Raw genomic sequence first — 284087 nt, 5'->3', positions numbered from 1 at the left:
TGCCTAACTACAAACGTTTGTCAGGGAACAAAGAGCCTGCGGGAGCGGCAGATCGTTTAACGGAGCCTGAGAACGTTTCAAAGCAGACCTCATCCTGTCGACCTTTCGCTCAGATCTTTGCATTTTGTGACAGCAAAACTCTACATCCCGTAATAATCGGCTTCCTCCGAGCTTCTAGCAAATGAGCCACCACGTCAATCTGTCCATACGCAGCAGCAAAACGTGCATCAAAGTAGTTATTACATACCAAAACATGCGCGCTCGTTCTCTCACACACAACCAGGCGTGCTAAAACCTTAATAGCCGTGCCCTAGAAAACACATTTCTTTGGCGTGCGATGCACAAATTGCATGAATTCACGAGACAAGCGCAAGATGCGCTGCATAATTCACCCTCACGTCATTTCACGCTACAGCAACCAGTCGCAGCCAATATCAGTGAACAGGAGAAGCATTTATTGGAATACAAGATACTTTCAAAATACCACCACACACAGAGGGGACAGTCCACGACCGCGACAGAGAACATCTGCTTCACCACACAGTAGCCGGGATCATTCTGAGTCTTGGAGGACATGTGCGGCCTTTGTGTGCCATGCTGAAGTTTCAGATGGAGACGAAGACTTACAGCAATGCACAACCGAAGGTCAAAACAGTGCGTGAAGGGAACAGGGAAGGGACAGCTAGCAGCATGCACACTGTTAGCATAGCACACTGACAGACATATGGAAAGGAGAAATTAAAAACATGCCCCTTTTGCATTCCAAAGCCATTCTCTGAAGCTTCAGTCACATGTGAGACTTTGCTGTTAATGTTAATGTCTATATATATATTCATCAATTTTATTAAAACCGTTATTTCACTTGGGGGGGAGTGCTGCGGAAAAATGCAGGTGTGTCCCATAATATCTCAGGTGAGGATCAACCGTCGTGTGATGTAACGCTCAGGGCATGACGGGAAGATGATATCATTGACCAGGAGGTTTTAGTTGTGTCCAATTTACAGCTTAGAAAATATAAATATGATAATTATATAGAGTGGATCTTACTTTTAAAGCCAAAGACAAAAAACAAAACTGTGAAAAATATTGTATAAAATATGCAAATGTTAGCAAAGTGCTAACGGGTTTATTTACAAGAGAAACGGGTGCAAAGGGTGGAGCTCGGCTTCTATTGAGAGTTTAGGCCAATGTCTGTTCTGCTCTTTATTTGATTAATTGTTTATGGGAAGTTTAAAAAGTCCACAAAAAGAAAAAAAAATGTCACTCAATTACAGCAACAACGCCATCTTTAAGAGAGCTGCTTTTGACAGCTGGCTGAAAACAGTCCAAAATGACCATGAATTCAGAGAGGAAGCCGTCGCTCTGAACGGTGCAGAGACAGAGAGTGTGATGACACCATATTAGAGCTTTTGATAGTTTGTATTTCACACTCGGTGGCTCGGGATGACAACGGCTCCATGCGAGTTGTGGTTTATGAGAGGGCTGGACCGGGCAGGAAGTGATGGCGATGTAAAACAGCAGTTATTGTCCCACTGAGGATTATTTTAAAGTCAAAAACAAGACTTTTGTTTTGGTGAGTTTGAGGCTTTTGTAAGAACAAACAGCCTAAAATAATTTCTGTATTGAAGGTTTAAGACCAGCTGGAGTTTTCAGGTAAACCGAAGCCCGTGATTGGATGATCAATGCGTGGATTTGACCAGCCGCTGCCCGCCGGGGGGGCTGAAAGGGTCTCACCTCATGAATTTCTTGGGTTCGGTGGGAGGGGTCGGCGGGGGAAGAGGTTTGTTGGAGTTGAGTTCAAGGTGATGGAGGGGGGAGTTGGGGATGGGCTCTAGGCGGCTGGGCTGGGCTGGGGGCGGGGCTGGTGGCTGTGGGGGCTGCCCACTTCCTGAGCCTGCCACGCCCACGCCCACACCTGCTGCCTCCATAGCCCTGACATTAGTAGAGCTGCTGAATCTGCTGGCTGCTGTTTTCTCATTCTTTCTCTTTTGCTACACAGAAAACAGAAAAGGAACGGGCACGGGGGTCAAAAAAAGGAGCAACGGGGAAGTTTAAAACAAAATGGAAATAAAAATAAAAGATAGGAAGAGATGGAGGAATAAATGGAGTGTAGAGTACAGGGCAAGCCCACGAGGTCGACCCAGTGGAGACAAGAGAAGAGCGGCGAGCTAACTAGGTCAGATTGAGCCGTTGGTTGGAGCATTGTGAATGGATCCGTCTGAAATCGTCAGGAGTCTGTCTTAAAGCACCGATCGCTTTAGAATGGAGGTTCAGGTGAAGAGAGATGCATCAAAAGGAGACATCTCACCAACAAATGGCTTGGAAAGCAAAGGAGAAGAAGTCATTGGGAAGAAGAATAGCTTTAAACGCACAAACATAAAGAACCAGCACACAGTGATCACACAACACATATACAAATATGTGTGCAAAAATACAAATAACAGAACAGAACTACAAACACTAGAAGTTAAATAACCCGGGTGACGACGCCAAGCGGCCACGGATCGATCGATCATGCACCGGGACCGTTCCACCAGACAAGCTGGGCGGCAGCAGACGGTAGATTAAAGAGAAAAGATATTTTCTCCAACATTAGTAGTAGTAATATAATTATTGACGATGGGATCTGACGTGACCGCACAATTTTCTGCTGAACTTAAAACACAAATGTGTTTACGTCAGGTCTTGTGCTTCTTTCACAAGTACGAAAATAAAGGCAGCCTTAGTTGGAAAGAATGAGTTAACTTGGATGACTTAAAAATTGTTGTTTTCTAGGAAAGTAATGTGTAATTTTAGAAAACGTTTTTGAACTATGACCTCTGTGAGATGTTGGGCGGCACAGCCTTTCATTGAGCAAATAATAAAAGCACAATCCTGTGGGACTCGGCATGAAAATAATATTCTTATTAAAATCAGTTTCTTTAGTTAGTTGTTGCTAAAAAAAAGAAATTAAGCGAAACCTGAAAATGAGTGCGTTATGATTGTTGCAATGGGACAGCAATCATTTATTTTCAGTAGCTTTCGGTTCCTTGTTAGTGACGATGAGATGAGATGGGGGGTAGGGGGGGGGGGCGTCTCAGCTGATCGGCGTGCTCCTCTGTGTGTGGTGCGTAAACAGGACATCGAGGTACCTTTATGAGGGGGTTGATGACGCCGACATTGGGACTGGCATTGAACACTTTGTTGAAGTTGGTCTCCCTGTTGACCAGCTCCAGTTGGTAGAACTTCTTATCGTCCTGAGGGAGAAAACCAGGTGAGCTTACAGACGGAGCGGCCGTGCAGGAACGGAGGGACCGTTTCACGAGGACATTAAAGCTCTTCTGCAGACGGTGGATCTTTGACACCTACATGTGATCGGGGGGGGGCAGCGGCGTTTGATGAACCAAGCGAAAATAGCAGCGTTAATGAAGTGGAGAACATCGGATCTGAAACTGAGGTCGGCCGCGGCAGACTTTAAGATGTGATTGAATTATGATGAATTATAATTTTAAATTTATATTTTCCTTCGGGTTTGCAAAAAGGCAAATAAAGAGAATCCGCTTGAGTTTATCCATCAGTCAGCAAACGAGCTGCTGTTGGAAATGACTGCACTGTAATGATGGCTGAGCTCTGTTTAATTAGCCGTTTTTAAAAACAATTATCCCTTAAATGTTTTTGATCTTCGCTGGATTCCAGCCAATTTTCCAGGCAGACTGATGGATTACGGAATATGGTATAAAGCTCAGGGATAAAGCTGGGAGGTAATTCTATTCGCTTAGCATAAAGACTGGAAGCAGAAACAACTAGCCTCGCTTGATATAGAACTTCCAATAGAACATCCAATCCATTCCCAGATTAAGGGCTAGAATATAATCTGCACTAAAATAAAATAATCCCCTCCAGGCTCTAGTCGTGTTCTAGATTTAAACAGATTATGAACGTATCTCCTGTCTTTTAAAGACAAGTCGGCTACTGCAGTTCCCTTTGTTCCAGGTGAAGCACTTAGCAGTTCATGGTGACCAAAGGGAAACGCTTGCTGCATTCCACATCTGGAAACTGCAAATAAACAAGCAAACAGAACGCGGCTTCCCCAGCGGTCACCTACCACCAGTTTCTTGACCAGCGTTTCTCTCTCAGTCACCATGTCCTTCAACTCAGCGATGATCTGCAGATCCTCAGGACGACTCTCCCGGTTCCTGAACTTGTCCTCCGTTCCTTCCAGGCTGCAGCATCAGAGAGAGAGAGAGAGAGAGAGAGAGACAAGAAGCCGTAAATCCTCGGCTTGAGCAGCTTCCAGTCATGAAGTCATGAAAATCTGAGACAACTTTCAAACCTTCATCCTGAGCAGAAAAAAAAAGTGTGTTGAGATGCTTCAGTGTCTGATGAGACCACGCCTGAGTTAAGAGAATTAAAATGAAGTATTAACAGGAAATGAAAAATTGAACGATGCACCAGCCGCTGCTTCCCCCCCCCCCCCCCCATTAGCTTTCAATCAATAAAACAGTAATTGTGCTTGATGCATCCTACCCCCCCCTCCCTCTCCTCAGACTGAAAACAGAAGCTTTGAGGTTTATTTATTTATTTTGCCCTGTGGGCTATGAGTACTTTCAAAGTAGCAAATTTTGTTTTTTTCCTTCTGGGCATCGCAGAACGCAACACTTTGGTTAAATGTCTGATTGCCTCATAGTTCTGTGACATTTTCTCTGATGCGACATGCTAAAGATTTCTCAGCAGAATGCATGTTTGCTGGTTGAAGTGAAGTAAAAAAAAAAAAACTCCCACGACACTTGGACGCAGAAATGTCATCATTTAGAAACATAATGAACCAATATTGGATTAAACGTGAAACAGTCGCCGAGTCGTGTCTGTTCTCGGCTTCAGAGGGACGGCTTTAAAGGAAATGTCAGATTATTTTTCATCAAGCCTCCTCTTCTTGTTTATCTGCAAAGCACATTTCTGTATTTTTTTCCAACACCTTATGTGACAGTGAGCTAAACAGCCTTTCACTTCCCACGTGCCGCAGTGTGAAATCACTTTGACCAAGAATCGCACACTGATTGAGGCCAAATCTCAAATCTAACTCTCTAAAGTTAACTCTCTAACGCTTTAAGTTTAGTTCTAAAGCTGAATCTCTAAGGCTAACTCCTCCAAAGAGATGAAAGGCCTTTATAACAGCTGCTTTTAACATAGGCAGAGTTTTGATTGGACAAATACTCCTGTAACTGACTTACGTTAATTTCATAGGCAAAATGAAACCCCCTTTGCCTGCAGGAGGGAGACGCACACGCCGACTCGATTCCTCCAGACTCCAGCTGTAGAGCTGCACCAAGGCGCTGGCGTGTTGCCTTTTTCTAATTAATGTTTGCTGCCTGTTTTTCAAGGTGCTGGAATTTATTACAAGCCAAACCTGTAACTAAGGCCAGGAGACTTTTCTCTTATCGCCACTACCTTCTGTTGTCTTTTGTCTTTACCCATTGCTGCTGAAAATCCATTGGACTACATGTTTTTTTTTCTACTCTTTTTCACAATACATCAGCCACTTTTAATTTAATACGAACCTTGTCTGTAAAGGTGCAGCTTTCTTTGGCTGGTGTAGTTTCGTAGGACAAATAAACAGCGGATGATGCTTTTAATAATCTGCTGATTTCCTTCTGATGGGTTAGGACGGCTCTTATTTAACATTCCAACTGTTATTGCTTGCTGTATAATCTCCTTTACAACCAGATTTGAGGGCTGTGACATCACTGACTGCTCAGGACTACAAACTTCTTGTCAGTAATGTCAGTAAAACACTGGGGAAACATTGTAATGTAATATAAGTTCAGAATTTAAGCAGATTCTATGCTATTTCAAATTATACTTGTTAGCATTTTAGGTACTTTTTTTGGTGAATATAATCAGAGGCTTGATCAGGAAAGTATTTCCAAACATCATTTTTGATGTACATCCAGCTTCCTCCAGCAGGTGGAGCATTTCTCAGCTGAGTCAGACTGAAAGAAGCTGAGCAGTGAGGAGGAGGAGGAGGAGGCCTTATCGCCGCATCTCTCCTGACGCTCTGCTGGACAGTTTTCCATATTGATTATCCTTCCTTTTCTCAGACTGTTTTTATCTGCCGCCTGTTTGTGTGGCTTCCTCTGGAAGGTTGCGGCTGCCTGATTTCCCTCATGTGTTGGCATCGTCCACTGCCTCAAGGCATAAAATGTACCTTCCAGCTCACGTCTTTCTTCTTCACCCATCCATCAATTCTCTCTGTCTGTAACTTCACCTGCAGCCATTCATTCCAAATCCAACGCACACAAACCCACACAGCGCCGCCAGCGCTTCACTCAACTCCATCTCTTTCTTAACGGTCCTCGCATGATAATAGAAATCACCTTCTTCATCTTCAGTAATGTAATAAAAGTGGTTTCACTAATTACATCCTGGAGTCCCTGTATCCTCATTAAATGATAAACGTCTCTGATCCTTAACTTTCATCGTTCTACCTTTGATTTCTGCAGCGACTCTTTGATATGCACACTCATGATATTTAACGCTGAACATGAGCAGTCTGATTTTACGTCACCTGATATGGATGTTTAATGGCTGCAGGAGTCTGACCATATGCGGGGATTGAAGTCTAGCAATTTACATATAGAGGTGAATTTAATATCTAATTAGATTACAATATTTTAAGATTTTTACTGCTTTAAATAATAATAATGGTAATTAATTGCTTGATGTTTACATCAATTGCTACATATTTGAGTAAAATGGTTTTTAATTCCCAGAAACGATGCTGATAATGATCTGGAATAACAATTCAATTCAATTTGATTCCTATAGTGCCAGATCACAACAGAAAGTCATCTCAAGGCACTTTACAGGATTAGCGGGAAAAGACCTGCAGGGAAAGACAGAACCCAACTTGACCCACAGGAGCAAGCCCTTTGGCAACGGAGGCAAGGAAAAACTTCCCTTTAACAGGCAGAACCCTTGGACAGAACCTAGGCTCACGGTGGACGGCCACCAAATGAACAAGGACCGAGTGCACGACGCAGGATTTGTGTTTACCGCTGTAGACGGACATGCAGAGCATGAAACCTGCAGTTTTATTATTATCTAAGAAGCAAAAGGTTTCGATATCAATCTTTCATTAAGTTGGGATGAGCTGAAAAACACGACATTAATCAAAGACGCCAGACGAGGCGGGCGTGCCGTGCGTGCCTCCTTCCTCTTGTAATTTTGTTTACCTTTTTGTTGTTTCTCTTTGTTTTGTAAATGGAAGAGAACAAAAAAGCGGAATGTGCCTCAGGTACAGATCGAAGGCGGTAAATCTCTTTGGCGCTGCCTTTCACAACGAGCCAGCTACTCAGCGCCGCTGTTTTTTTTTACCATCGACTATATGACGAGCTGAGCAGATCATCATTTGTCACAGCCTCCTGTTTTCACTTTGCTTTGCACGACGCAAATGAAACTAGGAATAGCGTGCATGGCTGCGCCTGCTCCTGTGTGACTGACAACTGTAATTGTGTTTAGATATGGCCTAATTGCTGATATGAAGCTGGAACCTTGTTTTTTGACAGCTGAACGGATAAAAAAAATAAAGGAAGAGAGGGAGCGTTTGGTTTGCTGCGTCCATCTGCTCGTCTGCAGGAGGAGATATGGGTCGGTGTGACAGAAGTAGATAAAAGAGTTCAGTCTGCAGAGAAGAAAAGACGACGTGCTCGGGAACGTGAGAATTCACTCTCCCCAGAGGAAACCTGCCTGCTGCTTTAAGCTTCCACTTTGCATCCCATGGAGAGCAATTAGATTATCCGAGGCAAAGAGGTTGACCCGCAAAGTTATTCCTCTGTGCCATTAACCTCCATTGTTGCGTCCACAGGATGTACATACAGTATCTGAAGGGCGGAGATCTTGTCCTTCAGGACTTCCTGGGCCTTGTTGAAGTCCGACAGCATGTTCTGCGTCTCTCTGCTGTGGACGACACTCAGTTCGCCGAGTTCCCTCTCGTGTCTCTTCGTCAGCTCTTGCTCATGAGCCCTGAGGAGCGAGCGGAAGGGACAAGACGAGCGTCAGATAGTTTTGTTATACTCGTATGGAGTCAGATGTTCAAGTGACATGGACTATAACAGAGCCAATGCCAGAGTGATGTCACTATTCAAGCTTTAGGACACGTCGGAGCGTGTTGGAAACATCCTTGGCGGAGAAGCATTGACTTTATAAAGACCTGCGAGACTCTCCTCTGTCTGGCTCCGCCAGGAGAAACCAACAAAATGGATCGTTCCACAGATGAAACAGAGGAGAGATTAGAAACTAAGAGACAGTCAGGAATTCCTGGAACAGAACAAGCAAGCGTTCTGAAAAAAAAAAAAGAAACATCGAGATATGCTTATTTCTACGGGCTAGGAACGATTGCGCTCGTAGGAGGCTGAAGACGAGCTGAAAGGATGAGGCAGACGATGTGAAAAGGGATGAAAGGAAGAAGGAAATTAAATGAGAAGGGGGAAAAAAAGTTGATGAAAGAGATGAGGATGGAGGAGAAACACGGCCGTCCGTCTCCGCCTCTCTCAGACCGGAGGGGAGCACGTCTTCTCTCTCTCTGCTCCCTCCTCATTTATTCATCAGCCTATTTTTATCCCTGTGACCAGGATTCAGACGGGGGGGGGGGGGGGGTTACGTAATAGAGTGAGAGATGGGTCCCACACACACACACACACGCACACACACACACACGGCTACAGATGGATGCTAATGAGTAGCTGGACCACATTAACCACGCAGCACTTTAAAAAATTCACAACACCCTGCAGGGAACAACATAATTATAGATTCCATTTGGCTTTACCCTAGATGGCCTTCACGTAACCTAATCAATGAGCTGCTGACACCGGTCAATGGGGAGAGAGAGAGAGAGAGAGAGAGAGTCTGATTTAGCTGGCTTCTCTCTATCATCTCGTTTCTTCAGGAACGGCGCAGCAGTATTTCAGAAACTATCATCATCCTCGCCGATTCGGCGATGTGCACTGATCCGGGTTAGACGGGATCTTGTGTGCATCTTTGTGGAAAAGCATCCGATGACGTCAGGACGACCCGGAAATGTCAATGAATACATCCTGCCCACGTGGTCTTGACAAGGAAAACATTTATGGGACACCGTCAGCAGCGTCTCGTTGCTTCCGCCCTGCCGACCTGATCTGCTGGTTGGCCTCGCTGCGGATCTTCAGCAGCTCCTTGCCCTTGAGCTCCAGCTCTTTGGTCAGCGTGCTGATGTTCTCGTTCAGGGTGTGGATCTGGTGGTCCAGCTGAGCGATGTGGTTCTTCCTCCTGGAGGCCTCCTCCTGAAGCTCGGTGATCCGGCCCAACAGCTCACGCTCCTGGGATTAAAGGAGGGGAAAAAAGGGGGCACCTGGGGGTTTTAACCCTTTACCTTTCTTCACTGCAGTACAGAAGCATGCTAAATTATGACAATAGATACTGGAAGCCAAGAGATGCTGATGATGTCATAATTGATCAAGCAGTCCCGTTGCATCAAATAAGCCTCTCTAAATAGCTCCATTGAGACGGATGAGTGCACGCACACACACACACACTCACACGCTGCACTTCGTCAGCCTCTTCCTCCTCATCTGTTAAGTAATTGGAGGTATAAAAACATTATTTAACACAGCGTGACAACCGTCTGCTGCTGAGATCTTCCGCTCTAATGACTCATCGCAGGAAGTTTGAGTTTATGTGTCATTTGGGCTTTGGCACAGTAATCAGGAATGAATGCAAACACAAACACAAACATGCTGTGCACGCATCAATCACGGAAGAGGGGCTTCTGGTTTCTTTAAATTTAGTAATTTTATTACCCCCAAATGGAATCTGCTTGCTGCGTTCCAGCTCTTAATACGGCTCGATTAGTCTCCAAGTGCAAAGCGAGATAAATGCAGACCATCAGGTCACAGATTCAGGTCCAGACGGCGCCCGAGCCGGATCAAAGAGGGAAAGCTTCCGATTCAGTTTGCATCAGCCTCTCATTGTTAGCTGATCTACTAGATGTAATTTAAACATGTGTTAAAAAAGAGGAATGATGATCTATAAAGGAATATGTAACCATATAAGCGGTAGGCAGAATATGAAGTTCTCTTGGTTGACCCAGTATACACTCTCCTGCAGTATTTGTACCTCGCTAGATGCAGACCAGCCAGTTCAGATGTTCAGTTTACACAGTAAAAAGACTCAGCTCTGTGTCTATGCAGTGATGCAACGCGCTATTGTGTGTTTGATATTCGCCCGGGCTGGGTTAGCTCCCCTACAGTGGTCCTCCTACCTGCGTCCGGTTGCTATCGAGCGTTTTGTCCAGCTCCGCTTTGGCAGCCGCCGACTCCTGTTGGTGCGTTTGTCTCAGGTGTTCGATGGCCGATGCGTGAATGTGGTTCAACTCTGACCGCAGAGAGGCTGGTGCAAGAAGACACGAGAATAAAGGTATTAACAAAGGCGTGATACTTCATCACGGGGGGGGGGGGGGGACCCATCCGAACTCAAACGAACGATCAACAGCAGGAGGTAGAACGACATCCAACTAATACAAATGATGCAAATGGAAAGTAAACAGCGCTTGTGACGAGATGCATTTGAGCCGTCACGAAGATGAAAGGAAGTAAATGACAGGAGAGGGAAGGGGGGGGGGGGGGGATAAAAGGATGTGGAGAGGGAGAAATCGATGGAGGCGGCCCCTCCGGTGTCAGGACCATGACATGAAGGCGAATGGGAGTCCATTATTCACACCTCAGCGCTGCTGTGGAAGCAATAACAACCGGCGAGACGGAGACTTAAAGACGTCACGGTCCATCGCTACGTTCTGCTGATGTTCTAACCGTTGGTATGTGATGTAGCCGGATGCTAACTGGTTGCTATTACATGACTTAAGTTACCTCTTTCATGCATCAGTCAAATCAGTCCTTAAATTCCACTTGCATTTGAGCATAAAACAGAACTTTTTTCTAATTTTCTAATCCGTCTTATATCACTATTTACTATCATTTCCGGATGAGCATTTCCTTCCAGCGGTGGATTTTCCCGACCAGCATGAACCCTCCTTACCCAGCATGGCTTTGCCCTCGTCCTCCAGCTCAAAGCGGAGCGTCTGCAGCTCCTGCTCCGACTGCTGCTTCAGCGTCTCGATGCTCTGGCGGTGAGCCTCTCGGAGCGACTGCAGCTCCGCGTGGTGGTGGCGGCGGAGGCGCTCCTCCAGCTCCTGGTGGAGCCGGGGGGGGGGCCATAGGGAGGACGAGGAGAACAGAGTGAGACGGCCAGAAGGGGAAAGCGAAAGGAGTGAAGAGAGGGGTTGTAGGAGGAGATAATGTCGTCGGAGAGAGATGAAAGAGGGAAGTGAGAGATGAAAGAGGGGGGCAGGGAGAGCTTAGGAAATATTACAGCTATAAATGCTTCAAAATGCAATTTAAGCCACAGAGAACTGTCCATTGTATAAAAAATTAGTTTTGCTGGGTTTTATTGTGTGAATACGCAATTGTGCATATTTGCATCAGAGACGGGGTGATTTGAAGAGGAGTGATGCCTCGGAGGGATGCGTTTCGTTCTTATTGGCAGGCTGGATTACAGGAAATATTATGAAGACTGTCGGTTTCTTAAATGCTGTGCCTCAAATGTGATATATTTCCCCCCCCCCCCACATTTACGCGCAAGGAAGCCGCTTCCCGGCCTCCATTCTGCCCACCCGAGCAGGAACACAATTAGAACGTCCGACTCGCAAAGGGGATTTGGAATTATGATGTACAGTCGATCCAAATCGACCTTGACGGTGAAATGGAAGGATTAGCACTTGAAGAACATTTCCTCGGCCAAATGAGCCGTGTGTATGTTAGTACATATATGCGTATTTTTGACATTATAAAGGGGCGTAAATGAGCTGTCAGTATCGCTGCTTGACTCCTTGATCAGTTCTTCTGATGGCCTGAACTTTTGGGTCACTTAGAAATGTCCTTATTTTGAAAGAAAAGCACTGTTTTTCCGATCGGAAATACAATCTATGCATAGCTCATGTGGCAAATGACTATTCTAACTGCAAACGTCTGGGTTTTGGTGCAATATCTACATCGGTGTGTGTAGAGGCCCATTTCCAGCAACTATCACTCCAGTGTTCTGATGGTACAATGTGTTTGCTCATTGCGTCAGAAGGCTAATGGATGATCAGAAACCCTGTGCAATCATGTTAGCACAGCTGAAAACACTTTTTTTTGTGTGCGCATGCACACGTTCGCCGCCGCCCACCTTCAGGTTCCTCTGCCTGGCGTGCTCCATGTCCTTCATGGAGCAGCAGTGGACCTCGTGCAGACGCTGCTGCCGCCTCTGGTGCTCCGTCTGCAGCTCGTCCAGTTGCATCCGCAGGTGCTCCCTCTCCTGGCTGAACTGGTGCTGCAGCTGCTGCAGGGACGACTGGGACTGGGACAGCTGCATTTCCAGGCTCTGCTTTAACAGGGAGATCTAAAGAGGAACAGACACCAGCATTAAATATAATCACATTAAATGTGCACACATGGCTTTGAGCCTAATTTGCCTTCATGGTTATATTTGGGAAAGAACGCACAATAGAGCGGTCCATCCGCGTACACACCAAGTAATCGCCTCTTTTGACCAGTTAGACCTCGTATTAAGGCCACGAGACACCCAAAATGCTCCATTATGATGTCATTCTATGCTATCTCATCTGCATATATATTACGAGCGGGAACACCTACGCCCGTACCGTTGTCCACATGCAATGCTGCTTTACCTGCTCCAACAGGTCCTCCACCTTCCTCTGCCAGGTCTCCCTCGCATTGCTCAGCTCCTGCTCCTTACTCTGCGCCAGCTGAGCCAGAGCAGAGGCCTTGTCCTCCTCGTGGTCCTCCTTCAGCTCCTCGCGGAGCTTCTTACACTCCTGCCTGCAGCACGAAAGAGACGGACAGCCTCCGTTTCAGACCGAGGAGGAAGAAGAACTGGCCGATGGATGCCCGAGCGATGCGGCCCAATTAATAGTGCAGAAATGAATCGACGGCAGAATTCATCGGATTTAACTGCAACTGTATTAAAACGTTATTTTTGTCCAGACCTTGCAAAATGACTTGTGATTTAAAACGTGGTAAAACCTGAAGAAGAATATTGCTTTGCCCTGAAGTCAACAAATCATTCTAAGTATTTATGACATTGGCTAAAGACGCGGATCTTCTACCCCCCCATCTGTATGTCTCTGAAGTGCAACAACACAATCTGGTGAAAGAGGAGGGTAAAACAAGCTTTATATTGTTGGCTGGGGAAAAGAAAATGTCCCTGAAACGCTGCCTCTCCTGAGAATTACTACTATTATTACAGCTCTTTGAAAGGCCTTGGTTTTGTGTGTGTGTGTGTGTGTGTGTGTGTGTGCGTGGGCGTGTGTTGCCAACGCAGTAGCCGTGTGGGAGTTGAAATGGCAGCTGTGAAATGAAGTATTGACACAAACACATTTTTTGTCACATTGAGTGTCAGATTGAAGGTGGTCACTCTGACACACACACAGACACACACCTACACCTACCCACACACACTCCTACACACACCTACACACACACACACGACCAGTATAGCAGTTAGACTGTCATGTTCATCACGCAGTATGCTTTACATCATTCAGTATAAAGCCATAGATGTTGATACACTCTCTCTCTCTCTCTCTCTCACACACACACACACACACACACACACACACCGCCTTGGGCTTCAAAGGGCTCTGGTCTTCCTAATAAGCAACGCTCTCCAACATCTGTCAGCGAGGACGAGAGAGGAGGGCAGACGGAGGGAGGTGAAGACGAGGATGAATGCAGATTAGACGGAACTGTCTCCTGATAAAATGCGGCCCAATTGGCTGAAATCGTCTCTCTGAGGTAAGTGAATTGAAAAGCAAACGATGCCATGTTGTCACAGAAACAACAGATATTAAAGCAGCCATTCAGCAGCAACAGAGCTTCGAAATCGACCACAAAGACGCAATTTAATGGCGAGACAAACTCTAATGGGATCGTTTTGATCAGTTCACGTCTAAAAACAGCCAATTTCAGTCGTTGGAGCGTCTGAATAATAAGACTTCGAAGGTCGGTGGATGTTAACGGAGACTAAAGCTGAGGGCTTTAACACCGGATTGAACACAGAAGTTGCAAAGCCCTCTGGGAATAATGCTCCGTCACAGTCAATGGAATTGCAGAAATAGTAAGACTTCCATACACTCGTAATTTCACGCCCTCTCTTTGTCAAAAGACGAGATAAGGAAGACAGGTGTTACACACACAGACGCATGCACACACACACCTGAGTGTTTCAGTCCATCTGAGCTCCAATTCGAGAGCCATCTTGTCCATCTTGTGTTTCTCTTCTTCTTTGGTGGTGATGAGTTTGGCATCATGGTAGCGCTTCTGTGTCTCCAGCTCTCCCTGTGAGGAGACAGACGGGTGGACGGGTTTAAATGGAAAGTGCTGCTGCTGCTTTCTGTGCCGAAGCCCCCCCGTGTTACATCACTGTTAATGGACCGCTACGACAACAGGTGCAGCATTGTGTTTCGCTGATGCGTTCTCCTGCGGCGAACCGTTCACCCGGGCACAAAGGGAAAGCCGGTCGGGAGGAATGGGCTGGAGACGGCGATAAGGCAAGAGTCCCGCAGCGCCAGGGAGAATGGGTCGGTACTGTTGGTGCGTTACAGCGTGGGCTGTGGAATCATTCCATGCCGCGTCTTAACTTCCGGCGTCTTCTTTAGTGCCTTGGCGGAGGACATTAGGTTTAAGGTTTGCAGTGCAGGGCGAACACAGACCTGAAGAGAAGTCAGCAGGTTGCTGGTCTCCCTCAGTCGGGCCCTGGTGGCATCCAGCTCCTCCAGGAGTTTGTCCTGCGCCTCCTTCAGCGTGGAAATCTGTCCCTCGGCTGTTCCAAAGTCCCGCTCCCCCTGCTGCACCTCCCGCTGCAGCCGGATCACCTGCAGGGAGGAGGGACGGAGGCTCAGAGAGTTGGACAAAGAGACGAAACCACGTTTGCCACCTCTGCGCCGTCACACTTCAGCACTCAGCTCAGCAAGAGGATTTATTTTATACGTCTTTTTAATCAAAAATTCTTCCAATAAAAATTTCTAATAATCAAAGCCTACAGAAGGAGAAATTATAAGAGTCGTGTTTCTGTAACATTTGGAGGTGACTTTCTGCGGATGAAGTAGTGAGGGAGAAATTAATCCCCAACACAAACTAAAATACTACATAATCTCAGTATTTAGCAGCCGTGCTGTAGCTTTCGGTGATTTAACGCGAGCTTCTTTATCTTAAGTGCAGAAAATCCAACATTTGTAGCTGAGTCTTCCGTTTTCATTCTAAATGACTAAAATGCCGATAACGCAGAGGAAAGCGGCTGAACCTATTTTCCAGTCATTTCAAAACTTTTACGCCTCTGGAATCGAAGCGCGTTAACGTCCAGGTACAAGTTGAAAGTGTGACGTCCTACTTCCTCGTGGGCTGCGGCCATTTTGGAGGTCAGCTCCTCCCTCAGCTCCTCCAGCTGCTGCTTGAGGAGCATCTTCTGCTCCTCCAGCGAGAGGCGCTCTCTCTCAAACTGCTGCTCCAGCTCCTGCAGAAAGCAGGAGGTTGAGTTGTTTTCAGTGTTGTTCCGTGTCTTTTTCATAAAAAAACAAAAAATATATATAATTTTTGAACAGAACAGCAAAGTGACGTATAAAAAAAGTGCTTTTTACTGAACAAACTTTTTTAGCTTCACCGAGATGTGATTCAGCGAAGCAGCACCTTTGAGCAAAATACTAACATCACCGTAGCAACAGCTACAACACAGATCCAGAATCCGACTTCCTCCCTCCTCTTTGTTTCAACAATACATCGACTAGATTCCCCTTTACACATTTCTAAAAATACTTCAAACGACTGCCTCGTCCTTCCGTGAGGCGAACGCTCCGGCATTGTTACCGTAACCTGATTATTCCTGCTGATGAATGGAAAAGAAACTTGTTTCTGTGTAACGATTCCCTGCATTCCAAGGACAATCTCGGCCGAGGGGAAATTGCAGCAACGCCAAATGACATTTGTCACCATTATTCATCACAAAGGAGGATCTAATTAGCAATGCTGTGAAACAAAAAGAAGAGGAACCCCCCCCAATCCGGTGCATTGATGACTGAGAGACAGATACCGATGATAGGAATTCATCTGAGCTTAATAAAGTGTGAAAAATGGCAATTATTCATGGCAGCTTGTATCTCACAAACCACTGATGACACTAATAACAAGGAGGAGAAAGTTTCGCCTCCCCGAGGATAAAACCTGGGAGAGCTGCGTGTTTAATATTTTAGAATGAAAACGTCTGAACGCTCTGATGGACAGATGACCATGCGGGCAGCTCTCTTTGTGTCTGGGGATACAGATTCACCGAGAACCTATAATTGGCCTTTCTTGCAGATAAGGCCGATCTGCCCCCCTCGAGGTCCGACGGAGTCAGAGTCAACCCGTTTCCCCTGAAACCTCCTTTCCTCCTCTGCTGTAGGCTTTTATCCCGAGGTGGCTTTTTCCCGTCTCGCTTCCAGATCAAATTGACAAGCTGTCTACTGTAGCCGCTAACTTTAGCTAACAGCACTAGCACTGCTGACATAACATGATTTTCTGTGACGCTTAAAGGCTACCAGTTGTCATGGAAGCAGCATCTGTATGCAGGGGTTCCATCTCTCTCCTGTCCTTTTCAGCGAAGTGCAGTTTAGTGCAATAAGTGAAGCTGGAGACGGCTGAAAGTATCAAAATACAATGATTAAACTATAACGCATGAATTCCCTACCATTAGTATGTACTTGGAGAAAGTCTGCTGCTAGGCAATCCTCCAAAAGCCAAAAATGAGCCACTACTAACCTTCCTTCAGGTTGTGGCCAAGCCCTACATCAAGGTGCGTGTGCTTTACGATTCACCTGAACGCACCACCCCCCATAGCTTCTCACAGAAGCTTCCAGGTTTTTAAAAGCTAATAACGACATCAGGATCAGGATTCAGAAAAACAATTTGTCTGGGGATAATTATTACTCTGTGATGTTTTAATTAATAATTTTGCTCCTTGGGGAAGCAAAAACCACCACAGACAAGTCAGTATAATTTAAAGTGATGAAAGTAGAGGAGATGAAAGAAAAGTTGAGCTAATGATGATTTTCCTGTCACAGAATGATCAAAAAAAAAAAAAAAAAAACCCACACAAATGGCATCTTGTATATGAATCTACGCCTCTGTGAAGAGTTGTACGCGTGCATTGTTGTGTACTCACTGCCAGCAGACGGCTCTTGTCTTTCTCGGCGCTGTTCAGAGCATTTTCCAGGGTCACCCTGTGTTTCTTGGCGAGTTCTTCCAGAGCTCGGGCCTGGCTGTCCTTCATCTGGCTGGCCTCCTCTTCGGATCGGGCTCGCATGTTGCTCACATGCTTCTCGTGGGATGCCTTGTCCTCACGCAGGGTCTAAACCCGCCCCCCCACACACAAAAACACGCCCGATGAATAAACACAGACGTGCAGAGTTTAATCCTCCTCAAAGATGAGTGCTGTAATAGCAAGCGAGAGCTCGGAGTGACATTCGCACCATATGTTCCATTTTTCAGACATACTGTCGCTGTTTACTAAGCGACGGCCAAGAAATCAATCCTGTATCACGTCCATCTGTGGCAGAAATCTTCTGTGTGTTTCACATTCATGCTTAATATAACTAAAACCCAAGAACCCGCCAAGTTTAAGAGGATTTATAGCCGATTCCATCGAGTAGTAGTTTCTATTACAACATAACGTTAACACCGTAAATGTGATCTTTACCTGAGATGAGCTGAGCTCTGAACAATCTGTCAAAAAATGACAGGAGCAGCAATATTTACTAATCTTCTAAACAGCAGGGTCTGATTTCACAATTTCATATATTAATATCAGCAAACAGCTCATCTGCACTTTATTTTTAATGAAAAGAAAAATGAGCTTTTCACGTAGACTAAAGTTAGTTAGCCTTGTTTTTATATACAGCATGTTACTTCGTGTTTGCTGCTACCAAATATCAATATAATATCATAAAAATATTGCTTGATCAGCTATTTTTGATTGGTCTGTAGATCAATGCGATGAGAGGCAGCTGAATCTGAAGGGAGCTGTCTCATCTAGTTCAAACTGCAGGGATAATAGAGACAGCAGTAATATAGAGGGATGGATACGAGCCAAAGGATGAGGCTTATAGAGGAATAAAGATGAAGTCCGATGATTAAAAGTTCTACTGCGCTCCAAACAGTATATTTTAGAAGCAACAGGCCGGCAGATGAAGAAATGTCCTCAATACAAAGCAGTGCAGTGGGATTGTCATTGAAACTATGATGACAAAACTAAAGTCACAGGAAAATGAAGTCAAATGAAATTAATTCACAATATAAAAAACAACAACAAATCAAACAAAAATCCATCGGCCATTTGGTTTGGGTTTAATCAGAGGAACAGCTGCGTCTTCATCGCAAGGATTTAACACAAGTTTAATTAGCAAAAAAAATAAATAAAAAAAGAAGCCCCAATGGGAACATGAGCAGCATATTCATTATTTAAATTGTCATCTGCCACAGAAAAAGTGTGAAAGTGTGAACTGAAATGATCTGACTGTAATGAGATGAGACGTAAAATCAGCTGTGGATGCGGCCGTTTCTTTATTATACAACGAACTTCAGAGACGCCATGAATAAAAAAATAAATATATATCTTCATGTGCATAAAGACACAACTCTTTGCTTTCAGGCAGTAACAGATAAATAAATGTACTAAATAAATACAACTGTTGGTTGTTGGGATGACATCTTGCAGGCTTGTAGCGAAGCGCTCTAACAGTCGTCCTATTCTGCTTACAACGTGTATAACCAGATTAGCTTTATAAACGCAAACATTTTTTGTTTACGGGGCCCAAGACTGTACATTCAACACCGCCAACAACAGCTTAACGCGATTAATCCGTTTACTGAGGGCTGGTGCCGCGGCTGTAACCGAAAGGTGCCGTAAAGTTTATGCGGTGCAGGATCCGCTATTATCCCGGGGACCACATTGAAATTCACAGCGGGAGAACGTTCCCTGTGCCCAGAGGATTACTCCGAACAAATGTCAGAGATAAAAGGATGGGAAAACACACATGAAGCAGCAACGCTTGGCATTTACCGTCGGCTACGGTCGGTCTGCTGACAACACTGTCCCTTAAATCTTTTGACCTTTACGCCTCTTGATTTTTAAAGACAGCCGCAGTCAAAGTTTGTAAATGGAGTTATTGACAGACGTGACCCCTTTGGCAGTTTTAGGGTTATAGATTCATTTTGCCCCCCCCCCCCCCATGAGGGATTTGTTGCATTCTCGTCCGGAGAGCCAATTCAGAATGACAATTACTCTGGAGGACAGATGTACGATTGACGGCCGTCCCGTATTCTGAGCAGCGACGTGAACGCGCCTGAAAAATATGCCGATGATTCCTGTCACATTCAGAAAAGCGAGGCAAAAATCAGCCAGACGACAGATCTATCACGGCCTCCGCAGAGTCACAGAGAACTCAGCGGCACAAAAAAAAAAAGCAATTCCACTCAGAATTTAAGAAGAACTTGTTTTCCTTTCATTTTGGTTGCTGCAGTAGTTTTAGAAGCGCTTCACAGCCGACACTAATTGCCTTTTACTTTTGGTCTCTCTTTGTGGATTACTGGGAGATCACAAAGAAGAAGAACTCAGTTAAAGACAGAATGCAAACTTCCAAGTAGAAACTACATGCGCACACACGCACACACACCTTCTCCAGGGATTGGAGCTGTTGCTTCTGCCTTTCGTCCAGGGCCTGGCACTGGTTCTGCAGAGACTCCCTCTCTTCTTCCATCCTCAGCACTTTGTCCTTCAGGCGACTTCTCTCGTTGTCCAGGTCCCTGATGGCCGCTTCCTGGGTCATCTGGGTGGCTTGCAGGCTGCTGATCTGACCTGTGACAGACGTGAGGGGAAAGACGTCAAATGAAGCGACATCATCGGCAGACAGTCACGCCGTTAAAGTGTTACAGGCGTCAGACGAAGATGTCACATGATTTGTTTGACGCACTTGCACGACAAGCAGAGAAATGATTGCGCGGTTGTAAAATTACAAACAGCGACGGAGGAAGAGGTGGCGAAGGTCTTACTGGCTTTGAGCAGGATTTCAGTGGCTTGCTGCTGAACGCGATCTCTGGCTGCCTCGAGTTCGCACTCAGCCTCCTTCTGACGGATCTCCACAATTTCTGAGTTCTGGGTCACCTCATCCAGCTGCTTGGTTAAGTCCTGGGGCGGAATCAAATCAAACACGGAAAACTCTGTTTAGCACACACAGCGGTAGCTACTCTTAGCATCTGTGAGCAATATCAGAAGAGAACGAGGTTGATTAAATCAGACCACTGAGGGTTACAGAGCTATTGATTTGTGAGTTTCAGCACATTGGGTTAGGGGCCTCCGACTTGGTTTATTTTCAGAAATGTTCTTTTAGGGTTTGCAGCAAAAATTGATGTTTTTCGTCAAAAGGCTAAATAGCTGAAATTGAAAAGAAAGGTGACAGTCCTGAATTAATATGATTAAGCCTTAATTTATATGATATAGACAGATACTGTCCAAGTTACAACCTGCGTTACTTACCGGTACGGAAATTACATGTGATGTGTGTGTGTGTACTTTTTTGTATGTCTATGTGAGGACCCGGTGAAGGTTTATGTCTTAAGAGGAAACATTTGTTATTCTATTCTATATTTTACACTATTTCATGATGACATCATCAGAAATAGCTTCCTCTTAAGCGAGTGAATTTTTAGTATGTTTCTTCAGCAGGAATAAAAGTAGCTGGAGGGGCAGGGGTCCTAATTATCTCTGTTTTCCATTTTTTCTGTGTTAAAAGAGTCTGAGATATTTTGTCACTAACTACAACTAAGGTCATATTTAAGCACTAAATCAAAAACACACATCCTCACAGAAACAAACCCTCGTTTCAGTCCTTGAACGGAGGTGATTTATTGTTTTATATCAAAGAATATCCCAACCTTTGCAGTGACAGCAACAATTTAATGTAGCTGGGAGGCAATTTGTAATTTTTTGGCATGCATGTTCCTCCAGAAGCTCGTGAACAGCCAGCCATTAATTACATCTGTCTCAGTTTCTCCAAGCGATCATCTGCTTGCATTTCTCTGGAGATTTGTATACTAAATCATGAACTAAAGGAGCATGACAGAGAGCAACGAAGCTAAAAAACAGAAGCATCTTAACTCCACCCAGAAGTGCTTCTGACTGTTGTTTAATCATTAATGCACAGATATTTTGTGCATCTTGTCTTTTGGATTGGACTTTCAAGGTTCCTCGTCTTTTCTTGGTTTTGCACCATCTCTCATTGGTTTGGTATGTTTAGGTGCCGTTCTTTATATATTTCAAGTTAAAACTTTATTGCATATTGACGTACTCGCAGAAGCATCTTGAAAACTTGGAAAGGAAGGTGTTATATAAAAAAAATAAATGTATTAGATTTTGGCTCACAGCAGGAGCAGATTAAAGGATATGTTCATTGACTGAGGCTGTTATTAGGAGAACGTTATTATATTACCTGAGCAACAATGCAATCTATCAGCTACGCACTGCAAAAAGACTTAAAAAAAAAAAAAAGAACAAGATCAGAATCAAGATGAAATCTAGAGGAGCTTTTAAGTCAAGCTGGTTTGGAGACGTCTAATCCGGGTCACAGTTAAATGCTCTGATAACAAATGATGACTGCTGGCCTTGCTCATGTTCTTAGCGAGTCTGAGAAGAAAAGAGTCGTCCTGTCTTCTGTACAATCAGTAAAAACTTCCACACAAACAGAGCATATCGGAACAACAACACAGACCTACTTAACCATTTCCCCTCAGCGGTGGAGGTAATCATGTGAGTATACGACAAACGACGCAAGACCTCAGGAACCAGAAATGCTGTGTTCTCTTCCCAAGTAGATCTTTTTTGAAATTCTACTTCTGCCCTACAAAATCATACAAACATCACTGAAATGGTAACACACTTAATCGGCTGTTGAATTAGTAAAACAAAAAATGTCTGGATCATGGAAAATGTGAGAAATAAAATGTATATCTGTTAATTACTTCATATGGAAATAAACCATTAAAACGCCATCAGAAAATGGTCATTGATAGAATTAATTCGTTCCGGTTTCAACATCAGCGACACAAACGCATGCCGCCTTTGGAGCATCCAAATCAGCTGTTTGGACTTACCCTGACGGCGCTCTCAGAGGCGTTGAGCGACGAGTGAAGCTTGTAGGACTTCTCCCGGTTCTCTCGAGCTTCATCCGACACCCTGGCCAACTCGGCCCTCAGTTTTCCGAGGGTTTTCTGGAGCGCGGCCTCCTGAGTCTGAAATTCCCGTCGCAGCTCGGCCTCGGTACGTTTCCAGGCCAGAAGGTTGTCGGCAGTGAGCTGCTGGGTTCTCTTCATGGCTTCCAGCTCGCGTTCATAAAAGGCCTGAGCCTGAAAACAGATTGATGCGTCTTTAACTTCAGCCAAACACATATATGGAAGCATAGAAGTTTAAGTGAGAAGACTGTAACATGGAAATAATGTTTTATCGTACTCCTTTACTGACGGAGAATTGGAAATGATTTTCGATGGCTTGAAAAGCTTTCTCATTAATATATAATCTCATGCTAAATTAATGAAAGTAAGCAAAAGCTGAAGCCAAAAGGACTTGGCTGTCAGCGCTCATGGATGCTTTCTTAAATTGAAATTAATTGCTTCTAGCTACAGCACGTCATTTCCCTTCAACTGTGGAGGAATGAAATAAATTCCTCCATCAATGCAGAAATGTTTTGAAATAAATCAACGGACATTTGCTGAAGTTAATCATCGGACGCTGAGTAACACAGATTCAGAGACACGACTGCACCTTGCTGAGTTTGGCCTCATACTCCTCCACCAGTCTCTTCTTGTCCTTTTTGAGCTCCTCCACCCGCTCCGTCAGAGATTCCACCTGCAATGGATGCACAGGATGAGGAGGAGGAGTTCGACATCCACACGAGGATGTCCCTGCGATACAGCGTTGGGCGACAGATTCGTTGGGTTCGTTGTTGGACACAAATGGTTAATAACAGAAAGTCGCTGTTGCCCCATTTTCTCCCTACTGTGATTGATGTTTTCCCGGGCTTCAGCGAGCTGCTCCACTTTCCCACTAGTTACCTCGGCTTTGTGGAGCTGTCCCAGTTTCTCCTGGTCTTTGCTGTAGTTTGCGTTCTGGCTCTGGTGGCTGCGGAGGAGCTCCTGGATCTCCTGTCTGTGCTGGGCCTTCAGCTCCTCCAGGGCGGCCCTCTTTTCCTGCTCAAACTGGTTCTGCGCCTGGCCGAACGTACGCAGCTTCTCCTCAAAGGACCGCCTCATCTCTTCCACCTCCCTCGACATGGACACAACGCGCTGCGTGTGCTGCCAAGGAATGCAGGAATGAGAAACCGAGCCGACGGGAGGATTGATAATCTGGGTTTGTGGGCTGCTCACACCAATGGGTAAATATTTTTAAAAAATCCAAAGAGGGTGATGCTTCAGCTTGGTCTAAATCGGATCTAAATTAACATTGAAAACAAGCAGAAGCCCAAATATTATTAAAAGAAAATACATAAAAATCAAATAGCATTAATTTAGCATTTTTATAGCATCAAGCAGCGACATATTGATCCGGGTATTCTCCACCAGCGACGTAAAGGTCTCGTGAAGGAGGTGAAGCTGGTGGCAAACACCTCTCCCAGATGACAAAATCCCATCTTCCATTTAAAGCAGCGCCACCGTCTGAAGCCGGCATTTCATTTCCCCCCAGCAGCAGATAATTACACAATCAGTGACTTGCACGAACGTCTAAATGCAATTTGTACCTGAACACAAGCTGTGCAGCGCGGCGTTCCCAACCGGCTCTGAAATAAAACGCTGTGGAAATGTTCCGATACAGGAATTAATCTATTAGTGAATGGGAATAATAAAGTCAAAGGCAGCGTCAGAGTGATTGATGGCTAAAGCTGTTCAGTGTTTTCTTTCTCACATCGAGGCCATCAGTCTTGCGACAGCACCGATACAAAGACGCCTTTTCATTACGCTCCATTTGTTCCTTCCTACAAAGTCCTTTCACCGCTGTCTGCAAATCTAGATAGTATAACGCCACCGATGCACAAAGCGGCCGTAACACACACACACACACACATACACCCTGCCTACCTGAGCCTCGGTGCAAAGCTGCATGTCCTCCACCCTCTGACGGTAGCTCTCGAACTCGGCCAGGGCCTGTCTCTTCATCCTCTCATGGAGCTCCATGGACTCCTCCAGAGACTGGATCCGCCTCTTCAGGTCCATCTCATCGCTGATCTTACTCTTGTACTGGTGCAAGCATCAAGTTCAAGTTAAACCTTTAAACCATAATATTCAACAAAATTCACAAGTGCAAAGATTTGCCTGAAAAGAGTAAACAAACAGCCGGGATTCTGTCTTTGATTAAAAGTTTTCATTCAGTGGTTTGGCTGATGCGCATCTGATTGCCATTTAGTTAATTATGAAATAAAAAAGATATAATTAAATGAGAATAAATGGGTCCATTCACTTCAGTTCATTTCATTATGTTTCAGTCAAGGCCCAACAGTAACCCCCCCCTGGCAGATTGTAAATGCTGCATGTTTTATTATGATTTCATTCAACGGGTTAACAAATCCCACCTTAACTTTATTTTCACTAGTTGCACAAAGTTTTTTTTTTATTCGACCTCCAGTTGCATTTTGCAAACTGTTCACTTTAGTCTTAAATAGTCTTAAAAGTAGGATGTCAGAATAAACCTGTAAAATCTTCTCTCGCGTCTCAGAAAGAATCTGCTGCACCTCCTCCTCGTGGGCCTCCTTCAGAGTGGCGATGGCTGCCTCGTGCTCGTCGTTTTTTGTGTTCAGTGCATAGATGACCTGTAGAAAGACAAAAAAACAAACAAAAAAAACACATCGGCTGGAAGACTTTAATAGTAATCCGGCAGACGGCCAACTTTCAACTTTGTTAAAGTGGATCCTAGAGGTGACAGGAAGATTAACAGTAAAGGAATGCAGGGTTAATAAAGAAGCTCTATATCTTCTCATATCGCATTAATAATTCATGTCTTCATTTAAAAGCAGGGCTACGATAAAAATAAAAAAAAAGGAATGCCAAAAACACTTCTAAAGCGATTTAATGAACAGATGCAAGTTACGATTCCAGTTTCATTTTTAAAAGCAAGCCAGTGCTTTCCCAATATTTAGGCAGGCCTGAAAAACATTTGTCACACTTACGATAAATCACTTATTGCAGCCTTTTTTTCTCATCTGCTTAGAGAGCAAATGAAACAAAGACATAATGCAGGCAGAAGATGTGCTGCCTGGCTCTACAGCATCACAAACGAGCACAGATGTGTAACGGTATAGGTGGTGTGCAGCCTCAAACAGCGTGGAGTGCATTGTGTTTGGGGCATTAGCCCACAAGCATCAGTGGGGCCCAAACTGGCAACCGCTGGAGCTAAAAATAAAGGCAGCAAACTGTTGTGCATGAGATTGACCTTTAAATCCATCCCAAAAATACATGCAGCCATCCAGAGAGCCGTTAATCTGACCGCGCCGCCATTCCCGCTCACAGCAAAGAGAGAGCGAGCGAGAAAACAGAGACGGCTTTATAGTTCAACACCAAAAAATAAACACGAGACCATCCCGAGCTTCCCGCTCTGCCGTGAGAAACAAAGCGCCGCGCCGCCTGTCTGAAAAACCAAGTCAATAATTCAGCGCGCCGAGCAGTGGGACGGTGCTGAACAGCCTTTGTTGACTTTGTTTACTGCAGACCAAAGTCCGTCAACAAATTAAAAAAAAGGGATAGTGGAGAAAAGATGAGGGAGGGGGAAAAAGTGAAGAGCAAAAGCTCCCTTTGAAACAAAGTCATGCACTTTTTATGACTTGATGAACGATAAAAGGATTTAGTTTGACACACACACACACACACACACACCACATTAAACACTCAAACGTCACCACTCTCACCTACCACCGTTCCAATGCCAATGCTAACTGATGTTTAGCTGGCGTGTTGTGCTGCATGCCAGCTTTCATGTGCACTAATTGAATTAACGTCTAACTAAACCAGACGGAGGCGGGATTTGAAAGGAGTTTGCTGATTGGACGATAGCGTTTTGGCAGAAGAAAGTTAACCTTCAGAAATACTTATGAATGAAACCATTACACTTTCTGAATATGACAACGCCTGGAATAAACCAAGTGGCAATCCATTCCAAGTCGTGTTACAGAAGAGGTCAGAGAACAGTCATTATTATTCAGAATATCGATACGTTTCACCCAGTGTGCCCCCCCCCCCCCCCCCAGTGTTGGACCGATGCACTCGTCCATCCCAAGCAATGCTAATCAAGTCGAGCACAATCCAGTTATTTATTAACTACAAGCTAAATGGATCTCTCAGGTCATCTCCCTTTCTAAAGACTTTCACGATCCTTAATACGCCATGACACGTGCAGGACTGGAGACATACCGCAGGGAGCCAATCAAGCTGAGAGGATTCCGCCTGTTCCAAAATAAAACATCTCATCTTCCTCCTCACCTCTAAATTATTGAGTCACTTCTTCTGTCTCACCAGCTCGGGGGGGGGGGGGGGGGGGGGATTTAGGCTTTAATGCTAAAAAAAACAAACAAAGCTCTACAGGAATGAATGTATTTTACAGTAGTGCGTATTGGGAATAAAGCATATACTGTATACTCATCCCTGGACTTTGGGGGTAATTCAATATTCACAACCCTCTCATTCATGCAAGGCTTCCTCCCAGGCTCAAGCAGGACGCATCCTTAAACAAGCCCTTCCTTGAGGCGGTTTGTCAGGGTGTTATTAGGTTACCTCACAAATATAGAGTTCAGCTGCCATCAACTCCAGCTCTATGGATCATCTAGTATTTATTACAAACCGCAAGTCGACGTGTCGATGTTTGTTTGTTCACTTTTTTTTTATGGCCTGATGTTTCACTGGAGATAACCGTATTCTTGTGTTACAGACCTTTTTCTTTGTTTTTCTCTTCAGGAAAGCAGGACAAGCTGTAAATGCATCATAATGTATCAACGTGGAGCTAATATTTCATCTCCTTTTATGTTTGGCGAATTCGATTGTTACCACCGCCAAGGAGGTTATGGTCTGTCTGTCCGTCTGGTAGCAAGATAACTCAAAATGTCGTTGTTGTTGATTTACACTGCCCGTGTGGGCGGTGTAAATCCAATTAGGAGGGGAATGAGCTGCTTGGTGGAGGTCTGCGCTCTCCGAGTGCTTTTCTATTTGCATCTGTTAGCGGCCCAACTCGATTGTCTGCTATAAATGTACCCGCAACCAAACGTTACCCTGCAGAAGAATAGGAGAACGGTGGGCTTTAAGTGTTTATTTAGCTGTGGATAGATTCCTGCAGCAATATCTGCTGCAAATTAAAGAGGCAAGAACCTTTACAAGTGGCTCCCGTTGACCTTCTTGAGCATCGATCTCACCCTATTTCTAAGGCCGAGCTCCCAACGCTGCACCGAGGAAACTCATTCTGACTGCTTTTATTTGGGGCGCTCATTATTTCAACCACTACCCAGAGGCCATCACGACAGGTGCGACAAAGACTTCAGCTCACGCTCCACCATAATGATCTGCATTGCTTCTGAAGTCGCACAAATCTGCATCTCACACTCTATTTCACCCCCCCTCGTGAACAAGAACCAAAAGGTGTTCTCAGCGCCGCCCCGCAGCAATCCATTTCTGTCGGAGGCGCCGACTCCCATCCTCCCAGTCGGGCCCGCTTGCTGAAGGTCACGAGCTAATGAAGCAAACAGAACACCATTTTCAAAAAGCAGAAATGCAATTTTGAAGCTCCCCATTGTGGACAATCTCGGCCTTGAGAGCCTGAGAAAACGCATGATTGTTACAGAACCGGAGAAAAAGGTGACCTTTAACAGCCCAACCGGAAAAATGTTTGACTTTGTACTGAAGCAAAAGATTATTTATACCGTCATGTCCCGATCCCAAGCAGCGATATATATATATATTTATCTATCATTCCATTCCATTCCATCTTCTAACTGCTTATTCCGCTATCGGGTCGCGGGCCAAGCTGGAGCCAATCCCAGCAGTCAATGGGCGAGAGGCGGGGGACACCCTGGACAAGCCGCCAGTTCATCGCAGGGCAACACAGAGACGGACAACCAGCCACACACACACTCACACCTACGGGCAATTTAGCGTCACCAATCAGCCTAGGCTGCGTGTCTTTGGTGGTGGGAGGAAGCCGGAGAACCCGGAGAGAACCCACGCAGACACGGGGAGAACATGCAAACTCCTCACAGAATGGCCACAAGCCGGAGACGAACCCGCGACCATCTCGCTGTGAGGCAACAGTGCTTACCACTGCGCCACCGAGCCGCCCTTTATCTATCATATTCCTTCCTATTACGACAGTGACAGTGGGGCAGTGGTTGAGAGGGTCGTCCTATGACCGGGAGGTTGGCGGTTCGATCCCCGGCTCAGGCGCATGTGTACACTGTCGTTGTGTCCTTAGGCAAGACACTTCACCCGCATTGCCCGGGCGCATGCGCACGCTGCGACCAGCAGCAGTTCAAACTGCTGTAAGCCAAATTGCCCTCCAAGGGACAGATTAATAAAGTATTGTATTGTATTAATGTTTGACACAGCAGCCGAGTCTCTTCGGAATCAGGCTCATCTCCAGTCGATCGGTTCGTGCCCTTCCAAGAGTTTGCATTAATGACAGCGATGCCAGCAGATCAATAAGGTGACGGCAGAGGAAAGCCAAAATCCCTGTCTGTCAGTCAGGATAAAGTCACAGCTGAGGAACGGAGACTTTCACCCGGCGCGTTGATCAAATACAACTCGAGACGTCAAGCACTGTAAAAGCTGAAATTCTGCTCACAATTTTCACTCTTTATTGTACTTAACAAGGTTTGTGTCGCTCTCGATATTCACTGTTGGGCTCGATAAGGAAGGTGTTTCTGCAGCGCTCAGAAACACTGGAAATCTTAAGAACCGATTCGTCTTACCTTCATATTGTCTAAACCGACGATAATCTGTGAACCCAGAAATCAACATCTGGATCCTTTCACCAATAGCGCCGCAAGGAAGGTAAGAAATTGGGTAAGAAACGGAGAAGGTTCTGTAATGATTCAAGCAGAGAGCAGATACGTGGCTCCGCTTCTTGCACATTGGAGGCTCACACATCTCCGAAGCCAGGGAAACTGGCTCCATATTCCTCCATGTCTCCCTGAGGGTAAATTGTTGCAGGCCCGTTTACTCAAACAATGGAATATTTGGTCCTTTAAATGAACACACACCTCAGGCCCGAGTCCCACGCTGCAGCCGTGGGTCTGCAGAGCAAAGTCAATACAAAGAACGTCAATAAACCGCTAAATTATTGCAATGAATTTCCGATAACCAGCAGTACCCTGTGCTTCCGGAAAATTCTAAACATCCATCATTTAAAATAAAAATAACAAACGGAATGAAATCTGGTGTTTCTGCATGATGCAGAAGCCTCCAAGCTGTCAGGATGAAAGTGACCAATCAGAAGTCCATTAACAAAGATTATCTTTGGCCTCTGCAGCACAGGAGGATGTGAACTAAACAGCCTAAATAAGATGACATTAGAATGGTTTTGCATACGAGGCTAAAGCAGGTGCCAAACTGTGTCCCTCTGGACTCTTCACAAAACTTCAAAGGGAGACATGAGAGATGAAAAGATGCTGCTTCATCCTCACAGGATCGGACGACTGTGAGCGAACCGAACAGACTCATCCCAATCTCACGCAGCAGCAGCCTCGTCTCTCGGCTCGGGCCTCTCGTCTGCTGATGAGACTTTGATGATAATGACTATGTCTAATGATTTCACCACCTTAACACTAACCACCACCCCCCCTGTGTGGAGAGAGCTTCGTCACGTGTTTGCACATCATCGGGGGGAGGGAAAGTGTAATGAAAACCGTAGTAAGATTGAAGATAACTCCCGTGTATTTCTCAGTATGACAGTGTGATTCCAGCAGCATCTAAACACCTTATTATAGGTTGCAGGACTGCAAACGCTGCAGCAGTGATGCTCAAAGATAAATAGCAGGAAGGTGTTTCCTCCTCTCTGGATAAAACAGATGAGACGGGCTTATATCGCCGCACCCTTTGTTCTCGTTCGTGTTGCTTATGCAGCCATATATTGTCCCGATGTCTTTATTTTGGGTACAATGTTTCCACGAGGTTAAGTAAAGTGTGCACAATAAGAACAGCTTATAACAACCGTGCTGGCCGCATAGCCAAAACGGCACAGTTAATATTAAGTACGGACGCCAAGATAAGGAGCAATGCAAATGTGAACAAAACCGAATAGTCTGTTATAAAAAATGGAGTTACAAAAAAAATATGGGCTTGAGTTTTACTGTTTGTGTTTGAAAGTACAGATTTGAAGCATAAACCCTGGCAGACATGAACGATTGTTTCCGAACCCGGGAATCAATTCTTTCACACTTGGGGATAACATTTTATCCATATGGAAGAAGGGAAATAGGGCGACCAATCATTTAATGGCCGTAACACCCGCTGATGTGTCGCGCTGCCAAAAGACGCCTACCCCCCCCCCCCCTCTAAGAGAAGAGGCCGTCACCAGGGTCGACCTGGTCAAGATCCGGCTCAGCTATTAATGCAATCAGAGCTGCTGCACACAGGAAGCCCGATTTTCCCCAACTGGAACTCGTTTTCTCACCGCTTTAATCCTTGATTCTGCCATTGGTGCTAAAGATACAAATGCAGAAGAGTGGGACTCCTTACCTCAGGATTAAGATCTCTTTTCTTTTATGTGATACTAATCCTGACAAGAAGGGAAAAGACTGGGAAATGATTCTGGACTGATTTGGTGGAATAACTCATAACCACGGTGCACAAATCTCCTACATCCATTTCCCCAATACAAAGGCACAGCATCACCATGGCGATTAGTGTCAGTGACCCAAAGGACAACGGTATCACTTACTGGACTAATTTGTTGTCCTACATACGTGGTTACCTCTAGAAGTGGCTGCTGTTACGAGACTAACGATGACATTAAATGACCTGTATGTTTGGTGCAGACTCACCAAACGCAGATTTACCAGAGCGTAACGGCAGTTTAATCGATTAACTGGCCAATCATGCGCCTCCTCGGGGACACAGGATGTCAGATATATGGAGGAGAGAGTGCAAACTGGTTTTCACGCGTGACTTAATGGTGCCGAGCGGACATTGAAGGCCATAGAAACACGGGCTGTCTGCGTGGAGCAGGTTACAGATTCTGTTCTTTTTTTATTGCATTTTAGTTCTGTCAGAATATGATAATTAGCGTAGCGTCTCCTGTGTCATACAAACCAAATATCATTTGTACGTAACATTCTTGCGTCATGCAGGTAATATTTATCAAGGGAATAAACGTTAAAACTATTCATATCCGTGCGCACACCTTTCCCTGCGACTATCTCAAACCGTCACAGTTCTAAATAAATTACATTTGCAAGCCGGGGCGCACCATCTCATTTCCACAGCCGCATATTATGCATTTATTGCGTGTGAATTTAGCGAGGCAAAGAGAGCGATAGGAGACTTAATTGCTTTAATTATAATGTGTGTGCCTGTGATCTGCTAAACTGTAAGGTGCACCTTAATCCTCCGGTTAATTACGGAACGCCATGCGGCGGCGGTGTAAGCGGTGCTGCAGCTGAGCTGATGAGTACAACACAAAGTTTATTACTAATTAAATGCAGGAGCTGTGATTTGTGGAAGCTTGTTGTTGTTGTTGTTGTTTTTTATTGCATCAACGGCATGTTTTAAATCAAGAATTGTGGGAAAACAAGGTCATGACTCGCTTGTTAGAAACTGTTCTGTCAGCTAGGAGGGGGGGTGCAGAAAGCCAAACGAAGCGAGGCTTGATGCCGACTGTACATGTTCGCTGGTCTGTTTTCAGGACAGCTTTTAATGCAAACGCCTCACAGAGCTCCCGAGCAACCGCTGAATAAATCAAGAGGTCAGATCCTGAACGCTTCCATTTAGATACGCAGGTCGGAGGACTCTAACAACAGAAGAGGAAAACAACTCATTAGTGAGTGAAAAGGAAAAATGACCGTCATAAAAATGTGTCACATTATTTCATTGTTCTTCGTTCCAATAAAGAATAAATAAATGCTTCATTATTGTTAAATTAAGTAATTTATATTACTTACAGAAATGCTTTTGTTTTGAAATGGAAATCCGCTGTTCCAGTAGTGATTTATTTTCCTTGAGCTCTACATACGTGAGAGAAAAGAGCAACACGACGAGGTCTGCATGCAAACGGTTAACGATGCATTCGGGAAATAATTCATGCAAATAGAAAAACATCCAAGAAATGAAACACAAATTACATTTTTTAATTCATGCATCATCCTTGCCTCTCTCTTTGCTTTGTGTTTTCTCTTTGTTCCCTGCCTCTCTCTGCTTGTGTGTCGGTGGGCGTGGCCTCTGCTTTCACACCTGCAGCCAATCACCAATCAAGCCAACCATTCAGTGCAGGTGTTTCAGGCAACCTTTAGCCTGCATCATAGATCACTATAATTAAATAAATGGCACAAAACAATGACAAATATTTATGATAAGATTCTAGATCCAACTCTAAAACGTATTTCTTTTAGCTCACAATCAGCCGACCAGGAAGCAATAATACTGGACTCTGATTGGATATTTAACTGGTTGCTCTGACCAATGTGGCCAATGACAGAAGAGATGTTTCTCGCTGATCAATAAGCATTATCGGGAGTCTTTAGCTCCCTGTAACATGAACTCAAAAAGAGACAGCAAAAAAAAAGATTATTTTATCATGCACAAATCAAACCATATATAAATGCAGCAATAACATGGACGCTAAAGAATTGAGACACACACGAGTGCCACTATTCTGGCTGTATTTGAGGGAGAATAATGATCTTTTTCCTCGACCTTGAGAAAAACGTCGCAAGCTCGATGTAAACAGCCAATAAAGCATGAATATAAATATTCACATAAATATTCATCGCTGGCTTTCAGACAGCGACTCTGAGAGGTTTCCAACTCCAAGCTGCAACAACTGAGCTGTTAAAAATAATAGAAATGCACAGAAATGCTTTGGCCTCTTCAGGTTTTCGACATTCATCACGCCGCCGCGTCTGCGCGTGTCCTTCCAGTAGATGCAGCTTAACGGCCTGCAGCCAGAAACAGTTTGCCAGGAGCGACTAGATGATTCCGACTTTCTCCCGTTGTCTATCTGTCGGATCTGCTCCCGACTCAGAGTTCATTTACAATTTGAGAAGCCAAGGCGGAAGGAAGTGCTCAGTTTTGACGAGTTGCAAAGGACTGTTGAGTAAAATGGATCCAAGGACACCCTCGATCAGGCCCGATCGGAAAGATGGATGAATACAGAGATGAGGAGGCTGCATCTCTCTGGTGTCATTTCTTATGAGATTTAATAACAGACGCTTTCTCTTCCCATCGCTCAGAGTAGGATACGAGGGAGGAGAAGATTAAAAAACCCGAGTCTATCATTTATCCTTCTGTCTGTCTGCTGCTCAGTCCCAACAGGCTCTGAGGAAACACGGTGATCCTATTTAGGTTTGGGAATGTGCATCAGTGAGTTTCATTCAGCGGGAGATATGTGTGAATTATAGACAACACAGCCCTGTGCCGGACAGACGGCGTAAATCCCTCGCTAAGGCGGCGTGACCGACGGCTAAATTGTGGATTGTTGGAACCGTGCTGAGGCTTTGATGGCCTGCACAGAACGGGCGTGGCACGTTGAAGAAACAGTTTTGATGTTTGTAAATCGGGTTTAATGGAAATTGTTTCACGTTCAGGCGACTGAAGGCGCTAACCACGACGCCGCGGGCGCCTTCGAAGAAGGAACGTACCTCGAACCGCCTGTGACATCCCAGCGGATGTAATTCAATTCTCTAAATGTTTATTTCCAGATCAATCAATCTTTCCTGAGACTTTAAATCTAAGGGACGTGTGTGTGTGTGTGTGTGTGTGTGATATATTTTCCATGTCATTTCATCTTAGGTGTTAAAGGATAAATTTAAAAAAGCCCTTCATCCTGTGCGGTTTAATCATTTAGGTGTAAAGAGGAGGAAGAAGCAGGATTAATCTGAGGCCGACGTGTGTGTGTGTGTGTGTGCGTGCGTGTGTGTGTGTGCTTCTATCACTAGCTTGATCTGATAAAATGCCGACACAGGAGTGGAAAGCCACTAGAACTCAGATGAATTCAGTGAATCCAGTGTTTCCTCCACGCCACACGCTAATTTTCCTTTTTTTTTTTAAAAAGCAGCAGCTTGGTGACCTCGCCGGCTCCTCCTCTTCCTCCTCTTCCTCCTCTCGGCTCGATACGGAACGAGTAACAGCCTCTGCTGCTCCATCGCTGCCGTAAAGGCGCTGAATGAGGCGTGATCTCTCGCATTTAATGCGTCCCGGCAGGAGGGGAAAAGCACTTTTAGCTGGAGCCCTCCTGTTTGTCGTGGGCAGCACCTCCTCAGCACCTCCTCAGAACCTCCTCAGCACCTCCTCAGCACCTCCTCAGCGCCTCTCTGAGAATGATCAGGTGGGAAATGGGGAAAACGCCAGGCTAAGAGGATACGGATGAGACAGCCCGGAATGCTTTTGACTGATTTATGATCTGGCCTCCCCTCATCAGGCTCAAACTGACGAAGCATTTCGACAGAAACCAAATTATTAAGGAGCAGGGGGGGGGGGGTCTAGCCTCTGTGCAATTATACATTCCTGCCAAGGTGCCGTGTACCGCTCCGTATTTGGCACAAAGATCAATCGCATGGATTAACCCTGGGATTTTGGGAGATTTCTCACAAAGATTACTTTCGTGTTTGGGAACAAAGACAATTAAATATCGCAAAACTGCATTATATCAGGAAATGCAAATGATAAATTCATGATGAGGTCGTTCTTTTTTGTTTTGTTGTTGTTGTTTACAAGGATAGGAAACATCCAGAACTAGGATCCAGCCCTGCAGGTTTGAAAACACACTGCCATGTTATTCCAGTTTTCCCGTAATCCTATACACGGAACGGTATTTCTTTCACTTTGTGGTTCCAATTTTAATTCATCAAGACATTTTCCTGCTCTTCTTCTGACAAGAAATTTAGCGACAGAGACAGCAACACGACAGCAGCCTTGTTGTTCTCCGAGGCGTAAGGCGTGTTTTCAAAATAAAACAACCTTTCGGGAATCGTTAACGATGCGCTGCGACAAGTTGACTACATAAGTGGTTAAATGACAACACGTGTTTTTTTTTTGCCACATATAATGAATATCCTGTCAGGGTTCTAAACGTTTCTGAAACAGCAGCATTCACACCAATTTCATTTTACACAATAAAGGCGCTTTGTTTGTCAACACTCTGTTTGTAGATTATTCTACAGTTTGAGCAATTGACGCAGACTAAATTATGTAAATAGGATAAAGGATGTATTATGTAAATGTGTTCGTGTTAACAGGCACACTTCAGCCTTTTTAGTTTCATGCGCTCCACAACAGAACGAAGGATCCTTCCAAACAAAAATGTCCTCCCTTATTTGAAATGTTAACTTTTGTTCAACTGAGGGAGGGAAAAAATAATTCTCCCTGTCAAACATCCCGGGCACCCAATTTCTCATCTTTCCAATTGGAGCTATTTCAATTCATTTTTATTTCTAGAGCGCCAGAGCACAACAAAAGGTTATCTCAGGTCAGGTGTAGCGGGGAAAGACAGAACCCAACACAAGAGCAGGCACTTTGGCGACGGAGGCAAAGAAAAATGTCCCGTTAACAGGCAGAAACCTTGGACAGAACCCAAGGCTCATAGTGGGCAGCCATCTGTCTGGATCGGTTGGGTTGAGAAAGATAGAGAGACAATGACAGAGAGACAGCGGCAGGTAGGAGAGTCAAAATTAAAGAGAGGGAGTGATAGAGAGAACAGGAGCGGAGATGAGAATTAGGAATAGCTCCAAACGGGTGCAAATTCTCATGTCGTACCCCATAAATGCGTCCAACCTGTCTTGTGTTCCAACAGGACGCCCCATCGGCGCAAAATAGTCGAGAAGAAGGTTTTAGATTTAGAAAGTCAGGCATCCTTGAAATCTGGAATGAGTCATCAGCAAACTGCTCCCACGGATGTGCTCAAAGGTAAGAGAGAATAAAAAGAAGAGCTGGAGGCTTTTATTTAAGATACTCTTTCATGCTTCGGTGTTAAAGTTTTGAACGACCGGGTCTCCTCTGCAGACGCAGAACACAAACCGGGCAAATGGTGGTCTCGTTAGTGAATATGTTACAGCACGCTCCTCGCTGTTGTGATAAAACGGAGAATGTTCATTAAGCAGCTTTAAGTGCACTGGATCCATACCATAAATAAATAAATAAAATCTCATTATGAGGCTGAATGAAAATGTGCAGCGCTGAGTCAGGCTTGTCTGTCCGTTGCACACAGCCTGCTGAAATATGGCTTTTATTTCACTGTGAATTGTTAAACTAACCTTCAGAGATTAGAGGATAAATGGGGGAATTACTTTAAGGCTGTATAAAGTAGAGATTTGCTCGTTGGTCTTACGGTCGAGCACCTTGTTTAACATGGAACCTTTTTTTTTTATTGCCACAAATGTGCTGACTAATGCAGCTTCTGAATGGAGTTAGTCCTCAAAATCGAAGCATCCGATTCACCGAGGAAACCACGGAGTACCGTATATGAATAGATGATGAGGATGCACATCCTCCATGTCAAAAAGCAGAGGGGGATGCGTTCCATTTTGTTTCATCAATTGTGTAATTGCACCCACAGGGCCCCTGCTGTGGTGGAACGGCCGTGATGACATCATTACTCTGAGTAAGTATACAACCTAGCCTCTTCCTAGCATTCGGATGTGTGCCGGAATTTCTAATCAGAACTTTGATTTATTACTGGAATATGATTTCATGATGGCCGATCCGCATCCATTTTTCATCTCGATGCCTTAAATCCATTTGAATGATTCTGCATCCACCTCAGCTACATGTTGGGCTGCTGATCCATATCTCTACTCCTCCCTGTTGCTGCATATCGAATGAGTCTCCAGAAAGTGGATCATAATCTGTATCCGTGGATTAAATTCTGCAGTAAAACCAGGCAGGCCAAAGCCGCTCCGGTTGAAAGCTTTATTATATATGCATGCATATCTGTCTAATGTATTTCAGTTAACCTTCCAACACAGGTCACAATCTGTCCAACGTGGATCTATGATTGGGCAACTGTGAACACGATGCAAAATTAATGTTAGAGAAAGTGGGCAGAAGCCCCGAATCTGTATAATTCCCCCCTCAACCCAAAGCCACAGTTCCGCAACATTTCATTAAGTTCCTGTTAAGCTTTGAGATATTCTGCTATTCAAACAAACCAACAGACGGCTGGGAAGATAAAACGGTGATGAAAACACAACCTCCTCTGCTGGAGTTATAATAAAGGCTGCAAAGGCAAGCTCAATTTATAATACTTAGCCGGAACATTTCCTCTTTGCGGCCACGGTCTGGTGCGTTTCTCTTTGTTCAGCCGGTTCATAACGGCAAATGAATTTAACATCCTGTCGGAGCCCTTCGCGCCGGGAGAAGCGCACGGCCGTGGTCCTCGTAGGTCACGGTGACATCGCATCACACGGATCAGGGCTTCGGTTTAACGGCTTCAGACTGAAGGGGGTTAAAGGTGAAACTGAGTGGGCCAACACCTAACAGCATGCATATGCATCGTTAAATGGAGGCTGTTTCAGCGTCCAGCTGGATTTAAAACCTTCTGCAGAGAAAGACGATGAAGATGAGAGTTGTTGACAGCCGGCGTGTAGCTTTAGCAGCAGAGCTAGCTTGTAAATGACACATTTTTACAGGTGATACATACTGATTCTAAAGTCTAAACAGACAGCAGATTCTTTATGGTCAGGACGTCCTGGTGGCTAAATTGGGAACTTCCTGGATTTCATTGAGACCTGCAAGGCCTTCACCTTGGTTTCCATGTTAACAAATTCCTGATCCATTTTTATACTGTTTTCAATATGAAAAATATGTTTTACTACATGATGATATTTATCATTAAAAAAAAAAGTAGATGCTATTCTCATTTAAACACAACATAACACACTGGTGGACGTCTCTGCTCCAAGCATCAATTTTTTTTTTTTTTTTAGCTATTAGCATGGCTGCAAATTTCAACTGCGTTTTGAACGATCATTTATTACTTACTGAAACTATCTCTCAGGACCCCCCCCCCCCCCGACACACACACACACACACACACTTTTCCCCCTGCCTCATTACCCTGAAGTTCTTCTGATAAAAACCAGCTGAGTATAATTCAAAAGTAATTTATTTCTCCTCCCCCCCGCTCTTCAAGAACGCTCCCATCCCTTCCCGGCTCTCCTCCTGTCTGAGCAGATAAAGGAACGAGAGCAGGAACGACAACTTTATTGCCTTTTGAATCGAAAATGTGAAGCTCTGGAGGCCCGCGTTGCAGCTGAAAGACTAGCAATGGAGAAGGATGGAGAAGGATGGAGAAGGATGGAGATTTGCGCAGCGGGAGAAACAGCATCCATTATAATCGCAGCAAGCGCGCTTGCATGCACACAACGCAGAAGACGCCTCGCAGCGCTGGGGGATAACAATTCACATGGCACCAAATCGTTCAGTTTGTCCTTCCTGCTAGACAGGCTGGAAGATAAAAAAAAAAAAAAGATAAGCAAAGGCTCCTGGGAGCAAAAGACAGCCTCGACGGCCAAATCCAGATAAAACTGATGAGATGGCATTATCTTTCCTGCACCGAGAGCGTGCCGTCTCTCCTCTGTCCTTGCGAGGCTGGAGGATGGCTGCACCCTTAAGTCAACAGTGTAACAAAGAGTAGGAAATAGAAGCATTTATTTGGGTTGGTGGCGATGTACTACCAGACATAGTACACGTGTGTGCATGGAAAAACATACCATACTCTATATTTGCTGCATGCAAGACAAACAGGCAGCGTTAAAGGGTGAATAAATAACGCTTATTAAAGAAAGTCTGTCATCTCTGGAGAGTAGCCAAAAACATCCTTAGTCCTAGTGTGTGTGTGTGTGTGTGTGTGTGTGTGGATACAGATCATCCACTTAATTTCACTTCATGAGGCTCTACAGCCAAAGCAGGAAAGGAGAATGTGTGTGTGTGTGTGTGTGGGCACATTTTATCCACCAGTTAAGACTTTTTTTATTGCATTTTCTAAAGTTTTATTGCGAGCAGCAGTGACAGAACCGTAAACACACACATCTGCTGGAGATAAGTGACATTAAAATACAGAAAGGCAGAGTTTACGATGCTGGAGCGTGAGCGAGTTCATCTGTGCGTTCCTTTATGTTGACGCCGATAGATCCGCCACAAGGTGGCAGTGAAGAGTCAAACGTTAAAATCTTATTGTTAAATGCAGACTTGTGCACAACTAAAGCGGCGATGCAGTAAGAATGATCAAAGGTGCGGTTGACCCCTGTATTCGCTACCAACGCTGCGGCTGAATCCGTATTTTTCCCCACCCGTCTGCATGACTTCCAACAACTTTGATTCTCGACCTCCAGTCAATCGATAAGAGACGCGACCCGGGACATACAGATGCAGGCAGCGGCGGCCATGACAGCTCTGTTTGAGTGCTGTGGCAGCTGGGTATGCGTTAAAGGTTAGGTCGTGTCTGTAGCCTCCAGCAAACAGTCACGAAGTGCGGAGAAAGTTTGAGCAGCCTCTGGAAGCGAGTGCAACGTTTCCCCTCCGTCCTTTGACGTCTGCAACTCCAGTTTTCACAGGTGCCTTTAGAGGGTTTGAATATATTCAGAAGCGAGTGGGTAGACTGTAATTACACACCGCATAGACAGGTGAGGACGGGGGGGGGGGGGGTTAACCAGCAAGGGGGGAAAAAACAAGCACACACACAAGCGTCTGATTGGCAAGGCTTATTGCAGTGGTTGCCATGGTAACTAGACACCGCAGTTTTTGTAAATAAAAGGCTGGAGGTTGGAAAAGGTGACGGTGAGAGTGTGTAAGGCGCAAATGCATGAACGATGGGGGGCGGGGGACAGATTGTCTAATTTAAACCCGGGTTCGCTGACAGCAGACGATGACGATGATGATGATGATGATTGAGCCAATCACAGTGATGATGACGCTGGTTTAAAATGATTCTGTTTGCGCTGGTTGGATCGGCGTCACGGAGGAATTATCGGAGGTCTGCGTCATATTCACGGTGCGTTCAGCTCAGTCGTGTCCCGAAGTGGGCTCGGGTCCGGCCCCTTTACCTCATCCTGCTTCTATTGCCATCTTGAAATAAAAATCCTTCATGTCATGTACATACAGGAATAAATGCTGTAAATCGGACGCAAGGCGAGCTTTAATTACAGCAATCAAAAGAAATGCACCAAACTTACATAATTTCCTTTCCTGCGTCATCAAACCTGAGAGACGAGGTTCCTTCACCAATCACAAACACGCTTTCATGGACTGCAATCGCACCGTGATAGACTGTGATACTGGGTGAGGTACTTGTGAGGTACTCGTGAGGTACTCGTGAGGTACTTGTGAGCAGGTCGGGCTGAACGTTGGACCCTCATTTAGACGAAATGACTCGCTCTCTGTCATCCGCAAGTAATTACAGCCCAGTTTGAGCGCACACACACCCCAAATAATTTAATGTTGGAGGCACGGAGGGAATGCCCCGGCCTCGTCTTCCTCTCGCGGAGGATGCGTCCATGATGCGGGTTAGATTATCTGCAACTTTCAGACGCCACGCTTCCATTGCTTTCACTCAAAAGAGATTCAGCAACAACGGGAGAGGACGGACGCGTCCTGAAGATGGCAGACTACTGTCAGAGACAAAAAAAATGATCAGAGCAGATCATAATAAAAGACAGGAAAAGCATAAAAGCATAAAGCACGAACATACAAAATAAAACCACAGCAACTCCCTTCCCGCACTGTCTGTAGACACAATCTTTATTTACCCAGCATCCATCCTGTGATGGAAACTGTTCAAACAATAGAAGCAGTGGCTCTGAATGCAAAGTGGATCGGTGTTAACCCGCCGGGGCATCGCGCATACGTCGACGGACGGAGGAAGACGACGTGGATCAGCGTCTCGCTCTTCCTCTGCTGCTGCTGCTGCTGCTCAGAATCAGGTCAGATGAGTCACCGGCAGCTCTGGCCCAGAGCTACAATCTCTGCCCTCTAATCCACTCTCAGCTCGATGTGATAATGCCATCTCATTCAGCTCGCTCCTGTGTGTGTCTGTCTGTCATTTTAAGGGAGTTTGGAGTTTGGCCGATCCCGGTTGCCCGAGGACGGATGCAGCGCGGGAGATCCTGATGCCGTTCTTGTTTGATTTTTTTTTTAGGAATTGAGTCACTGTCTGGTCAAATGAAGATAATCCGGCTTTGATGGGCTTCAGTTTGCTCTTTGTGTCTTTTGTCGCTTGTCCCTCTGCCAACAGGAGACGGAGGACACGCAGCCGAGACAGTGCAAAGTCATCCAGATGAACGCCATCAGTCTGGGAAGGACTCCATATTTTCTGTGATACTTTATCCCTCGTGATTCTTCTGCAGGTCTGCAAACACTGGAGCCGAGCTGCAATGATCGATCAACCAAAAGTGACTGACAGAAAATGAAAATGACGTTTTCCAGGAGGAAAATAGCAGCAAATGTGGATCCAGGCTCCCAATATGAACCGATTAGCTCTCTGATTAGCAATAGATCAGCTTTCCATGAACAATAGGCTCGTTTCCTGTTAGCAAAACGCCCAGTGATGCTCTCTGCTATTGACCGTGCGTGTGTGTGTGTGTGTGTGCGTGTGTATGGGTGGTGGCCAGCTTGTCCAGTCGACCATCTTTTTCCGGCTATAATCCTCCCAGCATGGACTAACCCCATCTGACACCGACCCAGCCCAGAGGCCAAACACAACATAACAGTTTCAAATATATTCAGCACCACACACACACACACACACACCTACACACACACACACACACACACAACTTACTCTTGATCATGTTTCCGTGTGATTTTGAACTCTGCGTTTTGATGTTTTTTCTAAAAATATCGTCACAAATCTCCACCAACACACACAACACAACATCCCCAGTATGTTTTATTTTGTGTGTGTGTGTGTGTGTGGGGGGGGGGGGGGGGGGGGGGGGGGAATCTGTTGTCCTTGCCCACGTCAATGTTAAACTTGACCAATCTTCATTATTTAATCTGCAAATGATAAAACGTTCCTACGTAGAGCTCAGAGTAAAGTGTAGATCACAGAGATGAGGATGAGGTCATTCCAAGCCTGATCCCGTTCCATTGAGCCATGATGTAGATCATGTAGATCCCAGCCACGGGTCAAAAGGTCGTTTTCTACAGCCATTCCGCCTTGTATGCCTTTAATTAAAACACAGCCGTGGATGCAGTCTCTCAGAGAGGCCGGCTTCAGCCGTCATCACAGAGCAGACGGTTACTCTCGCTCATTACGGAGAAAGTGTTAAGAATATCTCAGCATCGGCTCCCTCTGGGAAGAGCGCTCAGCGCAGCCCGTTCTCTCGTCCCCTCTCTGTTTTGCTCACACACAGTCACAGCGCGCTGAATCCCATTAGCGGCATCTATCAGCCTCCATATAGCACTTGTAGCCTGCAGCCGCGCCGCTTGCACGTGCACGTGCACGAGCACACATGCGTGATCTTTGTTGCATTTTAGCCGCAGTTGGATTAGAATTAGATGAAGAAACAGGGTGATTTTGCACACGTGTTTTCATCAAAGCAGGGAAATAACATGCAAAAACAGCTTCACCTGCAGGGATGTCACACAAAGTATGTGTTGAAAAACTAAAAGAAGAAGAAAGGTTATCAAAATGAATACACAAATACACAAATGCCCATTTCTGTTCTGGCGCTGAGATTCCGCTGTAAAGCAAACAGAGAGAAAAGATAATCCGGACTCAAAAGATGAAAATAAAGCTCATTGTCTTTGCCAACTTTCTGGCTGCTTATTGTCTTGATTCATTAATTGAGCGTGTCGTCAATACAATATGGGGAATTATCCCTAAATCCCACAGTGACGTCTTCCAACCAGCCGTTTCCATAAGATGTTTTTCATATTATTAGCTAAGACATAAAAAGAAAAATGCTAATCCTATACGCTTGAGAAGCCAGAAGGACGCGAGTCTGGGTACAAACTTTTCACATTCCACATTCAGCGATGGCCGTAATCAAATGTAATTGTCAGGTTGAAGCTGCTTGCTGTGTAATAACCGTGTAATAATGACTTTGGCTCGGGGAGGGACCTAAAAGCTACAGCCGCAGTCGTGTGGCGACGACAGTTTGCGTTTGGGTTTGCCATTATTGAACATTCATTATTGAGGATTTATAAGCGGTGCGTGAAGGAGCTAGTCTTTCATCTCCCCAGGATCAGTCTCAGAAAACGAGCCTCTGACCTTTCGTTTCTTACAGAACTCCGTATGGCAAACATACGGGAGTTGTGACAAATAAATAAAATCCAAATGATCAAGGATTTTATGAGTGGAGGGAAGAAGCTGAATGACGCTCATGTTTCAGCTGCACAGAGATGAGGATTCCTCTGACATCGGAGGACGCTGCGGCACAGGGAGCAGTGAAGCAGCGACATCCTTTGACCCCATGTGACCCCGGGTTTGGGTTTCTCCTCTGGGCAAACAAGATGATTTAAGGTGAATCTGTAACCTCCTGGTCGCTGGAGCCGGGAGGCTCCTCCTTCGATTTGATCGGGAAAACAAATAAGAAGATTATAAGAGGTTTTTTTTTTTTTTAGTTTTCATTTTGCAAGCCATAATCTTTGCTGCACACAATCTGAACCGAGGAATTAACAGACACGGAACAAAAATGAAAATGAAAGGAGGATTTAACCGACTGTGAGGGACAAAAGAGGAACAGAAAAGCTGGCGAAGCATTTGTGGCGAATGAGCCGTTATTGATTGGACGCCATCATTCAAGAGAAGTGACGGGTCTGAGAGGAGGAACGCTGAATCATGAGGACGGGTCAGAGGACCAGCTGATTGGGTTAACCTCCTGCTAACACAGCTGAGTTATGGCCACCCCCCTTTTAAAGCTTTCCTTCGGTGTATTTTCTCTTCTTTCAACCCCCCCCCCCCTCCTAATCCTTCTCGTCAGATTTCTCCTGGAGTATCCACCCCCCCCCAATCCGAATAGATTTCGCACAAACTGCTGATTTCCTCTGACGTACACCTTAAGTGATGAGATGCAAAACCTATTGTCTCCATGGCAACAGCAGATAAAGTGGAGAGGATGAGACTCTTCTGCGTCTGTTTTTTTTTTTTTAAATGCATCAGTTTCTTCCACTTTCCACCACGTAGAATATATTATTTCACCTTTAACGTCATGAACATACCAGAGTGTATTTTTTATTTTTTTTACTTTCCTCTGTCTGGTCACTGTTTGCTGTTATAACGGCCCATATTTCCTCCCCAGGCACCGCTTTCATCTTATATTAATGGAAAAAGAGATCGGAGTCTGTGTGAAGTCATGGGTAACCCTGCCGTTGTTTGGATGTCCTCTCGCCGGGGGGGGCTGACAGATAAACAGAGACGTGGACAGAGGTCGTGAAGGAGAGAGGGAGTAAACAGGCAGAAAAGACGAGCTTCAGGGAAAGAAATAAGAAAAGCAAGAGCTGCTTCAAAAAATCGGCATCAGACAAACCTTGTCTTGATCCGGCCAATCAGAAGCGAGTGTCACCTTGAGACCTGTTTAGATGCCGCTTCATTTACCCCTGTGTGGCCATTAGCATCTAATAGCATGCATCAGTGACATGCAGTAATGCGATTAGACTCCTGTCGACAGGCATGGAGCTCTCAAACGGCTCCACATTACATTCAGCTCGGCCGGTTAGGGGCCGGTTAGAGCTCTACCAGTCTCAAATACGTCCTCTGTTCCGGCGTCTCGTCGTGACTGCAGTCCCAGAATAAACACTCCGGTGTCTCCAGGGCGACCTGACAGACACACTGCGTGACGGTCGTGTTCTAAGACTGAGGTTTCGGTGCCTCAACGTAACTAAACTGTGACCACCCTGCCGCGCCAAGCACGACGCCGTGACGGCGGCCGGCACCCGGTGCTGTCATTTTAAATGTGTGGAAGTCACTGCCTGCAGTTAAGAATGTTCCTCTGTGTCCTCCTAAAACACGCCGGCGTGATTCTAAAAGCCGATGAACTGCCGTCTCTCCCATCGCGAAAGAGAAGCAGAACCCGGCGAGCGAAGACGGGGTCCCGAGTGGCCGAGCGAGCGCACACCGCTGCCAAGAAAAACGAAGGAAGTCGACGCAGACGGTAGCCTCGAACATCCTGATGCTAACTCGCTACCGACGACGTCTGCCAAAATAGCTCCCTTACCTTGCTAAAAGTGTGAGCTGGTGTCACCGTAGGATGAAGGCTAACTCGTATATTTATTCAGATTGGTACTGATAACCAATACCTGCAGTATTAAAGGAGTATTTCTGTCGGTATGGGGCCTTCAATACAAAGGAAATCACAAGGATTGATTGTATGGCAGTCCAGGCTTGGCTCACATGAACATAGCGAGGCAGGTGAAATGAAACGGGGTGCTTGGAGCAGGAAGCTAGCTGGCCCACAGATGCCATTAATGATGGATTGCAAACAGATATTTCAGCCGAGGAAGTTCATCCATGTGCAAATAAATGGGTGTTTTTCCCACGACGGGGCCGTTTGGTTCACTCAGAATGTGCGGGTCGGGCGTTCGAGCTAGAATACGTCGCGTTGTGTAACGGCGGCAGTGAGTCGATGGCACGTTTCAGCACTGTCGGGTCATATAAGATGCTTCTGTGTTTGAATCCCATATCATAGGAGGAACACCTCGCCCGTCGCTGCAATGCGATTGGCTCGTTTCAAGCGAGTGTAGTAGAAATGTGGCCTGGAAAGCTCAAGGTCAAACGATAAGAACGGCTCATCAGTACATCCTGTGCACGGACAACACACACATGCATGATGATTTGACTTGTGTGTGTGTGTGTGTGTGTGTGCGTGCGTGTGTGAGTGGGTGTGTGTGTGTGAATGAGAGAGAGAGGAGTGGAGTGTGGTCGTATCATAATCAAATCTGAGAGAGAATTGTGACAATCAGTGAGGAGCATCCTGCAGAGGTTAATAAACTGCAGTACACACACACACACACACACACACACACACACGCACACACACACACACACACCTCCTCTCTGTTTCCATTTTCCTGAAATTATATTTAGAGATGAAATTTGAGGCCTCTGAGATGAAATCCCTCCCGTGTGTCACCTCCAGAAAAGACTCTGGACCGTGGCATCACTCCTGCATATGCTTCCTGCGTTCTGCGATGACTCACAGCCTAACAGCCCGTAATGAGGCGACACTCTGATCACACACAACGAACACACTCACACACACACCCACCCACCCACACACACACACACACCAGATGCCTGGCTCCAAGGCACCAACCCAAAGTCTTGTCATTTTCTTTTTTCACGAGACGAAATGCGTTTGCACATTTGAAATATTAAAGGTCTCCGCACCTTCCTCTGAATTATTGAACTACAAATGCTGCGGCGTTTTGCTTTCCCCACTAAATGAGCCTTGATGCTCGTCGAAAGCTGCTAATGCTAACGGGTCATTTAATCCTCCACTCATGTAGCAGTGAAATGACAACCGGACGATGCCTTTAACGGCCGTCACGCATCGAAAGGTGGAAGCTGGGAGGGGATGTTAGCCAGGTTCATTAACTAGGTTGATTATCTCGACTTTAAAAGGGTTAGCTGTTCAAACATTTCATTCTTTTCTGCCCTTTTAGGGACGTATCGTTGAGCTGGACGATAGTTTCCAAACATAGAACTTTCTGCAGCTTTTTTAGAGGCGGCAGGAGGATATCTGTAGAAATGTTTATGTACCCGGCAATGCTGCGCCTTAAGGGACTACAAAATATGACTTGCAAAGACTACACACGCGCACACGCACACACACACACACAGTGCCGTATTTCACTATCCCTGTCTCTCAGTCTCCTCATCCAGAAATACATGGAGCTCTCAGAGGCCTATTTCTGATTCACTTCGACATTAAAGAAAATCAGGCATTGCATTCCCTCTCGCTCTCCCTCTCTCTCTCTCACGCACACACACACTCACGCACACCTACACACACTCACGCACACCCACACCCACACCCACACACACACAGGGCCAGGTAATACATTTGTTTTGAAGCCATCTCCTGATGATGCAAAACGACACGCATGCCACCGGAGCCCAGATGCGGGTGTCTTACATTCCTCCACTCTGATTTATATAGAAATTGTTGCCATAGCAGCAAAACCTTTACATTTTCTTCTTTTTTTCTCTTTTTTTTTTTGACACAGCTCAATAATAAAGGCAAAATCATCAGAGAGTATAAAATACAGATTTCTAGAAGAAATGATGACCTTGTAGAGGCCGAAATAGCAGCTTTGTGGGATTGAAAATGGCTGCAAGGGGTCTTAAATATCAGACAGGTGTCTCCCAAATCATGATATTTAATGACAGGAGAAGAGCAATCAGCGGCTGATTTGCTAGCTGCGCATGAAAGGCGTGCGGAGCCGCCGTTTGCGTCACGGCTCGTCCGTAATTGCACGGAAATTGCGCGTTCGGGGTCTTGTCTGGGCAAGTCTCCTTTAAGTGAAGCTAAAAAAAAAAACAAAAAAACACACACAAAAAAAAAAAGCAGCAGCGAGTGAGTCCTAATATGAAAACAGGCTAATTGAGGCAGATGCTTCAATTCGTCTCCAGCCAGCCTCAGACACGAACGAGCAGAAGGAAGCCTGGGATGAAAGAGCTCCGGGATTTCCTCCAGTTCCTGAACGCAGCTCGGACCCCACAGAGATCAAAGCCTGACCTCTTGCTCTGTCGCGGTGCTGAAACAACCGGGCGAGGGTCGGTCGGAAATCACGTGACTAGAATGTGAAAGTTGAATTACCCAAACATCCTACGGCCCCTGAACGCACCGTCAGCTGAGCTAAGGAATGACACGCGTGGGTGTTGGGGGAAAAAAAAAAAAGACAATATTAAAAGCTTTGAAGCTGCACACACACCGAACACACGCAAACATGTCATGACGTCACGCATGGAACGCCACAGAGTGACGCAAAGGGAAGGGACACCGTTTGACCTGCGGGGCGACGATCATCGTGACACACGCACACGCACGCACACACACACACACACACACAAAGTTGGCGCTCAGTTAGGTATAGGCTGGAGATGCACGCGCATCTCTTCGGGGTAACAAGCATTTCAGATGCCCTTGAAAGCCCACGTGCGGCCCTGAAGTGCCCCCCAATCAATCAGCTGTGGAGCGGCTCCTTTCATCTTATTGATGGCCTCCTAAATCTAATACATTCCTTATGAGCAGGCGGAGAGAAAAACAAATGCATATTCGGGTTGAGAAAATATTCTGTGTATAAAAACAACAACAAAGGAACTAATTCAACAAAGAGTCAGGGAAAATAATCTGGAGTTAATCTGAATGAAAGATCCTCAAACAGCCAATCAGAAGGGAGCGAGGCCCCTTTGATGACCCTCCTTACCTTCGTCAGCTGCGCTATTTTCTTGCTCATCTTCAGGTGCAGGTCTTGCGTGTATTCCATGGCGACGCCGGCCGCCGAGGATGGAGTGAATTTCCCCGGAGCCGTCGGGCAGTAATGCGGCTGCCAACCGGAGCCGGTCGCCATCTTCACCGCGCCGCCGCTTCAGATGTGATCTCTGATAGTAAACGCTGATAGACGCTGCTGCTCAGACCGGAGGAGAGAACCGGAGAGGACCGGGCGTAAAATAGATATTTAAAAAAAAAAAAATAAAAAAAAAACAAGAATGAAAAAATGGAAGTGCTAAAAAAAAGGTCTCATTTTTCTCGGTAACAAAACACCGAACGGCGTCAGTTCTCATCTCGAGCACCGGAATCTGCAGCCATCCTGCCCGTTCATTGACGCGGTCCGTCCGGGAGGGGGGGCGGGTTCTGTCTGCCGTCACCTGGCGCCGCTGCGGAGCCGCGTCCTGGTCACCTTGATTACCGGGAGCGTTTCACCGGGAGCCGTCGGGACGGATCCCTCCGTGCATTCCGGTGGTGTGAGCGGAGAGAGCACGGGAGGCGACGTGCGCGTGAGGGCGCAGGACGAGCCGCGGCTGCCGCTCCTCTGTTGCCATGGATCGCCTCAACACTTTCACATGCTGCGTTCACGTAACGGCGGTGCGTTCACGGGCCGTCGGAAAATACAGTTTACAGTGAGAAGAACGAAGGTGGACGACGGGTTGTGATGACGTACAGGGGCGGGGCTTATTGGTGATGAAGGTTACGCCAAACACCTGAGCTCGTTCCTTCAAAATAAAAGACCTTTGCAGGTTTTTACCCCAGAAGTACTTAGTTTGTTTCATGCCAGTGGATTTTAATACATCAACATTTATGTACTTTTGCTTTTTATTTATTTATTTATAAATGCAACTTCCGCAAAGCGGGGAGAAATGGAAGACGGATTCTGTAAAAACAATAACAGGGATTCAGATATTGAGCTTGTCACATATTAAGAATAAATGCAAGTGTCACAAAATAAAAAGAATGCATCGAGAACAGAATTTTGGTTTCACGACCGCTCTGGCTGGTTCACCAGCACCTCATGTGCTGAGTACACATGTCTGTACACATGTCTGTACACATGTCTGTACACATGTCTGTACCGCTGCTCGCCACAGCTCGCACGGCTTGACATGTTTCCACGCAGATTAAATCCCGGCTCACCACCCGGACTGGGAGCTGGGTGTTTAACGCCTCCCTGTTTGGTCCCACAGAACCCATGGAGTGTAACAAATAAATCAAATAGGTTTATTCTGGCTTGTCATTCAGATTTCTCTTTGTCTCTTCTTGCAGGATTGACCAGCATCTATAAACAGTAACAGTATTTTTGTTCAGTTATTCCAGAGATCCAAATGGAATATCAAGATGCATATTTAAAGGTTACTTGATATAATCTTGTTTATCGAGATATTTCATTCTAGATTTGTGAAATCCAAATTCTAAAATAGAAGAAAAAAAAAACCCTCACAAAAGCATAATGAATCAGTTATTCTTCTATTTGATGACCAGTTTTGAGTCTTGGAATGAATGAATGATGCATCCAGATACAGTGGTGGTCAGAGAGATCCAGCAGTTCCAGTACACAGACGCAGTACTCGAGATATCTGGTTGGTAGTATTAGTCGGCACAGACTGCAGTGATGAAGCAGGAATCCCGTTCTACACATTTTCCGGGACTAAATGAAAAGATACATCAGATTGAATCGCTGTTGACATAATCAGATTAAAAAATACAAATGCTAACTTGCATATATTTAAATTGACCACGGATCAATCGGTATTTACATTTTTGACAGCATTTCAAAAACTGCGGCGCTAACACAATTATTGGAGCGATGCTTTCGAGCTTTAAGAACTGGGGGGGGGACATATCGGTTTTACACCACCCTTCAGCCATGAGCACCATCAGACGGCGGGTTTCATAGATCCAGTAAAAGCAGAGCGTAAAGGTGGAGTGCATTTATTATCAGGATACAAAATAAGAGCCCGAGGGTCCGTCGTTAAACGGATTTAGCTCCCAGATGCTGGAATCACTCATGACAGAAAACAAGGTTATCAATGAGCCTCGGCTGATCGATCAGCTTTGGCAAAGTCTCCCTCGTCAAAGCCAAAGCCTCTAAAGTCTCAGGCTACAAACAGGAGAAAACCTTCAGGCACAAAGTCTGAGTTATTCTCGAGGGAGCTTCTAAAACAGGAATCAGGCAGGAATCAGGAATACGAAGCTTCCGGCTCTTCTTTAGGATTACTCTCCTGTAGGGATTGTGTAAGAAGAAGAAGAAGTAAGGAAGGCGTGCATTCCGGTCCGGCTTTAGGGAGATTCTTCCTGCAGGTTCTGGATCAGCTTTGGAACCATGTCAGGCTAATGAAGATGCATTGGATGCTCATGTGGTTTGGAACCAAATTGGAATGGGAAGCGCTGTGGGAATGTGGATTGCATCTGGAGCAAGGAGACGATGGGGAGCTCCTCGTTTTCTGTGGCTGGGATTGAGTCTGTAACTTCACACACACTTATAAGCACGGCTTTGTCATTCATCTGTGCTTCTATTTTTAGAGGATATGAAATTGAGCTTCCACACCGTCCTCAAGCCGGAATAATTGGAATAATTTATACGTTTTGCGCTTCCTCTCGCAGACGGAATAAGGACTCCTACAATCCAATTACGCCCCCCAAAAAAGCAATACAAGTCGACGGAATAATAACGACAAGAATCTAATCTCTGTTTGCTCACTGAAATGTACGGAACGCAGCGTGAACACTGGAGGGCAGATTGAAACATAGCGGCAGAACTCCAATCAATTCAGAACCGATCAGTCGGATCACAGCTGCACCGAGGAACCAGAACTCTGACGCGGAGAGAGAACTTTCTCGTCTAATTCATTGTAAATGAGATTTTAGGTCTGATCTCTCACCAAATAAGTATTATGATTTTTTGGTTTGATGTGATTCAATACCTCAAAACATACCTCTGTCAGGCCGGGGAGGAGTTTTAACACTAAACCGCGGGGGCAGGACGGTGGCGCAGTGGGTAGCGCTGCCTCACAGCAAGCAGGTCACAGGTTCCATTCGGAGAATCCGGAGAGAACCCACACAGACATACAAACTCCTCAAACTCCGGGTCCCTCCCACCACCGTGCGTGTGTGTGTGTGTCTGTGGCCCTGCCACGAACTGGCGGCTTGTCCAGGGTGTTCCCCGCCTCACGCCCCTATACTGCTGGGGTAGATTCGATCCAACCGGCATTCCGGATTAAGAAAATGAATGAATGAACACAAAACTGGAAGAAAAAGTTGCAGGAATCCACAGACAGCTCCATCGACAACCGAGCAAACAAGCATCCCTACGTACGCATCGATTGGGATCCAGTGTGTGTGTGTGTGTGTGTGATCCTTTATTCCTTTAGAGCCTGATGACTTCATCATCTTCATCTATCTGGATATACATCACATTATTATTCCTTTAAAGTTGACTAGTCGTATGTGTGTGTGTGTGTGTGACCTCCGCCATGCAGCTCATTCCCCGTCCACATGCTGATCTGGATTATCATCAGAAGGTTCTAGATTGTTCTTGGTGTCTTTATACAGCAACCATGAAAAGTCAAAGTGAGTCAGAGTTGATGTGTATTTGTATTTTTTTTTGTTGTATCCAGAAGGGTTTCCGGATCGCTATCAGAATTTAACGTGATCTAAGTTAGACTAAGATCCAGCTTCAGATTTTATTTTTTTTAAATATCAGGATTCATCCAGCAGTTTTTCTGTAATCCTCGTCGGAGGTAAATCAGTGAACATTTCCTCACCAGGAATCATCTGAAGCTGCTGCTGGGATTGTTCTGGTTCCGCTGGGCTCTAAAGTGCAATGAAATAAAACCTGCAATGAGCCGTGCAAATCGCTTCCAGGCCAGCATCTTCATTTCCTGACACGCTTTCCATGCATGTGTGCGAATTTTGTCTTAAAGCTCATAATCGTTTCATTTTGCTTTGAGCGCTCAGGTTTGAAAAAGGCGATCGTGAATGGACTCAAACGGATCATGATCTGGAGATCGAGTTAAAGGAACAATACACACTTTAAATCATGACCATGAAGAATGAGTTGATCCCCTTTAACTGTCAACATAAAAATGTAATAATAATAAAAAAAACATTTCCTACCAAAGATTTAGAGGAATGGCTGCAGTCAGGCTGTTTATTTAAATGAGGTTGAGGTGAAGCTAATCGTTGATACAGCACATATTCCATATGCCTATTCCTGATTTATGGCGTTCGCTGTTGTCGCTGAACGGTTTATTCCTTTTTCTAAAATTGACAATGCATGAGAAGAGAAAGCAGGAACGGCTGGTTATAAAGAATACCCCGGCGTGGGGTCGCCCCCAGGCTGCATGTGCTTCCCCTCATTTGGCCCATCTTGTGCCGGATCCCGATCCGAGCTGCTTTGTTCATGCACATATTAGCACCATTGTTCCACATGGTGGGCTCTAATGATGACATCATCATCATCATCGACAGACAGGGCAAAATGTTGAAACCACAATCCCGAGGATCCTCAGGTGACGTTCCACTAAGAGGAGGAGATTTCTACTGATGAATTAAAGTTTAATTTGTCAGCTAATGAATATATAAATATGGAGGATCCATAATGGCGAGCCGGTTAAAATCCCAGTCCAGATTGATTCTGCTGCTGGAGGCTGATCTTCTGACTGGGAAGAAGCCCTTTCTGTGTTCTCGGACTAAGTAGAGATGCTAAGCTAAGCTTCCAGAGGTTTATGACTTTAAATATAAAATGCAATAATACTAATAAATAATACATACATGATGAGCTTTGATGTTTGACGTGGTGGTCACCTGCTGACCTGCTTCCTGTTTTATGTTCTCCTGCTGCCCTCTGATGGTCGTGAGGAGAACTGCTGCACTCAAGCCAAACTCTTAGCTCCACATCCTGACAGTTCTGGCTCAGATCAAGTCACACCGAAGGAGGATCCAAATGATCCAGAACAAGTGCTGCAAATGAGCTTCTGCTATAAGCGGCACGATGCAAACATCAGGCTGTTGTTCTACAACCAAATAAACCAATAAACACTCGATGTGAAGAACCAAAAAGGTACAGACCTCCAATTCTGGATAACTCACATATAGGAAGAACAAGGATGACTATTATTCTGATCCGAGAAAGACATTGCAGACATTCTCATTAGTGCAGCCAGCGGATCTGTTTACTCACTGGGACCATCCGTATCTTAAATGAACGATACCGGACATGGAAAAAACCTCATAAAAACAAACCAACCGACCAGGAAAGGGTTTGGATTTGATTTGTTCCAGGCTGCCGAAGGCACTCAGGCAGCATTGTTATCTCAGCATTGTTATCTCAGCAGGGCAGAAGCAGAGAGGCGATTATAAAGAACAATTGCTCTGAATTATCTTTTCTTATTTCTGCTCCTCATGTTCCGCAGCGATGGTTCGAGCCAAATAAGAAAATTGTTCTCAGTCTAGCAGCGGGGCCGAGAAGAAGGCCTGGATTAGTCTGGAGAGAAAAAAGATGCCTCAGAATCAGAGGAGCCTCAAACAGAGTAGCCTCAAACACATCACCGCTCTCTTTGGGTTCTACATTACTTTTCGGCCAAGTAATAACTATTTCATTTTTACTTCATTTATTCTATTTTAGGACCTCATCTTTGAGGAAGCAGCTCCCTGGTGCTTTGCAGCATTGGCATCGTGTCGTATTCTGAAGATTAGAGAGAATGGATTTATTAAATTTAAAATTTATAGTTAAATTAATAGAGAAACAATTCTGCAGATAAAATTCAGAAGCATACAATTTGTATTTTTTTTAAATTATGCACCGGGCATACAAGTTGAAAGCATTTTCGCTCGAGATTTGTTAGTTCATAAATCTGCCACCAAGAATATTTGGCGCTAAAACACCTCTAATTATTCTTTCAATCGTGAAACAAGTCTCCAGTATCGGTTGTATTTTGGATGACATAAAAAGTCGAACTGTAGTTAAGGTGTTCTCTTTATAACCTTTTATTTCCTCATGTAGAAATGGATCCACCTGTGCATCGTTCACCAGAAAGTCAAAGAACATTGATTTAAATTAAAAAAGATGAGCTCATGCTAAATATCATTCTTCTTAAAGTCTCACACGACACCAACCCGAAACCAGCTTTTATTCTACAAATGTCAGAACACACTGAAACAAAGGGGACCCATATAAATACCCGAAGACATACAAATAAAACACAAACAAAACCACTGCTTAATAAAAGATCTTTTATTCACAATAGAAGTGTAACAAATATAGTTTATTAAAAAGTCTGCTGCTTATTAATATCATTAGAATCCATAAACTCAGATTTTTATATAAATGTAGAACAACTCATTTACCAGGATGGAATATTTACAGTATTTCCAATAATAATATTAACACAATGAGACATTTCCCCACAAAATTAAAATATTGCATATAAAACACAAATTGAACTATGTGCAATGGAATGATTATCAGCAATATTTATACAAAAAACATTTCTGAGGTTGGTTTGAAACATTTAAAAATGTTGAAGGGAATCGCAGATATTTGTACGAATTCAAACCATTTGAGTCCAAATTTGACAGATTGATTGATTAGTGATCGTAAGACAAGTTTTTACGACAATTGGTTTCATTTTGAATTCTAATAAAGACTGAACCCTTGATGACCCTTTAATGCTCACTGACACAAGGCGTCAGAACGCAACAGCTCATACACCCAAAAAATAAAACCGGCAAAATCAAATCAACTGTTTTAGAAAAAGAAATGAAAGTGGGAAAGAGCAGATCGATCTCTGATGAAAGGGATCCAGGAGAACCATGTCCCTTCAAATATGCATTAAGAATTTTATTTTGAAAAATAACTCCCAAAGTTATATATAAAAAAAAAAAAAAAAATGAAACCGCCACCATTAGAAAAATGATTCTAAGAACAAAAATGAAATGCTGTCTGACAGAATTTAAAGCTTTGAATGGATTTAAAGGTAATCCAGAACAGATCTCTTTCCAGATCATCATCAGCTTCTTCATTATTAACTCAGAGCTCTGGTCGATTAAATCAAACGATCTTACGACGCTTTACCAAAAGTTAAATCAATAAAACCAGCCTGGAAAGGCGCTTTAACAGGAAATGTCATTCTCAATGGTCACTTGTTTCATATTAATTCAAAACAAATGGTCACATTGCTATTTCTTTTTAATTTGCAGGATTAAATTGAATTATGTGGTAACATAAAAAATAAAGGGTCACACTGTAAACCGGTTTCCTACAGCCTGAACCGGATCTGGAACGTTCCCCAGACTCCACCTGGTCCCCCCCCTCCCCCCCCCAACACACACATGTCACTCGAGTGTTTGTGCTTTCCAAGACACAATCAAAACAAGCAACAGCGAGCAAAGGTGAACGCAAGACGACACAGACGCACATGAGATGTCATTCACATTAGATGGTACATTCATGGTCCGCCCATAACATTGATCCGAGCCCCACGCAGCTTTTAACGTACGTTAAACACCGCTAGCAGGTGGCATGATTAATAAAAAACACACACACACACAAGATTGGACCTGTGAATTCATGACATCCTGCTTCAAGATGTGGATTTTTGGTAAAATAAATATGCAAATATTCACAGGAGGAGTCAAAGAGCTACATAACTCAGGACCCGATCACGGATCTATGGATCTACACAGCGCCATCTGGGCGGGGTTAGCGCACACACCCCTCTCAAAACCTACGTTCACGTCTACAGAATAAATTAACACAATCAGCAAAATTAACACAACTTCACATGGATTGAAAAAAGAAAGCCTCCGAAATCAACTAACAACATGACACAGGTCGAACGCCGTCATCTGTACAGTGATGGAGGAGCGCGGAGGGCCCTGAAGCCTGGAACAAGGAGGCCATCCCACCGACTCTGGGCTCCTCGTTTCATTTTTCTCACCTTCTTTCACGAGCAAAGGAACTGAACTCTTAATGTCTTTCCCACTTTAAAATACGCCCTTTTTCTCGACTTGACTCAGACTCCAGGCCACACAAGTAGACTTGCACCTTGGAGATATCACCACTGGGTGTCAGTGTTGTTCAGGAAACAACCTCAGAGTCCTGGAAGCTGTTGACTAAACCAGCAGTCAGGCGAAAGGATAGCATCAGGACACAAAGATTAGCTTAAACCTCACTTTAGCTCCCAAGCCAGACTTACTCTACTGAGTTAATTATCCTTTAATCAACACCTAACTTTGGTCCAACACTCATGAGAAGTTCACCCAAAGCTCCCCGTCCATTTCTTTTTCTGCTTGTCCCTCCAACGCCCCCGTTTCAACCGTGAAGGCACTGGATTCATGACTAAACTGAATTTATCTGGCTACAGTCGGACATGAGGAGGAATCTTTCCCACCCAGGCGAGTTGAGCTCTCAATAAAAAGTACAACAACAACAACAGCGACAGCAACGCGGTTTTAGATACACGTCCCGCCCCCAGAGTGTGACGAGAACAAACATCTCAGACTCAGAATGGTAAAGCTGTACAATCAGTATGGCTTCTTCTGTGTGTGTGTGTGTGTGTGTGTGTGTTTGAGATGGAAGTTGAGCGTCTGCATCTCCTCATAGAGGAGATGAGATCCCGATGCTGGAACCGGAAACCCAAGACAGTTTGTGAAACACAATGCGGTCTGACTTTACGCCGACGCATGCCGCGGTTTGAGGATATAAACACTTGCAGAAGGTGGGAAGAAGGAAAACGGTTTGGATGTCTCCGCTTTGCAGAGGAATCCAACGGCATTCCCGAGAGGAGGCGGCGAATAATCCTCCCAGAGTAACTCGTCTCGTCTCCACGTGTCGCTGCAGCTGAGCAAACACCATCTGCTGCTTCAGCGCCCCGAGATGAGATCCCCCCCCCCCCCCGGCTCTGTCTTCGTCACACTATACTTCAATCAGTCGCAATGACTTCTTGTTGATGGCTGGCGACGATTAAAATCCTAAAACACTCTTTTGTTTGGATAAACCTCAGAAATACTGGTGAGAAAACGGCAAAGAAGAAATACGCAGATGAACCGATGGAGAGGAAGGCGTGGCGTTCAGGTGACAGAAAGGGGGGGTCACGTTTATAGACGCTTGGTCAGTGCAGGCAAACCGGGGCTTCCTTCAGACGGCGTCTCGGTCACAGCAGGAGGAGGAGACGGCGCCCGGGTTAAGCTAGCTCAGTTAGCTTTGTAATCCTCAGGAGCCCCCAAGCTCAAGGCCCAGAAGGTCCGGGCGAGGAGACGACGGCTCCTCCTTCACAAAGACAAACGAGGAGTTGAGAAAAAAAAACACGAATCATCAACCGGCTACCAACTCTGTTCGGATCCATTAGGAACAAAAAAGCGGCTCCGATTCAGAGGCGTCTGCAGCCATCAGGGACCAAACGGCGACGAGAGGGAGGCTCAGGTTTACAGGATCAGAGGGGAGGGGAGGCCGGGGGGGGGGGGGGTCCACTACTCCACTTCATTAGGCCCGTCGGTGTTATCCTTCCTGATGACCGGCAGCGGGTGGGCTTCCGTGTTGAAGACCCAGTGGTCGAAGGGGAGGTGGTCATCGTCAGAGAAGAGCAGGTAGAGGTACCTGAAGGCAACACGGACAGAAAACGCTTCAATCTCCAGTTAAATAAAGACCAAATTCAATGATTGTCATTATAGATAAGAAAACTTACAGGTAACAGATCTGAACGTTACTTCTAGTAAAACTGTCAACCTACATCTCCCACAAGAGATGTAGGTTGGGGGGGGGGGGGGGGGGGGGGCGCTCTTTCCCCCGCCTGCCAGAAAACCACGAGAAAGCGGCGAGTGATTGAAGGCGGCGGCGTGAAGTATGGCCGTGTCCTTGGCAGCGGAGGGAAGATGAATATTGGAAGAGGCTCAGCACGAAGCCAAGACTCCCCCCCCCCACCACGAGGAGGAGGAGACTTTATGGGCTCGCTGCTAAATGGGACTGATACTGATTTCACTGATGAGTGCAACCGAACTGAAGAACTCATCATTGAGTTGCTGTCTGGGCCGGGGGGCCGGAGGGGGGGGGGTAGTACTTTATCGCGCCTATGAAAACATTCCCATCTCGTTGTGACCCCTCATGTCGGATGGATTTCTTCTGTGTGTGATGATCTGGAAGAGGAGCAGGAAAAGCCACCCCTACTTCAAGTGTGTGTGTGTGTGAGCTGTGATCAGGAGCAGGGGGGGGGGTGCTTGTTAAAATTTACTACCCATAAAAAAAAAAATGTGGATTGGATGGAATCCACATTAGGTTAACCTTGACTTCCTGTCAACAGCTGGAGGAGAAATGATGAGAACAGATGAGGAGGAGGAGGAGAGGCCGTAAAGAGGAAGAGGAGGTTGAGGAAGAGGAAGGCTTGTGAGTATTACTTGAGCGTCTCGGCCAAGTAGAAGCTCTGCTGGACGTCGTCGTGGTTGGGGATCGAAGCGTAGACGTCCCTGACGCCGCTGTATCCTCCTTCTGTCCTACAATGCTGCTCCAAAGCCTGGGCGAAGAGCAACGACGAAGACGAGGCGGGACAGTCAGGCGAGACGCTTGAAATGTCACCAAAGAAAAACCAGCCGATGCAGTTCACGCGACGCCTCACCTGAACCGCCTCCCAGCCCCACTCCCTGTATTTGGGGTCGTGGGTGAACCTCCACAGGTACATGTACGTCTCGATGACCTCGGGCCGGAGGATGAAGTACTTCTCGTTCTGGCGGGTGGCGATGGCCTCGACGCCGCCGTCGAAACGAAACGCCTCGGGACCCAGGTTCAGCGCTGGAGAGGAGAGAAGGGACGCAGATCAGACGCAGATTAGACGCAGATTAGACGCAGATCAGATGCGATAAACACAACAACGATCCGTTTCTACTTCCTGCTCACCGGTCCTGGCGTACGACTCGTGGCAGGTCCGAGCGATCTCGGCGGCCTGCTCCATCTGGTGGCCGGTTTTGTCGCCGGGCGCCCCGTCGGCCCCGAGGGCGATCATGCCGCCGGCGAAACAAGTCAGGTGACCCATCTTGTGCTCCAGCAGCCCGCCCTTCCACTCGGCGATGTACGTGAGGCCGCTGCTCGACTTCCTCATCAGGTTGGTTTCTATCGCCTGGCGGAGGAAGACAACGGGGACGTCAGGGAGGAAGGAAACGCCGCTTTCCCACCCAGCCGTCGATCCGCGCCCGTCCCTCACCTGTAAGGCCTCGTAGTACATCTTCTTGCCTTCCTCGTCGGTCTTGTCAGACATCAGCCAGGCCTTCAGCAGGTACTCGTAGAAACTGTCGCCGAGGCCGCCCACAGACACGTGATCTGCGACACACACACACACACGTCGTACACAAATGGAGCTACACGCAAACACATGTACGCCGGTTTAGCTCATAACTGTTGGACGCGGGACTCGCGTGTGTGTCTGTGTGTGTCTGTGTGTGAGAGAGAGTGCGTTTGCCGGTTTCTAACAGAACAGTGGCTCGGACACGACTTCTACGGATGCGCGGCACATACAAAGACGGGTAAGCGTTTCCGTTAAGCTGCACCGCAGAGATATTCTTCAGGCAACATTAGACTGCAAACATCTCCAAGTCATCATTTATTCAACAAATCCCATCTCTGTTGCATAATTCCCTCCAAGATGAAAGATGCTCTCCGACTAAAACATAAAAGTTTTGGGTGAAGATGTTTTTTTCTCCTGAAATGTGCCGTCTCGATCAGCATTCCTAATTGAATATGTCAAAATTAGCATAGAACACTTTGAAAACACAGCTAGCCTCTCTGGATAGGAGTTTCAGCTAAATGACAAAGACTATACTTACGGCTGTGCTGTCAGTGGTTTTTATTCTTCAGATAATAAAAGATCGAGCGGCGGTGCAGGCTCAGATTGACGGCGTCCCCGATGAAGGCAGACAGCCGAGCGGACGGGACAATAATAAGTCTCAAACATTCCAGCAAATATGAAAATCTAGCCTAATTTGTTTGAATTCTAAAGGAATGTACGACTTCTGCTGCCGATCTTTTGTCTGATGAGAGCTAATTGTCTCCCAGCATTTTCTTTTACGGTCGGAGAAGTGATCTTCTACACAAATAAGAAAGTGAGTCAGCAGATTTTCCAAAAAGACGCGTTCCTGCTCTCCCGCTGGTTAAAAATGAATTTCAGCAGCACTTTAGAATCAGGTCTTTTTGAACGTATAGACAGTGTAAAAAAACAACTGAACTGTGAGGAGGACTTACGTTGACCCCACTGGCCGCTGTTGGGGTTCAGGTAGTTGGGGTACAGCCCCTGGGGTTTGTCCAGGCGATTGAGCACTTTCCGAATGTTCATGACCTTGTGGTGGAACAAATAGACAAAGACATGACGCAAAGTCATCGATAACAGCGCAACGATGCAAACCTTTCCAAAACGCAAGCTCCGCATCGTCGTGAGCGTCGCTTTACCTTTTGTGCGAACTCTGGATTCTCGGAGAGTTTGCTGAGATGCATGAACTCCAAATGGAGGGTGCCGTATTCCGCCAGGATGCTGCTGCCGCCCGACGCCCACGGCCAGTTCCTGCCGATGCCGCTGCACGGAGACACAAAGAGCCGGAATGAGTCATGACAGAAAAGCCAATCAGCAGCACAAAGAACAAAGAACCTGATCATCTTGATAATAAACGGCAGCAGGAAGGGCGTCGACTTAAAGCTCTCCATGACTCAGATTTCTGATTACAAAAGCAACTAGAATGTTCCTGCAACCTACATGTCGCCTTTGAGGTGAATTATCATCCGTCACCTCAGAGGCATCAAACTTCTTAAAGGGGCAGCGCTCCATTAAACCCCGACATAGCTTGACTTTTTAGTGACACACGCCGCCGACCTTGCCGACGTCCATCCGTCAATCGGAACTCTCTAAACTCCAGCCGACGCTGCCCGTGGTGACGCCGACGTCAACTCTTGGGTCTCGTTTGAGAGTTACCAACCCTGGCGTGCTTGACAAGGACAGAAGACCCAAGTAAAGCGTGTGTGTGTGTGTGTGTGTGTGTGTGTGTTGGATCATTACAGCCACTGACAAATAATTTCCCGGCTCCAGACTGATGACTCTGAGGATAATGATTCAAGCAACTACTCATGAATACATATGAAGACGTATTAACAATTCACACACAGGAAGTCTGCGCTGCAACTACTTGTGGAAACACGGACCTGAGCGGCGGCACATGGGAGACGTCCCACAAATGAGAAAAAGGAGGAGGAGGAGGTGTGAAGAGGGACGAGTGCCATAGACGCACATAGACTCCCGTTACACCATAGATTTAATCAACCGAGCCAAACGCGGAGGGGAAAGCAGAAAGGCGAAGATCGGCGGAGGAAGACGAGGAAATATCCCAGCTCCGATACCATCGTCCATCTGGATGCTTTAGAGGTTAAAAATACCACATCTAAACGCCGCGATAACCTGAACACCGGATTAAGGTATGATTGACGTGAGGAGCGAGTTAGCTAAAAAGAAAAAAGACAGAGTGAGCAGAACATCGTTCCTTAATCTCCACAAGCCTTTCCCTCCTTTATAGCCGAACCTACATCCCCTCAGTCGACTGTAGGCTTTATCAGTCGATCCCTTTCCATCCACAGGGTGACGACTGATAAATCCCTTCTTTTGGTGGGGGTCCGGGGTGGAAAGGTGGGTAGATGGGGAAGGCAAACACCCCCCCTGTCCACCCAGATCCCTCCCAAAGCTCTTTTTTTCCCCACCAACTGTCACAGGCTCTATTCTCTATTCCGCCAATAGTCAAGGGTTTGACGTTTATGTCAAAAGCTGTCTGGAGTTTGTAGAATCCAGGAGCAGCACGGACCCTCTTTTTAAATCGTCCATGTCCATGCAACAAAACCCAGGTCCAAAGATTCCACCTGATGCCACTGAATTATGAGGGTTTGCATCCCAGTCCTCTCTGGACTCTCGTCTATCTTGGTTTGCCTCTTTTTTTTTTTTTTTTTCGGGGGGAGTCCAATCTTCATATTTTTCTGCCTCTCGCCACCCGCAGCCATTTTCCCGGCCAGCTGTGAAATGAAGAATCTCGCCGGCTGGGTTTGATACCCTCCGGTCCATTCGGCAGTGCCAGCAACAGTGATTTTAATTCTGCGGCGCCAAGCGGTAACCTGGAAAAACAGAAAGCCTTTCTTATTTACATAAATTACGACGTGGCGCTGGGACACGGCTTCTCACGCTCCTCTCGTATTATGTTAGAACCAACAACAATTGGTTTGCCCTGCGTGGTTGGATGAACCCTATACTTTGGGCCCGCTTCTTTGTTCACGCCCCTCTTCGTCCAGGCCGTGAACCTCTGATTCCCTCCTGCTTTTCTTCCATCGATATATATCTCTCCCTCTCTCTACTCCTACTGCAGGCGCAGAGGAAATGCGAATAGAAATACGTTCACAGGCCCGGAACTTAATTAGAAACCTTAAATCACGCGGCCTGCCTCGGGTTACTGCCGGAGAGAGCCGCACTGAGAGCAGGAGCGAGAATTTGTGTTTAACTTATGACAAGTCTCTGGACACCGTGAACGGAAGACTTGTCTTTGTTGCTAGACGCAGCCGCGAGGCAGCGGGAGAGCGTTGCGTTCAATACAGCGAATGCGTTTGTCGGCTGTAAAGTGCAAATTCAAGATAACCTTTTCGGGGGAGTTCTGGAGCGCACCAGAAGATGTTTTTTTTTTTTTGCCCCTACATGCCGGAAAAAACTGATATCACTTGAACCGTAAAACGAGCAAATGATATAACGAGGACTTTCTCGTTGCCAGTGGGGCAGAGCACCCCGGGAGCAAAGGAAAACTGGCTGCCGAGCACACAATGCGTCATTTAAACTAGGAATATGAGGGTAAATAGCTATGTTCAGTCCGTCTCCTACAAAAAACAAACACACAATCCTCGATTCTCGTTATTTCTTATAAGGTCAAGCCGAGGCTAAAACATCTCTGCAGAATCTCTGAATCTAAAATTGTGATTAGTCTCACAACTAAAAGGAAGAGTTTTCCACACATCAAAAAAGAAAAGGCCCCATGACAGAGAAGCACTTTGCACTAATGGAGCCATTCTCAATCTCGGCCTATTAATCCGACTCCCAGACCCCAGAGCTCAGGGGTGATTGGCTCAGATACAGTAGCTGAAGAGCGCAAATTGGTCTTTTTTTTTTGTATTTTCTTCTATGAGATAAGAAAAAAGAGAGCAGGAGAAAAAGAAGTAGACTTTAAATTAGCAGCGCTATTAAGACGCTAACGCCGCGCTCAGCATCAGTTTGTGCGAAAAGCAGATTCTTTATTGGCGTTAGTACATTCTAAGACAGCTCATCTTCTCATGGAGACCCTGAGACTGAGTCTCAGGGTCTCCATGAACTCAATCAGCAGAGCGAAACCTCACTAATGCACAGCTGATTGAAATGGATTTTTTAATGTGTGTGTGTGTGTGTGTGTGTGTGTGTGTGTGTGTGTGGGACACAATCATCGTCATGATGCGTGTAGAAAGGAGAGGGTTCTCAACACAATGCAACCCGAATGCAAGCATGCCCACAACAATGCCTCGCCCCATTTAGGCCAGCCGGTGTGGAGCCGAGTGGGAGCGGTTCGCAGGAACTTTATCAGCGTGGACGTTAACAGAGCAGCTGTGGGTCATACTGGCCACAGCAGATAACGACTGGGTTATAACCAGCGCTGGTGTGAAACGGTGGGAGCAGGAAAAGTGGCTTCCATTGACTCATGAGCGGAAACATTCTGAACACAGACGGACACACGTGATAATTGTGTATGTCCCTGTGTGACATAATGAGTCCCTTAAGCTGCAAAAGCCCGGACTTTGCGCAGCTTATAAGATTTACATTAATCGCTACCCAGTTCGCAACCAGAGTAGAAACCAAAAAAAATAAAGATTTCCAAAGCTTTTGTACTGAAAAACAACAGAATTAAGCAGCTTTTAATCAGCAAATATTTGCTGTTTATTCTGTTAATGCTTTCTTGTATTGAGAATATTCTGTTTTTGGTCAAATTCAAAGCTTTTGATACAACAAAATAATTTGATGGATTCTACCGACGGAAGAGACGTCTCGAGGATTTTTGTAAATCTCTTCCATCATTGACAAAAAGCTAAATTCAGGACAAATGTTCATCTGGCTGCACCACAAGAGTTTGTGGAAGATCAATCGGACAAATCAATCAGAGCTTAGCAGCCTTTTTCACTCTGTTGGTGGTAATCGATCAATCAATCAATCTGTGAATAGGGCCAGCCTTTTATCATTTATCGGGTGCTGCATCTTTAGAAATGAACTAAAAACTTGTGGACAGGTTAAAAAATGACACGATAAGTTGAGTTTTCATTTTCTTGGACAAACAGAAAACATTTCTAGAATCTATATGATCCTTTAAACTTAACAGCTCGCCAGAGAAATCAAGATTTATTTGGGGTAGAAGCAGGAGCATCTTTTAAACTGTGGCCTCGTTCCTCTTAGCTGCTCTCGGGCTTCTTAGCTAGCGGCACGGTAGAGCGATAAAAAATTTCTATAAAAAGAACTCGACTGTCGAGTGAAGCGGACCTTCAGTGAGACGTCCTGAAACAGAACAAGATACTGGGTCACTCAGGGAGAAGCACATCGACCGGGGAAGGAGGGAGAGGAAATACAGGAGAGTGGGATGTGAGAAATTACGTTTTTTTTTTTTAAATGAGGAAGAGAAAAAACAAAAACGCAGGAGGAAAAGGGGATGAAGTGAGAGAAGATAATTGGGTCTCATTTGCAAGTGTTTTACAGCTTCATCCTGCTTCTGGGTCAAGGTTATGCAGGCAAGCACTTCACTGATGTTTCTCTCCACCATCCGTACCAGAAGGTTTGATCCGTCACTCTCTCTCTTTAACCTGCACCACTGACTAAAACAGACGCTCGCGAATAATCGATCCATTTTGTATGAAGCCATGAACTCAGTCGGGTGAAAACTGGAAACCAACACAAGCTCTTTATAACCGATTTGGGCCAAAGTCAGGTGAATCTAAAATTTTACTCGTCTTCTAATCAGTATAAATAAAAAAATTAAAGTGTGCGCACACTTTCTCCACGAAGTGTTTGCCAAGTCCATTCAGCCACACACACACACACACACAAAGAGAAAATTAATCTGCCGTGGCGCGTTTATCGTCAGGACGACCCGCCTTTTAATTAACGGCAGACAACCAGGAGCGTGTCGAGTCTCTCTGGAGGGAGGGAGAGACGGAAGCAAATGAAGAGAACCTTTCGCTCTTCATCGCGTGGCAGACGGAGGTGGAGGGACTTGCGTGATGGCAGAGCTGAAAGAGCCCTTTAGAGTTCAAACGGTTCCACCAACACATGTTGAGTTTAGGAGGATCATCATGTAGTCCGAGCGGTTTGTATGCAAATATTATTGCTTGTGTTTTTTAAGTGCACTGTGTGACTACTTTATATGTAACCTGTTGTGTATCCAACGATCTGAGGTTCTCCATTTCTCAGCAGCGAGAACTATTTGTTCAGGCTAACTATACAGAGATTGCAATCATGGATAGAGCTGGAGCAGTGATTGTTGATTGTTGATTTAAAATCACATCAAAACCTAAAACAAGTTTTTTTACCCCCTCAGTATTCCTTTTCCATGTGAATATTGAAATAAGTCAGAAAAGTCAATTCCCTCCAAAATATCGCAGCAGTTTAGAGAAGCCCGCTCCGTCATGTCAAACTCAAAACAACTCCGCTTCACCCAGAGAGCGGGAACAGAAGGGAATTTGTGTTCGCCCGAGACCAAAGAGCTCTTTTAAAGCATCAAACCATACAAACACCAGGAGAGCGGACCGCTGTGAGGGACCGGGGTGAAGAGTCTGTGGTTCTACCTCTTGAGGTTAAGCAGAGCCCAGGGGATGCCAGTGGGAGTTTTGAAGGCAGGCAGCAGCTTTTCACCCAGCTCCACCGCCTTTAAACGGAATACCTGAAAAAGAAACACAGCATCTCATTAGAAAGGAGAAAGAAGGATTTTGTTTGCCGTAGAGTAGAAAAACCACAAAGATGGATTACTGTTCCATAGGGAGAAAGAAAGACGTTTAGTCATGATGATGGAGAAACCGGAACAAGCGAATGCACGGCGTCTTTCCCCGAACACCGGCGATCAAAATAATGTCTTCCTCCTTTAGTTTGGCGGATCTGAATAGAAAACTGGAACCCAGTCACCGTAGCACGTTCTTCAAACCACCGTACGATGGTTCCTTTTCAGATTTAATAGTGAACACTGGGCTGTATGTAAAGAAAACTGTTTATCGCCTCCACCTGCTTCCTCCCACTCTTTTTATGCCATCCCATTATCCTCCCATTGCTACCCCCCCCTTATTGTCGCTTGCAGCTACATTGATATTTACATGTGCAACTGGAGAAACATTACAGAGATTGTTCCACTACCCCAGTTCTATTTGGAAGGTCAACTGCACAATGCAAAAATGCAATCAAAACTAGCCTCCCAGAAAAACCATTTTAATTGGGATTCAAAATGCAAAATATAATGTAATTAGACGTTCTGGTCTGCAGCAAGAGAACCCTTTCTGGTGTATAAATGGAATCCAAAAAGGCAGTTTCACTGATGAAGACTTGGATGATTATGTCCTTTAAACATTAGCTTTTGGGAAGTGGCTTGACTCCCGTACTCCAGAGTGGCATGCTTCCAGGTGACAGAATTAATTTTTAAGGTTAGTGCGATCATGGCTAATCGGATCTGCGTCAAATTTGCGTTGTTTGAGGCACCATCTATATTTCTTCTCCTTTGAATAAAGATGATTGAATTTGCTTTCTGGAGCTTTTGTGTCAGCGTATCTCACTGGAAGGCTTTGCAGCAGCTTTAGCCGAGGGGGATGTAGCGTCTCTTAGGTAATTGATTTCGTTGAGTATAAAAGTGAAGTACTTTCATAATTTGGCTCCTGGCATCGGATTAGTCAAGACCGAGGTATTTTGGCTGAAGGAGTGGTGAACGGTTCGACACTGCTGGCAGGGATTAAACAAGCTTGCTGACCAGGCTGTCCGAACTAGCTCGCAGAATTTCAGCATTTCATTACACAAGAGCATTTTCACCGCAAAAAGGACAATGTGATAAAGATATTGTGATTTTGATATTGACGGCTTTTTCATGTAAATACGATGTTAGAACAACTCGCTCTGTCCCAGCATTGGTGATGTGCGTTTAAACCAACATTCAGTTTGATTTGTGTGTGTGTGTGTGTGGACTGTGCTGAAAAAAGGTGTCAGATCCCAGTGATTAATGTCTTTGGAAAAGACCAGCAGCACATTTGGGGAAGAATAAATAACCTCTAACGGGTGCAAAGAAGAAGAATTTTAACAGGCCCATGTCCAAAAGTCATCAAGCAAACTGCCAGCAAAGTTTAATACGCAACTGAAGGATACAGTAACGGAAAGACACACACACACAAAGACTGTGGGAGTGATATTTAAAGTTGGAATACAGATGCAGGAAAATTGGTTCATTTCAGAGGTGTTGTCTGAAAAGAAAGACATAACAGGGAAGGATCAAAGCTGCTGAAGGAAAATGGAAAAGCAGGAGGAGGGAGAAGGAGAAAGAGGATTTGCTCTACTTTATTTACTCCATCTTTGTGCAACACAAGGTCGTTTAATCTGCAGGCTGAGAATAAAGTGAGTGATTCAGGTTGAAGGACAGAAAATAGGGGGAAAACACCGAGGATACAATTAGGCGCACGCAACTCGTACCACCAGGGATTTTACGGTGGAGGAGGCTTTGTGTCGAGCGTGTGCAATTAGCGTGTTTTTTTTCCCAGGCAGTTGTGTTTTTACACAGTATTTTAAGTAAGTTTTTAAAAAAATGCTTGAAGGATTAGAGTGTTTAGGGTTCAATATATCACCAGAGTTGAGGAAATAAGTCAGTCGTAACGTATCCGTGAGGAAGCATCGTTATTTTTCTTTCTCTGGAGTGGCTGGTGACATTAAGCTTTAAACATGCAGAAATAAAGACAGCTGCAGATAATATGACTTCCATTTTGAAGGTTTAAATTTTATCTGCAACTATAGACTTGCAGCTTCTCTCCACCATATTTAGGGGAGTGTTTAATTACATTACTCGAGGCTCATATTACGGGGTGCACACGAGGTGTTGGGCACCATGCAGATCATCCCACTAATATGTTTCTTGCCATACTGCTTTCTTTTTTCATCTCCTTTCCGAGTCTTTGCAATGGAGTGAGTACGCGTCTCAGTGCAGGCCTGTGAGATCAGCCGGCCCCGGCTTAAATGAATATAAATACCCTTATATTAGTGTTAAATGAAGCATACATGTGGTTTAGTGTGAGAAGGAGGTGCTAAAAGCTCCAAGCAAGGATTTAAACACATGTAGGAGAATGAGCAGCTTGTGTTCTCCCAATCAGGTTTCTAGCTCTCTCTCTCTCTCTCCCTCTCTCTCTCTATGTGTGTGTGTCCACAGAGAATCACCTGGACAGCTCTCTAACTAAGACGAATCACCTAGAGGGCCTTGAGGGATATGGGGCCCAGATAACAACCACAACAAGGGTCACGGAGGGAGCCCCACATGCCGACACCTCCGCCGGACTCCTGCTCCTCCACATGGACCTTGACAGGCCGACCTCTTTTACCCTCTCCTTGTTAAACTCCTCAGTCATTTTTCCTTCTCACTTACTGACAATCATTTCCACTCCAGTCACCCTCTCTTCTTTCTTCTGCTCCGACTCGGTGTATTTCCAAAGATAGACTCCTGCCTGCCTCTTTTCAAAAAAAAACTTTGTAAGGCGTCATAAAACGTAGCGCCCTTTATACGGAGTGGAACTACTGGACCATATATTGCGATTGTTGCTTCATAACCTTGTTTATGACGTCAATCACCTCTTTTTTGCATGCAAGACAAAACATGCAAAAGCACGTAAGAGCATTGCAGCAAATCTCAAACTGCCCAGAAATGTGACTTTAAATTAATAAATGATGAATTCATGCAGGCAACAGAACAAAGAGTGCAGAAAGAAGGCTCTGGAATATCTCAGATGCAGTGCTGCTAGAAGTAGCCACTCAAATGATTGATTTCCTCTCCCAGCACCCACTTTAAAGTGGGTCTAAGTACTCGTGTCCATCTCTGCAACCAACGGCTCTTATAAGACGAAGTCAGGCATGGAGCCTGGAGATCCTACAGGAGCAGAAGGTAGCAGAGTATTTAGTACGTTACAGCGGAAATACAATTTGTTTTTGAAAGTTAATATCATCAACTCTACTTCCTTTGTCCCACTATGCAGGGGAAAAAAAAAAAACCCCACCAAGATAATGTCAGGCTGTCACAAAAGGAGCTTTGCAGGGATCGCAGCTCGGAGCCTTTATGGAGTTTGACAGACACTTTTGATTAGACAGGAAAACCGTCACGTTTTACTTTTCATCTCAGTATTAGCAATCCGAGAACACACTCACACGTACGGGCAACGTGAATCAACTCCTGATAATGTCTCCTCTTCCCTCTCGTAGCAGTTTGTGCTAACTCCGCAAACTTTTGACAGTAAGCTCTTTTGACTGTGCCGCTATGGAAATAGGGAAAACGGCAGAAAGCAAATTTACATAGAATATTGTCTCTCTGTGGGAACGTTAGCGGGGAGGAGCCGGTCTTCAGACGGCTCGGGGATAAAAACTGCAATGTGAGCAACAAGCTGCAGTTTGAATTTAACGTGCTGCATTATGAGTCAGTTTTGTCAGACTTGCACATCAATAAAAGCTACGAAGCTTATTATATCAACTGTAGAAATACACAATCTCACAAAAGGAATCGAGATTATTTGAGCCATTTGTGAACAATAACAAAAAGCCAGAGGACCTCGTGAGATCTGTGACAGCAATAGTTTTATAACTGAGATATCCATTTATATCTACAATTTAATGACTACTCTGGTGGGAGAGTCCATCCAGCCCGTCATATCCACATCATCTGGATCCATGTTTGTCTTCTTTGTGGTGAAATTAAAATATTTTCTCACAATGTCTAGCAGGCTTATAAAGTGACAGACTGAGTCTACAGAGAATTTTTAAGACTGTTCAATTTAGACAGAAAGGAAACAAAATCAATACAGCGTAAGAACAATTCTTTCTTCTGGCTGTTTTGAAAAGAGAACAGCTCTGAGGAATTTACTGACTACAACTAAACTATATGGTCCCTGGTGTAACAGCTGAAAAAGTGTTTATTTTTAATGTGTGTTTACTGTCACACAACGTTATTTGCACCTAATTCCAGTGCCAACATGAAAGTCAAAGCATTATCTCAAACTAAAAATAAATGCATAAAACCTGGAGAAAAAAAACAACCTGCAAACAAGATGTTCAAGTAAAAATGACAACATACTGCTAATCTTTAATAACTGCACAAAAACTAAATGCTTCCTCTACAGCATCGCTGTCTCGGAATACTTTATTGAATAATAAGTGAGTGGATGAGCTGAAGAACGTTGACTGAATGCGACCAGAGCCGAGGATACGGTTTTCAGTAAATTGTCAATTTAGCAGTTGGATCATAAGAAGAATACTCAAAACCAGCAGCTATCCTGGAACATGATGTCTTAATGACAGATCGAGGCTACAGAGCACAGCGGTAAATTGCAGTATAGGTTACAGCGTTCCAGCTAATAGGCGCTTACAGCTACTCAACACTGAGGAAAAAGCGCTTTCTCTCGTTTCCCCACCAGATGGGAAAGTGAACGGGGTTATCCAACAAGCGGGAATCACATTCGTCCCAAGGAGAAAGCAGATATCCCCCTCGTGTGCTTCCCGACTGCTGTCTGGAGGCTGAGCAAAAAGGAAGAAAAAAAAATATCCAGAGAGCTCATTAATGTTTAATTTGAGCTGGACTTGAATCAACACTCTTTTTAGAGTGTTGGATAAAAGCTATAATTATAAATTGTGGCAGGCATCTGATGAACGGTTGCTTTTCTGTTGGGATGAGCCGACAAAGATCTCTTACCTGATGTTAGCCGTTGTACGAAGCTTCCCGTCAACCTTCAGATCTCCACACGGCTAAACAACACGCACACACGCCGAACTCTGCTTCATCAAAACCAGATTAAACACGATAAAAAAAAAAAGGTTTGCCATTTTAGCCTTTACAAGTCCAACATCAAAAAAGGCAACAGAGGGGGACTGAAGATAAGACGCGCGCACGCACACACACACACACACGGTCCGGTAACAAAGAGCTGATGGAATTGATCTGAAAGTGCTGTAGAGCAACGAGTTTGGAGTCGCCGCTGGGTATTAATGCTAAACAATGAGCTGCAGGACATTTCATATTTTCACCCATTAAAAAAAAAAAATAGACTGCTTTTGTTCTCGAGGAAAGATGAGATCATTAGGACTCACAGGTCGACTTTAAAGCCGACCAGCGGAGCAATCGTTACCAAAACTAGGGATCGATAGACGCCTTTAAATTAACTTAAATATAATTAATGGCTCCAGACAGAAGCAGCTACATCTGAACCAAAGACTCAGTGAGTCGGATAATCTGATCGATTATTGGGAGTGAAAGATGAGTCAACAAGAAGAACACACAACACCATCACATCTATCATCCCAACCTGGTATGCTACGCTACGCTAGCTGCGAGATAGAATTTAAGATGCAGCCTAATGGATTAGCCTTCAGGTCCTCCAGCCTTGCCCAAGGAAAGCGTTGGCCTTTTCATTTCGCCGAGCAGAACAAAAGGCCACTTACGCACGAACAGCACTTTCACAAAACGCTCGCCGGCGCTGTAATTAGGTAGGAACAACAGACGACACACTAAGAAGTGCCTGGTTCTTTACAGTCTGTTGAAACGGTTCGGGTTGATTGCTTTTTAATCATAGATCTGCCCCGACTAATGTCAAAACGCACGCGAAAGCCTCGAGGCAGGCCTAAAGTATTTGGTGGCGATGATGTGCCGGTCCGTGTGCCGGCAGAGCAAAAAGAATAAAAGGTCGATGCAGGACGCAAAGAGGAACCCTCAAAGCACAGCCGGAGTTTTAACATTTCAGGGTTTTCCTTTGAGCACTGATGTACCGATGATTAATGAACGATTAATGAACGATTAATGAACACGCCGCAACTAATCAGGCTGACCTCTGATCAACAGAGCAGGGCAAAACTTTGAGATGAATCTGGATACAGTATAAATTAAGAAAGCAAGAGACAAAAGACGACAGGAGGATGAAGGACAAGCAAATAAGTTCGAGAGAGAGGAGAGAGAGAGAGGAACAATTTCAGAGTCAACCGCTCAGCTGCGATTAAACAGCACATTCGATAACGCTCAAATGGTTGCACCTACCTCCTGTTCCGGTTCCTCCGTCACTCAAAGATGCATGTGTGTGTGTGTGTGTGTGTGTGTGTGTGAGACAGAGAGGGGGGTATATTAACAAGGCAAATAGCTTCTACGCCTTATCTCCCTCGCAGGGAGAAGATAAGGTCCGATGAGAGCGGTTCTGGGAGCAGCCCGGCTGACGGGGATAAGAAACGAGGCCTGACACACGGACTCCAGAGGCACCTCGGCGTTTCTGACAGTAATCTGCTCAGATCTGTCAGTCGTTAACCTCAGGGACATGGACACGTCAGCGATTTGTATATAGAGACGCCGGACTCAGTCTGGACTCACTCTCTAATACCATTGTGCTGAAGCGGACAGACCAGAACCTCAATCGCTGGTGAATAGTGAACAGCCTGACGTGACAATCACCTGAGCTCAAATGTAGCTAGAAATGTTAGAAAATAGGCCAATGAGGAGACATCTGTGATAAAAAAACAGACGTAAAGTACAAACCTTTCTCATACTTCAAATCTGGGCAGTTACATCGCACGCCGTTCAGCCAATCAGCAGCAACAACAGCGTAAATAAGGATGGCCTTTAAAGACTGGAGGTGAAACGTGCTGGTCAGACGCCATTTTCCTCTTCATCCTCAATCCTTGAGCTACGGCCTGGCTATCTCTCCTCAGCGGTGATTAGACCAGGCTAAAAAGAGACTAAGATAGAGACCCAGGAAAATCGCTCAGCGCGGTTGGTAAATAAACTTTACTTATCGTCTGTGTGTGTGTGTGGATATGTCAGCCACTTGACTCGGGCACAGCAGGAGGATAGTGGCGATGGCAAGAGGAGGGGAAAATGGAAGGCGGTGGGGTTGTTGTTCCCTTTCCAGCCAAGAGGCAATTTTCTCTCCGAGTGAATGAAGATTTCCTGAGGATAGAAGATGGAACCGTCTGCCGGCTCCGCCCAGAACGCTGCAGCACAGAACGTGTTCAAGGATCAGCCGTCTGTGGTCAACTGTGCCGACCTGAACATCGGGAGGTCAGAGATGGGATCACACCGAGGGAGGCATGGCGTCAATGACTTTATCCCCCCCGTCCCGTCCTGCCCGAGTGTCTGTATTCCAGCCAGGCACTAATGGAAAGCCTGAAGTTGGAGTTTTGGCTTTTCATACTTCTGTTTCTTAGCCTGGGGCCAACCTCAGTCCCAAATCCCATGGCTACCTTAACACCTAAACGTGTTCATTAGTCCTTTACCCATCCACTCGGGGGGGTCACAGTAAACACTTAGCATGGCGTGACGCTCTACAAACAGCAGGACATTAAACCGTTAGCCGCTTTGCTTCTAAATCTGACTAACAATAGCGAACAGGCTAATATTCCCACGGCCTCAGAAAAAGGTTTAATAAGTCTTTGGAGTGCAGTTAGCCCAAGGCTAACGAGGGCATTCGCTCTGGGCTAAGCATTATGTGAAAGGTTTATTAAGTCCACCGGGGAGGTTTGTTTGTTTAGAACCCAAAAAGTTACAGACAGACGTGCACGAAACTTCATCAGGGATCGCTTTTCCTTACAGTTTAGGGCCAACAGTTTTACCAAAGTTCCAAGTTCAGGGTGTTGGTTTATGCAGGAGTGTAACATGCGGGAGGAAGGAACTCTGTTTGGAGCACGCAGCATTGGGAGAGCTTTGCGGTTTGCTGAAAGCCGTCAAACATGGAAATGACTAAATCATCTGGTCAAGAGTTTATGAATAACTACAGGTGACGCGTCAGAAGCCTGTCACCTCAGTAATCGAGGGATTTGGAGCAATAATACTTCCATTTAATGATCACAAAATCATTCCAGAGATGGCATGAAAAGCTATTGCGTCCACTAAAAGTCTGCTGGAGACAGTAATCAGTCACTCTGATTTGATCATGAAGGCGGCACATCAAACTTAAATATAAATGCTCGCTTGATTGCAGACGAACGTGTGCAGAGAATTCTGATTATTCTTAACGGAGACCGATCAATTAGCAGAGAGAAACGTCTGCGTGTTGAATCCATGCCGTCCCGAGCCAGGCTTCTACCGGCCGATCAATCACTGACAGTAAAACAGAAATCAACAAAGGCCTGTTATACGAGGAAAATAAAATGACGCTATTTCCTGTTGTTTATGCAACAACAAAAAAAAAAAAGAATGGAGAGAATCGGTGCTGTGCTTTGCTCCAGCGAGGAGTTTTAGTTTCCCTGTCAAACACATGATGGGATGCAGCACTGAGCGGCATCATCAGTCAATCGGCCATTCATATATATCAAAAAGATTATGCAAATGCATAATAGAGTGTGTTTTGTTTTATGTCAGTTCCTTATTAATGAATTATAAAACCTGATCTCACGCTGCATTTCATCAGTAAAAAATGACAGCAACACATTCTTCCCAAAAACATGTTCCATTTCTCATTGTTAATATTTCCAACCACCTCATTATTTTCTATCCATTACTTAAACCTGCACATTAAAATTATTAAGCTGGTTTCTTGTAATTAAAAAAATATATATATATTGTGAAATTTAAGCATAGAATTGTGATAAAGTCGACATTTTCCTTCTTTTGTTTCCATTTCCGCGCTTCCTTTTATTCCCGCCCTAAAACCAATCATCCACCTCCTTTTTTGTCTTTGAGGTTTCTCCCGCTATTTCATCCTGCAGCATCTTCCCTTCAGGCGCCGCTTCCTTCTCCCCTTCATTTCTCAGTTTCTCTTTTTCGTTCTTGCTGCTCTTTGTCCTTCTTCCGTGAAGAACGTGGGTTTGATTAGCGAGGGGACAGAAATCCCTTTGTATTTCATCTCTCTATACATTTCTCACTGCCTTTCATTCATCCCTTTCTTCTGCGGTTTATATGCCGGCACGTAAAAGTCTGTCAGTGTGGTGCAGAGAAGCTCAACTCATCTTTTGCTGCTTTTACTGGTCAACTTTTCATTAATATCCCTGATCTTAGAAATACAACTACAACACATTTATTTATATTATGTATATGGCTGAAGAAGCACTTGATCTGGAAAGTGGTTTTCTTACTGTGGAAGGAGGAAGGCTAGTGTGGATGTATAATAGATTGCAGCAGAGGTTAACTTCCCTGTGACTCACAGTGAAATCCCTAATTTGACATTAGTCCAGAAATAGAAATCAACTCGTAAGGAGGCTTTCAAGTTTTGAAAAACACAATGTATTATTGTACTTTTGACAGCTTCTCTGCAGGTGAGTCGTTATGTTGTTCATTCTTTCACAAGTCCTTATTATTTATAATGAGACTGAGGCACATAACCAAGAAGAGAGGAGTTCAGCGGAAGATCCCTGCGTTAGCAGAGTTGAACATCATCTGATGTTATTCTCATAGCTTCTTGTCACCGATCAGATCCACAGGAAGATTAAAGTAAAAGCATCGCTTCCTTTTTCTACGTTATTTTCTCAATGAGAAGCGCCCAATCCCACCAGAAAACCAGCCGTTGCCCTTTTATTTAAAAAAAAATCAAGAGACTTGCTGAATCCCATCTTTTTCATCAGCCGGCCGCGGACCACCCATCCATGTTTAAATCTCCATCACCACAGACATCAGATGAGCTTCAGTTAGGATCCTTACCTCTTTCCCAGACAGGTAGTAGGCAGACAGCAGGCCTCCAACAAACCGGATGTTCACCTCGAACACGGACACTTCTGCATTCTGCGACAGATACAAAAGAAGGAAGTACGTACTAAAGAGAGCAATTTCCTTTTTTTAATGAATCCACATTGTTTAAAACTTAGTTTTCTTACATTACCTCTACAGACAGCAAGCAGACTTTTATTTAAAACAGCAGTGTTAAACCTGCCTGCATATAAAAAAAAAAATACAATGCTTCCATTTCCAGACCATTTCCGGTAAAAGAAAATGGGACAAGCAGTGACAAAATCTGCAAAGCCAATTTTCTAAAGCCATTTTCTCCGCAGCAGAACAATGAAAGCTTCGTCTCTCGGACTGCCATTCTTTACATCTTTATGAAGTCGGGGGTGTTTTTTTCTGCTCCACTGACAAGCTCTATTGGGCGACTACTGTCATCCGAAGTTAGAACAATACCGGTAATCTCTGTCCTGATGAGACAAAAAAAAAAAAAGGCTAAATTATATGCCAGAAAAATTATGTCCCGTCTGAACGAGTGATTGAGCGGCTGGATTGTGCAGCGATTTCATCCCAATTAAAACAGAATTATTTCATCCATAAAAGGAATCTGAATCGAAAAAGGACTTCTGGCTGCTGACGGTTCGCAGTTTGAGTGAAAGATAGTGAGATTTATTCGAATGAAGAAACGCTTCAGTTTTGACTTTACGAGTTGTGAGAATGGTGCTTTTGGAGCAACCATTTAGAGCAGCGTTCCTGCAGCGTCTTGCACGGGTTCCTTCCTGTAACAGATGGACAATGACCCTCCGAGTCAGCAGTTGTGCGATGTCATCTCAGTTCAGCCAGCGAACTCGCCTGTTTCCTGAAGTTAAAGGCATTACAAAGTCACCAGTACAATGACTGAGCGCAGGCTCTTTAATGGCGCAGAGGACTATAAGATAATGACCCGAGTAGATAATCTTATGTTGATGTTAAGCGTCATGAGAAAAGATGCTAACTGGAGACCGAATAACGATCTGCAGTGTTTCGATTGCAGCAAATGTTCATTTTTTGTGTGTTCGTTTACAAGTTGTGTTTCACAGTGTTTGAGTTCTGACAGGAAATCTCAGGGGTGCTATAAACCCTGCATTCTTGCTCTCTCGCTCTCTCTCTCTTTAAATAGATTGAATAGTTAGAGTTTAAATAAATGGCCGTGACCTTCGCACTCCAGCTGTGGGGGCTCGGAGCACAGAGCTATCGAGCTGCAGTCATATTTGATCAGGTCTTGTGGTTAAGTTGTAGATTAACTCATACAACGTTCCATCACTTCACAAACATGATCCAATAGTGAAGGAGAGAAGCCATCAGCACAAACCAGCCCAAACCTCTCCCAGTAAAATTTAATCCATGTGCGGTTTGACAGTTTCTGCATTAATGGATGTGAACATTTTTTTTTATTATAGGGTCCATTAAAACATTTTCTTTTATTACATTTTTTTACAATGGTAATTTCGGGGGCCTGAAAATGGCAACTTGTGTAAAAATACCAGCGCCCTACTACCTGATTTTGTTTGTGCTGCAGACTCTGTCGAGTCCATTAATGCTCGTCCAATGCATAGATGCTGAACCACCAGTGATCTCATTCGGTGGGTTTGATTTCAAACGGATCTGCTGTGGAAACTGGGACTCATTTATCAAAATCAAATGAGATACTAATACCAAATCAATCGACTCAAATTCAGCATTATCTAGTCAATCCACCCTCTAGATTTTAAACAAAAGAAGAGCGCCGGTTTGCTTTTAGGTGACTTAAAAAAAAGCCAACAAATATTAGGGAGATAATAAGGGAGAATTTTGCAAGGAAGACCACAGGCTAGACAGCCAGAACAGCCAATCAGCAGTGAGCTGTGCATGCGCGGAGCTCTCATGGATACGCTTTGAGAGTGCAGAAACTCCGTCTCACTGGAGAGCATGCACCAAAGTCTAATGCTGCTCAATTGGGATTAATAATTGATGTGACTCGCATTTCTGTAAAAAACATATTTTTTATCCAACTTTGTTTTATTTACTTTCCAACTTTAATTCAAAATGTCAGGAAGCTATTTATTTGTTTAATTTTTCACTTAACTTTATTAGACATGCTGCTGAGCTCCCTGCTCTTTGTTACAATTTTCAAAACAAAGATTTTTTGATTATTGTTTAAGATAATAAAAACAAAAGCTGTTTAATAAACATATGCTTAAAGGCATTTATTATTCAAAATTTTGACGCCAATATTTTCACTTTTACTGAAAATATTGGCTCCAAATATCGGCCTTAATAAAAACCACATCGGTCAATCACTACTGGCTGGTAAATAGAAGATTGTGTTGACTGAAAGGCTTATCCTTATCACAACATGGTGCCTCCACCTGTGTGCAGTCATCTCCCCTTTTAAATAAACAGCTCTGTTGCTGCGCTGTGGAATCTGTTGTTCATTGTGTGTGTGTGTGTGTGTGTGTGTGTCACGGTTCGATAACAGAGGCTACCTCATTATCACTACAGCAGAGTTGATTGTGTGTGTGTGCTCGTGCTCTAAAAAAAACAACATTAGACAAATATATGGATCCATTAGGCATGTTTTATCTCTTTGCTGTTAGGATTTATTAATAACGCTGCTGAAGAGGAATCAGAGTCAGAGTGCACTCATTTCCTGTTCTCTATCTCTCTCTCTCTCTCGCTCTCTCTGAGTCGGCCGACATTAAACCACACAACTTGTCTCCTTTTGTTTAGGACAAATATTAGAGACAGATAATGGAGATATATACCTTTGGTGGTTTCGCTCAGTCCTGCAGACTGGGCCTCGGGACAGGTTATTGCTCATTTACATAATTTGTTTTCCGGGGGAGTCGGGACAACAGAGGTCCGTTTTGATCCCAGCTTTTCATAAATACTTTCAATAACTTGAGAACACCATTAAGTGCATTATGACCCAGCGGAGCCCAATTAAGAAGCCCGGGTAATTGTTTCTTACAATGCAATCTTCAAGGAACAGGAAAATAGCATTCCCTTTTACATCAAGACCTCAGGGATACATTCACTGCATAACAACAAGCAATTTCGAGCTTATTATGTTTATTGCATTACATTTTAAGTATACTAATCATCATGTATTTACGGTATAATGCTGTATGAGCTAACACCCCTCATGGACTTGAGTATTTAGTGGCGGCTGGAAACCAAATGTTTCCAATCAAAGCCAACATGCAGAGTTCTAAAAGTAAAATAAAGTTGGACTTTTCCAGGCAACATGCAATTATTTTGTGATTCTCTTGACTGGTCCTTCTTAACCAGGTTCGACTTCCTTACCACATTAAAGTCCAGGTGCTTCTGGACCCAGTCAGTAGCCTCATCAAATTCGTCGAACATTTCCATGATGTAGAGGGTATCCAGAGCATCCACTATCGTCGCTCCTTTTATGCTGCCTGAAAGACAAACAACAAAAGATTTGGTTTTACCATTTCTCAATAAAGAAAAAAATAATTTAGTCAGTATAGCGTATCCTTTCAGCGTCCGTGAAGGAAAAGCAGAAACATCTGGAGATTGAATGAATTATTTTGCACAACAGATGGTGCGAGGCAGCAAATATCAGCCCCGATGAAACGTGGGGAGTATTGCTCACCTTTTGTGACTACCCTCATAGCAGGAGGAAAGAAAAGCAAACTGTTATTTTTTTTTCCCCACTATCATTACCAAAGCCTTTAAAAGAAAAATCGAATACCACCTGAACACCTCAGTCTGCAGCTCATCAAGGATGCAGCGCAGAGACCTTTTGAAAGGCTTTCTGTCTGGGAGCAGATGTTAGAAGCTGCTCTCCAATCTATCGGAGCAGGAAGACCACTTAGGGGGCAAAAAAGAAAATATGGATATGGATGGTGAGAGGAGTGAAGAAAAGGTAGAGAGAACAGCCGCAAAGGGCAGATAAAAAAACATGAATACATCAGTGCTTGTAGGAGAGGAGGGCAGGCGCTAGCGGTAGAGAGGAAAGGCCTTCGTCAAAGCGGGGCCAAGGTGAAACCTGGAGAGCCGCTGGACTGATATCGAGTGAATCTGTGGGTTTATACTCCTCTGAATGCGGTGGGAGGAATAAAGACAGCTAAAAGCCTTTCTATCAGACACGCTGCTGAATCACCAAAGTGCAGGGGTTACTGCCATCCTTCAGCACGGTGCCGGGATATTATTCTCTCTTGAAATCGCCGCTGTGAGATAACAGCTCGATCAAATGTTTCCACTGCGAAGCCAAGTTTCACTGCAGAACTATAAATTAAAAAGAAAGGTTCCATTAAGACATCATTTTCCAAATATTAGAGTGTTGGGGGCGGGCTTTAAAGGGTTAAGGAAGCGTTTCCTCACAGCCATTGTGTTTTCACACCATTTCCCTTCTCTTCCTGAACTTTTGAGGATGAGAAAATGTTTATTTTTATTTATGACTTTTTTCCCCTCTTTCCTTGTTTTATGTACTTTGTCCTTTTGTCTCCACCATCTTGCATCTCTCCATCATCAGACACCGGCCTCCCTCTTCAAACAGGAAACAGAATTGTTGGACAGATGAGACATTACTCTCTTTTCAGTCCTCCATCATTTTTTCCAGAGCGGTTACTACAGCATCCTGCAAGTATGACAAATATCTACTTGACATTCGAGGGTTTTTTTTTTTTTTTTAGGATGAGTGGTGAACTAAATTGCTCTAAGGAACATATATGATGAGTTTCTTCGCTTTGGGGAGAGGAGGTCAAGAATTAAATGTCACGTGGATGACTTCACGAGCAAAGCCCGGTTCGCAGAGGCCTACGGCTCTGGGCCAACCAGAGCGAAGCTCCGATACCACAGTAATGCATGCCCTACAACAGTAGGTCAGACGAACAGCGACTCAATCCGAGATGATTTTTAGCCCGGAGCTCGCTACTTCCCTCCGTCAGGCCGCATCAGAAACTCCTGAGCGTTTATAAAATGAGACTGGTGGAAATGAATGAACCTCCGTCTTTTTCCTCCACAAAGCATTTTCTTTCTACATCAGGAAATGTATTAGAAGAACATGAAAGCGCTTTTGAGGCAACTGCTAACAATGCTTTAGCATGAGTTGAATGAAGAACCCAGGGACGGATTATTCAGACTTCAAGGATTTAGCGTTTTAGCTTTCAAGCTGATAAAATATCTGGACTCATTAAGCAACCAGCCCTTTATAAAAAACCCTTTCATTCTGAGTCGCTTCGCAAAAGTGCGTGCAACAAAAGGAACAATGACTTTGCCCTCAGGTAGCATAAAGTGCATCGTGTGCGCGACAAAAGCTGATTCATGTCGCTGGTACTTGCTGATTTAGCTGTTTTTTTTTTTACTGTGTTGTGTCAGCAGTTTTGCGAAGGTACCTGTAGGAACGTCCACTCAGGTGTTGTTGGACTGGAGGGTACAGATGTGCAGCTTGCTGAATGCTATGCTAACAATGGGCTGTTTCATTGGCAAAACGTTGGTGGGTGATGGTGAGAAATAAAATAACATACTCCATTATAATATACAGAATATTCACGTTTTGGAAATGTCTTAATCCTTGATCATTAAGAACGTCCCTAAAAAACAGCCTTAAACCAGCTGCTAAGATATAAATATAAATCACGGCTGGTTTGATCCCGTGTTTGCTTTTCCTTCCTCTCTCTTCTCTGATATAAATAAAAACTCACGGTTGAAAGCACCCCCCCCCCCTTAGCTTTACCTGTAGAGATAAATGAATACTGGCCGTACACGCACAGACTCAGCAGCTTCAGCCTTCAAACAGCAGTCAAAGTGTTTCTGATAACAGAAACCCAGGGCTGCTTTCAATTTGTGGAAATACAGTCTTCAAAATAAAATTATTTAAAGAACTAAAAGTTTGTGCTCCGCTAACTGGATCTCTCTCGGAGGGGAAAGGGTCCCGGGTTCATCCCGTATGGTTACGTTGACGCGATGAAACCTTCAGATTTAAACCCTAATCCAACAATTTGAGTCACATTTCAGAGCCATCGGCCCGCGAGCGATCCGTTCAGCCCGAACCGCCGCCTCACTCCATTTCCTGAGGTCAGAGGGGAGCTGAAGGAAACTGATGGCTAAGCCTTCGGCTAATCGTGTTATCGTCGGCAGAATGCACTGAAACACGCACACACACACACACACACACACTCATTTCCAAAGTGGAGTAACTAACCTCTTGGTTTCTGCTGACAGGTTTTCAAGCAGCAACATTTTTCTTCAAGGTTACAGTGAAAGTGAACGACTTTGCCACGTTTCACCGTGTCGGCGAGGAAATGGAAAGCTGCGATCGTTATTCAGAAAGAGGGAAACTCCAGAGGTGGAAAATCTGGCAAAGTTCAGACCGGCGTTCATTTTGTGACGTCGCCTGCTGACGTTTTATTTGGCCTTGGGGAGGAGAGCTTAATTACTGCGGATGCAGACTCATAGCAACACAATGCAAACAACATGCATGTATCCCAACACCTCTGAGCGCGCACACACACACACACACACACACACAGAGCGAAGGCCAGAGCAGAATGACTTCCTCCATTTCAATTACAGACTGAATGTCTGATTCAAACACGATGCTGCGTGGGAGATGCGGCTGCAGCCGAGGACTCAATGTCAGATTATATAACCAGGAAAATGATTTGTCTGGAAACAGAAAGACACGTGAAAACCTCAGACAGCTTGACTGGGGGGGGGGGGGGGGGGGCGCAATTATAAAACATTTTCAAGCTTTTCTAGCAACAACGCGAGGCTAAAGCCTTGAATGTAAAGCGAGGCTTTAGCTCCGTTCTCATTCCATCCAGGTAGAACTGATGGCACTGCAGTAAAGCAGCATTTGTCCAGTGGACAAGGTGCAGCCATCTCCACAGAGAGCTGGCATAGAGGGAAAGCCCTGCCAGTGTCGGTCTGCCCTTCGTTCATTCACCTGCCTTTAATAGCACTGCAGCCAGAAGCAAGCAGATAACCTGCGCTGAAAGGGCCCCGCGTCTCAGGAGAGTCGTCGGCCTTTCATTTCTTCGTCCCGCCCGCAGCCGGAATTTCAGGTCTCAGGTTGTCGGAGAATAATGGGAGTCGGACAAACCGTAGACAATTAGAAACACATCGTGAGACGTCCAATCCTAGTCCGTCAGTACAGAGCTATTTATTATTCACAATCAAAGCTCCTTTATTGTCATAATAATCAGCTCCGCCTTCTCATGAAGTTCGGCCAATCTCTTGATGCTGAGAATAAGGAAGGCCGAGCTACAGTGTGCAAAGATAAACATATTCCACAGCATCAACAAGACGCAAGGCCAAATTTCTGATGCAATATCAGATCTAATCTCATCGATTCTCAGGTGAGGGAAGCAGCGAATGTGATTTCATTTGGATAATAATCCAAGACAAGACAATAATCCCGTCATCATGTTATACCGGAGATGTAAACGGCAGCGACGAGGCCCAAAGGCAGAGCCGCCGCCGTTTACTGATGGAAGCCTGGAGTCGCCCCCTGAAACGTATTTAGTTTTCTATTCCACCGGAATGACAGACGATAGAGAGAGAGAACCAGGAACAGGCTAACGCACTACAACGGGCTAATCTAACTGTTAGTATTCCATGCAGCCGCTTTCCGTTCTCTCCTACGTTTACTTATGGCAAACTCCTGTAATCAAACAGCGAATGGAATTTACACAAAGCTGATTAAATTTTCTCATTAAACATAGAATAAAATCTATCATTAAAAGGAGCTTGTGAAGCTTCCTCACAGAGAATGCAAGTATTTGAGTACTTTAATTTGGCGCTTCTATGACAACTTGGGCGAAATTATTATGTCGAGTCCGGATCACGAAGTGAAAATTCGTTTTGAATAAATTGCAATAAAAACAAAAAAAAGTCATGCTGAGCGATTAAAAACGCACGCCTGATAACATTTTTAATAGACGGAGCTTGAAAGAGCCTCAGACTGGAGTGGATGTACATGAAAGGAGGTCGAGCATCAGAGGAGCCCCGTTGCTGCAGAAGCTGAACAAAGGCTCGACCCGGGTCGGTGGACTCAAGCCCCGTTTGTAACCGGCTGCGTATCCGCTCAAAGGGCCCGTCATCCCATCGGCTCTGCAATACGAGCGCTGCAGGAATAAAGACGCAAAGCCCGAGAATCAACAGCTCCGCTGAGTCGATGCGAGCTCAGTTCAGATAATCCTGTCAGATACAGAAACAGGAATTCAACGTTAGAAAGGTATCTGCGCTTGATGCGTTCCAATCTGCGACCTGTGACCCCAACGTAAACTGGCGGACGGACGTAAAACTTAACGAAACTACGCAAAGCACAGAAAACGCACCGCACCAGCGTCCTCCTTTACGGCAGAGAGCACCAACAGAATATAAATACATGATCAAGCTGACATTTGGAAGCGTCCATAGATGGATGACTCCAACTGACAGCCAATTTGCCTGCTAATCTAAAGGCCAGGGCCATGCTGGCAGGGACAAGAGATCAATCGAGTGCGAGTGTGCGTGTGTGTGTGTGTGTGTGTGTGTGTGTGTGTGGTCTTCACCCACCGAATAGATTGCTGGAGTGGCCTTGCTTGGAGATGGGCTTGAGCTCATTGGAACCCCAGGCGTAGCGTCTGTAGCTGCCCCAGGCATGTTTCATCATCTGGTGGGGGGGGGGGGGGGAGAGATGATAAATTCAGCGTGAATGTAAAACCAGTCGTTGCTGTTTTTGTTGCTTATTGGCTATCACCATTCATTTACGGTATTGATTCAACAGATTGTGTCGATAAATAGTACATCGTTACAAAGACGGCTACAACCTGACACTAACGCAAAAATAATTCATTTCTTTTAAAGCAGAGAAGATTCTCCATTTAACATTTGAAAAGCTGAACAAAACATTTGTAATGAAACTACTGGAACGTTAAAACAATTGATTACTGCAGCAGGTTCCGGATCTTTTTAATCCGGTAACAGCTGTGGTTTACAGCAACATGAACCGTAGTTTCTAATCCCACGGCCAGGCTCCTCCTCCATCGCCGTATTTGCCCCTCCGATCTGTAAATCTGGGTTACGCAGCTCCGCCTCAGACCCAGAACCTGCGTCTGGATTAGACGCACTAAAACCCTTTATCCATCCACCACCTTCAGATGCAGAATCTCTGCAGCCACACTTCCAAACGTAGCTTTAGCGCTAGCCTTTAGCGCGCTGTCACATGCGCCACGCTGCTATCTTTGTAGACAGCCCATCTCCTCAATGGAAAGATAGAGTAGCATGATGCAAGATGCTGGAGCATCCATCAATGAATAACCTAGTTAGCATAATTAGCTCTGCTACTTCTCATTGTTCACACAGACAACCCCCACAAACTCTGGGGGTTGTGAAGACGTAAAACCTTTTCTATTTTTAGCATATGCTAATGCCCCATATGCACTTATGGCATATGGCAACGTGGCAATGCGACAGAGTCCAGAGCCGACGCCCGGTCCAGTTCAAGTACGGAGATGCTTGAGATTTCCACGGGAGTTGAAATCAAGGCGAGGCCCAGACTTTCGGAAGCATCGCGCAACGTCATTAGCTTTTATCAGATAAAACTCAACTTTCCTTAGTGCAAATAAAAGGGTGCACATTAAACACAATAAAAGAGCGTAACCTCTTCGCCGAAGCGAGAGGAGCGCTCACTGACTATGAACGGCGAGTCCAAACACTCCTGCGCATCAACTTTGATTGGATTTACTGCTCAGCATCCACCCGTCGACGTTAATTGGATTTACTGCTGGGGATTCTGGAGGCTGCCGTTATTAGGGACTGATGGATGAATCCATTTCAGGCACGCAGCCGGCCTGCGCTAAATGCCTCCGCGTTTAAGGCGCGGCGGCTTTTTCAAAGTCCGATTCCAGCGGCGTGAAGCCACACACGCCACGGAGAAGCAGAGAGCATTTCACACCGAACGATGTGCGAGCGATTGATCCGCCTCGGGCGCTGGTCGAAGAACTGGATCGTGTGGCATACAAGCGCACAATTAAACGCACGTATGTGCGACTCTCAGATACTCGCAGGACAGCAAGCATATTTACACACAACGGAAGAATGACGGGCAGTACTCAAGAATAATGGGAATTCTTTTCAATAGGAAAATCTACTATATATTATTCTGTATTCCATCTATTCAAATGGTAATAGGAATGAAATAAAGGCAAGTGCAAACAAAGCTAAAACCACACTGGAGCGTGCAGTTTTATCTGCTGCACCCTGTTAAATGTGCATCTGGAGACAACAGCTTACAAGAAATCATTTACAGGTAGTGCAAAAAGCAGCCTGCCCTGTTCTGAAATACACATCCTGCTTCCATGATGTATTTTTACTTTAGAGACATCAGGAAGGCTCTTTAATGTAAGAGCAGCTTCAAGGGGATGAGTATAGTTTTATTTTATTTGAATCGGCTCATGAATATGTTAAACAGAGACTGGATTCGACTCCCATCAGAAAAACACTGGCTTTTAAATTCCAGAAACTAAAAAGCAAAAAAAAAAAAAAGAATCCTGAAAAACAAAAGGGGAGCACTTTGTAAATCTCAGAGATGTCGAATGACAATGAAATATGTGTTAATAAAAAATAAAATGGGTGTCTTTAGTAATCTGCTAGGAGGGTGAATGTGTGCTAAACAGGAAACAGGAAATGAAACTGGGTTGAAGCTGAAACTGAAGCCAGTCTCCTGGGAGGCGCATGCGACTGACGCCCTGGCAACAGGTGCGCCGTGTGTGTGTGTGTGTGTGTGTGTGTGTGAGGAAGATGGAGAGGACAGTTGGGTGACAATATGGTTGTTGGGTAGGCAGCCAATCGACATGTGGACCACACACGCACACACACGCACACACACGCACACACACACACGTCTGATCTGCCTGCCAAAGCAGCATCCCCAGCGAGCGCGAGGGGAAGCACAGATGCTCGACTACTTCACAACCTGCCATCTGAATGAGGGGAAGATAAAGATGGAGGGAGAGGGGGGGGGGGGTCAGATGCAGCAAGGACAGATGAGAAGGAGAGATCCACAGCAGAATGGAAGGAGAAGCGCCACGCAAAAGCAGAAACGGTTTCATCTGTGTGTTTAAAACAACCCAGTGGCTGAAACCAAACCCCGGGAGATCGCCAAGGCAACGCCATTAACACATTGCATCTGATTCAAAGCGGTTATGGAAAAAAAAAAAGAAACGGGGGGAAAGCTGGAAGACAGCTAACGGTTTCAACCACTTCCTGCGCAAACGGCGTTCCCGTGTCACCAGCATGACGGAGACGTCCTTCGTTTATAGCAGCAGGCGGCGTGCCCTGTCCCACCTGAATGCATCATGAACCCCACGCACACACACACACACACACAGGTATGCAAATGAGCTCGGGTAGAAATGTGGAGTAACCCGGGTGAAGCGATGTCGGCGTAGTGATAGGGAAATGAAGGAGGGCGTTTCTCTGCGTTCTCCAGCTGCACATTTCTAAGCAGCACTTATTTATTGTCCTCAAATCAAAGCATAAAATGTAGAAGAGAGATGCAGTTTATATTTTATAGATGACTTTGCAAGACATTAATTAAAATCATCATTGCTATTAATAATTCATGGTTGGTTTGACGAGTGAGTGACAATCCATCAAGCTTCCTGGATCCGGTTTTCTGATGCAAAATACATATTTGCCAACATTTAAACGAGCTGTGACTCACAGAACACTTTTGGTTCCTCCCTCACTGCTCTCTTCATTAGCACCCCCCCACCCCCCCCCCCCCACCACCCCAACCTAAGCGGTCGATATTGTCCTGCTGCAAGAAGGATGCTGCCTTCCCACAAAGTCTAGAAACAGAAAGAGGATTTTAACGCTGAGCTCCTGCAGCGAAACTGGAAAAGTGTTCCTGCAGCTCTTTGTGAAACCACAGCTCACCGGCAATATCCCAGCAAACTACCGGACCAGTGCCTGCCTGGAAAAAAGGTTCTTCATTAATTACCATCGCAACCATAATGCATTTCCCCCCCGTCCCATCCGCCTGGCATTATTCACGACAAGCTGGAAAACATCCTCAAAACCGATGAATCAATGACAGCAAAACGCGCAGCTATCGATCCCTTGGTCATTTGTCCGATAAGCGCCGACACTAAAAGCAAATGATGCATCCCTTTTTGTTCTCCCGGGTTCGTCACTGCAGCGATAAAAATCTATTTTGATATTTATTTCCACAGCAGGTAAAACATCGGGTTCCATTAGTGTTCTCCCCCCCCCCCCCCCCCCTCCATGAGAGGAACAGAGTCATAATATCCGGTCGATAGAGCAAAGAGCTCAGACATCATCAGGCGGCGCCGCCGGTCCATCCCGATGAACCCATTCAGATATCGCTATGAGAGAACGAGACAAACATTCCAGTTACGTCCCCGAAAATCAAAGGAAGATATTCATAAAAAATGTGCATAAAAGTTTCCCCCTCAGGCCTCGTCCCATCCCATTTACACACGCTTACCGAGGACAGCCTGCGCCGTGAATTCTTGAACTAAAGGGGGGGGGGGGGATCTTGGTGCTGATAACACAATCAGCAGGCCAAGCCTACCTGCAAAGCAACATTACACGCTGATCGATAACAGCCGACGGACGTCTGGGTAGGAGCGTGATTCAACTCAAGTAAAAAGGAGAAAATCTATACGGTCGACTTCCTGTTTGGTGAATGGAAAGCGGCTTCCGCCGGTGAAACGAGACTCCAGCGGGAGCGTAATTATTGGCATCCAGCGTGTTGCAGCTCAGCGCCGAAGCCTTTATATTATTTTCATTATCGGACAGTCAAGACAGCAAACGAGCAAAGCATCCCCGGATGAGGAAAAGTCGTGTTTCAATTAAATTCTACTCCATATCTAATAGGGGGGGGACGACGACGACTAGAGGGACGTTCACCACATTGATTAATAAGTCATAGCTCTATACTATTACCTATTTCCACCCGGACTGCAGTTGAAAATAAAAGGTATTTCTCAGGCAAGATTTCCCTTTCATGGTGTGGAACACACTCCTGTTTAGGAGTGGCGTGTTCTGGCTCGCACATCTGCATCAGACCAGACTCACACTTATTGACGTGGCCTTTCCCTCGGTGTAGGAAGCAGCCCGATTGGGTTTGACCCCGCTGACTACAGAAGGCAAACTAATGAAGACTGTGTGAAAGGCTGACTGATTCCTTTTTTTGTTGTTGTTGCTCTTCCTGCCGTTACAACATCCGACGCTGGCTTTAATGCGGCAGAGCTGGAGGTCGTCCCTCATTTGGTTAACAGGTTGGCAGAAGCGAGCGAAGGAAAAGCTGGGGTTGCCGGCTCGACGCTGGCTCTGGCTGCACTGTTTCCTAATTATTACGGTTTTAATCAAATATTTGCTTGAAAATATTGGATCATGTATCATCTTGTTTTTAATGCATATCTCAAGACTCTGTTCTCTGCAACACCAAACAAGCAGGTTTTGAATGCAGACAGACAAGCAGCCGCGCCCGTAGAGGTACGAAGACGAATCAAAGTCCTCCTCTGATGGCTCCCCCAATGGATCCAAAATCCCTCTCCGACTTATTCTAAATGACTACTACAGGAAATGACCAATCAGTGAGGGCAATACGAGGACTCCGTCTACGGAGGGAATTTACGGTAAACTGTGGGCCTGATGTTCTGCAAGCAGACGCAGAAAAACGGCCTCGAGGCTCACAGAGAAACGAACCTTATTTCAACAATATGAATGAAATAAGATCCAATAAAAGCTGAAGATTTTGAAGTCTGAAAGTTCCTACGCTTAAAAATTCAGAAGTTGTTTAATCGCAAATTAATTTCAATTTGCATGCCAAGTTAAACAGTTTAATATTCATTCAAGCCATACCAATTTCATTTACACCTCAGTGAGCCAGCGAGAGCGAGAGAGAGAAAGAGAGAGATCATGGCCATGAGTCTTATCACAGAGATGCTAATCTTTGCATTTCTTTCTCAGCTGGATATGAATTGTGTCCTCTGTAAATATTCAGGAATACCATTACATAATTGATCATATCATTTCAGCAGCGTGATTCTGATCCTACCGATCTGCTTCACAGAGCATCCAAATCAAGACTCAAGTTACACCAAAGCACGCCGCTGAAAGAAACGCCTTCACGCACGCATTCTGTTCTGCTGCTCGCGTTAGCCGTCAGCTACAAACGGCACCTAAACATACAAATACTCAACCAACTCTCTGCAAAAGAAACCAAAACGACATGCAGAGGATTCTGCCTTAGAGAACTTGCAGTATTTTTGCTGCACTTAGTTCTTTTGATCCTTACATTTCACATCCTCCCAAGTAATTTATCAGGTCCTTTAAGCTGACGCGAATATGCGAGATGATGGAGCTGGCAAGGGGCAGAACGCTAGCACCGGCATGGAAGAAGAGACCCAGCAGGGAAAGGCAGATTGAAAAATAAATGGAGTGTGTGATTGACAGCCTATGATTCCGGGTATTAGGCTGAATTGGATTAGGTGGAGAGAATCCGTCGGCCACAGCCCGGGACTGCCCGGGATTCGTTAATAGTGGATATCCAAGAGCGTTTTCCCTCAGTCTTCATCTCCAGAAACAAGACTGTAACAAAACACTTTATCCGCACCGCCTTGAGGGCTCCACGTCCACAACGAGTCAAAGGCAGGCGTGCGCGGGCGGGGGCCAACACCCAGACGGTCGTATTTGTGGAGATAATTGGCATCTTGTTGACAGGATATGAAACCACAGGATTTTTTTTGGGGGGGGGGGCGAGTGCCGTCTTGTGTTCTTGAGCATCACACACACGGCTTTGGCGCCACGGGCTGCTGAACTTCTCCATGTGGGTCAACTCGAAAACAAGACGCTGAAAACCTGAGAGTGTCGTAAAAAACACGACCTCACAGGAACTACGAGAAGCTGATACAGACTCGTACGCACGACGGTTGGGGATTTGGCTCATATCCCCGGTAGCGGGGGGGAGGGGGGGGGGGATTCATTTAGGAACTTCATACCTTTCCCCAACATGATTCTGCTTAAAAGAACAAAGCAAATTTAGTTGGCTGCAAACTTAAAAACAAACAAACGACAACATTTCACTCGACCTAGATGCAGAACGTTTGGATGCGAATGCGCTTAAAAGCGTGACTAAAGAGTCGCACACAAAACTTATTGTTTATTATTAAACTATTAATATTTAATGCCTTCTGCATTTCCAGGCTATTTAAAGCGACGGGAAAGAAGAGCCGTCTCCCGTCCGGGAAACAAATAGTCTGGAGAAGAAAACGCATCACAATATTGATTAGCAGCCACAACCTGAACGCAGAAGTTTAAATATAGATCCTAACAGGCTAACCCGGCTCAAATAAACTGCCTCATGGATATCCGATCTTCTGCGCGTTCAAACCAAACAGCCGTTACCAATGTAACCGATAATCCCTGAATGCTAACGCGCTAGCATTGTGTTCGCCACCTCGAGAAAGGACAAATTACACCTTGTTGCTTTTCAGAACAGAATGACGAACGGACAAGGCACGGTCGGTCACTAATGGCAACGGCATCTCCACGTGCGCGTTGACCCCGGCGCCCCGAGCAGGCCGAGGCAGTTCTGCTCGGCATAAATTAACGTCTGCAGCAAAGAGGAACGCTGATAATCCGTAGACTGCTAATAATCCAGAGAGCTACTTGCAGATTGCTCATATGGAGCCGACCCACCTGGCATTTTCAGAATAAGGGTCAGGATGAAACAAACTAAATAAAGTTTAATTCCATATGAGCGATACTTACATTAATGTGTCAATTCCTACAGTAAAGCGCAGAGCAACAAGTCGGCAGGTTGCTGCTGCGTATTAAAGGCAAACATCTCATCCTCCGAACTGCTGGAAGTGTTTTAACGTACAGCAGACGGACAAAGTGCTTTCATTAACAGCCAGCAGCAGCAAATTAACACAGTAAATTAAGGCAGATCATTAAAACGTGGAGTATTCGCGCTAAATATATGGGAAAAAAAACCCCAACAACATAGATCTCAGCTTTGTTTTGCTTTCTCCAGAAACTGAGGGAAATTAAGGCAAGAGGAAAACTAACAGTAGATGCTGTACACAACACAAAAGTGACTTCTGTTCCTGCAGAGCAAAGGTCAGGGAAAGAGAGAAAACAAGTGTCATGGGGGGGGGGGGGGGGGGCGGGGAGGAAAGAGAAACAACAAATCAGAGGGAGCTCGTAATTCCCCGCTACGCCCGATAAAACCGGTTCCCCACAAAGACAAGAAAAACCAGGCCCATTTCCAGCGGCGGCTGGCTCAGAGCCTGCGGCGTATTGATGGCGTTCGGTAAAGAAAAGCAGAGCTCCATAGATTACCTTCAGCCGAAAAGGTCAGCCTTTACAAACAGGAGGCCTGAGTAGGGGGGGGGGGTAGAGAAAGGGCGCACAACAAGACAAAACTTCACCAAACCTAGAAATCCATTTCAGTTTTTGTTGTGTGGGGCGAGCAGCGCAGCCATCGCAGCTTTAATCGATGGCATCGAGACCGCAAAAAAACAGGAGGCAGCAACAAGGGCAGCCACAGGAAAAAGACCCTGACATGAGAGTGGCTGGTGCTGGGGAGGCCGGTGCAAAGGACAGGGTGAAGTGGAGAAGGTTGGTTTGCTGTGGCGACGCATGATGGGGCAAGGCAAAAGACAAAAGAAGAAGAATCCGTCACACAAGTAGCGACGCACACACACGCAGGAAACAATTCTGTGGGATGAAGCTATAAGAACCGTGAGACGATAAGGAAAGCGCCTGGAGAGGCCAGTAACTTCATCTGACACACACACACACACACACACACACACGGAAGCAAAGCAAGAACAAAATAAGAAGTGAGGAGGAAGGTAAAGAGAGGATGACGAGGACCAGAGGGAGGAGATAGGAGGAGGGAGCTGAAACAAATGGCAGATATGTTTACCGACGGAGGAGGAGAGGGAAGATAATTGAGGACAAACCTCTCTCCATGTCTCCGATCCAGAACAAGGGTGTGTGTTTGTGTAGGGGGGGGGGTGTGCTAGTCACGGCTGCTTCCGTTGCGTAGGTGCGTGCATGTTAGTGCACGTTATTTACAAAGACGTGCAGAGAGAGGCGCGGGCCTGACGGGACGGCGAACGATTCTCCTTTAAGATGCTGCAGACGCGCTGTCCTTATGGCGAGACAAGAGCTCATTTGCATCTCATTAGCATATTTAAACGAGTAATGGACGCAAAGATCAGTATGAGGAGTCAAAATATGACAGCGGTAGCCTTTAGCGTGGAGGAAGCGTCTGTGCGTATTGAAAAGCAGGAAGTCTGTCGTCGCATTAAAGCTGGTGACAAACACGAAGGGTCCGAAAACCTCTGGGACGATTGGCTGATTAAAATTACATTTTCTACCCATTAGTGCAATTTCTCGCTAAACTTTGCGACCGGGGAAATCAATGCGATCGTTTTACCGAAGTTAAAATGGGACCAGGAATAACGGCGGCAATGAGACGTCAGTACAACGGTGAAAAGTGGCCGACCAGCTCCCAGGGTTCTTCTCGTAATGCGTTCTATGATGACAATCACCGACCCCTCCCTGTTCCATGCCCATCCGAGGATCCGATATCTTGATTCTCCCCCCCCCCCCGGTTTTACTCGGACCGCCTGCCGGTCCTTCCTTTAGCGAGCGAGAGCACAGCACCAGGTAGGATGAAGCTCTCCAGAGAAGCATTCGATTTCAAGCAGACAAACAGATTTTGTTGATTGTAGGATTGCGGCGGCCACTCGCAACAAGCCGTCCTCCCCTCACCCCCCCCCCTCATCCCAGCCTGTCCTTTACCCATCACTCGCCCACTGAGATGAAATCTCAGTGGGCGAGTGATGCTGGATAAAACGGCATGAGAGAGGAATGCCAAATTGAGTAAATGCACAAGCAGCCTCGACTTAAATAACATCAGACCACAAAGCTATTTATTCCACATACTGACATGTTTTTAAAAAGAAGGTCTGGAAAGCTCTGAAATGTCAGGACTTCCTTTCATTTCAAGCTCTGGGTCAAAATAACCTGCTGCAGATATCCAATTTAAAATTATCTGCACTAAAAAAAAAAGGTCAATACGTATCTGCACACCGGCGATGTGAGCTCAGCCAGAACATTGGACCCTTATCTGCTCTCCGGCTCGATTGGGTTCGAGTCTGCCTGCCGGTTAATCATTTGAATGAGAAAACCGAAATGAAGTCGCATCATTGAGCAGATCTAAAACAACGGCGGTCCAGATTCCACATGTGAAAACTCCTTCTCAAAGTCCTGTCCATCTTCTTCTGGATTAAACAGCCTTCCTTGGAGACCAACGTTGAAAACATGGCTAAAAAACATGGCTTTTCATTATTTTACACACAAATATTGTGCAGTGACACGACAGCAGACATGCGAGACCCAGTTGGGGTGTTTTTTCCTTTCCTACCGGGCTAGATGGCTGTAAAATGACGTGGAGGGGCCGGACGTCACGCAACACTCCCATTACAAAATGTCAAATTCACCAGCTGCTGTGACTCTGACGTCACATCGTGTGTCACGAGACGTCCAGCGTAGCATTAGCTGGGGGTCCGCACATTTCGGCTTTCGGTGATCCACAGTACCGAGTTTTGATCCAGCGATGAACGCTGTGTTAAAGTTCACATTGGATCCATTTCAACACTCCTCCTTGTCGTTAAATGTTCGCCGAATTGTAGAAGCGAGGTCAACATTTCGTGTCCAATATCGAAAAGTGCTCCGTCATTAATATTTACTTCCCCATGCAGGAGAATGTCTTAAAAGTCATATTTCTCAGCGGCGTTTTGGTGCTACTCCCCCCCCATTAAACAAACAGGGCGCGCGCTCATCCAGCTCCTCACCTCTTTGACTGCAGCCCGCCGGGTCCGGGTTTCGGGGTCCAGGGGTTCGTGCCCGGTCGCCCCGGGCGGCCGGTGAAACTCGAGGGACGGTAAATTATTGACATCCTTTCCACCTCCATCCAGACTCTTCGCAACTTTCGCCTTCTCGTCCATGATATCTTGTTTAATCTCGTCGGGCCGTTTTTGTAGAGTATCCTTCGCCTCCAGCAGGGCTTTTTCGTGGTCTTTCCGGATTTTGGCGAGCACCCTCTCGCCGCTGACGGCCGAGCCCGAGTCGCCGCTGTCCGGACCCGTGCGGGTGTTGGTCTCCACCGCGGAGGAATGAAAGAAAACTCCGCTAAGCAGCTTGGACGAGTCCGGCAGGAAGAAAATGGCCCCGAAACACAGGGTTATAAACGCGCTGAACACTAATAACAATATAAATTTCTCCGTCAACCGGAAAGACGTCGGGCTGGCGGACTTCCTACTCGGGGTCGCCGTGAAAGGCAGAAGAGTTGCTACTGGCATTTTCCCCTCCTCTTCTTTCAACAAAAAAATACGAAAACGTTCGAATAAACTCTCGTCGGAGTCGCGTCAGGCTTATTCAGGTCTGATATCCATACTGCCAGATGATATAAGTCGAGTCAAACGTAAAACGACAGGAGTGAGACCTCCGGTGAAAAGTTGAGGAGTATTTTAGGCGTCTTCCCATACCGGAGACTCTCCTCACACAGAACGAGTCCGACGCCTCACACAGGAAGCAGCGACCTATGGGCGTTACCGACAGCCGCGACGAGCCAATCACATTCTGCCTTGTTGAGTGGTGAAAACCTGGTGGGCGTGTCCTGCCGCCGGCTGGGTATAAAAACGCTGACAGTCGCTGACAGACGCGGAAAGATAGATCGACGGTGAATGCTTGCATATTTTTTATTTTTTTTATTTTAAGGATAATTAAGGTAATTTATTGTATTTTATTAGCAAAAAATAATAAACATTACTCTTTATTGTCTGAGCTCATCCTTCTCCAAAACTAAATAGACTAGTGATGGTGGTGAGACCCTGCAAGGAGTGCAGGGTGTAGATTTTTGTTATTTTTTTTACAAGAATTTGAGGTTTGTTGTTTGGTCCTTGTAAACACAATGAAGGATTTTAAATTCATATAAATTCATATGCTACTCGACATGACAAGATCGTATGACACAAATGTCATTTTTGATGCAGTGGATCCTGGTGTGTCGATTGACAAATCAAATCGCCATTTATTTGCCATGTATTTGCCATGTTTCTATCAAGTCTGGTTGATCATTGTCATTCCATCCATGTGTGTCAAATGGTAATTAGAGAGGCAACGAATATCACTAATATTGCTGAATGTTACCTTGGAATCCACCATCGACCAATTTGCTGATGTAAAATAGGCCATGCAGTCATCACCCAGCTGTTTGATCTCTCTCTCTCTCTCACTCTCTCTCCAAATATAGCCTCACTCCCAATCTGATTTAACCACCGTGGTCTCATCCTCGGGGCAAAATGGGCTAATTTGTGCAGAGATAGAAAAGGGGAGAGAAGCAAGAGAATATAGAAAGCCCAGCAGAGAAGACGAAGAAGAAGAGAGGATGGGTGTGAATAGAAAGCGTGATGAGGAGATGAAGAGAAGTCATACAAGAGGTGCTCTGTGAACGAGGTCACTAATTGGGCTGAGACTTGCAGCTCCCTCGCAATCTCTTCTCATCACACCTGACAGAAATCAAATTATTTCAAAATGTGTCAACAAGACAAAGAAAAATATGTTAATTTCCAGCAGATTGAAGATTTCAACAGAATGAAACAAAGGGGAATTTTACTGGACCAAGTTGCAAGATCTAAGATATTTGCTAATAGATACTTTGATGGTTTCATTTAAATGTAAATATTCTTTAAGAAATGAAGTGTGAAAAATAAATAATACTGCATTTATTCCCTCTCGTACCCTGGCCATGATCCGGGTACGCGAAGATTAATTGTCGTTTGTGTTCCTTGTTTGAAATAAATAGCAGCTAAATGATATTCATTGCAGAAAAACAGATTTGTAAAAAATGATTTCCATTAGGTTCAGAACAACAGATGATATGCTGGTCGTGTATTGTTTCAGTGCAGACATTGTTCATTTGTCAGAAACCTGTTGAGTGTTTGTGTTACATAATCTCTGTTATGATGGAGGTGCTTGAATTAAAACATGCTGCACAAATAAATTACAGAAGCAATGGTAGCGAAAATATCAAATAACCTCAAGAAGTTGCATTTTTGTGCAATGCAATCTTCATTTGTTGATTTTGTTTGGGCATTACAAAAACCTATAAACACAAAATGCCCTGAAAAAAATGTCAGCAACAAAAAAAACACATGAACATGATGAATAAAGGCCTCCATAAACTTTTAGAGTATCTGCCAGTGAAGATAAAGGCACGGACCGGTGATCATTCTCTGCAGGTCTTTCGTTACGGTTGACGTTCTTCACATTAATCACGGTCATTTGATCCATTGTTCATGTAAATAATATTGTAATATGTTCTCTCTCGGTAGTAAACCCACATCAAATCTCCATATAAAGTATTTATACTGTTCTGCAGACAGTGATTCACATGTGTCAGTAGAAGTAATACAAAAAAAAATGCTACCTACTCATAGTGATATGCAGCAACCCTCCCCCTCCTTAATCGTTGAATGTGTGTATCTTTAACATGAGTGTGTGCGTTTGTGTGTAACACCAGCAGGAAACTTCATATTCCCCACGTCGGCACCTGCAGCATTTTCCACCTACCTTCTGTGCTCGCAGCTCCAGTGCCGGTAATTCATCACCACGGCCCACGTTCTGCCATCACATTCAATTATTAGGCGATTAGCAGATACACACATTCACCGCTAACGATGCAGCATCGCCTTCCATTACTGTCCCACACATCACGACTGTGAGGCAGGGTTGTAAAATGACAGGGAGGGACACATTGGAATATTTAATAGTACATTTTCACTAATGAACTGGCAGCAGCTTCACCTGCGAGGCACCGATTTTCTTATTGTATTTTAGAACTGCTATATATTACAAGAAGTAAATATACAGTTTATTATGGCTGGATGCAACCACATTCCTGCGGTACCTCAAAGGCGAGTTTGGTGTGGACCATCGGACAACAAAACTAAGAACAGAAAATGCAAAAAGAAAGATTAAATAGCATGTTTTACAAGCCGAGATGCAGGACAAGGCATGTTTTTATGCTTTGCAAGTCAGATTAAAAGGAAGCTTAATTCATTGTGGCTACGTGCCTTTGATAAACTCCAGCTCTTTGTGCAAAACAAATGAAAGGCTAGAAAAAGTTATCCCCTCTATACAAACATGTTGACTCTGATTGCCTCTCATTTAAGAAGGACTGTGTTATTCTCTCTTAAAGGCAGCCATGCTGTAGTCTTAAATTCAACTTTTAAACAAATCGACTGAACTTTCAGGAATGCAGTCGTTCATTTATCCCGTTCATGTCCTTCTCTTTGTCTCCAGAGCCGAAGCATCTCTAATCCATCACCTGATGCACAAGTCACCCTCAACAGAAGATTATTTTCGTTCTGTCCAATCAATAAACCACTTGTTTGTTAGATGTCTCTATTCATTTTATGGATCACATTTCAGCAGCTCACAACCCTCCCCCAGAGAATTGTGTACTCGCCCCATTGGTCAGCCACAATCACATGGCATGCAGTTCTTTGGGGTGTTCTTACCATCCTTGCTAATCGAGCTGCTGTTTTCTTTTTTCTTTGGAAATTATAGGCGTAAAACAAAAAGCCTAATGCATTTTAATATCTGATTTTTAAACTCAAGTCCTGAAGCTGAGGCAGCAGTTCTGAAGTCGTAAATAATTTCCATGGATCTTTTTTGCCGGCACCGAAAGCTCAAAAGAAATTAATTCTATATTTAGGAATGGTGATGAGTCGGAAGAAGGAAGAACGCTGTTCAAAGATGGTCTCGTTTTTTTGGATGCATGTTTCTATCTCCTGTTGCTTTTGATATGAGCTGACAACAGCTTTTCTCCACAGAAGTGAGTTAAATCTTATTTCTTGAGGGCTGATTTTTTTTTTGTACTGCATACAATTTGTAATCACCAAGGAATTAAAACGATTATATATTTCTAACTGGTATTTTTTTAAGGTACAATTATATATATATATATATATATTGTTAAATCCTGTGTAAAATAGTTCAGCACTCTTTGGGAGGCCTCGTAGAAAAGATGATGCGACAGTGGAACAAGGAGACGGTATAGTCACGACTGGATCATTTATTTTAAAAGATTGAATCTTGTGATCGGGACATTCTGAATAATTCATATCATAACTTTCATAACTAAAGCAGTAGAATCAGCTTCATATCAAGAAAAAGACCTATCCTGCATTTCCATTCAGCAACTTGATTAGCTTTATTCATCGGTTAAGAGGATTCAGATTCATAGATTAGATACAACACACTCTATTGTTGAAGCTTGTATGCAGGATGCAGATTCAGCATTGGTTCTGTCAATAAGGAAGCTGCAGAAAAGATCCCAGGAGCTGAGTCAGCAAAGTCGCAACAAAGCGCAGGTGTGCGTTAGTGTGTTTACATCCTATTGACTTCTGCTGACCTGTGAAGATTGACTGCAAGTAAGCTTATTGTGGACAATGCGCCATGGATCTCTGAGCGGCTGTGATCTATGTCTCTGTCAATGGAGCAAAATATATTAGACTCCTCCATCAGGGAAAGAGCAGAACGTCTGCAGCAACACGAGCAAGCATGGTGCAAAACGTTTTTATAAATAAGCAAATTATAAATACAAAACTACTGCAAGATTCTATCTGTTAGTGGAAATTTATGTTCTGAAAGTGTTGCTAAATCTTAAATATCATCGTTGGGAATCATTTAAACGGCTGTCCTAAACCCAACGGCGGCACCGTGGCGTAGCGGTTAGCGCTGTCGCCTCACAGCAAGAAGGTACCGGGTTTGAATCCTATCTGAGTTTGTATGCTCTCTCCATGTTTGTGTGGGTTTCCTCCGGTGTCCTCCCACCGCCTGTAGTACGTGAGTGGTTGTGGTGCCCTGGCGACACATTCGGGGTGTACCCCACCTCTCACCCATAGCAAGCTGGGATAGGATCCTGCAAAACGGAAGAAAATGGATGGATGTTCCGTGAGGTAAACTTGTAGACTGCATTGTCATTCTGTTTTAAGCTTAGCGTGTGCACACACACACACACACACACACACACCCCAAAGCTCCAGGCTTTGGCACGGAGACTCTGAGGATGCTTTGGTGATTTTTCATCATGATGTTTTAAAATGAGCTCAGAATGTGATTGCAGAAGAGCCAAATGCTACGGCCTTTCATTGGGAAGGATGGGACACACGACGATGAAAGATAATAAGGAGGAGGAGGAGAATTAGTGTGGGGTCAAGAGCTGTATGCAAAATACTGAGCCCGCGAGACAGAAGGGGGGGGGAGGAGGGGTGGAGGAGACAGTGGAGCTGTAGAGGAAAGAGGATTAGTGCTATAGAGATGAGAGGAGGTGAAGGGAGAGAGGATGACAGGCGTGGAGGAATTTCAGTGCCAGTGACTCGAAAAGAAAACAAGAACTAGGCAGGAAGACGTCGTCCGACAAAAGCAAGGTTTACTTGATGTTCGTATTCCGTTCAGGAGGGACAAGTAAAGGAAGTAAAGGAAACCATAGCAGCAGACGAGAGGCAAAACATTTAGTACCATGAGCGTGGTGGCAGGAACCCTGCGGAGAGGTCAAACACATGGGCGGAGTCTACAAGATGAAGAAGACGTCCACAAACACATTGAGAATGGAGACCGAGCATGAAATGCACAATGCTTCAAGGCCCGGGAGCTTCTTCCTCCTTCAGCTCTCTGGAATCAGGGATTTAAAAACCCTCCTGCATCCGGAATGAATTAAAACAACAACTTTGCATTTTCCTCATCTCTGTAGAAGTTCAACAGCCAGTCAGTAACAGTAACAGAAACAAAAAGCCCAAATCTCATCATCATCACGGCCTGATTTCTGCTTTCACGCGCTTCTTCGGCTCCTCCGACTCGCTTGATATTTGCACGTCAGCCAAGCATCTGAAGATGTAACGAAGAGCCATTCACGCTGCTGCTGTTTATGTGAGCATTCACCTCTCTATGAGCTCATTCAACAACCTCTACATGCCTCATATTCAGCCAGAGACGGGCTCTTAAAGCTCTGAATGAGGCGTGACGCAGCTGACAGGTGTACGAGAGGCATTTATTTCCCATTCAGTGGATTTCAAGCTCATTCACAGCCCACGCCGCTTCCCGAGGGTGGCGGATTGTTCGTCAAGTGCAGCACTGTTTTCATCAAGCTTTTCAACGCGGTAGCGATCAGCACAGCTGCCGGCACTCCAAGCACCTTTATCCCTTTTTTTTTTTTTTTACTTCATCTTTAATTCACTTTTTAAACTTTTTTTTGTTCTGATTTTGAAGCGTGATTGGAGGGAACAACAATGGAGAAATGTAATTGTGATGGTCAAGCTTGAACAACAGCTCCATGAATGTTTTTTTGGATCATCGATCACGTTGCAAGGAGGGCAGGATTTCATTTTTTCCTCTCGATTTTTATGGTTTGAAAGTGATTTACTGGCATTCTTTTTTTTTAGTTCCTATTCTTTTTACACACAAAAGTACAATCACCTGAATAATACTGCAATAATACTTAAGGAGGACCTGTTACACTGAGGCCATCAGCAATGCACCTAAAAATTCAGCGTGTGTTAGATATAATCAGATATAACACCCCTAAATATAAATAATGATCACATGTACTTTGGAGTGGAAAGAAAAATCTACCTCGACATCTGTTCGGGGAATTTAATCACCAATTCGGCAAATGAGTCAGTCCAAAATGGGAAGATAATTTATTTCCTGTAGAGGCAAATTAAGTGTGGAATGTTGACAAATCAGGTAACGGATTTGTCTGACTGCTTGCGAAGGAGTTTTCCGTGGTCGCGTTGAATGTAAAAATGGCAGGAGGTAAACTTCCACAGTTTATAACGCGACAACTGGAGGAGGAGGAGGAGCTGAGGCGTCGGCACAGCTGATGAGGTGATTGTTTGCAGGTGAGAAGGAGAAGTAGAGGAGGAAGAGGAGGCAACAATCTGGCCTTGCCTTAAAGAGAGCGCTCGACAGTAGGAAAGACAGATCGGAATGTAGCGGAAGAGAAAGAGGAAGAGGAAGAGGAAGCCTAAGGGTAGAACTAGTTGGAGAGGGTCGTCACGAATTCTGACTGAGGAAGATTATTTGTTTTCCAAACTTCAGGTGAATGGAAGCGACTGAGTGAGACTTTGCTGAGATGCACTTGAGCAAAAACTAAATGTGTTATACATGGAAGAAGAGAAAAGGACTCTTCGGCTCTCATCACTGTCTTCCTCAGCAGCGCTTCCAGGTTTCATCAGATCGCTGAATCTCCTTCAGGCCAGGAAAAAAAGGGCTTTCTGCTTGTTCCTACAGTTGAATATTTGAGCTTTGAGTTGCAGAACGTTCCACGGCTGTCGTCAGAGTTACCGCTGATTGTGTGGCGCTTCTTATGTCTGCATCCATTCAAGATCGTGATGAAGCAGGCCTGGAGCCTCATCGGTAGTTTCCGTGATGCGTAACCCTGACCCGCGAAACGTGCGAGGGTCGAGCAGTTGGACTTGTAAAATGACAAATATTAGCATATTCTGGAATTTCAATGATTTAATTTGTGCCTCAAAATGATCCGGATGAGCTGTAAGCTCGGCCTGTTGATGAATGCTTCCACAGAGCGCTTGAAGCGGCCATTTGTTCTCGTGCTGTCATGTCTTTTAATGACCGTTTGCAGTAATGTTTCCCCAGGGGGATGAGGCCAATTATGTTCTGACGTATGTTTATTTTTATTTTCAGTGTGAGCGGAGGCGACTGGTTTGGCTTTTCGCGCTGGAGGGAGGATGTTCGTCCGCACACACGCAACACTGCAGGTGAGCACGATGCATTCAGGTGATGCTGGGTCTTTTGATTGTCAGAGCTCAATTTCCAATCCAGTAAATGCCAACGAGGTCATAGAGAGAGACAGGAAGTCACCATCGACATGTCCTTTTGTGTGAGGATTACAGGCTGCTGGAGAAACAAAGTGTGCAGCTTCAGACCTGAGTGTGAGCCATCGCCATGGAAACAAACAACTCTAACCTCTTCAGCTATCTGTGAGTGTCATTCTGACTTTTAAAAAACTATTGAAAGTGATGACGGCCGACGGCATTGTGGGGTAGGAAATCCAAGAGTCAGAAACACGGGCGGCGGCCCTTTAAGAGAAGGACCGACCGGAATGTGACCTTATGGAAGTTTAGAAGTCCACTTCTGCCGCCACACATCACGGATGCTGGACGGGTTTCTCGACACGACCCGTCTGAGCCTGTCGCCCTTTAGTATGCTCAGCAAATGATCCCTGCTGATGATGAGACCTGCTTGGAGATAATAACTTTATATTTATCGAGGATAATGACCAGACAATGATTGTATCCCATTACCCGACATTAACCCCCCCCCAGCTTATAAGACTTTGGGGTCTCAGTGGCGTCTCAAACTGTCCATGCTGCTGTAGAGAAATTGGTGTCTCTTTGTGAGGTCAAGTGTGGTTCGCTTCAAAATGAATAACTAAGATGGCTGCTGGTTTTTATTTGATGCATCTCCTGCTGGGACGCAGCGGATCCTCACCTCATCGAGGTAAGTGCTGCTTCTCCATCGTGCACATTTAAGGAGGGTTTTTCCGGCTGTGATTATTTTCGTGCAGGGCGCTGACTCCTTCTCTCTGATGTGTTTTTATGGTTCGAATCTTGATATCTGATGGCTGATATTAATAAGTTGGCTAGCTGTGCATCTATTTCTGTGCACCGGTGACGAATGTCAACTCGTTTCTTGTTGCTGGTTGCTATTTTATTACGGTATTATTTTTTTTTATGGTTCGTTACCCCACATGTTGCCGCTGAGTTGTGAGGATTCCTACTGGCTGGCTGAGCCGGGCCTTTTTCCAGAAGGCGATAATACATGCATTAATGCTATCGACACTGTCGTGTCGTGCCTCGCCCACTCCCAAATGAGCTATTAATCATTTATGCATTTGAGACACCTGATACGAGTCTGGCAGAGGATGGATCGCCGCTCTTGGTTTCCCGTCGCAGTTCATTCGTTCCTAAACAGAATCATCTCAGACCGGTGTGAATGTGACAGCTTGCGTTGTTCGTTATTATTCATCGTATCATAATTGCATCGAAGCTGCTGGGGCTGTTCTCCTGTCTGCTCTGCTCGTGCACCCACCGTCAGCTCATGTCCATGTTCTGCTGGTCCCTCTGCTGCTTATCTTCCTCCATGCACAGTGTCATAGGCGGATATTCTCTGCTTCAAGATATATATTTGTATTTTCTAAATGTGCACAACTGAATAAGTATCCGCTGTCGGATATCAGGTCAACTGCCGGGTTATATTTGTATGTGTCGGCTCACAAGAAAGCATTTTCCCCCGGGCGGGGGGGGGGGGGGGGGGCTGGAGGTGGTTTGCAGAGATGTCCGCTGGCAGTTTGTGCTGAGCCCCCCACAAAGTAGAGCTGCGTCACAGCAGCTTCATTCTCCAAGTCTGTGGCCAGGTGTCATGGAGAAATTCGATCTGCTTGCCGGTTGATCTGTCGGAAGGATTACAGATCAGATTTTCTCATAACGCAGTGGAGATCTGGGTCATGTGACAGGTGAGAACCGATTAAAGTTTGGGGTGTCATAGCGATGAGAGAAAATCATTCCATCCCTGTGTCTGCAGCCTGAGAGAAAACCTGCAGGCAAAAATCAGGGCCAAAAGTCCTCCTCTCCATGTGAACAGAGGGAAATACATTTCACCCATATTCATTGTGTGTGTGTGTGTGTGTGTGTGTGTTGCTACTTTGGAGCTTGTGCTCGACTGTAAATCGATAACTTAAAGAAGTAGATGGTGCACTTTGACTTAAAGAGGCAACATTGTCTGTTAGAGAATGAACGCGCTGCATACGTGTTGCACACAGGCTGCGCTGCAGGTGATCTCGGGAGCCCATTAATCATTTACAGTATGGGTTTATGCCCCGCTCTGTAATCGGCACTATGTGAGGAGGGAATGAACATTGTTGAAATCAGATATTACGATGTCTTCAGATGGAATAAAAAGACACAAAGACACTTTGCTCCCTCGAGACCGGATCTAAGACGCTGCTGGAAGCGTTGCTCTCGCTCTCTCGCTCGCTCTCTCTCTCCGCGTGTGACAAGCGGGGGTTCTACCTTCACAGTCGGACTCATCTCTGAAAGGAGGATCATCCTCGTTGCCACCTGCGGTTTGCATTTTGAGCTTGCTTCTTTAAGTTTTCTTCAAACCAAGTCTAAATATACTTCAGACAGAAGCGGCAGCTTGTTTCATGCATCCTCCCGTCAGAGGTGCGATTGTTTTCGTTTGAAGCAGCTGCTGGGGAAAATGCACCCGGTGAAGGAAATAACAGTGTTTCTGTGCCGCGGTCGAGCATAGCATGCAGCTTGGTGCTATTTCAGGTGGGCACGTAAAATCTTTCATCACGGTCGTGATGTGTGGGAGACGGAGACCTTGGAGGTTTCAAACACCACAGAGGCCAGACTGTGGTGCGCAACAAAAAAACTGCATTCTCCGAATAATTACCCTCAAAGATTTTTATTCTACTGCAGTTTGCCTGGAATCAGTGGGGACTAAGTGCTGGGAGGGGGGCGGGGGCTGGTGCACAAACAACAGGACCTGTATTGGATTGCCTCATTGTGCGCTCCTTGCAATTGCATCCATGAATTGCTCAATGACTCTTAATGCATCAACCGGTCATGGGTCTCTGCAGCTGTTGCATTATATTAATATTTTCCATTTCCAGTCGCTCTGTCCCGGCGAGGCTTTGCCGACCAGAAAATGACTGTAAAGTGACACAACCCTGGTTGCGTTCACGGACCACCCTGTCAGTTTTGACGAGTGAACTGCCCAGGGTTTACTCCTTTGTGTTGTCTCACGCCGACTCGTGCACAAAGGGACGATGTTGTGGATTTCACGCCACTAACCTGGCTGGTGTCGTGTCGTGTGTTGCAGCCTCTGTGAACGGAATAATTGCACGTTTGGCTGCAGAAGCTTTTGCATTTGATGTAATGAGCTTTGCTATACCTCCGTGGTCTGCTTTTAGAAATTCAACACAACTTCGACACAATATATCCAAACCCTTGTCTGCCAATTATTTTTGTCTTTCATCCCGAAAACAACCGAGATCTACGTGACACCGTGCAAAAGTCCCGTGATTGACGCTAATGAATAGAAGGGCTTCTAATGTTGACGTCTGACCTCGGTAGCAAGGAATGAAAACATGACACTACCCACGCTCTCACAGTGATTGCCTTTTTTTTTTTCTTCTTGCTTTAATGAAATTCCTCTCGCGGACACCGTATCACCTTGAGAGGCGTCGTTGCATGTGTTTAAGAGGAGGCAGAGGGAAAAGTTTATTCCGGCTGCGAGGAGAATAATCTCATTGTGTTTGTCTATGAGTTCCCTTAAGTTAATGGAGAACAAAAGCAGAACACGCACTGAACCCAGCACCGCCGCCTCCAACCAAGGAGGTGGCGGTTCCTAAAAATCAGCCGCGTTCGTGCCAGAAAGACACAGACCGCCGCCAAGCGGCTCAGTTTAACGGGCCTAAGTTTGTTATCTATATTTTTAGATTCCTTAACAATGAAAACATCCTTTTTGTCCAGTACTACCAGCCAAGAGGAGGATGACGATCCTTCACCGCTTCATTTGAGGAATGAAAGCAAACGCTACACACACACACACACACACGTGATGTGATTTCATCCCTTCCCCTCCAGGCTGCATCTTATCGTAGCTTTCCTCCTCCCGTTCCCTGAGAGCAGAAAGTCTAACGACGTCTGACAGTCATTGTAACCTCCATTCTAATTGGATTATTTAACAACTGTATTAATTCGGGAGCCAAATAGCTTTACTCGTTTAGCCTCCAGAATGTCGGGCCGTTTCGTGGAAAGCCGGAGCGGCGTAATCAGATTCCGTGTGTTCCCGGATATCGAGATTGCATTAGCCGAAGTCAAAGAAACAGTCCTGGCCTCCTGTTGAGTCCGGAGGTGGACCGCGGATCTAAATAATATACAGACACGTCGGATTTAAGATCAGGCATGCTTATTGTCTCCTGGAAGATATGAGCTGGCCTTCATTTGTGACAACGTCTTCAAAGACTGCGGCGCTTTTGACGATAACAGTCGTGAACGTGATGCTAATGGCATGGGTGGACTTGCTTCCTGAGGCAGTAGGAAAATAAGATTTCCATATGGAACGTGGCACCCGCTGCACGGTTTGTTCCCAGCAGCCCTGTTCATAGGGTAGACAAGCTCATGGTTAGCAATGCTGGGCTAGAGAGCTGTAATCAGATTACAGAAGACTTGTATCTGTACCAGCAATGTTTTATTGCCATCTATATGACAATGGAGGAATTTTTAAAATGTAGAATGTTCAACAGAGAATGAATGAATTTACAAAATGTGAGCATTTCTGTGAGATTGCAGCATTTCCAGTAAAACGTTTGTGACGCAAAACTCAATAAATCGGCTCAAAGTAAAAGCGGCTTGAATTTTTCGGTCATAAAAAAAAATAAAACTCACAATCATTTAAGAGCAGTAAATGTGAAGTGGACTAAAATGACCATATGGCGGAGGAATCGTTCGCAGCAGTGTCTGCAGAGTTGTGTGACATTGGTTGTCGACCAAAACCCGACTTGACTGGAACCACGTAACTTGATTTCATTCCGCAGCTGGAATTCCGTGCCATCCCTTTTTTATTAACCTATCAGGTTCTTCGAAATTGTTCCCGTCTCCCACTGGCTGGTTTCCTCTCGGATCAACGGCCCGTCTCCAGGGACCCTGATCGGGCTTCATTGGGAATGCAGCAGATGCTTCTTTCACCTTGATGTTCCGGCATCTTTCTTCTTCAAGGTTGCTGTAAGTGCGATGCAATCGGGCGGCGCTCTCCACGGAGGAACATCCTTTTGTAGATGAAACCTTTTTAAGGAGAACCTCACTGGGTTTGGGGGGGGGGGGAGATTAGTGCTTGCTGGTGTTTGATGGTGATGCATGCATTTTTGTGTATGTGTGGGAGAGTCGGGGGCGAGGGGGTTATAGCACGGGACATTTTAAGTACTGGGGATTAACCTTATCAACACTGGAATGAGGAAGAGGAGGAGGAGGAGGGAGGAACATGAAAGGGAGAGGCTGGAACACTTCAATGAGTGAAAGGTGCAGAATAATGAGGTCACATCTAAGGGGAAATGAGCGAATGAAGACGGACAGGGAAGAAAATAAAAAATCTAATTAATGAGAGTTACAGAAAAAGGGGGGAGTAGTTGTGTTTCTGTGATTCATCGCTGCGGGGGGGTTCAGTGGCTGGTCAGTGCTCGGCTCCAGCATTCTTATTTTATTATTTCCTCTTTGCCTGATCCATCTTTTCAACAGCTTAACGCTCATGGGCGCCCGCATTCTGAATCTGGCCTCGCTGCCCCCCCCACCCCCCCGCTCATTTATATTCCGCCGAAGTCCTTCCACGCAGCGTAATCAGACGGTCTTAAACGTGCTTTTTATTCATATTTTACTTTTTACCTCCATTTTATATTTGTGGCGCCAGCCTTGTAGATCACGTTGTTCCTGAAGCTTGGCAGTGAGTCAGCTGAAGTGGAATCCCGAGCTCACCCCGCTCCATCAGGGTTCTGCCTCTCTGGGCTGAAATGATTTCATTTGAGACGGAACCAGTGAGTGGAAAGAACTCCCGAGGTAGGAAAAGCAGTTACGTCATCGCTATCCGGGACTGAGCTACTTGCTTTTTGTTTCATGCTAATTTCTTACAATATAAAATGACTCCTACGACACTCGGCTGACTGACGACTAATGCTTTTTAATTATAAGGTGATATTGCCATCATTGAGCAAATAGATCTTTGTGCTACAAAATCGAGGTGGAAAATGAAGATCCTCTGGATTAGCACTTTAATGAGGTCTTCTAAGTGCCATTTGAGTGTAATCTTCAATTCTCAGTCGGCTTGTAACTTTTCTAAGGCTTTTAAAGCTACACTTAATGAATAAATATTTACTCGCCCATTAGATTGCTGGGCTTCAGGGAGAATCCGAGGCTGTATTATTAATCGGGCGACTGTATTATTCAATAAGTTGCACAAGAAACGGACCTTAATGACTGTAAACGTCATGTATCACTTATTGGAAGATGGAACCAAGAGGAAATTAGTCTAATTATTCGGTTTGTAAAGAAATGGTCGACTTGCCAGTGAAGTAGGCGCCCTGTTTTCACCCAGGACGGATCGGAGGTGTCGCCGGGATTATATTGTTCAATCTACTGTCCTTTGAATGCTGGAGGTGCAAAAGCCGACATTTTAAAAGCTCCTATTTTCAAAACGCAAAATATTCCCGAGTGATAGGAATGAATTCGTGAAGAGAGACCCGGATGGGGAAAAGAGGGAGGGTACCAACCTCCATTAGTACTGTTGGCCTCATGTGTCTTATAAAGTCGAGAGGAAATGACGGCAGCATGAGAATGAGGAAGTTATCATTGCTGTTAAGTAGTCTTTGTCTTTGTATTTTCTGATAAACACAACTATTGATTCCATGAGAAAATGGAAAAGACAGACGGAACAGAGCACCCACCCACACACACACAGATGCTTGCTCTCACCTTGAGCTGCAGAGCAAACTCTTATCTGAGGCTGTGATCCAGCACCTGGATACCGTGGCACCACAGAACCGGCCTGATCTATGAGGCAATTATGGTAAAAACGTCTGTCTAAGCATTCCTGGGGTTGAAAGGACTAACCGGGATATTAAATGGATTACATTATACACAAAGTGAAACATGGTGGCAGCGGACCCAGAGAAGAGCTCTTTGGCTTGGCTTTAGGGGTTCCCTTATAGATAGATGACTCCCCCTTTGACCTCTAAACACACACGCCCAGCACTTGGAGACTGGCCGAGTTTTAGATTTGTGTGCACAGGTGCAACGTTCAGAGTGTACGTGACGTGACTGTGTGTGTGCTTAGCTTCATGCACTTTGATAGATTGCGGGGTGCAGCAGTCTTTTCCGAGCGTCGGAGGCTGGCGGAGAGCGGGAAGCATCCAAACTCGACAAGGCACCTGATTTATGCTTACACGTCGTCCAATCAAATCAAAGCCACAGGAGATGAAGCGACTCGAAACCGGACTCGTGGAGATCTGAAATACCTAAAACATGGCAAGAGCATGGGGGGACGTTTTGTGTGTTCTGTTTTTAAATCGCACTAATGGTTGAATTTTACTTTAGTTAACGGCTGCGTTTAAATCTGAGTTTCATCCCCCTCTACATCCGGTGTATGTTTTTGCTGGCGGTTATCTGTCTTTCTTTTAGCAACATATCTTAAAGTTATGGATGGATCTTGAAATTTGATTCTAGCCGGGCTGAACTTGCTGTAAAATTCTGCCTCATGCAGTGTTTTCGCATCGACATGAATTAAGACGTGTAATCTTTATTTATAGATTATTTTTGTCCTTTATGGCCAGTAAAACCTCGTTTCAGCATGCTTTACACCAGCTTTTTGTGTACGCCGATGCTCTTAACTTCTATTTTTGCTAACAAAGAATTTACAGTATATTCTCCAGCTTTTAATATTTCATATAATGTTGAGTCGGGACAGTAAGATGTTTCACCAGGCAATGAATCAAAAGGATGAAGGCCTTTTTGCAGCCTTGAATGCTCTGCCTGTCCTCTTTTTGCAATTCATAGGTGGTTTGGAGAAGGTCGGGCCGCCTCAGGCCATTACCTTTCTCTCGTAGCTATTTAAATTGTGATGCATGTCCTTGCACTGGACATGGGAGTCAGGGTGTCACAAAGGGCACCTTCTTCAAAGTGAATCCCTCGCATCAGGCGACTGCGACGACTTCCTGCAGAGTGGAACCAGTATCAGAATCAGAAAACGGTGAAGATGGCAGAATGGATAGCTGAAGTCTGTGGTGTAGCGGGTGAAGAGGAAGGGAGCGAGAACAGTTCCCTGATGTGCCCTGGTGTTAGTGATCACTGGCACGCATGGAACAGGGGAACTTTGCAGAGCAAACTCGAGAGGTGCAATTGGGGTAATTAAAGAATTCGTTCTGCATGGTTTTATTGGTGCAAGAACCAATACAATTTTGCCAAATGCCTCATATTTTTTTATATTAAGGGAGTAACACAAAATAAAAAAACAGATTGGTGAGGTTAAGATGATTGTCCATGTCTTTTGTTTGTTCACAGGATGTCTCTCAAAGTTATTTGTGGTAAAAAAAAAAAAAAATTGTTATTTTTGACATTTTGTGTAAGAGTGGAAGATGAGCCTGGTGCATGAACCTTTTGTAATTTGAATTGCATGGAAGAGAAGTTTTTCTGTGCTGACATTTGTGGAGTGAATTCTCAGACCCACGCTGTAAGTGAGGCGTTGTATTCGGGCGGCGAGTGGGGATGTGCCGCCGCAGATTAGGCTAAACCCCCCTCATCCAGAAGATCGCCATTAACAAATGCCTTCAGTGCTCTTCAGGTTCATAAAAGATGAGGAAGAGGAGAAAGGAGGTCGCATTTCACAATCTTCTTCTTTTTCTTTTGAGCTTTTGTTTTACAGAACATTATTACAAACCACGGATGCATGCTCGACTTTAAATGGCAATATATTCAGGAGATATGACTGCAGGATTGTGATCATGAATAAAGATCTCCGTGTCTTACTCAAAGGGCATCTCTGAGGGATGAAGGGGGAGACCACTGGGAGAGAGATGGAGAGGAGGACCAGGAGGACAACGGGCAATGTTTGGTGCTGAAAGAATGACAATGTGGGGAGACTGGATCAATGCTTGTGGTCAAAATTGGTCAAGAATCAAAAGAACCTTTTTTTTTTTTTTTTTAATGAAAATTGTGTCATGAGAAATCTCAGCTCTCAAGCAAAAGCATCATCAATTATTTAAGGCTGTTTAGAAACGTTTTTATTAAAGCAGGGAGATAAGAGTGGAAATGTAATTTTTGTCAGATCGCTGACCTAAAAGGGTGTAACAATGCAGAATAATGATCTGTGTGTTCAATCAAAAGAAGAATGAGTCCACATAAATATTGAGACGGGAAGTGAAAACAAAACCGGGAACGTCTCTCAGAGCGTTTTTAAAGAAACACATTTCCAGGTACGCGGCTTCTTCTGCAGCTGCACGAAGACACATTTTTACATACATGCATTATGCATCTAATTTTAGAACGTTAGCATGTCCAGATGTTCCTCAGACTGGGAGTCCGTGCTCTCTCATACGCTGCACCTATATTTGAGCGCCACGCTCTTCATCGCTGTGAATAATTCATCAGGTGTAGGAGCTCTGCTTTTCTACCTCTGACAGTATTTACATGCAAAACATGGCAACAGCGATGGCAGCTTTGCTTTACATAACATGTCGCACGAGGAAAACACTCGGGGATCTGGAGTCTTAATGAGAGATGACTGACAACGGGCTTTTTATACCGTCGCAGGGAACCTGCCCTCTGTAAAGAAAACAAAAAATCAAATTTCTGCAGAATCCCACTGGGAATGTTGGAGCTTAAAAAGTCATTTTGCTTCACTGATTTGCTTTGAAGCCTCCATAATGAAGAACATAGCAGGAAGACTGAGACGTGTCGGGTGGAGAGAAAAAGAGAATTGCACTTTGATGTTTATTCATTGTTTGCCGGCGACTGAGATCGACGAGTGTGCGATGAGAAACACCAGATGAGGTCACGAGGGGTAAAAATAATTCATATAATAATACTCTGCTTGCATCACGGGTCCTTCTGCCCAGCGTCCGACTTCCAGTCCATCCGTCCTCAGCCCTGAAGTGAATCCGCTCGCCAGCAACGAGCGAAATGTGTTTTCAATCTGAAGAATGAAAGTAATTATTAGCTGGAAAGCAGCACTGGCAGCGTTCTGGTGACCCACTAAGCACCGTGTGTTATTTTCACACTTGTGTGCCAGATAGGGAAAAACATGGACTGGTTGGAAATCGGCTGCGTTGATGGCGATCCAAACCACAAACAGACAATGCTGCATGAGGAATGCATCGTCCGTCTGCAGGACGGGGAAGAATGCTTTTAAGAACAAGCGAAGCAAGGCATGCACCTGAGGGCGTGTTAGGCGAAGCGTTTCAGATGCTTGAGAGGTTTCTGAATGGCGGCAATGGGATTTGGGCATCTTCAGGATTTCAGGAATAAAATCACAGATCCATACTGCACAGCGTGGTTTGCAAAGGAAGACATATTTGTAATCATTACCTCCATTAGTCAATACATCGACCTCGCCTCCTTCCCTGCAAATTCTAATTGCCATGTCTCTTTAGCATCGGGGAGTCCAAAATGTATCCGTGATGTGTTATTTATTTTACAAACAGCATAACGGACAATTCCAGACAGGCAGGAAGGGATGTATACTGTGTTATTAATATTGATGCAATTCTATTATGGCCAATAACAAAAAGTCAACTGTAATACATAACCTTCACAACGTACGTCAAGAGAGACGGATAGAAAAGAACGAGGTGAGACTACACACACGCACGCGCGCACACACACACACAGACAGTCACGGCTGCCAGCAAATCCAGCATCTTGTTTGTCCTTGTCAGACTGACCCGCTGTGTCGGCTGAAGAAAACAAGCAAATTGATGACGTTGTAGAGAGTGTACAGGCAGGAGGGCCACTCGGCTGGGAATGGATGTGGGAGGAGAAGGAGGGTGGGGGGGGCACAAGACTAAATGCTTCAATTAAAAGGATGAAAAAAAGTCTCTGGCGGTTGGGAAGTACTAAATATACTGGCAGCAGCTCATCTATTGTTATTGCAGCAATTATTTGCACTGGCTATTATACACAGAACAACGTGTATAATGTATGATAACTATAACGTAGCGCTGCATGCCGTCTATAATGCATGAGCAGGCCTCCGCTGATTTAATGCAACACTGGTTTCTTATTGGTTCAGTCTTCGATGCTGTAGAATGGCCTACACGGGGTCGTTGTGCTGCAGCCGATTGGCTCGTTTCTCATAGACCTCGTGTCCATGTCAAGCAGACGGCGGGCTCGCCATGAATTTCGTCGTTGTCAACTGTCGGCCGCAGCTAACTCTTTTAATCTTAATCAAAGTCAAAACGTGACACTTATTTGCACAAATCCCATCTGCCAGGTTTTAGATTGTAAAAAAATTAAAAAAAAACTTTTAAAAAGAATGCTTAACATGAACGAAAGTAGACCAAGGCTTTTTTTTTTTTTTTATGCATGATGGAGCCAGAAGGGCGGAGAACCCTGCAGACAGGAAGCCTTGGCGGGCTCTGACTCGCTGCATCTCTGGCCCGACGGGTTGGATGGTTGCCATGTGAACAGCTGAGGGAGATTAAACCCTTTTGATAGGATGTGGACTATTTTTTATTTTTCTCAAATTAAGTAAAATTTGTACAAATAAATCAGGGCGCCTTTGCATAGAATGCTTGATGAAACGAATTCCTCACTGGTGTGATCGCAAATCCTTCTAAACACGCGAGTGAGAAATAATTATAACGATAAGTTCAGTTTATTCTAAGTTAATGATTCCTTCATCGCCTGTCCTGCTGCTGCAAATAAATTAAAAGTCCATTCCTGAACATTTGTGGAAACGATTTAAAACAGAAGCAGAACTGACAGTGGCCAGCTGTTTGGGAGGAATGGCTGCAGCTTGTACTCAAAATAAACGCTTAGAATTATGCTTTCATTAGGAGCTAATGGGCTGAACGCGCCAGACTAAAATACTGACACGGTCTCCGAGAAATTAGGTTTAAAGGGAAATAATCAGTTTATATTGAAGGAAATGCAATGATGCATTGTGGTAAATAAAGATTTTATACAGCTGGATTATTTATTCCGTTGTAAATTAGCAGATCTGATGAAGTGCAAACATGTTGACACTAAATAATGAACTTTGAGGCTGACTCCTGATGCAGAAACCCAACTCGAGGTGCAAGCGTGCATTTCAAACCGCTGTCTTTTGTTTACATATTTTATGAGAAAATAAGTTATATAAAATAACAATTTCGCGTCGTGAATTAACGCAATGTCGGTTTTGATCTTTGAATCCTCCAGAGGATGAAGCTAACAGTCGTTTGGTTCTCTTTGGTTCGCAGATGGAGTGTGTGTGTATGTGTGAAGACACTTTTATGCATAAGTTGTTTGAATTGGTCTTCTAAAGTAATAACAGCTCCACCGTAGCTGATCATCAATCCTGAACACGCTGATTTGCTTTAGAAATAACGATTGGGTGGAACACGGCTGTGCAACAAAATACGAGTTCAAAAGATTGCTGAAAGCATATTTCTATTTTCTTAAAGTGTAAGCCAAGCCAATAAAAGCATTGTTTATGAGACAATGAGATTGTCATATCTGTTTTTCTGCGCCTATAGTAAGTGCAGTTTTTATTTATAGGACAGGGCAAAGTGGAGGAGGTTGGTTTGCAGTCGTGGACTTTAGTAAAATATTGCAAGGAGAAGGCAGATATCTTGAAAGACAATGAGCTGTAATATGAAAGCACAAAAGAGACCATACAAGAGCGACAGACAGAGGGACAAGTGATCCGGGACGCTGCAAGATAAAAGAATAAAAAGGGATGAAGGACAGACGAAAGGGAAAAGGCCAGCAAGCCAGAGGAGTTAGACAGAAGCCTATGACCATTTATCCTCATGGAAAGGTTGCGCTGAAGGCTGAAGCCAACGTGCACAGCAGTGAATACTTGGTCGTGTCAGGATAAGCCAAACAAACAGAGATCTGAATGGCGCATGACAACCTTCCTCCAGGCACCGCGGCGAACAATGACATTTCCCCGAGTCTCCGGCTAACAGTGGCTCCAGAGATCTGGCAGCACGGATATGCTGGAGGGAAATATTCTCCTTTTTAAATACAGACCCTGGCCTCTCGGACCTTAACAGAAACCGTCGGTTGAAAGGTGACCCTACCAGCATGAGACGAGTTGTACGATAGTTTGACTTACGATCGCTGGTTGGTCTAAGACGTGTCGTTACGACATATCGGAAATCGTTAGTCATTGATGGTGGAGTTATATGGTGAAGGTCCCTGGACAGGAAGCTGTGAGCGTTCACCTGAGGTCTTATGTGGCGGGTGGCTGGTCAGATTAGAAACACTCTAGAATATATACTTCAATTTAAGTCCAAGAAGGTTGTTTGTCTTTTTGGTTGTTAGCAGGATTGTGTAAGAACTTCCTGTCAGGAATGTGAGCGTGACAAGACTCCACTACGTTTTACTACCAGGATGGAGGCGGATCCAGTTGGTCCTACCTTTGCATTGGGAACCCCCCCCACTTACAGACAAGCCCCTGAGCCGATCTTTGTGGTGGGGTGGAGCAAGATGGTGCAATTAAACAACATCCAGGATAAAACCCGCCAACATTTTTGACAACAAAAGAAGAGAACGGGGAAGGGGAGAGGACAGACGTTTGGCCGGAGGCTTTGCTCGGCGTGCCGCCGTCTTTCCTAGATCAGCTGTTTTAAAGTCAGCAGGTTGCAGCTGAAGCAATTAGCAACCAGGTGGTTTTGGCGGCGGAAGACTAAACGCTCACAGACATGGATGGTGACATCACAGCAGTCACGCACAGCGGTGCATGAGTGCATAAAGCTCTTAGGGCTCTAATTAAGTGTATGGGGATTATGAACACCAACAATCACACACCATTAAATATTATTACATCCGTGATACCTTCTTTTAATGTACGACAGATTTTAACATTCCTGGTATCCAGCATCACGGATCGTCCCAGCCAGATTACTTAAAAAAAACAAAAAAACATTAATGTCATGGACGCCGCAATTCTGACTGGTAGTTTTGCCACTTTTAACAAAAAAAGAAGAAGCTTGATTTGTAACACCCAGCCGGGATTTGAGATGCTGAAAGAAGTGACAAAGCGTCATATTTGATAAAGTGGGAATGAGACTGGGTTGGAGGGACAAGAGGAGGGAGTGCAGCCAAACCGGGGATGGCAGACGGACGAAAAAACAAAGCCGTCCACCCTGAGGTGAAGGGAGCTGGTGGGAGACGGAGGAGCAGCGGGTTGGGGAGCTGGAGAAATGTCAAGCCGAGCGTGCATCAAGGGAGGCGAGGGCCGAGCTGTCGGGGAGCGTTAATACTACACACTTGATGTTTTAGTAATGAGGACACGATATACACAGCGGCGGCGGCGGGGACACAGCCGGATGCCGACGAGGAGGCCGACGAGCACCTCCGCTCCGGGGATCGGGAGACGACGCAGCATTTATTAGGATTATTAGCGAGAATATTAGTGAAATTTAGCCACCGTCAGATTATTTAGAGGAACTAACACATCGTCCATTTTTTTTCCGGCTCTTCGCCGACCCCTGCTCGCCTCTGTCTAACCAGACACTTCATCTACCGAGTAGTTGGAATCTCCTCAGACTGGATCGTTGGTTATATTGATCCGTGCAGCCGAGCGAACAGAAAGCGAGACTGTCAGCTGCAGATGATTTCATCACTTCATCCGCTCCATCTCTGCCGTTTACATCCTGCCTGACCTTTACTCCTGTGGAACACATGCGTTATAGTACTTGATTACTGTCTTGTTCTCCCCTTGCGGATACAATATTGGGCTTTTTAAGATTTATACTGCAGGAAAATCGGATGCAGAGATTTCTTCACATCTGTTCAGCTAAACGACAGGAAACTCCAAAGGTGTGCATTCAGTGCTCGCTTTAAAGCCTGACTGGAGCCGCTTTGCTTCGGACCAGACCTGCTGCTGCGGCCCTGAAGGACCCACAGATGTGAAAACGTGCTGCAGCGCATCAGATTCCCTCGCCTTCATTTGGTTTACGGGCAACATCCGCCTGCTGTTTGTGTTTCATCGGGCACCGAGGCGAGACTGCGCTCTGCATCTGTACTCGTTGACAAGGAAATAAATCAGAGTCTGAATCCAAGTTCCATCAGTTGGCTCTCATTATAAAGTGCCTGCAGCAAAACGATATGTTTATCGCCGCTCTGTTGTGTTACTCACTGCTCCTCGCCGCGAGAGACAGGCGGGTAGAGTCAACAGCTAGTTCAACACATTACGTTGGAAACAATGAGCTGACACGGGAGATAATACTTTATGGACGCGTTTATCCGAAGCGCTGCGCCGCGACGGTGCCGGAGTTTAGCAAGGAAGGAAATCGCTCCTCTTCAGTTTATTGAAGATGAAGAGCAAAGGGGTGTGTCCAAACTTAATCTCCAGAGTTCAGAGAGAAACTGCGTCCACAGGAATATAGCCTCGTTATGCCGCAGTGGACGTCCCGCAGCTCCGTAAAGATGCGTTGCCCCCGTTTAAAGTCCCTGCAGGGCCGTTCTTGTTCTGACAGATCCCCCCACCAGGCAAAGCTTCGGCACCCGTTCTTCTTCACTTGGGAACCTGTGTTCAAACTTTTTGAGATGGAAATTGTGCTGCAAATCAGATTTAAAAAAAGAAATCAATTGCCTCTGTCAGACTCTGGACAGTCTGTCCCGTCCAGAGTGTGGGACGACCCAGATCATGGTGCCGCAAAGCTTCTGTTTAATTCATTGGACCTAATTTTCTACAATCTCAGGTCCACAGGGACCCAACAGCATGACAATCCAATCTCCACGCACAGGATGACACCAATAAATCCTCACGCTGCTCATGTGTCCCTAGTGGGGCGGGGTGGCTCCCAGGGCCAGACGAAGGCTATGATTTAAGTATGAGACGCGAGAACAGTGCTGTCCTAAACCTAAAACTCTGTGCTTTCAGTTTTCTACAAGGTGCTCTTAAAAGTCTTCTGATGCTTTCATAGGAACGTTCAGTTATGTTAACAATTATATATATATATATATATATATATATATATATTTTGAATGAACATGATGGCATGTTTGGAAAAAAATGAAATCTAGTTTGGCTCCACAGAATTAGTTCTTGTCTCTCGTTAACCCGAAATCAACAAGAGCCGCGTACGACCTTGACAAAGCTGAGGAACCATCGACCCCCAACAGCTTCCGAATAATCGGATGAGAATGGGGAATTTTAGAAACTTTCAAAATGTGATCTTTCTTCAGCAGCAGACCAACAAATGAAGGATTTAGCTGAAATGAGAGGCTAAAGATCATTTCATGAAAAGGTGACTCGGTGTTGACGCGTGGGCGGAATTAGTTTGTCTTCCAGCTTCAGCTGCAAGCAACCGCTTCCACGCACCGAAGTGCAAGATCAGAGACGATGAAAGCAAAACCGCTTTTTCTCCACTCGAACTTATTTCAACGTTTTTTTTTGTCCGGGAGCGTCTTTCCTTCTGCATATTAAGATGCTGATTGAAGTGTGCGTTGGAGTTGGTCACAATAAAACATGGGTCTTTAATGTCTAGTTTTATGCCACCGACGCTGCAGATTGTAAAGGAAGGTTACGACTCCACCACTCGGAGACACAGAAGGACTCCCCGCCCTCGGGTCCCCTGACAGCTGTGCCTCATCAAGGTTCCTGATTAAACATTATTATTCCGGTGTGCCCTGAGCTGGTCACAATGAAAGGATGCCCTAAAACTTATTTTTATAACAGGCATTCATTTGGTGCAGCGGTATCACATGACTAGTGCAGCTACATGCACATCTTCTAGAGCACAACCCCCCCCCCCCCCCCAACCACGGGGCCAAAGCCCGGAAACCGGTCCGTGTAACACGCCTGTGAATCTTCACGTATTCATATATTCTGGATTTTTCTAATCAGAAAAGGGAAGTGGTCGTCATTTCGAAGATTGTTGATCTGTAATATTTATACTTTTTCTGGAAAAAATATTCCAGACACCTTAAAAAAAAAAAGAAATGTTCAGATGCTTGTGTGGAAGGGATATTTAATAGTTAATGTAGCAGGGCATCTCCGTAGCTTCAGTGGCATCACTCACAGAGCAGAGGTAACTCCTCACGACGCCTGGACCGTGAGCCACGTCTGGTGCGATGATGCAGGTTGTAAATAGTTTGCTGTAGATGACAGTCCATTATCAGCCGTGGCCTTGAGAAGGAAAGCACAGCGACAAATATCCCTCAGCTCCCGCAAGTCTCCTGCATTTCTCCCTCCCTCCCTCCTCCTCATCCTCTCCCCATCACATTGTACATTTTCTCGTCCTCTGCTTTTTTCGACTTGTCTCTCCCACTTCTTGCATCGCTTCCCATTCAATTCCCATTTCTCGGTTCCAGTTCTTATCCCAATCTCCCGGTCTTCATTTCCCTTCGCCTCTGCGCGTCTCAACTTTCTATTTATTCTCCTTTATAGTTCCCACCCTCCTTCGTCTTCGCCGCCCCCCCCCCCCCCCCCCCCCTCGGCTTCTATTCATCCTCTTGCCTTCTCTTTAAACAGAAAGATCCATCAGAAGCCCGTGCTGCTGAAACGCCGACCTGCTGCAGCGTTGCATAAATGAGACGCAGTGCTGTCAGAAAAGAGAAACGAGGACTCCGCCGCCTGCTCCAAGTGGAAGAGCAGCTCCCGGTACTGTAGTGGCTGCAGAGGTCAAATATGGTTGGCCATTAATTTTGCACGTACTTAAATGGAGTGCTGCTACAGGTCGTGAAGCACTCTCCATCTGCTACATCCATCAGTCATCTTTAGAACTGCTGCCGCCGTCACTCGCTTCCTACTTCCTCCAAGCCACGTTTCCATCCGCCTCTCTCCATCTTGGAGGATAAAAAGTTTTCCCTCTCGGAGCTCTGTCTCGTCTTGCATATATTTACTTTACTTTATTTATCTATCCCTCCTCCCCCACGTTTCCATTCACGCCTGTCTTTGCTTCCTTCCTTGCCGAGACTCTAATTTATGACGCATTCATTTAGAGAATGTGTTTATTAGCATTTTTTAATTAATTTTTTATATGGAAAAGCTGCCGTGAGCCTGAGTAAATCGAAATATACTTCCGGTAAGCGGTGAAGAGTGGATTACTAATATCGGGTTTCTTCGCCGCTATCTCGTGCGTGGATTCCTCTGGGAGGATCCTGAGTAATGACTCTGGGTCAGAGCGGCGCGTAACCTTGAGACTGAATTACATTCATCCGAAGCACGGCCGCTGAAGGAGAGAAGAAATGACAAGGAGGTATTGCTCTTTTTGTTTGTTCATATTTTCAGAGTTTATTCGACTTGGATTTGAAATCAAATGTGACGTTTTATAAAGGTTATGAAAAGTTTTTCTCAAGTGACTGTTTTCTGTTATTTGTTTTCGTGCAAGGAGGAACTGAAACCCAGCAAAGAAAAGGTGAAGCATTGAGGAGCGAAACTTAAACCTGTGATGAGCTACAACAATCATATGAATGGAAACGGAGCATAACGAGCTCTCCTATTGGTTAACAGGTTATAAGCAAGTCAGTCAAATAACAGGGACCTTCTCCTTTTTGATTACAAAGGAATTAGTGTATTTTCAGTCATGTACTTTTGACGTTTTACACTTCTGTCAGAATCCCTGTTTATAGATTGGTTCATATTTTTAATTGTAAATTCTTCTTCTAATTCCTCTCTGTAATGCAGAAAACACTGAATAATTAGTCTCGCTGTAATTAGTCTGTATATTTAATACTTGCTAATCTATTCCTTAAACAAATTGTCAATTTCCTGTTTTCAGTGTGAGTTTAATGGAATGAACTTTATTGCAAGGTCTGCGATTCGCACGGCCCTCGATCGAACCCGGGGGGGGGGGGGGGGGGGGGAGTTATAAAGTCAAGCCCTCCTCGCTCAGATGCAGCTCAGATGTTATCAGACGAGGGAATGGGGGTTATCATTGCTGATCACTCTCATAGATCTGAGTCTATACGGCTGAGCCTGGCAATTTAAGATCAATTCACTTGGTTTGTCAGCAATATGAACACAAGAAGGCTCCAGATTTAGTCCGAGATGAATCCAGCTTACCAGTGGAGATCAAGCATTGTCAGTCAATTGATCGGTTTGTTCTTTAGCGGGATTGATATTTTAAAATGATGACTTAAAGTGTGATTAAGTTTTGCAAAAACATGCTAATCTATCAAATGTCTAGCATTTGCTATTTAAAACCTCCTGACCCCCCTCCCGTGGTGAACTGGAATCAACCTGCCCCCGTGACGAACCGTGTGGATATGATTTAATTGGCTTTCAGTCCTGCTGAAAGGCCCATCAGACCCATCTAAACTAGATCTCTTAATGACTTCACCATTTAAGTGGTGCCATCCATCAACATCCCTGAACCTGAAGCAGCAACTGGCTCCCTTCATTATCACATTTATGTTGTATATTTTATTGTCAGATTTTAAGATTTTGCTCCAGACGAGTCATTTTAGAGTTAATATATATCTTTTCCTTGATATACTGCGTAAATGTAGAAATTATAATAACAGCCTTTTGACTATTAAACTCTATAAACTGTTTTTTTTATGAGCTGCTCGATCCAAATTGATATCAAAAGTTTAATTGCTTGAATGCAAATCCGAAAATAAGCTTTTTTAGGAATCGAATACAAGCTACAAATATAGTATTATTATAATGATCTAATCAGCCATTGATCCAATCCGATTCAGGTAATGACAAATGTATTTCACATTTCTCATTCAGTGGTCCGTGAACTTGTTATCCCCCTAATAAGTGCTTTGAGGCTTGAAATATTAAAGATAAAGTCCTTGCCCAATAAATGTTTTATCTTTTACTTATACTTCAATATTCTTTTATATGAGAGCTGAAACCCATCTGGATGGGTGAGACTTGTACCCACAGCTCCTGAATATTTAAAATCTCCTTTCATTTTCTTTCTATGGCTTTACTTTGAGTCATTAAACGCGTTAATTTATGTCCCTCCTACAGGCAATCTGATGTATTTTTTTTTTAGGTCAACATGCCAACATGTCCAGGCATCAACCTGTAATGTTGATGCCTGGATCAAACACTCCAGAGAAGACTAGAGTAATTTCAAAGACAAAAAAGTCAAAGTGTAGTGAAGGACTTTAACAAACACACACATTGATTGTGTGGGAGGCTTTTCTGGATGCATAGAGGAGGAATAGAAAACTATAACAAAAACATAAACAAAAACAAAATGGCTAAATAAAACAATTTGGTACACAAATGTGAGGCTTGTGTACAGTTACTGACGTCACCTGACACGTGCGGTACATCTTAGAGCCCTTTGTGCCGTCCAGCACGCACAGCTTTACACCAGAGTGCAAACAGAGAAAAAGAATCGCGTTAGAGCTCTTCGCTGTCTCTGTACTTCCCTCTGGCACTACAGACACGTGTAGAAAGATGTGCAGAGGCCGGGTGCTGAATCATTCATGTCCTTGTCTTTGACTCGCCGGTCGACAAAGGGATGCGGGCGAGTGCTGCTGCAGGAAAGTGACGGAAGCTACATTTTATTCCTGCCTTTTTTCTTTTTGTACCGCTGTTGCTAAATTTAAGCTTCCTTTCATTTCTTTTAAGATGCCGGAGATGCAGATTATTTTATTCTCTGCATATATTTTTTTATGAATGCCGGTATCTGTCTGCAAACAAGTGTTAGGATTTATATATAAAGAATTTGTTCAGGGTTGCTTGCTGGTTAGTAATTTGGAGATCAAAACATACCACATACTCTGGTGGTTCTAGTGGTCCTATATCCGTCTTAATTTTGGAGAACATATTCATCAAAACATTCATATTTTGCATATTGATGCAAGAATCTGTGTCGGTGGCAGCATCCAACAAAGCCTGCCCACGCTGGCAATTGTCGCCACGAGATTCTGTCAGTTGGCACGTCAGGGTAATTTGGAGGAACGGCCACCCTGGTCTCTGTGCACTGCTGGCAGACTCGGGTTCTCGATGGTCCCTGCCAGCCGTATCCTCTTACGGCGCTGATGCAGCGCCAGCCTCGGCCTCAGTGCTCTGCCTACTCTGCTTTGGATAAAAGACATGCAACCGGAGTAACGTCCGAGAAGCAGTGACATCACCAGTTCACGGACAAATGACATTGAAGGTGAAAACAAAAGATCAGTGTAAATCCCTCGATTGGACAGATGGCGATTGCACTGGAAATGTACAATTTTATATTTTAATTGTCATTGTTATTTATTAATTTAATGATTTTTATCTCGGGCCCCGGTAAAATTCTCTTGACATAGTGGGCACCAGTTCAGCACCGTCTTAACCATTTGTAGACAAAGTGCCTCGGAAAAGATGAACAAAGGCAGGTGTCTGGGAATTATTATTATGTTTTATTTTGTTAGCCCTCTGATGAATGGTCTTTAGTTGACTAAAAATAAAATCTTGATGTAGCTCAATCCGGGTTAGTTATATTTAGCTATTTTGCGACACAATAAAACCCTGGATTTATGTTGGAGGAACACTTACCTGGGTACATCGCCATGGTAACATGTGCTGCAGACTTGACCTGCATAAAATTAGCACCTATTGCTTGATCAATTCTCTGGAAAAAGGTATTACTATTATTGTAAAGGTATTATTATATAAGAAGGTTCCAGTACTCAGTGGGCCAATCAGGAGAGGTGTGTCTGTGTCAAACGCTCCCCCCCTTTTTTGTTTACACCTTTGTGTACTAATACAACAGAGCTTGAAGTACTCGGGCCTTGTGTGTGTTTTCTGACAAGATATTAAAGTACTGCTTAGGTCCTTAGAACAATGTTTTTATTTCTAATTGCTTCCAAGCCTGTTTCATCCTAAAGAATGAGGCTTAGACTTAGATGTGTGTAAAACTTTAATGGGATGTGATGATGCAATTATGATCAGGCCTGCTGGCGCTAAGGACGAGGGCCACAGGGGTATTACGAGCCAATGAATTTTTCCATCAGCAGTCATCCTGACGGCTTCACGGTCTTCTTCTAGAAGCCTCTTTTATGTGACCTGGATTGTGTAAAACTGCAGCTCCTTTTCATTTTACTGCAACAGAAAGTACTTTTGCAGTTTGCAGACATTCTAAATAATTTCTTACCAAGAACATTCTGTGTTCGGGTTGCAGATACCTGACCCTTAGACATCGGGAGACATTCCCCTGTGATGCTCAGCCAGGTTGGCACCGCAGCATCTCCTCATCTGTCTCGATTTCTCACCCCTGTTGTCCGGTATTAAAATATGCAATCGGTTGGATTTAGGTTGAGCGGATGGAATTCTTTTTGTACTGCTAGGATCACTGATCTACTGCATGACATTGAAACCTGGAACATCCTCAAGTCTGAAAGTCGGCATGTTAACCTCATCGCCGCTGCTTCCCTTCAAACAAATGTTGTTGGAGTTCGAAAAGAACTGAAGATCCTTCAGCTCTTCCTTCTCTTTTTAACTAAAGGACCCACATTTCATCTCATAAAATATGGAGGCAGAGAAGAGGAGTCTCTTTCTTGTCACATTTAAATGAGGAACATCTGCTATGTTCACTTTGTGAGTTTCTGTGCCTCTGGGAAGCAAAACCGCAGATTAGCGAGACAGACATAAAACAATTTCACAAGGTGCTGGTGAAATAAGAGCTTCCCGTGAACCCGCGCTCCTCGGATGAACCCTCCCCAGCTTGTTGAAAGCGTGGGTGGGCCTTACCTTACCTTACCTTTAAGGTATGGTCCACCTTACAAAGACACTGTGGAATTAGTAGTGGACAAAGCGAATGTGTTGTAACTTCAAAAGCTCTGGATCTAGAATCGGAAGAATCCACCATTACAGAAAGGGAGCTTTTAAGTGAGTAACTTCTAAACTAATGATATCAATGTGAATCCAATTCTAAATGCATTAATGAAAGCGTAGGGAGTCTTAAGCTCAGAAACTGCTGCTACTTTCAACACAATCTGTTGGAAGGATGAATCTCTCCTGCTAACATCAAACCTTTTACGACATGAGATGTCGGATGAGTGTTTGTGTTTTGCTCGAGGAGATCATTTCACCCATCCGGGGGAATAAGGGTAAATATGTGACTTTGCTTATGCATCCATGGGCCAAGTTGAATTACATTGTCCCCTCGATCATGCTAACGTACACAGGGCTCAGTCTGAGAAGGTTTTTGGCAACGCCAGTCAAAACAAGGTAGAGTCGGTCTGCTTGAATCCGCAGTGGACCTGAAGCGTAGCCAGAGGGAACAAAAAAGAAGGCCCGGCTGGGAGCATAAATGTGAAGACAAGCGCTCATTCCTAAAATAAACATTTACTTGTCTTGTCCTCCACGTCTTTCTCCGCAACTCACTTTCATGCACGAACACAAGCAAGGCTTGGGAGGGCTCACAGCACCTCTCCAGAGCCGCGGTCCAAAGCGTTAATCATGCAAATAACCAGCACATAGCCTGTTAATCATTTTGTGCTAACATTGAGCTAATTAGCATCAAGGTTGTGATTATGGCTTAAAACCTGTTGACCTCTGCAGCTCTTTATTGTGACGCAAATGTAAAAAAAAAAAAAAGACAACCCAAGAGTCAAAACTAAACCGAAATCTCTTGCACTTTCTCACCGTATCAATGAGGATGAATGTATCTGTGAGATCACATGGAATTGATTAAGAAAGCACCATCTTGCCACTAATGAATTCTTAATGATTTCCAGTGCCTTTGGGGAGGGAGGGGGGCACCACATGTGTCCGCTGGCCTACAAACAGAGAACCAGAAAGAGGCTGGGGAGAGCAACCCTCCACACGCAGCGAGCAGCAGCAGCAGCCCTGATATAGCAGAGGTTGTAAGAACAGGAGATCGCATGCTAGATAATTGTTAAACTGAGATAAGGATCAAAATAGTGGATTGAAAAGAGCTGAATTCGCTGGAGTGAACAAAGCCTTGAGATATAATTATTATGTTGGCGCGGGAGTCGTGATATTTAATTAAGAAGGGATAGAAATCAATGCGATCGGTGCGACTGGATCATAAATCCACGTTGGAGTTCTGAGAGACCACTCAGATGCCGTCCGGGAAAGGGGGGGCAACGGCGATGAAGAGCCTGCCAGAAACTCGGTGGCAAAAACCTCAGGAGTTGCACACAAAGCAACAAATGAGTCTGTGTTTGTATGGGGCTTTTTTAATTGGAGGAGGATTGAGGCTTGAATGAATTAAAGTGGAGCTGCTAAGATCAATGAGTTAATGAGTCAGCTAATATGCATGCAAGTTGGCTTTAAACAAAATATTCCATCAATGCTCTTGTCTCGTTGCTTCATCTTTTGCAAAACCCTGATGAATCAGCTTTTTTATATATATATATTTTTTTTTTACCTCTGCTAAGGAGGATAAGTGATTGGTTGTTTTTTTATATGAATGTCAGGATTGAGCAAAAAGCTGCTTGAGAGATTTTCATGAAACTTGGTGGAGGGTTCCAGTTCCCCGGAAAGGGGACTACGTCGAACTTTGAAGTGGTTCTAGATGCCGGAGTGGATCCTTAGGGCAGCCTTTTTGGCAGGTGTGTGTGTACTAAGACGACCTCTCTCGCGTCTCCAAGGTCGCGGTGTGTTTTAATCCAATTTCCTGTTGCCATAACTCGCAGCAGAGAGGCAGACAGTGAGGATGTCCTTGAATGCGACTATATAAATTAGTTTGAACGAGATGGCAACATGAATAAAACATTACAGCCTTACCTTACCCGAGTCGTATCTTATATGTTCTCATCGGACAATGTCCGGATAATTTCTGATGAGTCAATGATGCACATCAAATTATGTAAAAGGGACCAAACGCAGTTCTTGGTACTAGTACTCTTCTTTTATTTAAAAATCGTAGAAATATAAATTTTCCTGGCGCTAGGCATTGTGGGTGAGAAAGTCGTACACTCGATTTGCTCACTCGCTTTTCGGTATGTTGTGAAAACGCCTCGCGAACGGACAAAAACAACGACAGACGAATGAGGTCGTAAAAGGTTGAACCGTAGAGGAGGAGCACGTTGAGCATCTTCATGAAATGGACAGTCAACTACGGAAGCCTGACGTGAGGAGAGGTGGAACGCGTGCAGCATTCACGCTGACTGATTCGTGCACTGACTGTTGTTCTGCAGCTCTGTGAGGTTTAAAGGTGTTTAAGCAGCTAGAGGTGGGTCACTTCACTCTATTATTACCACGTTTTATCCGTCTGTTTTGCCTTCTTCTATCTCTCTATCCTCAAGCATCTCAAAAAACTAGTAACGCTTCAGGGGAGGCCGGACAGACCACAAAGAAAAGTGCAATCGGTCCCCGTTACCGTCCAATCAGACAAGGTTCAGTGACTTGAAATGTCTCCTATCACATCGGTGCTCGCTTCAATCTGCTGGGGACCTCCCGCTCTGGACGTTTACACACTCCGGCCTGCACACACTCGACTGAGCACAACACAAATGACAGCAGATGGCTTTTTCAGCCGGGTTTGAGAATCAGAAGCGTGTCTGGTTTAAAGAAAAGCAAATGTCGGCTCATATCTTTGTGCCTTGTGTGAAATCTCCTGATATGAGAACACTTGAAGTCGCATTTGATGGAGATAGTTTTACACGGCGACTCATTATTTAGCTTTAGCCCTTGTCTCGGATCATATATTGGCATTTCATCGTTGTTTTCTGATTTAAAAATGTCCTCCCAAGGCAAAGAGAAGCAGGAATGTGAGTAGCGCCTTTAATGTGGAACAAATGGCACCTTCTGACAGCTATGAAGCCGTATTATCAGGCGTGATATGCATGCAAGATCTTCCTTTGCACCATTTGTGCTAGCTCTCTGGGCTTTTCTGCACCATGCCATCAAATCCCACAGTCGCCCCCCCCCCTCACTGTAGGTTAATTACGTGATTCATCTGCACAATGGCTGGCGTGAAGGTGTTGGAACTGGAGCCCTGGGCAGAGCAGCAGAGCCATGATTGGAAGGTGAGTCGGGGATGAGATGATTGGAGACAGGTGAGGAGCTGAGATGTGTAAAATGTATTCCTGAGTTCAGATTGAGAGTGGAATCAAGCGGTTACTGTCCTCTCCTAGCAAATCCCACAGAAGCATCCTCCTCCTCTTACTCTCTTCAGAAACCCTGAATGGATAGCCCCTCCCGTGATATGTCAGAAAATGTCGATAACTTTTCATCCCTTTTTTTTTATCTTTCTCTATTTCTCTCGTCGCTCCTTCTGCTTGGACGCATTTCTCGTCCTCAGTCTTCCGTGGCTGACGGCTTGTGCAATTCCCATCTCTCGGAGCAGAGCAGACTGTTCTCTGCTCAGTCTGTCTCTGACCGGCTCTAATTGGTGTGTGGACAGGGCTATTAGCGTGTTAGCGCTCCCATCTGATAAAGGTCAGCCTCCCTTTTCCTGAGCAGGCAGCCGAGAGAAGTGGGCAAGGAGAGTGTGTGTGTGTGTGTGTGTGTGTGTGTGTGTGTGTCACCTTTAGGCTTCAGGAGGAGGCCACTTTCTGATAGCAGGTAAAAGCCTCGCTAGCCTACGGTGTTCTGGGAGTCGACCTTGTCCTCTGGGAAAGCACACGCACACACACACACACACACACACACACACACACACCTACACACTCACGCACTCACAGTGCTGTGATAACGGAGGTGCTGCACAGGTGCTGTCAGATTACGGTAATTCGCTCCCCGGGATGATTGAGCGTCCCCAGCGCTCTGACTCATTATGGCCACAGAAAGCAGACGGGAGATGATTTATACGAATTTTAGGGGACGCAATTGAATCTAATGCAAATGGGATCTGTATTTAAACAGGAGGAAGTAGCAGAGCTTAACTGCACACCGCTCCGAAATGTTTGGTTGAGGAAAGCGTGAGAATAAGTGGATTTAAAGGCGTGTAGTTCACGTTTGTCTGATCATCGAAGTCATTTCCACACCTTTTAAAAACGGCAGTCATGAGATCTGTTTGCATCTTTGATTTCGCACAATGATGGAAGGGCAGGTGTGATTTATTAAGGAGTTTTTATCTGAGCCGGACTTGTTTTTATTTAAAGAGAGACGACACAGGTGATGTTTCATTTGTTACTGTAAGATAGTGACAGCAAAAATGAACAAAAGGAAGCAAAAGTGTCCGTGTGATGGATTCAACGCTGACTGTGGTGAGTCTGGATTCTCAGCCAGGACATTTGTGAAGCCGCCAGAACGCCTATGGTTGATCCATGTTTGTTTGCATCATTTGAAAAATACAACAACTGTCACATGCCATGCCAGAGTAGAGAAGACCCCCCCCACCGGGAACGAGCTTTGGAGTTACACCCCCCCCCCCCCCGCTATCTGTCGAAACGTCTCCGTAATGAGATCGACTGGGAGTCTCTGAAAACCTCCCAAATGCAGAAGAGAGGAGGAAGAGGAGGAGGAGGAGGAGGGATGAAGGATGAAGGAGACCGGCAAGGGCCAGGTTACGGTGGAGATCCCAGAGAGGGACGAAAAGGACGGAGAGAGACAAGTGGCAAACGTTGAAGAGGTAGCCTGAGGGTTTGTATAAATAACATAATTAATGATCTGGTATCAATGACACGCACACGCACACACGCACACACACACACACACACACACACACAGTTCAACATCAAACAATGATACACTGGAGAAATGTTCATAAGGTCAGAACACAATTCAGGATCCATTTTCTTCCTATCCATGATTTGTTTGCCCTATCATGTTTTATTCTATGTGCCCATGCTCCATGCTTTTCCTCCTGGTAGTTGTTGTTCATGTTGCAGCCTCCATGCAACATATTCGTTTTTTTAACTTCCTAAGGATGAAGGAGCATCCAAGAATCGCCGTTCTTGATTAAAAGCTCTGCTTTTCCTTGTTTGTGAATCTGTATTTCCCTAAATCAATAGTTTCTGATGAGTTAAGTGTTTTCCACACAATTTGCAGAGGCCATCGATTACTTTAGTCTTAATAATGCAAGAGAGCAAGCACGAATACATAAAGTGAAGCATTTTGCATTACATTATCACTTGTTCTCGGCCTGCGCCAGCGCCGCTTCTGTGCCCTCGTGTGCTACATCATTCTGGAGGAACCTATCCCGCCAGGGATCTCCGGTCCAGAGTCTTGTCACATATACGGTGATCCATTCAGAGGCCCTTGGCAGGAAAAAGAAGTTAGAAAGTAGCGGTTCTAATTGATCATCAGTCACTGCGGCAGGTCCGTCCCCTGAAGTCGTACCTTTTCTACACTTCACTTCAGCTCTCAGTATCTCTTTCTGCCAGCAGGCTCCGGATAGAGTCATTACAGAGAGGCTGGGAAATGACTGGCCTAAATCACCAACTCACCTGGAGCACTTACTGATAAGCCACGGAGGTGTGTGTGTGTGTGTGTGTGTGTGTGCGCGTGCTGATTTACTTTTTCCTCACATTCAGCCATTGTTCAGGTTTCATTGTTTGACGCTCGCCGTAGCTTCACCTGCACAATGGCTTCATAAATACTTTTTATTTGTGTGTATTTATTGTCCAGAAGTAACGTCTATGGATGTAGTTCCTACTTGGATGCTATAAATATTTTAAAAAAAACATTTAAATCACTCCTGAATTCTAACTCGGCGATGAAATATCACAAAAAAGAGTGGATTTAAGGGCTGCAATGATGTAATACCATAGCAACATGCAACGCTGCGGTCAATAACCTGGCAGGAGTACACAAATAGCATGAAAATACTACATGCTACTCATTAAATGACTTGGCTTGGCTAAAATGAAAGAAACAAACGTCTTCAATCATTTTTGCGTTTGCCTCGTTCCACGCTGGAACACTGCTGTGTAAACAGAGCCTGATGCTAAGCTACAGGTTTATCCTAAACGAAAGGTAATGACAGTTTAGTCGTTCTGCGATAAATCGGACAATAAAACTGCTCAAACTGCATAATGTGGGTGCGGGTGTGACTCCGGAAGGCTCCGCTCTGTGCGCGTATGGATAATGCGTGTTTTCCTGTGCTAATCGGGGCCACTTAAAATGTGATCTTTAACTACTGAAGAATCTGCTGCGTCTCCACGAGTTTTCTCCTCCTCCTGTGGCTTCAATAATTTAATGGAGTCATTTTCCTGTCAGTGAGACTGGACGTGCTTTCGGATTCCGCATTCCTCCCAAATCATGACCTTCAACATTTGGCTGCTTAACGAACCGGCATGCACACACACTCCCGTAAAAGGTTATGCTATAAATCAACAAAAGACGTCAATCAAATTTCTATTTCTTCAGTGCTGCATAAGGAGACAGTGTGTGTGTGTGTGTGTGTGTGAATCTGTGTTTCTGCATCGTTACCTGCTGGATTTCCAGAAAAGACCGAAATCATGCGTGTGCGCGTGTGTGCACGGCTTATTACCCGCCAGCCTGTGAGAAGATGCTTTGAATGGCGTGTTTGCATGTGGCTGTGGATGTGTGTGTTTCCTTGTTCTTTCTAATCCGCTGCAGTTTTCTCCTGACGGCCTGTCAGCTCTGACACCGAGCGGGAAGATGTGTGGACCTCCTTGTCAGCCTCTCTGCACACTTCTGCTGGTGCATCTCTGAAGTAGTTTCACAGGCACACAGATAGTTCTTTAAAAAGATTTGTTGCTGGGGTGAAAAGTTGGATGGGAAGGGGTTGGGGGGGGGGAGGAGATGGAGTTTACTGCCTCCCCTGTCTGAGGAAGCAGAGGTTTTATCTCATTGGGCGTGACGCATTGACAGGAGAGAGGCAGGCCAAACAGGAACAGGAGCCCCCCCAGGACAGAAGCCTCTGTCGATGAGAGCGCAGACCTCCGCCAAGCAGCTCATTTCCCTCCTTATTGGATTTACACCGTCCACATTGTGATCTGGATCATCACCAAAAGGTTCTAAATGGTTTTTGGTATCTTTATACACCAACCATGAAAAGTAAAGTTGAATCGGAGTTGTTGATTTTTAGCTGATTTTTGAATCCGTAAATGGGGTTTTCAGTGTTTTTCTTGATCTGGATGAAATTCGGTGGTTAGATAGAGGTCCCCACCCTACATGATTGTCTCAAACTACAAACATACAAACCAACGCCTCAGCAAAGCGAGAAAAATCATGTTGGAGGTGAAAATGAGGATAATTAGATTATAAAAGGAAGAGGTGGATTTTAGATGAAAGAAAGTCCAAGGCGTGCAGTTTAGAGGAAATGGAAAACCCATCCAACGCAATTATCCTAGAAGTGAAAGCTGGAATATATCCAAGCTTTTAATTATAATATCGGCTTCTGCTTGTAGATGAGTATTGATCTGTTTGACTGTCCTTTCTACTTTTCTTTTCTTTTAACCCGATGAGCTGCTCTAATACTGTTGATCTCCTGGAAAATCCATGGAGTGGATCCCCCAATAGGCATCAGAAGATGTAGGCCTATGTCTTATGTACGAAGGACTTTCAACGGAAACAAGCCCGCAAGGGCTTTTTTGAAATGCTCCTCTTAGACAGGATGTTTGACGTTATTTGTACTGTAATACATGCTACTGTGTGACTGTACTTGTACTCTAACATTCTATCTAATAAATATATTCATCATCATCATCAGGCAGATCGAGCAAGTCGTCATCTTTCAAGCTGCCTTTGAGGCGACCGTGAGAATTTAAAGCTGAAAGGAGTCTGGAGTTGCTCGATATTTGACGATGGAGCGTCCAGCAAAGGTTCTACAACCAACGAGGAGTCTGAGAACAAAGTCGTGGTCCTCTTCCAGTAATTAGAACGTATGACTGGAATGACCTCTTGACTAATTTCCTCTTCAAGGAGCTTTATTGATTACTCAGGGGCAGGTAGCATTATTGGACATAAATAAAAAGCCACACGTGTGGCCTTCAGGGTGATCCGTGAACTCCGGGAAGCTCCGGCGTTACTTTGGATTTTAGGCTGTAAAGATGACAGAGACTTTTCCAGAAATTCTTAGCCTGTAATATATAATTAATGGGAAACAGGATGGAGAAAACTGCGAGTAAGTGAAAGGACAGCAGCCATTTATGTCGCTGTTGGTGTTTGAGACATGAGCGCAGCCTTCAGGGCAGAGCTGCTAACATGTTGGATAATCCAATAAACCGCCGCGCAGCCGGTGTCGGTCGCCAGCTATACCGCGAGCTAACAGCAAAGGGCTGAACACGCGCGCTGCTCAGAGGAACGCCGCGTGCTACACCAAAGGAAGAAAGTCCAGGAGGATAACGAGGACGAGCGCGTACAGGAATACGGATAATTCCCTCGCTCGTATTTGTGTATTTCCGTGCTGCTCAGTCGCACACACGTTCTCCGGGGGGGGTCTATTCTGTGTTTGTCTGGTGCCATTTACTCCCACTATTGTGCAGCATTTCTATTCAATAAAGACTTTTTAAACACGGTGGGGCGAACCTGTCCAAGCTAACTCACTGGCTAAGTATGAGGCTAGTTAATTAGTTTGAACCCATTAGCTGTCTAACGGAACAATACCTCCCCCCATTTGGTTTCTTAATTGAACCACTGACTGTAATTGCCCTTTAGTCAATCCTTTTTTGTGGAGCAGCACTTAAACCGAAGAAGTTGTATAAAATAAACACTTTTCGTTTTGAAGGTGGTGCAAAATGGCTAATAAGCTAAAATAGGCTGTTCAACTGCACTTTGGTCCCTGACAAAACCAGACCTGTCTGATATTCAGAATAAAATCCGCTCTGTAAAATAAGTAAAGGTTCTGCTTTGGTCGGGGGGTGGGGCATCAGGGACTGGTGAGACAATTACAAGCTTCGGGAAGCTCCGTTCGAGGGATATAGCCAGGATTTTAAAGGCTTTTTTATCAAAGGCCAGGAAGTCTGGAGTAAAAATGTTACAACTCTAGTAAGAAATTGCCTTGAAAATGTTTTTTTTTCTTTCAGTCCATTAAACATTTATCCTGCTTCATGTCAGTCCAGTCCTGCAAAATTCTCCCCCTGAATTTTCCCCTTGGGATTAAAAAAGTATTCAGAATTTTTTATATTCTCTGATTATTTTCTGATGCTTGAATACTTCATTATGAGGCGGGTTGAGAAGAGCTGGTAATGAGTGTGTATGTCTGATGTCCTCGGTTTCAGATTTGAACCTAAAAAAAAACTAAAAACGTTTGATCGGGTTATTTTTTAGATTTTGGGTTTTCCTGCACATTCCTTAGGCTGAAATTCAAACCTGCTTCAGTTCTTCTGTACTGAAGGGTTTAGATAAGAACGTCAGTTTCTGCAACTCAACAATCCAGTGAAGTTCTGCACAGCTTCAAATTGAGAAATTAAACGATCAGCATTCCATGCAGTGTGTGTGTGTGTGTGTGTGTGTGTGCGTGTGCCTGGCAGTATCTCTGTAGCCGGATGAGTTTTGATTAGAGCTCCTTGTTTGTTCTGGGGAAATATTGGACCAATTTGTACATATTGATATTCGGGTGTTACTTTATTCCAGACTTACGATATAACAATCGGATCTCTCTCTAGGATTGTGCAGAGGCTTTATTGCTACTGGGTTACGTGTGCATATTACGATTTTTGCCATCATCAGAGAAATAATGTATTTAACGCTTCTCAAGGACAAAGATGTGGTAGAAGTAAGGTCGTCACATCTTTTAATGCATCATCCTATTTTCTCTAATTAGAGTTTGGATAACTGATTATTGCACCAATGTGTGCGCCCAGATTACCTGGCGAATAAATGCATTAAAGATGCAGGAACATGCAGCTCTTCAGCGGTTAGCGTCATGTAGCCTGAAGATATTTTATCATTCTATGTTATTGTCTCGTGAAAAACAACTTTATAGCCAGCGATCGCACATAATCTGTCGATGACACTGCACAACAGATAAGGATGGCATGGCAGTAATTTGCTTCATGCAACGTCTGAATTACTGAACTAACATTATTTAGGGATAAAGCCGCTTGCAGTAAGAGCCGCCTCACTCATGCACCAAATATGATTTGTTAAAACAATAAAAACAATATCAGCAATAAAGGAAACATCATTCATCGAATTTCAGCGTATTTTTAATATCTTTGGCATCATGAAGCTCCACAGGCGGAAAGCCGGCAGGGGCCGAAGTCAATATTACCTCATTCTTGGACAAAAGTTCCCCAAAGATCATATAAAAAACAAACCACAAGCGGATATATACAGTGCGCGGGAACGTGAGGGTGTCCCGCTTACCCGCCGCACAGCCGGAGCGGCGCAGGGAATGCAATTTCAGCTGGAGTGGAGTGTGATTGACGGGTGCGGCGAAACGACGGGCAGGCCTTATCTTTATTTTCACGGAGAGAGGAGAGCGAGAGGCAGGGAGACAAACCGAACACTCGGCGAGTCATTAAACACAGCAAATGAGGCACTGATACATTCAGACTCATTTCCAACTCAATCCCCACCATGTGGAGCGGACGGGCAAGCATGGCAGCAGAGATAATACCAAACTGTGCACATTTTAATGGGAGAAGGATCAGAGCGTATTAATCCTTAGCTTTGTCGCGCCACATCCTGCTAATGTGGCTCTTAGCCAAGCTATTACGAACCGCACTCTGAAACCGACAAACGCAAAAGAAATGGAACGGAGATGGCTGACATTCACTTCATGGCCAGCACGGCTCTCGAATAGTTCTATGATGCTGTAGTTCTGTATGTCTTCCATCCATCCACGGAAGATGTGTTTTATTCTAATTTAGATCCCATCAAATTTAGAGCGTGATCTGGATCACAAAAAAAATATCCGGATTTTCCCATTTCCCAAAATATCCTATCTTGTAAAATATGCATTCAATTCACTCACCAAATATCACAGTCATGAAGGGGTCCGATATGAACTGTCATGAAAAATGTGTTCTGGATCTGATCCAGAATGAGGTCAGGAAAATAATTTTACATTTTAACATTGAAAACTCCATTTAAGGATTCAAAAACCAATTTAAAGAATACACATCAGCTCTGATTCCCCCCCCCCCCCCCTCCGCTACAGGTGAGGAATCGGTGATACGGCAGGATGCTTCACATTGTCTGATCTGCGCTTTAACTTCAGACGAATCCGCATCACTCATCACAATCTTGCATCGAGAGAGGAGTTTAAACCCACGGGCTGGTCTCCATGGGTCCAAATGAAATTCAAAACGTGTCCGCTCTGCTGTCACGGAGATTTCCATTTCAACACCTGCACGGCCTTCGCTGTCAAGCACGCCGCCGCAAACCGCAGAGAATCGTTCCCGTCTCGTCCATGGTGGCGGCAACGCCGCGCGGTGGATGATGAGTTTACCGCGAACGGCACTTCCTGTCATCTCTCTGGAGGAGGCCGACTGCAGCGGGATCAGAGTTGCTGACCGTTTACGCCAACCGTCGCTGCTAAATTGCCATTAACCTCCCCGGCAGACAGCAAAGTAAGCTTTTAACACGATTCAATAATTACCCAGAAACCCCCGCCTTGCTGCGTCCTCTGCCCCAGGCTGGCTGTCCCGTCACATTAATTGCGCTTGTTGTGAAACCCGTCTACCTCCAACCGGCACACACCAGGGGCCCACGTACATTAAATATCTGTCTGACGGGAGCAGCGTATGAAGAGACGTTTCCCCTCTGAGGCACAGACACGATGGGTTCTGTGTGTTTTACGTGATCGCCGTTGGTGCTCGGATCAGGATGCAGACACTGATATTTAGTCAATATTAACATAGGATGGTGACATCCCATTAAACTAAGGCTATTGGAAAAAATATAATGAGGAAGGGGGAGTTTGGGCTCCTCTGCTGGGGCTGCAGACACAACAACCCCGAGCGGAAAAGCAGAATGAAAGAGATGGACGGATTTTGGGAGCGATCCTGTCGAGATACAAATAAATAACCTGTTAAAAATAATCTGATTCATTTTGACTTTTCATGGTTGGTGTCTGAAGATGAGCTGCTTGGTGGAGGTCTGTGCTCTCTGGGGGCTTCTCTAGCTTATCGGGTATTATAAACAACCATATACAATGTTGCTAATCTGGCTAGCATGGCATGCTCTGCGACCTTATTTTTATTCGTTTACCTGCTGCTCATCACGACCAGCGTGAGGTGTCGTGTTATCGTGTCGGGTTTCCGTGGAGCATCCAGGCGTTCCTCAGCCTCATCCTTGCCCGCTAACTGATTTTAAAATGAGGGTCAACCCATCCGGTGTGTGTCTATTTGAGTGGGCCAGTGCCCCCCCCCCCCCCGCCCCTTTCATTTCACATTTCATTTCTGTGCGACGTCTCAATCACAGCATTGTAATTCAACTCGGGATGTTTCCCGGGCAGCCCGGCGCCGCGGCTTGATGGCAGCGCGTTGCTGTGTGCGTGCATGCGGGAGGAAACGTATGCGGCTTTCCCCTCTCTGCATCTCCTTCATGCATAAATTGGCAGACGGCGCCGAGGTAGTAATTCACCGTGTCTTGAGTGCAGAGGAAGAAGAAGCAGCACTCTGACGCTGTGTGTGTCCTGCATGTAAAGCGTCACAGGGGAGGGGGGGGGGGGGGGGGGATGTTTCTGTGTCAGGTTTCATGTCTTTGTGTGAAGACATCGTTCAGGTTGAAGGTCCGTCGACTCTCAGGTGCTGCAAAGAGTCAAATCCTGCCCTGCAGACATGAACGTTATAGAAGCTTTAACTGAAGTGTCCGCCGGAGGAGAGGCAGGAAGTATGTTTGCTACCGTTCAAAGTATTTCTGAGAACGTGGGCAGAGCTTTGAACTCGCCTGAATCCATTTAATATTTTTTTTTTTACAAGCTCTTCTTTCCAGAATGCATGAAACTTCTCTTTAAACCGAGTCGTGTTTCTCGTGTCTAAGCGGCACCTCAGATATTTGCTGCAGGATAATAATCTGCCCGGATTGACTCAAAATCGCTCAAGACCAATGAAAGATCTTTAGTCAATAGTGGATTATTACTGCGTTATTGAGCTGTAAATACGCAGAGCAGAAATGCTCTTGTCATTTGTGTCGCCTGGGGGTTGCTTGGGAGGGGGGGGGGTTACTGTGAGTAATATCTTCCTCATTAATCATCAGCATTATTTATTATTTCTGCCACACTCGCCCCATCTGCTGTTATTCAGGTAGGAGGCCGGCCGCGGTCTGCTAATGATGCCCGCCACTACGCCTGCTGCCCAAACTACTCGCTAGCGGTCAAAGCTGCTGGTCGTATGGAGGGTTGAGAGGCTGAGGCATCGTCCCTGCATCTAGGCGGAGTAGAAAGGGTCAAACATCAGACACAGGCGCACATGGCTAGAGGGCGACGCTCACCAAGGAGGAATTATTTATTTAATCCAACTTCTTTCACTTTATCTCCACATTTAACCGGTAAAACATGGTTTAAATACACATTCGTTGTTTTAATGGCTTACAGTACCCCAGACCCGTTGAAGGACACTTTAAAACAAACTGTTTTCGTTTTTCTTTTTCTTTTTTGTATTGAGGTAATCTCACAGCTTGTAATTAAAAGTTGCCAAGTGATTAAAAGTGCCTGCGCTCGCGCAGACCCACACGCTCGAACACACACAGACTTACCAGTCGCTGTTCGCAGGCCATTTGCTAAATCCTAATGGAATTCGTTGGCTTCTTTCAGCTGTGGCTGTGGCGGCTCGAAAAAAAACGCGATCATGCGCCGTGACTGTCATCTCAGGCCTGACCTTCGGTCGACCTTCAGATTCTGTGAGCGCGTCAAAAGCACTGCTTTAGATTTACAACAGCCGAGATTCAGTCACGTCAATACAAGTGTGTGTATATATATATATGTAGAAATATATTTTTCAAAAATATTCAATTTTTCAAAAACCGAAATTCTTCCATTGGCGAAACTGGACCAAGCAGACACGCGGCGTTCGATCATCATGGCTAATAGCGCGGATTATAACAGATTATAACTAATCTCTTCGCTGAAAGGATTCGCTCTCACTCAATGCTCCTTCACGTGTTCTTTTGGGGGTTTTGATATCAGATTTCACAACTGGTGAAGGCAGGATGGGGCAGTTAGGAAGTGTCGCTACCATGGTGCGATGGTAGAATCAGGACGCCGTGTCACGTGCGTCACCTTTGGTCACAAGATCATCTGAAATAACTCCTCAGCTGCAGAGCACTGCAGCCAAAAGGAATTACACGTTTACATTTACAGCACGCACTCACACACACACTCAGTGAAGCTCCCTGCTGACGTATACTCGGGTATATTTCCCCATGCTCCATGTCTTTGTTTATTTGTGCAGAGACGCTGCAGCTTTTCGCTGTTTTTATTGCTTTAACTGGAGAAAGCCGGACTTCCCTTTCAGACCAGGCCGTCTCCTGCAGCGTTATTTCTCCACGGGACGAGCGGGTCGGACTTGGGGGTAGACCTTTGCATTGATAATGATAGATCGCCACGTGCAGGATTTGTCCAAACAGTTCCTCCGCGGTAAATACAGACGGAAGACAACAAGAAACGAGAAAAGCTATTTTAGCCGCAGAGCAGCCTCGTCTGTGATACTAATGCCTTTATCTTTGGATTAATTTAACGTTAATGCGTCTTTCATTGTTCATTGTTGGTTGTTGAATGAGTCAAGTAACAGAATGTGCTTTAACATTCCTATTTCTACCTCCCCTGCTCCTTATTTACCTGCTCCCATGCTTTTCCTTCCATTCCCGTGCGTTCCTGAGCCGATGCTCCCGACGCTCTTAATCGTAGCTTAATTGCATGGATTCCCATCAGTGGCACTTCCCTGCGCTCTTCCTCCTCGGACTACGCTGCGGGTTGCATCACCACTTCCCCCACTTTGGTTTAATTTCAGTTACCACGTTCTGCCCGGAACCCCGGCGCGGCATTAAGTGTGTGGACAAGCGTTCTGAGCGTTTCCTAAATGTGTTGGTTTGTACATTTCAACCAAAATGACTCTGCCCAGGAATCCTCAGCCGCGAGCGTGCACACACACACACACACGCACACACACACTTCCCATTTGTAAGTGTCTAGCAGGCAAAGGCCCTAAAATGTCTTGCTGTGCATCAAAGCTGAATGGTTTGCAGATGACTCCACGTTATTCATAATGCAAGGCGCATCGGGGCAGCGTGTGTGCCAGGCGGTCCGTTACTGCAACGTTGGGATCTGAACTGTTCCTCACCACTCACCTTTTATAAGTCGTAGGCTAATGGGGGAGGTTTTACCTTGATGTCAAGTGCAATTTCCGAGCTCGCGCCTTTGTATTTTGTCCCGTCATCTCTCAAACGGAGAGCGAGCCACAGACGGGTGCGCAGTTCGAGCGGCCAGAGCGGTGAACGGAAATTACCCTGCCTGAATGGTTAACATCAAAGAGACATCCGGGGGGGCGCGAGGCATCGCAGCGGAGATCCCCTAAACCGAGACCTGGAGCGCATAAGCCACATTCCAGTGACTTATGGACGCAAGCTGCCGCATGAAGGCGGTTTAATGGCCTCATTCCGCTGGGAAACTCCGAGTGAAATTAAGAGAAGCCGTTAACTAACCACCGGCTGAGCTCATTGATCCTGCATATCAGATACTGTAGCCTAGGTGGTTCAGTAATTGCCTCCAACCTGAGGCAGTCCACACAGAGCCGGCCGCCTTTGAAGAGTGAGCATTGCTTTAATTCCACACCTTTGATGGAACCTTCCGGCGTGTGTCGAGTCTTCAGATGAATTATACTGTGCGTGCTGCGGCCAGGGCCTGAATGGACACTCTCAGGCAGCTACGGAGAAGGTGCAGAGAACAGGACTAATCAGCGCAGCAGGCCCGCCGAAGCCAGAGAGCACCTTGACCTTTCTCTCTCCTCAGCTTCACTTTCATGTGCTGTTTGGCCTGAGGGTCTGAGAATCACTAGACGGGTTCGGGTCCTCCGAGATACACAGTGTTAGACACTGTTTGTCACTTGAGATGATGAGAATGGAGGGGAGAGCAACAGAATTTCTTTCTTTCTTTATTTTTTTTACCTTTATTTAACCAGGTAAGTCAGTTGAGAATTAATTATCTTTTTCAATAATGACCTGGACCTAAGTTTCATGTTTTTGGTGGTGGAAGGAAGCCGGAGAACCCGGAAATAATCCATGCAGACACGGGGAGAACATGCAAACTCCACACAGAAAAGCCGCAAGTTGGATTTGAACCTGCGACATTCTTGCTGCAAAATAATGAGAGAGTAAGGAAAGAGAAAGTAGACAGGCAGCAGGAGATTTTTCTGTCTCTGGCCAACAAACAAACTTTAATCCATAGCTGCAGACACAGATTCGCTTTACTGAGCTCAAAAAACCAAACTCTAAGAGGTCTGAGATGAAACAAGACAGCACAGCACACACACCCACACACACCTACACACGCACACACACAAATATGGCTGCTGAGACTTAACCGACCGTCGCTTTCTCCCCCTTTTTATTCCTTTAATGGCCGAATGGAAGAAAGGGAAGAGATAAAATTGAAACCAGGAAAAGAAAAATGATTCTCTCTACCTTGCCGGGGGAAATATAGTTTATTTACTTTGTGTTTGTGGGACGTGCACGAGACGTAGGGACAGCGTGCTCCTTTTATTAGATTTACTTTATGGGCCGACAGGACACACACTTTATGGACGCAGGTCGTTAATCGCAGCGATCTCCGTTAATTATAAAACGTTTTAATTGTAAAAAGAAAAGGAGAATTTTGCTTCTTCTGCATTGTGTTTTGTTGCATTGTGTTACTTTCAGAGGAAAACGTCGGCGGGTTTAACCATTGAGAACAAGCATCATTAAACGGTTTTCACGCTCCCTCCGACCTGCTGTATGATATTATTCCAAATAATCTGCAGGGATGATTCATCGGCTGGTCAGTCTGAGTGCTTTTAAAGTAGTTACTTTCAGGCAGTGTTGGATTTGAATAAATCATTAGTGCATTGATTTTCTAAATAGCCGTGGAGCCATTCATGCATTAAATTAGAATACATTTATTTTTTGACTGAATTAAAAACAAATGAAAAACCAAGGAGGTTATGTTTTCAAGGGTGTCTGGCTGTCTGTCCGTCCGTCCGTGTGTCTGTCTGAGTGACTGACAGCAAAATAACTACAAAAAAGGTACAGATAGATCTTGATGAAATTTTCAGGAAATGTTGGGAATCTTACCAGGAACACTAATTCTGGTGAGAATCCAGAAGAGATCCCGGATTCTGGATCACTTTTTGAAACTTTCGCTAACGTTGCAGTAAAATGGAGCTTCAAAATTTGCTCTGTGCTTTTTATAGTTTAGAAAATGCTTCCCTGCTCGTAAAGTTGAGCGTTTTGTCTTTGATTTGTTGCTTAATTCAAACCTAAAGTGCACCGTCTTCACACGTGACTCTGTCCCTTCGGAGTCTTGTCAGTTTGAGTTTTTGCTCTTCGACCAGCGAACGGCTCGCTGCCGTTTCCTGTTTCTGCTACGTCCTCGGCGGCGCCTCTTAACAAGACAAATTTCCTTTGCGAGCGCCATAAAGTGCATCTTAATCTCAAACCGAACCGACCGGGGTTTGTGTATATGTATAAAACATCGACTCCATCAGGGTGAGTGAATGAGGCGTGTGTGGGGGGGGGGGGGGGGGGGGTGTTCGCACGCTGTGACAACAAATGCCCCCCCCCCCCCCCCCCCCCCCCCGAGAAGGACAAGCACACAGATAGCACTGAAATATGTGACGGATGCGGTTGATAAATCACGAGGCCATCTCATCATCCGTGCCGTTAACAGGAAGTATGGATGGATGTTGCTGCTTTATGGCGGCCTCTCGGGAGACTAAATGCTTTTTGGCAGCCATATTGGAGGTCGTTACATCTTGGCAACAGCATGCCGCCGTACCGCAGATGAAAGCTAAGCAGCAAACACGCCGGCGTGAATGTTTACGCTACTTCCTGTTCTGTTTGGCCGACTTGTATTCTCCTGGTGCTCAACTGGAACGCGATGCATGAAAATGCATTTTCACTCTTGTTCTCCGGAAGTGATTTTCCACCTGTGGCACCCCCCCACCCCCCCACCCCCTGGCTCTTCAGCTTTCAACTTTGCTGTCCCTGTCGCTCCCACTCACATCCTTTCAGCATCTGTGGCTTTCTGTGGCTTCAAACAAAGAAGAGTTGGCCCTTGGCCCCCAAAGCAGGCATCCCTTGTTCATAGTCACTGTTTGAATGTGAGTCATCCTCGGTTTACATTCATAATTGAGGGCTTTTTAAGCAAAAGCCCACAAAAAAAGCTGCATTTCATCTTGTTTTTGACGAGCAGCATCCGTCTGTTTCATCCTTTTAGTCTTTGTTTTTATGCTCTCTCTTGCTCTCTCTCTCTTTTTTTTTTTTTGAGTACTTGGTTTTTCTTTCCGAAGGTGACCTGGCTTTTACGGGAATCAAACTTTTATTTCAGAGTAAATGGCAGAAAAGAAGCAGAATATACAGCGAGGATTCTACCCACAGGAGATGTCATTATACAGATGCAAACCAGAGTTTGAGGATGCAGCCGTTCATCCGCGCACTTTACTCGAGCAGGATAATATACCCTTTGTGGAGGCTTTCAGACATCAAGTGGCAATCGAAACTAGAAAAGCACTTGGCGAGCGCAGACCTCCGCCAAGCACCTCAATCCCCCATATTGTGATTTACACTAAATATTATTGTCCTACATTTATTTTATCTATATTTTTAGATTCTTTAATCTAGAAAACAAACCTTTAGCTTTTAGATTCACTTTGACACCATTATTAGTTTAGAAGTTATTCACTAAAAGCAACACTTTCAGTAACGGTGGATTATTCTGGATCTATAGCTTTTGAAGATATATATATAAAAAAAAGTTTTTCTTTTTATTTTAATTAGAAATTTGATAGAAAGATATTTAAAGACACACGTGTTCACGTTTATGCCTTCTTCTTTTGACCTTCTTCCTCCACCTAATGATGCCTCTCCGGTAGCAAGACATCGTCACCAGTGCTGGGGGGGCGGGGGGGTGTAATGTGGTGGAACTCACTCCAGCATTATATCACCTTTCTGAACAGAGAAAGTCATCTGGAGCATTTCTAACAGGACGTCAGGAGGATTAAATCAGCTAAGTGATGGTTTCCACCCCGATGATTGCCTGGGGTTGAGTTCTCCAGCGGTCGGAGTTCGTGTTTCTCCGTGTTTGGTCAGTGGACTCTTTTCTTTTCGACCTGATGTCCTCTTCCTGTTGTGAGTCGGTGCATGCCCGGTCACGGCGGCCACCTTCAGCTGCGTTCATGTGGACTTTCATTAAACACACTCTTCTAGCTCATTCGTGCGCAGCGGCGCAGCTGTGCCATCAAACCGGCGTCTGCTGAGCTTCCCCAACATTAGCGGCTCATGGAAATTGCGTCCAAGAGACTTGACACACACACATTTTGACTTTTTATTCATGCGTGGTATTTTTATTTAGTCATTTATTCCCTAAATTAAATTTTAACATTGAAAACCCCATCAGTTAAGAATTCACACAAACTCTGATTCAGGGCGGGGATCTTTGCACAAACACACACCAGGGACGGTTCTGCACGTACGCTGTGTGTGTCTGCGCGTGCACTGAGAGAGCAATCGCGTGATTAATGCGGATGCACACACACACACACGTGCAGACATACACACACCTCCCGGTTGGCTGCAGCCACCAGTCACCATCAATCTGCTAATTGCTCTACACTTTTGGGGACTGAATCACAATTCAATTAGAAAGCAGAGTTGTTCCGTGTCATCCAAGGAGTCCGACGCCCCAAACAGACACACGCCGACGCGCACGTTTATCTCTCGCCGTGTTCGGCGGCGATGGCGGCGCAGATATGAGTGATGACATGTTGAGTATGATCAACGAGATGCTGCAGGGAGGCTTTCTGTCTGATCAATTATTAATCTCCCCGGGGAGATGAGAGTTGTTTATGAAATGCTTGGTGGAAATGAGTTTTTGTGTTTTGGAAATGTTCTCAAATTTGACCCACAGAGATGAGTCAAATGATAAATTGATAAGAACCAAATTATTCAATTATTCTTGCAACAATTGAACCATATCTCCTCCGTGTGGTTTTTCCTGTCAGGTAAAAATTACCTGGTAGAACATTTTAGGGATCGCAGATCACTGATTGGTCAATGCCCGGCATACATGGAACACCCAGCACCATATTGAAAAGCTAATGAAAAAAATCATAAGAGGTGTGAATTGCATTCAAGACAGCGTGAGGCCAGCTCTGCCGGCGTCATCGCCATGACGACCAGCTACCCCCCCGAGGCAGTACTGTCGTCTAAGTCGAGTCAAGTCGAGCAGATCCGGTTCCGCGGAGCGGAAAAGCAGCTTAACTTTTAACTCAACTGCTCCCCTTGGCTTAAACGGAGACTCTCCGCATATCGGCCCGCCGGGCCTTTGACTGACAACCCACATCCACAGAGGCGGCGCTGGCAGGAGTGGGTCTCCACGTCCGTCCTGGTGAAGTCGAGCCAACAAGAAGAACTCATTGCAAAAGTCAAAGACGCAGCAAGGATGGAATTCACCTCATTCTTCACTTCGGGCTTCAGGGAAAAATGTGAAACTTTCTATCAAATGTTTTGAAGGTCAAATGGAGGAAGCTTCTGGCTCCACATTAAAAAAATAATAACAATGTAAAATGGATGAAATGCTATCCTAAGAGCACATCCTTGGATTGTCATGTACAGTTTTCACTTCTGCGCTGGCGGTGCAGCGAGAATCAGTGGACATTAATCGACGCGGCACACAAGATGACAAGTTTGCCCTTTCCTGCCGAGACCTTGAATAATGCATCTCCATTCTCCGTGACAAGCAGGGAGATCATTACCGGCCACAAACTTCACTGCACAGCTTCCTTCAGCGGGTTCGGTGAAACCGCTTCAGACGCTTCTCTGTGAATGACGGAGGCTTTCCTGTGCGAATGCGCAGCTAAGATCTGATTTAGACTGAATGTTATTTAAATGTGTGCTCGGGCTTTCAGACGTATTTTATTTTATTTTATTTATTTTTAATCAAAGCTTCTCTTTTTTCATTTGCTTCCAGCTCTGGTCCACCTTGACCCTTGAGCTGCTGACAAAAGCTGGAACGCTCTTATAATCGGGATCAAAAGCGGAACAGGCTTGTGCAGTGATACCGATAGTGCTGCTCAAGCATTTACAGTCAGAACATAAGTGTTTGGCTGCTGCTGTCAGCACTTCCAATCCAAATCCCTCTGCTAATTAGCTTAGAGATGTTGCAGCATTTTTTTATTTTGGTCAAATTCTGTAAATGTGCTTGCGGAGAGATGCACAAGTCAGACTGCAGGCCCGTGTTTGCTGTAATGAATTAGTGATTAGTGGGACTCTGTTTGCTGAATTGAATGTAAAACAGTGAATTTAAAAAGGGAAAGGATGAACGAGACGCCGCCCAAGCATGCACAACTATAGCGTTAGCTTCGCTGTATTAATCTACAGAATTCTCTCGTTGCTAAGATCAAATGGAAAAATGCTGATTTTGTTTGCAGCCAGACAGGCATCCGGATTGCTCTCAAAATTTGAGGATATGAATTAGACCAAGACCCATCTTCAGATTTCTTTTCATCATGATCCATCAAGCAGGTTCTTCCATAATCCTATCGCGACGGTATCCGCAATCTGGATCTGATCCAGATGAAATCCGGTGGTAGGATAGATGATGGATGTTTTCATTCGGGCGGCGGAGGAACATTCTAATCAGCAACACGACCTTAAGGTTTATCCTTTGTCTTTTGTTTAGACAAGTCAGCCCGACTTCAGGTTCCCTTTTAAATACAAATAAACCCAATAATCATTCCTCTGAACCTGCGTTGGACGGCAGCAGAAGCTATTCAAGCGACGGAAGACGTTTGGTTTGCCTTTTCACTTTCTTGATTCACTTAGCCTCCGAGGAGCCTGAAATGGAAACGTGTTCAATACAGCGAGACTTAAGTGATTTGTCACTGCAAATTTCTTCTTTTTCTCTTCACAATCAAAGCCTCTGGAAATCCTTCAGAGGCGTCCAAACTGGATTGGTCCGAAATTACCTCACCCTTTAATTTTTCCATTTATTTTCTGTGTCACATGAAAAATAATCGGCATCCTCCTGGGACGGCGACATTTATATCTTAATATCCTCTATATTTTTCACTTCTATAAAGATTTTCTCTGCTCTCAAACAACATTAAGACTGACCCGGCGTCTTGCTTCAACGCAAGAAAAGGCAACACACGGAGTTTGGCAGCTCTATGGCGTTTCTTGTGTGCGGGACTTGTTTGTGTCTCTAATCATCAAACCAATAAAAACACGTTTTATCGGCAGTGAAGGATGACCCCAGTAGCGGTATGAGGCCGTGAGGGAAGCCGGCGGAGAGGCAGTGAAATGGCTTATCACGTAATAAACCCCAGAAAGAGGGAGAGAGAGAGAGCAATAATACATTATCTCTCCGCATTCCCTTTCTTCTTGGGAGATCTATCCCGACACGAAAGCAAAAAGAAGAATGAATGGGAAACAGGAATGTCTCTCCCCTGGCGTCCTCCGTGCTGCGAGCGCAGCGGTAGATAATTATTTCTATGACTCAGCGTTTTACTGCCACTGACTCGCCGTTAGCCGGACTGTGTAAAGCGAGCTGGGAGGCATTGACTGCAGGCGCGGGGCCTCTTTATTTCCTTCCCAGCTCATGGTGAGTTTATCTGTGTGTTTTTTATCTCCGTGGTGCGTCCACCACCCGGTCCGATGAGCGCCGCAGAAGTAAATCAACAGAACCCGCAACCCTCATGGTCCCATAAAGCGCCGGCGCTCCACCGCCGCGCCGCGCCACCCTGCATCTGTAGTTCAGCTCTCGTGCGTCACCCCATCTTGTAAGTAACCAATTCAAGTCCATGGTTTTGGAGGTGTAAGAAAACCCAGTGCCTTCTTTTTGTGAAGCGACAGCGCTACCCACTACGCCACCATGACACCTGTGTTAGTATATTGAATTAAATTGACAGGTTCTTTTTTAGAGGAGCCCGTCTCCTACTCACCGAGTATAAAAGCATTTCACTCAACAGCGTAAATCAGAGGTGGATCCGTGTCGGGACAATATCTGATCCCATTTCAAATAAAAAAGCAATCCGCCAGAGTTCCAGACGCTCCCCTTTTCATCCATCTCTGACACCACTTCGTCTGATCTCCGGGTCCCTGTCTTTCTTGCTCTTCTTCCTTTCTTTCTCTCATTGCATTGATTAATTCCACATGGGCTTCTGTCTGACGCTTTTCAAAGCCCGTCCTCCCACCATTGCCAGGGGCAAGAGAGAAGACCAGAGGGATGCTGACTCAATGGATTGAAGCCTAGAGAAGACACAGAACTTTCTTCACCTCTTGATCAAGACTCTTCTGCCTCACAACAGAGACAAGTCATCTGGAAAGCGAAGCAAAAGTGGATGGGAAAACCAGCGAAACGCATCTTGTAATATTTGTGTAATGTTGCCTAAAGAAGGACCGACCTTTTTGGTGGACATAATTAGTCGCAATAGTTAAGCAAAACGTGTCTTTGTGAGAGGACTGTATTGGGGACACAACACGGTCATGAAAGAGTTAATTATCCTCGCTTCACTGAGCTGCTCTGACGGCGTTTTTCTTTTTCATGGAACAAAAGGGTCTCTCTTTCAAGTCATTGTTAATTTTAAGCCTCCATCAATTTGACAAATTAATGTATAAAAATTCAAATTCAAGCAAGTTTCAGGAAAACATTGAAACTTGCTTAAATTTGAATTTTTATATTCTAATTTTTTTTTTATAATAAGCAATGCATGAATAATGGTGGAAATGTATTAATGTGACGAAGCATTTGTAGTTTTCTTTTCTACGAGTCTTGATTCTGTTTTTGGCATTCGGGGAACCCAGCTGCACCGAGCTGCCAAGTATAGCGTTGTCTGATGTCCTCGAGGTTCTCATACATAACGCTGAATGCAGCTTTGTGATGCTGCGCTGAAGCGCGTACGACTGGTGTTGTGTGCCAGACGAGAGGAAATCTGTTGGAAGCCGCAACCAGTGCAATTTTCCTTTTCAGTAAAGTGCTCATCAGGAGCCTTTCTCTGCAGGCGCTGCCACTTTCTGATGGCAGGAGACCCATGACAAATGCCTCACAATCGTACCTACCCTTGTAAAATACGGATGAGCTTGTTGCTCCTAGCAACGGCTCATGAGTGCAGGTGGTGTGGATGGTGAGTGTGTGTGTGTGCCTTTTGCATGCAAACATGCAACTATAGCTGTCCACTCACCTGTCCGTGGGGAGCCGGCGTGAAGGGCATGAACGCCGAGGTTCACCGGCGTTGGCGTTTGTTTTTCTGTCTGTCTGTCGGCAACAGAACTCAAAGAGTTACACACAGATCTTGGTGGAATTCTCAAGAAATGCCGGGAAAGTTACCAGAAAAGATTCTGGATCACTTAGAAATTTTTGTTAACACTCCAGTCAAAAAAAAATATCTGAAGATGGGTTTTGTTCTAACTTGGATCCAATCAAATTTTGAGAATGATCCAGATACCGGTCCGGATACAGAGAAATCCGGATTTTCCCGTTTACTGTACCTACAATGGAGGCTTTTTAAAACAGTAGTTTGTCCCGCCTCAATCCTTTTCCTCAGCCAATGGAAGTTGGAGTATTTTGGAGTTATTGTATGATTGGTGCCATTTGTTTATTTGTCTGTTTACTCCTGGGAAGCTGTTGAGGATAAAGATACACTTTTGGATTAACTCCTGCAATGGGAATGGCATTCCCTGTCCTACTATTCCGACTTAAAGTATTCAAACTGTACCCTTAAAGGCAGCGACTGGAGGAGGAATAACGATGAAGATGAATAAATAAAAGTGGAAGCGCCCCAGAGCTCCGGTGCGTCTCCGAGATGAGATTACAGCGTCTTGCATCATCACCTTGCTCTGTAGTTCCACGTTGTGTCCTTCATAATGGTGTCGGCCTTTGATTTGTATTTAGCGCTCTCACATTGCACCTCCGCAGCTTTTACACAATGGCAGTGCAGGAACTACATCAATGGTCAGTGTGGCCTTTTTTTGATGTTATGACAAAGTAATAAATCAAATTTTAATAAATATGAACGAGGGTGCTCCTTCTACGAAATAAGTCAACCTCCTCTGTCTTTCCTAAATTATTGAGTCCGACTCCATAAAGTTTCTATATTCCGAATCCAAAGTACTTCATGGAGTTTATTCTTGTAGCAACGAGGGGACAGCTGTACGACTTGACGCGTATTCCTGCCTGTCAGGCTGCCGGCGTCGCTTCACCCCGCCTGCGTTCAGCTCATTACAAACTGTCATGTTACCAGAGTGGCAGAAAAAAAAAAAACGAAGCGAGCTGCCCGGCCAGACAGTCGTCTTCGTATACGGGTATCTACACGGCGTCATGGCAACGCTCGCATTAGACAACAATGACACCCCGGGCCGTTACAGCCGGCTGGCGATGCCTGACTGTTGTTTCAGCTGCAAGTGTCGTATCTGTGTTGACAGAATTTAATATTCCAGGGTGAGAAGGGAGGAGAATAATGCTGGATAGGAGGGGGGGGGGGGGGGGGGGTAATGGAGAGAGAGAACAAATGAAGACGGAACAAATCCGTTTGCCCATGCTAATTCCAGTGTCTCGGTGAAGACCTGCAAGGCTTCTGAGCTGTAATAGAAAGATGACTAAATCTTTATTGTTGAAGATGTTATTTACCTATATTTATTCCCCCCCCGCACCCCCCTCTGATAAATAATCCCCCAGAGCTCCAGCATCCAAACTCTGCTGCCTGCCATGGAACCCAAAGCCAGAAATGTCGTTTGTGAGAAACATCAGATAATCCGAGGCCGTTATTCTTCCTCCTGGGAATTGCTTCGCCGAACCCTCCGCAGGTATCATCGAGCTTGTTTGTTTATCAGCTGTAGTTAATTATCATTCCCTAATTGCACTTTTTAATTGCATTAATTCCTACACTCATCCATCCATCCCTTCCAGCTACACAAACAGAATGCATGCATTCATATCCTTAATATCTGTACAGAAAGGGGTCGACGTGACAGACGAAGAAGATGGAAAAGGTTGCAAACAATCCGATGCTGCTGATTGGGGATGGAACAATATGGATTTTTGAAGAAGAATATCCTCGCTCACGGTGCCCCCCCCCCCCATCCCCCTTCCAGGCTTTTTTCTCTGCTTTTTAATCTGTTGTATCAGGTAAAGAACCGGCGCTACGCCACATGAAGCTCAATCCCTTCCTGACCGGACCATGCCTCCAAAAATCCCAAGCGCACATCCACCCGCCTCTTGATATTACACCCTATAATTAATTTAGTGTCAAGTTCGATATAATAAAGTGTTGATGGGGGAGCAGTTTGCGATATTTCGAATGTGCATTTTGATGAGAAAATAACCTAACAAGGTGGAAAAACATTCGTAGGCGACAACAGAATATACACGAAGCAACAAACTTGTTTTTCTTCATGTTTTCCCTCCCAACAAACTGACTTTTCTTTTGTTAAAGATGAATTACGCCTGTTTTTCCTCTCCCGCTGATGCTCTTCCATCTATTCTGACTCTCTGGCAGTAATTTGGGACGTTGCGCTGCACGTCAGTCATGGAGGAACTGGAGGATGTGCAATCAGGATCAGAGCTTAGTGCTTCACAAGCGGAGAGTGATTCCTTCTTCTTCCCCTCCTCTCTCCAAAAAGAGTTTGAGGAAGTGACATGAGAAAAATGCAACGCAGTCGATTGGATGCGTGTGAGAAATAAACTTGTCTGAAAGGCTGTCTTCAATTACAACTCAGACACGGGAGGGCGAGAATGAAAGAAGGGAGAGAAGGATGGAAAACACATTTAGATGCTTCGCTTCACAACCAAAGAACAGAATTGAAAAAAAACTGCATGAGCCTAAACAACAGCTATTTATATAAATTCTCAAACTTGTCATGTGTTTTGTTTTGTTTGCAAGAATTTAACATTTAGAAATAAATTGTGCTCCCGCCTGGAAGCTCAAATATTCTTTACCTGGGTGTAAAAGAAGGAAATTAAACATTAAAATAACTCTAGCTGTATGCTTCGTGGGATGTGCAGATATGACAGCTCCAGTCTCCGGTCATTGATTAAAGCCAGACTAATGGATTACTAATTACTAATAGTGGGTAAACATTCCGACCTCTCTGGCTAATCTATACTCTTTATGTCTAATTAGTGTTCCATATTTACAGCTGTGCCCATATCTTTGAGAGCAAAATGAAGGGTTTGCTTATATTGATGAGTATTCACACAGAGTGGAGTGCATCATTCTGGAATCTAACAACAACAACAAAACATTTTAATGTACGATTATGCAGGATATTTGAATTTAAATTGATTTATAAATGATTGTTATGCAGAAATAGCAAGGAAAGTAGCGTTCAGTCGATCTTTATCCTCCTATTGTGTCATTACAGTTAAAAAAAAAAAAAGAAACATTTGCAAGCTTTATTTTATTATTCTTAGCAGGCCGAACAGAAGGAAAATCACATTAAGAAAAATGTAAGATGACATTAGAAACGTTGGATAAAAGCAAAACAAACAAACAGAAATCACATGAATGCCAGACGGTAGGGCTTACGAAGTGAATTCAGAGGATCCCACTGGGAGTCCGATCTGATCTTTCTAACCTTTAGCTTGATTCTGGAAAGGCCGCGAGTGTAAATGGAATTTTGTTGCGTGTTTGCAGTGTAAAAAGTGTAAAAACACAATGACAAACAGAAGCTAATCTAATCTTAATCTTTCATTTTAAAGACAAGTCATCGCTAGTTCTTTACAAAGGATTGCGAAGCACGGTAAGGCATCAGGTGGTTTTGCTCTTCGGATGGGATTTCAAGGCAGTAATGTAGACAGTCTCCTCACCCTTATTATGTAAATACGTTGGGGGGGGGCACGGTGAGATGCCGGGGGAAAGTGGCATTATTCCTGCACTGCAAAATAGACAACGGGCGTGTTGGGCATGGGGATTTGTTTTGCGATGACATTAGTGTGCTTTCCTGTCACTACCCGGATCTGGTGGAACCTTTTGAAAGCCTTGCTGCTCGTATGTTATTATCCAGCTCAGATGCGTATTTGTTGCTGCTTCAGACGTCTCAGAGAATCATCCCCACCCTTGTCTCCGTCTGCGTTTAGTCCAAGCTCCGTCTCATGCATGCTGGAGGGGCTTTCCTGTCCAACATTAATTTGTTCGGCTCTCTCGCCTTGCAAGCTGCTGCATTGTATTTCTTGCAGGAGCAAGAATCCCCCGGGAGAAAATCCATACTGCCGAATGAAGTCTCGTTGCCATTTGTTACACTGTGAGCTGATGGTGTGGCTTATTAAACCGCTTATCACGGCGTGGCCAAATTCGTTCAGTGCATCTCGGTGGCTTTTTAATCTTCAATCATAACCTGCAGTAACACGAAGGTGGGTGGCCAGTGTTTAAGAACATTAAGGCTTGATGCTCGTTGGCGGAGACTAAACCTGTCAGCTGACACCCCGGAGACGAGCACAAACCGTGTGGAGGGAATGATGAAGATGTATCTCCCTGAAAATAATGTCACAGCGCCGCTGTGCCTTTTATTGCCTGCAAAGAACGAGACGAGCGGATTGGTGCAGCGACGACACCTTTACTGACTCCATAACAAATGGCTCTGCCTGAGGTTTTTCCCACCACGTAACCAAAAGCATCTCCTTCTCCAGAGAGTATATATAGAGCCGCTGCTTTCTGCAGCAATTACTCCCACAATGGCGGCGCGCCGCGCGCATGACTTCAGAGCACTGCGTCGCCTTATCTAATATCTAATGTGGAAATTTGATTTGCAACCTGAGGCTATTTTTGCTTAGATTTCACGTCACTTTTGTGTTTAAATGGTTCACGAGGCTCGTTCTGTTTGAGATATTCTGTATGACTGAAAGTCTCTTTTCTCCAAAAAATAAGACTTTTTAGACATATATATAAAAAAAAAAAAAGATGTCATATTTCAGGCAGTTTCCAACATTAGATTTCAGCCAGATTGAAGTAATTTGGTTTTTTATGCGATTCAAATTATGAGTTTGATGGGAGGGCGGGCAGGTTTCCACAGCAGTCAACCAGTAAACCAGTAAGCCACAGCAGAGAGCGCATTAAAGTTCGATTGGTTAACGGAGAAACACGACAAAGGAACGAGTCCGCTTGATTTGTCTCCTCCTCTACATTCAGAAGCAAACACGAGGACATTGATGCTTCAGTCCCAGCTTATATTCACTAATAACTCACCAAATAAAATTGTGCGGGGACCCAAACCTCCCTTCCTCCTCCTCCTCCTCCTCCCCCCGTCTAGTTAATGGATTACTGGATCAATAGCAGCAAGAGGGAGGGAACAATATCTCAGGAGCGGAATCATTGGAGAAAGTGGAGATTGGAAATTCTGAGAACAAATGGAGAAGGAGGGACGACGTGTGTGGAGTTATCTCTCTGCAAATATGAGATGACTTTCTCCAAATTATGCACAAATAACTGCTCCCAGGCCAGTCGATGCTGTTTGATATTTGGGATTCAAATCATCATGATCACATCTCAGAACGGCCGTCTGGCCCTGGAGGCTAACCAGGGCTACTGGTGAACTTTGAGATCCCTGTAGAGGATAATCATCCGTCTTCTGTTCATGGAGAAACTCATCATGGCTGCATTAATTTTTTGAAATGAGCTGGAGACTTTAATGCTGTAATTTGTTTTTGGGGCTGCGTGGCAATCATCGCCTCATCTTCAGACTCAACAGCCTCGCTCCATTATCCCACGATCCCCATGGACAAATGCATGAATGCCCGCGTGCGTGCGTGCGTGCATACCTGTGTGTGTGTGTGTGTGTGTGTGTGTGTGTGTGTGTGTGCGTGTGTGTGTGCGTGTGTGAACCATCTCTATTTGACACCTCGAGAGCCAGTTACATTTTTTTTTCAATTTCTCTCGTCGTTACTCGGACCAGACAGGCAGTAGATCGTCATCGGAAGCCATCCATCGGAAGACTCCCTCCTGGCGTCTTCGACGCTAATGGAGGTGAGGGGCGGAGCTTGAGGTTATGATGACCTCATAGAAGGATAAGGTTGGAGGTGGCCAGGTGTCCACGGGTTGATGTGGAGGTGGGTTGCGGATCTGAATGACAGCAGAGAAAGAGAGAGCATATTTGACAGCTTGCACGTGATTGGCTAACAGGAGAACATGGCAGATTGTGATTGGGTAAGAGAGATTCATAATCAAGTACACACTACACGGGATGTAATCTGTTAAATTGCAGCGTTCTCACGTGTGCACGGAGGAACTAACTTTATTATCTTTCATTAAAAGTGAGTGACATTTAAATGTGACCTTATAAAGAGGTTCACTGTTGGCCGTGTCCTTAAACATGACCATTGGTGGAGGGCAGCGGGGTGTGTGTGCATGTGTGTGTGCATGTGTGTGTGTGTCTCCAGGGTGGTGACATTCAGAGGCGAGCCCGGTCTTGCCGTGCTAAGCTAACACGTCTGACATCGCCGTGACATTCCCCCCCCCCGCCCCTGCGTGCTGTTGCTGCTCCCCCGCCGGCTTAGCCTTTGACTGTGTGTGAATTCAAACTCGCCGTCAGCTTGCTAGAGTCAAAGACAATCGGCTCTGGGTCTGCAAAACAAAGTGCATGAAGTCAGTGAGAGTCTCGCATGTAAAAGATTTTACATTTTATTTCACGTTCTTTCACGCGAGCAGCCGGAGAATTCCAGGAAGCAGCGTTCTGGTTATAAATGGCGGGAGAAGCGGTGGATGTTTTCTCGAGATGCAGGCGGAGTTGTAAATCTCCTGCCTTCAGTCTGCTCAGTGTCAGTGTGAGCATCATCATCATCATCATCATCATCATCATCATCATCATCTGTGGAGTCCTGCAGAGATGCTGGTGGTCCGGTGATGATGTGGAGGCTGAGAGAAGATGCTTAGAGCTCCTTCGGGCATCAGCATCCATCTTCCACGTTCTCCCGGCATTCCCGAGACTTGATCACAGCTGAGGTTCTCAAAGTGAAGGACGTCCGTACCATCGACAGAAGCTCCTTCCGATGACATCATCGCATAGCCTGAGGCGTCCAACTTCTTAGCTGCAGGGAATACGGAAAAAGGAATCTCACTTGAGGATGGGGAAAGACGGGAATGGACCTGCAGTGTCCTGTTCCCTGCTGAACGCTGTTTGTGTGTTTTCGTCTGGCCGGCCACCTGCCTGCCGGCGTCATCGATCACAGAGATGGCTTTAAGCTGGCGTGACTTTAGTTTAACGTGAACGCTCCTATCATTAGCCTCGTTTAGCTTGGCTCGCTCTATTTCTCCTGAGGCAGCAGTAGCAGAGTGTATATAGTCTGATTTTGTGAAATTTAAACCTGAAATATATATATATATATTTTTTTTTTTATGGAGGCAAAATCAAACTATTAGCATCCTCTAAAACGCTTCTTTTTAAACGGTGCCTTTGTAATTCTACTGCTGTTACATCCTGCAATAATGCATTTCATACATTAAATTGGTGGGAAAATCTCATATTTCTTTGTAGAATTAGCTGTAAAAGCACCAATAATGACCCCTCTCTACAGATATGAGTGTTTAGAGCTCTTCTCACTTTGTTGTCATGGCTTTCCGCCTGAGCCAATGGCTGATTTCATGGCCTGCTGTAATCCCTGAGCTCCAATCCCAACCTCCCTCCCTGACTAAACCATTTCTGGTTGATCTTTAACAGCCAATATATTCTGGATTGAGTCTGTAACGAGACTGATTCCACCACAAAGGGACTCACATCTATCGCCTCATGTCTCGCTCTCCTCGCTCTATATGCAAATTAATATGTGGTATACACAACCATCCCGCCGTGATGTTTACACAAAAGTATTCAGCCCCCCCCCCCTGATTCATCAGAATATTCATTGATTTGTTATTGACAGCATTTCATTTGACTGCCTGCCAGAGATAAAATGCTAAATGATTCTTGGTTTGAAACTTTGCTCTTGCTTTGCTTTACCTTCTCACCTTTGTCTTCTAGTGCTGTGGGAGCTGTACCAGGTTCTTTTTGTGTCACCTGTGTCTCGGTATCCACACTGCTTTGTCCCCGGTGGTTGCAGGTGGCAACAACAAGCACCTTTCACCGTCAGACTCAACAACTACACGCCACTCAAAGAAGAGGTTTTACGCTTCAGGGGCTTTAAAAGCAAATGATTGCATCTTAACCAGACGGGGGTTAAAGGTTACACTTTGCAGCACACATGGCCCTCTGACATCACCTAAACGCTTTCAAACCCAGGCCAAGGATTGCACCTACTTGTGATTCATCGCGCTCCTCAGTTAGTTTTAATTAACAGCTGCTGTCAAACTGTAATTGATTTTGGATCTGCTGAATCTAAAAACCTCAGCAGATGTTCGGCGGTGGACAGTTGTGGTGTACTTGTGTGTGTGTGTGGGGGGGGGGGGGGGGGGCATTGGGAATGATTGCAGCTCCGGCTTTGGGTTTTGTTGTGCTGCAAAATGGTTACATTTTGAGGTTGGTGCTTGATTGTTTAAAGTGTAACTTGCTTTCTGTAGCTGGGCTGAGCTTGAGGCGATGCGGTGTGTGTGTTTTATTTCGTTGCCATTCCACCGTCCGAATGTTCCGCAGTGATATTTGTTTAGAACTTGATCCAAAATGATTTGTTCGTGACTGAATCCAAATTAGTTTTCTGACTGGAAGGAACTATTTTCTCAGCTTTACCCTGCAGAGGAGCAGCAGTGGTTTCATTAGAAAGCAAAGTTCATTAAATCACAGAATGATTTCATACCCTGGTCTTTACTATTGGAACGCTGTCCAGCCTAATGAGATTTGGCCTCTATTGCTGAAATCTAAATTGCTGGCACCGTATTGGTTTGGAATTAAACTTGCTGCATATTGATTGTGGCGGTAATTTCTAGACTGTCCTGATTGCATTAAAGGCTTTGGCAAAGTTCCGTTTTATTTTTTTTGAGGCCGGAACCTTTAATAATGCAGCGACTCAATCCACTGTCATTCCCTCAATTAGTCGGCCTCTTCTTCGCCGCCAGGAGGCCACTTCATGTACCAGTAGACCCTGGATATTTGAGGATTTTACAGGGATTTTAGAAGCCAAAACTTGCTTTTTGCTCCACAAATCCAAGCAATGGAATCACCGAGGGAGGAGACACCGAAGCGGTCTCTGTGCGGGGCTTTGTGTCTCCGCCATGAGGAGTATGAATATAGCAATTATCATTCTCAGTGCCTCCCCACCACTTCTACCCAGACTGTCTGACAGGCAGCAGAATTGATAGCAGCAGGGTTCGGAGCAGAGGGGCTCCAGGAACGCCTGCAGCATGCATTCCAAACAAAGAGCGGGGGCCACGCTTTAAATCAAAGGGAACCAGAACGAGGCCCCTCGAGGGACACAGCAAAACAAACAGGCTGTGAAGACGGTTCATCATTATTCACTGCAGTTTGGGAATCAATAAATTATTTTAAGCGTCCTCATAAAAAAAAAAAAGGGACGCCATCAGATTGATTAAGAAGTTCTGAAAGCATCTCCTTTAAAAGTGCGATGACCTTCTGGTCATATTTATGAATACGCCTCGTAAAACAAGACCCCAATCCCAATCCCAATCCCCAAAATCCTCCCATTCACATGCATAAAGTGAACAACGCGCTCCATTCAGGAAAAATATTGACCGTAGCAAAATGGAAATGCTGATACGAAACGCCCTGAAGCACTAAGCCTTTGCTTTACACAGGAATACCGCAGATAATCTGCAAACAAAAGATGGAAACAACAATCGGCAGCGACAGTAGCCAAAACCAGAATCCATAAAAAAAAAAAATCAGATAAGGATCCGATAACGGGGAAAAGCAGCAAAATCTCCCAGCAAACGGAAAAGCTGTGGAGATTAGAATCAGAGGAAAGAAAGCGTGAAAATAGTCGAGTTTAATCGAAGAATCGGTGACACAAATGTGCTCAGAATGAACGTCTGCGACATGAAAGCGAAAGAGGATCGGGCTTGGCAGAACTCTCTGAGTCCTCCTCCTCGCCTAGTCCGCCCAATTACCAGATGAGCTGTTCAAAATGGCCGTTTGAAAAAGCCCATCATCAACCCGCAACCAGGAAGTTCGCCACGGCCATCGTCTCCAAATTGCGCCGAGCGGTGGAGCCCGTCGGCGCCGTGGTAATCAGGTTTTCAATGCTAATTGAAATAAACATGTCATTATGTCAGAATTAGCGCGTCGGCTGGTTGCGTGAGATAAATGTCAGGACGGCTCAGGAAGGAGTGACGGACAAGCGAGGGAAGAGAGAGGTGAAGACGGACACAATGGAGCTACAACAGAAAGGGCGGCTGTCCCCTCAGCCGGTATCGTCCGGTTCACCGCCAGGCCGTTAAAGTGTTATGAGAGAAAAAGGCGGCCAGACGTCCCCTCGCTCCTCAGAAGTTTGTCCGGCTTCGTGAACTGCTCCGGGGGGGGCTGTTTGGAAGTCGACGTTCCATCCTTCTTCCAGCCGGGAGCGTCCGTTTCTCTCAGCGAAGTCGAATTCCCCTCGCGGTAACCTTCTAGGTCCGTCTGCAGCGTTGACGGATTACGGCCCTCCACTGCCCCCCCCCCCCCCCCCCCCCCCCCCGCCAAATCAATCTCCTGCTGCCTTCTCCTGGCGTGGAGGTCTACTCGGCAGAAGGCGCCGTCCACCTTGCATTTCCCTTTAAATCTGTCCTGGGCTTTGCTTCTCCGTCCGAGTGAAAGGGATGAATGAACTGAAATCCTTCTGAGGCGGGGCCTAAAATCAAGTCTGAAACCCTTTGATTGGCTTCCAGGTCTGACATTTCGATGTTTACCTGATCTGTCCCGGGATCCTGCATCTCACCCTCATTCTCCCCCCCCTCCCTCCTGTTACTCTAGCCTCCCGTTTGGTCTCTTTATGTTTGTATGTTTTAGCTAACCAGATTGAAATACAAACCGGATTAGAAGTTGTTCAACTTTTCCAACGGGTTAAACTTGCGGCGTTTGTGGAGCGCTGCCAACAAGCGGCTGAGGAACAACCGACGACTGCAGCGTCATCGTTTTTCCGGTACTAAATGTTAACCGCCCTCAGCGGTGAAACGCTCTGCGGGAAGCGCCACCTTTTGATCGGTTTCCTCTTAATGTGAGCCACCTCCGACCGTTCGGCTCTGTGAACCCCCTACGGTAACCGCTGCCGGTGTGGGAGATGGATGGATGCGATGGACCCATTTATTATTTAGACCTCAGCTTGACTGGAGAGGGACAACAGGACGGCGGCCCAGAGGGAGAGAGAGAGAAAAGGCTGCGGTTACCAATGAGGGTTTATCACAGTGATAAAAGCTTTGCTCATGCATCTTTCATACACAGAGCGAGTAAGTAGTGCAACCAACGCGGGGGGGGGATGCATTGCTGCGTGTCCTGGCATTAATGATGCGTGTAGCAGCCACGGGACGGACATCACGGGTCCATTCAGGATCTGATACCCATGAAAACCACGACAACACGACATCCAAAAGGTGATTTATTTGTCCGGACACGCAGCTGAGACTTACAGCATGCAGGAACAGTAAGATTCCACGTCACAGCAAATCACAAGGACCTTCAATTTGTAACTCGCAGAATAACAATCTGTCTTAGAATTGGGAAACGCTCCAATCCCCCCCCCCCCCCCAATTTTGTCCCCATGAAGAATTGGAATATGAAACGACCAAGTTTTATTCTAAAGTGCTTAGAAATGTGTTCAGCATATTGAAGCTGCAGTTTGTGGATGAAAGCGGAGCGCTGTAGGGTAAGAGGTTTAACATCGGATCAGTTCACACTCGGGTTTTCATTCTGGTGTCAAAGTCAAATAAATAATATATTTGCTTTCAGAAAATGATGAAGACGAACGTTCCCGTGAGTCATCCTCCGTGAAAGATGGCCACATTTAAAGGCCGCTGTAGCAACTTGTGCCGTCTCATGTAACTGGGTGTCTGATGTTTGTCATGTCAGAGAGAACGATGTTCCTGTAGCGTCGCTCCAGTCGCTCCATGAACTCCAGGTAGTCGCCGACCTTGAAGCCCCGAATCGGCTCCTCCTGCGGGCAAAAAAGAAAAAAGGATTTAAAACAGCGAGTTGTTTCTTTATCGCTACGTCGCCGGAGCATCCTTTAAATGAGACAGAGGATAATGGCCTATTTAAGGACATAAATTGTTCAACAAAAGAATATTTCAATCTTCTGGTTTGCAGCATTTGAAGCATTTCTGAGCGCACGAGACATGTGCAACAGAAGCACTTTTGTTCCTTCTGATTGTGTTCCGCTCCCCAGTCGCAGCCGGTGTCCTCATTGAGGACGCCGATGCGCAGACAGATAGCGGCATTCAGGCAGGAAGTGTGCATGAACGTCCTTTTCATTAAAATACTTTGCTTTGAGTCACGCCAAATCGAATTAAGGCTCTGGGAACGGAATGCTGCACCGTGATTGGACACAACGTCAATGACCTGAGTTCAGGTAATGAGAAACAATATCTTAAGTTGCAGCGTCTCAACTGGCCGACAGACAAGGATCAGTCCAGACGCAACATTTGATTTCCATAATTTGCTCGGGCGGCATTTTCATTTTGGATGCCGTGTAATTATTGCCTCAGCCGCAACACGGGAAACGCAAACACACAACAGAGCAAATAACCGTGTGTGGAGAGCATCGCGTTGCAAGTGGCGTTGCCCGTTAGCAGAACCCGGAAGACACGCCGCATTCAGAACGACAACGCAGAGCCAAGCGACACGAGTTTCCCTTCTATCGTCAGCCGAGCCGAGCACAATAAACTACCGCTATTTAACGGCTTCTGTAATTAAACCTTCGAGGCACGTTATATCCGGACATTAAAAGTAATGGACAAAGAACAAATGAGGTGGCATCTTGGAGAAACACAATCTGGAAAGCTTCATAAACTACACTCCGTTCCCGGAGCCCGTTTCCTCCTTCCCGTTTCATGGATTTTGGTTCGAGACACTCCGGAGGACTCGGCACACGCGCATCAATAAATGATAACCGTTGCATTCCGATGTGCTAAGCCGCATCAGCCTTCGCTGATTATTTGAGATTTCATCAGGAGGCAGCATTTTGCGGGAAGCGCGGTTTATCTGGTGCTCCTGCGTGCTCCGATTTCCTCTCCGTTCAGTTTCACTCTGATCTACGACACTGAGGATCATTTCACACTCCTCCATGAGTAGTTGTGACGGTGCCTGACATCGAGATAATGATCCTTCTTATAAGATACCATCATGCATGCTGAAAACAAAGGAGTGCAAGGGAAAGAAATGGACTGAGGGCACATAAAGTGATATTTTATATTTAAAGGAGCAGGCAGTGACTGTTCCAGTCTGATGGATGGTTCCGGAACGGAACGTAGATCCCGACAGATGGTCTGTTTAATTCAGCTCAGCTGGGATTGGACGCTGGAACAGGCAAAGAAGAAGTGATGAAGAGAGATAAGTGGTGGAAATCCCTGTTGGGGTCTCTCTGAAGACAAACCGGTCTCAGGGGAGGGCTGGTGTGAAGTCCCTAGATGAATTGTGCTGAGGACTGACACCCCTGACCCACGGGAAATGAGCTCGCCGGGGAGCGGGCGGCAAGCAGGCTCAAATCTCGAGGCTTTGCAAAGCCCAAACAAATTACACGGCGGGGCCACCTCGAGGGGCAACGTGAGCCGGGTGGGAGAGGAAGGGCCGTGACCCGGGCCTGCTGAGTCCCGGCATTGTAGGACTGATTGGGAGGGGGGGCGCGGGGGGGGGGGTATTGTCTCGGTGGTGGGAGGAGACAAAGATGGAGAGAGATAGTCAGGCACATCTACGTGGATGGATGGTTGTTCAGCACCGTTCTGTTGAACGTTTTCATGCTAACAGGTGAGACGAGCTGCATTAACACTCCAGAGATCATTAGGTAAGATAATCAATGCATTAATTATATAATACAATGTCTTCTTAAGCTTTTCCTCACTTGAGTCTGTTTTACCTGCAGAGTAAATTACAGAGCGGCTTTCTGTTGGGGTGGAATTTTAGAGGAACAGATTTCTGGATATTAATTTAAAGTAGAAATCAAACTAGCCGAAAGTTGTCCTCTGGTCACTGGACAATAAAGTTTGACTGTTGAGTCTTTCATTTAAGGATTGCATGGTGGTATGCCCCCCCCCCCCCACCCCTTCTGTAAATGCATTGATTGAGTAACATCCCACATATTCTTATTTTAAGCTCATACGTCTGAGTTTATGTTATATATATATATATATACCAAATTGATGCTGCTTCTTTTATGTTTTGGTTCGGCCATTAGTCGGTGGTTGTCGTATAACCTGTCTCCGCCTCTGTCAGTGTCACCAGCTCAAAATGGTTTTAACAAGTCATTCGCCTTTTCTGAAAGTTTCATTTGGATGAAATATAGATGCGCCTCCTCGGCAGACGGAGCGAGTGCAGAGGAATTCAAACGTTTGTCTGTATGAATGTTTAAAAAAATCCTCTAATAGCAAAGTACGATGCTTGATCCCGAAGACGCAGGAGGAGACGGGGGGGTGAGAATGTTCCATGTAAACCAGCATGTCGGACGCTTTCGCCGGTTCAGCTCGGGTCAGAGGTTGTGTACGTTGTTCCTGCCTCTCGTTTTGACACGCACAAATGTAGACACAAAGATTCGGCTCCAGATACGCAGCAGTATCCGGTGCCACGGCTCATTAGAAGCGCTTCCTCTGATAAAGACATCACGGATGATCTTCTAACACACAAGAGCCGCCGGGGCTCGTGGCTACGTTGGCGCCGGAGCCGTCAGCCGAAGACATGACGGAGTGAGAGCGTGACGGGTAATGAACACGACGAGCCGTGCCTCGTTCGCACACTTGGTGATGTTGTTGATTTGGGTATATCAGCAGGAAGAGAGATCTACAAGACTCTATTTCAGCGTTCCGCTCAATATGATAGAGCAGAAGTCACTGCGGTGAAACGTTAACGTTCAGGTTAGCCATCTTTCAAAGTCTACTTTCAGAAAAATGCGACGAGACGTTTCACGAACAAATTCCGAAAGTCGATGTCCTTCATTATTGATGGGAATCTGGAATGGCTGCTGAGTTTAAAAGGGACGCCGTGCAATCCAGGAGAGGGCGCACGCTCCGACCTCCCCAGCACAAATTAGTTCTTAAGCAGTCGTATCAACATTTTTAAGATGCACATTCTGCCAAAGACGAAGTAGCTCTAACGCGTGTATCCTGACACCCGCAGTATCTCAGGAATGAGGTGATGCGCTTTAGTTTGCCGAGCTCCCGACCGAGTCGAGGCTGAGTCGCTGTCGAGCATCTAATCCTCAGCAAACACGCAGACAAAGCGCTCCGAGGCGGTGATTCCTTTCCCAGCGACGTCTGCACGGCAGAGATTCTTGCTCAGCTTCCAGACTGTTCAGGCAGAAGTCGATTCTTATCTTGGAGAATCTACTACAAGACTATCTTATCTCGGGGATAACCCCTCACCTGTTCCGCACCGGGGGGGGGGGTACAACAGTTTTAGACAGCTCTGGAACTTGTGGGTATCCCTCATTAAAAACACCTAAATAATCCAAATGACTGACCTTGAGGAAGACCTGAAGCTCCTGGGACTGCGTTCGCTGCAGGATGTCTGGCTGCAAATGTTTGATTACGGCCACGCACACGTAAACCTGGTAGTCTGGACCCATCGCCACGCACGTGGAGACGTAATGGCCGATTTCTACCCAGTCCAGGTAATTCCAGAAACACTGAGTCAACCAGTGAAGGCAGATCTGTGGAGAGAGGCGGATATTGAACCTTCGTGTTACTGAGAATAAACCTGTCAGCTGCGCATGAAAATATCCTCCGCGAACAAGTTTTATTACTTCAATTTTAATCCAGGTGAAAGAAATGAAGATTCCAATTATATAGTAATATAAATGATCTAGTCCACGCTTCTGGCAAATAATGAAGCACGATTTTGATCATTATGGGAGATCAGACATCAGATGTCTTTATCTTCAGTTTCTTGTCAGCATTTATAGCTCTCTAAGAAATACATCCAATGGAGGGAAATAATGTGTGTCTAAAGTTTGAGGAGAATGTGGCTTCGTCTATCCCAACGATTCTTTTTTATCAACACACTCGGCAAATATATTACTGAATAAATATTGAATAATTGAAAAATATTTATTTGTCGTGTAAAAAATGGGCTTAAAGCGTCACAAAATTAAGATGAAATTTGTTTGCGGAAGCAATAAATAAATATTTCACCTCTGCAAAGGTGGTCATGTTGTGAAACTTGATCATAAACCAAATCACTGTGTGATAATGGTGAAAATTAATGGGCACCAAAATACATAATTCCTCACAGACATGGCAGCCTTACAGCGGCCCTGGGGGGGGGGGTCATCAGAGTTAGCAGGATTAATCCTCCCGGGAGCATGAATGCATCTACAAAATGAGATATTTCAGGGTGAATCCGAGCGTCGGGCCGACACGCGCTTTGCTTTGAGTCGTGTTGCGAGGAGCGCCAATGAAAAGGCAGCACGCTGAAAACTGTAGATTAGCTGGAGGTTTAAGCCCACGTGGAAGCAGCATTTGATAAATGTGCCACGGTCAGTAAAATCTACTCTCTTTGTGGCTGAACTCTGCTCGTCCTGATAATGATTTAAGCGCAGCCCCGTCGCTGGGAGTCTGACAGCGCTTCAGACGCTTATATCTGGCTTTCCCCAACGTTCAACAGACAAGCGCACACGCTGCATTTTAGATAACTGTCATGCTAATGATTAGCCACTGTGTTCACTTAACGACGGCGGACTGCTCGAGCATAAAAACGACCTCCGTGAACGCTCCATGAACATATGAGATGATTAGCGCCCCGCTCTATGGGGCTGGAGACGCTGCTGGACTGTGCTGCCCCCTTTTCTTAAACATCCTCGGGCACAAACACAAGTACTTGTACATTTGTTCTATAAATAGACAGATCGAGCTCGTTGCTACACACTGGGTTCCACGGGCAAGGTTTTGGGCAAATTGTAGGAATTAAAAGAAGTTAGCGGAACCGAAATGAAACTGATTATTGGACTGACACACCCCACAACAGCAAACCAATGATTACGGAGCTCTCTGACAATATAAAATGGTCCAAAGGAATTATTCCAAGCAATCAGACAACAACAAAAAACCAACAGAAACCAAACGTTATTGAGCTTCTCTTGATGGGCTGAAGATTATTGCGTCAATAAAACCTGTTTATCCCATAATTTAGCTGGTTTATCCTTTTACAACCACAAATCTTTACTCACACTTAAAATGATCTTCCTTCCACACCCTCCTTTTTTTCCAGAGCCGGTTGCTTCAAATAATTAAAGCTTTGTCAGATGGATTTTGACAGAGGCCTGCGTCCACACACACACACACGCACACACACACGCACACCTCTACTGTATGAATGGCAGATGTGTTTAATGCCTCATTTGCTGCTGCTGCTTTGTCAGGCTTTCAAAGCTCCGACTTTTGGAACAGATATTTCCATTTCTGAGTGAAGGGCAGGTGCCCATTATCGCCTGGAAGAGCAAAGCGATGAGCTGAATGTTAACGTGCTGCTTCACCCCAGAGATGATGAATCCCAGAGCTTTGATGAAATGTGTTAAGTCTTATTAGAGCCATTATGTGAGCCTCACCTGTCAGTGCAGAGAAGAGGATCAAACATAACAATATTCCCTGTAAACCTTTTCTTTCCACCTTGTTTGTGAGACGTCTGCGTCCAAAGAATCAAAAGTCGAAGTGAAAACACCTAATTTTTGACTACTCTGTTTAACAAAACGAGGAACGATCCAAGCTCCAAGCCGAATTTTGGTGTTTAAAAGAACATTTTTACCACAGTTTTTATAAGATGATGAGAATGAAAGCTTTTTATAAGGATTTAAATCCTGTTTTTGTTTTTGTTTTCTCCGTGACACCGACAAAACTAAACATCCTGTTGATTCTTTCTGCGTTTCTACAGTTCCTCAAACTAGCCTAAATTATTATTATTTTATTCCTTGTTGTCCGATACTTACCTTCTGGTATCGTTTCTGCTAAAGTGGAAAAATTGTACACTGTATAGATTATCGTTACCATAAATATAAGCCTTAAAGACAATTTAGCTCCATGTAAACAGTTTGTCATTGACATCGTACCTGTGATGGAGTGAAGCCAGACATCCTGAAGGCGGAGTGGATCAGAGGAAGTTCAGCTTTCAGCAGCATCTCCACATAATGAGCCGTGCACCAGTAAACTGGAGGAATACCTGATTCAGCTACTTCCACAGGAACGTGGACCTGCGATGGAAAGCCTGTGCTTTAAACCTCAAAATTCCCCAACCTTCATCTTCATCTTCATCTTCAGACAGGGAACACGCAACTCGCGATCGATTCAAGCCATTGACGTCAATCAGAGCCGACCGGATTTAATATCACCTTTTAGAAGGACTGAAACCAGACTTCTCCTCCGAGCTTGACCTATTTCTATTCCATCTCTTCATCCTTGTTTCCCTCTATCATTCTTCCCTTTCCTCCTCCTCTAGTTGTGAATCAGTAACGTTTTTTTTACCGCGTTGACAAATGACAAGGAGCAGCCAAACTGAAAACAATTTATGTGAAACATATTGCAAGGATTCGTCTTTATTTACTCATTCTTTCCTTTGCCTTTAGGTTCTTATGATTGATGGGGTTCCTCTCATTTAATGTTGCATTTAACTTGTGCACCCGAGATGACAGAACAAACTGGGGTTTAATTTATTGAGTGGGTCGACAGGAGTCTCCCTGTACAGTGAGGGTTTGGATCAATATCTTAGCATCAGCGGTATTACACATGGTGTCCATCATGATTTAAACGGGTCCTACTATTCCAGAGTTGCTTCGTGTGGTATAACCGGTGTGCCTCTATCAGGATCTGGGATTACCCGGTTGGGAGCTGGGTGGCTCCACAGTGGGAAGAGAAGCTGGAGAACAATCTGAATCTGTAATTCTGAATCTACAAAATGGATGAGCAATGAATTATGGACGTTTTGACTCGGCGCCAGAAGTCAGCAAGCTATTTGACAATCACCTCCAGGCAGCCTGAGCCTCCTCCACCCGGCGGGTAACGCCGCATGCGCGCCTTTCCTGAATAAATTCTGCAAAGCTTTTGGCGGGCAGGACCGGGTGAACGCCTGCTTAGATCCTTGCCGCTGCATTTTGACTGTAGTTGTATTTGCTCATCGTTCTACTCACAGAGGCGTGCATCCTTGCCGGCCAGATGAACGCAGATGTAAGCAGAGAGCACAGGTTGAGAAGGAAGCGCAGAGAGCGCTCCAGGTCTCCGGCCATGAGGAGGAACACAGTGGAGGCCAGCCAGTCATGACCCGGATAACCATCCTGCTGAATGACTGGAGTTCGGTGTTAAGAATGCAAAGGACTCGTGGAAAAGATAACAAGATTAGACACACAATGATGTAAGTTGCCCATTGGCCTGAAAAAGGACAGGTAGATGAGGAATGCGAATCCAAACAGTATTTTTCTTACCTTCACCTTAGCCTCCTGTTGCATAATTTAAACGGTAGCGGCTTTAATTAAGACAAAATACCACTGTGCATGCAAAATAGGTTATAATTATGTATGAGCCTCGGAATTATACTACAAATGCTCTGGAGAGCTATGAATCAGTGTGGCAACAACAAAAACAAAGGAAGGTGGCAAAAGAGGGTAGAGGTGAACTAACATGAGCTAAACAAATAGCACCGTATAGCCTTAAAAATGAAATTAATTGGTTTTGTGTATACAGTGGGTGGCATGATGGCGCAGTGAGTAGTGCTGCTGCCTCGCTGCCTGTTCTCCCTGAGTCTGTGTGGGCTTTCTACGGGTTCTACGGTGTCCTCCCACCTCCCAAAAACCAGTTTCCTCCCACCTCTATGAATGGACAGATCACGAGTGGATGATTCTGGCTCCAAGCTCGGTTTCAATTCAATCCATTCATTCAGGTGCGTCCGGAAACCAACGGCTGGACCGGTGTGTAGGTGTGAGTTCTGCTCTGGAGATTAGCCTCGAATTCAGCACACAACCCCCCCCCCCCCCCCCCCCCGGGCGATCAACACTTCCTGCTTTAGACGTCCCTCTGCTGAGTTTCTACTCTGAATTGACTGAACCTTCATTTTTGTTCAGGTAGAATTCACAAAGGAAGAGTCTTTTATAGTCTGTTCATTTTATCTTCCCAAGCATCATTCATGGATTTAAATCAATTTTAGAGGACTGCTGAAATATCTGCAAATATATCAAGGTTATACTTGATATATATATATATATATAAGGATACTGAGCTCTGAAGCTACTTTAACTCTCTGTGTGGACAAGAAGAGCTTTGTATGCTTCAGCAGCAGTGCCAGGTCATCAGCAGCATCTTCCTTCAGCAGCTGGAGGCGGCTGCCATACCTGCAGTTGTCAGACAAAACAGAAATCATGTACGCTTGTTTATCCCCCATGTGACAGTCCAGTAAAAAAAAAAAAAAGGTGACAGCGGTAAACATCCCTCCAAAGACGTCTTCAGTGTTTACTGCCGTGGCCGTGGAAATTCTCTGATTGTACTCTTGAGAATGGGGTTTGTTTTATTTTCTCTTACTGTGTGTAGTGTTATCCTACTTTGTCATAAACCTGACTCATAGGACAACAAAGAGACGCAAATGTAATTATACAGTACAAGCCTAATGTGGTGAGATGTAATTCAGCAAGCCTGACGCTAGCAAGTCGAGGATTAATCACAAACACATTTAAATAAATACACGAAGCTCTGTGGGAAAATGTAAATATTGCAGTTTTTTGTAACTTTATATCTGAAAACCCCCTTCAGGAGAGCAAAAGAATCTACAAGTGCTATGCAGCGGTGGTGGCCGGGTGTTGTTAGGGACAGTAATGAGCAGTGTAAGAAAACTACCGTCAGTCAGAGGGTCTGCTTGTGGGGAATAAACACCAGAACAAGAAGTATGCACACTGGCACCATTAGAGAAAGGAAACGGCAGGAGAACATTTACTGTGCACGCCTCTGATAATTATATGGGTCTAACTCTACTGTAAGAGTAACATCTCTCTGCATAATGCATGTTCTTGATGTTTACGGGCTCTAACAGGTCCTTTCAGGCCCTTAAAGACACACCACTGTGTGTTGTTGCTTGGTCCTCATTGGAGCCGTAGCCAGCTGGGACAGGCTATAAAACTATGGTCAATTCATCATCAAACAAATGCAATCAGGTACTTCAGCAGAAAACCCCCGCCCCTTTTTTCAAGCGCAAATAGTAAAATAAAGCTCGCCGTTCGGTGAGTTTAGGTTTTACAGCGGGTTCTCCTTACCTTGCCAGGTCGCTACGCCACCGCAGGAAAATGATCAGATTAAATAAAGGTTTATGATCTGTAGAAAAACGCTTGATGCTCTGTGCGTACCTGAGACAAGTGTTGATTCCCAGCTGCTCCACAGACGACAATGCAACGCTCTTCACACTCTGCTCCTCTGCTGTAAAACAAGACAATTAAAAGAGGAGAGTTGGTTATTAGAAAGCACAGAAATACCCAGAGGAGGGAGGTTTCTGGGTTGAAAACACTCCCTGCAGGGTACCTCTAACACGGGGCGTTTCAACCCTGGAGAATTGGGGGGAAAACAGAACAAATCATCTCTTGCTACTTTTAAGGCACCGCTGTTGTGCTGCTACGTCGAGGTAATTTTGCAGTTGGCAGGTTTACGGCAGTTGTCTGGCATTTAATTGTGATGTTTGCGAGGTAGCGTGGCACCAAGGTGACTTGGGTAATTTCTCTAACAGTCAGCTACGGGTAATTTCACAGCAGCATTTTTGATGGTTAAGAGCCGTGGAGTCATAAATCTAGGTTGGTGGAGTTTAAATGTTTTGCCGTGTGAGAAAGCCTGGGACTTTATGTTGAGCTGGGTCCTGCAGCAGCTGGGAGCTTCATCGTGTAACGGCGTGCAGACTCGGCGTGTAGGGATGCTCTCGCCAGCTGCTCTCGTGGGCTCTTAATACATTCGTTTTTTAGCGTTACGGTTGTAATTGTGTGGAGAGACAGACGAATGAGGCAATAACTTGCAGGAAGAGTGGGATTTTGTTTTTGAAAGATGCTTCCAAGGCTTCCTGGCTTTAGGGGGGAATAATATTATTCCATTTGTGCTAATGGATGTGTTTGCGATGCAATGATGAGAAGTTTTGCAGCAATTAATACGTGAAATATTATGGCGAGCGGCAGGGAAAACTTGAAATCCAATTTGCAGTCTAATGGTGGAGAAATGTGCAAAGGGAATGATAATATCATAGCTGCAATCTGCGTTTCCATGTGATAATTCAATATTGTTACCGTGGGATAATTACAGCTGAGAGCTGTGGAATAATCACAAAACAAAAATCAAATTTAACATTCATTTTGGAGAAAATGACTCACGATGAGAGCATGAAGTCGTGCCAGCACTACAAGTGTCATGTTTTCTATCTCACCCTTCGCTCCTCTCATTATTAGTGTCTCTAAAAACCTCTGGCTGGTGGCAATTACTGTCTAATGGAGATGAATGCTCACTCTTGTATTCATTTCCTTCCTCCCCATGTGCCACCGCTGTCTGTTTTACAGTCCTCGGCAAGAACAGGAACGTTTGACTTTAGCTAAAAACAATTGGTCGACTCCACACGCGATGCCGCTCTGATATTAGCGTTACATAATTGCTAATCGAAGCGATAGTGAAAGTTATCGAGAGTAATGCCAGGGATCAGCATTTCACTGCGTGCCTTATTCATTTCCACAATCCTTATGATCCTGAGTTACTTTGGGGAAATTAAAACCAAAGTCATATCGTAAATAGAAAAGCCAGCAGAATCTAAGGGCTTAGGCTGATGAGTCTTTGAAGCGAGATGCATTAAGAGAAAATCCTTTGAGACGTAACTTCTGGCGATGTTGCACTCGACATCAGGAAAAAGCCAACAGCCTTATTGTTTATTGTTGCCTTCTAAAGGCGGCAGAAGCATCTCCATGAACATGAAAGGCATCCGTAAACACTTTTATGTCCCAGGTGTTCACATCTCTGGGAGGCTCAGCTGAACCCTCGACACCAGCCTGCGTGGCTGGAAAGGTGCAGCAAAGGTTTGGTTTTAGTTTTGTCCCCAAGGTGGCAGAAAGCATCAAAGGCCTGTGGTGCTAGTCTTCCTGAGAGCAAGAAGAGCGGCAGTAAATATTCAGCATATGAAAACTGACCGAAGGAGAAGTAGAAAGGTAGTACCAGGAAATAGCAAGAGCAATAATTGGATCGAGATGCAGCCCACATGACGTATGCATGATTGTCCATTAACAAATCATAGCCTTCTTAGCCCCGCCTCCTCCAGCCTTCTTACTCACCTGCTACTCACAAAGGCCACCTCTCGCCTGCAGCGTTGAAGCCTTTGCTCCTCCTCCACTATTCCTCATTTCATAAGTTAAATCTCGCTGGAACAATTTCTGTTTATGGGTCTTTTCAAATCCTGTTTAGCGTTGCCTCCGCTGCTTCAGCTCCGCTCCATCTTCATCCATGTCTGAATGTCCGCTGCCCACATCCTTAACACGATCATTTTCGCCTTAAGGATTAACCATTCAACCATTGTTCAATAAATCGCCGCTTAGTCCTCTCTTTTTTTGCATCAGTGACTTCATTTTATGCTATTTGAGTCCTATTTTTTTTTTATAAAACAGAACAATTTTAAATATCCTCTGGATGTTAACCCTAAAATTCTCGCTGTTTATAGCAAAAATCTTTTTTTTTTAAATATAACTGGAGGTCCTGAATTCAAGAATTGAGGTGACTCCTTCCGCAGCCGGCTAATGTAGGAGTAGAACGTGGTGAGAAAATCGAATTACTGACGATCCGCTTGAGAAGCACAGATCTGTGGATGAGCCATTAAAGGTGTAACACGCAAAAAGGCGCTCGCTCTCTTGGCTTCCAGGCACCCAATTTCAAAGGGTAGCTGGTAATAAATGAGATTGCCAGGCAGCGAGCTTCAGGAGACGCAGGCGTGAGGGGAGAAGAGACGCAACGCAGAACAGGGAGCTGACAGGGGTTAATGCTTGGCAAATGAGTCTGCCCCCCTCCTTACAATGGAGCAGCGGAAGCAGGGCGCAGTGGATGAAGCTGTAGTCTACATCAATCAAACAGTAAGGGGTCCCCACCAGCCGTTACCCTGCTGCACACGCACACACACACACACACACGCAGACACTTTCAGACATGTAACTGGTAGATTGCAGAATTATGTGTAAAAGTATTTTGACGGAAAAGTGGAAAGATCAACAACTTTGAAGAGGCTGAACTGATAAATCAAACGCTCAGAATTCGGTTTCTTCGCCGATAAAGACACCGCCCCCCTAAAAAAATAGTTTCTCTTCTGCAGCGAAGGGCTGACAAGTCTTTCCTTTTTATTGAGGAAGGCATAATAAGTAAAAACCCCAACCCCCCCCCCCCCCCCCCCCCCCCAAATTCTGATTGCTATTTAAAATTCCATTTTTAAAGCGTTTTGCAGTTTCTTCAGGATTTGTTGTTACCTGTTAGTAACACAGGGATCAAATTACGCACAGTAACATGTGATCAAGAGGCCATTACTTTAACACTTTGTTAATATTCAGTCATTATCTGTCAGATGAGGTTGTTTAGCCCGCTGGCTAAAAAAAACAAAACAAGCCGAAATCCTGAAATCTCACGTGCGATTTGAGAAACGTGCTCTCTGTAACCTGATAATGAGTCTGAATGTCTCTATTTTTTATTTATTTTATCCTCAGCTGCTAATCCACAGGGAATGTACCCAACTTCCAAACAACACTGACTCGAGACAGCTCAACAACATTCAGCCTTCAACATGCCTTCATCCACGCGTAGATCAGGTCCAACTATTTCTGTTAAGCTATCCTGAAGTCATCCCAACGTTTTTAGTCCCATGCCTTTTTTTAGTATAGGTTTAGTTTTTAATGAGCAGAAATGTAAGTTTCTTCACAAAAACTACAGCCGAAGTCAACACTTCTCTTTCCTCTGCTGAAACTGTCCTGGCAAATTCCCGGGGAACGTCTTTCCCAAAGACTTTTCTTGCTGCCAGTCTTCAAGACATACAGCCTGACGAGATGATGCAACAACAAAAGAACGTGACCCATTTCGACCAAGACGCTCAATGAACCGAAATAGAGATTGTCCCACACGGCACATACAAGCACCGCCTCACAAACACCTTTGGTTTGTGAGGTGGGAAGTGAATGTGTTTGTTTTTCCCCCCCACTGACCTTTGTGCTGAGCTGGAGAGAAGAAGCACTCGGCGGAAGAGCTGGATAAGCGGGTCACGACCCTGTCGAGGAAGTCGGCCAGAACTGTAGAGAAAATAAGCACATATTCACAAAAGATTTGTTAGCGCAGCTGCAACACATCCTGAGTTCAAAGCGGGGCCTCTTGACCCATTTTTACAATGTAGATAACATCCAGATATGTGTTTCATTATTTGTTTTTTATTATTATTAATTGTAATCTAGTAAAACCACGGAGGTTATAGCACCCATCAATTGCGTACATTACCCCTAAATGTACCCCGTAATCTACCCCCGTAATCTACCCCTTCAGCGACTGACGTGTTCATAAGTAAAGTAAGACCACCGCTTCTGTTCCAATCAAAGCGGTGGATGTAATTCAGCGTATCTATTTTCATAGCAGGTGGTTGTGGCTTTTCATTTGTGTTCAACAGCTCAATGACCACGGAGCCCACCTACGACTCAGCGTGCAATTATGTCGATTCAGCGCTTCTCAGATGACCCCCCCCCCCCCTCTTCCTCCAAGTCATCGGTAGATCAACAGAAAAAACTCTAGAATAAATTGTCGTTATCTTGAACACATATTCCCACGACTGCTTTTTACCCGCAACAAAGGAATGTGTGTTTTTGTCAATAAATGCGGGATTGCAGCCTTTCAATCTGTCGAGGGGCTGTGAGATTAGAGAACACAATCAGCGCTTCGCACGAGTGAATTCACGTCATTGACGTGCTGCTAAGGAGGATCACTGAGCGATCAATGAGCTGACACTGGGGGGGGCTAACACCTCATCAAGCACATTCATTCCCATCCTACAGATGATTATCACAAAAATGATAATCAGTTTGTTTATACGTCGAGACAGTAATTGATCAATAAATTGCCCGGGAAAAAGGATGGTAAATGCTTCAATTTCCCCCACTTCAATGTTTCTTTTTTTTTTTTTTTAAAGTAGAACGCCAGGTTTTGCATGTTTAATGATGAACAAAATAAAGTACAACTTCTAGATAAGAGAGGCATAAATGGATCTTGATCATGTTCCTCCACTGAAAAGCCTTAAATGTGCGCCGTAGCGGAGAGGTGCCGGCGCTTTTTCACGGGAGTTTCGCCGATGAAAGGAAGCAATCACCGTTTGGTACATGCGTTGTCAGGCCTCCTTCATTTAAACGGTTTCTCGCCTCTTTCAACAGCTGTTTACGCCACGTCGGCGCCGTCCCAATGGCGGTGATGAGAGCTTAAAAATGCTCAGATGTATGTAATCTTGGTGAAGAAGTGTGCGCGGTGCTTCCAGGCACGACAACATATGGGCCGTAGTTCAGTGTCAAGGTTTTAAGTTTCTTGTTCATCACCACGACTCTAAAATTTCTGTGTTAAAAAACATTTAAACAATTCTTACTTTATAGAGTGCTAACTGGAGTTAAAACTTGTGAACGTGCAGAGGAACCCATGTTCCTGCCGCATTATGAATTTATTAGAAATGCTGATTTGTGTGTGGTAAATGTCAGTTTCCAAGGACACGGACACACACGCACACACACACACACACACGCCCCACTACTCGTATATCTGGCCTTCATTGAGATGCAAGTTAGACACAACCAACAGAATGGTACTGATTAGCCTGAGGAACAGCAGATAGATAAAATCCAAGGTTGAATTTAGGATAAGAAGTGAGGCCCATATGTTGTTTTCCTCGGGTTTTTCTTGGCGAAGTGTACTTCAGCTGTGAACTGAATAACAAAACAATCTCGAAAATGTACAAATGCATCCAACAAACAAAAAGTCTCCCCTTATAAAGATATGTAATCTTCATTGCTCCTCGGTGTTACCGCCAGCCATAAGGATTTGTGAATGCGGATCGTCAATAGTCCACACCCCTAATCGATATGTGTGATTATATATTCATAACGCTACGGCAGGGTAGCAAAACAGCTGCTCACCGTTCCCAGTTAAGACGTTGGGTTTGGAGGTCATGACTTTAAAGTACTGTCTCCTGCACGTCTCCATCCAGCCCCCCACGTCCTCCGAGTCTTTGGATGATGCCAGAAATTCGCTGATCTCAGAGTCTGGAAAAATGGTGTAAAGACAGGTGAAGAGTCGGAATAATTCAACAGGTCACCGTGCCTGCGCCGTCGACAACGCCGTTCACCTTGTGAGTTCTGGAGGATCTGCGGTGGGTCCAGGTTATAGCAGTGAGGGAGAGGGTAGTTTGAAAACATCGGCCATGGGTAAGGATCTTCTCCCTTCGATGACCGGATGAAGACATTCAATCAACTATTTTACACATCATCGTGTTGTCAGACGTGGCTGCGCTGAGATAATGGCTGTTTGAGTTATCGACGTTCCAGTCGTTTGTCATTTAAGAGACTTATATTAGCGTTAAGACATAAACAGTGATTTGATTCATTAAAGAATTCAGACCAAATATATCTTTTTGTATTTGACAGATTTCTGATCCCTATAATCCTCCAGACAGGAGAGATTAACAAAACAGGCCTATGAAACAGAGAGGAAATAACAGTTGAAGTAATTTGCACTCGCCCCTTTAGAAATCCCTCTCATATCCTTTCCTTGACCTCGGTGTAAATTAGTTTTCCTGTTTTGCGTTCTGTGTAAACAACACCTAAATAAATGATATATATCTCAAAGCACAGTGAGAGAATAATGCTGCAAGACTGAATCCCCGTCGGTAGCCAGAGGGTCTCTTTAAAATGAACAGTAACACAGACACAGGAGAGAAATGGATACATGAAGAACCAATCATGAGCGTCGAGTTTGTGTTAATGAAAAATTCATATTGTAATTAAAGAATGATTAAAGGACACTAAAAAAAAAAGTAGAGCCAATTTGCCAGTTTACTCAGCAGCCAATATAAATGATCTCTCTTCCACAAAGGCTTTTCTTCAGCAACAAACAATCGGGTGCTGCGAAACGACTTCATTAAAATGTGATGTTAGGTCTGTATCGGTCTGTCTCAAGGCGGAGACGAGCTTTAGATTGCTCCGACCTAACGCCAGGATACGATTAATTGAGCACGGCTGACCTCTTGTAGCACTCGAGGAGGAAGTTTCCTCTCGGATGGACCTCCCACCACACCGACACGAACAAGAACGTGGTTCCTCTCCACTGATAGAGCGTCTACGATGACCTCCCTGATAAGGAGGAGGAGAGATTAGACAGTAATTGATAACCTGAGAGGTATCTGAAGCAAATAGATTCGTGTTCTACAATATATCTGCAAGATGAGAAAGGTGTTTCAGGAGGTGTCTTATGCATATGTAGAATAAAAAGCATGTAAATCAGGTGTTTTACACCAATTAGTTAGACCTGAGGTAACTTACGCTGCAGAGTCTTCTAAAAGACATTATAAAAGGTCTGAAGGCTCTGAATGACTGAATTCTTGCTGCAAGGCAATGGAGAAAAGAAAGAGAGGCAGGTTTTCATGTAGAATTTTAGATAAGATCAGAGAATACTCCAATTATAAAGCCACATTGGGGTCAGCCCGTGTCAGCCTTGGTGGAGGATTCTGATAGCTGAAGCAATTTGGACTTGAAATTAGTAATAAAGGGACTATTTCTGTACAAGGGCCTGTTGGCTATAACAAGTCATTTGCATACATCTTTGAGAATGAAACAGAAAGTCACAGCTGGGGTCGAATAAAGTATGCAGATTATCACCAGAAAGAAGTTCTGGTGGATTTAGGCTTTGCTCATCACCAGCAAGACCACACAAAAGAAAATCCAGGAACCTGACCGAAACGTTGAGCAGGAGCAAAGTATGGTCCGTGCAAGTCAAGAGTGTTTGCTGTAATGTTAGTTCTGACATTATTTATTTCAATTTAACAGCTGTAGCTGCAACTGGGTGAAAATACACTTATTTTAAGTGAGAATATTAGCATCATGCTAAAGTCTGTGTTTGAGAACCAGCTGAGAATGATATTTGGATAGAAATTCTAACAATAAATTGAGCAGCGAGGGATGTTTAAATAACTGAGCGGACATTTTTGGTGTGTTTGTCGGTGCGTACCCCTCACTGGCGTCTGCTTCGGTGACGTTCTCCCTCTGCCTCTGCAGCAGCACTGAGCAGATGCTGTACTGGCTCTCCAGCAGCAGGAAGGAGTCCAAATTACAGCAGAGCACACTGAGAAGTCTGCGGCAACAGACACACACACACACACACGCAAATATTCAAAACAGAGATACTGTGGCGGAACAGCAGCACCGAGCGGTTCGGGCTGTAATGTCATTTGCAGTGGAAAAACAGGGCAAAATCCCGGAAACAAAGACCTTGGGATACTGCTTGTCTATTTCCCCTGGCCTTGTGCCGTCTGTCTGCTGGATCAGTCTACAAGCTTTGCTAGGTAGGAAACCCGTGAGGACGCTTCATGGCCTTTTTAGTTGCTATAACACCGGGCTTCAGCAGGCTGTTCAGCTCCAGCAGCACTTTGTTTCATGCAGGGGAGTTCAAGTCCTGCACAGAGGAAATGATTCAAACCCGTATTTGATCATGCAAATGTTTTTTTTTTAGCTTCAGCGATACAAATGGTCTCGTATCAGACAGTTTTCGTATTTTGAAGGAATTATGAAGACGCGTGTCGACGAGGTTATTTAGAATGCTGTTATTTCTCCTGTTTGTTCCCCGTCTTTGAAAATAAAAGTGTGTTAGAATCATAACGACACGATCGGAAACATACGTTTGTCTGACCTCCTGTTCGGATTGAACTGCTTCCACCTCCAGCCTCCGCTCTGAGCTGCAGCTTTATAGTTAATGCAATGCAGAGATGAAAGCGATAGCGACTTTCTCATCTAACGCTCAACAAGAAAGCAAATAAATAGGTGCATAAAATATTATGCTCCAGTAGTTACTTTAATATATTCCCCCCCAAAACACGTAGCATCTTCCAGACTCATCATTAGACACCTGAGGATATTGTGTGGTTATCAGCAATGTGACAATTCAATTATATTTAACCGCGCTTTAACCTGAACAATAAGCCGAACCGAAATTTTAAGCTGCAGTGATGTAGGCAGATTCTTCCTCGACTCATTTTACAAAAGTCAAAAGTCAAAGATCGTGTTTTATTTCAACGCCTTATCCTTTATGATGACATTATGATGTCTGTTCTTCATAAATATAGAAATACACACACACACATATATAAACACAAACATACACATCCCATCTTATTTCGCTCTTATCCAGAGAAATCCTTTCATCATTCTTTGAGTGCTGGTTAATCAAAGTATAAAGAACGATGTCAGTCTGCTGCTGGCAGAGGCTTAAGTGTGTGTGTGTGTGCGTGTGTGTGTGTGTGCATATACCTGATACCATATGTGTTCCCCCACCTATATTTATATAGGAAAAATATCTATCTCACCTGAGGCCAAATGTGTGAGACTGTTCGTAGTGGAAGAGGGAGCTAATCTTCGCATCTGAATTCACAGCAATCAGCCTGTCAACCAAGTCCTGTGGAGGAAAAATGAGAGGCTGTGAAAACAAATTCAGCCGTTGCGATGGAAAAGGAAGAAGTGAGGATATCTACAATGTGAGGTGAAAATATATACATCAGGCCCGGGGTGCTTGGAGTTTCGAAGGAGGGCCTTGCGAGGTAAAACAACATGTGTGGGTGGAGGTTTGAGGGAAAATAAAGAGTACAAATGTGCCCTCAAATGGCTAAAAGTGGCAATGCATTAAGTTTGGATTACACGGTGTACAGAACACTCACAGGAATGGAGCTGGGAGTTTCTCTCAGGGTGTATTCACTCTTGTTGGCGAGAGGCTGGCGGCACAGGAGCTCCCACACCGACCGGGAGGAGGACAGCAGGTTGACCAAAGACAGGAAAGACTGGCGACAGAGACAGTTGGACAGACAGGAAGAGGGTTAGAGGAAGCATTAATACAACAAGACACCAACATGGACCTGGTCGGGCAGCTGACACTCCGATAAGGCCGGCTTAAGAGTCACCAGTGGCAGCGCCTGGTTCACGCTTCACTTCCTGTCCGGACTGCTTGGCTAGTTTCACTTAGAGATAGGAGTTGGTTCCACTCAGAAACACACATACCGACACACGCTGGAGCTTCAAAGCTCTGCTGGTTTAAATAATCATTTCACACTGGCGTCACCTTGAGGCAGCTCCTGTCTATGGGGTCCATGGGTGTGGTTCTGGGCCGGACCACTCTGGCATCCTCGCTGCCGCACTCCAGAACAGACCACAGCTCTATCACCAGAACCGATATGAAACCTGCAAAGCCGCGAGAAGCCAGTGGTGAGAGTTTGGATCTGCGTGGAGAACGTCTTTTTATAGCCACGATGCAGCAGAACTGAAGAACAAAGGAGCCAAATTTGTTGAAACATTTTAAAGATAGCATGAATAATACAGGGAGGTTAGCATTTTAGCTGGTTAGTGTTTGTTTGTTTGTCAGTAACATTTCAGTACCTGAACTTTGCAAAGCCGCCACCCCTGGAGCGGTCGCTGCCACCTGCGTTACCATCACGCCATATCCAAACTTCTCACAGCGGCTCACCTGCAGAACAAAACACAAAGAAATCCCATCATTTACAAAGATAACGCTGTACTATATTTTGGGGTTTGATGTTTTAGGACAGGATGGACTCAGAATAAAAAAAATTAAAATGAACATGAACTTTAAACCACGTTTCGTACAGGAGGAAAAGCAAAATTATAAATGAGCATTGTTGATTTTGTTATGCAAATCCTGCTAGGGCACTGTTAGAATCCTGCAGAGAAATTAAATTGCAAATTATTTGTGCAGTAGGCAGACCCTTAGTTAATTATAAGACAATGTCACATCTAAAAATAGATTAGATATCATTTTAATTCCATAATTAAAGCGAAAAGGGAGTGCAGTCGTACAAAGGGGATTAGCTAAGGCTTGCAATATGAAGCATATACATGCAACCCTTCTGTATGCATGTCAGTCATTTTTGAATTGCCTGCATCAAACAATACAAATAAACATTAATGGTGGAACAAAGGACCACATTTTGAACACTATTATTTTTTCTGGTGAAAAAGGACTATGTTGGGGGCGTCCAGTTTTTACCTGTGTTGCATTTGAGTGCAGCATTACCTGCAGTTTTTTAGTAAAGCGCGAGAACATGTAGGACACGCACTCGTTGATGGCCCCCGTCTGCTGGAGCAGCAGGAGGCCTTTAGGAGTCGCAGCAAAGTTCAGCAAGCTGTCCAGCAGCGTCTCGTCCCAGATGAGCCTATGACAACGACAAAATCTTTCACCTACTCCAATCCCAGGTCAACATCTTTATTTAAAGTGGTTGTCATGGATACATAATGCTGTTATTGCTATGTTGATTTGTTCACTGCAGCACTCGGAGAAAAGTGGCGGTTGTATGTTTTCCACTCACTTCAAATTCCTCATCAAAGGTGTTGGGAGTGTTTACAAGCTTACAGTCATGTCTGACAAGCTAGTAATGCTCTCTGGAGGAGGATTTAGATTTCATATTCAAAAACAGTTCATTATAATTCAGCTTTCTGCTTTGAAAATTAGAATTCTGTGTCTTTAAAAGTCTCCGTAATACTTCTGTTATAAACAAAAAACGGCTTTAATTTCCAGGGATTTTAATGAAGCCCTCAAAATGAATTGTGTGCGTGTAGCCTCACATGTTCTGCAGCTCCGGGCTAGATGTTCCGGCATTGTCTCCGGGTGCAGGGGCTGGAACACTTTCTGACAAGGAACTGGCCTAAAAAGAAAAAAGTAACCACCATTTTTTTTTTATCTCTAGCTGTATCGTAGCAGGAGGTGGATATAGGTGGCACAATGGACCGCATCCATTTTTGTTTCCCTGCTCTGAGGAGATTCTTCCTCTGACTAAAGCAGTGTGCTAAACATTAAATGAAGCAGATTGCAGTGGCTCGTTAATTTCATCCATTCGGTAGCGGCTCACTCCGCGGCGAACGAGTGAAGGAAGAACACTGCATTCATTAAGCAAATGAAGCATGACAGGGAGTACTCTAGCCGGTGAAACTGATCATTAGATATGGACACCCTCTCTATTTGATATTCCAGAAGGCAAAAAAAAGGATACAAAATCGCATCCATCATCTTTCCCAGTGTTTTTTTATGCATAGTTTAGGAGCAGAGCCTTCAAGCAAACAATATATTATTATTAACAGACAGCATACAGCAACCCTTATTCTGCGAAATTTTTATTTTCCGTTTTAGTAACCTCAAGCATCAACCACCTACGTACCTTTTTCCATGCAGCAGCTAGAGCCTTGTGCAGGCCGTAGGGTCGGAGTACCTGCAGACCCTCACAGGTGTTGTACATCTGCCTACAAACAAAGATAAAGGCGCCGCATAACGTACGGGAGCCGTCGGCCTCGCTGAGTGATGGCGGCGCTTTATCTAGCAGCTTCAGGGTGAACTGTACGATGACATGAGCGGCAAAGGTTCTACAGAGGAGAGAACAAGACGGCATCAGATTCAAAATGGACAGAATTAATAACGTGTGTCGTGCCTCATCCCTTCCTACTCCTCCTACTACTCCTTTGGTGTAACTTTTAATTAAAACAATACATATTACAAATGTACAAGATATTTTAAATACTTTTTTTTTTAAACACACATTGTGCATTAGATAAATAAAATTTGTTTTATTGTTGAAAAAACATTCTGCATTTACCAGCAAGATGTAAGTAAAGAGATTCTAAAAATGAAAGAACTTCTGCTCATTTTTACATCATTTTTACATCAAAGAATGAATGGAAAGCCAATTTACAGACCGGGAGCAGAACTCGGCGCCTCTGAGTGACCTTAAGTATCCTGTTACAACTTTTTGGAGTTCAAAATCAGGAGACAAACCAGCGACAACTTCGGTTATAATCGGCTTCCTGTGCCCGGGAGGATTTGTTCCGCAGACGTAACTTTATATTGAAGCTACCGTGCTATGAAATATTATTTATTCATCACCATGAAGTATATAAAATGATAGTTTTTATTAAATCATAATTCAATCACAGTGCCTCACCTCTCAGAATGGGCCACATCTACATTCCTCTCGTACAGGAAGAGCGCTAATCCTCGGTCGGTGTTTGCGATGCGAGCCAGAACGTCGGCGACGAGAGTCAGCGTTGCTGCGGGAGATTTTAATTTAGCCTGAAAGCCATAGAGAATAAAAAACAATCATCCCACCGATTCAGATGAATGGAGAATTAGAGAAGGGATTAATTTAGCTTGAATGCTGATATCATTCATTTGACATTGATGAAACAAAGAAAAAGCGATTATATTTTCAGGGAAAAACTTTCCTGCTGTGATGACAACCACACTTTTTCTTTCCGTGACATGATTGGAACAAGTGATCGGACGTATCGATAAGGGTTTGGTGTGTGTGTGTGTTTGACCTGCTGTCCGCTGAGCAGCGCTACCACCGGAGCCAGCAGCGTCTGAATCACGGGGGTCTGGTAAAGACAGTCTGAAGCGCATTCTGTCCTGTCACACAGCGCCCACAGCACCTCCATCACCAGGTCGCTGGGCCACAGGGAGTCGGCGTCTACATTTACAGATCAGGTGCATGTCATACGTCATTATGGGCTTACGGAGCTGCCTGAGCCCCTGGCTGGATGTGAGTTGGAGGAATTACTTTCACGTGGCTCTTCCTGGGTGACATGTTGATATTTAAAAACAATAGTCTAAGCATCAAGTCTGACATCTTGGTCTCCGCCCAAATTAAATGACCGCGTGGCGCTAGAGCGAAGCAAAGGTTGAGTCTGGTTACTGGAACACACTGTGCACATCCACTTACTGGCAACAATGGGAGCAGCTCATCTTATCAATCGCATGGAAGTCACACCCACCATCTAGTAAGTCGTGTATCACCATCAACATGCAGCCTAGTTTAGGGCTGCTGTAATGCATTAAAGCATCGAGAATGAAACCAATACTCCCCTCTCCAATAGTATCGGTGTTGTTGTTGTTGTGTTACTATGGTTACTATGTGATGATTGAATGTTGATTTTGATTTATCTTGTTCCTGGCTTGTGTTGCAGATGTGACCTTCCTTTGAAGAAATGTAATAACTGTTGCTCTTTCTTAATAAATAATTTGCAGTTTTTTCTTTCTCTTTAAAGAATCCCATTCAATAGCTTAATGTCTTACTTCTCTCCTCTCTCCTAAACCAATAAAACACTTTAGATTTGTATAGCATTTTAAAAGCAGTGCATACATTCTAATCCTTAGTATTTCTACAATTTTATAAATAGATTTTTCATAAATAATGATGATAAAATGACCCCTTATCCACCTCTGCCATTGCGGTCTGCGGCATCATGACACCATGAGTGTGCTTGTCACGAATAAGCAGGTAAAATGTTCATATAAATCTGCGACTTCCTTTACTTGATTTCTCGCAGGAGCCAAACAACATGATTCTCTGTCACTGTCTAGCCAGAGGAGACTATTGATCACGGGCAGGAAGGTTTCTGCAGTGTAATTCAGGGGAATGAATGGTGCCGTAAAGCAAGGTCATCCAGGAGGCGGCCGTGGCACTGCATGACTCAGTCCAAGGTTAAGAGATAAAATATATGATCTGAGCAATGCTATTGTGCCTTGTACGGTGGGTCACTGCGCTCCTTCAGCCCCTGATTCTGGGCGTAGTTCATATCAGTGTGGGAGTGTGTGTGTGTGTGTGTGTGAGGCCCCCACCTGTCTGTGTGGTGTGACTGTGCAGAGGTTTGGGGTGTTGGTACACAATGTTAATCAGCATGACAACCAGGTCGGTCAGGCCGACCGGATCTGAAACACAGAGTTAAGAAATGAGTAAGTCGCTACGCAGCAGCAGTAAAACGGCAAAGCTCAACTCAAGTCATAGAATTTAAAAGTGGTAAAAAATGTTGTAAACCGGTTCAAACAGGAACAACAAAGGCTACAGTGGCCAGTTGTTTCCGGGCGTTCACTTCAAGGCGGCGCAAGCCTCCACTCAAAACCTTATCGTCGGTGCGACAACTTGATTGCCTCCCGACTTACTTGGAAGAAAGTGATTGATGACTAAAATAAAAGAGTATTTGGAGTTGTGACAGCAGACAGTGAGTCTGTCTTTATGGCCGATGTATCATTCACGTCGTTACGTAACATTATCTGCAGATGGGGGGGAGTGGTACCGTTGGTATCTGATCATATACATTCCTGTGAGAGATTTTCCGATGTAAAGATTACTGCTCTTGTAAAATCCTGATAAGAGGAATAGCTAGTCTCTGATTAAGGGGCCGTATCCCATCAGAAAGCACAGAAGGACATTTCCCAAAGAGCAGAAATATTCCATCTACTACTGTCATCAGAATATGCTAAGAAATTAAATATTATAGCCTCTGGGCTTCTGGAAATGTTCGTATTGTACCTTTGCGCTTCCTCCCTTTAATGGGAAAGAGTTTCCTCCCGTTGGTGTAGATGAGGACTTTCCCCAGGATGCACAGCGAGTGGACAAAATGGGCATATTCAAGCTCTCTTCCAGTGTAAACACTCCTCTGGGCTGAACCTGAAACATCAACAGAAAATATTCTTTCTGTAATAACATTTCAAATTTCCATGAAGTCCAAAATGTGTTTATTGTGAGATGAAAAGGAAACAAATTGACTTTGATTTTCTAATTTGCTGGTCACTCCTCATAAAACTTTGACACCCGCCCTTTTGATGCTGTGATGGGTGGACCTTCTCAAGGCACACAATCGAAAAAGCCTGGCAACCTTGGGAGTGAAGAAAGCCTCCTCCGTTATGAGGAGCGCATCGGTAACGGGGGAGTCTGCGTAGCTCCGCTCATCCAAGACAAGGTCGATATGTTCAGTCTGGACGGGCCAGCTGGCTTACAGGAGATAACACGCCGACATTCCCTGACTGTCGGCTCTAGTCGCTCGCATGCAGTGAACCTTTAGTCAAATGTGGAACTCCATGTTTTACCAGAAGCCTCAAGAACACTTGTCATTTCTGTAGGTATTGCAGCAAATGTAATAACGCAAAAGGAATTGTTGTAATTTGTTGTAGGCGTAGGTTCTATCACATCCGTCACATGAGCAAGCCGACCCGGTGTGTCACGGTTCTGTTCCGCTTTGGTTCTTGGGGCCTGTGTTCCACTGCTCTTCTTCCAGCGTTGGAGGCCGCTTCTTGACCTTGAGTTCAGCAGCGAGACAAACTTAAATCTGACTAGTGATCTGGAGGCAGAAGCAACGACGTCCCTTCGTCTCCTCAACCAATCAGAGACGTGACAAGCGCCTTTCTGCTTTTCTGTTCTCACTTTGACTCGACAATCCAGTCACGTTTTTCAGCGAGCGTTCCTTTCTCAATCATTTATCTTCCTTCTCCAGCTGTTTGCTTTACATTTTTAAATTCTATACCTTATTTCTACACATTTTCTCTGCATTCCCCTCTTTGGACAGCAAGAGTGCATTAATGAAACTGAATAAATGATGACTGCACACTCTAGGTGTAAATATATATTTAACGCCCAGAGGCTTCAACTGAAGCATTACTTTCTCATTAGGATTTAACAAAAGTTCAGCCTGACTGTATTACTTTTTTGTTTGCTTCACAGAACACATTAAATCAACATTACTTGCAAATCTGCTGATGTTTTGCACATAGACTAAGAACCCAGAGTGACTTTAACATACCAGAGTTCTGCGGCTCATCTGATCCAGGATCAGTTGCGTGGCTTGGGAAACTTTTACAGGATTCGCTGTAATGCATACACTGCTGAAGGGCGGCTACAATCTGTAGAAGATTAAAACTGTGTTAATGTATTAGCTGCAGAAACCCGATTGGTTGTGAACGGGCCGGAAAACAACAGCTTCACTCAAGAATGCCAAATACACCTCCTTTTGAGTTTCATTAAAGAGTTCAACACTAAAACAGTTCATTCACATTTCAATCCTTTGAAAACCTGACCTCAAGGCATTTCTACGCATTGCGATGCAGGTGTGGTTCCGCCTCAGAGTGTTCGGCAACAGTTATTGACTTTTACTGGAGCGAGTTTCAGGGTTCATTTCGAGATAATTCCCTTTCAAATTGGATTTGAGAGGGATTAAAATCAATACTTAAGTGTAAGTCGCTAAACTTGTGCTGTCTGAAAATACTTTTATATGGATTGGAGCTTGTTGAAATCAGAGCCCGTCACATCACCCAAGAATATTCCTGAAGGTAAATATTTTAGAGACTCCCACCTTTCTCACCCCATTTTTTTTCTCTCGCTACATACAGGATGTCCAGGCAGGAAATAAACGGGTCAATTCAGCTTCTTTCAGGTTTTATTTGCCTCCTGGAAAAAACATTTTCAGCCTGTCTTTTTGGTTGCTTCTCCATCTCTGAAAACATATTGATTACTCACCAGAGGTCTATACTTCTCCTTCAGGAGTCTGAGAACCACCGTCCTGCTGTAGTATCCGTGCTGAGAGGGGGAGATGGGAAAGACAGTAAAATACTAAATGAGAGTAATAGATAAAGATGGACGGGCAACTTGACATAAATTACATTTGCAATACACACCATCCACTTTTTGAACCAGCTAGCTTTGATATCCAGCAGGGCCAGTAGGTGAATGGGTTCAAGGGCTTTCTCTGCCCCTGGTGCAGCTGAGCTCCTTTCGTGACAGAAGGACAGTAAAGAGAAAGTGCTCTCTATCACTTCCTCCATGTACCTAAAGAAGGGCAGAGCAAAGGCCGCAAAAGATAAACAATCATTCTAGATGGAATAAAATAAAAGCATTTGACCACACCATTTGGGGGCAAAAACTCACTTCTCAGGATGGCGAATCCAATAGGTGGTCACGTCCTTTTGAAAGTCATTCATCAGTCGAATCTGAGCAGGAAAGACGGGGAGATAGAAAACTATAATGAACAGATGCAAACTTTGAACACCGCGCGGTGAACGATGCCGTACCTGTTTAAGAAGCCGGCTCATCTCAGGCCTGTTCACGTCAACGGCAGCCGAGTCAGCTGGAAAGCTCAGCTTGAGAAACAAAACACTGGACTCCACGCTTTTAGCTGCACATCAAAACACACATATTATGTACCACTGCTAGATATATTTGGCAGGCATGTACATCATGCAGCCCAGACTCACCATGTACGCCAATATAGCATAAATTAAATCCAATAAGGACGGTAGATTTCACAAAGCCTAAACTGCAGTGTCATCAAGCTCCATTTATTCTAGCCATAAGTGGAGAACATGCTTTATATTCAATAAGGCTGTAATGAACAGGAGTCAATTCTTTATATTGTTTATTGATGATAAAAAAAAAAATAATGTTTTGTCTTTGTTCAAATCTGCGGCACATGCAGAATAATTTACCCAAGCTGGTGTAAATCTCTCTCGTCACATTCAGTGGAGACGATGAGAAGCTTTTAGCGAAGAACTGGAGCACATTATCCTGTTGAGGAGGAAGTTATCAGCATGCAAACACACCATCATGTATAATGGATCAATGCAATCGACTAAATTGTGAGGAAAATACTACAATGAAACAGGCTCAACCTTCCAGTCGATTAATTCATTCTGACAAAGTTTTACGCCGGAAGCCATTCCTGCCGCAACCCTCTGCATTTATCGGGGCTTTAAAGGGAGACGCTACCCGCGCTGCCTCTGAGGCTGCATTTAAAAAATTAAAAATGACTGTCTCGGGGCTCACGCTGAGGTCGGGGTCGGCCAGCGCTGTGCAGAGGCTCCGGCGTAAGCTGCTCCAGCTCTCACAGCTCAGCACATCGAAGGGGGGGGCGCAGCAGAGGGTCTGAAGGGCCTCCCAGCGCACCTGTTCACAGTGGCACCATCACAAGAACAGAAAAACGCCTCTGTCCCTTCCAACAGGAAGTTGTTGCCCCCCCCCCCCCACTGATCTATGGCACCGTGCTACACATGACTTGCTGCACACCATCGTAACATCCGTTCGCTACCTCTTTTGGTCTGCTCGGGTCGAGTTGCTCAGCCAAAGCTTGCAGCTGCTCTTGTCTGATGAACGCGTAACTCTGGAAAGGAGGGCGACGGCAAAACAAGCAATATTATGATCCACCGTAAACAGCGACAGTAAAAGACGTTTCAAGTCTCACTACGTAGATCTACGTCGTGTTAATGACAGAAAGGAATGTTATTTGTGACCTGCGACACACAAAGATTGGAAGATACTATCCCAGCACTGTTTACGAATCACAAACAAGAAAGGCACGTTCACAGTGACGTAGCGACCTGGTTGAAGGAGGAGTCGCTGTCGGAGCAGTTGTCGTTGTACTGGCTGTTGGACGGAACGTGCTGCCTCTCTCTGAGGCTCTCCTCCTTCCCCATCTGGTCCTCCTCAAATTTGTTGATCAGAGACTCCACCACCATGATCACTGTGTTTTTCAGCGTCTGCATCATCCGCTGGTATCTACCGCAGAGAGACATGCATATCACCACCAGGCACAGGCAGTGTGTTCATAAGCTGGCATCTTATCACAAAACCATCATAATAGTTGGAACTGAATCTCACTCGGTTGAGTCTCTGGCTCTCCGGGTGACTGCGTGGATCAAGGTGTCTTGGCCTGAGCCTATCGCATGTTGTCCGTCTTCTACGGTCGATTTCCTGGTCTCTTCTTCCACCACGATCCCCAACGAATTCTCCACATAGTGGCGAAGGTACTTGACAAACTCATAGCTGCAAAGAGAGCAATGGCAGAATGAAACCTGTTTTTTTTTTTACTTTTTCTTTACTAAATGTGCATAAAAACATAATATGCAGCCTAGTTGCACACAGTAAATAGTTTGACGTTGTGGTGGATATAAAGTTTTATTAAATGCACAACCAACTACAAGAAAAAAGTTAGCATTAGCAATAGTAAAACTATTATTACACAGATTATGCAATCAGAAGTAAAGTCATTAGTGATGCATTTCTTGTAATAAGTTGTATTTACTTCTCAGGCACATTTTAATAGAAATATATCTAATTGACATTCACAATTTGCTCCAGAGACACAGGATCAGGTTGCCAGTACTTGCAAGCAGGATTTACTTGTGAAAGTTCTTGTCGGTCTCCTCCAGGTGAAGCAGGATCTCCTCAGCACATTCTGCTGATGGCGCTTCGGAGATTCTGTCATCGACGCTTCTCAGAAGCTGCTTCAGCGAAGCCTGCAGCTCCGCCTCACCCTCAGCTGACAAGCGAGACATTCTCTGCAGCCGCGCCTTGAGACGGTTCAGGACTGATGGACAGAGGTTTGTGTGAGATTTGACATTTTACCATTATAACACTGCTAGCTAAACGCAGTTGGGCTACTTTTAACTGGGGGTGCTGCTGGGCGGAAGTAAAAAAAAAAAAAAAAAGCCATCCCGCTGTATGAACTAACCTCGAATTCAGAACGACATCTTTTGTCCGAAGTTACCTTTTGTTTTTGGACTTATTAATGCATTTCGGGAGCGCGTGCCAGCTGCTGCTACGTCTCTATGGAAACGTCTACATAATATTGTGACCCGCGGTGTATTATGGGATGTCAAAAGACACTTTAGGTCGTCCAGCGCGTCGTAAAAATGGGTTTCATGTCTTGCAAATACGAACGAAATGTAAAATTAAATGGATAAATAAAGTCCGAGAATGTTTCTATCTTATAAATATACCTGTATATTAAATTATGACCTGTTTGAATTTATCAATATGGTGTTTTTCACATGATTTTACAAATGATAATTAATTTCCGATAGTTTTGAACGCACTTCCAGTGACGCAAGATGTCACGTGACTCAATGTTATGTTCCCCTTTTCCGGGTGCAGCACGGAAAGCATTATAATCGGTTGCTGTGATGTCAAATCTTTAGCTTTATCTTCATTTCATAATTTAAAATATTTGGTTCACATGTTTGACCTTCTTGATATCCTAATCTTTAAAAACCGCAACGTTAAATTAGTCTTAGGCAAGCTCGCATCGCATCAGCATCAGTACCAGTGTCGGGTATGGCGGCTGTAGACAGCTTCCAGTTACTCTACAGACAAATCTCGAGGTCATGCGGTTTTTATTTTGAACCCCTTGCCTTGGTCGGGGCTCTTTATGCGGCCGGCAAGGCAGTTATCCTGCTCAGAGACTGCTCTACATTGGTCAGGGTGCATTTCCTGGCAAGAATAATCCCAATCAAGAGGCTGACCCAAAGATTCGGTGACTGGGCTGTCATTAACGGTAAGACTGCGACAGATGATCACGGCAAACACAAGGAGCCTGCATCATGCTTAGTCTATTTTTTTATATCTTTTTCTCAGTTAGGTTTGTGCTATTTTGCCATCCCACCATGCAGTAGCTCTCAGTTGTTTATTTTCCTTTGTGTGTGATTGATTGTCCTCTCTTTTGTCAGGGGCATCAGAGCCTGTGGCCAAAGCCTATGCGGAGGAGCTGGCCAGGCACGGCGTCAGCATTATCTTTGTCACGCAGGACCAAAGCTCTGTTAGAGACACGGCCGCATCCCTCTGCCTGAGTTATGGAATTGAAACGGTCGTCATCCTGGCTGACTTGTCTTTGGGCTATGCAGCCAGCAAGCCCGTCAAAGAAGCCATTAGGGGTAAAGACATCGGGTTCTTGGTGAACTGTGTGGAGTCTCCGACCTCCCCTCAGAGCCTGATTGAAATGCACGAGCAGGGCCTGTTTGATTTGGTCAATAAGAACGTGGCAGTCGCGACTTTGATGACGCGGCTGGTGCTGCCAGGGATGGTGCAGCGCGGCAGAGGAGCCGTGGTCAATATATCATCGGGTGCTTGCTGCAGGCCCTTTCCTAGAAGAGTGGCGCTCACCGCCTCCACTGTGAGATATAACACTGAATGTATTTTCCTTATCATGCACGCACACGCTTAGCACGCACTCGGACCAGGAATCTGCACTGGACATGATCGCCTTTCCCTTTTCCTCCCCTGTGACGGTCCAGGGCTATCTGGATCATTTCTCAAGAGCTCTTCACCTCGAATACAGCGGCAGAGGGATCTTTGTCCAAAGTCTGACTCCTTTTCAGGTGCATTGCCTCCTTTAAATATCAACAAGAAGGACAGACGGAACCTCGATGCGTTCATAGTGCTAAACAAATGCAGAAGTTGTGTTTAAGTCCTTGCTTAGATTCCCAATCTTGTTCATCGAAGCCCACAATTACGATGGGACACATGAAAATCGGTTCCGTGCTTCTTAAAAAAAGAGCTTTGTATGTAAAAGATATATATATATTTTGCTTTAACCCTTAAATGCTCAGGGAGCTCTCAGCTAGAATTGTCAGACGAGTTATCATTCTGTCTTGGAGTATTTTATTGCCTGATATAAATAACTGTGTCAATATTCGATACTTGTGTGTAAACAGATAGCCGTAAACAGGCCACAATCATCATCATCATCATCATCATCAGGAGAGGGCTTGTTTTCCCCAAAGCCGGAGGTCTACGCTCGCCATGCTATCTCCACGCTGGGCGTTAGCAACAGGACCACCGGCTACTGGCCTCACACGCTGCAGGTCAGCTCACTGGAAGCTTGACACCGTCGTGTTTTGCTGATCTGTATCCCGTATGATGATCGGCTTCTCTCTGCTGTCTCTTCTGCCGCTTTTCTCCACAGTGTGGACTGATGAGGTGTATTCCAGAGTGGATTTGGGTTCTTGGATCACACATGCTGATCGGTTCCAGCTGAGAGCTTTACGCGGCTAGCAGCTTACTGGACATGCTTGTTACTTGACTCGCGTAGCATTTCTTCTGCTGTTACTTTAAAGTTGAGGTTGATAGTTGGGAGAATTTCTCATGTTGATTTGGTATTAACTCCAAATGAAGCTGCAGCGGCATCTGCCTGAAGTATTGATTAAATAAACGTATATTAGCAGACATTACTCCTGTGGTCTGGACAAATCTGTGACATCCTCAGCTATATATAAAACCTGATTATCATGATCTAGTGCAATCCAAACAAAATTACACCAAAGGCACTTTGACACCAGGAAGTGAACACAACCGTCACCTTTTCCCTCGCCCGGTTCGCCATCCGCCGTCTGATGGCCGCGGCTTTACCACAGAAACCCTGACAAAACACGACTTCTGCAAATCCTCCCACATTCGGTGTCGAGGGCTGGAGGTTAGTTGCTGTGGGAGGAAGCGGATGGGTGTCCTTCCAGATAAGATCGTCAAAGAAGAATGAAAGGACGCTTCTTCTTCACTGGCTCTCCTCATCATCCGAGACAAGACGTCGCTCTCTTCAGCCGCCGATTTTTCCCCGTGAGTTTATTCCACCGGGTGAGTTGACATCAAAGATCATCATGTGCAAATGTTTCCTTGTTGCAAAAGGGAACTAATATTTTTAATGTGTGTGCAGTAAAAAAGATTGTAGATCATGTGGATTTCTTTCGTAATACGTACGAGGTTAAATAATGATCCATTCTGCACAGTTGATTCAATTTGGTAGAAGATCGATGGATGATTTTTTATTTATTTTTATCAATATACGTGTCATTTGTGCATTAAGATTTGAGTACATTCATTACCATGTGACAGATGCAGCAGTGAGACACGGAAAGAGCGTATAAACTCCTCACACATTGGATTTGAACCCGACGCCTTCTTGCTGTGTGGTGAACAGCGCTAACCACTACACCATGCAGTGAATTCATGCAATAAGAAATAACATCCTCCAGCAAAAATAAGTGATTTAAATATTTGACTGAAATTTGTGGATGGTGAGACGTTTGACCGTTGAGCGAATGTATTAGAGCGTACAGTTTGGTACTGTAAATGAGGCAAAATCCCTATACAAGGATCATAAAAATGATTTCAAGTTATTTAAATGTTTTTAGCCCCCACCCCCCTTCCGTGATTTTAACAGGCTTGTGTTCTCGGGCAGGTGAAATGGGTATTTGTACAGGTGTTGTGGCGCTCTGAGCCGTGGTTGGTTTTTAGCCAAGGACACAGCTTCCAGCAGATAGCCATGTTTTGAAGACTTAGAATCAGCAGCCCTGGCTTCTATCTGCAAGCATACAAGACAACAAAAAACAGTTTGGCCTTGTTAGAGAGACCTTCTGTTCTGACTTTACAACAACAACAACAACTCTGTGTAACTACAAGTAATATTCTCCTGTGCCAATGGTAGCTCTCAAATAAGAAGTACTTGCTTCAGACGATTTTGTATTGGGATATTTTTCATCTTGATTTCCTCCCCACGGGAAGCCCGACAACTGGATTCTGAAATGGGCGAATGGGATGTCCTCGGCCGGCTGCTGGATAAGGTGCAGAGCCACTCCACGGTGATTGGAAAAGTGTGGCTCACCGTGCTGTTCGTCTTCCGCATCCTGGTCCTGCGTAACGGAGCCGAGAAGGTCAGGTCCTGCACGTTCACCATATAAAACGCCGCTTCATGGGGAGCCAAGTAGTCAGAGGGATGGGAGGGGGGATGCATTACGCATCGCTGTCAACAGGGGGATGTCTAAAAGCTCCAACCAGGGGTGTGAACCGCATCCTTAATACACCTGAGACTCTCTCTTTGACATTCGAGCATCATCACCTCCACCCTCCTCTCTCTCTCTCTCTCAAGGTGTGGGGGGATGAGAAATCCGACTTTGTCTGCAACACCCAGCAACCCGGCTGTGAGAATGTCTGCTACGACCACGCCTTCCCAATCTCTCACGTTCGCTTCTGGTTCCTCCAGATTATTGCCGTAGCGACGCCGAAGCTGCTCTACCTGGGGCACGTCCTCCATGTAATCCACATCGAGAAGAAGGTGCGTCGCTGAGAGTGGGTGTGGCTGACAGGCACGCCGCACCTGTAGCTGCTTACAAGTATCTGTACACAGCTTATTGCTTATGAATCATATTATTGATTATTTCCTCGTGCTGCTGCAAGGCCTGAGTGCCCCCCCCCCCCCCCCCCCACCCTCAGGATCAATAATATCTTATCTTATCTTGAAGGTGAAGTACTCATTGTGCTACGCCCAGAGAGACTCCTCACCATCTCTGCTACAGTACTCTGTAGTACTCTGTACTCAAAATGAGATTTTACTGTACACTTATGTCTAAATCGATCCGCTTCCGTCAACTCCCTCATCTTCCTCTTCCTGCTTTCTTCTTCCGATCCAAGGAGAAGGAGAGGATGAAGAAGCAGGCCGAGTTGAACGACCCGGCCAGTCTGTTCCTGAGGGTCTACAAAGTTCCAAAGTACACCAAAAGCACCGGCAAGATCAGCATCCGGGGTCGTCTCCTTCGCACTTATGTCGTCCATCTCGTGGCCAAGATCTTGTTGGAGGTCTTGTTCATCGTGGGTCAGTATTTTCTCTACGGCTTCACCCTGGAGACGGGCTACGTCTGCGCCCACACTCCGTGCCCCCACAAGGTGGACTGCTTCCTGTCCCGGCCCACGGAGAAGTCGGTCATCATCTGGTTCATGCTGGTGTCTGCGCTGGTCTCCCTCGCCCTCAGCCTGGTGGAGCTGTTCTACCTGTGCGTGAAGGGTGTGAAGGAGTGCTTGAAGAGGAGGCAGGACTACACCGTTACCCCGGTGACGCCGCCGCCGTCCAGCAGGAATGCCTTTAAAAACCGCAACGAGATGTTCCAAAATAGCGTCAACCTGGAGCTGGAGCTGGAGCTCCAGGGACGAAAGTTAGGGGTGAACGGGGTCACGGGTGGAGTCGGCGAGGCTCAGGGTGTTTCGCCTGAGAACAGGAACGCAGCGGAGGTCCACATCTGATGCATGGCGGTACATCATATCTGGATCTTCTGTGTTCGTGTGTTTGTGTGCTTTGGCTTGGGGAGTAGGTAAATAAAGATGGGAACAAACCAGCTTCTGTAAACACGACAAACTCACATTTGGCATGTTCCTCGAAACAACCAGAATGCAGATGCCATCAATTTGGATATTTTTTTCTCTTTAGTTTTGCTACAGTGCTTTCTTGAAATGACTTTTAAAGATGCTGATTCAATAAATGTCTTGTACTTGGATGATACTTCTGCTCTATGGCTTATTTTATTAGAATTCACATTTTATTTAAATATGTGTTTTCGTACTGGGAAAAAAGCCTAATTCATAAATTCTCTGCAGCTTTTAAAAAGAGCTGAAAATAATATAGGCATTAAAAAAGCAAATGTTGTGCCTTTTTATTGTGCTCATAAATAAGAAATAAACAAATGTAGACTAAGTAAATACAATAAAAAAATTGAATACCCAGAGAATTATCTCCATATCCTAATAGCTACAATTGGGTTAAGTTAGGTAAATCTTTATTGTCATTACACATGTACAAGTACAAGGTGACGAAATGCAGTTTAGCATCTTCTAACCAGAAGTGCAATTACTAAGCATTTGATAGCTACTAATTTTGGTCCAGAGACTGTTAGAAAATGATATATTTAAAAAGTCTAATACTTCTACCAGCGCAGCTATTTGGTAATCTCAATCAAACAAATGTATTTGAACATGAATAGCAGTTCTACTCATCTTCACTTGTGTAAATTATACACTTTATAATTACCGGTCAATGATAAATCTCCTTTGAAGCCATGCAGGGTCATTTGAGAGATAGACTATGCTGAACATCTGTCAATTATTACACAGCTGTCCTCCTGGTCTCCTCATTCTTCAACTTTATTCTTCTCATTTGCTGACGGGTACAACTTGATGACCGGTCCTGTTGATCTCACCCAGCACTAAACTCCAAGGTCCAATGTCTAAGTTAGCGATCTGTCCCAACTACAGACAGTCCTCTCTAACCAGGTCAGCAGGTAAGATGCACCTGTTACGCTTTTCTTCTCCAGTCTCATTTAAAAGATGCATTTATTTTTTAGTGAGGGTGAATATTTTAATGAGCCCTGTACAGAGTGTTTTATAGTTAAATCCATGTTGTTGTTTTTCTGTCACATCTCAGTGCTAATAGGATTATTTTATTCTCATACATGTAACTCATGACGGCATCAGACTGTTTTTCATTTCTCATGATTTCGCTTTGCTCGGAAGACATTTTTATTGATTTTTTAAAAAATCGTAATGTTTATATAATGCAGTGGATGTGTTTTCCTCAAATTCCGATCAATGATTTGTTTAAGAAAATATTGACGAGATGGTGCGGCGAGATCCTCTCGTGTCTGAAGCAGCCAAGTTCATAAAGAAAAAGAAAAAGAGTCTTATCTGAATTATTCAAACTAATCAGATGCTTTCCTTCATTGACAGCAAATTGATTGAGTTGACCAAGTTGGGTTTGTGTTAATGCTCAGGTTACTAAAAAAGATAGTTGCATGAATGTACTCAAAACAATTATGTCCTTTCTTTTTTTAATCCCAGCTCACTAACTGATCACCACAAATAAAGATGGGAGACTGGGGATTCCTGTCGTCCTTGCTGGACAAGGTCCAGTCCCATTCCACCGTCATTGGGAAGATCTGGATGAGCGTCCTCTTCCTCTTCAGAATCATGGTTTTGGGCGCGGGTGCTGAGAGCGTCTGGGGCGACGAGCAGTCCGGTTTCATCTGTAACACCCAGCAACCTGGTTGCGAGAACGTCTGCTACGATTGGGTCTTCCCCATTTCCCACGTTCGGTTCTGGGTCCTCCAGATCATCTTCGTCTCCACGCCGACGCTGATCTACCTGGGCCACGCGATGCACATCATCCACAGGGAGAACAAGATGAGGGAGCGGATGCTGAGCCCTGGTGGGTCCCGGCTTCTCAAGGTGCCTAAATACACCAATGAGAAGGGGAAGGTGACGATCAAGGGGAACCTGCTGGGGAGCTACCTGACCCAGCTGGTGATCAAGATCTTCATCGAGGCTGCCTTCATCATTGGACAGTACTACCTGTACGGCTTCATCATGGTCCCCATGTTCCCTTGCTCCAAGGAGCCCTGTCCCTTCACCGTGGAGTGCTACATGTCCCGACCCACGGAGAAGACCATCTTCATCATCTTCATGCTGGTGGTGGCCTGCGTCTCCCTGGTCCTGAACTTCATTGAGGTCTTCTATCTGATCTGCACCAGGGTCAGATGCGGATCCAGGCCCAAGTCTCAAAAGATCAACTCGGCGGAAAACCCCGCCAGCCTGTTGGCGCCGAGGTGGACCACAGAAGAGGCCCTCAGGCAGAACAAGATGAACATGGAGATTGAGAGCAACAAGAGTATCGGTGGAAGTCTGGACGGGGCCAAAGAGGAGAAGCGACTACTTGGCGGCCATTAAAAGGCCGCTCGCCTTCAGATTCATCGCCTAAACTGAAGTGAAAAGTTCTTTCGCCGCGGCGAACAAATCAGACGGAACATTTCTGACGGCCTTGTCGACTTCATTCAAGTTTTTACGACGACATTTTTGAAATTTGAAATTTATTTTGTATTCTTTAACTGGAAGTCTGATCCTGTGAAGTGTGTAATATTGAGAATGTATTTAAGGTCTTTGCTACTCACTTGTTAATTTGCGCCTGAGCAGGATTTTGTCTCCATGATCACTTATCGAATGTGTCCTTATTTTAAGTTATTTTCCTTTTCATTTCCAGGACTTGAAATCAATTACTTAATGGATGATGATGATGATGATGATGATGATGATGATGATGATGATGATGATTTTAGAGAATGGTCTGTTTTTTATGGTGGTTTTTAATAAATGATTCAAGTTGGATAGAAAAAAATATTTCATGACTATGTTCATTATTTCAGATGGCATTATTTATGAGCTGAAAATAAAGATCAATAAACCAGACATTTTTAATTGATTACATATTTGCTCTATAAAACAAACATTTAGATTTTTCATATCCAAGTGTCCAATAAACAACAATATTCATATTAATAATGACAAAAGCAGAGAATACTCATATTTAAGAGGCTATTTTTGCTTCGAAATTACCATACTGTTTCTAATGAAAATAAATAAATATTTTAATGACTATGTATCTGAATAGGGATATTCATAGATAATCAATACAAAGGTCGGCCCAATATAAAGTGTACCTTATAAAGGGGATAAAACACATCCATAAAAACCACAGGGGCTGCACCAAACGTTCCCAAACTATAAATTCACTTTAACAAAAAACAATTTCTGTGAAACTTTGTTCAGACTTTATGTAAATCAGCCTTGACACACAAAAAACAAGTTGACAGTCTTAGGAACAAAGGCGCATGACTGTCGTCGCTCATGTAGGGTTCAACGTGCAGGACTGCCATCGTCTTTGCAGGTTCATGTTATTGTGTGTGTGTGTGTATGTGCGCCCTTTAGTCTTTGATTTTAGTGCTTTTTTTCACAAAAATAATATTCTTTTTGCAACCTCATCCGACCCAAAGTGCATTAACCGTGTTTATGCACACGATGAAACTACGGAGTGATAATAAAAGAAGGAATAAAAGAAATCAGCTGCAGTAAAAACATGAAGGCAACAATTCCCCTCTTCCTGCAGCCAATCATTAACCCGTGCAATCATTTCAGTTGCGTGATCCAAAATCGTCCACCCTGAGATGGTTATCATTTTCAGATGTCACGGCAACGTGACAGCGAACACACACACACGCACACAGTGTTGTACGAGTTTGTCTGATCTAAAGTTCAAGGTGCCACCGTCAGGTCTGATTCGCTGCCCCTTGCTCTTTGTCATTCAGCTGCGCAGTCAGTGGCTGGTCTGTTCGTTTGAAGAGGCCTTTAAATCAAAGGTAAGGTCCAAAAGTATTTTTTTTACATTTTAAATTCATTTATTTTATTTTATTTGTGGTAAGATATAATCTCGCGTACAAATGTATGTTAAAAACATAAAAAGATTATGTGCATGTACTGATCTCTTCTCTACATGTTTTTATATATATATATATATAAATGTATATATATAAATTTGTTTCCATAAATTACTCCCTTAATTTCTGTCATGTTATTTCTACCGTGTCTCTGAGTTGTGGTGTCGGACTTTTAAAAATTGTGGAGTCTTAACAGCTAAATGCGACATTTATTTCAGTTTTCCTCATCCAACTTTCTCCTCACTCATCATCCGACCAACGTCTTCGGTTTCTAGATCAAGAAGTTAATGCCTAGATTCTTATTTTCAGATCGGCGACCATGGGCGAGTGGGGTTTTCTGTCCTCCTTGCTGGACAAGGTCCAGTCCCACTCCTCTGTCATCGGAAAAGTCTGGCTCAGTGTGCTTTTTATCTTCAGGATCATGATCCTCGGAGCCGGAGCAGATAAGGTCCACTTCATTCTACTCATACGTATTTGTTTGTTGGAGTATATTTAACTGGTGTGAGTCTCAGAATTAACCATTAAAAGTTTATAAGGTTGGAAAAAAGCACCTCTTTTTTCCCTCTTGAAAATATAAAGGTTAAACACGAAACTCTAATATGCGCACAACTCCACCCAATTCTTTAATGAGCCTCCATTGATGGATGCTGGACGATCAATGCTATTCTTTTTCATACTATTTACACTTTTATGTGTTATCTGTTGTTTGGATACACGTAGTTACACTTTAATACAACTATAGGCATGTAAATGGAAATTTATCTGCTGCGTAGGAACGGATTCATCTAGTTTATTTACATTATTTCTTATGGGAAATATAGTTTCGGTTTTCAAACAATATTACGGAACAAATTCTGTTTGAGGTTCCACTGTAGTTTCTATAAATAGCATGGCACCGTCCACATATATATTCATTTGTTCCTTTTTCTGCTTTGCGGGTCACTTGAGTTACTGAAGCCTCTCCCAGCTCGCTATGGGCGAGAGGCGGGGTACACCCCGGATGCGTCGCCAGCGCATCGCGGGGCTCCACACATATATATGATACGTGATATGAACTTCTCCTCTCAACGTTGCAGGTGTGGGGTGATGAGCAGTCCGCCATGATCTGCAACACCAAACAGCCTGGTTGCAAGAACGTCTGCTATGACTATGCCTTCCCGATTTCGCACATTCGCTTCTGGGTCCTCCAGATTATCTTCGTCTCCACCCCGACGCTGATCTACCTGGGTCATGTTTTCCACGTCATCCACAAGGAGAATAAGATGAGGGCGTACTTGCTGACCCACTCTAGGAGCGACATTGTCAAAGTTCCCAAATACTCTGATGAAAAAGGTCACGTCCAAATTAAAGGCAACCTGCTGGGGACCTACATGACCTCCATACTTGTCAGAATCGTTCTGGAGCTCGCCTTCATTCTGGGGCAGTATTACCTCTATGGGTTCATTATGATCCCGAAAGTGGTCTGCTCCCGAGCCCCTTGTCCCTTCACCGTAGAGTGCTTCATGTCTCGGCCCACAGAGAAGACCATCTTCATCATCTTCATGCTCGTAGTGTCCTGCGTCTCTCTTTTCCTAAACGTCCTGGAGATTTTCCATTTGGTGTGCATGCGCTCATCCAGACGGAAATCTAAAACGGTGTCGTCTACGGCTCTCGCCATTCACCCGCGTTTCACTGGGGACGGTCTGGTGGGAAACGAGAAGCTTGCTCTCCGTGATTCCGGTCACAGCACAGCCTGAAAGAGTTGCCATTTAGCCCCCAATGTGATAAATGTCACCAGCCACAAAGGGAGGGCAGGAGAGCAGATAAAGATGTGACTAACGTGGGCACAATCTGCGAGAGATCATGGCTTGCGTGTGTAAAACTGCACTATGGGTTATTTATTTACGTGATGTTTAAAAATTGGGCATAATTGGAGGCGTATTCATGATTAGTCACTGGGAGTTGATAACTTAATTAACAGCATACAAGTCAGTTACTTTGGGTTTTATGTCTCCTGACAGTGACGCAGATGTTCTTATAATTTCTAACCTCTGTTGTTGTTGTGTCTGACAACTGGCCTGAATGTCAGACAGACCTGACTGCAGAGTCTTAGTCTATCTCTGTTTGTAGGCTGAAAGTCATTATGCAAAGCAAATAAGCGTTTATTGGTTTAAAATGTTCAACAAGGTTTTTTTAGGAGACTGTTTGTGCTACTTTGTTTTTGTTTTGTTTTTCAGATTCAGCTGTATGCTTACATTTACAGGCATCACTTGAGAACTGTAAATACTTCAATAAGAAATCATCATATTCTTATTTTTCATATTTTGTATTTTAATAAGTTGAGTGTTTTCTGACCTTATATTTGTAACTGATTGTAAACATTAAAAAAAGACAGATGATGAGATCAGATGCATGTGTTTTATTAATTAAAAATAAAAAAAAAGTATTCAAACAACTCAAACTCCTTTGAACTTTCAATCAACTACAATATGATATGACTGCGCGAAAAGCAATGAGGCGTCAAAAAACGCGCCTCGGTCCCGGACCCGCAACAACCCAAGTTCCGTTTTACTTCTGGCGACCACTAGATGGCGGTAAGAACACGTCATACCCCGTTGTTCGTCACGTGATTTTGACAGGTCCCGCCCATCCCCGCCCACACCGTTTCCTTTTCCCCTCAAAATATAAAAACAGCTGGCAGTATCCAAAGATGGCCGCCGCAACAATGGCGGGGCCCGACGCGCATAGGATGGAAGAGAAGAAGTTAGAATACTTCTCCTCCATCAACTCCATGGCGAGGAAGATAATGCAGGAGAGGGAGAACATCAAAGCCAAGCACGGCTCGACCTGGGAGAAAATGTCACCGCAAGAACAAGACAGCGCCATCGACAACGGGATGATGGATCCTCATATCCGAGCCCGATACGCGATGCACAGAGTTGACCGTGAAGAAGTGGTCTGTTACCCGAAGCTGCTCATTGAGACGGGGCAGAAAATAGTGCACTTCGGAGAAGAGGTACCGGAACCGCTTTGAGACGGTCTAATTGTTCAGAAAAGCCTGCGTCGGTGCGTTTGCTAATTCGCCACTTTAGCCTTTGAAGTACGTCATCGGCTACGTGACGCATAAACAGAAACCCAATGAATTCCACATTTTCTCCACTTAAAACGAACTGCGCATCTTTATGTAGCGCACGTTTATATTAATACACGACATACTTTTTGTTGTGACAAGTCTGATGTATTTTTTTTTTTTTTTTTTTTAAACCTAATTAACCACTAAAACTTTTCCCAAATGGCCACTTCCTGGTTAAACTAACCACTATTTATTTTAGATGGCACAAAGAAAAAAAAAACAGGCTAAATAGGGCCTGTACCTTTGCCAGAAAATAAATAAAAAAGAATTCCAAGCACGAGAAACTTCGAGATAGCAAGCTTGGAATGCTGGGCGTGCATGTTGGTGTGCATGTGGGTGTGCATGTGGGTGTGCATGTGGGTGTGCATGTAGTGGAGGCCGGTCTAAACCTCAGTGGAATCCTGCGGCGTTGACGTCCTCCACAGACTCTGCAGCAAGTCCTGATCGTGTGTTTTTTTTGTCACTATGCTTTGTGCTTCTGCTTTTAGGATATTACCTGGCAAGACGAGCACTCTGCGCCCTTCTCGTGGGAAACCAAGGTAAAAAGTATATTAGCTCTCACACAGGTGTGACTGCAAATAAATACTAGCGGGCCCCACGTATATATTTATAAACGAATGGTTTTGCAGTAATGAACCGTATTGTCTAAAGGAAAGGGAATGCCTATAACAAGTCGTCGTCCCCCCCCCCCCCCCCCCCCCCCCCAGAGCCAGTTGGAATTCAGCTTGACCCCCAGCTCGGCGGATCAGGACATCTCGGCCACGCCGGCCGACTCGAAGGCTGTGAAAGCTCCTCATTCCAGCCAGCCAAGCAAGAGCGCACCCGGAACCAAGGTGTGGAGGAGCGTCCCGCCGCTGTTCCGCGTTGTTGTTTGTAATGGCTAGAAGTGCTTAAATTGACCTGAGTGAGGTCGGTGGCTGTGGTGACGTCATCTAAAAGCTCGATGGTGTGAAACGTGGGGAAGCTACTTTTGAGTTTGCCCTGTTTATCGATCGCATATTTAGACGGCAGTTATTATAGAAACGTCATGCCAGGAATTTTTAAAGGGGGCGACCGTGACCTCTTTAATCTCGTCTTGGCGCTGTGCGATTTTCCGAAGGTTGCCGTCGGCGAGGGGAGAAGGCCGGAGGAGGAATCGTCTTTCTGGAAGATCAGCGCCGAGAGGTCGAGGCTGGAGGGAGAGCAGGCCGACTTCCAGTCCCTCACCCCCAGCCAGATCAAGGTCCTCGAGAAAGCGGAGAAGTCCCTCCCCGCCTACCTCCGACAGGTAGTCCCCCCCCCCCCCCCCCCTCTCTCTCTCGCTCCTGGACTCTTCTACTCCCGCCCCCTCACCTTTCGAGACTTTGCCGGCGCCGCTGTGAACCGCCTGCCTTATTTTGACCAAACCGCTTTTTCCTGCAGGAGTCCTCCAAAGAGCCCGACGCAGTAGACCCCCACCCGCCGGTCCCTACCAAGTCCACCAAGCAGCGAGCGCCCAAGCCCCCTGCCCCCCAGCCCCCTGCCACCCCCACCGTCAGCGCAACCCCGGCATCCATCTCCATCTCGCCGAGCCCCGCCCCGCCTGTCGGTGCGTCCTCGTCGGCCGGAGGCTGGGAGCGGTCTCAGAGCACCCTGCCGTCGGTCGGCAACGGCGCGGATGAGGTGTTCCCCTCCAAGCCCCCCGGCGACGCCGCCGGTGTGGCGAGAGAGAGGAGGGCCGTAGATTCTCACACTCTGGCCCAGGTTAGTCTGAGCTCAGCTCCAAGTCAAACTCACGGAAGAATCGGGTGCTGAGTGTCGCTTCCCGTGTTTAACAGGATCATCTCTCTCTCTCTCTCTCTCTCTCTCTCTCTCTCTCTCTCGCCCGCCCGCCTAGTACAACGCGAGCAACAGCGTCCTGAAGACTGGATTTGACTTCCTAGACAACTGGTAAACCGCTGCGAGCCAGTCGCCGAAGGGGGGGGGGGGGGTTACCCCTCCTCCTCATCGCCCTGAAGAAGGAGCCACGCTGCCATGGCTGCAGACATCCACGTCTAGATTTCACAACGACCACATCAGTTCTTGTCATTATCCTTCGTGGCGCGTTACGTCGAGACATTACCTCACCGCCTGCGTGCTGCCGTTTCCTCCCCTCCCCTCCCCTCCCCTCCCCTCCCCTCCTCCTCCTCCTCCTCCTCCTCCTCCTCCTAGGGTAGAAAGTCGTTAACGGTTCGCTAAACAGACGGCGTCCGCTCCCCTCTGAGTGCGTCGGCGTTCTGGCACGAATGTTTTAGGATTCTAGCACCTTTTCCACTTCATCATATCGCAGAAGAACGAGGCGAAGGTCACGTTGGAATTAGTTTCTGTTTGAGAAGCACGTAGCCGAATGCTAGCTAGTTGTTAGCTACTCGGGAAAACGTCTGTAAGGATTTATTTCACAACGGAATATTACGAATTTGGGACTTGACGTGTGTGAATTGGGCATATGTCACCTTCTGGGAAGTCCGACCATCTGATATAGTTTGTTCTTGCATTCATTTGTAATTGGTTGCCACGGCTAGCTGGCGAGCGAGATTCTCTAAATGCAGCTTTTCTGTACTCGTTCCGAAGTTCTAAAGCTTGAAGGCCCGTTACGGAACGCTACATCCTTTTACTAGCCAGTCTCGAGTTCATGAGAAATGTTGCCCAAACTCGATTTAAAAACGTTTTGTCCTCGCTGCTGCTTCTTGCATGACGACAGGTTCTTGAATTAGATCGACGCATTAGCCCAAGTCTTCCTGGTAACCCCGGTAACCTGTTGGTTTAGTCGTTTGTATTATTAGTCCGCAGGATTTGTGCGGCTTGGAAGTTTTTATACACAAACCTCATCACTGAGCTCTTCTGCACATAACTCGATATGCTTTTAGTTTATATTTGCATACATAGTTAGGACAAGCGTTGAGGCTTTAGCGTTCGGCGCTGGAATCCGGACCGGCGGCGTGTCTTTAGGAAGTAGGCTCTGGTTACGGAATTCTGGAATATCACGTTTGACCATTGCATCGCTTCATGGGAATATAACGGAATGTTTTGGGTGTTTTTGTTTTCCAACTTTTACACATTCATAGAATCAGATGGTTGTCTTTTTAAAGTTTCCAACCAAAGCGTCCTCACCTTTGACCTCTCAATAGAAACCGGTGTGCATTTAGTGTAAAGACACTCTCGCACTTGCTCTTTGTGCTGCTTCTGTCATATCCATAATTGTGTTTTTGTTTTCTTTGTTCTATTTATCGTGTCTTGTGCTCGTTATTGATATTGCTCTCATGCGGCGTGTGAAAACGAAGTAAAATAAAAGTCAAGCCTGTTTATCTTTCTTTAGGATGTGGAGAACATGTTTGTGAAGGGTTTTTGGACACAAACAAAGACGTTAGGTAGGCCGATGACACCAAATGTCTGTGGCCTGTGCTCCACAGCGCCACCTGTAGACACAAAAGCCTTCTATACAATGCGTCTGAAGGTAAATATTAATCTGGAATCTGGACTTTAATGTCCAGTTTGTCCGTCTTCGGCCTCTGAACTGAGGCGCCTCTGTCCGGTCCGGCCACCCTCTGTGCGGCACCACCCAAAACCTCCAGCCTGTGAATGGCTGCTTTGTGTGCCCCCCCCCCCCCCCCCCCCTTATTTATTCCCCTCAAGATTCACTACAGCCAGAAGTGACCTCTTCAGGTTTAAACTAACAGTCGGTAGTTTAAATTCAACCAGAGGCGTTGAAGACGTTTGTTGTCCTGCAGACTCGAGCACACAGCGTGTGTGTCCTTCAATAGCGTTCAGCGCCAGTCTCTGCCGGAGCTCCTCCCAGACTCCCGATTCTGGCTTTCCCTGGAAACTGCTGGATTCTTGTGGCATTTTAACTGGCATCCCTCCTGTTATGCGCACACACACACACACACACACGCCAGTTTTCCTTCTCGTGAGTTCATCTGTCATCATTTTCCTTTATCGGATTCCCATCCTTCCCTAACCGCCGATGCATTCAATTAAGCTTGAAACGCTTGGCAGGCGGGGGGATATTTAGTTAAATTAATAAAAGGGGTGTGTGTGTGTGTTTATGACCACGGTATGCTTGTGTGTGTGCGGACACACAGTGTGCAACAGAAGCCGTCAAACATTAAATATACATCTGGGATGAAAGTCCGGCTTTGACCTGTGAAACTTAACGTTTTGTCAAACTCTTATCAAATTAACTCCGTCCTTATAAGTGCGTATGTTAGGTTACAAAAGTAGTATGTCAAAAGAGCTGTCTCCATGGCAACGGGGCAAACTCCATCAGCTGACCAACACTATCAGAAAACAGCGATTTGTGAAGACAAAAGACTTCTCTAGAGTCAGCAGTCAAACCCCAAAAATAAAAAAAACAAATTAAATCCTCTTTGAAACATCAGTTCGAAACGAAAAACGCTTCGTCTCAAAGCGAACAAAGATCCTGCCCCCTCCGCTCAGAGGCAGACGCTCTGCTGATGCATGCTTTCCACGGGACAGAAACCTGTGATGTTGTCCCCTGAGCAGAAGGGCAGTGAACAAAGAATGGAAATGAGGGGGGGAGTCGGAACAAAAGAGCTTTCCTGTTATTTCGGGAGAAAGACGGGACGTCCCGAAGAAGGCAGAGAGTCTTCTCAGACAGCTGGGATGTGACTGCCGCTTTCTTCTGGTACCTGGTTTTTTTTTGGCGTGCCTGTGTTTTGTAAAGGGAGGGAGGGGGGGGGGGGGGGGTGTAGACCAGCTCTCCCATTCACATTTTCCCCCCCTTGGCAGATCCCTGCTGATGTTCCTGCTTCAGTGAGTCCCAGACCGGGGTCAGGAGGGAAAGGGGAGTGAAAGAAGGGAGAGACGGAGTCACTGGGAGTTTTCCTGTCCGAGTGAAAGCAGATTAACGGGAATCTGAAGATGGGACCGGCGGCTACCTCGCTCGCCCTCTTGTATTTATGTTCTCTGGGCGTTCCTGCAGGAAGGGCCGACGTCTCCCCGACACAGGTCAGGACTGCATGTGTTCTTTTTACGACTGGAACCGACTAGTGACCGATAAATTGCTGTATACATTTACAGAGATCTGTACTGTGTGTGTGTGTGTGTGTGTGTTGGAGGTGGGGCTAAATGGGATATACTGAAATTTAAGAGCCAATAATTGAGTTTAAGGAAGATACTGAATCAGGTTAACGGTGCCTGTTGGCTGTGAGGGATGACGTCATGGACGGAAGGCATGTACTGTAGCTATAGAAACGGGGCAGCTGGGGTGGTGAGACGATGAGGAGCTGGTCAATGGGAGGTCACCCCCTTATCTGAAGGTCAATGGTTCGATTCCCATCCCCTCCGGTCGACATATAAAAGTGAACTTTGAGCGGCTGCAGCGCGGTCCGTTTAGAGATGGTTGACTTTATTCGCCCGTGACTGACTGGATAACGTTCCAATGTCAATGTTGGAACCTTAAACTGAAACGACTGGCTCCAGACACCAGGCTTGTTTCGAACATTTCTTTATTCCTCTGTAAAAAGGATCCAGATGTTTTCAGGGAGGTGATTCAGATTTTGTATTCAACCCTGATGAGTTCCTTTTGACCATCTGATGCTGGTTTGGTTTGGTTTGATCACAAATTAACCGAGCTTAAATATGTTAGAAACGGAATCTGAGAAATGTGAACATTGTGATCTCTGTCTCTCTGTCTCTCTCTCTCTCCCTCTCTCTCCCCTTTACTTTCAGGCATCTCTGCCCGAGGTGAAGAAGGCGAGAGGCGACCTTCCCGATAGTCTCCCAGAGCTTGAACCAGAGCCAACCAGCCAATTGTCAGACTTTGAAAACTCATACAACTATGTCTGTGAGTCTCTAGATTCATATCCAGATCAGGTCTAAATAAACACACTGAATGGTGAAGCAGCCGTTTTCTGTTCCTCAGTGTCCCGACTGGCTGCTATGGATCAGGCCATCCACAAGCTGAATGTGGGTCACTACACTCTGGACGTTAAAGTCAGCCAGATGGTGGACAGTCTCTCCAGGACGGACGGTAAGACGAGGACTTTCTTTCCCTCATTCCAGTCAGTTTTCTTGCGGAATCAAACAAACAGTGTTTTAAGTGTGTTTATGCTTTAAATAAATAATTTCCATTACAATATGTACAGTCCCATTGAGGCAGAGGTTTGACTACCTGGTATTGACATTCATGTCTCCTTGTTATTCACTAAAACATGCCAGCTAAAGTCGGGGAGCTGGAGGACAACATCCGAGAAGTCGATCAGCGCAGCAAGGACAACCGCAAGGAGACGGGGAGACTGGAAGGTATCCCGGTTGCTTTCTCTGAGGGCCATGTGTTCATCATTGAAAACATGGCAGAGACATCTGACATACCATAATAGTCCAGAAGGGGGTGTATTCGTCTTTACTGAACCTCTGAACAAAGATGGCAGATAGTTTCTTATTTTGAAGGTGACCCTCTTAAAAAGTTTCGGAGAATAAATAGAAGCAAATAATTAAAAAAAAATTAAACATTACAATTTTCTTCTGGATTTGGCAGAAGCTTAAAAACGGATCTAAGAGAAAGCAAAAACAAATACTAGTTTAGCTTTTGTCAGTTGTCCGAAACTAAAATACATTTTACCGCCCTAACAATTTTATGAAGTGATAATGCTCCCCTTAGTGGACAAACATGATACTGCACATTTTACAGTCCTGCAGAATGTCGTGTTTTTTGTCATTTCCTGTGCTTAAATATGCTTAAATTATTGTCTAAATGTGCGATAACCCCCCCCCCCCCCCCCCCGTCTCATAATTCTGTCCTTCTTAGGTTGCCACAAGGGACGCAGGATTGGCTATAAATGCTATCTCGTGTACAACAGCTACGAGGACTACGCCGGAGCATCCCGGAAGTGCATTGAGCGCGGAGGGCGCGTGGCAATGCCGCGTGACCGCAGGGAGCAGGAGGCCCTCGCCGACTACGTCAAGTCTTTCTTCCACCCGGGGAACTGGCCCGTCTGGCTGGGTATCAACGACCTGCGGTCCGAGGGCACGTACCTTTTCGACGACGGGTCGCGGGTCTCGTATTTCCAGTGGCGCAAGCACTTCCTGTCCAGCCAGCCGGACGGAGGAAGGCGGGAGAACTGCGTGGCGATGTCCTCGGACGATGGCGACTGGTGGGATCACTACTGCGATCGGACCATGAACTATCTCTGCGAGTTTGACGATAGGGTGTCACTTTAAAATCGAGATGGCATCAATCTGTTAAAAAGATTGATGCCATCTGACTTTTATGGTTATTTTAGAGCAGCTGAGTAAATCGTGGCTATTTCTCCCCCCCCCAAAAAAAGTGGTGCATTTTTATTTTGTGGCTCAATTCGCTTATGTTATACAAATTTTATTTTTTTTCTCAATAGGAGACCATTGTTTTTTGTAAATAATAAATACCAAGTGTACCATCTTGGGTGTCATTAAAAAAAGATTTGGGTGGAATACCCCAAATTTCAGACTTTTAATCTACAACGTCTCATGTGCATATTTAAGTTCTGAATGTCATGAATAAAATATTACAATATTTTATGACTGTATCCATACAGCTTCAGTGATATGAATGTAAACCAGTCAGTGCTCTGGCCTTAATTTCACAACAGGACTTCTAGATATTTATATATTTTTACATATATTTGTTGAACTTCCTTCCAGATCAACATGTACATATATAAATCTGATGTACATGAATGTGTAATTGAGCCAGACATGAATCCCCTGTAAAATAACACGTGTATGCATGTACATGTTAGTCCACAGTATGTGAAAAGCGAAGGCTGTACATAAAATGCTGAATGTAAATATTTGTACGAAACATGTACGTACTTAATTAGTCAAAAGTTCTGCAGTTTTAAATGTTGTAAAAGTCAAACTAGAAATGTATTCAAACGGGAACAATTTGCTCAACAAATAGATTCAATTGCCAAAATCTGTCCTAAAACTCAATGTCAAAACGATCAAAAAATTAGATTCACACTTCATCATTATTATTTGTATTTATTACCCTTCACCATTGTTGTCTGATAAAACTTCTCCAATCACAACACTGATACCACAGAGGAGGTCAGCCGCTTTCACAGTTCTCCATCGGTCACACCTCTTCATTGTGTCATGAGTGCGAGATGTGACGTCATGAATGTGAGTCAACGCGCCGCTCCTCCGCTGTGGTGTCGCTGATGTGCTGAAGGCCTCATTCTGAAAGGCTTCCCAGATTTCACACGTCCGCAGCCTGCAGGATGTCCTTCACAGCTGGCCTGTCCAGTGGGTTTTTACACGGGTGGCACAGAAGGACCTTCCCTCCTTCGTCCAGCAGGAAGTCGCCTCCCATCTGCAAAAGAGAAAACACTTTAAAGCAGCAAACATTTGATCAGAACGCTTTAAAATGTCCAAAAGTAGGTATGAAGTAAACTATAAAAAAGCAGAACTATAAACCTAGACTATAGAACTATATATTTTTTTTTTAAAAAGAACCCAAGAAGGGAAACATTTTAACTTTAGCAAATGTTTTATGAAAAAAATGTTTTGTTTTAAATCAGACAAACTGTAAATAAGAACAAACCTGGTAGACCTCTCCTGCCAGGTGAAACGGGAATTCTGGGAAGTCCCTGCCTGCAGCTTTGTATTCTGAACTCTGCAGCAGGAAGCCAAACTTCATCACTTTGGCGTAGGACGAGCCGAGGCCAAAACTCCTGTATAGCTGCAGCACAGGAAAAAAAACATCCGCTTAGGATTTAGCAATGTGAAAAGCATGGGGTGTGTGAAGCAGTTAGGTTCTTCACACACACACACACACACACACACACACCGACCTTCCTCTGAGGGTCCACCACCATCCTGAAGCTACATCCAGTCTGCTCCAGCCACAGACGAGCGCCCTCCACGCTGCCGAAAGAAACCACCAAGACCTGCACCGACCGAGCCTCGAGGTCGGCCTGCGGAGATCAGAACGACAAACAGGTGAGGAAGGCTCCTCCCACACCGGAAGAGAAAATTACACACAGTGGTGGTGTTGTGTAATCTGACGGCGTCCCATCAGATTACAGGCACACTGACCCGGCTGGCCTCCAGCTCGGCCACGTGGTCTCGTCACGGCAGTCAAGCGAGATGTCTGATGAGAACCAGCAGCAGCTTCTGACCCTGATCCAGGTACTGACCCAGAGTCACATCCCTCCAAACACACGACACAGAGACAGTCTCAGAAACATTTACATTTGATTTCATGAAATACTTTGCTGTATTGTGGTAGATATAATCAGTGAATGATATTTCCATCTAGGAAAACTCCCCCCAAACACGCTGGTTTTCCTTCGACGTTAACGCTCATGCAGATTTAGGTGGGAGGATCTCAAACATTGAAAGTGTCGGGGCTTGAACTGACTTCCCACTGCGTCCGTCAGCGAGTGGAATGCCAGGGCTCAGGCTGTCGGCTAACTTTTCTCCTGACAGCTGCCAGTGCGTCACCCGGAGACCCTCGTCCACGCCCTCCAGGAAGGAGTCCCACTCGCTCTGCACACACACACACACACACACATACAGGTGGCAACTAAATACATTTAAGGGCTGCATGAATCCATTTACACGCTTTTATTTTCCATCCATTCATTAAATAAAAGCGATTGATTGATTGAATTCTTCTCATTTACTGTGGCGAAGAGCTTTTTGTCTTTTTATACCTGAAATCCACAAACCTTCAGAGGGGAAACACTTTACTATGTATATTATAGGAGGTAAAGCAATTACCTTTTAATTATATAAAGAACACACAATTAACAAATGAATCAGAATTCAAACAAATAATTATAGATTAACGCAAGACTTTAATCGGGACATTGATAACCTAAGCAGCAGTGTATAAATTCATTAAAATCATTTTTAAGTGGCTTAACAATTAAATATTCTAATAATATTCAGACCCGCCCAATATTCTGGATGGGGTCATACTACATGTCGTGTACTTCTACTTTCACGCGTACAGACCTCCAGCTGCAGAAGTTGGTCGACCTGCTCCTTCACTGCTGCACGGCTGAAAGACAATGTCACATCATGGCTAGAATAAATGGACTATATATGGATGAATACTGTTAAGTACCATTCATTGAAGTATTTTTATTTCAGGATATAAAGTATAATAATTACTGATAAGACTTCTGCCAGAGGGCTTCTGCTTCACTCTTCTTCTTCACTCCGATGCTACAACAGAATCACCATCATCATCATCATCAGAAAATAGCTTCTGTGTGTTCTTCGACTCTGCAGGTGTTTGGAGCTCCTCACCGTTGTAAGAACTGCGTTCCGGCTGCGAGAAGTCCGAATAAAGTGGTAATCTTATGTGGGACGAGCTTCTCCAGGGACTCTGTATAAGAACAGGAGTGACTGGGTCAGGCTCACGCAAACGACATCCCATCATAACAATGGTCAAAAGGAAAATGAAATCATCCTGGAGCCGCACAAAAGTGTAACGAGATCTATTCCAGCCCGAGATCCGTCCCCGCCGACGAGTTCCATTGTGGAGTTTCATTGTTTCATACAGACTACGGCACTACGCCGGCTGCCTTTAAGACTTTTAACCGGGGAAGGGACAGCTGGGTTCGAGTCTATTTTATTTCATATGGGTGGGAAAAGATCATGTCCGCAAACACAATTTAATTTGAGGAAATTAAGGCAAATATAGATGAATTCTATTGGAGGAAATCAGACAGTCATCTTTGATCAGTTTAAAAGCCGAGCATTGAACAAATCCCATCAGAGCGATGCGTAGGTCTCTCCAGAAGATAACCGCTAAAGGTCAAGACATTCATCCACATATTACATGTAGACGTTACAGTGTGTGTGTGTGTGTGTGTGTGTGTGTAAAATTCCACCAAAAAGACCAAAACAATTGATTTAAGATTTAAAACGGAACAAATTTCGAGGTTGTTTTCAGCTAATTTTTTACAAAGCTAATTAGAAATAATTATTTTCATCATACAACCATTCGGTTGAAGTAACTTTTCACACTGAAAGCTCTAAACTGTTTTTTTTTTTTTTTTTTGTGATATGGGGGAAAAAAACACTTATTAGACATCTGGAAACGTCTCGTTAGGCTTTTTTGATGACGTGATTTGATATTTGGTTGTTATCTCCGTATTTTAAAATTCTATTTATAATATGTATTTGACTTTTATTATAATATTAGGATCAACCTTGGAGATAAGATATATCAACAATATTTGTAAAACACATTACATGGGTTTAAAAAAAATAGTGAATATAAAAAAAAAAGAATTGTCAAAACAAAACCTAGTGTTCATGGAAATGAACACTGGAAAAAATCGTTAAAGTACATGATGTAAACTTGTTTTACTGATCTAGGGCTCCAGGGGCTGATTCATGTGGTGGCTTGTTAGGGCTCTCAGCAAATAAAAAGGGGGCACTCCCATCCCGCAAATGCAAAATCATGTATCCATACACAAATCAGGTTTTTTTCCCCATCCCGAATGGAAACATTTAGGCTTTTTGACAACGCAATTTGATATTCGGTTGTTACCTCCGTATTTGTAAATTCTATTTATCATTTTTTATCATAATATTAGGATCAACCTTGGAGATAAGATATATCAACAATATTTGTAAAACACATTACATGGGTTTAAAAAAAATAGTGAATATATAAAAAAAAGAACTGTCAAAACAAAACCTAGTGTTCATGGAAATGAACACTGGAAAAACTCGTTAAAGTACATGATGTAAACTTGTTTTACTGATCTAGGGCTCCAGGGGCTGATTCATGTGGTGGCTTGTTAGGGCTCTCAGCAAATAAAAAGGGGGCACTCCCATCCCGCAAATGCAAAATCATGTCCCCATCCCGAATGGAAACATTTAGGCTTTTTGACAACGCAATTTGATATTTGGTTGTTACCTCCGTATTTTTAAATTCTATTTATCATTTTTTATCATAATATTAGGATCAACCTTGGAGATAAGATATATCAACAATATTTTTAAAACACATTACATGGGTTTAAAAAACATAGTGAATATATAAAAAAAAGAACTGTCAAAACAAAACCTAGTGTTCATGGAAATGAACACTGGAAAAACTCGTTAAAGTACATGATGTAAACTTGTTTTACTGATCTAGGGCTCCAGGGGCTGATTCATGTGGTGGCTTGTTAGGGCTCTCAGCAAATAAAAAGGGGGCACTCCCATCCCGCAAATGCAAAATCATGTCCCCATCCCGAATGGAAACATTTAGGCTTTTTGACAACGCAATTTGATATTTGGTTGTTACCTCCGTATTTTTAAATTCTATTTATCATTTTTTATCATAATATTAGGATCAACCTTGGAGATAAGATATATCAACAATATTTTTAAAACACATTACATGGGTTTAAAAAAAATAGTGAATATATAAAAAAAAGAACTGTCAAAACAAAACCTAGTGTTCATGGAAATGAACACTGGAAAAACTCGTTAAAGTACATGATGTAAACTTGTTTTACTGATCTAGGGCTCCAGGGGCTGATTCATGTGGTGGCTTGTTAGGGCTCTCAGCAAATAAAAAGGGGGCACTCCCATCCCGCAAATGCAAAATCATGTATCCATACACAAATCAGGTTTTTTTCCCCATCCCGAATGGAAACATTTAGGCTTTTTGACAACGCAATTTGATATTCGGTTGTTACCTCCGTATTTGTAAATTCTATTTATCATTTTTTATCATAATATTAGGATCAACCTTGGAGATAAGATATATCAACAATATTTGTAAAACACATTACATGGGTTTAAAAAAAATAGTGAATATATAAAAAAAAGAACTGTCAAAACAAAACCTAGTGTTCATGGAAATGAACACTGGAAAAACTCGTTAAAGTACATGATGTAAACTTGTTTTACTGATCTAGGGCTCCAGGGGCTGATTCATGTGGTGGCTTGTTAGGGCTCTCAGCAAATAAAAAGGGGGCACTCCCATCCCGCAAATGCAAAATCATGTCCCCATCCCGAATGGAAACATTTAGGCTTTTTGACAACGCAATTTGATATTTGGTTGTTACCTCCGTATTTTTAAATTCTATTTATCATTTTTTATCATAATATTAGGATCAACCTTGGAGATAAGATATATCAACAATATTTTTAAAACACATTACATGGGTTTAAAAAAAATAGTGAATATAAAAAAAAAAGAATTGTCAAAACAAAACCTAGTGTTCATGGAAATGAACACTGGAAAAAATCGTTAAAGTACATGATGTAAACTTGTTTTACTGATCTAGGGCTCCAGGGGCTGATTCATGTGGTGGCTTGTTAGGGCTCTCAGCAAATAAAAAGGGGGCACTCACATCCCGCAAATGCAAAATCATGTATCCATACACAAATCAGGTTTTTTTCCCCATCCCGAATGGAAACATTTAGGCTTTTTGACAACGCAATTTGATATTTGGTTGTTACCTCCGTATTTGTAAATTCTATTTATCATTTTTTATCATAATATTAGGATCAACCTTGGAGCTAAGACTGGCAAAAATATATATCAATAAATATTTTAGTAGTTTCACCGACTGTGAACCACAAAATATACAACACAGTTTAAGCTCACTTCTTATCTACGACGACCAATAAATGAGTAACAGCTGTCCTACCTTCGGCCTCCGTCTTTGCGTTCTGTAGAAGAACTTTGCTCAAGTTGACCAATTCAGCCAGAGCACTTGTCAAAGTCTCCTCCGATACAGTCACGGCCTCCTCCATCATCACGCTCTAAACTAAAGTACAGGTCGTAACACGCTGTATATAACAGTTCAATCACGTTACTTCTACTTCCTAATACGCTGTTATCAGGAAGGACAGGGACCGTCATGGGGGTGGGGTGTGCACCTATGTCAGATCAGACCTCAGCTTCACTGTACTACCAGAACTAGGATGAAGGGGGAAATATTGAATGCCATCAAGCTCAGAAACTAATGTTACTCTGAGTACATTTGTTTCCGCATTCAGGTCTGTACGGTTCTGACCACATCCAAACTCACTATGAGGTGCTAAAAAGGACACTTTCTCTTTCACACCTGTAAATACTGTTGATGTGCTAAAAAAACATTCAAGACGGCGCGGGTTATCGGCTGCATGTGTCACGTGATATTCGCCTTTGTTCCGCCATTTTACGAGGCGAGCAGTAGATCCGGAGAAGTGGGCAGGAGGGGGCGGTCAGGCTCGGAAGGATTTATTTATGTAATACATTTTCACAAAGAACTGCAAAGTTCAATGAGAAATGTTTCCTACATTCTGACACCGAAATGTAATTAAAAAGTACAATTGTAACTTAATTAATTGAGCAAAGTTGTTCATATTTACACGATGACTTGCGAAATGTTCATTCATTTCATTTTCGGAACCGCTCAATCCCAAATTCGGGTCCAGGATTCGACTGAAGCCTATCCGAGCGGTCTACGGGAAAGAGGCGGGGTACACCCTGGACAAGCCGCCAGTTCATCTCAGGGCCACGGACAGACAATCACACACACACACACACCTATGAACAATTTAGGGTAACCAATTCGGCAAACTTGCATGTTTTTATTGGTAGGGGGAAGCCGGAGAACCCGGAGAGAACCCACGCAGACATGGGGAGAACATGCAAACTCCTCACAGAAAGCCCCCCCAAGTTGGATTGGAACATTTGGCCCTGTAAACTTGTTTTACTGATCTAAGGCTTCTGGGTCTGATTCGTGTAGCGGCTTGTTCATGGCTCTCAGCAAATAAGAAGGGGGCACTCCCATCCCTACTGGAAACACAGGACGCAGAATCTTACAGAAACCAGCCACATATTAAAGGATAGACTTTAGAGGACATCGGATTCCAGATTACTGTATCGGTTTAATCGCGATATATAGCTTTAATAAAAGTGTGTTTTTCCACAACTTTCCAAAAGTACACGTACATGCGTAAAGAAGTCTTCCGCGCGGATTGTGGGAAGGGGCGTGGAGTAGCGTCAAATTCAGATACATTCACCAGCAAGCTTTAAATCAAACGTTAGGCAGCGCTACGGGTTTCACAAGGAAGATGGACGGCTGGACAAACCGAGCGCAATTTGCAAACTTTGCAACGTTGCCATAAAACGACTGTATCGGAGGAGACTTTGACAAGTGCTTGAACAAAGTTCTTCTACAGAACGTCCAAGACAGAGGCCGAAGGTCAGACGGGTGTTACTCATTTATCGGTCGTCATAGATACGCAGTGCACTCACGCGCTGCTCAAGTGGGTCCACGTTCACGAGCTTCACAACCGACAGATTCAATTTAGAGCTTTCAGTGTGCAAAGTGACTTTATGCTGAAAATAATGATTTGTAATTAGCTTTGTAAAAGATTCGCTGAAAACAATCTCGTAACTTGTTCCATATATTCAGCAAATGAACATTCACTTTAATGAAACATTTCAGCCTAGAAGTTTTTCAATTCTGGCGCCCACTGCAGCGTTTAATGAGCAAACTGTCAACCAGCCAACAGAATCTCTGACGGGGAATAAACCGAACAGAACAAAAGAAGTGTGTAACTGACAAACTCGGACATTTGTTCAGAGGATGTCGATCTTTCACATTGTTTCAGGCGATTTGTCTGATGAGCACCTCTCACTTTTTTGTTGTTGTGCTTAAACCAACATTTATATATTAAAAAAAAAACATAATTAAAAACAAAAGTCACAGGCAGCAGCTCGGTTTACATTAACGGAGTCTCACTCGTGTATTTTGCCCCCCCCATAAGGTTGGTGCATGTAAATATCAGATCACTTCCCCTTCTTCGCTGCATCCTCAACAAGCCGAGAGCCAAAGAGCATTCACGAGTCTCCCTCTGAAGCTCAGGTGGAACGTCAGACGTGAGACTCAGAAAAGCCCCAATTTATAAAAACATGGTTTAAAATAAATAAATAATAATATCTGTTAAATAAAAGATTAACTGTCAAATCTGTCCAGCCCCGACAGAAGTCGAGAAGCGTCTAAACTTTATTTTAGTACCAAACCTTTAGTGCATTCAAAGAAAACAGGGTTTTATATCTGATCAGCGAAGCGACTTTTCCTGCAAGTGTCAGGGAATCTAAAGAAAAAACGGACTGCTTCAAGTTTCCGGAGTGCAAGGCGACAGCCCTGAACGCTTTCTGTTTCACGTTTGTTTTTTTAATTCCCTGAACTTGCATTCCACTGACGGGCTGGACCGAGTGAGCAGTGGCTCCAAAAGAATCAATTTACAGCACCAATGACAACCTGAAATGTAACAAAGCATCCAGTCGGAGCTCGGGGTGATCAGAAAGTCAGATTTGATGTCTGACTTATGCAACGCGAGACTGTTGGCGCTGATGAGATGACCTTTTGTGCTTTGGGTGTTTCGGTGAGGAAGGCAAATCGGAGAAAGGAGAAAGAATTGCTTCTGCATTCCCCAAACTGTGGCGTTACTGTAACGTTACTGTGGCGTTACTGCGGCGTTACCGCGGCGTTACTGAGGCGTTACTGTGGCGTTACTCTCCATCGCCTTCCCACAGAGCTGCCGGAAATATGTGGAATCAACGTTCTCTGGTCACAAAGCACCAAAAACGTTAGAACAATACTGAATGCAAAACCTCACATTATCTGATGAAATGTGTCATGAGCCAATAAAAACAATAAAATAAAAATAAAAATGTAAAACAAACTTCAGCCTGTGACTGTCGTTGGGAGAAGAACACCTGCCTGCAACATTTCAAACCGGATTCCAGTTCAAATAAACGACTTATATTAAAACAATAGTAAAAAGGGAGCAAGAACTCAACCTTAAAAAGGAGTTAAGAGTCATGACAGAAGTAGATTGGGGGGCCCGGGGGGGGAGGGGGGCTTGTTAATGTTCGATGCATCAAAATGAACACAAACTGCTGCTTTCCCAAATGCCTCAAGCGACATTCCAATAATCCGTCCCAACATTATACATTAAAGCAAAAACGCTTTTTGCAGAAGTGAGTCCGTTTTTTTAGGTAAGTAAGAACACAATCCCTTTTGTTCTGCCCAGCATTGTTAAGTATTGTTAAGACTTGACCCCCCCCCCCCCCCCCCCCCTGCAGGAGTTCTGTTAGGACTTCTTGGGACAATGCGATGACGAGTCTGTGTTGAGAACCTCTATCATGGTTCTGGTAGACGGGAACGTCTCTGCTACGGATGGAAGACTCTGGTACCAACTTGGCAAACTGCTGAGGAGGACATGTTGCTTTAAAAAGAAGAAGAAGAGGAGGAGGAGGAACAATAAACAAAAACAAACAAGTCTGTCCTCACTTTTTGAGATTCATCCAGGTTCTTGCCGTTTTGCTGAAGCTGTCCGGACTGGGTGTCGTCATGGCTTCAAAATCCACCAGCTGAAATAACATCGCATCAAAAAAAAAGACATTTGTTCCAGATCCCGACTCCAAACATTTCCCAACCTCGTTCCTGGTGAGAATTCTCACACGATGCCAACAAAAACAGAAGTTTCACCTTTCCTTTCGGGATCCTGCCGATGACCTCTTTGCCGCTGGCCATGAGCGCCCCCATCACGACCGAGTAGGCCACAACGCTGAGGAGGAGAAGACATGACGGCTTCAACTCACCGCCTCAGAGCGGACCGGAGGTCGCACGTGCTTGCTGAGGTTCCCCCCCCGCGCACCCTCGTGCCCAGAACTTGTCTCAACATAAACTCATAACGTAACACAAACTCCCCCCCCCCCCCCCCCCCCTCCCCAAAATGCCCTCTGCGGTCTCTCCGATGTTTACCTGGAGCCTCTGGAGAGGGGCATGAGGTTGCAGAAGTAATAAACCAACGAGAGAATCAGGTTGCACACCGCCTCTGCATCCTGAAGCAACAAAGGCCAGAGTGAGAGTCGGGCGTAGGAGACGTCCATCCCATGGAGGTGGAGCTCTTACCCCGAGTTCTGTGGACAGCATTAGAGCCTTTCCTTTGGCGGTGAGGTCTTTGTAAATGGACTCGACCTCCGACTGGTACTGCTGCGTCCGCTCTTCTGTCGTCTGAGTCTCTACAGAGAACAGCATGTTGCCCACCCTAAAACAGAGGCAAGAGGAAGTCGCCATCATGACGCGGAGACAATATGGACGCTGCGCAGACCTGCGGAGATTTTAAATGCCTAAATGTCCCCTACTGAACAGCAGACTGTTCATAGCACCAAATCGGTGTAACATAACATCAACCTGTGTAATTCGGTCCAATAATTCCACTTCTGATTCGATGCTCGACTGCATTTCGCCGCCTTGCACATGTTTAAAGACGATAAAGTTGAACCCTAACCTAACACCCGACCTGTCTCCGGTGATGGTGATGGTGAAGCCGTCGTACTCTTTCCCAGGATCCTTCATGCTCGGCACTTTGGAGTTGACGGTGAAGCCATCTCTGGTCTTACTGTTGAACTGCTTCAAGGAATAAAACACACAAACATCCGTTCAGCTGCATTTCAAATAGGGGGGGGGGGGGGGGGCTTTCACTCTTACCTTCATTATGGGAAGCAGATCTTCTACTTTATTGACATTTTCCAGAGCCTGACGGACCTCTAAGAGTCCTCTGGGATTGTACGCTCTGGGACAGAAAAGCACGCCAAAGAGAAAATGGAAAAAATATTAATTTTTGCAAACTCATTCAAAATGAGTAAAACGTGACGGTAAAATATTTTCTATTAAAAAGGGACGAATAAAAATATTGCAAAATACATGGAGCTGTATCTTTCTTTTTTTTACATCTGGTATGAGGTGAACTTTTACCCGTGGTACACCAGTATTCTGTCTTTAATAAAGTCCAGGATGTTATCAAAGTAGGCCAGGTATCTGATGTTGATAATCTGTCCCCTGGAGAAAAAGAAGAAGAAAAACATTTCAACAAACTGTCCAAAACCTCTGACATTACTCCGGAAACGGAACCTGCAAGGGTTTTAAACAGGTTCCAAATCCTGAAGTCAAGCAATGAAGACATTAAACGTGTTCTGGGAACTGATGGTCTGACGCCTTTTCCAAGTCGAGCTGTTATACCTGATGAGGTTGATGTGATTATTGAAACCACGACTGAGGCTCCTGGCCGGCATCTGGTCCAACCACAGAACCGGCTGGTCTGGATCAGCAAGCCTACGCGGGGAAACCAAAGACCCGTTTTAGTCTATCGTCACTCCGAACACGATCATTTTTCCTTCTTTGTCCCGAGTTGCTGGAAGAAGCATTCCCCACCTCCTCCATTTAACAGCTATGTCAAACATGTCTCTCCACTGCATTTGCCTGGTCTTGCCGTTGACCCGGACTTTGGAGTTGCTCCACGTCCGATGCATCGCCTGCATCACCTCCAGCGTGGCTAAGCCCATGGCTGGAAAGAAACACGAGTTTCTAGCTCCCACTGCTGTTGTAAAAGCCTGAATCGATCTGCGCGAACCAGTCGTTGTTGAAATCAGGGCTACCTCTGTGTATTCTCCTGTTGGGTAGGAAACCCGGCGTGTCGTATTGCATCAAGGCCCCCAAATGGTCGGATATGCAGATCAGCTTCTGGACGTCACTGCCGTAGCTGTCAAAGTTCTGTGGGAGAACGTCCCTGCAAACCACAGAGGAGCAGCGTTAAGTTTGCCTCCTTAAAGACATAGTTTTGATCTCAGAGAAATCTGCGGGGGGGGGGGGCTGAAACGGAATCAGTCGGACTCACTTGATGTGTGGCTGCAGGCCCGGCTGCTCTTCGTAGTCCTCGATCAGAAAAGGCAGGTTCTTGGCCCAGTGATTTTTAAAGCTCCCCGGTAAATCCTGATCCACGTTGTACTCTGCGACCGGGATGTCGAGGTGCGAGTGCAGGTAGCGAGAGTACTCTGGTGGAAGCACAAGGCGAATGACTTTCAGCGCGAACTCGGCCTAAGCGAGAACAGAAAGGCCTCGAAGTTGCAGTGGAAGGAAATGGCATGTCGAACCTCTGAGGTATTTCACTTTGAGGTATTCCGAGCTGGCCTTCTGTCCCAGCAGAGGATCATTCAGCATGACTTTAGTCTGCGCTTTGATGCCCTCGTAGAACTGCCCCATCGCCACATGGCTCAGCCCCTTCATGTACTGACACACCTCGTTGTAAGGCTCCAATTGAAGACACCTCTGAAGGACGAGGGTAAGAAAAGCTCAAAATGAGCATCAGGCTAAAAAAACACACACACAAAGGAGGGCGGAGTTATTTTTGCTGCGCTGTGAACACCTTAAAGTTGCCTACGGCCTCCTGCAGCGAGCCGTGGTGGTACAGCATCATGCCCCGGAGCTGGAGAGACTGGATGTGGTTCTGGTCCAACATGAGGGCCTTCTGGAAGCTCTCCATTGCCGACTCAAAATCGCCCAGTTCTCTGGAAAAAAGGGGGGGGGGGTCAACGCGACGTAACGCTAGCCAGGGAGAGAGAGGTTGGTGGGGTTCCTCTCGCTTCCTTTAATGCACACATGCATAAAGGTGTGTGTGTGTGTGCTGTGTGCTGTACCTGTACGCCTGACCCAGGCTCTTATACGCATCTATAAAGTCAGCCTTCAACTTTAGAGCTTCTTTGAACGTCTCAATGGCTTCCTGAAGAGAGAGAGAGAGAGAGAGAGAGAGAGCACAGCTGCCTTTCGGGCTGATTGCGCACATTCAACAGGATGTTGCGACAGATTGACCCGAAAAACGTTTAAAGTGTTCAGATCACGGATGTCTGAAATCCAGATTTTGGAGGGGAGGGAGGAACCCGGAGTAAAACCCACTTCTTGCTGTGAGGCGACGCCGCTACTCACTGCGCCACCGTGTCGCCTAGTGTAAAAGAACGCTTTCAAAAGAAAGAAACCGTTAAGCATTCCTGTCTCACAGAGCCACGCCGATAAACGGCGTCGACCTTGCTTCCACAAGGACTCGCCACAGCAGATTTCATTATCAGCGCTCACACTCCTGTGTTTGCCCTGATTTGCATGAGTCTGTAAGAGACAAGCCAAAAAAAGATGGCTCAATCCGCAGCGTACCCTGAGCATGCCTCTGTGGAAGAAGGTCAGGCCTTTGTACAGCATCGCAATAGGCTGACTCTTCTTCAGCTCCAAAGACTGCTGGAAGTCGGCCATCGCGGCCACGTAGTCCTGGCGGGGAAAGCAGAGCGGAGGGTAAAGGCGCGGGACGGGGACAGAGGCTAACCCCCAAAGGCGGAAGCGGACCTCTGAAATGAAGAGCAGCGTTCCTCTGTGTCTGTAGAGACGAGCCGACGGCTGCAGCTGGATGGCTTTGGTCAGATCAGCCAGAGCCTCGCCGATGCGTCCCAGAGGAGACAGGATCTGGAAATGCAGGAGAACAAAACGACCCAAGCCGTAAGAACAATCTGGAAGTCGTGTCTTTTTATTTGCTTGTTTGTTTGTTTGTTTTAAAGATGGAAAGCTGAAGGAGGATACAAAGACGCTGAATGTGATCAACTCTGCGTTTCAACTGTGCAGCGCTTCCTTTGACAGGCACCAATGAGAGATGGACGTCCAACCCTGGAAGGATTTGAAGAAGCCAGATTATTAGAAGTCTCTTCACCGCCTCACCTCCGCTCTCTGTTCGTAGACCTCTGGCCAGTTTGGCTCCAGAGTGATGACTCGGTTGAGCTCATACAGCGCCAAGTCAGCATTCTTTATGTCCTGGCGTAAAGACACAGGAAGGGCAGCCGGGTTACGTTGCGTTGACGTAAAGCCTCATGTAAGGCGAACAAATCTGGGAGCAGAAAAGCGAACGACTTAAAAACACAAAACCAGCCGTTCGGCCTTGGTTTGTGTTTGTTTTTCATATTATGTTACCAAAACTCAAAGAAAACTACGATAACAGACATAACTTCAGTTTTGATTTTTACTTGTGATTTTGAAGCCACTGAAAAGCCTCAGTTGTACATTTCACCTGCAGGTCAGTGAAAAAAAAATCAAATGTATCTATTTACATAGAAGAAAATAAAACTACCGGGACTAAACTATTTCTCAAAAAAAAAAAAGGCATATTAAGAGGGGATAAGCAGTGCAATTATTCCACATCTCACTCACCTGAAGACTTTTCTTCCCATAAGCGATCCCTCTGCCGTAGATTGCACTGACCAGCTCCGGGTCACCCTTCATCAAAGACAGGGAAAATGTTTCATGTTTCATTTGATGGACGCATTGAAACCAAAAAAAAAAGTGAAGTGGAGCAATCATAAAAGAAACGCTGAAGGTAAACCATCTGCTTCGTTTGGTTGTCAAACGCACCTGCAGCACGAGGGAGAAGTGTTTAATGGCTTCATCGTAAAGGCCGTTGCCGATGAGAACGTAGCCGATAGCTGCAAGGACAGAAGCGGGATGAGGAATTTAAATCAGACGCCGTCTGTTCGACATGCAAACGTACCGAGCTCTTCATTCGTGTTGCGATCGCCTGCGGGGAAGGGGATTTTCTTCTGTTCGATGAAGACCTTCGCCTGGTTCTACGAGATATTCAAAAGGGAAACAAAGTCAGTTTCCTATGTGAGGCCAGTGACAAGCTGCGTGAATGGAGAAGAAACGCAGAATGAAGAAAAGCTGCACACTTAGCTACGCAGCAAAGCAAAAGACGAAGGCGTTAAAGCCCGAGTCAAGGACGTTTTGGAGTCAAAAACATGCTCTAGAAAAACCTCTGCAGCAAACAAACAAACAAAGGAAATATTAAATGCACCGAAAGGGATTTTTCCTCTGCTTTATATAGTGGAGAGTGGCAGAATGCATAGCACACTGCAAAGAGTGTGCAATTAAACAACAAAAGATACAAGAATGGTGCTTGTTTTTAATACACAGTTTTGTATATATATATATATAAAAAAAGATGCAGGTTAGTTAAAGGCCTTTGTTTGGGTGAAACGGTTCTGAAAACAACCTGCAGAGGTGACGAAGTGGCGCCCTCAAGGGAGGATCAGGCGGCTTTAGTTACAGACGCAACAAAGAAGAATCGTGCGCGTGTGCGTGTGTTAGTTTGTGTGTGTGTGTGTGTGTGTGTGTGTGTGTGTGTGTGTGTGTGTGTGTGTGTGTGAGAGATCTCACCAGGATCTTCTCTGCATTAAGGGAGAAGACAGACTCGCAGGGTGGATCACTTCCCTCCTCGCAGTCTGGGTCCTCCAGTTGTAAAATTGAGGACTCTGAAAAGACAAGGAGGAAATACATTTAAAAAAAAATTGGCACAGCGATTTGTGCTTTGAAATAATACACACGAGCGACAAGATTATCGCCGAAGTTCAGCCCAGACGGAATCAATCTAAAAACTTGTTTCAAAAGGAACGCAAACACGAATAACGAGTTCAACTGTCGTTCAAATCACATTCCTGAAAGCGTACGAGCATCTGAATGGATGAATGAATGAATCAATTGTATTCGGGAATAATCAGAATCATCATCAAAAAGAATGCGAGTTATCCTCTGATAAGCAGATCGAACGAGGTAATAACAAAATACTGCATTGACCCTATGGTGCTAAATCAAAACAAACTATATGGTTAGCGTTTAGGGAGTAACTATACACAATAATGTACTCTCATACCCTTTCTTTAAAAAAAAATCATAATTTAGCCTGCATAGAGAGTAAGAGTGTTTCCTTTTATCTCCTCTCAGCGGTCACCGCTCGTTATTAAGACTCTTATCATTAGCTTACAAGCGGTTTAAGCTAGCCGGGTTCGGTGACAGTTGAACCGGGGAGGACGTGGCAAAGTAACAGCAAAATAATTTTTTTAAAAAAGAGAGAGAGAGAGAGAGACTTTACCGCAGTCAGCAGCGTATTCTTCCCACTCGGACAGCGAGCTGCATCCCTGCTTATGGAGCTCGTTGTTGAATAAAGTGAGCGTGGAGAAATACTCGGACGAGAAAATCGCCCTACACAGGTACAGTAAGGAGAGCAGCACCAAAACACCAGCCCGGCCGGCAGAGGCCATGTTGTGCTACATGTGTGTGACGCTAGAGAGCGGAAGCTCCAGTCCGAGCAAACCGAACGGACACGCCCCCCCTACCCTCCAATAGACCAATAAGAACGCTGTAGCTCATCGAATGAACCAAAATGGTTTCCGGTATAACCGTCGAAATAAAATTAACTTTCACAAGTTGTGGTTTAAATTAATCTAAATTAAGCAAACTAGTAGTTAGTGGTGAAATTGATAGACGTAAAGGTAAATAAAATGAGCTGATGACAATAGCTGACGTTCCAGAATCTGAACGCAGGACTCCCAAAGCTATAGATTGACATGTTGTACCTTTGTTTTGAAGGCTGAGCTGTGTGTAATCGTCTTCCTTCCGCTCGTGCTATCTGTCATGCTAGGCTAGCAGCTTTTCGTGCATAGCGGAAACATGAAGAAAGATGACTTTAGGTGCGTTGAGTGTAACGCAAAGGCATCGGAGCTGTACAGGGATTACAGTAACGGCATTCTCAAGATTACCATTTGTGTACGTTAACTCTTTCACGATGAATTTAAGTTGTCTGGCGTTACGTATTGATTATGCGCTAATATTAGCAAACATGCTTCCGTGCTATGTAGCATAGCATACTTAGAGATTACGTAGACTACAGTCATTAGTTTATGTAGTTTTTACGTGGCATTTGGTAAATGTAACATCGTACATTTTAATTGTACTATTGTAGCGTTGCCGGTGTTTCTGAATCTCCAGGAGTTGTGCCAGAAGCCAGTCGACAAGTACATCGAATATGACCCGGTTATCATCCTGCTTGACGCCATTCTGTGTAAGACGCAGGCGTTCAGACACATCTTGTTCAACACGAGCCTTGGCGTAAGTCACTTGGAACGAATCGCAAATGTACAAAAGCGATAATTACTGAATTTAGCCAGCTATATTAAGTGTGTGTGTGTGTGTGTGTGTGTGTGTGTGTGTGTGTGTGTGTGTGTGTGTGTGTGTGTGTGTGTGTGTGTGTGTGCGTGTGTGAATACCTCTGCAGATCCACTGGAAGTTGTGCGTTTTCTGCCTTTTTTGCGAGGCCTACCTCAGGTGGTCTCTGCTCCACGGCTCCGAGCAGAGCAGTGACCCCGCCGACATCATCAGGTACGCCAAGGAGTGGGAGTTCTATGGCAAGTTCGGATTAGCTGCCCTCGGTAAGATGTAACCGGCGCTACGTTGCACCTTTCTGTCAGATGTTTCCAGGGCAACAGTGGAATGCACAAATGTTAACATTGAACAGGAGAGCCATCCATCTGCTGGGAACACGTATCGAGGTCGTGCTAGATAGTAATCCCTCTAAATCGCTTATTTTATTTTATTGTTTTTCTACAGTCAAACAGGTTTTACACCAAAACGATTTGGATCCGTCATCGTGTGACATTTCTGTCTGCCGCAGAGCTGTCGGCGTTCTGCCTCGGCGTGCTGTGCTTCCTCTGGCTAGCGGTGGCTCGCCTCCAGGACGGGACCGTGGAGCTCGGCCTGCTCCTCAGGGCGCTGCTTTTGTCCTGCTACGGCAAGGTCCTCCTTATCCCGGGCGTCATCTGGGAGCACGACTACTCCCCGCTCTGCCTGGGCCTCATCAAGCTCTTCGTGCTCATGTCGAACCTGCAGGCCGTCAGAGGTAGGAGGACGTGGAGCGAACGACTCAAATCACTGCGACATGGTCTGTACGTTGACGTTCCTGTCCTCCGTCTGTCCCGCAGTGATCCTGAACAGCAGCAGGCGTCTGGCGCTGGTGGCCGTGTGCTTGGGCCTGCTGACGGAGACCTGCGCGGCTCAAGCCTGCAAGCGTCTCCCGTGGAGCATCAAGGATGTTCGTGACTGCCAGTTTTTTTCTCTACACTGAGAGGAAATTCTCGTGACCTCGGGGGGGGGGGGGACAATCGAGAGATTCGGGATGTGAGCCGGAACGAGGCGGAAGGAGAAAGGGATGTTGTTGTTTTTTTTATTATTCTTGAAAGTTCCAGTTTGTGATCAGATACAGAGAGTTTCAGAAAATGTCCATCGTCCATTATTGTTATTACATTTTCTGCTCCTACTTGAATCTGTAAGGCAGAACCATCCTCTTGTGTTGGTTTTAAAGCGAGCCAAGCGGAGCTCCAACCGGGTCGTTATTACTCTGACACACAGAGCGATGTAAATAATGGCTGCTCTGCTGGGACAGGAATCCGCCTAACTCTTCACATTCCTGGGCTCGTCGCTGAAATGCTTCCCTTCGCTCACATGCACAGGAACACACAAGGGCGTATTGTCGGAATGTGAACCAGAGAAAATACTGCAATGTAAAAAAAAAAAATGTTTTTATGTTTCTTTTATTTGTATTCATTATTATTACTGTCAACTGTGTCCATTTGTTTGTCGGATTGCGTTAAAAACTACTGACTTGTCTGTCCGTGAATTTGAAAGCGGCTGGGAGGATCATTCCTGGGCAGGAATGGCTCGGGATAAAGGGAACGTTCCAGGATTTCCTGTTTCTCTCTTTCATTTGTAAATATTTTTTCTACGTTCTCAGGGGAAAATGAATGGACCTTTTGTGAAATAAAAACCAGATCTACATGGTGCAACTGTGTGCGTGCGTGTGTGTGTGTGATGAAGTGGTGAATTAGGCTTTGAATAATTCCACCTTGAATTAAAAGGGGAAGTTGGGCTCACCTGTTTAAAAACTGCAAACAAACTAAATCATCAAAATGCTTTGCATCATTTATTCTCTACTCTTTTCATGCAACACTCAACACTCATTACAGGAATCGATTATATTCCGATCATTTACGGTTTCACTATAATCCTCAAGAACTTAATGCTGATTAGATTCGCTGATTTAACGCCGGACCTCTGCGAACTATGAGTCTGTTCAGAGAGCGGAGTTCAGTCGGTTAAGTAAATGTCCAGAACACCCTGTGGAGGAATGAACGGAATGCATTCAACCCGGACCCACCGTGTAAAGGGGCCGCTGACGCTGCCCCCCCCCCGCCCCGGCCCCCAGGAGTCTTTGCTGGGAGCCATATGATTAACGTCCCCGACATCCTCCCAGAGGAGATCACAGATAACAGAAATGTTTCGCTCCGGTTTCGGCGTCGGTGATGAATCAACTCTAGAATAAACTTGTTGAGTGAGTTTGAACTGAGCTGCAGAGAAACCCTGCAGGTCAACGTCCCAGCCTGTGGTCTCCGGTCTGACTCTGAGCATTCACAGAATGGCAAGAAAAATACCGATTTCTATGTGAGCGTAATCAGGTTTTTTTTGGAAGCGCTTGCATGGAACCTTCGAGTGCTCTCGTCTAAACGCGGCTACGTGTTATTACAGGCCTGTGAGAATAGCTGAGGGGACCTGGAATGTTTTGAAGCTGTCCTGGTTGGCTCTGCGTTCCAGTCTCTGGAAGGCCGAACGCAGCCTGGAACGGTTTAGAGGCCGAGGTTAACGCAAACGAAGATTCCTTCCCTTCCCGGATCTGTTTTAGCTTCACGTTTGTCTAACGCAGTCCTCCATTCTCCTTTCTAAACGTGTTGGCGGATTACTGAGGCAGTGGTTTAATCTGTGCCAGACTGGGTCAGATTAAAGTGTAAAAGGAGGACTCGGAGCTGGATGGGAAGTGAAGGAACCCTCCAAGTTATAGTAACTTTGATCTCTTCAACCGTTCCCAAATTCACTGACATCACTTCAGGCGGCCCCCCAAGCGCTGACGGGGCGCTCTGGTATGTCCCTTCCCTGCAGAGAGAGAGAGAGTGGATGCACACCTTGGATTTCCAAACCCTCTCCAATCAAGATTATGTTAATCTGCCCTAATCTCCTATAGCAGTCCCTCGGACAGGAAGACGGCAACGGGGCTCCGGCTGGTTGTGTGGAGATGTTTGATCTCAGGGCTAAAAAAAAAGTAAAAACAAGTTTGAAGTGCACATCGAAGTACGACAAGGCTGCGAGAATACTCAGACTGTCAGGCGTTAAGCGGGTCAGTTGCATTTTAAGACGGGCCTCTCTGCCACGCTGCCAGACTCTTGAGATCTCAAAGCAGAAGAACAATAGTCGACCGATGAGCAGAAAACACGCCGTCAGAGTGACCCGAGAGACTTTAAATCAACTCCCGGGAATGTGAAATGACAAATCAGTGCAGTGCATCATCATGGAATTCATCCCATCCTCCCGGGATGAGCTGCTACTTCAAAGACGTGTGTGTGTGCGTGTGTGTGTGTGCAACATCTTTCTGCAGTAACGATCAATTTAAACCGTGGAAGCTCCTCCAGACTGAAATGCAGATTGTTGCATTGAAATGCAGGTCAGACGGGAAACGCATTCAGGGAAAGAGAAAGAAGTAGGGCAGCGGAGAGGAAGAAAAAACAGTCTGCCGAGGGAGGAGTGGAGCTTTGAAGCATTTGGATGGGCTCCGAAGGAAGGAGGAGGATCTGTATCAAATCAGAGGGTTCCTCGGAAAACTCGTCCGATCTCGTGGCGTCTTGCCGCCATCTTTTACGAATAAATACTGAATGAAATACGAGGCCAACTTATTGTTCGGGTTCTATTCTCAAGTGCGATCCACGCAAATGAAAGATTCATCCCAAGCCTGAATTGTACGCAATGACTTTAATACAATTGCATCAACACAATGACTGTTAACAGTATTATGGTCATTCGCGGAAGAGCGGGCGTATCGATGATAAAGATAGTGTGTGTTCTCAGAATATTTTTCATTTATGCAACACAAAATCCATCAAAACTTCTTTTTTTTAACCACAATTATGAGTACAATGCATAATATACAGTCTAAATATGACCTCTCTGGTCTCTCCCTCCGTGGACTAAAACCAAACATCTGCAAACCGACTGGAAAAGCAGATATTAATCTGAATACTCGGGTATATTTAACTTTTTTTTTGTTAAAGGGGATTAATCAAAATTTAAAAGAAGAATCTTTTCCAGCGAGAGAACAAGGGCATCGCCTCATGAATAAATGTCCCAAATCTGACACCGCTTATTAAATATCACCATTTTATATGACATTCCCCCCCGTTACGTCCACGTCCTTGTCCTTCCTTTATTTCCCAGAATGCCTCGTAAAAGACGGCTAAAAGCTTCGAGTCAGACCACATGACGACACCTTTGGGTGTTTCACTGCATTCTGATTGATCGAGGCCCACATTAGCGGACAAAAATCGATCCTCCTGCCTCTCACTGATCAATTTTCTTCACGCGATTGCTCAAAAAAAGGTTACGAAATGGAAAAGAAACACAAAAAAAGAAATCCACCACCACAAAGAGTCACACTACAATCAAATATTGTAAGAATCTTGATAAGTTTCCCCTGAGACGACGTCACGCATCACATGATCGGTACAGGAGGCTCCTTTTTCACTCTCCCGGTGCCGTTACCGCACACACACACATGCATTATTGTGCACGTGTGTGTGCACGCGCACAATTCGCCATGCTTTGACAAACGGTGCAGCTTTTGATTGGTTTGTAAGGCTTGTTGCAAGTTGTGGGGTTGAGAACCGCTGCCATCAAAGCCCTGAATACTTCTGAGGAAAGGGAGGACGTGCGCCAAATAAATAAATAAAAAGCACACACCAAGTAAACCGTCCAGATTTCTGCCAGCAGCTCATTCTCAGATTCGCCAGTCGTTGTGGCGTGAATGGGAAACAAGATTCAGAGTCAGATTCTCGACACGGCAGCTTGAAAATCAGTTTCGACGCCTTCGTAAACATCCAGGACTGAAACCTGATGGCCGATAAAACGGAGCCGCGCTCTGAACCGGCGGTGCTTTGATGGCGTGCGCTTTGGATGCAGCAGACATTCAACCCGAGTCAGTAGAGGATGGAAGGGAGCAGCATTCTATTTTACAAATCCATTTGAATCTCACGTTCCATTGAACAAACTCATTTTAAGGGTTAAAGTAAAAGACGCCTGGTTTGTTTCCTGCTATTCCCCCCCAGTCCGGCCCCCAAAATGCAACTGCATTAAATACATGAGCGCCGTCGATCCGTCGAGTCAAGGCCTAAAAAACAAACTTCCTTTACTTTGCCTTTAATGTTAAGAAGCTGTAATGCGATATGTTCTGCATGCGTCGTCACGGCGCCATCATGGCGTACGTTTCACATCAGGAGTCTCGACACGGCACTTTTACGATTTACATTACACGATGCGGCGCAGTCGTCACCTCTTGCACCTTAAAATGCCAACTTTCTGTGTTTTCTTTGGTGTGTTTGCACAAACGCTTCGACTCACAGACGACATATATAGACACGATGTTATCTGGATTGAAATCTGCCACACCTTCTCGGGGGGGGGGGACAAAGCAGCTGCTGCAAGTTCAGCCGAGACGTTCAGACACGAAGCCTGCAGAGACCAGTCTGTCCTCGGGATCCGTTTGAGTTGCAATCGATGAGAAACGGATCGCGCTTAACATTCACTACCGGTGCGTATATGTCGGCTTGAGTTGACGTCGAGGGTTTTTTTTTTTTTTTTTTTTGCTGTTGCCGCTGAAGAAAACAACCGTCGTGTCGTCCAACCACCCAGAAAACGAATCCAGGCGTTGCAGAGATCAGCAAGTGAATGAGATCCCGACATCTGGAGACACAAGCAGGGCTTTAAATACCAAAAATCGATCCCAGATCGATCACAATCTAATGTCATCGGACTGACAATCGGAAGAGAAGTCAATTGGAATAAATAAAATACAATCTTGTTAGAGTAAACTGATTCTCGGGCTTCAGGATGAGGCCCAGATTATGAAAGGACCTGGATTATTTGTGGTTTTGTACCGTTGAGCCACGCCTGAAGACTCCGACGACCACGGAAACTAACCTGCAACAACCGATTTACCCATCGCTATCGCTGGGATTAATGACCAATCAGAAGCCTGGGGCTTTGTCACCGCCCACTGAGAGAACAGTGACACATCAGGGTTGTATTTAACGCACCCAAACACCCGCAGAGGCTCGAAGGTTCTGCCAAATGCACCGTCCGCTGCCTAAAACACGGAGCTTACCGGATTTAGAGTCGCCTATCCAAACACCCGTTCCAACATTTCACATTTTCAGAGCAAGTCTGGACTCTGTTTATAAAAAAAAAAAAAGACAAAACAGAAAGTGGAGGAGCGCTCACTCCCGACCGCGAACTCTTTTTTGTTGTTGCGAGGACTCCAGATGTTTATCCATTCTTCTGTAGGAATAATTTCACCACTTAAAGTCTCTTGTTACCAACAATCGGCTGCAGAGTCCCAAATCATCTGGATTCACTAAAAGTCAAAAAAAACCGTCCAATCCATAAATGCTTGTAACACTTGTATCCGGGTAGAATAGCAGGGAAAAAAAATCTTATTTATATTATATAATAAATATAATTATTATATATTTATATTTTTTAAATGTATAAAAGTTCTGCCAAAAACGGTGAAGCAGCAGCCGAGAAGTCCACAGAAAGAAAAGGTATATATTTTGCGTAATTTAGAGTATACGATGTCTGTGAATACCGTCCATCTCTGCTCCGCGAGAAACGCTCGATCCTCTCGGCTCTGCAGTCCGAAGACGCTCCTGGTCAGGCTGCAAACATTTGTTTGAAGCCTCCTGCAGCACCAGCAGAGTCTGCAGAGGAATAATGCTAAGAATGAGGCCTCAGATGGTAACGTGAAAGGAGTCCCAGCTGTTGTCTTTGCTACTGCCGCTCCCATTCTTATTCGCCGCCGCCGCCGTCCCGTCGCCGTCGTCGTCGTCGTCGTCTCCGTCCGGCTGTTCCCCGGTGGGAGTGGCGCCGGGCTCGGGGTAATACTCGTCGTCCTCGTCGAAGTAGCCGTTCTCCATCATGCTGAGGCTGGAGGCGGCGCTGAGGTCCTGGCAGCTGCCCTTGTAGTCCTGGATCGACTCGTGGAGCGACCACAGCTGGCAGAGCAGCGACATGTCCTGCTGGCGCAAACCCACCTGGAGAAGGCGGTAGTAAAAAAAAAAAAAACTTCAAATATTACGAACAGAATAACTAGAAAAATGACACGCTAGAACTATTTAAAGTGCAAGCGCGTGCGTCAGACCAGATGGATATCAAATCTAACAGGAAGTCGGACCGTTTGAACCATTGTATCGTGTTCAACAGCGAGAAGCCTGGAGCAGGGAATTTGCTGCAGGGAGAGGAGAGCGCATGACGCCAAACAGGATTTGGATAAGCCTGTCTCAGGAAAAAAAACCAAAGGGGTAGAGTTTCAGCAGGAGTATGACTTTTTAATCTGAATTACTGGATATGATGAAAAGGTCTATTACGTATTCACCACGAGGCAGGCAGAAGTCTACTTGATAATAAATGTGAGCATGTTATTCTTCCCACCAGACTCCATTAAAAAAAAAAAAACAGTGTTTTAGATTTCTTATCTCACAAACGACACTGAATTCTGAGCAAGCATGCTCTGTGGAAAAACCGACATCCACATTTTAAAGTGAATATTTGGTTAATATATTCAAATGTATGGTAAATGCCACACATGCCGAATCTATGAGGAGACTCCAATATAATGTGTCACGAATTTAATTGCGTGATAAAAGGTGTGCGCGTTTGTCTACAGGCCAGGCGACGTTTAATTGCCAGAGTTCCTTATGGGAATACGCAGCGCCGGGGATTACACGGCTTCCGCCCGCACCGTAAGTGAAAACGGATCACTTTTCTTGTCGTCAAACAAAATAAAGGTGTTATTTTTTTTTTTACCATCTCTTTCCGCAGAAGAGCCAGAGCAGCGTCCAGGTTCGCAGGCTTGCTCGCCAGGAGGTTGTCGGCGTTGCTCCTGCCTCGGCTCAGGTCATCCTGGATCATCGTCTTCTTCACGTACATCCTCTCCATTTCTCTCCAGGAGCCGCCGCTCGAGTTCAGCAAGCCGCTCAGGCTCTTCGGCAGCGGCGGAAGACCCTCGATGCAGGCCATTCCTCCCGCCGAGCCGTTCGCTGACTTGCCGTTCATCGTCCCGGGAGTCAGTACTCCAAAGCGCCGTTCGGTTTTTTTCCACTGAAGTTGAATGCCGAGTCTTTAAATACTAGAAAGGCGGAGACGGTCTTCCGCCGCCCCGCAGTGAGCCGAGCAACAGCCGTAGTTTTTTCTCTGCCGCGGGCGGTCAGCGACGACGCGTCAAGCTAACCGGAATTAGATTTCTGACTTGTCTAATATGATTATCAAAATAAAAGCATCGGTGTTACTCCCCTATGTTATGGGTGGGCCTAATTGAAAACAGCCACTCATAACGTCACATTTTGCAATGACAACATCAATAACTGCAATTCTAATGTTATATGTTTTAAAAAAAGGTTTTGGCATGTGTTAGCCTTGGAAAATAATAAAGGTTGATGAAGAAATATGCAGCCCGCCTTTCAGACGGGATTTATTTTGAAATTCGTTTCCGCTGTTATTCTGATTTATTGCCAAACACTTGACGATACTGAATTCAAGCTCAACTAAAAATCCGTTTCCTGTCCTTTTAACAAAGTGGCTCCTGGGCGTCTCCCAGCCAACATTAACAGCCAGTAAAACTGTATTTTCAGCATAAATGTTTACATCTTTGCAACATTCATGTATATTAATGCGCAATTTAATAGTATATACACACATAGTTGTCATTACACAATGTAATTTAAACAGACCTAATGAGGAAAAGAAGCTAAAAGTAGAACGAGAGATGAGACATACATTTCTTGTAACTGAAACATCTTGCAACTCTTTTGATTCATAATCAAAATTGAATTTTCTAAATAGGATTTTTGGAAATTAACATTTAATTCCCTTTGACAAGTGAATGAAGTCAGCATAATTGTAAACCAGAAAGCTTTTGATGTCAGATGCTTCAGATATTTTGAGATGTGTGGCACCTGCTTTGAGGCTGCAGCTACATAAATACCCCATATAGAGTCCATGGAGTGGTGGCGGCGGCTGATGACTCTGCTGAGCAACGAATGATGTCACGCTGCACGCGTTATAGGCCTTTTATTAGCTTCTCTGTTATTTGTTTTTGTAGGTAGGCCTCAGCGCTACGGTTAAGGTCCACCTTTTGCTCTGCAAACATGGCTGTATAGTTTGCCAGTCGTCAGTAAATTTTGGTGTTTTGTATAATTCATCCATCATTTATTCAAGTTAAAGACGAAGCAAGAACATTTTAACACGTGACCTTTTGTACGTTAGAGCGCCGATATAATATTCTCTTTCCAATAAAGAAGCACATAATTTTCCATCTTCCATGAGCATTCTGCGTGATTTAGCATGAAAATAAATGTATTATTTTTGTTTTCATGGAGATTCTGTTTATTTTACACACACTGAGAGATTTAATCCAGCGAACAGTAGGCAGAGGGTTTGAGGTTATGTCAGCGCACGCGCGCATGTGTGTGTATGTGTGTGTATGTGTGTGTATGTGTGTGCAGGACAATAGTTGTAGTATAAAGGACAGATGGTGGGCTCCATTTCATTGCCCCCCCCCCCCAGCCAGCAGCAGCCGCGTCACAACAATAATACTACAATAACCTCCAAAGCAGCACACAAAAGAATCTCTCACACACAGAAACTGCTTGGCAAAAGAGCAGAATGTGCTGTAGTACACACACAAACACACACACACACACACACATTGGATGAAGCATGTGGCCTTGGAGCCTGTTTCTATTTGTATAAAAGAAACACTTTAACTCAATATAGACTTTGTTGTCTGTTGAAAGGCATTGCACAAGTTCGTGCCAGCGTTTAAATGCCCTTACGTCTGCGGTTTAATCATGATCATGAGCTGACTTATTTTTTACATTCAAGCATATTTGGGTGCTCTTCCACAACTTCAAAAAAACAACAACACAACACTAGGGCTGTAACATTTGTCGATCTTGTTATAAGCGGTTTCATGAACTGTATTTTCAACCTGTTTGTGGTTGCAGGTTTTTTTAACTTCCTGGTCATTTGCACATTAAAGGTCGTTAAGGTCACAGGTGTGGCGCTGACCTAACCAGCACCATTTAGCGTTGTTAGCATTGTTGTGGATGGATGTTTTTTTTTTTTTTACTGCTAGTTTAAAAAAAACATTTTTTTTTATGCATGTTGTTGATAGAAAAAAACCTTTTGCCAAAATGCGGTTTTGATTTTCCAGCTCTGGAGATAACAATTTCATGCATGACTACTACATAAATTCCTGATTTTTTTTTTTTATAAAATAGTGTGTTGACAAAGTGCTAACCGTTTCACTCTGTTTTGATGCCATGTGATCAGTCAACACGCTACGACATGCCGTACAGTATTTGCCCTTGAACAGCATCGCATTAGCCTAATCCCGCTCTTAAAGCAATTAGCCATCATCTGACAGTCAACAGCTGCATAGTTTAAAGAACCCGATCAAGGATAATCTGTCTCGGGTGAGGCTTTTATGGGCCAAGGGACCCCTTCTATAACCATCATCATCATCATCATTATCGTCATCATTGGCTCCTCAGATCATAGGATTAAGTGTATGATGGCACCCCCCTGGGGATGCATGTCACCGGAGCAGGCTTGTATTAATCTGCCTTGCTAAAAGGCACAACGACTTTGTGTCACTTAGGCGGGTCTAAAGATATCCTCTTATGTCTCTGCTGGAAAGCGATATCTTGCTGAAAGCCAAATAAATTACATTAAGTGCTCAAGTAGGCACAAAAGCCCCCCCCAACTCCTTCCTTCAGATATTCCCTCATTGCTTCACTTCTATTTTGTCAGATTTCAGTTCCCCCCCCCCCCCCCCCACCTGCATGCCATATTTTTTTGTCTTCTAATGTTTTCTAATGTTGTGTTTCCAAGAAAAAATTATGTCAATTAAATGTCTACACTACAAGGTACTGATTTTACTGTACTTGCATTGAATGTTGAACATTTTATCTCAGATTATGTTTGGTTTTTAATTTTTTTTTAAATGTCCAATAACTCAAATTTAATACAATCACCTCCCTTTAAGATGGCAGTTTGGTTACTTTATTCTGTTATATTGCACTGACGAAAGAAAACATAATGAAAAAAAGAAATATGGTGATAAAAGATCTTTACAGGGAAATGCCTCGCATTTCAGATCTAATCACTCCGAAGCTTTGCATTGAACTTGGAGCTCATCTGGGAAGCGCCACTGCCAGAGAAACACAATAGGTCTGAAAGGAGGGATGTGTGTGTGTGTGTGTCATTGTACAGCAGGTCAGGAAAGAGGAGTGGTCACTAAGAACAGCTGGTTCCACTGACATGGGTTTTTACCTCTGGACAGGAAGCAGCTGACGACTTCCTCCCCTGGTCAGAATGAGATCAGAATGAGACGTGGTATTTATAGCAACAATGGGTGTGTGTGTGTGTTTGAGCCCCGTGTACAATAGCATGATGAAATCCCATCAATGCACATTTAGGTGGCCGGACGTACCTGCTCTGGAGTCGCTATAGATGCATTAAACAGCTTCCTCCTTCTGTTTTCCTCAGGAAACGGGACATGACCGCTCAGATTTATTGATCTTTTGACCTTACGAGCATGTTGCATTCAAGTGTTGTAACTTCAGTGCACAGGACCATAAATATGACTGGGAATTGTTCAGACATTTATGTAACTCTTTTATTGAAAAGTCACATTTTTACATGCTAAAAAAACGAGACAAAAAAATCAAACACAACTTTATTTACTTGATCTGTTCTGCTTGTCTGAGGCTGCTGCTGGATGGGAATCAGAGAGTTGTGCAGCAGCCAGCTGTGGTAATTTAAACCGGAAGGGTATTTGCTGACATGTTTTGTTGCTGCCCCTGGCTTCGTTCCAGTCCATCCTGCAGGGGGAGAAGGGCAAATACTGAGCAGCAGCTGGCCTCCCCCCCCCCCTCCTCCTATCTATCGCTCTACCCGATGATGCTTCTTGACTCATCTCTGTTTCAGATTTCTCTTCTGTCCCCCCCAAAATGAACTAAACCCCGAACAGGAAAAAGTCTCCCCCTCGTCTTTCCATGTAAATCAATGTAGATTTTAATGTTGCTGACAGACAAACCAACACCAGTGAAAACACAAATCCATTTCACAGACAAGAACGTTTTATTTCTCTACAAAACCTACACATATTTCTTTTTAAAACAGACATATAAAAAGCAGAACAATGAGATTTAAAGTTCTCCCGTTGTGGAAAATCTTTCACTTTAAAAACTGATTGTAGGAATGCATTGCCGAGGCCAAATGAGCCCCGCGTGCTCCGCCTCACCCTGCAGATGCAAATGTGTGTGTGTGGGGGGGGGGGGGGGGGGGTTAGCAGGAATAAACAGTGGACGAGTGAAATCTGAGAGCCACATATCCACAGAGGTCAGGCGGCGTTGCCTGCCGTGTGAAGGGCAGCATATGGAAAAGCTGGAAGATAAAAAAAAACAGCAAACAGCCTCTTCACCTTAAAACACAGTCAGGTGCAGCATAAAAGAGAAACCGAAGGGACACCAGGAAACAGACTTTTCACTGAAATTGGAGAATATTAAACATTTTTAAAACAAGAATACTTCCGTCTTTGGTATTTTACTGGATTCGTTTTTTTTTTTTTTTTCATGAATCTGCTATCATGAACTCCCCTGAGAGTTAGTTTTTTTTGTGCACAAACTCTGCAGCGCCTCCTTCAGGAGAGGCAGGAATCCAGATGCTCATTGATGTGAGACTCCTTAACCTTTGCTCGACACACAGGACAGCTGACCGTGAGCGCGGGGGAGGCAGAAGACGATGAGGGAGGGACGCTGGAAACAGATGAAGAGGAGGTGGCTGAAGTGATAGTTCTTTGCTGCATTTCAGGTGCTTTCGCCTTTCCGGACTCCCTCGATGTCGCCGATACGCTGCCTAGCCTTTTCTGGAAGAAGTCGAAAACGGTGGCCGAGCCGTCGCGGTCGTTCCACGGCCTCTTTCTCGACGCCTGACTCCCGGCTAAATCTCCGTTAGAATGACTGAAATACTTGGACTGTGTTGCTTTGGGAGGACTCCCCTTGCTTCCAATGAAACCCACAGCGGGGTATTTACTGGGCTTACTGGGACTCGATGCTCCGGGACAGGAGGCTCCGCTGTGAATTTGTCTTTTAGGAAAGACAGGTGGAACAGAGGTAGCGTTTTGTGGCTTCGGTTCAGTATCGGAGTTCGAGCTGGAGGACTGAGACTTCCCCTTTGTGCCGCTGAAGAGTTCTTCAATGGACCTCTGCCGGATTTTGCTCATTTCTCGGTTCCTGCCGCCGCCGCGCGGTCTGTCGATTCTCACCGGTGAACCGTTGACGTTCACGAAAACTCTCGCGTTACCGACGGATCTCTTCTTCTGCCCAGTTGAGGAAGCCGGCCCGGTGGACGGAACCGCAACAAAGATTCCATCGTCCTCCAGGTCGGAGCAAGTGGGAGGTGCTAGACAGCTAGCCGGAGGCGAAGGGGTGATCGGCTGCTGCTGCGGCGAGGAGACGGAGCGGGACGGGGAGGACAACTGGGACTTCCCTCCGAGTACGAAACCTTTGCCGCTGAATGAAATAACGGTCCTGATGTCCTGCGATCCAGACCCTGAGGGGGGTGAAAAGTTACACAATCGGATATTTATACTCAGAAATGTATCGTTCTTTTGCTGCACCTCTAACGTCGGAATTAAAGCGTCTATAAAACCCACAATGTGCTGCATGAACACTTCGTACGGTCGAAGCAAACAAGACGCGACGTGTTTATGAGAGCGCGCAGGAGGGTTTGCTACGCTAGCCGTTCCCTCTCGCTTACATTCTTCCCGCTAAACTAAACTAACCTGCCGTCGTGCTCGAAGGCCTTCCACTCCCCGACGCCCTCTCGTCCTTTTTAGCATCCTTTTTCCCTTTCTTGACGTATCCTTTGGGTTCCTTGACCTTGGCGTAGCTTCCTCCGCACGTCCTCTCGTGGTCCCCCCACCACAGGTCGAGAGAAGACGGCGCCCTGTTCATGGACCGCTTCACGAAGCCGAAGTAGGGCTTGCGGTTCTGGCAGGGCCCGTCGCACTTCCACCAGTGCTGCCGGTACACGTCGACCTCGTCGTGGAAGCTGTGGTAGACCTGACAAGGAGAAGCTTCCATTTAGATAATAATCTGACAAGAAAACAGACGAGCACAACTAAACACAAATACTCTTTACCGTGATCTTGGTCCCGCTGGCTTGGTTGATCCGGTTCATGTGTTTGCAGAACTCGGGGCCGTGACCGTCTCGGTCTCTGTTGTTCTGGGTCACAAACAGCAGGGCGTGGATCATTTCATGAAGGAGGGTCTGTGGGGAAAGACACGAACAATCACGAAGGAGAAGACAGGATGACTTCATTTGGATCCATCCGGCCGTCTTCCTCACCTCCACCAGATCTTTCCTGGGCCTCAGCTTCAGCAGAGGCTCACTGAGTCTGATCGAACACAACCCGCCTCGGCCCTCGTAGGAACACAAACCAGCACATCTAAAAACAGGAAAAAGCGTTGAGGAGAGCAGGGAAGCTACTCTTCTGTGGCGCGGAGCACGAACACAGAACTCACAGCGTCATTCTTGGGCTCCATTTCACCTCGACGCCACTGAGCTTCCCCCAGAAGAACGTGCTATTGAACTCCAGAAACATCGCTCTGACGTCGGGACTCGGGTCCAGCGTCTCCCAGGACTCGTCCACGATGGACAGCGGCCTCTCGGGATGGACGCCCGGCTTCGCGTAGGGAACGACGTCGTTGCCAGCGACCTCCACTTTGCGTTTCTTACTGCTTTGTCCGAGGAAATTATCTTTAAAGCCATTTGATGACCATAACGAAGTCTCGTATTCATTGTTAAACTGCTGCTGTAGCTTTAAGGCGACAAGAAGGTCGTCATCCATTACAACAACAACAACAACAACAACAACAACAACCACAGCTACTACGGGCCGTAACGAAGCTAGCTAACATAAGCCCCGTTAGCCTGATGAAGCTAATTGGCTAGCATAGCTTGCAATCGGCTCCCAAACGAACGACAAAAGCCGAACACAGCCTGTCAGATGTTCTATTCTTAAAAAAGAACCGGACGTTCGGGTCATTATTTCATAAAAATATATATTTCATGGACAGAGATGTTTTTGCTCTACGCCAGTCCTATCTCGCCATCGGCTCACCAGGAAGTGAATTATAATGCAACCGAAGCACTTCCGTTAAGGATTTCAAAATAAAATAAAAACATATTCAAACTCGAGACCACTGAGCGTTCTTTGTTGACGTGTGTACGATGATTGTTCACCGAGCTTCTCTTGTTGGGCTTAATTTAATATATATATATATATATATATATATATATACATTCAAGCAGAACGCTTATCGAAAGAAGAAAATAAAAAATAGTTGGCCACTCAAACACTTTCTCTGAGATGTTGCGTTAGAAATTCGTAATTGGCTAGCTAATGATTAGTCATATATCAAGTGGAACTGAAACTTCATGTAGCTAATTTTGAAAATGTTAGCATTATTTAACAATGTAGAAATATGCGAGCGGTCAAATTCAATATCATTTTTTTGTTCACCCAATTTGTTGGACATCTTTTTTTTCTGAATCACGTGACGGTCTAGGGCGTCAACCAATGTTCTACTTCCTGTTTGGGTTGCGACCGGAAATGAATGGAGCACCCATAGCGAACTCTCTCAGTTTCTACATATATTAATAACTCTGAAACATTTTGGGGGAACAGGCAAACGAGCACAAGCTGTAAAAATGTCGGAAACGGGGAACCGACTGCGGAAACTGCTCGAATCGCCCAATTTCGATCCGCAAAACTACGTCAAGCAGCTGTCGCAGCAGTCCGACGGCGACCGAGATCTGCAGGAGCACCGTCAAAAAATCCAAAGCCTGGCCGACGAAACGGCCCAAAACCTGAAGAAGAACGTCTACAAGAACTACAGGCAGTTCATCGAGACGGCGAAGGAGATCTCCTACCTGGAGAGCGAGATGTACCAGCTGAGCCACATCCTGACGGAGCAGAAGGGCATCATGGAGAGCATCACCCAGGCGCTGCTGTCCGCGGACAAGGACGAGACCTCCAAGGAGATGCAGGCTGCGTTCCCCAAAGAAACCGAGGAGGTGAAGCAGAGGACGCTCACCTCGCTGCTGGAGAAAGTGGAGGGGGTCAAAAGCATCATGGACACCCCCGGGAGGCACCTCGTCTACAACGGGGACCTGGTGGAGTTCGACGTCGACAACATGTCGCCCATCCAGAAGGTGCACGCCTTCCTGATGAACGACTGCCTGCTGATCGCCACCTGGCTGCCCAGCCGCAGAGGAGCGGTGAAGTACAGGTACAACGCCCTGTACGACCTGGACAGCTTCGCCGTGGTCAACGTGAAGGACAACCCCCCCATGAAGGACATGTTCAAGATCCTGATGTTCCCGGACAGTCGCGTTTTCCAGGCGGAGAACAGCAAAATCAAGAAGGAGTGGCTGGAGATCCTGGATGAGACCAAGAAGAGCAAAGCCACCGGGGACAGGCGCAAGAAGGAGGACGAGCCGCCGGCGACGTCTCCCGCCAGAGCGGAGGCGGCGGCGGCGGCGGCGTCCACCAATCCCTTCGACGCGGACGAGGACGACGAGGCCGCCGGCGCCGAGGGAAGCGTGGACCTCGCCGTCGATTGGATCCAGGAGCTGCCGGAGGATCTGGACGTGTGCATCGCCCAGAGAGATTTCGAAGGCGCCGTGGATCTGCTGGACAAGCTCAACGGGCATCTGAGAGGGCAGCCCGTCACGCAGCGGGCCAAAGAGCTGAAGCTGAAGGTGGAGGAGCGCGTGCGGCAGCTGACGGAGGTCCTGGTGTTCGAGTTGTCTCCGGATCGCTCCCTCCGCGGCGGGCCGAAAGCCACTCGGAGGGCCGTGTCCCAGCTGATCAGACTAGGTGCTGCTTATTGGCTGCTTATCAATAACACCTTTCATCTTGTCTTTTAGATGCTTTGATATGAATCTGGTGTGTTTTTCTTTTAATGCTAAACTCAGTTTGCACTGAAGAGCACTTTGAATTTCGTCGTGTTGATGCCTTGTGCTAAAATAATGACAGTAAACCTGGAATATTGTGTGTGTGTGTGTGTCCGCTTCGCTTCCCGTTTCAGGCCAGTCCACCAAAGCCTGCGAGCTGTTTCTGAAGAACCGGGCCGCCGCCGTCCAGACGGCCATAAGGCAGCTTCGCATCGAAGGAGCGACGCTGCTCTACATCCACAAGCTCTGCAACATCTTCTTCACCAGCCTGCAGGAGACGGCCAAGGAGTTCCAGATGGACTTCGCCGGGAACACGGGCTGCTACTCTGCCTTCGTGGTCTGGTCCAGATCGGCCATGAGCATGTTTGTGGACGCGTTCAGCAAGCAGGTAAGGTCGATCGGGTCTTACCTGCTAGGGGGTCGCGGTGCGATGTCAGGGCTTCCTCATTTTGCTAAAAGCACAATTGTTTTTTTCATTTTGCTTTTCTAGGTTGAAGTGTTTTATGTTAAAGTTAATGATCAATTTTAAAGTATTGTTATTTATTGATGTTATTTAATTTATTATTTAATTGTAAAAAATGTAGTTTAAGGATTAAAAAAAACATTTCAGGCGAATTGATGCACTTCAAATATTTTCTGTTGCAGATAAAAAAAATGGTAATAAAGTTATTCTTTGTTGTAAGTTGATCTATATTTCTTTCTTTTTCATGTTTATTTTTACGTTACAAAGCTGCTGTCCGCGTAAAGAGTGCTACTTTTTCAGGGGGCTCGCAAAATGTTTTTTTCTTCCTTGGGGGGGGGGTCGTAACAGAAAATAATTGAGAAGCACTGGTTTAAAAGAACCCCCCCCCCAGCCTAAAACCAGAACGACTTCCACCGTCATCGGGGATCGCAGTCCAGCCACAATCGAGCTATCTATCGGAGCCACTAGCTCCGTGGACACTCGCGCTAATAGTGACTTCAGCTCCAGGCAAACGCAACGATGGCAAACATGAGAGTGTTTCAATTCAACTAGAGGATGGAAACTGAAAACCGAAGCGCTCGACCATCTCCTGAAAGCCTCCCGGTCATGGTGAAGCCGTACAGGATACGCTGATGACGTGATATTTCTGTGTCTTCCTCGCTCAGGTGTTCGACAGTAAGGAGAGCCTGTCGACGGCGGCGGAGTGTGTCAAAGTGGCCAAAGAGCACTGCCAGCTGCTGACCGAGATCGGCCTGGACCTGACCTTCACCCTGCAGTCCCTTCTGGTCAAGGACATCAAGGCGGCGCTCCTGGGCTACAAGGACATCATCATGGAGGCCACCAAGCACCGAAACTCTGAGGAGATGTGGAGGAGGATGAACCTCATGACCCCCGAGGCGCTGAGTAAACTCAAGGTGGGGTTCTGGGTTGCCTCTGGGATGTCCCTTTTTTTTTTTTGTTCGCTTTCATTGATCACCATCGTTTCCTCGCATCGGTTGAGCGATCGGCGTCCTGTGAATCTCTCCCCGCAGGACGAGATGCGCGGCTGCGGCGTGGGCGGCTTCGAGCAGCACACCGGCGACGACTGCTGGGTGAACCTGAGCTACACCGTCGTGGCCTTCACCAAGCAGACGATGAGCTTCCTGGAGGAAGGCGTGAAGCTCTACTTCCCCGAGCTGCACATGGTGCTGCTGGAGAGCCTGAGGGAGATCGTCCTGGTGGCCGTGCAGCACGTGGACTACAGCCTCCGCTGCGAGCAGGAGCCCGAGAAGAAGGCCTTCATCTTGCTGAACGCCGCATTCCTCCACGACACCGTGCTGCCGGTGGTGGAGCGCCGGTTCGAGGAGGGCGTTGGCAAGCCGGCCAAACAGCTGCAGGACCTGAGGAAGAGCACCAGGTCCGCCCGGATCAATCCAGAGAGTACCATATCGCTGGTGTGACACTCTAGGTGGGCGGAGAGTCGATTTGGACAAAGGACGGATGTGTCAAACAGCATTTCAGAGAAGCGGCTGCTGACGCATGTGCTCATTTCCCCTCCGGAGCGGCGGCGTAACGTGCGCAGCTTCGAACCGACGCCTGGGAATCCCGTGTTGATTCTACTTTAAGGGATGAAAAGCAAAAGTCTTTTCGTCTTCAATCGCTCGTTCTTAACTTGAATGCTGTTGGACCAGGATCAGGACTGAAGACGGATGACTGGGTCTGACAAGCGTTGATAGATGTTCACTGTTGAGACAGTCAAAGTTTAACAGTCAACATGAAATGTAATAAAAATCGTTACTACTTTTGATCGGTGTTGTGGTGATCCTTTTCGGAACATTTCCCCTGCTGCTGATGGAATTAGAAGCTCTGCAGTTTGTAAATTTATTAATCAATTGACCTCTTATGGCCTGTTGAAATGTTAAATTATGGGATGTTTTCTGATGTGTTTTTTTTTAAACTAATCGGCATAAATCACATTCAAACAGCAGCACCAGAGTAATAGCTGTGGGAAACAATCCACTTCGTCTCGGTTGAGTCGGAGACAAAGCCGCATGGAATCCGCTGCCATTCCTGCAGCTGCTCTGCTGTAAAATGAAACTTGCGTCTTTACAACACTCGCTCCTCTTTCTCTGTGAAGCATTTCCCCTCAGCGTGTCATGAAAGGCAGACTTATTTTTAGACCTTGTTCGGGATTCAACACGATGATTGTTCTCTCTGCTTCTAAGCTCATCTCATTATAAGCGCCGATGCGATCGAGGGATCCTGGAACGCCTTCGGGTGAAGTGATCAGCTTACCCTTTTGGTAGGAGAGGCGTCTGGCGGGTGGGATTATTCCAGCGGAATAAACTGGAAAAAAAAGAAGAAGTGCATTAAATATTTTTGCGTGGGAAAAGACTTATTTATATGAAGAGGTTTTTGCTTCCAATACAGACAGATGAACAAAGATGAAGTTCATATTTCAATACAATTTAAAAGTATGGGTGGAAACTTAAGTATTTTAGGAATTAAAAAGCTACTTAAATACAATTTTAAGGTATTTTCATTTTAATTCCTAGGTAAGGCTTTCATGTTTTTACATGGTAAGATGCAAGTAAAAAATAAAAATATCACAACAATTCTTCATTAATATGAACTTATGTATATAAGAGTTGCTTTTTACAGTTCTGTGACTGTAATTTTAAAAGGTCATCGTCTGTTCCGATGTTCTTCGTGAAGATCTCACGCTGCTGGCTACAATTTAAAAAGCCGATCAAACTTTTACTGTCAAAGTTCCTTTTTTTGTATTGCTGTATTTTCTGCAAGTATTTTGAAGTTCCATTTTCCTTTATTTAAATTTTACACTACTGCTGATGGAACACAATATTTAAGAGGTATTTTACACAATTAAATTCCTGTGACAAATATGTCCTCCTACATTGCAAATTTATTTTACATTTTTTGCAATTCAAAACATTAAATTAGCTTAAACATTTATCTTGAAATTTATAATATTGTTTACATGTTAATGTAAGAATATAATGATATAACATAGTCTGAATACTGTATGTGTTCGTACGTCATTATGACAGAAACGGGATCTGTGGCGCTTCGGACCTTTAATTGAATCCAGAGCCCCGCCCCTCTGCGCGCATGCGCAGAGCCGCGTAGGGGGAGCTGTCCGCGCCAGTCGGGTGCTGAAGCGTTTGCGTTGAAGCCGCTTTTTCTCTCCCGACGGCAGCGATGGAGGAAGAGCTCAAATGTCCCGTTTGCGGCTCCTTCTTCAAGGAGCCCGTCCTGCTGCCGTGCTCCCACAACGTGTGCCTGTCGTGCGCGCGGAACATCACCGTGCAGACCCCGGAGGGAGAGACCCCGGCGCAGAGCCGCGCGTCGGGCAGCTCGGACTACGACTACCTGGACATGGACAAGATGAGCCTGTACAGCGAGACGGACAGCGGCTACGGCTCCTACACGCCGTGCCAGCTCAAGTCTCCGAACGGCGTGCGCGTGTTCCCTCCGGTCAACCCGCACCGGCACTGCTCCCTCACCTGCCCGCTGTGTCACCGGAGCGTCTCCCTGGACGAGCGGGGGCTCCGGGGCTTCCCTCGGAACCGCTTGCTGGAGGCCATCGTGGCGCGGTACCAGCAGAACCGCTCCGGCTCAGCCTCCCCTCTTCCTCTTCTTCTTCTTCATCTTCATCTTCTTCTAAACGCGGTCAAGTGTCAGCTGTGCGACCGCAACCCGGTGGACGCGGCGGTGATGTGCGAGCAGTGCGACGTGTTCTACTGCAACGCCTGCCAGCAGCGGTGCCACCCGTCCCGCGGTCCGCTGGCCAAGCACCGCCTGGTTCCGCCGCGGATCAAGCCGGCGGGGGGGGGAGGAGGCGCGGCGAGCGGCGGCGGCGGCGGCGGCGGCGGCGGCGGGGGTCAGCACCCACCCGCCACCGCGCGGAAACCCGCCACCTGCGTGGATCACGAAGCGGAGAACTTCGGCATGTACTGCTGCAGCTGCAGGTCTCCGGTGTGCGTAAAGTGTCTGGACGAAGGGAAACACGCCAAGCACGACGTCAAGCCGCTGGCCGTCATGTGGAAGCAGCACAAGGTGAGCACGCGCACGCACGCACGCACGCACGCACGCACGCACGCACACCTGAGTCCGACCTATACATATAGGCGTGCGGCATACTGCAGCTTGTGTTTGTTTATGTATTTGTTTGTTTGTTTGTTTTTAATTTGTGACCTAAAGTCGCTGAAATATAAGGAAGAGTTAATCCGATTTCGCAGCAGATCCGAATTGAAGTCTGACTCATGCACTTTTACACCTTCTGCAACACTGTCGGATGGGGCTTAATGAACATTTGGTCAGCACCAGGAAAATAAAAACAGCCAGCCATGGACAGCTCATGACGTTTCACTCCTGTCATGCGTTTGGATCCAGATCCAGATCCAGATCCAGATCCAGATCCAGATCGGGATCTATAGGATGTGATCTGAATTGAATGACGTATGAGATAATGCAGATTTGGGGTAATTTAAATGGCATTCATGTGAAGTTACACCTAAATGAAGAACAGACTGGATCCAGGGTAAAGGAATTAGGTGGCGTTCAAGATCCACCATGACGTCATCAGAGTGGCGTCAACATCACACAATCCGTGTTCTCCTGGTATACAGAACGGAACAGATGTGTTCTGCACACCGCTTCATGTTTTGACCTGATTTTGTATTTTGACATAGAGTCCGGAATACTGCGTTCTGATTGGCCGAGCCGAGCGACAGCCGAGTATATGTGCTTCCTATGAATGCTTTGCCACATGGCTGAATTTACACTGAAGAGAGAGGATGCTGTTTGGAGCAATTACTGCTAGATCAGGATCAGAATATAAATATCAACTTTAAGTTTGAAGAATAATGATTTGAAAATACCTTCTTAAAATGACATTTAATCCATATCAGCAGATATGGATTAAATCTATATCTGATGGATTACATCCATGTCTTGTTTTGGCAAAACCCTTAAAGATTCAGGCATGCACGGCGCCCCTAAAAAAAAAAATCATTTATTCTCTTTGTAGTCTACTGGGACATAACACTACATTTAGTCACCCACCTTCTTGCGCCCCCCCCCCCCCATCTCTTTCATTAAAGGGTAATTACATTTATTCTAAATGACTTTCATGAATTTAAAAATCTTCTTCAGCGGTGAGGTCAACCACAGTTCACATTTGTTCTCAGCTGACCTGCCTTCATTATTCAAATTCTAATATATATATATATATATATATATTTTTTACATAATCTGCATTTATTTGATCTTTTTTTTTAATACTGAAGCAAACCAAATTCCGTTTCACCGGCGCTGATGATGTGACACGTGTAACAGATATAGATATAAATGATGAGATTGTGGATAAGGGCGCCCTGATGGGTTTATTTAATGTGCTTCTATTTACCGCGGTAGGATTTTACATCAGCCCGTTCTTTAATCAGACTCTCTCTCTTTAATGCAGCATTTTGTGAGGTGATCATCATTTTCACGGTCATCACACTCAGACTTCCTGGGTGTAAATTAAAAACACTTCCTGCCAGTCTCCTGCTAAGTGGGTCACTAGGACTCATTTGGAGGGGGGGGGGGGGCTGAATTCCTCCAGTCTTTCCATTCATCATTTCACCAGCTTCTTTCTGCTTGTCATTTACCTTCTCCACATCTGCTTCTCCTTCTCCGTCTTGTATTTACACTTTCCTCTCCTGGTACTTAACCCCCCCCCCCCCCCCCTATCCTCCCCCATTCCCTCCCCTTCATCACAATGTCCCATAAATGGGCTGTGAAAATGCCCATCAGAGGACAGGAGTGAGAGGGCGTCGGTAAGTGATGAGCAGCATATGAATAAGAGGTAATATGGCGTCCTTCATGCTGAGACGGCCGGCCGACTGAAGCCCGAGTTCATCCAGGTTTCGATGTACAGCGTTCTCTTCTCTCAGACTCTCCGTCTGTCTGTCTGCGGGCCCCCTCACTGGGCACGAGTGAGGCGTCGGCACCCTCCGTCTGTCTGTCTGAACACGCGTCCAGCTGTAATCAGGGTATGGCCCATCCACAAAAACCAGCTGGACGGAATTTGATGACATTTCGCTGCTTTAAGGGGCCCTTAAGAAAAGGTGTGCATCTCAGAAATCGGTTTTGTAAAAAGCTAGCATGCGAAATATCAAAAGGAAAAGGTATTAGATAAGAATTCTTTTTTGCAAATCAAATACCAACTGCCTGAGGATGACTCGCTCTATCAACCCCCCCCCCCCCCCCCTCCCACCACACACACACACACACTTTGGAATACATGAATATGCATATGTGAAGCGACTGAACCTTGGAGAGAATGCAGAGAAGAAGGACACACCGATCCAGATTCCTCCGATCAGTCAAGCAGAAACCACACCGTCTATGAAAAGCCTCCACACACACACACACACACACACGCACGACCTAACTCAGCAGTGACGAGCGCTCAGCACTGGAATTGCTCTGGGTTCATTATTATGAAGCACAGATGCAGAGCTGCCTGCGGAGCGTAATTCCCTGTTTGCAGCCTCATGTGGAGATCATGGATTTGAAACAGGACAGATTGGATTTATGTCACATTCAAGATGTTTACTCGGCATTTGTGATCCACAGTAGAGCAGTGATATTTGTGAACTGAAGCCGATGATGAATATTTTGATACATAATCTGTTTTCCTAAAATGGGAAATTCCTGATCAGCTAACTTCTTTGAGCCCGATGTGTGCCAGTCACCTGAGGATGGCTCTTCATTGATCTAGTCTGAGCCATTGAAGCGATCGGGTCGTCGTCCCCCATGCGAGGCTTGAGCTTCTATTTGGAGTCATCCTCCTCCAAAATCCTTTACTCTCGTGATTATTGCATGATGAAACCTTCTCACAGCCAAATATTGGATCAAAAATGAGGAGAGTATTGTTGTCTGGCTCATATTACAAATGTTAGAAGTGTTTTTAAGCAGGAGAAACGGCTTCAGACTTCTTTATTTAGATATAAAGGAGTCACATGCAGGATTTGGGACAAACCTCCATTTTTTTTCTGTGCCAAAATGTCTGCTACGTATCCACCCCCCATCTGTCGTCTTCCACGCCGCCACCAAACAAACACAGCAGCTACGTTTTCATCAGAACTTCATCGCTGATTTGGACACAGCTGTTAAACACATTACCTACAGGACACAGACGTAAACATTTATTTAGCACAGTGAACATATACGGCCATTAAATTTAATTCATCATCTTCATCAAATTGAAGTCTTTTGTTGGCTTTTGTTGCCTGTCTTAGCTACATCAGCTGATGCTAGGATTAAACACCCGAGTGCATTATGGGTAATTTCAGAGCAACATAATAAAAAAAAGACAATATAGCTGGTTCTCTAGAATAAATGTTAATATCTTCTTCATACTGTCCATTGTGAATCCAACATTGCCCTGGAAGTGTGATGTTATGTGGAGTGCTTTCTAACACACACACACACACACACACACCTACACACACACGTGCATGCACACACACACACACCACGAGTAACTCAATGTTGTGCTGCATTGCATGTAGGTTAATACACACTCACCCTCTCCTGGGGCTGAAGGCACACTGAAAGAAAGGCTGTGTGGAAGTGCTGCTGACCCAGTCTTCTAGTGTGTGTGTGTGTTTGTGTGTGTGTGTGTGTGTGTGTGTGTGCATGAAAGAGAGTGTTTGTGGTCTATTTTTGGTAACAAAATGAGAGCTGATACCAGACCTCTGAGGAGAGCGTGGACATCCAATAGTGGAAAAATGAGCATTGTTACTATGGTTACAGACGAACGACCACTCATTCATTTGGAAGCCCAGTGCATTAAACGGCAGATTACTGGATGTGCCCTTATAGATGAGTGTGTGTGTGTGTGTGTGCGTGCGTGCGTGCCTTCAGCCTCTGCTATGCTAGCTGCAGAGTAACAGTGAATCGTATTAAAATCCTAACACAATAAACCCAGAGAGTCTCATGAGAGGCTGCTACACATACATCATCTTCAACAAATCTGATTTTACACTCGTTCTATGACATTTACACCCTCGCCAATACACATACCCTTTGCATTTATTAATATGGGGGATGTCCCTGACCAATTATTGATTAGTTGGGTGTTCTGCAGTGCATTTTGTTGCTCCAGGACTCTCTCCTCAGAAGCTACCCCCCCTGGAGGTAAAGCAAGGGTGATTAAATGCGGCTCATTCAAATGGTAGCAGTAGCCACGGATCCCTCAAAGTTCTTCCAAGACAAACAGGGATGAATCTATAACTCTTCAGATAATACGTCGTACACTAGTTGACTGGTAACATCTTACAGAAATTAGAAGCGGAAGCATTCCTAGATCTTTGTCTCTCTGCAAGGATGTGATTATTGACGGGAAAATGCACGTGAAAGTGAACTTGAACTCGACATTTTACTGTAATATATTCAGCATTTTACGGCTCATGGGGGATGAACAGTCACTATGTATTTATGAGGTTATAAAATTCACTGACTCTGCGATAGGAGACAGGCCAAAACAATCTACACAGCTACACAGCTGTACTCACCCTGTTTACTACTTACAGCAGTGTAAACCGCGCCACGTTTTTCTGCTCTGTACGAATAGCTTTTGCTCCGCGTCGGCCCATTGCAGGGATCGGCAACCCGCGGCTCCAGAGCCGCACGTGGCTCTTTCATCCTTCTGTTGTGGCTCCCTGTGACTTTGGAAAATAAATTGAGTAGCATTTTAACACATTTTACGTTATATCTAAATGCTCAAAACAACTGGCAGCCACACCCCTACTGCTTCTTACCATACATACACACAGTGACGTGTATTGAGTGGTGAACTAGAAACACACACACCCAAACCGAGCAACACACACTCAATACCCATCACACCCAAAATCAGTCTCTCTAATAGTTACGGCTTTCTCTCAAGCAATATCACGGTGCAGAGGCGAAGGGTGACTGAAGAGCGCGCCTCTTAAAGTGCAGTCATGCTCTGCCCCCCCCCCCGCCTCATTTTAGTTGAATCCATGGATTGTTGTGGTGCTCCAGCAAATTCCGACCCAAGGATAGGTTTTTCGACTTACATAAGAGCCATTCAGGCAGAAATGACCTGAATTACCAGACAATAAAATCCCACCGCTGTCTGGGATCGGTCTGCTGAGCATTTGATTTATTACCCTCCTTAAAACGATAAAATCACCTCCTTCTTCACTCCTGAGTTTGACGAGCGTGCTTGACTCTTAAGACATTTATTTATCATTAGCCTTTACAACATTAAAATGACTTTCATCAGTCATTGCATGTCATTGTCATGGTTTATCAGTAATATGCATATACATTTTTTGTTTTTTACAGGGAGTTAGATGATCTCCTCTGAGACGTTCCAGGTTTGGAAAGTTTTAACGTTCATCTATTCGCCAGTTAATTTTGCTTCCGCCAACTTTACATCCTGATATTTGCGGACCTGAAACCAGCACATCTGGGCCTCGGTGAATGCCAGCGGTCTCTCTCTGAATGTCACGGAGTGAATAAAGGGTCCTCCATCGTTCCCATAATAAGATAATGACATAATGGCACTCGTCCACCGAGAGGAGCAGTGAAAGGGTGCTGACAGCTGGAAAAAAAAGACAAATGACACTCCTGTTTGGAGGAGCAATAAAGGACGGGGAAGGTCGAGGAGAGGAGAACAAAGGAAACAAAGAATGGCAGAAATTGGATTTCTGAATGTACAATTCAGCTCTGCAGACACATTGATCTTCGCTCAGATAGATTTCTCATGTCTTGTTTTTTTCTATTTTGTAGTCTCGTGTTTCTTTTGGCTCTTTTGATTCACATCTTCAGTGGCTCACCGGGTCGTCTTCCCGCAGGGCAGACGTGTCAAATTTCACCACCGTTACGCTGTTTTTCTAGGGTCTACTTGGGGTTGGAGAATGCGACTGTCGCCCAATTTAGACTGTTTCTGACTGTATGGTGCTGTTAAATGAATGGTGGGGGGCAGGATGATGCTGTGATGGCACAGCCGTCATCCCCTTGTTAGCATCTTGGCATACACACATGCGTGCACACACAAACACACATTCACGCACACATACACACTGGGCTGACAGGTTGCCGGGCCAGATGGCCTCTTAGTAAGGAGCACTGACAAGCTCCACAGAAGGGTTGGCTTGATTTATGAACCCTGACCTCCACATGCCCCTCCTCCTGACTCCGGACCACACGTGCTCAGGGGATGGATAGAGGGAATGGGTGGGGGGCGGGGGGCGTAATAATAATAATAATAATAATAATAATAATGAATACTAATAAAGGGTTAACAAGTCATTATCAGAAGTTTAAGAATTATGTTTTCATGTCTGGTCACTTTTTTCATTGTTTGTTTATTTGCTAATTCACAGAATATTTTTATTATCTAATATAAAACCAAATGTTTTATTGGCGTGTGAGAGAAAATGATTTGAAACCATTTCAAACCAAAGCCTTGAAAATGGATAGCTGTTATTATTCCTAGCGAGCTACACCCACTCAATGTTATCACTGTCTGGATCTTGTGTGTGTGTGTGTGTGTGCGCTTTCTTTGTCTTGCTGTTTCTCATTTACCAGTGACTGAAGCACAAATGATGTGCAAGCCTTGAACTGGTTTATTCTAGAAGGATCAGTTATATCTGGCCATAAGCGCTGATATGCATCGGTATATACTCATCATTTTGATTTCTTTAACTAAAGTTATTCTGTTCTTTTTTTACTGAGACAGGTTCTGAATTTTCTTTTAGAGTATCAGAGACACTCTGTTGTTTGTTGCAGATTTGATTGTGTAGCAAGTTAATGTCATTTTCAGAGCGCAGACATAGAACTGATGTATTCCAGATGGCCCACGTGACCTGAAACATTTCCAAGCTTATTTCTTTGTGTGTCTCTGCAGTTCCAGCTTTCCCAGGCCCTGAACGGCGTATCCGACAAAGCTAAAGATGCCAAGGAGTTTCTGGTTCAGCTCAAGAACATGCTTCAGCAGATACAGGTAACCCTTTACTGTTTAACACCTGTATAATACGGGACGGATTACACTCTTCAAATGTCTTTATCTTATCTCTTCTGGCTGCCTTCGTGCCTATGGTCAGTACTGGCGCGGGAGGGGGGCGGATTGTACCAGAACCGATGCCCGCTGTCTGATTAATTTTCCCTGTGTGTGGAGGGCTTTACATAATGTTTTAGCACCACTAAATAACTTGGAACTAAAGGAGCCTGCTGGTAATGGGCAATAAGCTCCAGCGGAATCAGCCACAGAGAGCAACCGTGCAGCAGGAAGATAAATCCACTGAATCACTAAAGTAAAACAAACCGTCTCTGCGAAACAGCAGTGCTGCCTCGCAGACCTCTCCCACAGCATCTGCCAGTCATACTCACTAACAAACACATGCTGTGAACACTCACACACACCCACTGTCTGCATGGGCATACGAGCAGGAATTAAGAGTCTTACTGCAGAATGATTGCATTGAAGCGCCCCTGCTATCGGCTCTGAGATGCAGATAGCAGGGGGAGAAAGATGATGGATGAGAGAAACAAAAGTGTGGGAGTGAGGAATCGAGATGTCACTCATCCTCTTACAGAGCTCAACTGTGTGACTCAGCAGAGGAAGCTTTGATTGGAACGCTCTTAGAGCTATTTATCTGTGACCAAGCATAAATACAGCTTTGTTAAATGCTGCTGCAGCTTCTGCACTAGCCACAACACCAGGACCCTGTAATTGAACTGCCAGTCTGAAGATGAAGCCAGTTCAGGCCGTCAAAGCCCATGCATTTTGGCCCCATCCAGGCCACCATCCAGCCTCTCCTCTGGGGCTGACTTTGTTGCTTTACGCAGCAGCAGTTCTTTCCTACATTTCGTTCATCAAAGTGTTTTAAGTCAGTCAGCTTTTTCTTTTTTTACCTTGAAAGTAAAAATGTCTGATTTTGTGGTTCATGCTAGCGTGAGGATTTTGACCGTTTCTTTTGCTGATAATTCAACAAATCCAAAACCAAGACGTTACCCAGAGCGGCACGACCAGATATGATCCCGTACACAAGCACCGGTCAGACAGTCGGATGCTGCAAATTTGATGTGGCAGGAGGGATGGAGATGTGAGAATTATGCAAAAAATAATTGCAGTTAGCTCAAGTAAACTCGATCGGGCGATTATGTAATGACTGTGACGGCTCATCTGAAAAACCAGCTCATCCGTGAAATTAAGCAAACCAATAAATGCTTTTCTGACCCACATTGGAACCTTTCCATCAGGATTCTTCATTTATTGCTTTGTCCCCAGAAATTTAGTTATAGTATAAAGCCCCGATAGTCAAATACGGACCCTAAAACTGTAAAAATACAAGTTTTTGAAAGGCTTTTCCTGGAGGAGCAGGGGCTGCACGCTGGATTATTTGGTTGCCCACGTACATGTAGTCATCTTCTATACTTATAATATATTTGTGCGTCTTGTGGGAAACTGTTGGAATGGATTGGAGCCCTAACAATAGTGAATATGTTTTTTTTATTTTTTTATTTTTATCTGCAGTCTGTTGAAATGACTCATTTCGTTTGTGTGTCAGAAACTAAAATAGAAACGAAATCGAGGTGTGAAACGCCGACGCGAAGCAGCTCTGTGCTGCTAACCGAAGCAAAACACACGAGGAAATCTATTTTTATTATGTCTTTGTTGCTCTAATTATTTCTGACTAATGAGGAACGCTTCAGATCCAATGCTAAGTTAAAAGTACTAATACTCAATTACAAGTCGTTCAGGCAAAATGTTACCAAAATAAAAGCGTGAATGCACTAGCAGGGAATTTTACAGCTACTGTACAGTGTTAAAAGCAAAATAATCACTTCATAAAAATGCCCAATGAGACTATAAATGATATAATCTGATTATCATTAATCAGTGTATTAATGTGCAGAGACAATGTTACTGTTGTATTTAGTAGCGATGGAGCACACTTTGATCTATTGTTTCTCCCTTCATCAGCTGATGACAAAATGATGCTCAGACAAAGTCCAATCCGTGCAAATAAAAGCTGTAATCAATACTTTTTATACGACAAATGATTTCCATGAGAATGAACATCGATGCCGACCAGTGTATTGATCTTTCGTCTGCACGATCGGCTGGATGACTTCTCACCGGCTCGCTGTTGTGTTTGCTTCAGGAGAACGGCGTGGAGTTTGAGGCTTGCGTCGTGGCTCAGTGCGACTCTCTGATCGAGGCTCTCACAAGACAGAAAGTCAAGCTGCTCACCAAAGTCAACAAGGAGAAGGAGTACAAACTAAAGGTGGGACCGCCTGATCTTTACACTTCCATACATAGAGAGAATACAGAGGCAGCGGTTAGGAGCTTCATTGTGTCACCTATGTAATGTGACCGTTATGCGATCAATATTGCAAACAGATCTGTGCTTCTTTGTGTGTGCAGCGACACAATCCTGTTTCGATCAGGAGAAAACGCTTTGAAGTTATGGCAGAAAAAGAATGTTTTTGACAAGCTTCGAGACACTATCATCCTTTTTCTCTGTTATTTATTATTCATAACAAAGTGATCAAACATCAAAGTGAGATTCAAACGTCACTTTTCATGGAATGAAAATTCACACACTCATCTGATTTGGATTTGCTCTGCTAAAAAGATGACAATGACTTAATTGCTCTTGTGTGAAGCTTCAAATTAGAGTCAGGGTCAGAATCAAATTGGTTCTTACGTTTTGGGAGATAATAGTGAGTTCATTGGTGATTGGAAAAAAAATTTTAATAGCTAAAAGAAAGAAAGAAAAAAGCTCCTAAACTGCTGATATCAACTGTCTAGTTTTTTTTTTTTTTTTTTTCAAATTTCCTCTGTAAATCCACCACTGGGGTTTTCCTAAGTCTTAGAGAAGCACATGGAAGCCTGCCCAGTCTCAACGTGCCCACCGACCGACTGACCGTCTGGCTGATGGTGGGGGACTTTGGGTGTGTGGGGGGGGGGGGGGGGGGGTTTGGACTGAAGCTCCAAGGACAGCTGTTGTCATTATCGGCAGGCTGAGGATTGCGATTTAGTCAGAGGGCAAAAAAAGCTGATGGCTCCAGTGGAGACAGAGCGAGAACAGAGACGTAGCTGCTTGTAGATGAACGAGACACATTTTTACACAAACTTTTATCTCTATCAGGCTGCTGCTCATAATGTCTCCACCCACTATTTAAAATAGAGGCTGTGCAATCGTGCACCAACAAGCCCCACCAGTGGCAGGATTTATGGACGCTATTCTGTCATGTAAGGAATGTTGCATTTGCATTGCATTACAGGACGATGAGGAGCAGTAGTCCTACCTCGGTATGGCTCGGCCTGCTGTGACTGGCAGGACTCAAAATAAGGTGGAGCTAGGAATGCGAGATAATTATGCTGCAGATAAAAGGGTAGCACAACTCAGTTTATTTGGTGACCCAAATAAAATCTTTTGCCAGCCGGATGTGGGTTGAGACACCGACTTTGGAAGACACTGCCCTGAAGGATTGTGTTGCCGCCAATTTATCCAGCCGTGGCCATCAAGTGTATTGTAAATCCTCAAACAGCCCCTTGAAGGAGTTCAAATGTTAAGCATTCTTGCAACCCCCCCCCCCCCCCCCACACACACACACAGGGTTTGAAACATAATCCAGTGACTGGTGGATTAATATTCTCTCACTCGTGCTGTAGATGTCTGAGTCTTTCCATGAATGAGATTATGATTCATGCAGTCTAGTTTATTGAATTCATAACTCATAACTGTCATGTTATCCCATCAAACCTGACAGTCGTGTTATTTCACACTTTATTTATTTTCTGCTGATGCTCTCGATGCGTTCCTCCATCCAGGTTGTGCTTGCACTCCAAACACAGCCAAAATGAAACAAAATGATTCAGAGTCATGTTTCTCACATCCAGGTTTGCATGTTTCAATATTTGCACCCTCGAAATCATTTCACATGCACGCGAAATATATTGAAAAATCCCCTCAACCAAACCTGCCAGAGCGAGTGGGAGGCGGATGACGCTGCATCGCAGTGGGACTGAAGGCAATGGAAATGGATCTCAGACTTGTGCAGGCTTCATGCTTCACATACCTGATGTTATTTACACAGGAGACAGGAGTGAAAAGCCATTTCAATTCCAGCACGGCAGCGTCAAGGCGACGTGTAGCTGCAAGAAACATTAACCTTTGAGTCAGTCTGGGATGTCAGAGCCTTGAAAAGAGACCAAACAGCAGCTCCAAACTAAAAATGATGATTATTTTTTGTCCCTTTGCCTTCACACGAACGATGAGTGTTGTGTTTGTGGGCTATTAAATCACTGGCGACTCTTTTCCCTCTTAGCTTGGAGCTAATTCTCCTCATGCTTCGGTTTATGCAGCAGTTGACAGGTGAATAATCGCCTGTGATCTCGGTACCCACCCAATGAATGGGGGGGGGAACTAATTTGAAAGACTCTGTCTAATTAACTCATTAAATCATTTGGGCTGCCGTCGGTTGACTGTGTAATTAATTATCTGGGATTCACCAACATCACAAGGCGTTTTTCCGCCTTGTTTCCCTCCTCTGATGAACGAATGTGTCTTTAACATCCAGACATACCTATACATGCATGTACATGCACTGCACACACACTGGACTGTGCCGTGGATTGATAGCCATGGATTTACCGATCAACTGAAGATGCTATGAAAGCAACAAAAGGATAAATAAGGCGGGGGGCAGTTCACTGAGTTCCAATCAGCCAGCGCCGGACGATTCGTCTCGACATCCATCCAAATCTGATTTCTTCAGATCTGAGCCAGCGGAAAGTGTGAAAGACAGATTCACGGAGGAGATATTCAGAGAGCTGCAGAGTGAGAAAAGTCACACGGGCCTTGTGTTAATACTCAAACACTCAATACATCAGCAGCATCATTCATATTCACGGCAACAAAATAACAACTAAAGTCAACAGAGGTCTCCCCCCCCCCCCCCTGCAGGTGGTGCGTGACCAGATCACCCACTGCACCATGAAGCTACGGCAGACCACTGGCATGATGGAGTACTGTCTGGAGGTCCTGAAAGAAAACGATCCCAGTGGATTCCTCCAGGTACTGTGCCAGCATTTCTTATTGGCGCCCACAGTCACGTCGAGGTCGTCACATAACGAACAGATGCAATCAAAGTGTTTCTTTAAGTCACTCATTGGGGTTTCTCTGGTCCGGTTTAATGATCTTAATTGATCTTTTTGGTATTCATTGGATAAAGTCATTATTTCTCTACGGAAAGCGTTTTCAGATTCAAAAACGTGCAAAAACAAATCCAAGTCAGTGAAGGCTTTAAAAAAAAAGTTTGTCTGAAATTTTCAGACATTCGAGCGGATTATATTTTTGAGATGATTTTAGAGGAAGTCTAAAAAAAAAAAAATGAAGCTGTATGGAAGAGCATGCTAAATATGACTCTCCAGGAGAATTCATAATTGTCACGAAAAAAGATGAACAAAAGCAAGCCCGCTCCTTTGAAATAATAAAGTCAATAAAGATGTACAGGGCGGTAGACGGCACACAGCATGGGGTCTGGACATCAGATAAATGCACTTTTTATGTGTTAATAAATAAATATTTTCAAACTTTAAAGGACGGCGAATGAAATGTTAGTCCCTTTGAGCTGAAGAGGATAAATCAGGCGCGGAGGGGGGCCTGTGATGTGTCAGAAGAAGACGACTTCAACGCTGACGTGAAAACATCAGCAACAAAAAAAACATAGCTGTTTGCATTCCACACACACAGAGATTTACTTTGCTAATACTGTTGTTGATCTGTTTTTATTTGACCCAGCATGTTTAATCATCAGCTGGCTTGAATGCGTGATTGTGGATCAATAGTTATTGATCAGGGCATATTAGGTCAAACTGATAAAGGTCAAATGTGACCCCTCATGCCTTTAACAGCCTGATACTTCACGACTGGTTCTAGATCTTAACGCTGATCGCTTCGATTCTGAGCTGATGACACTGAAACAGGGATGGATAACGTGGACCTTTATGTGTTGGTGCATCGCCACCCCCCCACTCCACCCACCCCCACGCCTCAAACCAGTCATTCCTCATCTTATTAGTGTCTGAGATCTAAGGGATCGGAATAGACTGCCGCTGTTTCTGATCTCTTTTCATGTTTTTACATTTTTGAGAAACAAAAGCGATTTGATTTACAGAATATATTTTCATCTAAACATTTATTTCATGGCGGTTTTGATTTTTTTAAATTCCATTAGATAATACTTGAGCATCTCTACTTCTGGGCATGAATCATTTGACTCCTGGGAGAGAGACAGCAGTGAGAGAAATCGAGTGAGGGAGGTGAGAAGGAGACATGAATGTAGAGATCAAACACACTCTTGAGAGACGCACTTCCCTTTGCTTCCCTTTCATCTGAATATTTCATCATGTATTGATGATGTGGTTCTCGTGCCAACGCCTAATGCCTAATGAGAGGCTCTTAAAGCCAAGTGGTACAAATGTAAGTTCAGGAACGTTTACAAATACAACGTAGCAGCACTGAAGTGGCAAAATGGAGCCATTTACATTGAATTGCTGGGGATGAATTGCAAAAATCATATTTTGCCTTTAAAGAAGATACAAATCTCCTTTTTGCTCGTGAGTGCAGTTTAATATAATACATTCAATTGATTGTTTTCCTCAGGCAATGAAGCTCTTTCCAGCAGATGAGAGCTTTAATTCTCAGCCTTAAATATTTGAACTGCCTCATTTCACTTGTCAGACACAATGTAATGAAATCAAGCTCCATCAGAAGCTCTTCTCTATGCAGGAATGCGTGTTTAGCTGCTGAATCCAGATGCACTCGGACCATGGGTTGATTTGACGGTTTGTGTTTCTCTACACTCGTATCCTTTCCATCATGTCCACATGTGCAGATCTCAGATGCGCTGGTCAAACGGGTGGCATCGTCTCAGGACCAGTGGGTGAAAGGGGCCCTGGAGCCAAAAGTAGGCCCCGAGTTTGACCTCATCCTCAACACTGACACTCTGCTCCAGACCATCCTGCTGCTGGACTTCTGCCAGGGCAAAGGTGCATAACCCCCCCCCTCTCGCTCTTGGGCTTTCCAGTTTCTTTTACAAACCGCACTCAAATGATGAATTTAGGTTTGAACAGGCTTGCTTGTGTCGCTGTGCAATTTGACCACATTTGATCTTTTCCACGAAGTCAAAACAAAAAGCGCGCATTTATTCTTTCTATTATGGAAAATGGAAAATGGGTGGCAAGTGCAAGGCTGCCAATCGGAATGGATCGCCACTCACCCTTCGTTTCCTCTGCAGATTTCATGCTTGGTGGCAGACAAAGTGAGGGTTACAGAGAGCCGCTCTGAACGCTGATAGCGATTACATTGTACTGCCAACATTTACTCCATAATAACACCTTTCAACAAAATTCTGTCGTACCGTTATTTCAGACTAGAAGTCGCACTATTTTCATAGTTTGGCTGGTCCTGCGACTTCTAGTCTGAAAAATATGGTTCTTTAAAGGAGCCCCCGTTTTCTTTAGTATTCCTTTTAGAAAGTACTGACCGGGGAGGTCTGGAATATCCAGACATTATTATTTTTTGCATGAGATAAAGCTACTAAAACACCAGAGGCTGGTTATATTCTTATGCGAGTACAAGCTTAGGAGGGAGGATGGCGATGTGCTAATGTTTGCACACTTCAAGTTTGTTTTTCTGTTTTTCAGCTAACTCTGCATGTATTTGTCTCTTGTAGCTCGCGTTAGCTCTTAAATTTTTTAAAAGCATCTTCCTGAGGCACGGATGACTTTACGAGGCTGTTTCAGAATGAGCTGTGCTCCTCGCGAACAGTAAACTGAACCTTGTATAAAATTAGCAGGGCACCTTTTAAACAAGCCCTATAAATAAATTAACTTGACATACACAAACGTGTAAAAACATCCATGATGCGATGCAAAAAAAAAAAAAAAGAAGCCCTTTGATGATATATTTAGCGAGCGATAAACATTAACTTTCCATCACTGCTCCCTTCTGAGATACAACAGCATGCTCACCTGATTAGCTATTCATTGGCTGTTGCTAGGCAGCCTTCACTTGGCATGCCTGAGTAAGTGCAGCGCCCCTTACAGTCCACACTGCTGCAGTCTCAGAATACCCAGATGTATTGTTGGACTACATTAAATGTGGAATTATTAATTTGTATACTGCTCCACTGAGCAGTATAAAGATGAGGTTTTATTTTTATTTTTATTTTGCACCCGGGTAAAAACACTATGCCCATCGATCTTTGCTGTCAATCATGACTTTACATTACATGCATTATGTTTTGTTTGCTTCGTGAGTAGTAATGCAGTATTCATTGGAAACGCATTGTGGTCCATTAGGAATCCATTAAAAGCACATGCAGTTTTCAGCTTAGTGATGCATAGCTAATAATTATTTTACCATGATGGTGTGATGATAATTATCATGCACTCATAATGCATGCATGGAGTGCTTATAATGTCTTATGGCTTTTCTGAATCTGACAAACAGCTCCTCAAATGTGAGAGACCTGAAGGTCTCGGAGACAAAACGCAACCCTGAATTAAAGAATGCGACCCTAAATCTGAGTTCTGTTTGAAAGGAGGCTTGGACTGATTTCTCCCAGTCGAGCAAATCTGATCATGTAGGGGGTTGATTTTATGTCGTCCCCCGTTTGTACGTGAAGATTCGTACACCTTCACATTAAAAGAATCATTTAGTACGATAGAGGTTCTACTACTACTATTTATCCATAAATCTCCACTGGCTCTCTCTGTCAGTTCCACTTGCTTTGCAGGTCATCTTCTCTCATTGTTGCTGTTTCATTGAACCAACATCATATTTACAGATGTGCAAGAAATGCCATTATTGAAACAAATGCAGGCGTCAGGCAGTGGTGAGGCTGAGATGGAAACAGAAAAGGAAGGAGGTATCTTTCACTGATGTTTCCCTCTCCTGGAATCTCTGATCCTCTCATCTCACGGCGTCTACCTGTTCTCCTTCGTCTGCATGGCTGTTGTTGTCCAGCTCCTCTCCAATGAAGGAACGTGCTGCCTTCACTGGATCACAAGTTCCCCCCCGAGACCCACAGTTAAAAGCGTTTGTTGCCTGAAGTCGACTTTGAATCAATTTCTCACGTAATTCTGCGTTTTACCATCGGTAGATGACAACAATCATTATCTTGTGGTTGTGCGTGAATCTAAGTACTACTTTGGCAACAAATGGCCGTGCAAATAAACTAGTTTTATTTGGCAATATTGACTTGTGCACTTGTGTGTCACATTGATCCGACTGTGTTGTTCCCTTTCTCATGACTGCTGCCTTTTGCGTTTTGTCACTATTCTTACTTTGGTCAAGAAAGCCCAAATAAATAACAAAGAAATGTTCCGAGCCCAACCTCGCCGTGCTGAGGTCTCCCATCCCCATCCCCATCCGCTCATTTGCAATCTTTACGACTCATACATCATTTACTTTCTACAGTGGATTCCGGACCGTCTGTGCCAGCCGCTCCTCTCCTGCAGCTGGAGAAGTGTTGCACCAGGAACAACAGCGCCACCCTGGCCTGGAGGGTGATTGCGCCTTCTGCCAACCTCATCGAGGGCTACATCCTGGAGCTGGACGATGGCAACGGAGGACAGTATCGGGTCGGTATCTCGTGAAAGACACTTGGAGTCAGAAGGCGTACCGTGTTAGAGTACAAGCTTGACGCGAATAAGACTTTTAGGATTATTTTATTATGAATAAAAGCTGTGACTTCAGTCCGTGCAGCAGTGAACAGACATGCGCATGCAATGTCAATTGTTAAAATTAATTAATTAATTTTGGCCCACAGGAAGTGTACGTTGGCAAGGAGACGGTGTGCACGGTGGACGGTCTCCATTTTAACAGCTCCTACAATGCTAGGGTGAAAGCCTATAATGCCATTGGTGTGGGGCCGTACAGCAAGACTGTGGTGCTCAAGACCTCAGATGGTAAGGTGTGTGTGTGTGTGTGTGTGTGTGTGTGTACATTGCATCCTGTTCTCCAGGTTTGCACAGATGGGACATAAAATGTAAAAACGCAAGTGTGGAGGCTTTCAAAGGTAAAGGCAGAACCGCTTAAAGCTCAGCCAATCAGGATGCTCGTCTCTCAGTTGCATCTCGTTTTCTCGAGCCTTTTGGGATTCTTCAAAAGGAGAAGCTTAACAGGTGGCTGCGACTCCATGACTGACTGGCGTTCCCCCCCCTCCCCCCCCCCCCCAGTGGCTTGGTTCACCTTTGACCCCACCACAGCTCACCGGGACATCGTTCTGTCCAACGACAACCAGACAGTCAGCTGTAACAGCTACGACGACCGGGTGGTGCTGGGAACGGCGGCCTTTTCCAAGGTAGACGCGCGCGTTCGTTTATTTAGTGCAACATCATCGGTTATTCTTTACAGTGTATTCTGCTTTCTCTTCTACGCCAGGGCATCCATTACTGGGAGGTCAGCATCGACCGCTACGACAACCACCCGGACCCCGCATTTGGCGTGGCAAGGATCAACACCATGAAGGACTTGATGCTGGGGAAGGACGACAAGGCGTGGGCCATGTACGTGGACAACAACCGCTCCTGGTTCATGCACAACAACTCTCACACCAACAGGTAGGCGATGCACGTGAGGGATAGGACGACTGCAGGCCATCAGATAGCCTCTCGCTGTGTTTACCATCGGGCTCTCAATAAACATTCATTCAAAATAAAGGCAACAGTTTTCCAAAATAAAACCAACTGGAAACCTCTGACTTATTCCTCCTCCTCCTCATCAGTCCATCCACCGTTCAGAGTTATTCACAGCGTATTGACTCTTTCACTTTTCACTCTCCCGGCTGAGGCAGCCATTGTGTGTTTGCAGCTCGGAGATGATTTCCTGCTGTAGCTTCCATGCAATGCAATTTCCTACATTTTGTTTTGGCCGCCACCGAGTAGCTGAGCTATTAAAGTAATGAGAATTCCCAAGCCAGAATTTGGATGGCCTTAAGTCCAAATCGCTGAATGTGGGATGTGAATACAGAATTAACAAGAATACTTTAAAACATGTTGTGTTGGAGTTTGGTCGACTGGCGAGTCCCATTTTTAATGAATAAGCTGGAGGCAACAGAAGGAGAAGGGATTTAGATGAGTCAGATGTAGGGCTCTGATGTGTGTGTGTGTGTGTGTCTGTGTGTGTGCGTGTGTGTCTGTGTGTGTGCGTGTGCAGGGCAGAGGGCGGCATCGCCAAGGGCGCGACCGTGGGCGTCTTGTTGGATCTGACCAAACACACACTGACCTTCTACATCAACAAGGAGCAGCACGGCCCCACCGCCTTCGAGAGCATGGACGGGGTCTTTGTGCCCGCCGTCAGCCTCAACAGAAACGTACAGGTCAGTGTGTGTTGGGGGGGGGGGGGGGTATTTCATCTGCATGTATGTACTGTGCTGTGTGTGTGTGAGTGTGTGTGCACTCAGTAAAGAGACTGCATCAATGAGCCAGCACAGAGACGACTGTTGTAATGATCGTGAGTGAAAATGCATTCCAAACGGCGTCATCTGGATTGCTCTGTTTGTCCGTTCCAGGTGACCTTGCTGACGGGCCTGGAGGTGCCAAAGACTATTAAACCGTAGGAACCCCCCCCCCCCAGAGCCCGCTTTGGAGTCAAACCAACGATGTGATAAAGTATGCTTCACACGGACCATTGAAACCGCTCACCCTCCTACTCAAGGTGTCCTTCGTCTTGGATACACTCGAACTTGAAGCCCTGTTACATTATTTGGGATGAAGGGACAAATCTGATCGATTATTGGTTCTAAATTGATTAATTGGAGCTTGCGGACGTCACTTCAGAGAGGACTGCTCTTACCATGGGTTGCCATACCTTTCTTTTTTCATCCCCCCCTGTGAAGTGCAGGACGCGATAAAACCTTTGCTGACGCTCCAACTTATACCTCATTAGCTTTAGAAGAGGAAGACGCAGCCGGAAACGTCACTTTGAATTAACAGTGCAGATTTTCACGAGGTCAAATTGTTATTTCTTTTCTTGAGCTATCCAAGGATTTAATTTAAGACATGCCATCGGAATCGTAAATATGTCATAGCTAATTATTCCGATAATGAAATTGATTAATTTATTAAACCCGTATTTTTCCGGCGGCATCGTGTCCTCAAATTCAAATATTTAGTCTGACAGAACTGGGTACTTTTGGAAGCATTAGGATCCCGGCTAGAGATTGAGTTTCTGTTTCGCCACATGGCACAAGTTTTCAGGTTCAGGTGTCAGAAAACTACACCAAAAACAGCTCTGAGCCGAGGCATAACTTAGTTTTACTGTACCTGCAGCGACTGTCAAATACCAGTGTTAGTTGCAAAAAGTGTGGTGAACTCAAGGTCATTTACTTCAGACTCTCTGCAGCATCTCGGACGACCTTGAATCATCTTCTGCAAACGTCTGGGACGTCGTGTGAAGCTACGTTACTGTGGATTGCAGCCTGTAGGGGAAAGCGTGCCTCCTGCATCAACCAAACCACTGTGACTGAGGATAGAAGATGTTCTACTGCACCATTTGCATCATCGTTTGAAGCTATTTGAACACGAGAAAGCTGCGTGACAGGAGACATGAAGGCACAGACAGGCCGAGCCATGCAAAGAACCGGAGTCCAGGAATAGATGCCCGCAAACGTGTAAATATGTGCTGTGTGACTTCTGGCTATGATGCATTATACTTAGCATGGGGAAAGCGTTGCAGGTTATCTGCAGGTGTTTTGTATATAGTGTACTTGTATAGCTGTCTTGGCCGCAGGGCGCCCCCTGCTGTTGGGCGGTGAAACAGCAGGAGTGATTTCTGTGTTTCTGACTGATCCCGTTGCCCAACGTCAACCCTGTTTTCAGAGCTTTACATCGCTGACATAGTTAATCAGAGACATAAAGGAAGTGATTTACATTTTTTAGATGTAAAAAACAACAACCAGTAGATTGTTTTCTATATACAGGCATAAATTAGGAATTAGTGACATGACATGGTTACATTTAAATATGCTGAATTTATTTAAATAGTAAAACTTTGCAAGAATGTTACATTTAGCAGTTACACCTCAGAAATGCAAAATAAGAGCGACGACTTCAAGAAGCTCATTCAGATATTTGCATTGATTCCAGAGTAAAGAATTGAGAAGCAGCTAAAACAATGCATATCCCCAACTTCAGCTCCTCGGTTTGGTTTACAGCAGGAATCCAGTGTGTGCTGCCTGTTCTATAGGATCTAACGACATAGTGGAGCATCTTACTACTGATTTTACTCAACCAAATAAAGAGCCGAGTTTATATTGTGGTGAGGAATATAAATAATGCAGCTTACAGGTAAATTTAAAGTTGTCACAGCTCATTACTGTTGCTAAGGTTTGTTGAAATATTAAATGTTCTTGCTGAACCAAGTCAATTAAAAACCGAAATAGAAATATTTCATTTGAATTTCAATTTCACTGTAGAGGGAGAATCAGCTCGCTCTTTTATTTTCCTGACCCAGAAAGCATCTCTCTGCCAAAGTGCCCCCCCAGCCACCACCTAAGGGCTACATCTGGCTGCTCTGCGCTACCCTCTGCCCCATCCACCACCCACCTCCCACACCAAAGGAGAGGTGCAAAGTTAACCATCCCCGAGGCCGACGAGAATAAATAATGAGGTGATACTTTTCCACAGATTTTTACTATTAGAAACACAAACCTTTCCGAAAGAGACAAAAAAAAATAATGTAACACGTGTATATATTCCATTTACTCACCCATAAATATGAGATATTAGATGACCTTCAGGATATGGTGCTGGGAATGACCGCATGCCACTACAGTTTACTATATGAAAGACTTTATTTCCTTCTTAAAGTATGTAAATATTTAACTCCGTATTTTCTTTTCTATATTACCCTCTTCAATGTATTAAGCATTTCAGTTGAATGGCTAAATTATGATTTATATATAAATATATATGTATCCTGTGTGGTTGCACAGTCTCGGATTTCCTTGTTCTTTTCTTTTCTAGTATCACAAAAGCTGCTTTAAGAAAACGGTGAGACTGTGACCTCACCCGGATGCACACACTGCCGAATCCCACCTTCCTGTTCCATCTTTCAAATGCCATCAACACGTTTTTATTATTTCTGAGAAAATTAAAGTAATTGCTTTCTGTAAATATTTGTACTGTTTACATCGAGGGGCTTCTTTTGGAGGCCTGCTTTTTCATGGTGTGTGTGTGTGTGTGTGTGCTGCATCATGAAAATGTCTGCAAAGAGTTTTACCTGTTTTTTATTTTTTCATAATCATCCACATCTATCTTTCCATGACCCCCCCCCCCCCCCCCAAGTTCTGCCAATGTAAATGTTTTGTACTACATGGTTTATATTTGAGAAATGCATTACAACTGCAAACATTGTAAAACTTGACAGCGTGGGGGGGGGAGAAACACAAATGTCTGTCATTTATAAAAACTAAATAAATCGTGATGAAAAATGTCCAACGTCTCCAGGTTCCTACGCCATCCTGCCTTGACCGGTCCCTCGTCCCTCCTCTGCCTCAAACTGCACGCCGTCCTGCGGCGAGCTGCCTCGTTGACCTCGGATGTCATTCGTTCTTTCGGTTTCCTCCTGTGGATCCCCCCCCCCACCCATCACTAAAAGATTTAAGCTGCAAACAAATGCAGGACATCACCAGACGCTTCCCTGGAATCTTAAATCTGAACTTCACTTCTTTGACTTTACATTTGTAAGCAAAAAGCCCGATGGCGTCTGTGGAATCTTTACACCAACAACCTTACCAGCCATTATTTTCCCCGCTTGTTGCCTTTGATTTTCTGGATATCCTTGGGGTTCAGGATCAGCACGCCGTTCTTGAAGCGGCCCACCTGACCCGTGGGGGCGCTGCTAGCACCAGAGGACACCTTCTTCTTCTTGTCCCTGGTGGAGATTGAACCAGAATTTAGTCCTCGACAGCCACCCGGCTGCTCTATGGACTCTTAATGGCAAATGCTTAACATAATGAGAAGAACACCCACCTTTGATTATTCTGCTTCTTTTTCTTCAGGTCCTGCAGATCATTGACAAGTTTCAGCAAAAAAAATAGGCACGGTTTTTTTTACAATGATTAAATGACAATCCAAATAAACCTTTAAAAACACAACAGCCTGGAGGAGGAGGAGGAGGAGGAGGTCTTACCGGCTGAACTTCCTCCTTTGCTTTCTGTTTCTTCTCTTTAATCTGCTGCTGCAGTATCTTGTAGTTGACGCATCCCTTTTTGGGAGGCTGAGTCAAAGACAAATCCAAGTTTTGACCGGCCTCTCAAGCATGAAATTATCTGCTGCAATAGAATGGAGATGCTCATGTGTCGTCGTTACTCTGGCTCCCAGCATGATGGCTCTGTCCTGTTCAAAAACGCGCTGCTGCTCCTTCTTATAGCCGGTGATTCCAAATCGATGCACCTCAAGACGAGCCTGATGGAAACACACCAACAGCGAATTAACACAGACATCCCAGAGGTAAAAGGAGGCTGCATTTCTGTGCAAAATGTTTATGGCATGTAGAAAATAGAATCACACTTCCCCATTAGAGCAGCGGCAGAAGAGCAACAAGTCGAGGAATCATTGCAGAGAGATGGGCATCACTTTAAATGGTGCAAAAATGACATTTAAAACACCTTTTCCAAGTTGAGTTCTTCAAGATCTTCACTTTCCTTCTTCTTCTCGGTCATCTGGGGGGCCTTGAAACGAGGACAGGAAGGGAGACGCAAGGCAAAATAAATGAATACATTTGGATGGAGCTTTAGGAGTAAATTACACGACGCTGCGTTAATCTTGAGCAGGAATCTGTCACACACTGTAATCCAGAACAAAATACATTTTATGGGGATGGTAATTTATTTTGTTATGGATGCACATTTTGTCCTTTAGAGCTGGCCGGATGACGTTGCTTACAGACACTTTATTAACTTGTGATGACTGCTTGGCTTTCAGTTTCTTTCTCGGGTCGTGAAATGTGACAACTTCAACTTGGTCCCCCTGCTGGATGGCTGGACCTGAGGAAGACGTGATATTAAGCCAATGAGGAGGAGGACAGGGAATACAAAGTGTTGGAATAATGAAGATAATAATAATAATAATATCTTGGCTTCTCGTAATGAATCCATCTGCTGACTGAAGTTACTAGAACTGATCTGCGAAGGCTTACCTGTTTGTTCAGGACCAATCAGATCTGCTCTGTCTTCAGTTCCTCTGCAGGCATCCTTGACAGGACACAACTCTTCTTCTTCCTCTTCGTCTCCTGTGGGTCGTTTTCGTTTCTTCTTCTGAGACTTCTTCTTTTTGGATGCTGGTCCATTACCTACAGTCAGTCCATGAAATAAATCTCACCCATTTCCTTGTAACATTTGGTAATCACAATCAACAATGCTCTTAAAACAAGCTGTATCTTTATTTGTTTTATTAAACTCGGTGTTTTATTTAGGATAGTTAGCTAATGTTTGCTAGTATTTGATTTAAGTAACGCTACGCAAAAGTGATCGAGCTAAATTAAGAGTAGCAGACGTAACACAATGACTACATTAAATCGTTTGAACGGGGCTACTAATAGTAAGAAGGAACAATCCCTTCAAAACATGTTGTTAATGTAAGCTAGCTAGCTAGCTAGCCGGCTAACTACACTTACCAAAGTCATAAAGCTGATCCAAAACACGCTCGAGAAACTGACAGTCTTCATTTGCTTCTTTGGTCGTGTCGGAGTTCATTTTTAACTATTTGTTATAATCTTGTTTAATAAAAAAGAAAAAAATACGAACTGCTTTGTGCTAAAAGTAACGAGCGCAGATATAAATGTCAACATACCGGGAACGCACGTGGGGTGGCACAACCGCGTTTGTCCTTTTTCAGCCGCCGTACTTTGCGGAAATGACACGGAAGCGCCTGTTTAAAACGCCCATGAGAACTTCTTCTCCTCAACTTCCAGTGTCCGCCCAAAGAACCGAACACGGGACGAATTATGGCGCACATGTAACTTTACTGGGATGCAAGTTGGCGACGTGTGATAATTGATGGCGTCCGAAGCGGCTTATTCGGTATTTACGCCTTGATTTCCGTGGCTAAGCTCACTTAGCTTCCCCCCGCTGTTACAGCCCACTAGACGCTATTTGACAGGTCTAATTCAAACAGGTCAAAAAGCCCACATGTCTGGGATGGAATCAATTACAAACGACTAATAATGTTCGCGTCTTCTTTTATAAATTATCGATTGCCACAGTATTAACTTATAAACATGTCAATACACTCCTTTTTTTTTTCTCTCAATGCAAGAGATGTGAAAGTGTGTTTGACTCTGATGCTGCGCTTCTATAGCAGAGGGACCCGATGCTGAAGAAGAGGGATGACTTTGAGGACGTGCTGGAGGAGAGGAGGCGTTCGAGCGACCTGAGATACGCGCTCAAATGTTACGCTCCCGTGCTTTACAAAGGGATCGTGCCTTCTGACGCCACCGCGCTGAAGCGCATGGTGCTCCAGTCCGACCAGCTGCACTACGTCGTCGCTCAGGTGAGGCAGAAGTGGACTGGGAGCGTGCTACAACGCTCTCAATGCTAAATCTGGTGTTTGTTTATTACTATCAAGGTTACCAGAGAGACGGGCAGAACGCCTGATGCTCTTCGGGAGGAGGCGTCGGCCATCTTGGAGGAGATGGCTCACTCGCTGCAGCTCGGCACCGTTCGCTTCTTCGCCTTCGCTCTCAGCAAGGCGTTTAAAACCTTGTTCAGGAGCATCTGTGTCAACGAGGACGGCATCCAGAGGGTGAGTAAAACAAACGCACCCAAACCACTGAGACGGAGTTAATGTGCTCTGTGCTCTCTCGGCAGCTCCAGCAGGCCATTCGGGATCACCCAGTGGTCCTGCTGCCCAGCCACCGCAGCTACATGGACTTCCTGCTGATGTCCTACATCCTGTACACCTACGACCTGGCTCTGCCCGTCATCGCCGCCGGCATGGGTTAGCGTGAAAAAGCACGAGAGCGTATAGACTATAACATGTTTATAACATAACGATTTATGTGCAAATCTTCCGCTTGCGTTTCCCCCCTGCAGACTTCATGGGGATGAAGTTCGTCGGAGAGATGCTGCGGATGTCGGGAGCGTTCTTCATCCGCAGGTCGTTTGGCGGAGACAAACTCTACTGGTGCGTCTTCTCCGAGTACGTCAAGACGATTCTCAAGGTGAGGCCGAGTAAACACGGTGCAGCCCGACATCTCCGAACGGACGACTCCTCCTTTATGTTCTACATGAATCATATTGGAATAAGTCTTTCTTTCTTTTTTTAAATATCTTCTTAGAATGGATTCGCTCCAGTCGAATTCTTCCTCGAGGGGACCAGAAGTCGGACGAACAAGACTTTGACACCAAAATTAGGTCGGATGCAACCAAAAGCAACCAAAACTAATAACAACAATTCACATGCAAGGAATTTCTTTGAATTTGTTGAAAAAACTGGTCGTAATAAATATCGTCTGTTTTAATCGTACGTTTATTCACGCGGGTCGTGAAGCGGATCCCAGGTTCCGGTTTAGAAGACTAAACTGTCCTTGTTGCAGGTTTGTTGAATATCGTCATGGAGCCGTTCCTGAAGGGGGAGGTGTTTGACGTGAGCGTTGTCCCCGTCAGCATCAGCTACGAGAGGATCTTGGAGGAAGGGCTCTACGCCAGAGAACTGCTGGGTGTCCCTAAACCCAAGGAGTCCACTTCAGTGAGGCGGTTTAACTATCTGAATTATTGGTCCATTCTTCTCTTGAAACGGCACGTCAAAGTTTAAACCGTGGCTCGTGCCGTCTTGTCCTCCTCGTCTTTTTTCTCTTGTAGGGCCTGTTCAAAGCCAGAAAGATCCTCGCTGAGGATTTCGGCAGCATCCACGTGTACTTCGGCCAGCCCGTGTCGGTGCGGCGTTTAGCCCAGGAGAGAGTGAACCGCTGCCAGTTCAACCTGGTGCCACGGTCTGGTTTAATAAGACCTCTGATTAAGTGCTGACTCGTCTTCACGCGTTTATTAGCTTGCGTGATTGGGTTTTAGCCGCCAGTGTGCGTCGCGTTTGAATGATCTGATACGTTCCTCTCTGGTCGACGCTTCAGTTCATGACGACACTTTTCCCATTTCCAGATTCATCCCCAGCAGGCCCAGCGAGGAGATCCACGGCTTCGTGAACGACTCGGCCTACGCGCTGCTGAGGACCCAGGAGGAGAACATGGTCCTGAAGCCGTGGGTCCTGCTGGCGTCCCTGCTGCTCAGGGACCACTACCAGGCCCGGGCGGCGGGGCGGGACCCGGGCATGACGCTGGACGAGCTGACCGCCCAAGCTGTGTGGCTCAGGGACATCTCCAGGGAATACGGCGCTTTCCTCCACTGGCCCGGTACCGTGCGAACCCAGTGCCTGCCCTTAAGTGCCATTCGGGCGTTTAAATGACGCCGTCGTCTTGTTTCAGACCACGCCCCTCCGTCCCAGGTGGTTTGCTCCAGTCTCTCCCTGCACCGAGGCCTCGTGAGGATCTGCGAGGGCAGAGTCCGGCTAGCGGTGGAGCAAGGTTTTGTTCCTGTCATTTCTAATCCACGTAACAGCAGTGTAGTCCTTTTCAAAGTAAAGTTACCCCCCCTTCTGTGGAGGCGTGGGACATGGGGGTTGTTGGTCCTTGGCGGCGCTGCGGCTCTTTATCAGCTGTTCAAACAGCAGTGGGGGGGAGGGGGGGGCGTTTCTGGATGTCGCACGCTCTTATCAATGCTTTAGGAACGTTCTGACTTCCAACCTTGTCTTCGAGAAGCGGGACAAGAGACGCCCGGACAGCCTCGCGGGACAGCCCCCCCAGAGGAGGAGCTTCTGAGCCAGGCGGTCGTCATCCTGTCCTGCTGCTCCTACAGGAACCAAGGGCTGCAGGCGTTCCTCCGACCGGCGCTGCTGGCCGCCTCCATCCACGCCGCCGCCTGCAACGCCAAACGTAAGAACTGAGAAGAAAGCGAGAAAGCAGAAACTCCTCCCAAGTTCATGCGATTTCTGTTTTTGTTTTTCCAGAGGAGGTTTTCAACAGTTTCAGCTTCCTCCGAGACGCGATGTCCAATGAGTTTGTCCTCTGTCCCGGAGCGACGGTGCAGGTCCAGGAACGACTTCTTTCTAAATGACTTTTTAAAACGCCAATTTAAATGTCTTTAGTGCTTTTTCAGACACTGACTGGAGGTTTTGTAGGACTTTGAGGAGGCCTGTTACTTGCTGGTAAAGACCGGCGCTCTCCAGGTCACCCAGCAGGACGTCCTGGCGACGGACACGGGACGCAGGACACTGGCCTTCCTCACCAGTCTGCTCGAGCCGTTCTTACAGGGCTACCAGGTGAGGGAGACGGAAGAAGAAATCATTTTTATGATTTATACATAGTATAAATAAACCGTAAGTTGATCCTCCTTTGAGGTCTCATACAGGGGCAGCGCCTTGGTGTTGGGCTGTGCTGATCCTCTAGAGGGCGCTGTTGATGTACCATATTGTTGCCGGTGGTTGCGTCCTCAGGTTGTGTGCCACTTCCTGTGTGACGAGGCCGCCGAGGCGCTGAACGAGAAACAATTCATCCCGGCTGTCCGCGGGTTCATCATCAAGCAGCTTCTAGCAGGTTGTTCGGGTTCCGTTCTGGTTCCGTTCGGGTTCCGTTTTTCGTCGTTGCCTCCGAGCCAGACAGCGCTTTGACTCCGCGTGGTGTCCCCCAGGTCATCTGAGACACACCGAGGCGCTGTCGTCGGACCTCCAGAGGAACGCTCTGGCGGCTTTGCAAAGACTTGGAGTTGTGCATAAAGCCGAAGGGTATGTTCGCTTTTGATTATCCTTCGTGAGGGCGAGTCCCCGGAAACGGTCCGCGTTCATGTAAAGTACGCAGGATAATACAGGTATCTGTAATCAGTGGGTTTTATTTGCTTATTTAGTATATCGTGCAGGCAAACTGTGTTTTTCTTAATTGCATGTCAGTTTAAAATCGTAGTTTTTTGTTAGCTTTATAGGATGGATATTTAAAAAGTACTGTTGACACGTCTGGCTTGAACTCTTACTTGCTTTTGTGTGGCTGTTCCTGCTTCAGAGCGGCGCCGGGGGCTTTAAAGGTCAACAAGGATCTGCTGACCTCTGTCCGAGATGCTCTCGGTAAGAAACAGGCTTTCTACCCCCCCCCCCCCCCCCAGCAGGAACAAGTGCTGCCTCCCCCGGCCCTTAAAGCAAAAGTCCAATTTCTCTGTTTGTCCAGGAGGAAGACTCCCTGCTCAGAAGGGCGTCGCCGCTCGCCTCTGAATCGCCGAGCGAAAGAGCCCAAATGGTTTTCACTGCCTCGCCTTCACGCCACGGCGCCTCGGCCCGTCTTCTGCCAAACGGCTTTCTGTGAGAGATGGAAAGTCGCCATCTGGATGCGGCTCTATTTCCCCCTTTAATTCCACTTTCTCGAGCCCCTTTCCGTGATGCAGAACCGTTTCTACGGTAACGTAGATGCTCAGTGATGCCTTGGAAGGTATGAGAGCTCTGCTCTTCGGCTCACGTTGAATAACCGACCTTCGGTTGCGATCCTTGTGGAAGCTCCTGAACGATACGAACCCCCCCCCCCCCCTCTCCGCACCTGCTTTCACTCAGTGGTTGTTTTTCATTCTGCTCGTCTGTCTCAGCCTTGCCCTTCTTGTCTGAGCACTTTATCCATTTAACCGGTATTTTCACCTTCTTTTGATGCATTGTTTCTTCCCTTTTTTTCTTCACAGAAGATGCGAGTGGTGTTTTATTTGTTTTCATTTTTTTGTGAAAAGGTGGCTCTTCTTTTGCACTTCATGAACAAGAGTCAATATTTGCCAAAGTGCGACGTGAGCGACACGCCCGAGCTTCGTGGATCAGCAGCGCGTTCATCTTTATCTGCTGCTTCTCGTGTCGATGCCAAACTGAATTATATGAAAAACAACAACTTCAAATTACTGACTGTGAAAATAAACGGTTCCACCAAAGTTTTATTTTTACTCTTGGAAATAAAGAATATTGAGATGTTTCAGGTTCGGCCTTTATTTGTTAGCAGAACAGTAAAAACAAGATGAAGCAGCAGCTTCACCAGGCTGATGGAAAAACATTCCTAAAGAGCAGAAGGAATATCTTCGGGAGTTTAGTGAGGATAACTCAGGATTATTTTTTATTAATCCAAATGTTAAATGAGATCAGCTACGAAGATCCTCCTCTTAAGGTTATTTATTTGGGAGCTAACTTTCAGTGTTGTCACGTTTTCCTTCATCATTTCAGAGTTGGCAGCAGATTGAGATTTTGTAGACGATGAACGAGTTTGATTTCAGCACCACTAACTGATTTCATACCGAATGTCTAAATATTTGACTCCTCCGTGTGCATTGCTACATTTAAGTGTGTTTTTATTGGGTTTGGTATTTTGGTCACCAACTGTAAAGGTTGAAATACTGAAGCACATCAATAAAGTGTTTTAAATTACACTTCACAGCTCGTCTCTCTCCTGTAGGTAAACCGGATTGTAAGGAATGCTGGTGCAGGTTAATCAAAATGTAACCGATCATCCAATGCCTGGAAAACCCCACGGGAGAACCAGGTGGGCAGGGATGATCACCAGGATTGCACAAAAATGAAACGATAAAATTTAAATAACATGTTAAACAGGGGGTTGGATATAGATAGCGGGGGCGGAGTCATGCATTTTGTTTTGGGAACATGCCCAAAGGTTTGACATTTTAAGTTTTAAGCCGAGTCATATTCCTCATCTGATCCAGAATGCTTGAATTAAAGGAACAGAAAATAATGCTTTAGATTTACAGATGAGACTGATCCATTTATAAAAGTTACCGACATTGATCCTGCAGAAAAGGGCTCAAACTAATGCTAAAAATAACTCTAGGAATGGGGTTCGTTTTTATATTTAAGGGATTATTCTCTTTACCTGCAGTGACCTGATGAAGCTGCATCAAACATTGGCGTGCAGCGGATCGGAGCTCTGATCTACATATGAGCAACCTCTAGATGTCAGACTTTCCTCTCTGAGAAAGCCTTTATTGATGGCAGGTTGTTGACGCACGCACTCACACACCTCACACACACTCTCACACACCTCACACACACACACACACACACACACACTCTCACAGCAGCATTTTCCATCATGTTTTGTTGCTGTGCTGCTGAGTAAGATTCTGCTGCCACCACTTTTCATCCACATTGCCCTTTCTCTCATACTCACTCAGCCTCTGACAAATTATGGTTTCATCTAAAGTTGCCATACCGAATTGCTAATATACACACTCCAGTCCATCCATCCAACCACCCATTTCCTGCTCCTGCCTTCGCCTTCCCTCCGTCCTTTCCCGTCTCCCTGATGGCGGGGTGTAATGCTGTCAGCCTCAGTCGTATCAGCACTTTATCGGCTGTGTTATAACAAACTGTATTGCAGGGAGGGGGCACACGCATTCATTCTAGACTTATACAAGAGGGCGACGCAATAATAAACTGCTCTCTAATCCGTGGCGGCCGCTGGGATGCAAAAGAACCAGAGGGCTGCTTGTTGAGTTTGCTCCTTTAAGTCTGGCTGCTGCCATCCCTTTAGTGCGGATGTGAGTACCTGGTGCTGTGCCCCGAGGCGCCGGCGGAGGTCTGTATGGAGAGGGATAGGTGAGCAGAAAGGGCCATGGCTGGATATTGTTTCAGCAGTTAACCTGAGGTAATGCAGTGTTGATGGATTCAGCTCGTTTTTTCCAACGGACTGTTCATCAGCGCCATGCCGGAGGCCGACCATTTACATACAGTGTGGAACCTGCCAAGGATCCATGCCGGGGGGGCCGGGACGTCCCATACTTTATAATGTACCCCAGGTGGAACCTCGGACACCTCAAAGCGTTCATCTCGTACTTTATTGAGGGTCCATCCTCGCAGCTCAGAAACCGGAATCAAACATCATCCATAAATTATGATGGACATTTCATTTGGACAGAAAGTGATCATTTCTGCTTCTATCTATCTATCTATCTATCTATCTATCTATCTGACTTGGAGAGACTTTAATGAATTGTTGAATTAAACTGTATATTTTGTATAGCAGAAGAAAATTGATGGACGGCTATTTTTCCAATCTTTTTTTATTTCGCTCTCGCTCCGGAACATGAGGGAGTTTTATGCAGTGACTCTGGGGGCATTGGAGCGACTAACATTAATGCTTTTATGATGTCACACCTTCAAAGCATTAAATGGATCAGATGTTGTTGCCAGATGCGTTAGCAGGCATCTGGCAACAACATTCTAATCGTAAAGTGCATTTACGTTCAGTTTAACATTTAACCGGAAACGACCGGCGGCTTCGCTCGACTAAAACTTTACTAGTTCTAGTTAATGCATTCCTCTTCTTTCTGTTCTATAATGCATCAAAGATAATTTCGCTTGAGATGAGTGATTAGAGCTGAATGAAAAACATTTGCATTTTTAACTATGTTTGCGCAACACAGACGCACGAGTGTCTAATGTGCTGCGCTAATGCCTGCAATTAGCCAGAGTAGGATTTCCCATTCAAAACACATTTGCTTTTAATCTTTAACACATGAGAATACACACACACACAAACACATACACACATGCACACACACACCGTTCCTCTCCATCTCTGTGGGTTTGCGCGAGCTGCCAGTTCCTGACAGCAAGATAAATAATAATCCTCTGATGGATGCCGCCGTGAAGTGAAGGCTCAAGGAAGATTTAATAAAATCCAATAGAATCTAATTGAAGTGGCGCGAGTGTGTGCGTGTTTGTCGTGCTTCTGCCATCGGAAAAATCAAGTTTTTTTGCTATTTGAATGGAGCTTTCGGAACATTCGATTTTGTATTCCCAGACAGCTGGCAGTTCTTCTAAACGGGATTCAGAAGAACTTTCCATGACATGCCCAACTTCTCCAAAACAGCCGCCGTGATTCCGAACCTTCATTGCTTGGATGGGATTCATCCTGAAGTATCACGTGAGCCTGTTGTAAAGATGATTGGCACCCCTCCCGCCACGCCGTGCGTCCTCCAGCACGCGCTGTTAAGTTATGCGCAGGCACAGATTGGATTGTCAACTCCTTTTTTTAAATCATGTCTTTCCTTTTCCTCGTTACCAGTGAGACGAACAACAGGAACCTCGCAAGTCTGTCGCCAGTGTGGCTGCGATGAGACGTGAAGCCACACATTTGCAGTCATTTCAGTCAATCGGCTCATATCTGCAGCAATTAGCTCTGTAGGCTCTAAACTACAGAGTGGTGTAAACCCCAGCCCAGGAAGTAGCTTCAATAGTTCACGTTTCTACGCATGAACTATCGGCTGCAGGATGCCTGAACAGGTTGGCTGTAATGTGGAGGAATGAGACTTTGGAACAAAGACAGAGACTTCAGAAGAGAAGACGTTAATGCATCCCTGTCATCTGTGGCATCCGGGGACAGACAGACGGCAGGTAAAGGAAGACGGCGTGGGAGGAAAAGAGGGACGCTAATGCACAGGGAGAAGGGGAAAGAGAGAGACGGAAAGCAATCGGTGTGAAGAGGGACGAGAGAGCGAGGGAACGCAGCGGGGCAAAGCTGACAGTTTTTCAGAGGCAGAGCTATAGATGTCAGACGGGCTAATGCCGCTCGGGTTCAAGTCCCTCTTAAAGACGTCAGATCACACAGGCAGATTGTCCCGTGGAGGATTTGAGGCAGGCGGCCGCCTGGGGGGGGGGGGGGGGGGTTAGGAAATTGCATTTGCTGCCTGCTACAAGATCCTGATAAGAGCAGATTTGTTCTAAGAACGCAATGACAGGGCAAGGTTATCACAAAGCTGCCTGTCCCCCCCGCTCCAGAGGAGAGAGGAGAGGAGAGGAGAGGAGAGGAGAGCCTTCCCAACGCTGCAAGCAAGATGCTTGTCCACAAACCCCCCCCCCCCGTCACGGCAAGCAGAATATAATTAAAGTCACTAACGCCACACGGCAAAGGCAATCTAACTGCAAAAAATCCAGGCAATTCACGCCAATCTTTTCAAAGAACGATGAGATTCAAATCTAGTAATGCCATATTTTATAGTTGGGCTCTTCAAACGATCTTTATTGATGGCTGATCCTTTGGAATTCCCGCAGCGAAGCGACGGAAACGCGAGGTTTTAGGAGATTTGCCGGCCGTTTGGAGAGCGCTCCCTCTCGTAGACGGCAGCACAGTCGAGCCTCGCTGAGGAGATTGGCTTTGATTGGGCTTCATGTCATTCTCAGGCGGCGACATCCGTTATAAACCGTACCAATCAGCGGCACCTGGCT

General features: G+C 45.1%; 18 protein-coding genes across 19 annotated transcripts in view; 10 read left to right on the top strand and 8 right to left on the bottom strand.

The window, feature by feature from the left end:
- fam184ab (family with sequence similarity 184 member Ab) overlaps positions 1-48839 on the bottom strand; it is a 50821-nt gene extending 1982 nt beyond the window's left edge. Inside the window, exons 1-21 of the mRNA XM_068753752.1 lie at positions 48696-48839; positions 24833-24952; positions 24225-24383; positions 23205-23444; positions 22915-22998; positions 22248-22499; positions 20151-20286; positions 19775-19956; positions 17266-17451; positions 15460-15582; positions 14783-14944; positions 14283-14408; positions 12740-12886; positions 12238-12450; positions 11050-11203; positions 10277-10404; positions 9151-9335; positions 7855-8001; positions 4085-4202; positions 3132-3236; positions 1735-1991 (exon numbers count right to left, since the gene is read on the bottom strand). Coding sequence (XP_068609853.1) covers positions 1735-1991; positions 3132-3236; positions 4085-4202; positions 7855-8001; positions 9151-9335; positions 10277-10404; positions 11050-11203; positions 12238-12450; positions 12740-12886; positions 14283-14408; positions 14783-14944; positions 15460-15582; positions 17266-17451; positions 19775-19956; positions 20151-20286; positions 22248-22499; positions 22915-22998; positions 23205-23444; positions 24225-24383; positions 24833-24952; positions 48696-48839 — 3368 coding nt within the window. The remainder of the gene's footprint in view (positions 1-1734; positions 1992-3131; positions 3237-4084; positions 4203-7854; positions 8002-9150; positions 9336-10276; positions 10405-11049; positions 11204-12237; positions 12451-12739; positions 12887-14282; positions 14409-14782; positions 14945-15459; positions 15583-17265; positions 17452-19774; positions 19957-20150; positions 20287-22247; positions 22500-22914; positions 22999-23204; positions 23445-24224; positions 24384-24832; positions 24953-48695) is intronic.
- Positions 48840-54986: 6147 nt separating this feature from the next.
- man1a1 (mannosidase, alpha, class 1A, member 1) lies at positions 54987-96057 on the bottom strand. The gene is made up of 12 exons (XM_068753481.1): positions 95551-96057; positions 85220-85316; positions 79997-80112; positions 76655-76735; positions 66615-66709; positions 61194-61317; positions 60990-61083; positions 59956-60071; positions 59652-59871; positions 59374-59546; positions 59156-59271; positions 54987-58361 (listed from the first exon to the last, which is right to left on the bottom strand). Exons 1-12 carry the CDS (start codon positions 96055-96057, stop codon positions 58235-58237), a joined length of 1866 nt encoding a protein of 621 aa, XP_068609582.1. The 3' UTR covers positions 54987-58234.
- Positions 96058-162341: 66284 nt separating this feature from the next.
- tbc1d32 (TBC1 domain family, member 32) lies at positions 162342-191850 on the bottom strand. Its single transcript, XM_068753783.1, has 33 exons — positions 191696-191850; positions 191174-191338; positions 190894-191071; positions 190605-190676; positions 190343-190462; positions 190006-190084; positions 189592-189695; positions 189449-189510; positions 189199-189349; positions 189041-189100; positions 188328-188427; positions 187061-187198; positions 186370-186459; positions 185070-185218; positions 184694-184821; positions 183917-184118; positions 183327-183406; positions 182779-182917; positions 182124-182211; positions 181810-181928; positions 181412-181531; positions 181064-181152; positions 179713-179835; positions 178730-178838; positions 177836-177929; positions 177627-177752; positions 175671-175754; positions 171825-171894; positions 170707-170822; positions 169629-169783; positions 168555-168695; positions 165975-166163; positions 162342-162461 (listed from the first exon to the last, which is right to left on the bottom strand). The coding sequence occupies exons 1-33, from the start codon at positions 191848-191850 to the stop codon at positions 162342-162344; spliced, it is 3915 nt and encodes a 1304-aa protein (XP_068609884.1).
- Positions 191851-192455: 605 nt separating this feature from the next.
- hsdl1 (hydroxysteroid dehydrogenase like 1) lies at positions 192456-194476 on the top strand. The gene is made up of 5 exons (XM_068753932.1): positions 192456-192848; positions 193021-193463; positions 193585-193668; positions 194005-194154; positions 194256-194476. Exons 1-5 carry the CDS (start codon positions 192629-192631, stop codon positions 194325-194327), a joined length of 969 nt encoding a protein of 322 aa, XP_068610033.1. The 5' UTR covers positions 192456-192628; the 3' UTR covers positions 194328-194476.
- Positions 194477-195867: 1391 nt separating this feature from the next.
- On the top strand, positions 195868-197359 carry gja11 (gap junction protein, alpha 11). Its single transcript, XM_068753414.1, has 3 exons — positions 195868-195996; positions 196212-196397; positions 196754-197359. The coding sequence occupies exons 1-3, from the start codon at positions 195868-195870 to the stop codon at positions 197357-197359; spliced, it is 921 nt and encodes a 306-aa protein (XP_068609515.1).
- A 1614-nt stretch (positions 197360-198973) lies between these two features.
- LOC137909038 (gap junction Cx32.2 protein) lies at positions 198974-199831 on the top strand. Its single transcript, XM_068753446.1, has one exon. The coding sequence runs from the start codon at positions 198974-198976 to the stop codon at positions 199829-199831; it is 858 nt and encodes a 285-aa protein (XP_068609547.1).
- Positions 199832-201691: 1860 nt separating this feature from the next.
- LOC137909711 (gap junction Cx32.2 protein-like) lies at positions 201692-203108 on the top strand. The gene is made up of 2 exons (XM_068754171.1): positions 201692-201820; positions 202449-203108. The coding sequence occupies exons 1-2, from the start codon at positions 201692-201694 to the stop codon at positions 203106-203108; spliced, it is 789 nt and encodes a 262-aa protein (XP_068610272.1).
- A 953-nt stretch (positions 203109-204061) lies between these two features.
- Positions 204062-206396, top strand: c20h1orf198 (chromosome 20 C1orf198 homolog). Its single transcript, XM_068753984.1, has 6 exons — positions 204062-204367; positions 204973-205023; positions 205192-205317; positions 205584-205751; positions 205886-206206; positions 206340-206396. Exons 1-6 carry the CDS (start codon positions 204062-204064, stop codon positions 206394-206396), a joined length of 1029 nt encoding a protein of 342 aa, XP_068610085.1.
- A 2660-nt stretch (positions 206397-209056) lies between these two features.
- On the top strand, positions 209057-211952 carry clec11a (C-type lectin domain containing 11A). Its single transcript, XM_068753874.1, has 6 exons — positions 209057-209126; positions 209231-209449; positions 210173-210287; positions 210366-210473; positions 210662-210745; positions 211251-211952. The coding sequence occupies exons 2-6, from the start codon at positions 209363-209365 to the stop codon at positions 211661-211663; spliced, it is 807 nt and encodes a 268-aa protein (XP_068609975.1). The 5' UTR covers positions 209057-209126; positions 209231-209362; the 3' UTR covers positions 211664-211952.
- A 729-nt stretch (positions 211953-212681) lies between these two features.
- On the bottom strand, positions 212682-218200 carry selenol (selenoprotein L). The gene is made up of 9 exons (XM_068754089.1): positions 218095-218200; positions 214742-214820; positions 214604-214657; positions 214445-214490; positions 213846-213973; positions 213521-213635; positions 213277-213399; positions 213027-213164; positions 212682-212795 (listed from the first exon to the last, which is right to left on the bottom strand). The coding sequence occupies exons 1-9, from the start codon at positions 218198-218200 to the stop codon at positions 212682-212684; spliced, it is 903 nt and encodes a 300-aa protein (XP_068610190.1).
- Positions 218201-221539: 3339 nt separating this feature from the next.
- ttc13 (tetratricopeptide repeat domain 13) lies at positions 221540-228356 on the bottom strand. Its single transcript, XM_068753552.1, has 23 exons — positions 228188-228356; positions 227476-227570; positions 226811-226886; positions 226675-226745; positions 226474-226539; positions 225988-226080; positions 225622-225738; positions 225436-225546; positions 224928-225010; positions 224657-224798; positions 224385-224559; positions 224129-224285; positions 223890-224020; positions 223666-223798; positions 223474-223566; positions 223210-223293; positions 222943-223027; positions 222755-222864; positions 222364-222499; positions 222214-222293; positions 221938-222016; positions 221740-221819; positions 221540-221657 (listed from the first exon to the last, which is right to left on the bottom strand). The coding sequence occupies exons 1-23, from the start codon at positions 228354-228356 to the stop codon at positions 221540-221542; spliced, it is 2484 nt and encodes an 827-aa protein (XP_068609653.1).
- Positions 228357-228765: 409 nt separating this feature from the next.
- arv1 (ARV1 homolog, fatty acid homeostasis modulator) lies at positions 228766-230927 on the top strand. Its single transcript, XM_068753553.1, has 5 exons — positions 228766-228861; positions 229084-229203; positions 229370-229523; positions 229766-229990; positions 230073-230927. The coding sequence occupies exons 1-5, from the start codon at positions 228766-228768 to the stop codon at positions 230213-230215; spliced, it is 738 nt and encodes a 245-aa protein (XP_068609654.1). The 3' UTR covers positions 230216-230927.
- A 5046-nt stretch (positions 230928-235973) lies between these two features.
- Positions 235974-237297, bottom strand: fam89a (family with sequence similarity 89 member A). The gene is made up of 2 exons (XM_068753993.1): positions 237049-237297; positions 235974-236276 (listed from the first exon to the last, which is right to left on the bottom strand). The coding sequence occupies exons 1-2, from the start codon at positions 237295-237297 to the stop codon at positions 235974-235976; spliced, it is 552 nt and encodes a 183-aa protein (XP_068610094.1).
- A 4050-nt stretch (positions 237298-241347) lies between these two features.
- Positions 241348-244159, bottom strand: sprtn (SprT-like N-terminal domain). The gene is made up of 6 exons (XM_068753820.1): positions 243834-244159; positions 243658-243757; positions 243451-243579; positions 243092-243371; positions 242112-242859; positions 241348-242063 (listed from the first exon to the last, which is right to left on the bottom strand). The coding sequence occupies exons 1-6, from the start codon at positions 244157-244159 to the stop codon at positions 241949-241951; spliced, it is 1698 nt and encodes a 565-aa protein (XP_068609921.1). The 3' UTR covers positions 241348-241948.
- Positions 244160-245016: 857 nt separating this feature from the next.
- exoc8 (exocyst complex component 8) lies at positions 245017-248502 on the top strand. The gene is made up of 4 exons (XM_068753890.1): positions 245017-246193; positions 246405-246658; positions 247399-247647; positions 247765-248502. Exons 1-4 carry the CDS (start codon positions 245023-245025, stop codon positions 248170-248172), a joined length of 2082 nt encoding a protein of 693 aa, XP_068609991.1. The 5' UTR covers positions 245017-245022; the 3' UTR covers positions 248173-248502.
- Positions 248503-249931: 1429 nt separating this feature from the next.
- LOC137909624 (tripartite motif-containing protein 67) lies at positions 249932-269398 on the top strand. Its single transcript, XM_068754088.1, has 11 exons — positions 249932-250789; positions 257664-257759; positions 259924-260046; positions 262735-262845; positions 264668-264821; positions 267256-267419; positions 267608-267746; positions 268017-268141; positions 268222-268400; positions 268996-269158; positions 269351-269398. The coding sequence occupies exons 1-11, from the start codon at positions 249932-249934 to the stop codon at positions 269396-269398; spliced, it is 2160 nt and encodes a 719-aa protein (XP_068610189.1).
- Positions 269399-271975: 2577 nt separating this feature from the next.
- c20h1orf131 (chromosome 20 C1orf131 homolog) lies at positions 271976-274611 on the bottom strand. 2 transcript variants are annotated; one of them, XM_068753987.1, is made up of 9 exons: positions 274459-274611; positions 273982-274134; positions 273729-273829; positions 273452-273514; positions 273153-273248; positions 272974-273060; positions 272814-272845; positions 272577-272715; positions 271976-272406 (listed from the first exon to the last, which is right to left on the bottom strand). In XM_068753987.1, exons 1-8 carry the CDS (start codon positions 274535-274537, stop codon positions 272583-272585), a joined length of 744 nt encoding a protein of 247 aa, XP_068610088.1. In that variant the 5' UTR covers positions 274538-274611; the 3' UTR covers positions 271976-272406; positions 272577-272582. The 2 variants fall into 2 exon arrangements, with proteins under 2 accessions (XP_068610088.1, XP_068610087.1); XM_068753986.1 differs by having other exon boundaries at positions 273729-273861; positions 273987-274134.
- A 99-nt stretch (positions 274612-274710) lies between these two features.
- Positions 274711-279826, top strand: gnpat (glyceronephosphate O-acyltransferase). Its single transcript, XM_068754070.1, has 17 exons — positions 274711-274864; positions 275142-275333; positions 275409-275585; positions 275651-275780; positions 275876-276003; positions 276121-276196; positions 276379-276530; positions 276644-276774; positions 276938-277188; positions 277261-277359; positions 277594-277767; positions 277842-277921; positions 278013-278153; positions 278328-278427; positions 278522-278615; positions 278887-278948; positions 279049-279826. Exons 1-17 carry the CDS (start codon positions 274841-274843, stop codon positions 279090-279092), a joined length of 2055 nt encoding a protein of 684 aa, XP_068610171.1. The 5' UTR covers positions 274711-274840; the 3' UTR covers positions 279093-279826.
- The last annotated feature ends 4261 nt before the right edge of the window (positions 279827-284087 follow it).

This window comes from Brachionichthys hirsutus, chromosome 20 (assembly GCF_040956055.1).
Source record: "Brachionichthys hirsutus isolate HB-005 chromosome 20, CSIRO-AGI_Bhir_v1, whole genome shotgun sequence".
In the NCBI taxonomy this organism is placed as follows: Eukaryota; Metazoa; Chordata; class Actinopteri; order Lophiiformes; family Brachionichthyidae; genus Brachionichthys; species Brachionichthys hirsutus.
Note: the sequence above shows the minus strand (reverse complement) of the source record. Positions and strands in the feature narration are given on the sequence as shown.

Coding starts and splice junctions, on each gene's coding strand:
- fam89a (XM_068753993.1), bottom strand. CDS start 237,297: ATGAACGGCAAGTCAGCGAACGGCTCGGCGGGAGGAATGGCCTGCATC. Junction 236,277..237,048: donor CTCTTCTGCGGAAAGAGATG/GTAAAAAAAAAA, acceptor CGCCTTCTCCAG/GTGGGTTTGCGCCAGCAGGA.
- gja11 (XM_068753414.1), top strand. CDS start 195,868: ATGGGCGAATGGGATGTCCTCGGCCGGCTGCTGGATAAGGTGCAGAGC. Junction 195,997..196,211: donor TGCGTAACGGAGCCGAGAAG/GTCAGGTCCTGC, acceptor CTCTCTCTCAAG/GTGTGGGGGGATGAGAAATC. Junction 196,398..196,753: donor TAATCCACATCGAGAAGAAG/GTGCGTCGCTGA, acceptor TTCCGATCCAAG/GAGAAGGAGAGGATGAAGAA.
- LOC137909711 (XM_068754171.1), top strand. CDS start 201,692: ATGGGCGAGTGGGGTTTTCTGTCCTCCTTGCTGGACAAGGTCCAGTCC. Junction 201,821..202,448: donor TCGGAGCCGGAGCAGATAAG/GTCCACTTCATT, acceptor TCAACGTTGCAG/GTGTGGGGTGATGAGCAGTC.
- tbc1d32 (XM_068753783.1), bottom strand. CDS start 191,850: ATGTCTCGCTTGTCAGCTGAGGGTGAGGCGGAGCTGCAGGCTTCGCTG. Junction 186,460..187,060: donor TAAAGGGAGGAAGCGCAAAG/GTACAATACGAA, acceptor TCTGTGTTTCAG/ATCCGGTCGGCCTGACCGAC. Junction 169,784..170,706: donor TAAAGTAGCTTCAGAGCTCA/GTATCCTTATAT, acceptor ACCGAACTCCAG/TCATTCAGCAGGATGGTTAT.
- man1a1 (XM_068753481.1), bottom strand. CDS start 96,057: ATGCCAGTAGCAACTCTTCTGCCTTTCACGGCGACCCCGAGTAGGAAG. Junction 76,736..79,996: donor AGCACCTGGACTTTAATGTG/GTAAGGAAGTCG, acceptor TATCTGTCGCAG/AATGCAGAAGTGTCCGTGTT. Junction 59,547..59,651: donor CGAGTCGTACGCCAGGACCG/GTGAGCAGGAAG, acceptor TCTCCTCTCCAG/CGCTGAACCTGGGTCCCGAG.
- clec11a (XM_068753874.1), top strand. CDS start 209,363: ATGGGACCGGCGGCTACCTCGCTCGCCCTCTTGTATTTATGTTCTCTG. Junction 209,450..210,172: donor CCGACGTCTCCCCGACACAG/GTCAGGACTGCA, acceptor CTTTACTTTCAG/GCATCTCTGCCCGAGGTGAA. Junction 210,474..210,661: donor CAGTCTCTCCAGGACGGACG/GTAAGACGAGGA, acceptor AAAACATGCCAG/CTAAAGTCGGGGAGCTGGAG.
- hsdl1 (XM_068753932.1), top strand. CDS start 192,629: ATGGCGGCTGTAGACAGCTTCCAGTTACTCTACAGACAAATCTCGAGG. Junction 192,849..193,020: donor TGACTGGGCTGTCATTAACG/GTAAGACTGCGA, acceptor CTCTTTTGTCAG/GGGCATCAGAGCCTGTGGCC. Junction 194,155..194,255: donor ACTGGCCTCACACGCTGCAG/GTCAGCTCACTG, acceptor TTTTCTCCACAG/TGTGGACTGATGAGGTGTAT.
- LOC137909038 (XM_068753446.1), top strand. CDS start 198,974: ATGGGAGACTGGGGATTCCTGTCGTCCTTGCTGGACAAGGTCCAGTCC.
- exoc8 (XM_068753890.1), top strand. CDS start 245,023: ATGTCGGAAACGGGGAACCGACTGCGGAAACTGCTCGAATCGCCCAAT. Junction 246,194..246,404: donor GTCCCAGCTGATCAGACTAG/GTGCTGCTTATT, acceptor TTCCCGTTTCAG/GCCAGTCCACCAAAGCCTGC. Junction 247,648..247,764: donor AGGCGCTGAGTAAACTCAAG/GTGGGGTTCTGG, acceptor CTCTCCCCGCAG/GACGAGATGCGCGGCTGCGG.
- LOC137909624 (XM_068754088.1), top strand. CDS start 249,932: ATGGAGGAAGAGCTCAAATGTCCCGTTTGCGGCTCCTTCTTCAAGGAG. Junction 250,790..257,663: donor TCATGTGGAAGCAGCACAAG/GTGAGCACGCGC, acceptor GTGTCTCTGCAG/TTCCAGCTTTCCCAGGCCCT. Junction 267,420..267,607: donor GCAACGGAGGACAGTATCGG/GTCGGTATCTCG, acceptor TTTGGCCCACAG/GAAGTGTACGTTGGCAAGGA.
- c20h1orf198 (XM_068753984.1), top strand. CDS start 204,062: ATGGCCGCCGCAACAATGGCGGGGCCCGACGCGCATAGGATGGAAGAG. Junction 205,318..205,583: donor AGAGCGCACCCGGAACCAAG/GTGTGGAGGAGC, acceptor GATTTTCCGAAG/GTTGCCGTCGGCGAGGGGAG. Junction 206,207..206,339: donor ATTCTCACACTCTGGCCCAG/GTTAGTCTGAGC, acceptor CCGCCCGCCTAG/TACAACGCGAGCAACAGCGT.
- c20h1orf131 (XM_068753986.1), bottom strand. CDS start 274,537: ATGAACTCCGACACGACCAAAGAAGCAAATGAAGACTGTCAGTTTCTC. Junction 273,862..273,986: donor GATCTGATTGGTCCTGAACA/AACAGGTAAGCC, acceptor TCCCTGTCCTCC/TCCTCATTGGCTTAATATCA. Junction 273,061..273,152: donor CCATCATGCTGGGAGCCAGA/GTAACGACGACA, acceptor TCTTTGACTCAG/CCTCCCAAAAAGGGATGCGT.
- sprtn (XM_068753820.1), bottom strand. CDS start 244,159: ATGGATGACGACCTTCTTGTCGCCTTAAAGCTACAGCAGCAGTTTAAC. Junction 243,758..243,833: donor TGGAGCCCAAGAATGACGCT/GTGAGTTCTGTG, acceptor TCCTGTTTTTAG/ATGTGCTGGTTTGTGTTCCT. Junction 243,580..243,657: donor CCAGGAAAGATCTGGTGGAG/GTGAGGAAGACG, acceptor CTTTCCCCACAG/ACCCTCCTTCATGAAATGAT.
- arv1 (XM_068753553.1), top strand. CDS start 228,766: ATGAAGAAAGATGACTTTAGGTGCGTTGAGTGTAACGCAAAGGCATCG. Junction 229,524..229,765: donor GTTCGGATTAGCTGCCCTCG/GTAAGATGTAAC, acceptor TGTCTGCCGCAG/AGCTGTCGGCGTTCTGCCTC. Junction 229,991..230,072: donor GAACCTGCAGGCCGTCAGAG/GTAGGAGGACGT, acceptor TCTGTCCCGCAG/TGATCCTGAACAGCAGCAGG.
- ttc13 (XM_068753552.1), bottom strand. CDS start 228,356: ATGGCCTCTGCCGGCCGGGCTGGTGTTTTGGTGCTGCTCTCCTTACTG. Junction 223,028..223,209: donor AGAATACTGGTGTACCACGG/GTAAAAGTTCAC, acceptor TTTCTGTCCCAG/AGCGTACAATCCCAGAGGAC. Junction 222,500..222,754: donor ATCACCATCACCGGAGACAG/GTCGGGTGTTAG, acceptor CCTCTGTTTTAG/GGTGGGCAACATGCTGTTCT.
- gnpat (XM_068754070.1), top strand. CDS start 274,841: ATGGCGTCCGAAGCGGCTTATTCG. Junction 275,334..275,408: donor TGCACTACGTCGTCGCTCAG/GTGAGGCAGAAG, acceptor ATTACTATCAAG/GTTACCAGAGAGACGGGCAG. Junction 276,004..276,120: donor ACGTCAAGACGATTCTCAAG/GTGAGGCCGAGT, acceptor ATATCTTCTTAG/AATGGATTCGCTCCAGTCGA.